Genomic DNA, 278,257 nt, shown 5'->3' with positions numbered 1-278,257 from the left:
GCTTGTCAGAAGGTCACCAAAGAGTAATTTGGGACACAGCAACTGTCATAAATGGGAATCAGTTGCTAAGCACCTGAATTTTGATCACACATGTACTTACAATATATTTGCGACCTATAAGAACATTTCCATATAAAAGTTAGGTATAATCTCTGCATATCGTATTCTGTTTTGTGTGACGCTTCCTTTTTTTAACTCCTTTTCTTAGTATTTTCACAAATATATTAGCTATTTTAAGGGAACTCCCTCCTTGATCATACTCAGTAGATGAAATCAAGCTGTTCCTCAAAAGATTGCCATCTTTTTTTGTGCACTGTAAACAATAACACTAGTAAGGCTGGGTAAGTCCAGGAAGTAGCTTAATATGGTAATATCATAGGTGTATTTTCTTCACCCACAGGCAGAAAATCTCCTACAACAGCTGCACGAAAACTTTGAAGATCTGACTGATAAATTATCTCTACAAAATATCCTTTTCGAATCCTTTTCTAAAATTAATGTGTGAAATCGTTTGTAATCAGCTTGGCTAATCCCTAAATGTTTCCAAAATATGTTTATGATCATCTGTCAGGTACAAAGGTAAACTGGAAGATGATAGGGAATGATTTTGGAAGCTAGAAGTGAATGTATCCATCAGGTTATTTTCTGATAAGAATTTTGTACAAGAGGACATTTTTCTAAAACAAAACACTAGATTTTAGCCACATCATTTTTATTTCCAAAGAATACTTATGGAGCCTTTATGGGGATCCAAAGTCTTTATACATAGAATTTCAGAAGCTGGTACTTTATAGCATAGCTATAACATGTCAACTTCCCATTTGTAATATAGCATGTCAACTCATCATTTGAATTTTTCACTTAAGAATCTAAAAAATGAAATATTGCATATGACAGTAAGCCTAGCAAATTTATATCAATTTTAGAAAAAAAATAATTTTCAGTTTACAGAAATAGTTATGCATCATTCCTAAAATACCATTAATGGTTATCAATTTAAATATATTAAATCCTCCTACATAGGAGATTATGATATGTTCCTCTTCAACTTTATGAATTGAGACAGTATTGACAGAATACAGGAAACTATTAAATAATAGCAATATTCTTTTAAAGTAAGACAATATTGCCTCAGATAATGTTCAGTCTTGAAACACTTAACTACAATATTATACATATTATAAGCTTTTAATATCCTGTAGCATACATTCAGACCAGATAAGAAGTATGAAAATAATTGTTTTCAATTGTTTGTCAATAAGATAAAATGAAACAAACAGCATTTTGGATTTTTTTAAAAATAGAAACCAAATGTGAATCCTGTTACACATACATGCCATGTATTCTTTTATCAGATTACTATAAACTAATACAAATGAATTAAAAATCCAGTGCTCTTTAACCTTTTACTGGATGAGATGGGTGAACGAATAAATGATTTGGAAAAACATGTTGCTGAACTAATGGCTGAAGCTGGAATAGAAAATACTAGTGAAGATTCTGAACGGTGAGTTTCTGGTTTTATATAAACATGTCGCAATAGCTAAAAAATCTGCTATAAATATTTTATAATATATAATAATAATAAATATTTTATATTTTACAATAAATTTAAGCTTCTTGTTTGCATTAATAGAAGCAGAAGAGCACAGCTAGCTTATGGCAGGGTAAGAATTTCCACAAAGAAACTCAATACTTGATGAATCTATAGAACAACACAAAGTTTGCACTATCTTCTTTCAACTTTCCAGTCTAACCTATTAATCCTGAGATCTCCCATCAAAAAATCCAGTAGATCCATCTTTGCTTAGCTTTTAAAAACTCAGGCACAGCCTGAGTTCACATTCATTTATTCAATATTCATTTGTTTACTGGAGTTCCAAGAATAAAAGTTATAACTAAGTGCAAAACTTTGAAGTGATTGCAAGAATGCTAGAACTCACCTGTTTGTAAAGAAAGTGTGAATATGCGTATTTGTACAAAAATAATTCAGATGATTAAAAGGTTTAGCACTTGAGCAGGTATCAGTAAGTTTCTGTTTTAAAAATTTTGGAAAATAAATGATTTGTCTTATTTTCATACACACAGTTGGAAGAAAGTACAAAGATTGAGAGTTATCAATAGGATGAATTCACATCTTATTTTCCTAATATTAATTCAGTTTCTATGCTAATTATTTTTATGCAGAACTGAAGGCATCAAAGAAACCCTGCACACAACATGAAGATTTTTAAGTATGGTCTACATTTGTACAATTTTAGGATATTTGTTATGACTATATATAACTAATGGATATACAAGCCATGTTTTTGTACACTACATTATTGGCTACAAAGAAAAATAAAAGATGTAAATATTTCTGGTTTATTTTACTGCTTTAATATAGAATCACACAAGTGTGAAGGGCAGTATAGAAATTTGATAAATACATAAATAAGGAAAACATGAAATTTTTCTTTAAGAGTGACATTAAAGATTGAAAACAGACTTTGTATTAACATTGAATTCAAGACAATTCATACACTTTCTTGTATGAATATATTTATAACCTTTTATACCAAGTGTAGTTTCCATTTTTTCCTTGAAGTTCATTTTCTTGGTACATCATGTATGGATGTTAAAACTATCAAGTATGAAGAAAGCAGAGTAAAAGTCCATGCTAATAGTTGAAATTTGTGTAATCTCTACTTGGATTAGTTTTCCTCTATTGGGATCAGGTGTTAGGAACTGATGTTGCTATATCTCACTAATGCAATTCTGAACAATTTCTACTTTTTTGAATAATATTTTTTGAATTTTTTGAATAATATTCCTAGAATAGGAGGCCCTTTCCTTCATGGCTTAACTATTGTAACACATCCTACATGGAACTGCCCTTGAAGATTATGCAGAAACTTCAACTGATCCAGAATGCAGAGTAAGGGCAATAATAGATATGCTTTGATATGCCCACATAATAGCCCTGCTTTGTGAACTGCTCTGATGATAATTACCTATGAAGTCTTACATAGCACAGGGACTGATTACTTGAGGTACCGCCTACCTCTCACAGTAACTAGCAGATTTGATTCAGGTTTTGCATACTCCAGTTCTTTTGATTAAGCAATACCATCTTTTAGCACCCAGAAGGGCATCTTCTCTGCTGGAGTGCCTGCCCTCTGGAATGAGGTTCTCCATAGGAACTAGGTGGTTTTTATGTTGTTGTTTTAGAGGGTCTTGAACACATGGCTCTTTGCCCTGACCTTTGACTATGATGACTACTTTGACTACTTTGACTAGTACCTTCCAAGGAGTGGATAGTTTTGCTTCTGCCCTCTCCTTCCTTTTTTTACCTTTTGTAAGGACTTTTGTTCCTTGTTTTTATTACATTGTATTGTTTCTTTTGTGTTTTTGCTTGTAAACTGCCCAAATTATTGGGAGTTGGACAGAGTATGCATTTACTAACAACAAAATTATTATTTTCAATAAATGAACTGAGGAAATTAGATAACTGAATGATGTCAGAAATATAACCTGAACCTGGATGACGTTTTTCATATATCATGTAAGTCATAGTTTGGTTCATCATGGTTTAATGAGTAAGCAAAAACTGGATATATGTGCTCTAAGTTATAAAATATTATTTATAAATTGCAATTTGTCAATCACACTAAGCAAAAAATAAAAAGACCACACAGTGGTTTACAGTATGTAAACTGACCTGTTTTATGCTGATATATAAGCCCATATATTTTGTACCCACTTTTGGTATGTGAATAGCATTACCAAAGGAGCACATAGTTGAATTCATCACATGAACATGTTCAAATGGGGTCATGTTTTTGAAGTATAACTAAGAATTTAGGGATCACATTTTTTTGTCAAAATATTTTTGGTGTTTTTGTCTTTCCTATAAGAACTCAAGGTTTTTTACACAGTGATCTCCAGCAGTTAAAAATTTTTAAATACTAAAAGCCACCCATATTAAAAACACTTTATTCAACATTTAGAGAATAGCATGGGTGTAGAAATAAAATTTTAATTTTGGGGTTGGAAATCTATGGCCTGTAAACCAGATGTAGCCTTCCACTCACAGTCATTCAGCCTGTCATCCGAAAAAGAAATATATTCACCTAGGCCAGGGGTGTCAAACTCAAGGCCTGGGGCCAGATCCGACCCATGGGTTGTTTAAATCTGGCCCATGGGGCTGTCCTGGAAATAGCAAAGGACCAGCCCATGGTGCCTCTGGCAGCCAAAACAGGCTACGGAGGGGCCAAGTCCAGCCCTCCCCCACAGCCCATTTTTGGCCTGGGCGGTCTCCTGCAGCACCCTGGCAGCCAAAATGGGCATGCAGGCCCCTCCACACCCAGTTTTGGCCAGCAAAGTACTGCAGAATGCATCCGTCCCATCTCCCCCCTCCCAAAGGAGAACTACAGTGCTGATCCAGCCCTTGAAAAAATTCAGTTTGACACCTCTGACCTAGTCCATAAGATAGAGGAAGACCACTGGCTGCCTCTGCATTTTGGTATGACTCATCAGCTGTGTCAGGAATTTAGTAGCAGGTCCTCTGAAATCCTGGCAAAAGGCTTGTCTCTGGTTTCTACATTGAAAGCTTCCAACACCTGCTTCAACAGGCACCCAAAACATTTTAATCAGCAGATCCTAAATACAAGAGGACATCAAGGCAGAAAAACCAGATATAGGTCATAGTATCATCAGCAAGGCTTCTTCTCTGACTTTTATGACAATAGCAGAGAATGTGAAGTGCCAGATAACTTAATATTTCAGGACTACCTAAGCCAAAGGTAAACTAGGCTCATTTGATTAGGCTTTTACAGCAGCTTTTAAACACTGGCATGAGACATGACTGGCCTATTCCAGAAGTTTGTGTGCATTCCTAAATACATTTTTAAAAAGAGACAATACATTATTGAAGAAATAGAATTGTTTTTAGAAAGCACTTGACATTTTTAAGTTCTTTATTCAAAAGCAAATTTAACTTTATTTCCAAAATCAATGGCATTTTCCAATGAAAATCTGGTAACATATTTACTCAGTTCAATATATTCACATGAAATGTTACCATGGAAGAATTGTCCTATATTAAGTCTGGGTTTAAGAAGTTTCCAAAAAACGTGACTTGAAATAAATAGCCAAAAAAGTCAATATCTGTATTTGGTTGAGTAGTCTTTGGGTGACACAACGAGACCTCTACCTTTACGAGCTCCTCGATAAACTGTTTCTATGATGTCAATCATCTCTTGTTTGTCTTCCATTGCCCAGTTAATTTTGTTGTTGTTACCTGTGCCTAAATCAATCATTATGTGCTTGTTTCTTTAAGAAAAGGAGAAAAAAATAATTACACAATGCATGCTTCCTAAAGTATTTCTGCATATATTTATATAGCCAAGTGAGATAGTTATTCATATACATACAAACTCTTCTTTTCCCCCAAATGAAGTCAGGCTGGAATGTTATCCCAACCCAGTGGGCTGTAGTTGACTTTAATAAGATCAGAAAGTAGTCGTGTCCCATTATTAATATTGTAAATTTTCTTTTTCTTAAATTTTTACCGATGTATACTTATTGGAAATAATGCTACATTACCTGGCATGGGATGTACCCCCATGTGGCATACAGTGTCATATAGCAAAATATAGCAAATTCAAATAACCAATTTAAAGAACTTCCCATATTCATATCCAAACAGAAAAGAATTCCACAAACGTATGCATTCCCAGAACTACAAAACACTCAGTTAAGAAAACTAATGAAGTCAGGAAAAACTAAATATTTTAATGCCAAATTAAATTAATTATAGTTAACAGTCATGGCTTATTGTGACGGAATGTAGTGGATCAGATTCCCAGGAGAGAGAAGGTGCATTCCAGAAAAGTAAGAGGCAAGTCAGTTCATATAATTTGTATGAGACAAAGCGGGTGAAGACAGACCCTTTCTAAGAGTTGTCAGAATATATGCATGAATATATGCAGAATAAAAGCTACTTCAGTTTGGCAAGATCAATGTCAGGCCCCCAAAATCAAGAAAGATTCTTGGGGATTCTTCCAAGTAGGTTTCCTTAAAATCTTGCCAAATTGAAGCAGCCTACAACTTACATAAAACATACACTCTGGGAATTATTAGAGAGAGGCTACATTCACCCTCTTTCTCTCACACAAACTATCTGAACTGAGTCATCCTCTGGCATGTACTCCCTTCCCTCTCCTAGGAATCTGGCCCACTACACCCCATCACACTTAACAGAATGTAGTGGGCCAGAGTATTTCTCTTTTCAGAAAAGAATAAGCTCTTCTGTCTGACTGCTACAGAAGGCCAGTAGTTATGCTGGCATTTTCCTCTTACTAACTATGTATGGAACAGCTCTGTAAACTATACGCAAAAACCAATGTATAATTCTAACTGGGAGTGCCATCTTCATTGCAAACTCTATCAAGCTATTTTGCATGACCTATTTTGATCCCAAAGCACTGTCTAATAGGAATGAAATATGGGGCAACTGGAGATACACTAATTATAGGCAGTACTACTTTAATGACCACAATTACAACCAGAAATTCTGTAACTGAGTGCCACGATTGCTAAACAGAAAAATGGTGTGACTGTAATAAGCTTATAATCTCAGTTCCCCTTTGGGCATTATGTGAAACATCATGTGACCATGATTTATGATTTCACTTCTGCCTTCTCCATTAACTCAGCTTATCCCAAGCCAGTTGCAAAGCACACCAACATGACTGTGGGACACTGCGACAGTGATAAATGCAAGGATTGACTGCAAAGCTATAGAGTCCCCCCCCCCCGCCCATTGTAACTTTGAATGATTGCTAAACCAGATAGCAGGCAAGCAAGGACTTCCTATTGTAAGGAAATGCCACTTGCCTTACCTTTATGATACTTAATACTGGTTTGTTGCCAGTTAGCAAATTATAATATCAGTTGCATAACAACATCAATCCCAATAGTTACTTTTAGGTTTAAATTGTAGCTTAATGATATTACATAACATACACAATTAGGCAGGAATTGTAAACTACCCCCACTGAAAAAAAACCTACTGAGAACATGCAAGTTAAAAAGCAATGTAAGAATGAAAATATACCTGAAGAAGAACATGACTGTACAGGGATCGTACAGTTCGTACATTTTATTGAAGTCTGGTACTTCTGTGATATCTACGAGGTAAATTACAGCAAAATTTTTCACCTAAGGGAAAGAAAATGTGTTTATAGTGTAAATATATTAATAAATTATTTTCATAATATATTGTAAGCTTATACAGAAACCCATGCATAGGTTTTGATTTCTTAGAGAGCACAAGAACATAAAGATATCCAAAACGGTGATGCTTGAAACGGGTAGCCACTACAGCTATATTTAAGTACATTCATCACCAGTCTCTTTTTAAACATCCATTTCCTAACAATAAAAAGTTCAGATCATTGTTTTCCCATAAGTTTTGATATTAAGCTAATAATTTTTACAGAATTATCAGATTATTTTATACTCCCTTTTCATATCACACATATACTTTTCAGAATAAAATCCCTTTAGTGAAAAAATTCACTGAAATTTCAGTAGTAAGCATATTTGCTGATACAACATGCTAGCTTTTACAGGAAAGCAAGTGCATTTTATTGGGTGTTACCACACACCTCATCCTATCTATTTCTGCAAAATCCTATCTAGCACTGACAGCTATTTTTGCTTTGTTTCAGCAATTTTTATAATTTTAGCAGAACATCTAAAAAGGCAATAAATAAAAAGGCAATGAATGAAATTGGAGTATATATATATTTGAAAGAGATGAAACGTTATTTATTATTTAACTTACCCCTTAACCTCATAGTTTGCTTATGCAATTACCATATTATTTTGTAGTCTTGTCATTTTGCTAATACTGAATACACATTATATAAAATACATCTAAAGATAGTAATCCATAAGTTTATTTTAAACAGAGTGCAACATATACTTGACAAGATAGAGAATCAAATTTAAATATATTCTTCCTTTCATGGAGGATGCCATTTTGTCCCTAAGTTCTGTGTCATCTCTCAAATCTGCATTAATAGATTTTTAAAGAATTCAGGAGAAAGTAGCAAATACTGCTGTAAGCCTCACAAATTCCTGTAGAGTTCTACTGAACTGAAATCCGAATAAAACACATAATTTAAAGGTTCAAAGACCACATTTTTCTTTTATTCAAACTTTACAACTTCAGTAAAAGTTCTTGTGGAAGCAATTTTAAACATTTTTAGAACAATTTATTGTACAATTCACAAATATTTGTCACAATACATTTACATGCACAAGACTGCCAATGAAAACCAAGCTTATCTTCCATTACAATTCACAGACATAACCCACTTAGGCATCTTTAAAAATGTGAAAATAATTCATTAGAGTATACAACCTTTGTGTTGATATAGAAACAATTAAGTATAGTCTCAAACTTCAATGAGTAAAAACAAAATCCACAGGGAGATAAATGAACTCTTAAGAAAAAACAGAGTAGACAAGAGTAGCTGAGCTTGATAAAATGTACATTTTTTTTGTTTCAACTGAGAGGAAACCATTTTTAGTCAACAATCTATCTCGTACACTTCAAGATAGAAGTATCAAGTTTGCAAGTATTCATACTTCAAAAAAAGAAGGAAAACAAATCAACAGAAGAAAATGCTTTATTGACTAGAATGTCTATGAAAAGAAGTTACCAGAATTGAAACAGGCCATGTTGATGGGGATAACTGCTTTTTCCTAAATGTAAAATGCAACTGCAGTATGTCAAAAGTCTGGTATGATATAGAAATATGTAGTACAACTGGAACCGTTTACTCACTTTGTACAGCAGCGATATCCAAACAGGGCTCATAAGCCAGACCATGAGGAAGGGTCACCCTCTCTAAGCTGCTATTTCTGCAGAGGGAGATTTTTAAATACAAAAGTTATATTGTTCTCTTTCTTCCCTCTGTTAAAGTGCCAAATCATCTGCCAAGTTACTAGAATTCCTATTATTTTATGACCCGTTTCAACCCAGTTTCTCAAATGAATTCTCTCTTAACTCAGCCCTGAAATAATTATATAGGCAATGTTTTTTTTTCTTTGACAAATATTAAAATAATATATTTAGATTTTTTTAAAGATCAACATAAACCAAAAGTCATATTTCAATTCTAGCACATTATTGTATGGTATTATATTGAAGACCGTTTATATCTAATTTAGAAATGTTAGCTTACATAGATTTTGATGAACAAACTAGTGCCTGCATAACTCAGCAAGACCATATTATCTCTACTGAAATGATTGCTGGTTGCTGCTTTATTTCTAGATGAAGTACAAAGAGATGGTGACTGTCTAAACATTCTCTCTTTTGAATTTTAAAAGTCTTAAATAGCTTAAGTTCAGTTTGCTTACTCTAACAACAGTGTTGAGATTTTCTTGATTGCCACTAGTTCATCTGGCAATGATGAAAAGTCAGACATTCTCAATGGCCATAATGAGCCCCAAAATTCCCATTAAAAAAACAAAGTTGTTGGACAAAGCTCTGAAAACATATTTTAAGTTGAAATTTTAATAGGGCTTTTTTATAATTTTCAAATGTATTATTTGATTTTCTATAAACTAGAAACTCAGCTGGCAATATACAAATGCTTAAGTAATTTGCACTCAGGTTTAAATAAACTAAATTGTTCTTTTCTGATGAAACCAACAAATTGCAAGATATTGTTGCTATTTGCGGGGTTTTCTTAATTTATGCAGTAGTTTAAATATTTTCCTCAATGCGTTATTTTTTTTATTTATAATGTAGAACCATACATAAAATAGAACTTTTCCTGTAAGTTTTTCAGCCCATGGGAATATCTGGATGCCTTTCACACAAAAAGGCAAGAAGAATATAGAGTTTATTTATTTATTCATTCTATTCTTTTACCTTACACAGCAAAATTGTTTCCTACATTTCAAGGCAGCTCCCTAACTCTCAGGAGTATATTTTCAAAGAGATCCTTACAAAATGGTATTTAATCATGTCTTGCTCCAGAAGCAGAATTCTGTTTACAGCACCCTATTTCTTAGCATATAAATATACCAAATTGTGGATCAGTAGAATCTTATAAAAATTTAACAATATGCAATTTTTTGGTTATAGCCTGTAGTGTAGGTCGTCCTCATTTAGCACCCATAATTGAGACTGGCAACTAAGATGCTAAAGTGAAAACTCACCGTGACTGTGTTTACAATTTTACTTCAACTTTCCTTTGGTTTACAATGTTAGAAGGATAAACCTCCAAACAGTCAGGTGAGTCCAAACAGCAAGGAAAGTTTCTGGAACTCGATTCATGAGGAAGCCAGGTAATAGGGCAAATCTTATACCATAGACCCTTTCCCCAACTTTCTCACTCAAGAGAATATTCATCCCTCTGCTGGGATAATAAACAAGAAGAGAATTAATGTTTCTCCTTACATTTATTGGAAAGGAAGGGATTACAAAAGAGTAAGTAGGCACACAATGGAGAGTACATATCAAAAGGAACATGCTAGCACTGTTTGCCTAGTGTATACACAGCAGCACAGGAGCAAGCAAAAACCAAAGGTGTGGAACTGATTAAAGTCTTATCAGGTACAGGAAGCAGCTGTGAATCTGCAACCAGGCAAAAGGTTCTAACAAATTAAGGTCACAGAGCCGGTCTTGTTGACTTGTGGCTAGCACTTTTTAGGGATGCATTGTGCTGTGAAGAAAAGCAGCTCAGGAATAGATAGCTTGTTTAGGCAATCTCTCCACTCTGGGAAAGGGGAAGGGGGAAGAGAAAAAAAACAGGTCAGATACAGAACAATCTGTAAGATTATAATGGAAAATACATGGCTAAGAGATGCTGCAAAGGATGTAAATTTATTTTATTTCATTTATTTATTAAATTTATATGCTATCCATCTTGCTGTCCAAAGCAAGTTTTACGGGCATTGCTCATAAAGTTACTTTTTCATCACTGTCATAACTTTGCACAGTGGCTGCCTGAGGCAGTTGCTAAGTGAGGTCTACCTGTAAGTATTAAATCACTGCAATCTTCCCTACATTGTTCACACAATCAAAAAATACATTTTACAAAATATTTGAGGCCCACAATAGGATGCTCCAATCTCACCAGAAATATTTCAAGCTTGAAACATGGCCAAGGTTAAAATATAGCTAATAAGGCTGGAAGAGGGACAAAATACCCATGGTACAAACTTAAAACAGTCCAAACTAAAAATATTTTGCACTTCTCTGGCTATAATTTCAAGTGAAATGAAGATTGGCTCTCCAAGTTAAGTTTCTTTACTTCTGCCGTCTTTTTTATATATTTGCTTTCTGTGGCCACAAAACAGAGCATTAATAAATCAAGAGAATCCTAGTTTATTGTTACATAAAGTACTTTAAAACTATTTCAGTGAAAATGATTAAAATAAATAGGAAAAAAAATGTACTACCTAAGCCAGGTTTGGGGTTTCTGTAAGGATATTCGCTTTCGATTCTGAACCTTTTTCAGAGCCAAAACCATGATTTCTAATTCAGAAAACATACCACTATTGTCAACAGTTCACATACCATTTTCACTGCTTATCCATATCATCCCTAATTTTTTTCCTTTCTAATAGGATACATGCTATATGCATGAACCCTCCATCAAATTAAAATACCACCCTCCAGGACACATAATGGGCAAATAGGCGGCAATATAAATTAAATAAATAAATAATAAATAATGCCCTCTGGGATATTTCTGTAGAAGCAATGCTGGGCAAGAATTGCAGCAAAGCTGGAGGAAGTGGCTGTGGCTGGGGGGGGAACCCTGTGCTTAGGTGGAAAGAAGGGTTAATGTGCTGCATCTTTTTAGTGTGAAGTTATGTATGGATATGAAAGTAACATCCCTAAGCAAAATGGATTACATGATATATATAGGCAACGACTAATAGCCAAAGACAAATCAACTCTCTTAATTTATCTAAATTCACTTGTTATTGCATTTTTTTTATTTCAGAATAAAGACATCATAGCTAAAAATAAAATAGTGAAATTCAGTGAGTTAGCAAGTCACTGGAGTGCAAAGATGTATTTAATGTTTTCCAATCTTTAAGGGAATATTTCCGGGGGAATCATGCCTCTTGATTGCAGTTTTTTAGCTATTTTTGAAAAATATGTCTAATAGCAGAAATACACAATTTTTCTTAAGCACATATTCTACGTTCAGCGTGTTATGGATTAAAACATGATAAAAATTTATTTCTCCAAATCAGTTAAAACATTATACCTTTTCAGCAATGCTATATAAAACTTCATCCATTTTCATACATGTTGGATCCCAATCATGTCCAAACCGATTAACTACCACACGATCTTCTTCTGAAAGAATGGCCTGATCTACTTGCCAGCCATTGTGTAAATGTGGAAGCATGTACGACATATTGAAAAACTTGAATCAGATCTGTAAGAGAAATACAGAAAGCAATTTATAATTTTGATGTTTATAGTAAGGGTTAGCTTAGTCACCCAAATGACATCATTTTATTTGATAAAGAACATAAGAGGTCAAGATACTATTGTTTTATAGTTATCCCATTTTTAATTTAAAATTAGCTTCCAAATCTTATAGTTATAATTTATCTTAAAGTTTTAAAATCTTAAAGTTATAATTAGAATCCGAGATATAATAAAATATTTATTGGTGAACTAAAATAGATCCTTCAAACTCAGAGAATATTTTTTTGCCCAGAGAAGGAATATTAGGAGATTTACAAACAGGAATTTACTGATCATGACCACAACTCAAAAAAGTTGCATTTCTAGTAAATGGAAAAAAAATGAAGCAAATTTTGACAAACAAACATTACAGCTTTATTTATATTTTTATAAGGCGTGTGAATATACAAAGAATGTATTTTTGGGGGGGGGGGGGGGAAATCAACGCGCAACAATGTGTGAAAATTTTCTAGAAATTTCTGAAGACCAGAAAATCGTAAATGTAACATCTCTGGAAACTTAGTTATGAAGAAACATATTGCTAAAATAAGTTTTGTTATTTGTTATATGGAACACAATAATTGTTCCATTAATAATTATTTATTTACTTATGCAAACACTAAAAATGTAAGATATTATTGGAGTCATAACTACTATACAGCAGTTTCTTTTGCATTTAAAGATTTATTTACTTATGCAAACACTAAAAATGTAAGATATTATTGGAGTCATAACTACTATACAGCAGTTTCTTTTGCATTTCAAGATGTAATGCTGATATTATCTTATGACAATTTCAGAAACTTCACTTTCTCTTCCCCTAAAGTTCTGTCTAGTACCTCTTTGTAGCACATGAACTGAGAACTAGTCACATTTCGTATTACCTAAAACAGAATAAAAGGCAGCCACTGTTGTCATATTTGCAGTTGTCAATAATGTATTCCCTTCGGTTCCAAGCAAACACTTATAGGGCAACTCATACAGATGTGTTTGGATTAATCCAAATAAATATGCTTAGCTTTAGTCCCCCAAAGAGAATAAGAAACCAAGGGTAAAACATTATTACCTTTTTTGTATATTTCCATACAAAGTCAGAGTGAAAAGACTTAGTTTATGCTGTCTAAGAAGTTAAGGACACTGGAGTTCAGGATTACTAGTACAATATTCCAAATTCAGAGTCTCTTTCCCCAATATTGGCATAGGGCAGCATGTGAATTCTGCAGTACCTCTGGCCCTCCATCAGCAACGTCCTCCCAAGCCCACAGTTATGCATAGTTCAAAGTGCTATCCTAACTGAGGAATTTGACAGTCCATTCTTTTAATAAGTCTGTCACAAGAAAAGGACAGAGAGCAAGGGACAGAATACAACATGGATTTGACTGCAGGCTTCTCAGTCAAGATGTCATGTCATTAATCTTGGGGGCCTGGAGCTGACCAGGTCTTTGAAATCGCCATATCAATAATTTAGATATCTTGGTGTTTCCAGCATACCGATGCATAGTTCAATTGTTGCTGCTGTTATTGAAAACAACAACTAATTATACTGCCGATTCTATCAAGTAATGATACAACTTAGGCTAGAGAATAAGACACAGCAAAATTAAAGATCTTTTAGTTAGAAACTCTCTAAAAGCTGGTGCCTTCCGAGTTTAAAAAAAAAAAGTGTGTGGTGAGCAAAACACGCTTTAGGTTTTTTTTTTTTTTTTGGTGAGTTCAAAGACCAGCCCCAGAAAACGTAGATCTTAATCTCCATGCTCTTTGGAGCGCAGCATGCCATCTTCTACAGCAGTTGTTTGGCCGTTTTTAAGATGCGTGGACTTCAACTCCCAGAATTCCCTAGCCAGCATGAAGGATGGGGGGGACTCCGGGAATTGAAGTCCACGCGTCTTAAAATGGCTCTAAGGTTGAACAAAACGCAACTCTAGAACATTTATACCTTTTGTTTTCCTCACCTACCTCCCCTTCCTTCTTCTTTTCCTCCGCCCGCTGGCTCTGGAGCTCAAACCGCCTTCTAACCGCCGCGTTTTTCTTATCAGCTCGTCCGCCACTCACCCCCCAAAAAACCGAACAAGCAAACAACCCGGCACGGCCACGGCCGAAGGCCCGCCAACGCTCACGCCAAAGGACAATCCTAGAGCGTCGCAAAGGCTATCAAGGAGAGAGGAAGCGACACCAGCATTCGTTACGTTGTCTCCGTCACTTCCGAAGAGAGAGAAGGAAAAAAAGGGGGGGAGGGGTGGAATCATCAGTCTGCGGGAGAAACCCGTCAAGTAGAAGATTTAGGCTAACTTTATTGTCACTTTGAAATGTATACTAATCGGTATACATTAAAATGAAATTTCATTGCATACAGCTCTCAAAGGGTCTCCATCTCTAATATACACTACATAAACATGACAAATAAATAAATACAAACTTATGCATATACCCATATATATTATACGACCCGGGGAAAGTTTAGCCCGGGGATACCCTTGCGGACAGATTCGTGTCAGCGCCAGAAGGAATCCATCTGTTTCTATTGAGGGCACAATGATAAAACAAAACCCTCCCAGATATCAGGCAGCCTCTCTCCCCGCCCTTCTTCCTCCCTCGCTGTCAGTTGTTGGAGAAGGCCGTTCGCCAAGACGCGGCGCGGTTCTAGGTTTCTTCCTTTCCCACGTTATGGCTGATTCTTCGGGTCTTTCCGTAAGCAAACAACATTAGGAGAGCGGGAACAGATTTCTCAGCCTTCTCGTATAGGCTTATAAGTAGCAATAATTACTAACAAGATTCAGTGTCTCTTTTGTATCTCTATTATTAGATTTTTTTTAAATAAAAACTCAATGTGAATATCCTTAATTTTCTTAATTTTCACAGCAACAATCCTGTGAGGTGAATTGGGCTGGCAGAAAAAGTAACTGGCCCAAAGTCCCTCAGTCAGTTAGATTTCTTGCTTAGTTAAGGGAGGCCAAGAACACACAGTCCTCAGATTTCTAGACCAGGACTTTTTAAATACTATACCAAACTATTTGTATTAATATCTAGGCATTAATATCCAGATCTATTAAGCAGAGATTTAAAACAAAGCTGTTGTTTGATTTCTCTATGTGGACAAATCAAAGAAAGGTTCCCCATCTTCCCTTGAAAAATAATTTATTTCTGATGATAGGCTGGGCTGAAATGTTGGCTAATTTATGATTCAGTGACCGTGTTAGGGACTGCAATTTATGACATGTTTGCTGGAAGCTAGGATTGAATGGCTTTGCTTAACGACCATAGCATCTGCTTAACAACTGTCACATTTGCTTAATGACCACTGCAAAATAGGTTGTAAAATCAGACATAGTTAAGGTGGTGACCTGTTTAACAACCAGCATGACTTATGACCGGGGTGGGATATGACAGGGTTAACTACCGGTTCGGGATTTACGAGCTTCCCTGCCCACTGTGAGCCGTGTGCTTGTAAATCGTCATTAGCACGCTGTCTGCCGAGAAGCAGCCTTTGAAACAGCCCTCTTTTCTTTTTTTTTGCAACTGCAGCTGTGCCTCGTTCGGCAGCTGAAGTTGAAAAATCAGGAAATAAAGATCAAGTAACAGGCCAGGTGGGTGGGTGGGCAAAAACATCAGCAGACATCTATGTCTGCTGCTCTTCAGAGCTACCGGTTCTACAGAGGTGGACAGAACCGGTAGAAACCCACCCCTGCTTATGACCATAATTCTGGGCTTAATTATCATAAATTGAGGACTACCTGTATGGAGAATTTCCAGTGTTTACAATGTATGTTAGAGTATATTTTTAAAAATATTGCTTTGTATATTGAATGTCTGCATTATACTAGATTCAGATAATTACGCCTTGAACTAATGTTAACACATTTGTTTTTAGCATTTAAAACTTGGGAATTATGTTCAGATGTAAAGCTTTTCACTTGGCAGAGATACATTGGTTTAAATGGTCAAAGAAAAACATTACTTGTCTTCAGTACTACAAGACTGGCCGAAAGAGCACTGGCAGAACACTATTAAGTGCATATCAGTTCACGGTTAGTACCAGGAAAAAAAATCTTGCAAAAGTCTATGGTTTTTGGTTTTTTTGTAAATTTTATTTGAGTTTTCACAAAGAGAAAAAAAAATACAAATAAAACATCTTTTTTGAAAGCAGCATAATCCCGGGTTACATTTCTTCATACAGACACAAATTCAGGTTCATGCTCATTTTTATATTCTATTCCATATCTTATTACTATTTTACATTTTCTGCATAGCTTCTCCCCTCTTTTAATTTTCTCAATTTTATTTTAATTATCTCATCTCAATTCAAATCATTGTATTTATATTTTTTGTCTGTCCTGTTCCAATTATCTATTATCTTTTCTCATTAAACAAAATTTCTCCTGTAGTTACTGATTGGAGTATGACGCCTTTATATCTTTTCCCTAAAGTTGTAACATTCAATATAATACATAACTTCCATTCGGATTCTGCTTGGTACATTCTTAAAATACACACTGTATTCTTAAAAAAAGAAAAAATTATAAATGTATATAATTAAAAAACATTCCATTCCAATTCAATTCTATCATTAATATTAATATTCATTAAAGTCTTAACATCTTTAACATTACTTTTCAATTAAATATCGTACTTCTATGGCAACAATTATAAGCTTTCCATAGTTAATTCCCCGCCCCTTCACTTATATTTTTTAAAACATTAACTAATTAAAATGTTCTCATTTCTTCCTAATTCAATTTTCTCATTTATTTTATTTCACTTATTTTATTCACAAACATTTCAATAAATTACACTAAGTATTTTATCCCTCATTTTAATCATACGTTGTTTCCAATTTTCTAAAGTTATTTCTATTACTAATATAACAATACAATCTTATGTACCTTTACAGAATCCCTTTTTCAGTTAGATTTTCACCCATTATCTCTACATAGGTCCTGTTTCTCTATATCTTGCTCCAGTCCTTTGTAACTTATTTTCCTTTCCTTCTTCCCTCTCTTCTTCTCTCTCCCCTTTTTACCCCCTTGTCTTTCTACCTCTATTTCTCTCTTCTGTATTCCCCTTTTCTGTTGCTTTCCAGTATTATACTTATTTTTCGAATTATTTTTCTTTTCTTTGGTTGTTTTTTTAAGTCTTAAATTCTCCATTCTCTTTCCCCCCTTTCCTTTTTCTTCCCCACATAAAATTGCTTGTTCATTAAAGATGGCTTCTTCTTTGTCCCAGTCTTCTTGTTTTGCAGTTTTTTTTTGTTGTTTCTCATAGTTCCAAATCTCCATTTCTAAGAATTGAAAAATGAAGCCAAAAGAACCCTTCCCTTCTTGTGCATCTTCTTTGTACTTTTTAAGTTCCATTTTCAATTCATCCAGAAGTGGTGCCATTGTATAAATTTTTAAACAACCACCCAATTGATTTTAGTCATTCAAATATAATAACCAAGAATCCAAAGATCACCAAATAATCCAAATACACGCAAGCTGTTTCTTTTTTGCTCTTTTTTTTTCACTTTCTCTTCCTGGGGTTACTATTTAGTTGCAAAGTTTCAGTTAAAATGTATCTTTCAGAAGTCTTGTTGAAGTTTTACTGTAGATTCTTTTTAATTCCAGGCAGTCTCCTCCCTCTTCCAGATCCTGCCCTTATTCTTTTTCTCTCCCTTCCTGCTTATGAAAAAGAAAGTTTTTAATGTCCAGAAATCTTTATTATCCCTTTGGCATTTTGTTTTATTTTCAGCTTAATTGCCTATTGATGTCAAAGCGGATTTTTCCGATTTCTTATTTAAGTCTCTTAGTTGTCAGTATAGGGAAGGAAAGAGAAGAAAAAAAAAAGCCAAACCTTTCCCTTTTCACTTTCCTTCACTGCTTCCGACTCTTCTTTGGGAGCGATGTTATTTTTTGTAAGTTTAAATTCCAGGGTACCTTAGTTGTTGCTTTTACAATTTAATCCGGTCAGCAAAAACTTTCACTTCTTATCTTCCTCCTGCACATTCTTTTCCGGTCGAGTTCTCCTTTGTGGTGGCATTTCTGACCACTGCTACAGCCGCCTTCGGGAAAGGGAGTAATGGCCAGCTGAGGAGGAGAGATGCGGCTCTCCTCAACCCTGCTGGTGGTGTGCCCCCTCTTCACCACCTCTACGGGGTGGCTTAGCCCTGAAACCAGCCGGCTCGGGGCACTCCAGCGGCGAGCCCAGACAGAAACCGCGCACGACCGCAGATTTCTGTCTGTCGCCGAAGCCCTTCAAACCGGAAGTCAAGTCTATGTTAAAGGTTTCATTAAAGATACCCAAATCTTTGAACAATCAGTGGGTGTATTTAGATTTTTGAGAACATGTCCTGGGACAGTTTCACAGAGTGACTGTCTATTCACAATTCACAAAATGAACCAGAAGGTTAACTTCTGATACTCCATGCCACCCTTTCTTACTCTCAAGATGCTATCTACTATCCCCAATTTACCTTGTCTTATCTATAAAAGAAAATTTCATCTTTATTGAAAAGGGGGATTTTGGTTAGGCTCCAAAAACATGTTATTTAATTATGTGCTTGGATTTATTTCACGGATTAAAAATAGCTAAAGTTGCTTTTTATCCATTGGGGAAAGAAGGACTTGACTGAGGGCATGATTATCTTAGGGGTCAGTAGCTAATAGACTTTAAGCCAAGTACATCTTGTTCCAAGATCTAGAAATCTTAAAAGAAAGTGGTGTGGGGGACAACATCTCAAGGAGTGAGATTAGATCATTTTAAGAAACTGCAGGATTTTTGGCCAGCTCTATAAGCAAAATATCTGGCAGAACCATTTTTCAGCTACTGCATAATAAAGGAGCAGATAAAAATGTATGAGTAACACCTAGTAATTACCTTTTCAAACTGCTTCTGATATGAATGGGAATGTGTAGGATATGCTGTTATTGGTCACTTGCAGTAGATATCCATATTATAAGGAAAGATCCAGCTTTTGTGCTACATTTGTGATTCAGAATAATCTAAAGCGTCTTCCAGGGATTGAATCTGAAGTGCTGTACAGTCCTGGTATATTGGGATGAGATAATACTTCTTCAGCAGCCTAACTCCAAGCTATTTAAGATGTACAGTACAGGCTAATGCCAACAATTTGATCTGGGCCCAGAAATGGAACTAAAATTACTACACATGGTAATGCAGTACAGTACATAATGGTTATCTCACTCATATTTTAGGATTTGGGGATCTAATCATCTATTCCTAGTGATTGCTGTCTGTCCTTTAAGATCAGTAACAGAAGATGTCACCATTCTTTAGAAAATGTTATCTATAGAGTTCACAGAATAGTACTTCAAAATAATAGTATTTTAAAAGCCAATGTGTTCTTCCCACTCAGAGTTTTCTCTTTATAAGTATACAAATGTGAAAAGCCAAGAAATTCTTCCCTGATCCTGAATTTCCAGGATCAGGGAAACTTTAGTCCTTGGTTATTTAAAAGATTTTTTAAAAATACCTCTTAACACTTGCTTTCTCAATCGAATGTTTCTGATCATTATCTTCTCTTTCAGATTATGGAAAAAGAACTGCCTAGTGTGCTGATCTCTGAAATAGGCGGTACCTTTGGTGTGTTAGAAAGCCATGTAGAGTTTTTCAAGAAGCATTTCAATCTCATCACCATGAAGGAATTTCAGAAAAGCAAAGAACTCCATGAAAAGATCAAATCTGTTTTTGTATTTGGGTGTCTTCCAGTCATTGACCAGGAGCTGCTTGAAAGCCTGCCCAACTTAAAGGTGATTGGAAATTCAGGAGTAGGAGTGAATCATTTGAATCTGAAATTAATTAGTAGCTTTGGCGTTAAAGTGACGAATACTCCGCATTCTGTTTCTGATTCTACTGCGGACATTGGAATGGCATTAATGCTAGCATCTGCCAGAAGATTAGTTGAAGGTAAATAATTTTATTCTGCAGTTGTTTGGCCAATGTTGGACTGTCCCTATAGTTATTTCAAGCCCACCATCTGCTTCTTCACATACTTACTTTCATCTAGCTATAATTGTAACACTGAATTATATTGGGGATTTGGACCTATATTTAGACCTATATGATGTGAACAAGATTAAGCAGAATATACTTTGGATGTTTTAAATGTGCATATGAAGCAATAATCTCTCTGCATTATCCTTGGGTCAGCTAAGGTCAGCAGATCTGATTTTGCTCCCAAAACCACCTTGAAAGAAGTTAAGTTGTCAACATGTCAAGTTGTTCCCTGTAGAAAAACTTTTGTTAGAAAACTTCAGGAAATTGCTTCAAATTTCTTTTTCAAGAACCAGTGTGAGTGTACATATCACAGTTTGATGTGACTTATAACAGCTTCACAGCTTGACATGACAACAATTGAGTCCAAAAGGTCTATTGGTGACACATTTGTTAAGTGAGTTTTGCCCCATTTTACAACCTTTCTTGCCACAGTTGTTAAGTGAATCACTGTAATTGTGAAGTTACTAACACGGTTGTTAAGTGAATCTGACTTCCCCATTGACTTTGCTTGTCAAAAGGACACAAAAGGTGATCACATGACTCCGGGACACTATAACTGTCATAAATATGAGTCAGTGGCCAAGTGTCTGAATTTTGATCAAGTGACCATGGGGATGCTGCAGTGGTTGTGAATGGGAAAAACTATTACGTCACTTTTTTTCAGTGCCATTGTAACTTTGATTGTTTACTAAGTGAACTGTTGTAAGTTCAGGACTACCTGCACTCTTTATTTATTGATATATATTGATCTGCTGTAAAATGTGTTCAAGTGAAGTCTTATTTATTTTAGATTGCTCTTCCCATAGTTAAGAGAAGTAAAATAACACTTCCTTATATGTGCAAGCATAATCACTAATTTTGTGCCTTCAGATTATATGGCTTTTTTCGTACAGTTTTATTAGTAGGATCCCAAAATCGAGAAACAGAACCACACACAATGTCCAGTGGAACATCTTTCTGAATAAGCATCTTTAGAAAGTCTTTAATGGTCTTTTCCAAGTCACCCAATTATTTGACAACTATTGGTTCACCTCAATTCCTTGCAAAGAAAAGTTTAAGAAATATTAAATCATAACATATTATTGAAAACTTTGTTATCTCTATTAGAAAGCTTTTGAATAAGAGTTAGAGCTTAAAAAAGCAACAAACATCATTGTAGAATTGATAACATAACCCCCATGATCCCTCCAAATGATTTTTAGAGTTATTATTCAACTCCTGCCACTTAGAATATTTTAATCTGATGTGATTCAACCCAAAGCCCTCCAGGCTATACCTATATGTCCCCTCTGTATGGGAACTCCTTCCCCAGAAAGTCAATGGAGAAGTTGGCAGGAAAGATTGCAATCTGCTGTCACTTGCTCAGAGGACTGAGGGGGCTGGCTGAAAGAGCTGCCTGCTGAGGGGAACTGAACTCCTTAGGCGGGGTGGAGAAATGGAACAGAACTCTTGAAAGACTGAGCTCCTTTCATGCATCCTGCTACAGGTGTTCCCTTTCAGGTGTGAAAGGGAGCTGACTCCTTTGGCAGGATGGAGAAACAGAACTCAGAAGATCGGAGCTCCATTCTTGCACCCTGCCAAAGGCATTCCTTTCCATGTGAGGAGGGGAGCTGAACTCCTTCAGTGGGGTGGAGAACAGAGGTGGTATTCAGCAGGTTCTGACCAGTTCTGGAGAACCGGTAGCGGAACTTTTGAGTAGTTTGGAGAATTGGCAAATACCACCTCTGACTGGCCCTGCTCCCATCTATTCTCTGCCTCCCGAATCCCAGGAGATCGTCTGGGTCTTCTTTTGTTGCCCTGCACACGAGAACGGAGCTGGAAAGCAGGGGTGAGGAGGGAATGGGATTTTGCAGTAACCTTCCTCTGGAGTGGGGTGGAAATGAGGATTTTACAGTATCCTTCCCCTGCCTTGCCCCATCAAGCTATGCCCACAGAACCGGTAGTAAAAGAATTTGAATACCACCACTGGTGGAGAAGATATGAATTCTGTTCCTGCATTCACCAACAGCGTTCCTTCCGTTGACAATGGGGAACTGACATATTCCTGTGGGGTGCAGACATGGGATTTAAATCCTGATGATTTAAACTCCTTTTTCTGTATCCCATGGAACTCTTTCAGCCACTGCCTAGAGAGAAGAGGGAGGTGAAATCCAAGCAGGATTCTCAGCTCCTGAGTGGAGAACCAGTGGTAAGGAAAGAACATGGGGTGCCTTGGGGCTGGGAGAGGCCTATTGCAGGCCATGCACAAGTATTTCTCACTCGGGCTGAAAATCCTATGTGGATTTCAGCAGGAAGGATTTTTACCACCTATACAGAGCCTCCTGAGCCCCAAGAAACATCCCGCATTCCTTACCTGAGACTTGATTCGCTTGACCCACACAATTGCTTAATTGCCACAACCATGAGTGCAGGGATTGCGGTTCTTGAGCGAAGCAATCATGTGAGAAGTCACCTGACATCCCACTGAACAAACACTCTGCTCAATGACCCAGATTCTGGTCCCAGTTGTGGTTGTTAAGTGAGGGCTACCTGTAGTGGAACACAAGGAGAGGAAAGAAATATCCACTCTGGAAAGCATTATGTGAATCTTATACTAAAGGATAACATGATTGTTTCAACTCTCTATGTATTTTGTTTTTCTTAATGCTATTAAGACTGGGAGATTATAAAGATTGTTAAATAAATTTAAAAACAAAGTGAGATTAAGCAATTGTGTTCAGTTGTATTTTTGTCTAACATGCATGATTTACTCTCTGATTTATTTTTTTCTGTAACAATTTTCTGCAATAGCTAATTAGATAAATATCAACACGTAATATATATCAAAAGATTTCTGAACATTCACCAAGGACGTGCCCTTTAACACCACAAGACAAATGAGATCTATTTGTCAGTTTTTTTCTGCAGAAATTGTACACTTGGAAATCAGAAAGCGGAGGGATTTCCTCTTTAGACAAAATCCAGTCAGGGAAATGGATAAATCCCAAATAAGCAGAAAATAAATCTAACCATTAGTAGGAAAGAATTAGGAAGCCAAAAGAGAGAAAGATGAGAATAATGTTATCCCACTAGAACAGATATCCCTCTTAATATTATTTTACTCAATTTCTATTTTTGTGTTGTAGGTTGTTATCTGGCAACATCTCCAGATACTACGCAATTCGCTGTTAATTGGCTAGGAGTAGAAGTCAGCAGGGCCACTCTTGGTATCATTGGAATGGGCAGCATTGGTTATAAAGTAGCCAAGAGGGCAAAGGCATTTGACATGAAGATTCTCTATCACAATAGGAATCGGAGGTAAATGTATTTTGAGGCATGTACTGTAGATGTGTGATATGCTATAATACGACTGATATGAGATAGGATAGGATAGGATATATTATATATTTTGAGATTTAAGTTTGAAACTCATTTAGTAGCCTTTAAAAATATTTTCTTTTAACTGCCCTTTAGCAATGATCTTTGGTCAAAGAACCAGACTAGAATTGAAAGTATGAATGCTATATATGTTTGCAGGAACTTGGCCCAAGGAAGCATATACTGGTATTTCCTTAGTGTTGTTACAATGGCAATAGAAATGCATAAACATTCAGGTAAATTAAATCTAAAGGTTATTAAGTTTTGTGATTAGTTGTGGACATTCCATTCCACTGAACACAGGCAATTAAAAAAGTAGTGAGCTCTGTTGCCAAGTTCACTTCAGATCTGGTCTGAAGATATTTGGAGTGTGGTTTCTGAGACATTCTCATCTCACATGGCTTTACCAGATGTCATTTCACCAGTGAATAGCAAACATGAAATTCTAAACTCAATAATCCCAAACTATTTTAATTTTAAATCTGTTTCTGGCAAGAATGCTCTCTAGGAGTAAATTTAAGATCTAATTTGTCATCAGATTGATAACAAAAAATAGGTTAGCTATATAAATAAGACAGTATGCAAAAACATGCTTTCTTCAAAGCTATATTTTATAAAAATCCTGGAGACTAAACTACATGTGTGAACTTTGAGTTGTTATTAACAACAAGCAGATTTAACAAATACTCTGAAGCAGTTATTTTTGGAACAACAAAAAGTTTGTTATGCAAAACAAGAAGAACCACAGATACTGTCATAGGTTGCACTGATCAGGAAGAAAAGTGGTATGGGATGCTGCCTTTAGACCTAATATAGCAAGCTCCCCATGACTAAAGTATTTCTTATTAATGCTATTCAGTGATTAGCCTCCAAAACAACCCCACTATAAAAAACTCTTTTAAAAGTTTGTTTTCACATTTATTTCTTCCAGAAAAGAGGAAGAAGAACAAGAGGTTGGTGCTGTGTATTGTAAAAACATTGATGACTTACTTCGACAGTCTGATTTTGTGATGCTGGTTGTAAATTTGACATCAGAGACCCACGGTCTCATAGGAAAAAGAGAGCTAGAACTGATGAAACCCACAGCCACACTCATCAATATCTGCAGAGGTAGGATGCAACACTATCCAAATATACATCTCTATTGTTTTTAAACCATTGATGGTTTCAAAAAACTTTCTTGGTAGGTCTGTATTCTGAGCTTTTTCTTGATTATTTCTTGATAAAATGTCAGTCATGCAAAATATGTTTCATTAAAACGTAGGTGTCTAATCTTATTGAACTGCATTTGTTAAAGCAATAAGACTATACTTCTTACCACAACTTAGTCTATCCAGACCAAAACCATCAAGAGGTACATATTGATTAAGTGAGGCCATAAGCAGTGCATCTAGTCATTTCATGATTCTTTGTTAAATAGAATCTTGTGGATAAACGTTGAAATGAGAACATTTGTCTGCAACATTTTTTCCTATAGAAGTTAGAGAAATCTGACAAATGAAGTGATAGGATCCATAGTATAGATTTTGTTGTTGTTCACAACTACTAGTCCATTATATAAAAATATGAGCAATGCTGTATAATTGTAACTTATTGTTAGTAGGGAATTAATTATATGTAAGCATTAGTATAATAAAATAATATGGAAATCATTATTTAGCTCCCCTCTACATGCTGTTGACTGCTGCTAATATGCTTTTAGTGGAAATTCTTGTAAGTCTTTGAAAAGAAGGAAAACAATAGTTAAAATAACACATTTCCATTGACAAAGCTGTGAGTTTCATAACGCCTCATGCAATTGTATTAGGAAGGACATCATATAAAAATAAATATATAGCTTAATTAAATAATTTATGACCTACTAATGATACAGTTTTCTGGACTTGAATGGGCATGATAATTAAGGATTAATTATCAAGATTAAGGATTACATTTGTAAGTCTTTTACAACCAATTCTTCAGCAATTTACAATAATGGATTTGGAGAGATTTTGTGGAAATATAGTTAAAATATTTATTTTAAGGTATGGCAGTCCTAAGTGTTCTTTATTGAAAATAAATTATACTGAACGAATTTATTTAAGTTCAAGTACCTGGTATAGAATTCACCTATATATCTCATAACAAGTGGTATCCATTCACATTAATATTTCTTTGTCATGACTGTATCATTCCAAAATCCCCTTTCTCTTAGGTGCAGTTGTTGACCAGGAGGCATTGGTAGAAGCTCTCCAAAATAAGGTTATTAAGGCTGCAGCTTTGGATGTGACCTATCCTGAGCCATTGCCAAGGTAAAATAATACAATACTCCTACATCAGAATAAAAGGACAATAAATCCAGCATGAAATAAATAACGATTATATTGTATAGATTCAGAAGAGCATCCTTAATATAGGAGCTCCTATGTTACTGCCTTTGCCATCCTCTCATTTTTTGTGTTATGGAGGAGGAAGAGGAGAATTAATTATAACCAAACATCTTTAGAGCTGTAGCAGGAATGGCAAAATTGTTCAGGAGTACCAAAACCCCTTAACTTTGTAGTACTGTACAAAGGACTGTAAATCTGAATGGCTGAATCTAAAGCAGATGGTAAGAGCCAATGGTAAGCTAATCTACATCATGTTTTGCCACCTTTTTTTCCTTCCCAGCAGGTTGTTCCCAAAATTTATGAAATTATGACAAGAGTGAGTGGCTTTTCCACCAAGCTCTGTACTTGTCTCACCATTGGTTTAGAGTTATCCGTAATTTGTAATTTTCCTTGGGCAGACTGAAATCCAAACTTTCAAACAAACTAGAAGCCTACAAGGAATTGGTAGGATGGAAAATAAATTAGAAGCAAATCTATACACTAGAGGGTTTACTATATAATAATCTATTTATAGTCAGACTAGTACAGCCAATTTATCCTTTATCCTTATCATACAGATTAAAAAAATACTTCTAACTCCTACTCTAAAATTAACAGTAGTCTGCATTGTTTCTATAATCCCATATAATTCTAATCATCAAATCCCAACTTCAGAATTATATTCCTCTTAGTTTCTCACAAAAAAATTCTTAAGTGGCTTCATTAACAATTAATCACTATCTCCTAAAATAAACCAAACACCTCTTCATTCGATACTCGATCCACTTTCTACAAAGTCACCTCTAAATCTGTAGCTCTTTGTGTTAATCAACAAAGATCCACTAAAAAAATAGCAAAAACACCTAATAATTTAAATTTATGCCACCCTTTTCCTTTTTATTTATGTGGTGTGGTGATTGAAATATTGGAGATGAACTGAAAAAGTCTGGGTGTATGTTCCCATTCAATGACTGAGCGCAGTAGATGACTTTGGGCTATTATTTTCCCAAGTCATCTAATTTCATAGGATTGTTGTCATGTGGATAAAATTAGATGATACACCCAGGTTTGCCTTGAGCTGTCAAAGAAAAGGTTGGATAAAAGTGCAATAAATAATCTAACTTTTGAGAAGGTGTCTATTTGGAGTACATAAAATGTATTTTAGAGGTTTGGTCTTTAAAAAAAGATCACAATTGCTTCCAACATTTCATTCTTCAATCATCCCAATGCGGATATTTGGGAGAATTATTCCCATTCTCTTTGGCAATAGCAGGATTGATGCCAGAGGAAGAACGATTGAAATAGCAAAGCAGCAATGGCTGTTTGCAGGTTGTGTCTCTTGGATAGTATGGATACTACCCCACAGAAAGCTTTCCATAGCAGAAACTGTGCAGCAGAAACTAATACCCTTTTTTGTTGATTTCAGTCTTGAAGCTATTTCTTTCCAACTCCAATTTGCCTTGGCCAGGTGAGTCTAAATTATCCTGTCTTGCTTTCTCTGCAGAGATCACTTGCTGTTGCAGATGAAGAATGTCATCATAACACCCCACATTGGCACAGCTACAGATCAAGCCCTGCGCATGATGACAGAAGAAGCAGTGGAAAATATCCTGGCAGTTCTCAATGATCTTCCCATTCCTAGTGAAGTGATCTCCAAATAACTTGATGGAGAACATACAAAAAAAATCATGAATTATAAAGAACAGGACATTAACCTCTAAGAAACATGACAAATATTCCTATTCCTAGACATATTCCTATCAGTTTCAAAATGTGTGTCTGATTATTTTTTTGTAATTAAATTAATTCCATAAGCCACCCAGAGTTATTTTGAAACAAAATGGGTTGCAAATAAATTTGATAAATAAATAAATAAAATCCCATTGGAAAAAAAGTTTGTTCTGAGACTTTTGATCATGGTGGTTGGATTTCTGATTCCTTCATCCTTTTATCTCTAGCAAACAGATACACCTCTTTGGAAAATGAGAACAACAAATTCAGAAGAGGCTTAGGGCTTTGTTAAACATCACACCAAAGTTCAAACGTAAAAAAATTGAATAATTCCAGCATAGAAATATTATTTGAGATTGTAGTCTTTATGTTTGAAAAGATCTTTCTCCTGCATTCTTAATCTGCAGATGATTGTTACAAATTACACAAAGAAGACAACACAACCATGCTGCCTTGCACATTTGGTTTGCTAGGCTAGATGAGAGATTGCTTAGAAACATCAATTTTTATTCACCCATATTTATTGACTAAAACCCAGTTGACTGAGTTTACACAACCCATTAACCCATATATACATATGATTAACTAGTTGCTATGGTTGAATTGACACAAAAACAAGCAAAACACAATATTGCCAAACAGTACATGAATCAAAACATTGTTTTCTGATCTTGACTAGAAAGTGGTGACTGCTGAAACTTTCAAATTTTTCATGGCATTCAAAAGCTGAATCCATTAATGATATAATTGATTATATTAAGGTATTTGAAATGGCCTGAAGAGCAAATTGTTCTGAACCAGCTTGCTTTTATGGTTTTTTTAATGGAGAAACAAATTTCAAGACATAATTTAGAAATAAGGAAGAGGAACAAATATGTGCTTGTATTACTGACAGGGAAAGAATGAAATACAAACACTTTAAACTTTACAAAAGCACCATTTATAAAGATAAAAGCAATCTGTTTAAAAAATAATATACGGTCGTTAAGATAGGTGATCAGACTTGAATAAACATTTCACAGTCATATAAACCTTTAAAGCCCTTTGAGGCTGTGTTAATTTTCAACCAGAGCAAAAGTCTATACCTTTAAATTCTACTTATCCAAAGAAAAATGTACTTTTAGGATGTACTAAAAGGTATGTTTAATTATTGATTATTTGTCTTCTATTTTAATTCATGTAATTTTCAAAAATCAGCAATATAAAACTGCTAGTAAAATGTATTTTCAAATAGAATCATTTGAACTAATTGTCAAGCATCCAAATGTGAATCACATGAGCATAATGGTCATAAGGGTGAAGAATGGCCATAAGTGACTTTTTTCAGTGCTGTTGTAACTTCGAACAATCACTAAATGGACTGTTGTAAGTTGAGGACTACCTGTATCCATTTTACATTCAGGTTATTTTTCTTGCTATTTACTGCTCTTAGGCTTCTGATCTCCAGAGGTAAACCATACATTGGACGTGGTGAATAAGGGACTATTTTCAGTTAACAAATCAGCAGAGATGCTGAAATGTTCGCTTTAATTTGTAAACGTTAGTCATTATCTAAAACACCTCCTTGAAATAATAGTCAACCTGAGAACTACAAATATTAATTAAAGACTCAAATGTACACATACAGCAGACAGGTTACAGTAAAGTATTTCCTTTATCATTTTTCTAAAATAAACACTCTTGCATTCCTTTCCCTTAGGTGGAATTATGCTTGCTTTCATTTCCTTTCCATTCCAAATTTCCTGAAATGTCAAATATTTTTACATTCACAACTCCTTAACCATTCCTCTCCTGCCAAGAAAATTAATGTTTTAACAGTAAGAAGCTGAGGGGAGTAGCACATTATTCAAGTTCTTCACTATAACAAGGAGTTGCTAATAGTTTTGGTTGCCCTTTTTCACATATTTTCCAAATTTACAAATTTGTGTGGTATGGTGTATTAAGCAAAATAGAATTCAATATTTTGATCATGGTTGCTTCGTAGAGTTGTAGGAAGTCATAAAAGGATTTTTCCACTAGCCCGCAAATTAAGAACTTTTATTTTTCTTAATTTATTTTTCAAACTAAGTTATTGTATGTATTAACTGATTGATTCTTGTAACCTCAAATCCAGGGATTCTACAGGTTCGCGCCTATTCGCTAGAACCGGTTGTTAACATTCTAAGCAGTTCGGAGAACTGGTTGTTAGAAGAAATTACTGGCCTAATCCTGTAAGGAAGGCAGGAAGGAAACATTCTGGTGTTGCTTACAGAAACTGCCTCTCCGTTAACCCTTATTACATTCTTGGCAGGACTAGACTTCCTGTCTCAGGAACATCTCTGGAGTTTTTTTCCCCTCCTTTGCTGGTACTTTGCTTGTGTGGAGTGACCATTTAAAGCTACAATGGCACTGAAAAAAGTGACTTATGACCATTTTTCACACTTACGACTGTTGCAGCATCCCCAAAGTCATGAGAGGCCAGGCGAGGAGATGTCTGCCTCGATGTGAGTGATATTGAGCTCTACTTATTCCTTCATTTTTGGCATTCTACCCCAAAATGACTCATCTCTGATTCATCTAGTCCGCAGGATTATTTAAGATAAAAGAGTTAACCATTGATGCCAAAGAAAACAAATGTTCTCTATTAATCGATAGAGTAATATATTTGACGAAATAGTATACTACTTTACTGATTGATGTATGTTGTTTACTCTTAAGTGACAACATGGATAGATTTTCTCCGTGAATATTATTGTGATACAGTGACTTGATTTAAGTTCTCCAAATGTGAAATTAATCTGCAGCAGCAACGTAGCATTATTTTTTTAGCCACGATAAATAGACAACAATTATGGAATTAACTCGGCAGAAGCTGTTCACTAAGCTTGGAATTCATACTCAAAGAATCATAGCGTTAAAAGGAAACATATATATATATATATAGGTAATCACGTTCAACCCCCTGCTTAATGGAAACACTCCAAACCAATTAACATTGTAGGGAAAATGACAAGTATACACACAGAGAATTGCATTTAGATTTATAAATATTTAAACATTAGATTTATAGCTATTTATAGGTTTTAATTTCATTATGTGGATGCATCATTTTTCTAGTTACACTGAGAAGTTAGTTTTAAATGTTCCAAGACAAATGAAATATACCCCCAGAAGAAGGTCTTACAAATGCTTAGAACATTGGCTTCCTCTTCTGTGGAGCAACTCAAAACAACCTAAGGACCTAGAAGGACTGATTGTTCTTGCTGGCCACAGGAAAGCACAGGGAACTGAAATGGAAGTAGTAGAGAGTAAAAATTAAATGCTAAAGATCAATTATTTATTTTTATATTATTATGTCTGCCTTCAGAAGTTCAAGGATGTAACCTTGAACCCTTGAAACCTTCCTTTCTATTTTTCTCACAGCCACAGGGGTGGGATTCAAATTTTTTAACAACCGGTTCTGTGGGCGTGGCTTAGGTGGTAGGCGTGGCTTGGTGGTCATGTGACTGGGTGGACGTGGCTTGGTGGTCATGTTATTGGCTGGGTGTGGACAACTCAATATCACTCACATCGAGGCACCCATCTCCTCTCCTGGCCTCTCATGACTGTGGGGATGCTGCAACAGTCGTACGTTTTGAAAAATGATCATAAGTCACTTTTTTCAGTGCCATTGTAGCTTTAAATGGTCACTCCACACAAGCAAAGTACCAGCAAAGGAGGAAAAAAACTCCAGAGATGTTCCAGAGATAGGAAGTCTAGTCCTGCCAAGAATGTAATAAGGGTTAACGGAGAGGCAGTTTCTGTAAGCAACACCAGAATGTTTCCTTCCTGCCTTCCTTACAGGATTAGGCCAGTAATTTCTTCTAACAACCAGTTCTCCAAACTGCTTAGAATGTTAACAACCGGTTCTAGCAAATAGGTGTGAACCTGTAGAATCCCACCCCTGCACAGCCACCACTGTATGAGAAGACTGGGCTAAGAATGACTGGCTCTCCATGGTTCAGGATAGACTGCTTTTTTCAAGACACATCCAGTTAGTTAGCTAAGCTTGTTTTTCTCAGTAGTTAAGCTTGCTGTACATATAGTATGCACAGTACTGTACCCACCTAACTGGGGGAATGTGAGGACATTAAAAAGGGGTCAACTGATCCAGTCAACTAGCCATGAAAAAATTAGATTTATCCCTGTCCAAATCTATGTCCCAGTTCTTCACAATCAGTTGTATTGTGGGAACATCTAAACAGAGTCCACTGATACACGTTAGAATCCTCAACTCTCCGCTTCAGAACTCCCAATGCTTCCAGTGCAGAACTCACTTTTGCAAGATGGATTGGCTGCATGTTATGTTGCCTGCCAGTACTCTCCTGCGAAGTGGCTTATGGGATAATAAACACTCCCCAGGAAAAATGGACAGGGTCCATGTATTCCCCATTATTGTACTTATGTGCTACCAGAAGCAGAAGTGAGGAGATGCTTGAATTAAGAACTGCCGAATATTAACGATCTGATTCTATTTTCTGAGAACTTTGAAAGACTAAACTATATAAATGCCCATATTCAGTTCAGTTCCATAAGTGTGGCGCATCAAGTTTAAAATAAATGGACAACTTTTCTCTCTCTCTTTTCCTTCAGAGATCATGCTTTATTGCATTTAAAGAATGTCATCACAACACCCCACATTGGATCTGCAACTTCACCAGCCTGCTGCCATATGATGGAAAGGATGGCTTAAAATATTCTGGCAGCTGTAAATGGCCTCCCAGTCCCTCATGAAGTCCACGAGTAACATGTGCTTTGTTGGGATAAAGTATTTCTATATTTGTCTTTAATGTTTATACCGGGGGTCTCCAAACTTGGCAACTCCAAAACTTATGGTTTTCAACTCCCAGAATTCCTCAGCCAGCCATGCTGACTGGGGAATTTTTGGAGTTGAAGTCCACAAGGCATAAAGGCATGTTAATTTGGAAACCCCTAGTTTATACCAAAGTAATGAATGTGATTTTGATTACAGATCAGGATTCAGCTTCCTTGGGGAAAAAAAATAAACATGCTTTTGGGTATGTTTTGTTCATGTTCGTTTATGTTGTTCCGTTTGTTCTACGAGCTTTGTTAAATGGAATGGAAAACAAACCTGAAAGGTAAAAGTATCTGTCATTCCTTTTCACTGGATGCATCGGATGAGTGTCCTAGTTGTATGAATCAGTGTTTGAAGGGTTTGTTTTCAAATAAGGTTTACTGCTAAAGGTATCTGAGATATTTTGCCAAATATCATCTGTGGGATAGGCTGTTATGCTGAAAATAGCAGCTGACTTAATGAAGATTAAATTTAAGCATTAAAATTAATAGGACTTATTCCCAAATATGTCAATTTTGAAATAAGGCTAATATATATACGTAAATATGTATTCTAAAGGAGGACCCTGAGATAATTGATGTGGTTAGGAGTCATATAACATACCTGTGAGATTTGAGGGCATATAGTTTAAACTATCCTACATATTCAATTTTTGTAGTCTCTACTATTGCAAATACTCTATGATGTTACTGAAGAAATCCTGGACTTTTGATCCTGTAAAATATTATTGAGGTGAAATTTGCAACTTTATGGCAGAGCAATAACTCTCAGATGTGACTGGAGTTATAGATTACTGGAACTGCCCTTTTTCAGTTTGGATGACAGGAAAACTCATCCTATAATATAATCAGAAAAAGAACAAATACATATATCAGCGTAACGTTAATATCAGGCTAGGTCTGGAGAGACCCACATTTGAGCCATGGTATCTCCCTGAATCATTTTGGCCCAGTCACTCTCAGCCCATCCTACTTCGCAAGGTTGTTGTTGTGGAGAAATACGATAATACTGCCTATCCCGGGTCCTTGGGAAGGACTCAATAGGTGGACTAAAGCGCCAAATCCAGTTTGAACATTTGGCTGACTATGCAATGGACCACAGTAATAGGTGCCTTGAATGTGATCCCAAAACAACTGGAGCACCACTTGAACATCATCAGCACTGACAAAATTACCATCAGTCAATCGCTTTCCTCAGAACAGCTGACATCTTGCAACGATCCCGCTATCAAGCATCCACATCTGCCTATCTCACGTCCCTGGGAAGGCCTTGATCATTGGATACAAATGCCAAATCCAGTCTGAACATCTGGCTGACTGTGTGCAATCCAAAAAAAAAAGAAAGCCAAGTTGCTTTCTCCTTGAGAAAACTAACTCCTTGAGAAAAAGCGAATAGGAAATCTACCAAATGGCTCACTATAAACGTGGTGACCCAAAGGTGCTTTTTCAGGAGGCAACTGAAACTGAACTGTTTTTTCCCCCTTCTTTGAAGATGTTTTGCTTCTCATCCAAGAAGCTTCTTCAGCTCTTCAGTGGGCAATGGAAGGGTTTATATTCCTTGCATCCTTTTAGTGAGTTGTTGAAGCACTTGAAGGTTGATCTGTGTCCTCAGGGTCAGCTGAATGGTGCTCCTGGTTCCTTTCCTCCTTTCAATTTTAACCCGCTGCCTGCACGGAGTATAAATCCTTCCATTCCCCACCATTTGGTCAGAGCTGAAGAAGCTTCTTGGATGAGAAGAGAAACATCTTCAAAAGAAAAAAGAAAAAAACCAGAAAGTCCAGTTGCCTCCTGAAAAAGCACCTTTGGGACAACCATGACCTGGATCAGGGGTCTCTAACCTTGGGGGCTTTCAGAGCTGTGGACTTCAACTCCCAGAATTCCTCAGCCAGCAAAGCTTAAAGTCACCAAGGTTAGAGACCACCCCCGACCCCCCCCCCCGACCTGGATGACTTTGAGAATCTCCAAAGACCATATAAACGTGGTGACTTTGTCGAAGCTCATGTCCCCAAGAAGTCCTTCCTAGTCGCTGGGGGGCGCTGTAGAAAGAGCGCTGTTCGAGGCGGTGGGTGTCGTGAGTTGCGCATCCGGAGGAAGCGAGGCTCGGCGTTCCCCCCGTTCTAGGACTCCGGCTTACAATGTGGAACGTTCGGAATGGCTTGACGGCGGCTGCCGCTTTCGCTCTCACCTCGGCCAGGAAAGCGGCGAGTCCGCCTTGGTCGCTCCCCGCTTTGGGAGGCCACTCCGGGGTAACGTGCCCCGGCTGTTCTCGGCCTCTGCACTGTTCCAGACGACTCTGCCGATCCCCTAGTGAGTTACTCAGAAAGTTCCTGATTAAAAAAAAGTGAGTGGATCCCCCTTCCTTTTGCCCCCGAACCTGAACGGGGTGCTGAACCGCGGAGCGATAACGGTTTCGTGGCTAGGAGACGTTTGCCTCTCTAATCCAGAGGTCTCCAACCGTGGCAACTTTAAGACTTGTGGACTTCAACTCCCAGAATTCTCCAGCCAGCTCTGCTGGCTGGAGAATTCTGGGAGCTGAAGTCCACAAGTCTTAAAGTTGCCAAGGTTGGAGACCTCTGCGTCTAATCCTCCTATGCGGCTTGATAGGCAGCGTCGCCCTCCTGACTGAGATCCCTTTACAAACCCGGTCACCATTTTTCCTTCCGAATTATACTCCTCCTGTTTGCTTGGTTTTTTCTTCTTGTTGACAGAAGCTTGATCCCATTTCTCTGGAACGGGGGTCTTCAAACTTGACAGCTTTTAAGACTTGTGGACTTCGACTCCCAGAATTCCTCCTCCCAGTCATGTTAGCTGAGGAATTCTGGGAGTTGAAGTCCACAAGTCTTAAACTTGGCCAAGTTTTGAAGACCCTTGCTCTGAAACGTTTGATCCCTCGCCATTCTCTGAAATTATTTAATAGAGTGCAATAGGCATTGCACTTGCAGCTTTATCCCTCCTGTAACTCAGAAACAAGCTGTACAGGCAGTCCTCCAACTTACGACCACAAAAGAGCTCCAGAATTCAAGTTGCCAAGTGAGGGGGAGGTTTGTTCAGGGAGGTTTGCCCCAGTTTACGACTTTGCTTGCCACATTTGTTAAGCGGATCACTGCAGCTGTTAACATCGTCGTTAAATGAATCTGGCTTCCCTACTGACTGCAAAAGGGGAATCCCAGGACTCCAGGATGCTGTACCTGTCATAAATGCGAGTCAGTTGTCAAGCATCCGAATGTAAATCACGTGACTGTGGGAATACTGCAACGGTCGTAAGTGTGAAAAATGGTCATTGCTCATTTTTTTTCAGTGAGGTAACTTTGAATGGTCACTAAGTGAACTATTGCAAGTTGAGGACTGCCTGTACCGGGACTTAGTTACACAAAACTGGTTCTAAGTTAAATCAGGGGCCTTCAAACTTGACAGCTTTAAGACTTGTGGACTTCAACTCCCAGAATTCCTCCTCCTGTCATGTTAGCTCAGGAATTCTGGGAGTTGAAGTCCAGAAGTCTTAAACTTGCCAAGTTTGAAGACCCTTGCTTTAAATACTAGAGCATCTGACAATAATAAATAAATGCTTTATTGGCTGTTTAGCTGTTATTAATAAGTCTGTATGTGACATAGGTTGTTGTAAAATACTGAGTCTAAACTCATAAATTTTGGAGCTGTGAGTTTTGGATTGGAACCCTGAACTCCCATCTTCATTTGCTGAATTGATTTTTATTTGTGTGTGTTATGAACCTTTCATGATTGAATTATCACTGTGTTCTTAGTAAGGCAGTGTTTCTCAACCTTGGCAACTTTAAGATGGGTGCACTTGAACTCCCAGAATTTCCCAGATAACATGCATGCAAGCTGGCAATTTTGGGAGTTCAAGTCCACACATCTGAAAGTTGTCCAAGTTGAAAATTGCTATAAGGGGTAATAGTAAATTATGATTTAATGGTAATGCATGTCATGTTTGTTCATGAAACAATGTATGAGTGAGTTTTGATAGCTTTATAAACTATTTAATGCCCTTGTTAAAGTTATTTTTCAGCTAGATTTTGCAAAATAAAATAATGCATAAAATATTTTATAGTTATTAAAGCATACAATTATTTTCTGTCTCTAATCTTTAAAGGAAGAAGTTTTGGTATTCTAGTCCTACCCTTGGATCTGAAGTGGTAAGAACAAAAAATCCCTTAATCTAAAGGCAATGGCTTAATCAGCACATTTCATAAATTTTGTATAATTTCTATACTGTATTATGATAATTGTACTAGATCATGTAGCTTTCTTGGGATTCAAGTAAACATTAAAATGTGACTTTTCCCCCCAGAATTGCATAAAGCAATGGCAGCTATTTGTTTTCACTGAAGTTGTATTGTATTTCATACTGAATTAGAAATAAATAAATAATTGTTACGCTATTGTATTTTGTCATTTACCGTTTTCATCAGGGAGTGGTATAGGAATAGAATAAAGCCACATCAACACCTAAATAGCAGCATTGTTATTTACAGATATTACAGGTTTAGTAAAAAGGACTCAAAATATTTACAGTATAATTATAAATGTCTATGGAGATTTTCAGTCATCCAGGTCATGGTTGTCCCAAAGGTGCTTTTTCAAGAGGCAACTAAACTTTCTGGGGTTTTTTTTGAAGACGTTTTGCTTCTCATCCAAGAAGCTTCTTCAGCTCTGTGTGGATGGTGGTCTATTTGACCATTTTTTACTATTTGACTTTTTTTTTTAGATTTGACTATTTGTTTTACTATTTTTTTAGATTTATCAGATGTTTAGTAGGTACCCAATTATTTGTGATTATTTATGATCGATATACTTTACGTTTTTGCTGTTGTACTATATTTCCAGCTATGCAGCTCTTCTTCGAAAGGATATCTATATAAAAACATCAAAATTTAAGAATATAGGTATTTGAAATAACTATGCTGAAGTGTTGCTCATAATCAGGTTACATAGAAGAATTATGTCACTTCCATAAACTAATACACATCTTTTTAAAAATATGATACTGTATATGAAGAGACGTAAGATAAACAAATATAATTGGGACTGTTGCTTAATATTGAGTTATGACTGACCTCCGCATAGAGGAGATGGTTCTTTTTAAAAACTAAAATATAATGAAATGTGATTGATTATTATAAATAATATTATAAATCCTTGAAATCTAAATTCAGCTGTATACTTATGAGATGTAATTGAAATTCAGCTCTTTGTTTCCTGTTTTCATTTCAATGTTTATAGAATGGTAGGAATTGTTTCCACTTAATTATTATAGGGCAGCTTTGTATCAAAAGTACAGGAAAATAAGGGTAATGAAAAACAGAGAAATAACAGCAGTTCTACTGGATCCTTAAAGAAATGCACTCCTGTCTAAAAAGTTATACCCAATGCCAAAAATGTTTGTTTTATGCAATCTCTTGTTTTTTAAAGCTGTGCAAACCCTCCAGCTTGACAGATGTTTTAAAGCTACGACCTCCAAAGGTCAGAAAACAAGATAGCATTCGTAAGAAAACTTTGGATGTTCTGTTTTTCCAAGCTGTGAGGGACCTACTGGGCACCCCTCTAGCTGGCCAAGAACTTTATGATCTCAACGTGGAAGTGTTTAAGGCAAGTACAAATCATATCAGTCCAGCAAAATCCTTTAATTATGTGTCCAAGCAGAAACATCTGATATTGTGATTGCATCCAGGAAACTGTGCAGATGTTGCTGTGATTTATTTTATTGCATTGGATTGCATTGAGAGCTGTTTTACATATATTGCTTATGGTTTATTGCCATTATTTATTGCATTGTACAGCGAAGGTATCAAGGACAGTTGCACTACATTGTCAATCAGAGGTGAGGATTTCAACTCCCAGAATTCTTGAGCCAGCATGGCTGGTTCAGGAATTCTGAGAGTTGAAGTCCACAAGTCACAACAGCTCCATTGTGACCCACCTGTGTTATAAATTGATAATGCCATTTTATACCATTCCTGCTTATGCTTTTACATTTAATTTGCAATCCTATTCAGCTGGAAGTTATGGAAGAGAAGCTCAGTAGACACAGATGTACCATTACTCATGATCTACTAGCAGGAGGGCTTAAAACAGAATATTCCTTTAATATATTAGTAATAGATAGATAGATAGATAGATAGATAGATAGATAGATAGATAGATAGATAGATAGAATTCTGTATTGGACACATAAGGTGATTGGACACACAAGGAATTTGTTTTGATGCTAATGCTCTCAGTATACATAAAAGAAAAAATATATCATCAAGAGTCAAGAATCATCAGGTACAACACTTAATGACAGTCATAGGGTACAATAAGCAATCCAATCATACTAGGAAACAGTCAATATAAATCGTAATGATACAAGTGACAAAGTTATAGTCATACAGTCACAAGTGGGGGAGCTGGTGATAAGGAGTGATGAGAAGATTAATAGTAATAGTAATGTAGACTTTGTAAATAGTTGGACAGTGTTGAGGGAATTATTTGTTTAGAGGAGTGATAGCGTTCGGAAAAAAAACTGTTCTTGTGTCTAGTTGTTCTGGTGTGCAGTGCTCTATAGCGTTGTTTCGAGGGAAGGAGTTGAAACAATTTATGTCCGGGATGTGAGGGGTCTGTACATATTTTCACAGCCCTCTTTTTGACTCATGCAGTATACATGTCCTCGGTTGAAGGCAGGTTGGCAGTAATTGTTTTTTTCTGCAGTCCTAATTACTCTCTGGAGTCTGTGTCTGTCTTTTTGGGTTGCAGAACCATGCCAGACAGTTATAGAGGTGCAGATGACAGACTAATGGTCGTGGATAAAGGCTTCAAAAAATCCTTATTACAAGAATGGTATCTCGTTGAGAGAGGCTATTACAGGTAGTCCTCAACTTACAACAGTTCATTTACTGACCATTTCAAAGTTACAACAGCACTGGAAAAAAGTACCTTTTTCATGCACTTAGGACCATTGCAGCATCCTGAGCAAAATTCATATTGGTTCATATTTATGACAGTGGCAGTATCCCGAGTTCATGTGATCCCCTTTTGCCACCTTTTGACAAGCAAAGTCAATGGTGAAGCCAGATTCAGTTACCATATTACAACAATATTACTAACTTAATATTAATTGAGATTCACTTAACCGCTGTGGCAAAAAAAAAAGACCGTAAAATGTGACTTAACAAATGTCTTGCTTAGCAACAGAAATTTTGGGCTCAATTGTGGTTGTAAGTTGAGGACCTCCTGTACTTTTCCTTACATTGGTGCTTAACCCTAAATTCTTTTTTTTTTGCTCTTCTGTTAGTGCAGGGGTCTCCAACCTTGGAAACTTTAAGCCTGGCGGATTTCAGCTTCCAGAATTCCTCAGCATGGCTTAAAGTTGCCAAGGTTGGAGACCCCTGTGTTAGTGTGTTATATTCAGTATACATTGACTTTCTCTGATTTAAAATCCAAGTGTATGGGTAACTTGCTTTTGTCATTGGAGAGTTGGGGTATGATACTTTCAGGTGTTTTTAACTGTGTTTATTACTATTTCATTTCTATATATCCCATGAAATATGTAGAAATGTATTGACATCTAGATTTCTTCAACACGTAATTAATAGTGTAATTTCCATTGATGTTCATCAGCATCAACATTAAACTCAATTGTATCTGCAATACTGGAACCTCCCTACTTTAAAATGGAACTTATACCTCTTGGGGAAACTGTATCCATATATAACGGACAGCTTCTTCCATTTTCTTGCAGAACAATTATCCTTCGATTTATATCTTTTTTCTTTCTTGGTAATAATTCCCTCTTGAATGTCTTTGAAGTAGAAATATATCTTCTTTCCACTGCCAACAGTTGAGATGGTAGCACTGTTTTTAATAGCAAACTCTTTCACTTGTGCAGATTTGAGATAGAATTGTCTGTAGCGCTCTTTTCAAATGTGAAATCAGCATTTCAAGTGTAGCATTGTAAATTTTTTAGGCTTCCCTCACGTCAGATTTTGCAATATGTCGCGTATATTGGAAGAGTTCCGGCAATGCAGAAAAGGATGACTATATTCAGCAAGCTCTACAGAGAAAAGCATCATATATTAGGTACTAGTATGGCCTATCTATGGTCAAGAAAACTTCCCTTAAAGAATTGGCTGGTTTTGGCCTGTAGAATGCCGGGGGGGATACTTATATAGAAAAATACAGTGGCCCTCCTTCACATTTTGACACCCAGAATTAACAGAATAATGGCCTACAGGTCGTTCTCACTTTACAACTATTCATTTAGTGACGGTTGGAAGTTACAATGGCACTGAAAAAAGTGACCTGTGACTGTTTTTCACACTTATTTGACCATTTCAACATCCCCATTATTGGTCATGTGATCAAAATTTGGTTGCTTGGCAACTCTCCTGTATATATTGCACTGTCCAGGGGGGGGGGGGCAGGGAGGTCATGCAATCACCATTTGTAACCTCCCCAGCTGGTTTCTGACAAGCAAAGTCAGTGGAGAAAGCCAGATTCACTTAATGACCACATGATTCACTTAACAATTGAAGCAATTCGCTTAACAACTCTGGCAAAAAAAAAAGGTAATAAAAAGGGGGAAAACTCATTTACCCACTGCCTAGCTTAGTGACAGAAACTTTAGGCTTAATTGTGGGTATAAGTCGAGGATTATGTGTATTTATAACTTAAACCTATTCCCTCCATCTTTAAAAGAGAAGCTTGCAGAAAATACTTTTAGGTTGTCTTCATACATAATAATGTAGATGTTAAATTTTTTTTTTTCTTTCTAGACATCTTCTGGTATCCTATCGTATCCGGGTAAATGTTCCTTCAATAACATTTGTTAGGGACAGAGAAGAGGAGGCTATGAGAGAGGTAAGAAATTTCCTATATGTCTGTGTTTTTTAGGGTAATTTAACTGAAGTTCTTTCCTTTAAAATTGTAGAAAGGTTGTAATAGTCACAACCTTAAGATAGCTAAAACTTACTATTTAAATATATACAGTTTACATTTATATTAAATGTTTACGGTATGTGTATAATATGTATGTAAAGTACACTTTGTAAAGGTAGAGTAACATAATTAGGAGGAAAAAAGTTGTCTGCACAAGAGACCACCAAGATTGTTAAAGAACCACAGGGCTCATTCTGATTACTATCTGGTGCTGAGTTACAAACAGTTGCAGCAAGACCAGCTACCGCAACAGAGTCATACATTGCTTCACAGACACCCAGTGAGACTTGCTGTGACCTACGTTAAGGTACCTGTTGGAGAATAGCAATAGCATTTAGACTTATATAATAGTGCTTTATAGCACAATGTAGAAGCATTATTTGCATATTGCCCCCAACAATCTGGGTCCTCATTTTACCCATCTTGGAAAGATGGAAGGCTAAATCAAGCATGAGCCTCATCAGAATCGAACTCCAGGCTGTGGGCAGAGTTTGTCTGCAACACTGCACTTTAAGCAGTTTTATGTGTGGAGCAAAGTGGAGGAAGCACTTGCACGAGGAATACGACCATAATCTCCAAAACCTAACTCCCACCTCCCAAGGCTCAAGATCTCATTATCTGGAGTTTTGTAATCCTTTGGGTTTATGCTGGAACAGAACTCATGTGAATGAGAGCTACTTATACATTTGGCTACAGAAAAATCTTAAGCAACTCCCTCAAAGATTCCCTTTTTAATAGTAATTTTATTAAAGATTATAATACATTTTTAAATGTAGGAGAATAAAGAGACCAGATGCAGAAAAGAAACAAAAAAGGAAAAGGAGAAAAGTAAGAACATAGTTTTTTAAAAAAGAAAACTTAATATATAAAGAAATGACATATCCTTTATCACAAGTATAATTTTTTTAGTACTTTATCACCTTCTCTTAAAATACAACAAATGATCTCTTCTTTCCATAAAGCCACCGATAACACTTTGTCATTTAGTCCTGGTGTCAATAAAAGTCCATTAAGGATTATTAGAGATGACAACACATCTATTTTAACCTAGATCAAATACACCAACTTTATGTTCCTTTAACTTCAAACAATCGTAATCTTTAATCCTTTTAAATAATATTCTAGACTAGAACTTGATTTCTTTTCATTATTTTTTCTTGGTCCCTTCTCATGAGATTCTTCAAAACTCTAACAAACCTTCCTCTTTTGTAAATCCAATAAAGGAAAAATTATCCTCTTGGTTTGTTATTTGTATATCCCTTGTAATTGTTAATACATCAGCCTATTTCTTTTGTATGTCCAGAGTAGCATCTTTTTCCATATCTTTCTTGTAGCCTGGCATTTATAAATCCATTTTCAACTTAGTCTCAGCCTTGTCAGATGTAGTCAAAGGTAGATGTTTCTGCTGATGCTATTAAAATTAACTTCTGAGTCTGTTCTTCAAAAATATCCTTCAATATGTTCAAAATTTAAAATATTTTGCTAAGTCATTTAGGTGTTCTCCTTTCATTATAATATTTAGCACCCTCTAATGTTCAGTTTTTTAAAACCTTGTTTTTTTAAAAAAATAAAAGAAAGAATTTTCCCACTATGAGGATTCTTTATGATAAATTCCAAAAGCTACCCTTAGTCCATTTGAATTTTCTAAAATTACAGTTTTAATCATCTTTTTGCTGTTTATCCTCCTTGTTTAAGTTCTTCAACTTGCAGTTCAATTCTTTCATTAAGGATTGATGGAAACTCATCTGTTGTTATCAATATAATAGAATTCTTTATTGGCCAAGTGTGGTTGGACACACAAGGAATTTGTCTTGGTGCAAATACTCTCAGTATACATAAAAGAAAAGATACATTCGTCAAGAATCATAAGTACAACACTTAATGATAGTCATAGGGTATAAACCTGTCAGTCCAAAGGTTTCTACTTTTTTTAAAAAAATTAAAACAAAAGAATTTTCCCATGGGAAGGATTTGTTATAATTAATTCCAAAGAGGACTTAGTCCATTTGTGACTTCCTAAAATCAAAGTTTTAATCATCTTTTTGCTGTTTATTCTCCTCCCCCCCCCCCTTTTAAAAAGTTATTCAACCTATAGTTTAAAAAAATCTTTTGTTAAAGATTGAAGGAAACATCTGGTGTTATCAAACTTGTTATCAAACTTATCGTCCCCAAAGGTTTCTAATAGCTGAAAAGCAGAAATTTCTGAAAGTGTGTCAGACGCAAGAAATTGAAATTAGGTCCAAAATGAATACAAATTTATTTCATGTTATTTCTAAACAAGTATCAAGGCAAATTGATAATAGATAAGAATCAATGGAATTCAAGGAGGGTTGGGCTTAGATCTCTTGTGAGCGTGAAGGGATTCTAAACTGATGATGTGCTTAAGCTTTCTCTTGGGCCCTGCCTGGTCATCTCCTACAAAATGATTACAAAGGAAAGTATGCAAATATAGCATCTTTAAAGTACCAACTGTAGTTGAGGTCTCATTTCCCAAAGCTCTAAGCATGCTGAAGATTGCTGTTTTACGTTCTCTTTGAGAAGAGCAGAAGTCTGGAGTATTTGTAGGTGATCTCAAGCCTTCCCCTTGTCCGGAAAGGAATTATCGAAGAGCCATTCTACTCACTGGCTCTTCATTCTGCCACAATCATCTTCAATTCACCATTTCTTCCTCTGGAGGTCCTACAACTTTCCCAAAGGCTTTTAATACTTTTAATTATTTCCATAAAATGATACAGATTTCATCTCTTTGTGCCTTGAAAAAAATTATATTGACCACAAGAAAAGTTTTTCAAAATAAGTGGAAGTCTTCCTTTTAACATTGTGTCATGCTTGAAGCCAACACACAAAATGTATGGGATTTAGAATTTATTCTTTATATTCTGATGGTGAACAGAACAGTCTTATTTCTGGACAATTTCAGTGTTTTCTTTCCTTTTACATTGGTACAGGTTGAGAAATTATTGGCAATTGCTGACATGGGGCCTGAAGAAGAAGAAAATGAATTAATTGAGAATGATTTCAGGTAAATTAGTCGAGCAAATGCAATCCTGAGGTAGTGAAAAATACTTAACGACCGCAATTGAGCCGAAAATTTATCTTGTTAAGTGAGAAATTTGTTTTGTCCCACTTTATGACTTTTCTTGCCACATTTGTTAAGTGAATCACTGTAGTGGTTAAATTATTTAACATGGCTGTTAAGTGAATCTGGTTTCCCCATTCACTTTGCTTGTCAGAAGGTTGCAAATGACTCCAGAACACTGCAACCGTCATAAATATGAGTCAGTTGTCAAGCATCCAAATATCAATCACATAGCTATGGGGATGCTGCAACAGTCATAAGTGTGAAAAATGGTCAAAAGTCACTTTTTTCAGTGCCGTTGTAAGTTTGAATGGTCACTAAATGAACCGTTGTAAATTGAGGAGTACCTGTATCTATTAAAATGCCTTTTACTAGAAGACTGTAGAAATGTCCAGTTGTGCAGTTGAACGGCTGATTATATAGCACAGTTTTTCTATTGTTATCCCCTTTTAACTACAGGGATGACTTAAAAACTCTGGGAGGGTAAGGGACACTTCCCCAAGTGGTACAAATTGCAGGGGATCTGGAAAAATCTTGATTATATGCAAACATCAGATATCTTAGGCCTGTATATATGTCATTGTTTACTCCATTTCCTGCAGTGAGGAAAGATCCATCATGGCTGATACCCATGCAGAGCGGTCCACCCACACTAATCTATTTGGAATTGATCATACAGCATTAAATAAGCAAATAATGGATTACAAAAAAATGAAAAAGAAGGAGGTGCTGGAAGGGACTTCAGTCCTAGAGACACAGTTGGCAGAGATACGGCAAAAGAAAATGAGGAGGAAGAAAGCTAGGAAAGTTTACAATGACGACCTTAATCCTGAGGAATATTTGATGGAGAGATACAGCAAAGATTATTGGGACAATGAAGTTTCATCTTCAGAGAATGAGGAGCTGGAGTACGAGCCAAAGGAAGATGGTAATGAATTGGGAAAAGAAAAGTAGAACGCTCAACTTTAAATGAATTTTATAAAACTATGGGTCACTTTGAACTACCCCATTACAAAAGATTCAATCATTGCCTTGCTGAATGGTGAAAGTTTCCCTCATTTCCCTTCTCCTTTATGATTCACTTCCCCTTTTTCTTATTTATAGAACCATAGTTTGTTGTTATATCCCACAGCCTATGATTAGTTTTATTAAAATTGACTTGTTAACCTGCTTTACCCTTGTGGAATCTTTTGAGTTAGATGAACTCTGAAAAAGTAGATAGGCCTTGCCTTACAGCCACAATGTAGCCTAAAATTTCCATTGCCAAGCAAGACACTTGAGTGAGTTGTGCCCCACTTTTATCATATTTTTCCCCCCCCACGGTTAAGCGAATCATGCAGTTGATAAGCAAATTTGGTTTCTACATTGACATTGTTATCGGAAGCCAGCTTGGAAGGTTACAAATGGTGATCACATGACTCCAGGAAACTACAACTATCATAAATATATGCCAGTTTCCAAGCAACTGAATTTTGATCGTGTGACCACGGTGACGTAGGTGTGAAAAACAGGCATAAATCCCTTTTTTGGCACTTTGAACGGTCACTAAATGAATTGTAACTAACTGTAAATCAACAACTAATCTTGTTTTAATGTGTAGTCTGACTTGCTAATTGTAAAGACAAGGTAGACAAGGCGGATCATAATATGTAATTTCATTGTCAAAGTTGCTGCCTCCTGAAAGCCTTGTTACGAGTTTTCATACGTTAGAATTAGTCTTGTGCTCAAGAGCTAATGATTAGCCTAGCGCAGTGATGGCGAACCTCTTTGTTGTAGTGTGCCGAAAGCGCACGTGCTGGCACCCACAATGCAATGTGCCCCACCCCCTGCGCATATGCGTGCAACACCCCCGCCCCCTTACCTGAACTGTGCATGCGCACGCCTCCCAGCTGATTTTTGGCCTGTTTGAGGCCGTATTTGCCCTGCTGGAGGCTTGAGGGAAGCCTTTGTAGCCTTGGGAGGTTGAAAAACGGGCCCGTTTTGGCACTTCCAGGATTTCCAGAAGGCCCGTTTTTCAACCTCTCAAGGCTACAAAGGCTTCCCTTGAGCCTCTGGGAGGGCGAAAACGACCTCCCCCGAGCTCCAGAGGCCCTCTGAAGGCTGAAAACGGCCACTTCCGGTATTTCCAGAAGGCCCATTTTTTTTGGCCTCCCGAGGCTGCAGAGGCTTCCCTCGAGCCTCGGAGTGTGTGTGAAAACGGCCTCAAACGGGCCGAAAATCAACTGGGAGGCGCACACATGCGCAGTGCAGGTAAGTTTGGCTGGGGTTTGCATGCCCGCACAAATGGCTCTGCGTGCCACCTGTGCCATAGGTTCGCCATCACAGGCCTAGCGCCTTCTGAGTATTCCACAGCAGCGGGAATTGCTCAAGGATCCTCATCTACCAGTATATGCAATAATGTTGGATATTATTTTAGCATCAAATGGATATTTCATTTCAGTGGCAGCACCTGACATCTTGTGTGCGCTGCATGTGTCCGTGTGTTGCAGATTTTAGGCTAAGCAGTGTCAGGGTAGATGTTGGGTAGATGATCACTAAGGAATGCTTGGACTTCAGGTTAGACAATTTTGTATAGTGGTTAAAAGACACCAAGCTAGAAACAGGGAGACTATGAGTACCAGTCCCACCTTATCTGGCTAATCTTGGATTAGTCAATCTCTCTCAGCCCTAGGAAGAAGACAAGGGCAAGCTGCTTTTAGAAAATGGTACCAAAACCCCCACAATGGATGATCCATAGTTATCATATCACAAATCGTACAGGGGCCCTGGTGGCACAGTGGTTAGAAGGCAGTATTGCAGGCTAATTCCACTCGCTGCCAGGAGTTCGATTCTCAGCGGCTCAAGATCGACTCAAATTTCCATCCTTCCAAGGTCGGTAAAATGAGGACCCAGATCGTTGGGGCAATATGGTGACTCTGTAAACCGCTTAGAGAGAGCTGTAAAGCACTATGAAACAGTCTATAAGTCTAAGGGCTAGTGCTATTAAGGAGTCCAGATTGATTTGAAGGTACCCACAAACAACTTTTTTAAAAAAACGACAAGGACAAACAATCTCCATCATAATGTCCAGAATGCTGTAGGGCTTCATTCATACAGATACTAAGAGTTGAACTCAAAACTTGAAGATGTCTTTGGCTTTTGACCAATACATGTTTGAGTGGTTTTCCAATGGGCAAAATTGTACAAGACAGCAAACTATCCATCTTCCACAGTGGTCCTGCAAGATTCCTTTGCCCAGTGAGATTCCAGAAGGAAAGTTCTAGCAAACGACATCCACCATTCTCCCAGATGTAGACCAGATGCTACGTAAGAAATAGCAAACCTTATTTATTCTTGCATTATTTCTAAAAGAGTGATGACAAAACATTTTTGATCTCAGGGATGCTGCAATGGTCATAAATGTGAGCAATGGTCATAAGTCCCTTTTTTCAGTGCTGTTGTAGCTTCGATAGGTCACTAAACAAATGGCTGCACACCACCTGTGCAGTACTCAAGTTACTACCTAGAGAAAACGAGGTGCAATATACAGTATAATCGTAAATGAGGATACACTCACTAGGTAGCATTTCTGCAGCTTGCAGGGATTATATTAGCAGCAGTGATCAAGCATTAGCATCATTCTAAACCTCGGTTTTCTGACCTTTAGTATAACTTTAGTGTAACTGCATCCAAAAATGCCGCCTTCTCCAATTTAATTTACTCCAAAAGTGGCACTAATACTTTAACCTTTTTTTTTAAATCTGCAAACTAAGAGATTCAATTTCACATGCTCGCCTGAATTCAGCGGGTCTTAGAGATTATACAACCGATACTTCATTTACTACTGCAGCAGCCGTTCCGGCCGAACCCGAAATCAGCCCAGAAATCCAACGGAAGCGTCCCGCCTCCGAAGCCTCTTTCATTTAAGAGCTGGCGGTCAAGGCCGCCATTGGATGAAGCAGGCGTGACGTGTCGGATTTCTGCCGCTCGCCCGGGACGCCACCTGCTGGCGGCCGAGCGTTAACGCTACCGCCCGAGACTTTTCATGGGCGAAGAGGGGCTGTGGGAAGAAAGTTTTGTCTGCGCGACTTTGCGGCGCTCGATTTTTCAGAGTTCAACTTCCCTTGTGAGTTGCATCTCCTAACGTGACTTCGTTGCGTATCTTACTCATCCCAGCCACAAACAGCGGCGGCGGGACCGTTCCGATCTCGTGTGCTTTTTTTGCCAGAAATGGTGCAGGGTCTCCTGCTTGGGCGGGGGGGGGGGGGTTGGACTAGATGACCCAGAAGGTCCCTTCCAACTCGAATCTAATCTTAATCCTGCCTTGCTTTTGCGTGCTCCAATTTCGGAAAGGTCCCTTTGCGCTTCCCAGCCGAGCCGGTACAGTCGGTGGCTGAATCTTTCCCCCCAAATCCAAGGGAAGCTGTTCCCTTTCTTCCACAGGGTGCTGGGGATAAAGGAGGATAAAAGCCGATCGCAGCCCCGGAGGCTTCGGGGTCAACCACGGGTCCTTGTCCGAGCGAGTTTGGCGGTGCCTGGAGTGGATTGGCGTGCAAACGGCGGCGGCGTGGGTGCAAAATTAGAGGAGACCTGCAACAGCTTGTTAAGAGTATGTGTGGCTTTCCACAAAACAGCAACCCCAAACAAGGACAATTAACGGCCGTGATATGAAAAGGTTTAAAGCAGGCTTTTTTAAACCTGGGTCACTAAAGATGGGTAAACTTCAACTTGCACAATTCACACATGTTAATAGCGGCCAGGTTTGAGAAACGCTGCTTCCAACTATCTTGTGTGGAGATTCTCAAATCATGCGGGTCGTGGTTATCCAAAAAGATGCTTTTTTTTCCCAAAAAAACTTTTTAAAAAAGACATCTGGACTTTCCCGGTTTGACTTTTCCCTTTGAAAACGTTCTAACGAAACGTTTTCATGAGGGAAAAGAATCGCCTGATGGCCTTTTGGGAAAAGGCGCCTTCGGGAGACGCTGCTTTGGACCGACGTTCCCCAGACCTTGCAATAAGGTTTCTAACTAGGCGCCCAAGGCGTTTGGTTGCCTCCAGCAGTTGCAAACCATCCTCCCCATCCCGCTTCCGCCTGCTCCGGGGGAAGCGACCCCCGCCGAAAGAGCGGGTGGGCGATCCGGGGCGCAGTCCGTTGCTTCCACAACAGGCATGGCCTCCCCCGTCCCCGGCATTCAGAGAAGACAGAACGCGGCTCTAGGAAATACAATCGCTAACACGCAAGTTCAGGGTTCGTGTGTATTTTCAGGATTAACGGGAAAGCGCCTGTTCTTTGGAGGTAGCGTGGGGCACTTGAGACTCAAGCTAACAGACCCCCTCAGGAAACGTGTAGATTATGCGGTTTGCTTTCTTTTTCATTATTTACTCCGATCTGACCAATTATGTTCACTGGGAATTATTTGCCAGGTTTGTAGCGGGATTCGCACGGTGCACACCTAAGGCAAGTTTGCTAAACCAACCCGTTCTTGCCGTTCATGCAACACGTTAAGCCTTCTTGTGGGTCGTGTGAATCCAGTGGATCTGCACAGCTTCTTCACAGTTTATCCTAAAAACGGTGCCCGTTTTTAGTATGAAATCTTACTGGGTTAAACGAGATTTAACTCGTACCTAGGAATTCTGCCAGCGCTGCAGTAGTAAACATGCATAGTATTGGAATTTACTTTCGACTAAATTACAACAATTACAATTCCTTATGATTAAATTGGTCTAGTTGCAGACAGGATTTTGAACAAACCTTTCCTTTCACATTTAGATGTTATAATGGAAGAGTTTATATATTAACTGTTGTAATTCTAGGCTGTGATCTGGTTATAAGTATTTTAATACAGGAGACTTTATTTATTGTTTATAAAAAACGGATTATATATATGCAGCAAATATTGACGACCTGCAGTACAGTTAAATTTTATCAATACAATCAAAGATCAGCAATAACAAAGAGAATAAAACAAGAAATGAAAAATTAATAAAACATCCAACCTTATCACTTATTTACTAATTGTAGCTGCATTTTCACTGCAGTACATGCTAACATTCAAGTAGATAAAAAGCGGGGAACTTTTGTGCAGAAATAAATCCAGTAGACTACAGAAAATTCACTTTGGATTGAAATTTGGAGAAATGTCTTGATCATTAAGGATACTTTGACAGTAGATCCAGTTAGTTGGAGATGGCAGGCTTGACCTAACCGTAAGTCTTCTGGAAAAGTCTCAACAACTATCTTGGAAGATGTTTGATATCCAAACTCTCTACGTGAAGATTTAGCCTATCTACAAAGATCAGCAATAGAACAGAACCAGAGAATCCAATATGTCATAAAATACCACCTGTTGTACTCTCCCCAAATTAAAACTAAACATGATTGAGATCTGAGAACATTGACGCATTTTACAAGATTACAGGAATCTAGCCCATAATTTCAGGAGAAAATTTCAGCTACATTGAAAAAAAATGAGAGTAAAGGACATCTGGGAATTGAAAATATTGTTCACGTCTCCCAGTGGCCATAAATTATTGTTTACACATTGCAATGTTCTGCTCATGTATTAAGCAAAAGCAAACTGGACATACTGATTTACCTAGACAATTTATACTCTGCCACTTTAACATTTCTGGGTGATTAAATCATAATGTAATAAATGCCATTTAAAAAAGTAAGGAAAGTAAGCATGAAAAATTAAAACAAATATTGAATATTCAAATACTCAAAGCCCTGGATGAAAATGTATACATGCGTTTAGGCTCTTAGAGAAGAGAATTCACGAACCAAGACCCTTATTTTATGACTATGGGCTTCTTACTAATACAGAATTAAAACAATACATTTTTTAAGTTCCTGGTTTGAAACATAATATAAAATCAACACAAAAGAGTAAGTTAGAAGAGTTGGTGTATAATTTAAGTGCATATACTGTATGACATGAGTAATTCAAATTTTGTAGAGTTCTATATGTTCTTTCATTTAATTTCAGTATGATAGAAAGATATTTTAGTACATTTATACCAGCAGACCTGGTTCTACCTAAGGTGAGGTTGCAATTACCTTGCTTGCTTTTCAGCTGGTATTTCCATTTTAGTAATAAAGAATGTCCTTTTTTCTCTCTCTTTGCAGGTCTGCAAAATGGCAGAAAGACCTATGTGGGATCAAATTGGAACAAGTTTTGTACAGCTGTATTATCAACAGTTTGATACCAATAGGGAACAATTAGGTGCCCTTTATGTATGTATCTCTTTACTCAAACAGTGATTATCCTGTTGATGCAATTAATGGATTATTGGCTTGAGGGGGCTGTTGTTTCTACTAAAGCAGCAAAAGTTGTAGTTTAGGGGTGTCAAATTTGCATTGTCATGTGACGTATTGCAAATTTCCCTCCCCTTTGCTAAACCAGGCATGGGTGTGGCCAGCGTGTAACGCATCCGAATTTGACAGTCCTGTTGTATTTTGAAGGTCTAATTATGAGCCATGGTGGTGCAGTGGTTAGAGTGCACTACTTCTGGTGACTTCTGCCTGCCAGATGTCTGCAATTTAGCAGTTCAAATCTCACCAGGCTCAAGGTTGACTCAGCCTTCCATTTTTCCAAGGTAGGTAAAATGAGGATCCAGATTGTTGAGGGCAATAGGCTGACTCTGCAAACCACTGTAAAGCACTGTAAAGCGGTATATAAGTCCAAGTGCTATTGCTATTGCTAATTCTCAGGAAGAGTTTGAAATTACAGTAAATAACCTCTCCCAAAGATTTTGCAACCAGTTTAGAAATTCTGAAGGCCAGTCTCTCCCCTTGCAGTCATGACCATATTTTGGGCATTGGGCAGGGCGCCCACATTTACAGCTAGTTGCAGTATCCTGTAGTCAAGTGACCATGATTTACAATGTTTTTGCCGAAAACCTGTGTTTATTTCCATTGCTTGGCAAAAAATGCCCCATAGCTTAACAATTAACCATAAAAAAGGTTGTATAATTGCCTAGTCACGTGAATAACTTACTTTATGATCATCACGAGTTATGACCATAATGGGCAGGCTCTATTAGGATCATAAGTTGAGGGCTTTCTGTAGCTGCTTCACTTTTAAGTTCTTTTGCTTCATGTTGTCCAGAGTAGAAGTTTGGAAGCTTGTTCTCAGTAGGCAGTTTGGCCTTTGTGTTTATATAACTCATGTTTTTTCGGATTGGCATGGCTGGTGAGCTCTTAGTAGGTGCTCTGGGAGATTTTGGGTTGAAATCCAACTCCTTTTTATGGCTTTCGGTCCATGTCCATTATATTAGCATCTCTTTTGCTGCTACACTATCTTTGCTCCCATTAACCTTATGAGTGTGCAAAATGGAGATTAAATCTAGCAACCAGAATGGACAGTCTTTTTATTTTCTGGAGTGGGATGTATAGGCTAAACTTTTAAGAAATTTCTGTCAAGTGCTCAATGAAGGAATTGAAGATATCAATGGCACAATATTGGATATTGGTACATAATGTTTCTGTTTTCTTTTTTGGTGTCTCCAGCTTCTCCTTTTCTTCCTTCTCTTGACTGGTAACTGATACGAATAATTTGTATTTATCATTCCGAGGTCTAATATGTATAAAATATTGCAATGTCTTGGGAGTGTGTGTGGATAGTTCATTGAGGAATTCTTGCCTGAGGCTAGATCATTTATTTGTATATTTTCTTTCCTTTGATAATTTCAATATGCATGTTTACTAAAACATGTCCCTGTTTCATAGACAGATGCTTCTTGTTTGTCTTGGGAAGGTCAGCAGTTCCAAGGAAAAGCTTCAATTATGGAAAAATTGATGGTATGTTATTTATCTGCTAAAATACATAATTGATTAATGTTATCTGTAACATTTCATGCAGCGATTTTAAATAATTATTTGGAAAATGCTTTCTTTTTGGGAAGGCCAGATAAGAGTTCTTATGGACTCCCTTGTTTTCTATGGTTATGTGGTATTTTCTTAGGAATTTAATTTTTTTTATAACAGACACTTCCTTTCCAAAAAATTCAGCATAATATAACATCCCAGGATCATCAGCCAGCTCCTGACAATTGTATCCTTAGTATGGTTGTTGGCCAATTGAAGGTGAGATTTGTTATTGTTTTATCTTTGGTTGAGATCTGTTCAAAGCTTCTAAGACATAACATAAAAGCTGGAATATTAAGGCATCCCAAGTGCATTTAAACTGTTTGTATAGTATTTTTCTCGAAGTATGTTAGTTGCAATATAACGCACACGCTAGCTTTATCAAAATATGACACCAGCTGCAGAACAATCTTATCAAAAACATTAAATCCTTTTTGATGTATTTCTGTTGAATTCGGTGAGCTTCAAAAATGCATGCATTTGGCTTGCTATTTTATCTATCATATTTAAATTACTGTGTAGAATTTATTTATGTGTTAAACCGCTAACATTAAGCTTGTATTCTCTCATGGTAGGTGGACAATGATCCAGTAATGGGGTTCCACCAGATGTTTGTTCTCAAAAACATGAATGACAAATGGATTTGTTCTAATGACATATTTAGGTTGGCTCTGTATAATTTTGCCTGAAATTTCTGCTCTTGTTTTACACTTACAAATATCATATTAATGTTGGCTCTAAGTGTGTTTTAAGTTATTTTCTTTCTGTAACTGCAACTGAAAAGCATTTATCTTCTATTAATTGAAATCATTTAAAATAGTTGCAGTATTACACATCCTTTACTGTAAAACATTTAATATTTTATATGAAAATAGTTTGTCCATTTTAATTATATGAAGCTTGTGGAGACAACACAGTGTATCAGTGCATACACTTTTCTTATACAAACAACAGTTTGGCAATAAAATAATTTTCATCAGGCTTTAGTGAACGAAAAAGAATTGTTATGTATAAATACCTTTTTTTCACATGATTCAAATTTAATAATATTTTCATATTATTTCTTAATAATGTGATATTTACTCAGAAAAAGTAATCCTCATTTGTTGCAAATGTTCTGTAGCCGTGTATATATAGATGTTAATTCATGTAAGGGTGTCAGTGAAGTAACAGAGCACACAAATGAAAACTGAAGCTGACTAAACTGATAATTGAAAATCACCATAAGAAAAACAAATATGATCAGTGGGTCTGATACAATAGAATAAATAGAAATATTACAAGATTCAACCCTAGTGCCAAGATGAAAACTTCCCATCCACAATATAAATTTAGTTTAAAGACCATGCGGTAGTTATTCTTTCAAAATGGTAGCAAAGAACTCATGTGATTCAACTGTATCTTTGCAATACTTCGTTTCTGAACAACAATCCTACTATAACATAGCAAAAAAAAACAACACCCACCCTTAAATTTACCCCATTCTGTTTTCACCTTATAAAAAACAATGTTGACTGCAGTTTCTAAAGTAAAATGCCTTCTCTTAGGAAATAAAATAACTTTGATCATAATAATATAAATCTGCTGTTTTCAATTTGTAGTGATTCTGTTGCACATTGTACCTTGTTTTCTGGTCAGTGAGATGTTTGAAGTAGGTTCTTACTCAGGTTTAGTTTCCTTTGAAAAGAGTTGCTGAAGATTAACTGGAATTTTATTATTTAGATTTATTGCAGTGTTTTCCACCTAAATATTGTAACTGAACGCCAATCCATATCTCTGAAATTGGATTTAAAAGGAGCCATCTAGCATTCCAAAATGCTTGCAGTGGTTAAAACAGCCTTCTCCGTTGCAATCTCTAGCTTGGACATTGGCATTATTTATTCTTTGCTTGAAAAAAGCACAAAGGCGGCTTTTTAAATGTTTTTTTGTTTTCAGGACTGTTGACTTGAAGGCATCAAAATAAATAATTTTTCTTCATTTACCAGGACATATTTTTTTTCTCAGAAATGATGTGAATCCATGATTTCAAGGAAAGATACAGATTCCAAGAAAAAGACATGCAGTTTACCTTGATTTCTATTATATAATCAGCCAATGAAATAGGGCAATTCCAGAATTATTCTGCAAGATGAAAGCTAGAGATCTTTTTGATAGGGAAAATAGCATCTTATAAGTATAGGGACATACCTAAAACACTCCATGGATTGAGAATAGAGCATTGTTAATTTCAGTAGGTGTTCCTCTTGACCCTTATGTATATCCTGGCCACCTCCACATTTAGAAACTATGAAGTGCCAGCGTCAATGTATTTCTATATCTGCTGTAGAAAAAGTATCTATGTGGGATGCTGATTGGCCCATATCCTTCATCTTACAATATTGCTCCACATTTAGAGCAATTTTTAGACTGGCCACATGCATGGACTGGAAGAAAGGGTGAGGACCCTCTCCACAATGGTGAATGATGCATCGTGTTAGAACAGAGGTCTCCAAACTTGGCAACTTTAAGACTTGTGGACTTCAACTCCCAGAATTCTCCAGCTAGGTATGCTGGCTGGTGAATTCTGGGAGTTGAAGTCCACAAGTCTTAAAGTTGCCAAGTTTGGGGACCCCTATGTTAGAAGATTACAGCTTGAATATTTGACTGTCCTATGGACTGTTCTCCCAAGAGAACTTTCTCACCTGTGCTATTTGTAGATAAATAGATAGCTATGCAGGTCTTGGCGTGTTCAGGTCTTTTCCCGTGTAACATTGAGAGTATCTTGGCGACGTTTTGACGAGGTCCCACTCACCATCTTCAGGCTGGTGCTTTCGACTTCGTGCTTGTGCGAGCAAAGTGTGATCAGAGCTGCCGTCTCTATAAATACTGGTGGGGAGGTTGGCTGTGTTGTCATTTCTTGATTTGTTGATGGAGTTGATGTTTGCAGATTGGCTGGCTTTTTCGTAAGAACATGTGTGGCTGAGGTATTGGCTGTGTGTCTATCAGCCTCCTGTGTTGTAACGACCTGGGTAATGGGCTGTGTGATGACCTTCTGAGTTCTATTGTTGTGACATCCTGGGTCTTGTGCTGTAATCTCCTGGGTTGTTGGCTGTTGGCACAAGACCCAGGATGTCACAACAGTAGAACTCAGAAGGTCATCACACAGCCCATTACCCAACACAGGAGGCTGATAGACACACAGCCAATACCTCAGCCACACATGTTCTTACGAAAAAGCCAGCCAATCTGCAAACATCAACTCCATCAACAAATCAAGAAATGACAACACAGCCAACCTCCCCACCAGTATTTATAGAGAGACGGCAGCTCCGATCACACTTTGCTCGCACAAGCACGTAGCCGAGAGCACCAGCCTGAAGATGGCGAGTGGGACCAATTTGAAACGTCGCCAAGATACTCAATGTTACACGGTGAAAGACCCGAACACACCAAGACCTGCATTCCTGTACCCATGAAAATCTACGAAAACAAATAGATGGCTATATATCTTTGTCTCAAAAACAAGTTAAACTGAAGCTATAGGTTGTCTTTCTTTGAATGACTTCAGCACATTATTCTTGATTGGTGGGGCTTCAGTACAGAGATGTCCCCAAAGGAAAAAGATAATTGAATCTTTTGGTTTAATAATGAAAAGTGTAAAGGTTCCCCTCGCACATACGTGCTAGTTGTTTCCGGCTCTAGGGGGCAGTGCTCATCTCTGTTACAAAGTTGAAGAGCCAGCGCTGTCCAAAGATGTCTCCGTGGTCATGTGGCCAGCATGACTAAACGCCGAAGGCGCATGGAATGCTGTTACCTTCCCACCAAAGTGGTCCCTATTTTTCTACTTGCATTTTTACATGCTTTTGAACAGCTAGGTTGGCAGAAGCTGGGACAAGTAACGGGAGCTCACTCCATGATGTGGTGCTAGGGATTTGAACTGCCAAACTGCCGACCTTTCTGATTGACAAGCTCAGCATCTTAGCCCCTGAGCCACCGTGTCCCAACTACCAAAGTGTTGATAGGGGTTAGCAAACCAAAGAAACTTCAATATACTGGGGGGGGGGAGGGGAATACTTGGGGAAAAAATATCCATATACTTTGATTTGAAACTTGTCAAGCATTTTTCAAAAGCCAAACAATTCTAAGTACTGTAACTTAATCCATCTCATCACTCAACTCTTCCTATTTTTGTCAACTGTAACTGAAGGAGATATTAATTATGTGCTTTGACTCTTTTCTTTCATTGAACTTAATGCTTCATTGAACTTAATGCCCTTAATGCTGGCCTCTGTGGTCATATAACAATTAGGTAACTTTGGAAAAGTTGGAAAGTAGTTATTAGAAAGGAGGTCTGGCTATATCATACTCAAACCAGCTGTGATCAACCACAGCCCTACAGAAGTACAACTGTTGACTTTGAAGCACGCTTGGACAGATGAGCAGACAACTGTCTCTTTAGTGGTACCAGCAGTTCATTCAGTGATGATCCCTTCTTTATAAACTTTATTGCTTTCTGCAGGGGCCAATTTTGGCTCTGTCCAATACTGTCTTTGATTTATTTCTTAGTGGTTCTCACTATCTATTATTGTCCTGTTGTGAGTAGCCTAAAGGGAGATAGGCGGGGGTGGGGGAGAATGTGTGTGGTGGCAAACAACCTTTACTATGTCATGGCTCACATACGTTTCTCAAGATGAGTTGATGGGATGACATCGGAATAGGGCCCATAAGTTCAAATACGTGCCAACTGTTTATTGAAAAGCTGGTCAATTTTCACATTTGCTCACTGGCTGATCCTTGGGATAAGAGTTTGAAAAGACACTGGTAAACAGCTCAGCATCTTTGCAAAAGCCACCACCAATGCTGTCTTGAAGTTACAAGATGAAATAACTGACGTTTCATATATCACCCTTCAGAACCATATGCCTCTGGAAGATGAGGTATCTACTTCGATAAGTGATACCTGTTGGATATGATTCTTTCCTGGGGATACTCCTGCAATTTTCAAGTAGGTATGCTAGAATGGAATGTAAGGACAAATATTATGATCCTGGCCACAGAGATAAGGCATGTCAATTATAAAGTAACAAATTAGGCTTATTAGGCAAGTAAAACCTGAAAATTCTAGAACTACATGTGCACTGATAGCTCAGTGATTTTGCCTTGTATGCTAAATAAAAATTTGAGCTCTGAATTGTGGAGTGTGGCATTTTGACCTGAGCAAGGAACAAACTACAGGGAAGGAATTCTTTCAACAGTATCTTTCCTGCAAGTCAATAGAGAGATAAAGATATATGGACATATTTATATGCACACATAATACTGAAATAAGTGTACAAAAGTGTAATTCTGTTACATTTTGAGATCTACGCTGTACTGGTAGCAACTGTTATTTACTTCAGGACCCTTACTAATCTGAAAAATTCTACCCCATTAAGAAAATAGGCAAAAGTGACAGTTCTATTAAGTGCTATTAAACTGACTAATTTTCACACACACCCCCACTCCTATTCTTAGACTTTATTTTCGACAATCATGTTTCCCTGGTGCTATCCTGATAAAATAAAACAGATCTTTGACTAAACCAAACCAAATAATTTCACGATAGCCCCAACGTCATTCCATTTAATCTTTCTTCTCCAATCAAGTCTGGTATCATGTTCTAGAAACAAAAAGTCAATTAATCTGCAACATTCATTTTAACTGTTAGTAAATTTTTAGTCATCTGTGTGGAATGCCCTGAAAATCATACTACAAATAATCTAGTGAACTTCCTGGTTCTGATTCTGGCAACATTATGATTGATGGAGATTTCCCCCTTTCCTCTCTATTTTACGCTGTTGAGGAATGTATTCTTAAAAACAAAATAAAATGCAACAGGTTGAAAAAATTGCTTATGGGGTAAGCAGGGAAAGCTATTCTTGCCAGTCTTATTTAAAGCAGTAAAGGAAATTGACTGTCTATGGAGATTCTCAGTCATCCAGGTCATGGTTGTCCTAAAAGTGCTTTTTCAAAAGATTTTCTTTAGAAAATCCAGTTGCCTTTTGGAAAAAGCACTTTTGGAAGGAAATTAACATAGCTATATATTAGGTACCAATTCATGTATTCTGGAATACAAGATTATAAAATAGATATAAGGACTATTGTAAACAATAATCTTAGATTGCAGATTTCTTCCTGTGGATAAAGTATCTTTTTACTAATGTACTCATGGAAATGAAAGGTCAATCGATACTTAACTTTGTAGAATATTTTAAGGTATTCCTCGCTGAGTAAAGGCATCACAGAAAATATATTTCTTCTACCAAGCTTAGGCATCAAAGGAAGATGTATCCAGTATCTTAACATCAAGGATGAATTTGTGAAATGGTTTAGTTTTGGGAAAGCAAGTATCCATCACAAAACACAAGAAAGGATAAATGCTTTTTTTTTCTAAATTATTTGCATCCAATAGTAGACTGTCCTCATTTTGGTTAGTTGAAATCAGGGCTGTCAAACGCATGGGCCGGATGCATCACATGCTGACCATAGCCACGCCTGGTTTAGCGAAGGGGAAAAAGTGATACGTCACGTGATGACACAAATTTAACACCCTTGGTTTAAATGTTTTTAAGAGACCAGATATGAAGCACTTTCAGACATACATGTTTTCTATCCACTTACAGTCCAGAAAACTAGAGTGGGGTCCTTCCTGAGACATTTACTTTGTCTCCATTGCTTAGGCAGGCTAAGCTGCCATTTTTCTGATTATTGCAAAGTCTAGTTTTTCCTTCTGTCTCCCAGATCATTCCCACATGCCATTAGAGTTACAGGTATTCTTTTCTATTGAAACCATTTGTCAATTCTTGCAATGCTCTTTGTCCCATTACTTTGCTTATCTATGGTATATTGAGAGCCCTCTATGTTCAGGACATAGCATAACACTGAAGGAAATAAAAATTAAGTAATCTTAGGGCTAAATTGTGGGAAGAGCACCCTGAATAAGGATTATCTATGTAATTAAGAGGTGACACTGACTTGTTAAGACATAAATCAATCAAAATGTTAGTATAGATCTCAGGACAATTCAATTTTATGCACAGAACTAAAGGAGTACTGTGATACAAGCATTCCAGTACAATGAGATTCTGGTCAATAATTTGTGTTTAACAATAATATGTGTACAGTTAATAAATTCTTCCTCATTCACTCTGGATATTAAAACCATATTTTTCATTAAAAGCACAGCTAAATTGGTCATTAATAGTAAAACAGCAGCAAAAATTAAAATGTTCTGTTGCAGTATGAGAAATAATCTTAAAATAATAATATATTGACATATTAAAAGACAGAGAAAATAAAAATGTCTTTCATGCTAGAAAAATAGTAAATATAGCACGTAGATCACCTATATTCTATTAGAGGTTCTAAGCTGACGGCCATCCCTGAGAAGGCCTATTTTGGGCCAGGAAAATCTTATATGGGAAGGCACCGGGAGCAAGACCAGTAAAGATGGAAGTACAGGTTTGGCTACATGGGAAGAGGTGCTCCTTTAGCTATTAGTGCCAAGCTATGGAGATTTGTATAACTGTAAGTAGAAACTTAAATTAAGATTGGAAACAAGTAGAAGTTAGAGAAGGTGGTGTAATATTAAAATAATATGATAACATCTGGGTAGTGTTGAAATATTCAAAAGTAACTGAAGTTTCTGGATTACTTTCAAAAATAGGAATATAATTTATTGCTGTAAGTAAGAAATTTCCAGGACATGGAATCTTGACGGAAGGCTATCCAAGTATAGCTGTAGTTGGCTCTCTGGCCTAAACTAGTCCAAGTACTTCATGCCACAGAAAAGAATTAAGTTTCTAAAGACACAGATCTAGGAGTACTTTCAAATGGTAATACCCTCTTAGGAAAAGCAATCCAGACAGGAAAGCCATCCTTAAGTATGGTAATGCCATCAGCATTCTGAGGATGATCCATTCTAAATCTAAAGCACCAGTATTTTATGTAGTTGGCAAAAACCAGACTGCAGAATAGATAAGTATGGAGAGTCTGAAGGATTATTTCAGAAAGGTTATCTCCTCAATAAAATTTTAACAAATCTATCAAGAGAAGAAAAACTGAAAAGTTGTACACTTGTTCTTGACCCATCTTTTGAACATCTTGAACAATGATAATGAAGACAGCCAAGAGGTCTAAAAAGTTTTTTGAAAAAAAAAACCACAAGATAACAAAGTCTATACCACCAGTGATCATGTAGCTTGATCCTAGGCTCCTTCAAAATTATTTTTCATGTTCACATATCTACACTTTATTTAAAATTGCATCTCAGAATCTGAACTACAATATGCTTGAAATATTTTCTTTAAAGTATGGAACTGCACCTACTTGGACTAACTCCGCACCAGTGAAAACACTCTTGATTGGAGGTAGGATGGAAAATAATATTCTATGTAATACTGCACCTGGACGTACAGTATTTAATGCTTTACCTAAAAGAAATTATACTTTTAGAGTGGGCAGCTACAAGTCTAAATAAAATTAATAATAATCATAGCTGGATTTGTAAATTTGTTTTATGTTACATTCAACAAGTAAAAGCAATGGTTTGAGATTAAATGGAAAATGGAATTTCACATTATGCAATTTGGATTTATTTTAATTAATTATTGATTCTTTGGATAGACCTCCAAGAGCAAAGTCATACAATTGCAATTTCTTGAGCAAGAGATTGATTTACAATTGAGATTCTCCATGAAAGTTATCTGTGATGGTATTGGCTTGCTTTCATCATCCATCACAGGGCGGAAAGTAAAACCTGTCATCCATTTTTCAACATGATTTGAAATAATCTTAAGTACATTGAACACGACATTACGATGGCTTTAGCCTTCTTGCTCTTTGAGGGAAACTTGAAGGATTGCATACTGGGTCATCTTTTCAAAGCAATATATGAGTTTCTGTAGAATGGGCACCTAGTGAAAAAGGGGCTGCTTTGTCCTAAGGAAAACAACAGCATCTTGACAAGGATGGATTTCATTGGTTGTTGGGTATGAAGGGGCTTTTTCAAGAATACACTGATGCAAATAAACCTTCCACAACATTCTCTGAGCATGAACAAGAGCATTGCTGCATGACCACGTGACAGAACCACATGGGATGACGTCATCGCGCCACACCCTCGGTGATGACGTCACAACACACAATCACGTTGTTTTTTTCACTTTTGGGGGATGAAAAAGTGCCCAAGTAAAGTGAGGGAAAGTTGAGGTTACAGGTAAGCAAGTGGGAGGTCCCTCTGAAGGAGTTCACCACGATCCCCCAAGGCTCCCCTATGAACCCTACCTTCCCTCCAGGGTTGATGCTGATGGAATTGACCAATGGGAGGCGTGGAACAAGCGTCTCCTTATTGGTCCACTGACTGATATGCAAATGAGAGGGAAACGTCACTTCCTGAGACCAATCGAGCGCCATTTTCCCTTTCTGGCTCTGGGAAGGAAGGAGGAGTAGCCGGAGGTGGGTGAATGGGAGCTGGTGGGCTCAGTGGTGGTGACGGGGGAAAGCCGGGTCCCATATTGCACGGCTGGCTGGACGCCGCCAAGGCAAGGATGCTGCACCGCCACCGGTGCCCGGATTGTTGAGGGGCTTGAGCGCGCGCTGCAGGGTCGACGCGAGGAGGCGGAGCCGGGCGGGGAAGGGCGGGGCGGCCGCTGACTGAGGGTCCGGAGGAGGAGGAGGAGGAAGGAGAAGGAGGAGAAGAAGAGGAAGGAGAAGGAGGAGGAGGAGCGGCGGCACCGGGCGAGGTTGCAACGCGTCCGCCCGCCTCGGGGAGTCGCCGTCGAGGAACGGAGCGGTCAGGCAGCGGACGCCCCTTGCAGCCGGGACGGGTAAGTGCAGCCCGAGAAAGCTGGACCCGAGCGCGCGCCCAGCGACGGAACCTCTTGGCCGCCTCGTTTTGCGCCCCGCCACCTTCTCGAGGCTCGGCCGGCAGCCCCAGAAGCCGGGGCTCCCCCTCGGGGCTTGCTCGCTGGAGGGAAAGGAGGCCCGCCCTGCAAGGCATCTGCGCCCCGGGGCTGCAAGTCGGGACTCGACCCGAACTCGTTTTTTGTTCACCTGAATCGGCCTGAAGCTTTTGGGTTGGTTTGGGAGGTGGTGGTGTTTTTTGTTTTTGTTTTTTCCTTTTTCTTCTTCTTCCCTCCACGCGTGGGAAGCCCGCTGCCGCCGGTATCGTTTCTGTGTCCCTTAAAGCAGAGCTCTCCGACCTTGGCAACTTTAAGCCTGGAGGACTCTTCCACTCACAGCTGGCTGGGGAATTCTGTGAGTGGAAGTCCTCCAGGCTTAAAATTGTCAAGGTTGGAGAGCCCTGGCTTAAAGCACGCCGGTAAACAGTCCTGACCTTTGGATTGGAGCTCCCGGTTTGGGGAAAGAAAACTCATCTTTCTACCTGCGAGGAGAAGAAACTAGTAAGGGGCTTCAGTGGGTTTTGGCTTCTAGGGATAGAACAAAATAACCTGCCTGTGCTGGTCATTCAAGTGGTTTCTTCTTCTTGATATTTTATATTTCAAATCCCAGAATTAGTGTAGGTATGTTCATGTGTCTGTGTGCTTGTATGTGTGTGTATAAACTATGCAAAGGTGACAAATGGACCTGCCTTGCCTATATACGACAGCTCTCATCTTTACATTTCCATGCATGAATGGACAACCACGTAGCTGCATTTCAGCCTACATTTCTGCCAAAATTATTCAAGTTTTAGAGTTGGGAACGTGTTCTTCACAACGGAATTTGTGGCAGTCAAAACATAATATATTCTGCAATTTTGTAAACTTGCAAAATCTAAGCCGACTTCCAAAACAAATAAGTCTCCTAAGCTGCAAGGCCTCCGGTATGGGAGAAAAAAAACATGGTCATGATGATTGGGGAGATAAATGTTGTTGTCCCACATACTTAGAGGGCAGCTGGCTGGGGAAAATTCTAGGTGACATTTAAGCCGTTCAGACAATTTAAACACATCAGATGAATAAAGTATAAGTGTGATGTCAGAGTAGATCAAGAATGTTGATCAGAAAGATTTCAAGATGTTCAAGAAAAGCCAGACAAACAGAAGCGCAGAGGAGGAAAAAGTGAGGTGAGAGCTGTTCCCAGGTTACCACATATGAGAGGTGGTTTTTGCAAGACAGGCGTACTCTTTTAAAACATGGTAATGTTGCCCTTATATATAAAATTGAGAGTTTAAAATTTCTTGGATTTAATTCAAGTACCATAAGCTCTTCAGTTCAGAGATGGGAAAATTGGATCCTCATTCCTATCTTTTATTACTGGTAGTTTTTGAGATTTTGAGCAAGGAAATATGACAATGATTGGGGCAGGAAGGCCTTAGGAGTTGAAGGCACTTAAGAACGTCTTCTGGAATGGCAAAGAGTTATAAGAATGATAAAACAAATATAATGGCTTAGGGCAGGGGTCCCCAACCACCGGTCCGCGGACCGGTCCCGGTCCGTGGAACAAGTCCTACCGGGCCGCCTACAAGTCCTGCTGGGCGCCGCCATCTTTTTGATGAAAAAGCTTCGGTGAGCTTTTCCGGTAGAAAGTCATTTCTACCCGGAAAAGCTCACTGGAATCTGGCTAACACCGCCATCTTTTTGATGAAAAAGTGCTTCCGTGAGGTCACCGGAAGCACTTTTTCATCAAAAAGATGGCGGCGCCAGCTAATGCCGGCACCGGCCACGCCATAAAAAGGTTGGGGATACCGGGCCGAGGCGTAAAAAGGTTGGGGATCACTGGCTTAGGGTATGTTATAGATTTATAACATATGGCCTAAGCCATTATTGTTGGTTTACAGAGATGCATTTGTGTTTCTGTCCAGAATTGTTCTTTTCATTAATCTTCAATTTTGAGGCAAAAACATTCGAAGAAGGGTTTGAAATTGAGCCTTTTCTGCTGAAGGACTAAGCAACTCTATATGGCTTATAGGTTTTGGAACTGTACCTAAAACAAGATGCTAGTTTCTCTCTGAACCTGCTCTTCCTTATGTTGTTATAATAGTTGAAATTATTTTATTCTTTTAGTGTTTCACTTAGAATTTATCTATGCTGTAATCTAGGCACTGTGTCTAGAGGCAGTCTGTAGCCTTAGTGGAGGAAATCTTGGCAGGTTGACATAGAGTACATGGAGCCAATTCATGCCCAAAGGATTCTCTAGGCATGAGCCCTGCCTGCCCTTTTCTTAAATGCATTACATGCATTCTAGCTTTGCACAACATTTTAGTGTCTTATCTATGTAAAAATGATAAATGATACATTTGTATTTTGACAAATCACTATTTTTTATCTCAGTAAGTCATTCTTATCACTGTTTACCAGTCTCTGACGTCAGATGGGAAGATTTTTGTAACCATTTGTTCATGCAGTTTTTCAGCTGTGTAATGTTTGAGGAGTTTCTTGCACATCCAGCCCATTTCAATTCACCTAACAGCATTTCAATGGGATTTAGATCAGGGCTTTAATTTGGTCATTACTCTATGGATTTATTGGAATATTTAGAGCCATTGCTATGTTGCAAAGTCCATTTTGGTTGCGCTTCAGTCTTCTGACAATTGGTTTCCCATTATCATCAAGCATCTTGTAGTTCAATGCAGAATTCATAGTTAATTCTATGATAATAAGCTGCCTAGGCTCTGATGCATCAAAGCATCCCCAAACCATAATATTTCCACCATCATGCTTTACAATTTATATCAGGATCTTCCAGTGAAATGCTATCTTTGGTTTTGGCCAAGCATATCTTCTGGTACTGTGGCAAGAGTACTTTTATCTTTGTTTCATCTATCCAGAATCCTTTGTTCAGAAGTCCTGGTCTTTGCGTAGGTGTTCATGAACAAACTTTAGTCTTGTTCTGATGTTCTTTCTGACACTCCTTCCACATGAAGGATAATTTGGGTAATTTCTGCTCATGATAGGATCCTGCACTTTGTTGTCAATAATGGAAAAGCAACCTGTAAGTAATGTGATGAAATTCTGGGGTTCTTAGAGCCTTCTTTCAGCGTCTTGTTTTCTATTCTTGCTGAGATGCTTGGCCTGGATCAGTTGGCAGTTGTTCAAAATCTCCACTTGTAGATAATATTCCAGACAGTGGAATGATTGATGTCCAATAGTTTGGCAATCTTTTAGAATTCCTTCCAAGAGACATATGCATCTGTTCTTTCTGAAGGACTTAGAGAAACTCTTTTAATCTAGGCATGGTGATACTTGGTGCTTTAGCAACAAAGAGCAAATCAAACTAAATGTCTGATGTTTTAAGAAGACACGTTCCTCCTAAATCCTGTCTAATAATCTTCAAATCATTTGCACTTGATTCTAGATTCATCTGATTCTAATTTTAGATATCCGAGGTGGTGATAAATATGAGGAAGTACTTTTTCCACATGCAGACTTTACATTTATCTTTATTTAAATCACTGAGTGGGCTACAAAATATAAATGGCACTTGATATTCATTACATTGTATCCCTTTTATCTTCATTGTTAAAATGAAGATCAAATATGTTAAAAAGGTCAAAAAATTCAATGTGGTTATGCCTACTTTTTCCACAAGTCTGTAATTTTAAATTACTGACATGATTAAAGTGTACTGCAAAGATGACAAAATATCACCAAGTGTCCCCAAGTTGATCAGGTACAATAAATATGTCTTTGCCTGGGGCAACAGAACAATGCATGTTTACATTATAATAGCCTAATATATGAAAGAGAATGAAATGAAGGAGATGCCAATTCTAGATACTGTCGGCAAGCTGTCCTCAATTCTTCCTGCTTGTTTTTGCTTTGTACCTCTAGGGAAACAGATGGTTCACTGCAAATTGATAACATGGTTTACTGTTGTTCTGTATATGCTTAAGTTCTTAATAAGCTTTGTGAGTAGTTAAAACCATTGATAGAATCATCTTTGATACCCTTAAGGATATACCAATTTTGACTAACCATAAGGTAAAGATTCTCTTGCACATGCATGCTAGTCGTTTCCGGCTCTAGGGGGCGGTGCTCATCTCTGCTTCTAAGCCGAAGAGCCAGCGCTGTCCTAAGATGTCTCCATGGTCATGGCCAGCATGATGAAACGCCAAAGGTGCACGGAGCACTGTTATCTTCCCACCAAAATGGTCCCTATTTTTGTCCTTGCATTTTTTTTACTGCTTGTTGGCAGAAGCTGGGACAAGTAACAGAAGCTCACTCCATTACGCAGTGCTAGGGATTCGAACTGCTGACCTTCTGATCGACAAGCTCAGTGTCTTAGCCACTAAGCCACCGTGTCCCTGACTAACCATAGTTGCTAGCAAATTTTGGTGATTTTCATAACACTGAATTTGATAGATTTACTGCTATATCTGAGTTAGACGTGGGGTGAAATATTCTCTGATATTTTTGATATACAGAACAACCATGGACATGAATGTCCTCTACTATTGAAATTCCAGGTATGCTAATTCACTGCTGTCTGGATTGGTTCCATGATAGGCTCCATTTCAAAAACATTTTCACTTCTTGAGTTCCCTTGTTTATGTTTACATTATAGCAAGGCCTTCTTTCCAAGAAAGAAATTAGACTGTAGCAGTCATTTAAGACAAAATTGTGTATTCTTCAATTCTCATATCTTATAATTGTTCTGGACATTACATAGCTTCCTGCCAAAGTTTATCTTTACAGATATAACACATGTGAAGTTATATTGAGAAATGTACCTCTGCTTTGTGTCTTTGTCTTTCAGGCTTTTTGACATGTTTCAAATTCCTGTGCAAAATCTTGATAATATAAGACGATCTCGGAAGAAAGTGAAGGGTATTCTTGTGGATATTGGACTTGACAGCTGTCAAGAGTTACTCCAGGTAAAGAAGAAAACTTTTGAAAATTAGAAGGCCCTTTATGATTGCATACATAAAATTTTGTGGCTATTCTGAAATGATCTCATGAGACCCAAAATGTGGGGAAATGTTTTGAAATGAGTCTTTGTCTTGGAAAAACTAAAAAAGTAGAATCCTGTAGTTCAGATGATAGGATTTTCAAACATTGCAATACTGTGACACTGTAAAATAATAAATGAGTTTGTACAAGAATGCCCATGAATAAAATTAGTAATTTGATTGAAATTAGGATAGGTCAAGAAATATATCATTAACTTTTAATGATTAATTTTAATTTACAGTATATGTCAAAATTCTCTCATAAATTAAAGCCATGCTTTAATGGGAAGGGTAACATTTATATAGTTATTTTTACTTTTATATAAAAGAGTTACTTTTATATAGTTCCTGAAATATGGATTTCATTTTATATAGGCATTTTTATTTATCAAAATCAAGGCATTTCCTTTCCTCTAATAGTTTCTTAAACTATAAACTTTATTCTTTAAATGCTACAATTTGCACTGGGATGTTCTAAATCAGGGGAATCTTTGCAGCTTGGCTACCTGGCTGGAGGCGTGAGGGAAAATGTGAGTGGTGGGCCAGTGCGCATATGCACAATTGCCCACTGGCCCGCTGCTTGTGCAAGTTGAGCTGCGTGTGCACACGCACATTCTGGCCAGCCACTCATGTGGCCCAATTCCAAATAGGTCACAGTCCAGTAGTGAACTGTGGCCCAGGGGCAATAGTTTTTTGTGCCTATCTAATGAACGAATTAATCCACATTGAGATAGTCTTTTTCCCTTTCTGTTATTCCTTCTGGTCACGTGGTCAGAGTTTGGTATAGAAGCACTATTTCCTCTGGTCATAGTCTTCCTTTTGAAACACAAAGATTGCTTAGACTTTATATAGAGTTCTGGAACTGTTACCTTTGCATTTGTTTTTTTCTCAAACTGATAACTCTGCTTGGAAAGGAGAAGAAAAAAGGAGTCTTTAGTGACTCTCCGTCCAGTGACTCCACTTAAAGAAAGGCTGCCATATAGAATCTTGCATAGGATAATGCAGAAACGAGAGGCTAACATAATATGTATGCATATTACAAATTAAAATATTAATGCATATTAAAATGATACCAAAAAGTCATTTGTGTGCCAGTTCTAAGCTTTAAGTCTGTTAAGCCTGGATTCCCCAACGGGTGTTAAGGAAAACAAACTAAACAGAACGTGCAGCGAAGTCAGATAGGAAGACAGGTAAATGTGTGAGATAAGTTTTCTAGTTAACACGCAGTAAAAATACAGATACGCTTGTGCTATCAAAAATATAGTTTATTCCATTTAAGAATTATAGCATAGTCAAATATAAACAGTCCATTAGTCATATATCATTTCAGTCAAGTCTTGTCGGGGATATTCTATTTGCAAAGTCCGTGTTGAATAGCCAATGTCAGTACACTTACAATAAATCAGTCCAATCTTTATTTTCTCTCCGTTGAGAAATATCAACACTCCTACAAGAACGTAGTCATCAATCCATCCAGTAATTAGGGATCAGTAAGCCAGAGAGAGAGAGAGCTGCATTTGCCTCGCTTCATATATAGTGCTTTTACAACCACACCCTTAATTACATTCCTGCAGTTAAAGTTACACACACTTTAACTAACAAACCATGATACCATATTTATTATTTTTACCCAAACCAGTTAGGGTAAACAATGTTATCCCTAACATTCTCCCCTTTTGGGTAATAATAATAAATATTACAATAATATAACCATTTACACCTTTAAATCATAATTGTTACAACTCTCTTTAAATTTTACAACACCTTGAGCTTTTGTAAACTGGTCTGCAATGTTTTCTTCCGTCATGCAGTACTCAAGTTTAATTAGACCATTTTTAACAGATTCTCTAACATTTAAGTATCTTAAATCAGTATGCTTTGATCTAGTCTTTACAGCAATATTAGTAGCTAATTGTATAGCTGCCTGGTTGTCCTCGTACACAATAATAGAATCTTTAACAGTTATACCCATGTCTAATAATAACTGTTTGTACAGAATTAAGTCAGTGCATAGTAATGACAGACATGAAAATTCTGCTTCCATCGTTGACAAGCTAATATGCTGTTGTCTGATTGACCTCCACCCTATTAGAGTCTTACCAAATAATATAGCCATCCCAGATGTTGATTTTCTAGTGTTTTATGTCAGTTGCAAAACTTGCATCTGCATAGGCACTAAGATTCAAATCACCTTTTGGCTCTAGATACAATGCATGATGCATTGTTCCTTTGAGATATCTTAAAATTCTCTTTAATGCTTGCCAATGACATTGATATGGATCATTATTATATCGTGCCAGCTGATTAATACTATAAGCTATATCTGGCCTTGACCAATTGCTTATATATGATAAGCTACCAATCAAAGATTGATATATGGTCTTATCAAATTTGGGACTTTGAGCATCATTTTTGCAAATTTCCTGACTCATTGGAGTCTTTGCAGGCTTACAAAGTTCCATTTTATACAATTTAATTAATTGGCAAATTTTATCTTCTTGAGATATCTTAAATCCTTTTGTGGTTTTGTTAATTGTCAATCCTAGGTACTTTTTAATTTCACCTAAATGCTTTAATTTTATCCTTTTGGCTAATAATGAAATAATCTCAGTAGCTTCATTATTGGTCTTAGTAATCAAAGCAATATCATCTGTAAATAATAACAATAATGACACCGTTCCATTATTTTCTCTTTTAAACATACATGGATCTGCTAAACCAGATTTAAACCCTATATTGTTTAATTCTTTCACAATATATTGGTTCCATTCATAGCCAGATTGTTTCAATCCATATAAACTCTTCTTGAGTTTCCAACAATCATTGCTATTTACTTTATTATCATTTATTCCAACTGGTTTTTTCAAATATATTGTATGCTGCAATGGTGCATGCAGATATGCAGTTTCTCCGTCTAAATGGTTAACTATATAATTATTCTTAGCTGCCCACACTAAAGCTGCTCTTAAAGTTGTAGCCTTAAGATTTGGTGCAAATACCTCATCATAATCAAATACATTTTGATTAAATCCTTGTGCTACTAATCTAGCTTTATAAGTTACTTTCCCATTATTTCCAGTCTTTACTTTAAATATCCATTTGCACCCAATGGATCTTTCTCCTGGAGGTAATTTGGTTTCTTCATAAACCTTCATTTCCTTTAATGAATTTAACTCTTTTTCCATTGCCTTTTGCCAATTCTCCTGATCCTTAGCAGGATACATCTTAAGTTCATCTATGCTATTAGGAACTTTATTTACTTGGCAAACTATACTTGCCTGATATCTATCAGGTGGTCTAGTTATACGCGTTGTGCGTCTAGGTATAACAGGACTTACAGGTGGACTTTCCTTTATTTCCTGTTCTTGACTATCTATCTCTTCTTGATCAATTATTTCCTCTTGTTCTGATTCTATTTGCTCTTCGTGGACTTCTTCTTTAATTGGACTTTTCTTATAACTAGTCTTTTCTTTCTGCCTCTTATAAGGTTCTATAATAACATCATTATCTGAATCTTGCTCTAATCTATTCCATCCTATATGTTCTAGGAATTGTGCACTAGCACTGCAGTATACTCTAGATCAGGCTTGTCCAACCCGCGGCCCACGGGCCGCATGCGGCCCAGGTCGCCTTGTAATGCGACCCAGTGCCCATCCCAACCTTCTGGCAAGAGCCAGCGAGGAGGAGGAGGAGAGGCAGGCGCGAGGCAGGGCTAGGCGAGCGCCACGCCAAGGAGCAACAGAAAAGGCCTTTGCTGCTTCTGCCCCCGCTCCCCCCCACCCCGCCGCCACCGCTTCTGCCCCTGCCGCCAACCCCACCACTGCTGCCGCCGCTGCTTCTGCCGCCGCTTCTGCTGCCGCCGCCGCCCCCCCACCCCGCCGCTGCCGCTTCTGCCCCTGCCGTTGCTTCTGCTGCCGCCGCCCCGCCACTGCTGCTGCTTCTGCCACCGCCCGCCCCGCCGCTGCCGCTTCTGCCACCGCTTCTGCCACTGCCGCCCCCACCCTGCCGCTGCTGCTTCTGCCCCCGCAAAAAAAAAACCAGGTTGAGTGAAAAGGACAATCCTCCCGGATGAATTCAGTCAGATTTCTAGGCAAAACACAGTCCAGCGGCGTCTCATGCCCGCCGCGGCGATTGAGCCGCAGTCCTAGCCACACTTTGAGCTCAATTCCGACTGACATCCGCGGCGCTTCCTCCCCGAGCAAACCCCAATGCCTGCCCGCACGCGAGATGGCCAACACTGCGCGCTGCCTTCCTTGCAGGAAGCGGGCAAGGCAGGCGCGCAAGGGACGAGGTGGGGGGAAAGAGAGAGAGAGAAACCAGGCACGCCGAAGTCAAGAGCGAGCAGCTCCGAGGCGAGCAATCCAGGGAACCTGAGGCAAGCGCGAGCCTCGGATCCCGCACCAGACCAGCCTGACAACCCCCCTCCCTCCACGCCCCGCCAAGTCAGACCCAACGTCTCCTAGTCCCGAAGATTGCCTGCTTTTCCATCGCCGCCACCCAGCCCGGGAGATGACGGAGAGGGGCGGGGGGGGGAGAGGAGAAACAAAGCGCTCGGCTCCCTCTTCTCACTCACCCCGAGCTTCCTGCTGCAGATTTTCACATAGCCTTGCTTGACTATGTCGTTAAAGTTGGGGGCCATGGCCAGAACCAGCTTACCCCGCCGTCGCCTCTTCTGCTGCCACCGCCGCCCCCCCACCCCGCCGCTGCCGCTTCTGCCCCCGCCGCCGCTTCTGCCCTCGCTGCCCCCGCTTCTGCCCGCCGCCGCTTCTGCCCTCGCCGCCACCGCCGCCCCCCCACCTCTGCCCCCCCCACCCTGCCACCGCCCCCCCCAACCTGGCAAAATAAATAATAATTTTTATAAATAATAATTTTTATAAACAATAAATAATTTTAATAAATAATTAATAATAAATAATAAAAATAATTTATAATTTATTATATAATTTTATAATATAATTATTTTATAACAATTTATTATATGTGCAGCCCAAACCAAATTTTCATCTTCTAATGTGGCCCAGGGAAGGTGAAAGGTTGGACACCCCTGCTCTAGATGTACCTGGTTCCCAGAATCTATAAGATCTATGGTTTGCTTGATATCCAACAAAAATTAATCTTTTAGCTCTATGTTGTCCTTTGTGCCTGAGTTGTGTAGGGATATGCACCCATGCTGGTGCACCAAATGTGTGAATATAACTCAAATCAGGTTTCCTACCATGCCACAGAGTGAATGGTAATTCACCTGTTGTTGAATTAACAACATTGTTTAATATGTGATTACCACACATTATAGCTTCTCCCCACAAATTGTCAGGTAATCCAGAATCAGATAACATTGTTCTTCCCATTGATTGCAGTGTTTGACCTTGTCAAATGCATTATGTTGAGGCCTATATGGTGCAGACTTTTTATGTTGAATACCTGCCATTCTAAGTCTATTCTGGAATTTATTATTTGTAAATTCCGCACCATTATCTGTTATAAGAGTTACTAATTTCTTTTTAGTTTTTCTCTCTGCAAATTTTAACCAATTAAAGAAATTTGTATACGTTTCAGTTTTTCTCTTCATTAAAAAACAGAAACCATACCTAGAATAGTGGTCCATTATGCTTAATATGTATCTAGCACCACCTACACTTGGCTTTTTAGGACCTATTATATCGGCAAATACTACCTCTAAAGGCTCTTTGGTAGTAAATCCATCAACTCTATTTGCCGGTATAACTTTGCTTTTGTTTTGATTACAAGCAGAACATTGCAAATACTTATTACAAGGTTTTAAACTTATTCCTTTAGATAGTTGAACAGTTCTCTTAATCATTTTAAAATTTAAATGACCTAACCGTCTGTGTAACAAGTGAATACATTCATCATGAGGTTTCTTATTATCATAAACCGTGTTAGCCACCTCTAAACCATTATCATTTAACACATATAATTCACCTCTTAAAGTTGCAGTAATTTTCTTACCTTCTTTTTCAATTAAACAAGTATCTCCCTTAAAGGTAACTATGTATCCTAATCTAACCAACATTCTAACTGAAAGCAAATTAAATTTAAGTTGAGGTACATATAACATTTTTATGTTCTCATTTATACTAGAACAATGAGCAATACCTTCACCTTTTGCCTTAATTTTCCATCCGTTTGCCAGTGAGATATGCTGTGAACTCATGGACATTTTTACAATTTTTTTTTGTTATCATTTGTAATACAGTGGGACGCACCACTGTCAACCACCCATAGATTATTTTTTACAACTCCATTACTTATACATTGCTAACTCATAATTCTTATTTCTTCTTTGATGGCTTACAGCATTCTGGCTTGCATTCTGGCGCTTTGATTTCTTACAAAATCTTGCCAAATGTCCTCTCCCTCCACAATTAAAACACTTTTTAATTGCGTATGCAGTAGGAGATTCATTATTTTCGTTTTGAGGTTGCTCCCTCCTTAACTGATCTCTTTCAAGCCTTCTTCTGGCCTCTTCAATCAATCTGCCAATGATATCAGTTAAAGTTAGACTTTCTTTAGGCAATATTTCAAGGGAAGTTACGTAGTCATCATAACTTTCGTCTAATGAAGATAGAATTATGTAGACCTGGTGTAGTTCAGAGAAAATTAACTCTTTCTCATGAAGTTCTTGAAAAATGCTTTTCATAGTATTCAAATGACTCAGCATATCACCATTCTTTTGGAGATACGTGCGGAAAAGCTTCCGTGTTAGATTTATGTGAGCACCAACGTTATCTCTGACATAAATCCTCTTCAGTTTTTGCCAACACCCAACTGCTGTTTCCTCTCCGCGTATATGAACAAGTTGCTGATCAGTTAATGATAGTCCTATGATGCAAAGTGCTTGTTCATTTTTCTGTTTAAATTCTTCTATCTTTTGACTATCTTCCTCATCTTCAGGATCCCATTCTTCTACGTTTGGTGGGTTTTCAATTATGTTCCACAGACCTTCTCTTCGTAGAAGTAGACTACATTTCATAGACCATGAAACATAGTTTGTTCCATCCAACTTGGATATAAGGGACAAACTTTGTAGACTGACTTGTGCCATGTTTCAGTATATGGATATAAAACTATAATTGATAAAACACAGCTGTCTGTTTACTGTAACGTGTAACAACACAAAATCTCACTTTTTACATAAACCTGTTTTTATCCTAGTTAAACTGACTTTGCAGTCTCTCTGGGCCCATAACCAGTGTTAAGCCTGGATTCCCCAACGGGTGTTAAGGAAAACAAACTAAACAGAACGTGCAGCGAAGTCAGATAGGAAGACAGGTAAATGTGTGAGATAAGTTTTCTAGTTAACACGCAGTAAAAATACAGATACGCTTGTGCTATCAAAAATATAGTTTATTCCGTTTAAGAATTATAGCATAGTCAAATATAAACAGTCCATATCATTTCAGTCAAGTCTTGTCGGGGATATTCTATTTGCAAAGTCCGTGTTGAATAGCCAATGTCAGTACACTTACAATAAATCAGTCCAATCTTTATTTTCTCTCCGTTGAGAAATATCAACACTCCTACAAGAACGTAGTCATCAATCCATCCAGTAATTAGGGATCAGTAAGCCAGAGAGAGAGAGAGCTGCATTTGCCTCGCTTCATATATAGTGCTTTTACAACCACACCCTTAATTACATTCCTGCAGTTAAAGTTACACACACTTTAACTAACAAACCATGATACCATATTTATTATTTTTACCCAAACCAGTTAGGGTAAACAATGTCATCCCTAACAATCATGTGCTGTTTTCCCTTTGGAGCTGGCACAAATAATGATATTGGATAACATAATTGTATGATAGAGCCAATTTTGTGTAGTGGCTAAGGCACCAGTCTAGAAACAAGGAGACTGTGAGTTCTAGTCTTTCCTTTACCATGAAAGCCAACTGAATGACATTTGGCCAGTCAGTCACTCTCTCAGCCCAGCCCACCTTGCAGGGTTGTTGGCAAAATAGGAGGAGGGAGGAGGATTAGGTATGGCTGTCACCTTGAGTTACTTATAAATTAATAAAGGCAGGATAAAAATCAAATAAATAAATATTGAAAAAGTCCCAAATCAGTAGTGGAGTCCTAGTAGATTCTTTCAAGACAGAATCCTCTCTTACAAACTGGGTTTGAATGGTATTGTCTCCCTTCCTGGAAGAAAACTGCCCATTTCATTTGCACAGCAAAGATTTGTCTATGCTACTATTTTGAGTTGTGAGCAATAGATACATCATGAGATGCAGTAGACTATAATTAAAGCTTTGGCTAGAGTCATAGCATCCTAGACAAGTTTGGCAAGTGTGGGAAAATCAGAAGTCCAGGAGATTCAAACAAACATAAAGATTTACTGCAAGTTTATGCTATTTTTGAATGGCTGTTTCCTGTAATATCGTAGGCATATCCTTTGTTAATTAATTACATTTTGTAATCCATGAGCAGTAGAGATCATGAAGGTGGTTAGATTTCTCTTTTGTAATATAATTTGAGATTATTTGTACTGTTATCAAATTTAATCATTTTCCCTACTTCAGGTGCCTTTTTTCTCCTTGGGCCAATATTCTATGATTTTTGTTGCCTGTATTCTACCTCATTGGTAGCAGAATAGCACTTGGGTAGTGCACCCTGAAGATCAGAAAGGGCGAGGAACAGGCAGGATATCTTCAGCCAGATCATTCAAACTGAGAATGATCTCTGCAATGTTTTTTGCTTACTTGAATGTATAGATGACCATTCTAAAAATCAAACTTACATATAGGTAAACATATCACTATTGTTCTGCCTTTATTGCTAACTATTTCTGATGGTGTAAAGGTATTCAGTATTTTACTTCCATAATTTAATTTTTTTTCGCATGTGGCAATAGTTTTTCAAAAAGTTCAACGAAATACCCTTTTCTTGGAGTTAATACAAGTAGTCCTCAGTTAACAATGGCGATTGCAATGCATTTGTAAACATGATGTTATGTGATCACATTTCTTAGCAAAGGCAATGCCATTACCATCAAGAGCTGTAGTGGTGCAGTGATTAGAAAGTAATACTGCAGGCTACTTCTCCTGACTGCTGGCTGACTGCAATTTGGCAGTTCAAATCTCACCAGGCTCAAAGTTGACTCAGCCTTCCATCTTTCCGAGGTGGGTAAAATGAGGAGCCAGATTGTTGGGGGCAATATGCTGACTCTGTAGACTGCTTAGAGAGGGCTGTAAAAGCACTGTGAAGTGGTATATAAGTCTTAAGTGCTATTGCTATCAATAAGCAAGCACCTTGACTTCTGACTTCCTGTTGGTTTTCCCACTGACTTTGTTCATGGGAAGCCAGTAGGGAACTTTGGAAATTACAATCATGGGAACACTTTGATGGCTGGAATTCTGAGGAATGGATCGTAAGTACTATTCTTTCAGAGGTCTCACAAGTTTGAATAGTCACTGAGCAATTGGTTGTTAAATGAGGACTACCTGTATGGGTCTTCTAAGGAAAAAAATACATACTTTAAAAAACAAACAAACTACTTTTAAAAATAAATTTAACTATTTGGCCTATACTCCTTGACTACAGTATTTGTCTAGTAGAAGTCCAAATTAAAAAACTGAACAAATATTATTTTAGGTTTTGATAGTTTTTATGGCTTAAACATATTTTAATATTGCAGTTATAATGAGTATATGAATACGGATTACTTGAATACATCTATGTAAAAATAGTCTTAAAATATAGTTTATATCTTAAAATCAAGGCAAATAAAATAAAATTTATAAGCTTCCTCAATTTCATAAAGAAATCCTTCCCAGATGAATAAAACACCAAACCAATTGTAATATCTCAGCTAAGTATAGATATTTAAATCTCTGAAGAGATCTGTTTTGGTTGTTTTTATATTGCATTTATATATTGATTTTCCTGTATAAGCTCACAGTATTACATATGATTCTCTCCTTTCCTGATTTGATTCTTGATTCTCAATAACCCTGTGAGATAGCATTTGAAATAAATATGCATTTTAGCTGAAGAAAATATATTCTGTGTTTAATATAACTTATCATAGGTTTCTAATATTGATGAGAAATCTTAAATATTGAATGCATGGTTGAATTAATCCTTCATCGAGTTTAGTTTTACTGTACATTTAGAATTGATAACAGGAAAAAACACATTGAATATATGGAAGAATGTGCCTCCTGAAGCAACATTCCCGCAGAGATATGAATGATTCCCACTCTTCAAGTGTTTTTTAATTCCTCAAGACCTAGTTTTCTTCCCAGGACTGGGGCTTGGGTATTTTGAATCCCTGGTCAAATCTCTTGCGAATGTTGTTGATGTGGTTTTTGTCTGGACATTCGTATTTTATAAGTCATCTATTTGATTTATTCATATTTATTTATATTTTGTATTTCTAGACAGCCCATCTCCCTTAAATTTTAAATACTGCAAGTTGCTCTGAGTCCTTTTGAAGTTAGATGGCCTCAAACCCAATACATTTGATTGAATTTAAGCAGTGGGTTTTACTGTGGTTGGGTTTGATTATCACTCTAAATGTTTGAGAACATGGCTATAAAATTTACTTGTACTGGTACTTGTACTGTGTCCCTGCTTCATTCCCAAAACCATCAGAGGCGATTCTGTATCGGCACAGTTTTCATTCTTGCCATCTTCAAAAGATTCAATATTTTATTACTGTGACTGACCAGAATATATTTACCACAAACATTTAGTGCTATTAATGAGCCAGCAGCTGTCCATCCAACTGGGAAATGCAAAAAAACAACAGCATCCAACCAACTTCTCACTTAATCCCTTCCCTTCCTTTCTTGTTCTTTATTAATTTCAAAGGGAGGACAAAAGTACTAAGGAAAAATGCAACACCATTTCTTTGCTTAATGTAAAAAGCACGATAAGAGTCCCCTTCCATCTTGATTTCAAAAGGAGAGAGAAAACAGGGCAAGGTGAGAATTTTCCTTAGTAGGGGACTAAGTTATTGGGTGAGTAAACCCAGTGACTTCCAGATTTTCTTCCTGCTCTATAGCTGAGCCAGAAATTTTGGTATTGAAGATCTTTAGCATTGTGAAAATGTAAAGTGCTGAGCTTGGATTGGCACAAACCAGATAAAATTTCAAATGAGTGGGCCTACTTTAGCTGGCCAAAAGTCATTTAGGAAGATGAAAGCAGTTATGGTCAGGGTGGTAATACCAAGTAAGTGAGGCCATAATTCACCTTTTATTTGGAGTGGAATTGTCTTTTTTTATTAAAATAATAAAAGTCATATGTCATGCTTTTTGGTAAGTGTGATTTACTTGGGCTGTAGGATTTGAAAAAAAACATTTGGGTTATTACACTGAGCTTTAGAATCTCAGTTTAATTTTAAAGTAACTGCATTAAGTAACATTTTATTTTAGTTATGGGATATTTTCTTACCCATCTTGCTTTTTCTTAGACTCTGAAAAGTTTTGATCCAGGAGAAAAATATTTCTCTAGTACTTCATGGAATGATGTATCTCATTGGGACAATGTTGCTAAAAGAAAGGTATGTAATATAGTTATAATTTGCAGGTTTAAATCCATTCAGTTGTTTGAGCATGTCTTGTTGGATTTTTTTTAAAAAAACAATTTTGATTTGAACAGTTGGTTAAAAGTTGTATTATAAGACTTCCTTTAATTTCAAAACTAATGTTCTATAACAGGGGAAGATGTTCTGAAAATAGAATAAGAAATGTTGATTGTTTTGCATTTTGTCAGTTATCCTATTTCTCTCTTTCTCTCTTTGTACTTTTTTCATTAAATTGTTGGAAGTGATGCAGAATAAGTGGTTGCTTTTTCAGCATTTTGAAAGCAAGTTACTACAGCTGTCAATCAGAACTTCTTTGATAACTCAGTAATTAACTATATTGAATATATAATTGGCACTGGCAAATTTATTCCTCTACAGTTCCAGTAACAACTTTTTGATATTCTGCTTTAAATTTTTTGTCTTAATTTGATGGACCAAGATTTCCATTGATATATTCCTTTAATTTTCTTTTAACCATAGATGGTGATAGATATTTGACATTCATTTTGATAATTCTTGTGTAAACTGTATGACATAGAAGGGCATTGCTTCTTCCCTTTTTTTCCTTGTTTATTATTGTTCTTGGACTAAGAACAGAAGTAGAGTGCACGCTGTCCATTGTAGTAATTTTACTGATTAACGAACAGTAGCAAAAAGTTTAGATTTCACTTGGCTTGGTCCTCAGACTATTTGTATTATTATATTAATATTGTTTAAAACAGAGAAGAAAGCTACATTAGTATAATCTCCTGAAGAAGAGTTCATATCCAGTTAACAAGACTGGTGTTTTTTTGGTCCTGTGCATTGACCAGTTGATACATACATTTGGGAGTTCTACAAATGATGCCCTTTTTTCTTGTTTTTCAGAGATACAGAACAAATCCATATTGCTGCAGCTTGTGCAAATTTTCATCAAAATTTCTTAATTCTTTCAAAAATCACTTGACTCGCTACCATGAAGATGAAATGGATCAAGAGATAGTTGTTCCTTGTCCAGAATGTTCATTTGCTTCGCAGTCTAAGATAGTAGGAAAACACCTCCGAATGTTTCACTCCAAGAAGAAAATACAAAACTATAGTGTGAGTGGTGGTATGAGACAATTCCGGAATGATGCAGTAAACTTTGTATGCCAGAAATGTCAATTTAGTGACATGCTGTACTACAATACAAAGAAACATGTGTTGGTAAGCCATTTTCAAAATCTAATAAGCGCATATTTTGAAGAGAGGCCCGATGAAAGCGAAGAGAACTTTACTGACCACTATTGTAAAAAGTGTAATGCTTTTGCAAATAGCCGGGATTCTTTAATATATCACGTCTTAACATCTGAAGTACATAAAGATCTGGAGAACATATTGGGACGTGTAATTTCAGTTCAGCCTAAAAAAACAGGACAAACAAAGTCACTGCAGATTATCAATATTGCTCCCAAGCCGCCTACAACCGGTAATGTTTCACAACTGATTCCTACCTCTGTAGGATCAAATTCTACATCACGTTTTCAGCTTTCACTTCCATCAGTTAATCAGAATCAAAATATGGTGTCGACAAAAGCAGTTCATAATGTGGTTGCACCTTTGAATGTTTCAGGTAGCGCCAATAGTATGACAGCTTCGACTTCTGCTGACCAGTTACATATTGCCCTTCTTTCCGGTCCTCGCCCAGCAAATCAGAATAGTGTTGGTCTTCAGCCTGCAGTTTCCCAACCAGTCTTTGTTTCTCATCGTTTCCCCTTAAAACAGCCGGTAAGACCTAGAGTTTTTTGCCTAAATCAACCCACAGGAAACATAAGCAGAGCTGTTCCTCCAGGAGTCATTTCTTTCACTCGACCTATCAGGCCTTCTCTGCTTCCTGTAGGTAATCAATCAGTCAGAACTATCAGCAGTCCAATTATGCCAGGGCCTGGAGCTATTCCAGTTAACAGGCCTTCGTCACCTGGGATCCTTGCCGTAAATCAGCCTATTGGTAGTGGGCCTGGAGTTCTTCCAGTTCCCCAGACAATTACATCGGGAGTTCTTCGGTTTAACCATCCAGTCACACCAGGGGTTCTTCCTGTAAACCCATCTGCTGGACCTGGGATTGTGCAGTTTAATCAGCCTGTTACACCAGAGGTTCTTCCAGTTAATCAGTCTGTTAGACCTGGAGTGTCTCAGAATGCTACTTTACTTACCACTGGACCTGTGCTCCGACAATTAATTCCAACTGGCAAACAAGTTAATGGAATACCTACATACACTCTTGCACCAGTTTCTGTGACTTTGCCTGGGCCACCAGGTGGTGGGGCGGCAACTGTTCCACCGCCTCAGGTGCCTGTTCAGTTGATGCCATCTGTCCCAGTTGCCCAGCTTTCTCAGGGTCCTGCTACTGTACCATCCCCTGTCGCAGTAAGTTCTTCTACAAATACTCTTACCAAGACTTCTCCAACCAGTACTGCAATGAATCTAGTTCTCAAGCAGGCTAAGCAATGGAAGACTTGCCCTGTTTGTAGTGAGCTTTTCCCATCAAATGTCTATCAAGTGCACATGCAAGTGGCCCACAAATGTAGCACCTCTAAGACGGAGGTGACTCGTGAAATAGACAAAGTTGCTGTCTGTGCACCTTTTCTGAGGTGGCTAAAAGATAAGACAGTGAGATGTTTTTCTTGTAAATGCTTTCTAACTCAGGCAGAGCTTTTAAAACATATTTTTATCCATGGGTTAACTTGCCTTTTCTGCACCAGTATTTTCTATGATTTAAAAAGCCTTGTGACTCACACCCAATCTGTGCATAACGGAAAGAAGGAGCTGCACTCAGATTACAATGATAAAGGGTTTCAGCTTGCAAGTGATTCTGAAGGTCATCTAATATTCCCTCATTTTGACTTCAGTATAACTTCAAAAGAACTTTGTGAAAGAGAAGTACATCTTGTTGTACTTGCTGGTGTAAATTCAAGGACACTTATTCCTTTGTATATCAAACTGCAACAAGAGGATGCCGAAACGAGCAGAGAGAACAAGAAAGTTTCTACTTGCCCTTTTTGTTATGGTATTTTCACTAACACCGATGCTTATGAAATGCACTTGAAAGAGCGGCACCACATCATGCCAACTGTGCATACCATTTTGAAGACTCCTGCTTTTAAATGTATCCACTGCTGTGGAGTATACACTGGCAACATGACTCTAACAGCTATAGCTGTGCATCTGCTTCGATGCCGGAGTGCTCCTAAGGAGACCTCGCCAGCTATGAAGATGCAGGTTGACCTTGATGAGAAGCAGGATCTACCACTTATGAATGGGGAGAACCATGAGGATGCTTCTCTTTCAGCCAAGAGGAAACAGTCTGATCATCTTTATGCTGCTGCTGTTTCAGAAGACCAAAGCGACGAGGATCCGCCATTCTTCATTATAAATAACGGTACAGCCCAAATTCCAGTAAAGGAGGTGAATTGTGTGCCTTCAAAACGACAAAAGTCTGATCATAAAACTGAAACCAAGGGAGAGACTTCAGTTGAAGATCTTGATTTGTTGGTGTTGAATCCGAAGCCATTCCAACAAAGCTCAAATGAAGTCCAAAAAAGGTTTCTTGCAGATTATTTTCACAAGAAGCCATATCCCAGTAAAAAAGAACTAGAATTGCTGTCATCCATTCTATGTGCATGGAAAGTGGATGTTGCATCATTTTTTGGGAGAAAGAGATACTTCTGCCTAAAGGCAATAAAAAACTTTAAGCCATCCGTGCTTTTGGGCTTTAGTATGTCAGAACTTAAAAATGTAAAGCACAGTTTGAATTTAAAATGTGAATTGGAGGATGTATAATTTTTTTTCTAAAAAAAGTAATCCTGATATCAGGCAACCAAGGCTGCACATTACATCAGAAACTATTCCACTTAGTTTTTTTGTAATATTAAAATATTACTGTTCTTTGGTTACATTTGCATACAGTAGTAAATTAGAATTACAAAAAAGATATTATCATTCACAAGCGTTGTTACTTTGCCTGATCAGTCCTTAGTTCTGTCCATCACTAACATTGACTATAAGAAGAAATCAGCAAGAAAAAAAAGCTTAATGTCAAATTTAGACTCAAATTTAGACCTTGCTTTTGGCTCCCAAATCAGCTGACTTAGATGCCTACTTTGAATTATGGCTCATTAGATCTGTAACAGTCATGAATCTTAGTTTTGCCATATGAGAGGTTTTTTTGTAAGCACAGGTTACTGTAGTTATTGATTGGTGGATGGTACCAAGGTTGAGTCACGGCAATGTGCTGCTCCTGAATGATAAAACTAGATTATTTTTTTTTTTAGAATCATAGCTCACTATTTTGTGTGAACACAACACAATCAGTTCCGTGGGGGTGTATTTAGGAGTACCTGAAATTCTAGTTCCTTTTGTTCTGTTTTATTCCCTTGCTTATGATGTAGTTTTGTCCATGGGATTTTATACAATTGTGTAATAAATTTATAGTTTTTTTAAAAAAACAATTGTTTCTAAAAAAATAAAGTGTATACTTTTGGTAACATATCAAAATTGGTTAGATGATTATAACAGTGTAATATAATCATCTTTTCTGTTTAAAATTTAAGGTGCTTGGCTTTTAATATGACCTTATCACACTTAAAAATGTTCAAACTTGGCAGTTCATAGCCAGTACCAAATGCAAAAATACTGATATTAAAACACTTTATTTGCTCCTGTAGGTACAATGGTACACATGAGATAATTTCAAATGGTGTTTCTGAATTTCTCCTTAGTAAGAAATTCTAGGTTTTTGTAGATGTGCCATTGTTTTTCTGTATCCTTGGTTTCCAAGTATTGATAATGCATCTTGGATTAAATAAAGTTAGGAGCTACCTGTTCAATTAAGATGTATTTGTCTTCATCATATATCCCCCAAATATGCTATTATAATTCTTAATTATGCCATTCTTGCTGGATAACTCTGTGAGGTGAAGATGTCCAGGTTCAAAAAATTGATGTAGACTAAAATGGCTGTCGAGCTAATTTTATTTAATGCTATAGCTTGCTGCGAGCATTCTAGTTTGCCTTTTGTTCCAGAAAGGTATAGGTATTGCATTCATGACTGTTAATCCTTTGTACTGACAAATAGTCAAGAGCAATATTGGAAATAAGTTCTTGAACTTTGCTATATTGCTGAGAATATTATCTTGGAATATGGGATAAACGACAACTTCAGCAATCTAATGTGGGAATATGTTGCATTGTGACTGATAATACAATCTCTTGGATTATGATAATGGCAGTATGTGAAAGAATGCTTGCCATTTATAAGTTTAGGATTATTTTTCTTCAAAATGCAGTGGAAACTTTTCTGTCATAATGGTCAGTGGTTTGATACTACAAATAGATAATAGTTTTGTCTAGAATTATTCAAGAGATAAACCTGGTAGACATTTTAAAACAAAAGGCTAAGGCTGTAGCAGTTTTATTACTACTTTTTAAAATATGTTGGGGTTTGGATGATCGAACAGTTTCCAGGTCCAGAAGGCTAGTCTTTAGCTGCTAGAAAATAATTAGCTATTAATTTGAACAGCATAGCTTATTACTGCCCTATCAGAAAACATTTGGTGTGCAGAGTTTACAGTGCATTTTAGTTATTTAAAATGTTTCTTATGGCAAGACTTGTTTGATGAAACTGCATGTAAATAATTGCAATTTAAGCACTTGCATTGCAGGCTATTAGATTTCTATAAATGGCAGAGAATTGTAAGAGGATTTACTGTTTTGGTTTCTGTTCTTTCTCGAAGCCTCATTTTCTAGGAGTTATATCAAGGTAGAGATATTTAAATATAGTTTATTATCGCTGGAGAAACTGAAAGGTCACACCTGTACTAGCACTGATAATTATACAGCAGGAACTAAGGACTTGGAAGACCTGACCCCCAAAGGCAAGAATAGCTTTCCTGGCTCTCACTTCATTTTCCAGGGTTATTGAGAGAAATACTAGATTCTGAACTGAATAACATTGTCTAAACCTATACACTGTACAAAATAAAAGCACTGCAGCCAATTAAAGATAAGACAATTACCTGCTCTGGAAGATGGTAGACTCCAAGGTTAAACTGAGGGGAGTTTAAACTGCTATTTGGTCAAAATTTATACAATATATAGTTTTATTTTTTATAAAAGGATAAATACACTTACTGGGTGTCATTGCTATTGTTATTTTTAAAACTACTTCATAATTGTTTGATTTCTTTAACCAACATTGGAAACAGGAGTTCTGCTTTTGCTTAAGAGATTCCTGCATTTCATTTTAATTATTTGTATCCCACGTTATTATTTTTACAAATAACTCAAGGTGGCAAATATATCTAACATTCCTTCCTCCTCCTATTTTCCTCACATCAACTCCTCTGTGAATTGGGTTGAGAGAGACTGGCTGAAGGTCACCCAGCTGGCTTTCATGGTAAAGGCGGGATCAGAACTCATGGTCTCCTGCTTTCTAGCATGACAACTTAATCACCACCAAACTGGTGTTCATTTCTTTGCAAGTACTGGCTCACGGTTATGGAGGAGCAAAATTAATACAATGTGGTATCTGTGAAGCCAAACATAGCTTTTGCACCTGTGCTATATTGTAATTTAGTATATACTGCTTCAATGTTTAGCTAATTGGTGGGAGCCCAACCTAGCCAGCAGTAAGTTGCTTCTTTTTAACTGTACCAAATTTTCAGTGACGGACTGGTCCTCCAATTGGCTGCTTCATTTTTGAATAATCACGAATTATCAAAACAAACAACTTACCTGGTTGCAGGATATTTTTATCTACTGTTTGTGTCAAGTGATAGTCCTCTCATTCACTGACATTTTCATTCCATTAGAATAGACATTTCATGTCTTTGGCATCATATTCTTAAACCAGGTACTCAATATCCTTGTTCACTTCACACTCCAGACTTTGGCCAGGATTACTAGCACCTTTCTAATTACTGATATTGTTTTTGGTTCTGTCTTAATGATGACATCCACCTCCAGTTATGTACCTTGCTAGTAATTCACAGAGGAATCCAGAGACCACACTGAAAAATCATCTATAATAGTTTTTTGAGCAGTCATCAGTAAAATCGCATGATCCACTTTTCTTCCCTACATTTAGTTTACTGATTTAGGAGAGGTTGAATAGTTTCTGATGTACATGCCGACATTACTACTTTATCATGTACCCTATCATTAGATACAATGAACAGTTGCTTCTGTGTAAAAGGCTATATGGTCAGATCTGAAATGACATGCTTCAATTTGTACTTACACCAAACATCATGGATGTATTCCCCTTGAAGTAAAACTTTAAAAGCCTGAAATGATTTATATTGTTACCCTTAGTAAGTGTAAATTCCTAAAAACTAGAATTGGGATTTAATTGTTCACAATCATGTTGATTTGGTAATGAAAAGGACAAATGAAAAAATACACACCTCCCTAATCAATTTACTTTCCCTTTGTTGAACTAGTACTTTCATACTTGTCAATAATTCCAAGAAATATATATTGGTAACGAAACATCTGCAAGCAAATAACCAAGTTCAGAGAATGCCAAGAACTCTCTTCAATGAGGTATGTAGCCCAGAATTAATGGGAACTGAAATCCAAAATGAAGAACGCAAATTTGTCTCCCACAATTTAAGACTAGAAATGACTGGCTGATAATATGGAGGTACAAGCAGAAAGAGCTGATTCCTCAAATTACATTATATAAAGCTTTCACATGCTCCTATGATAAAGCTGTCCCTGTCATAAATCAGGTTACTGGCTTACATAGATGGCATATACTACTAAGCCCCATTTCATTTTTATATCAACATTTTGTGAATTATGGTTAAGCAAACTTCAGAATAAGAGAATACTTCTTGGAAGAAGTTATATTCTCAGTTAAAAAAAATTGGAAATCAAGGTCCTGTAGCCTTCTGTGACAAAAAGAAGAAAACTTAGTTAAAATCTCCCTTGTCCCACAAATTCATAGTGTATAGCTGTGGCAGGGACTGTAGGACTTGGCTATTAATACTTTTTTCCCCTGCCATCTTAACGTAAAAAAAGCCAACCATCTTGTCAGTTTCTCATATGCATTTAGGATCTTAAGATGGCTTTGTAAAGATATGGACAACATGCTTTCAAACGGCATTTTAATCTAAAAAATTAAATGCATAATTACAAGTTAACATATAAGGGCTTTGGTGATCAAACATTTCACATTTTATATAAAAGGATATTCATGAAAAAATTTATGAAACAGTTGCTTCTGCAACTTAGCAATCTACATATTGCTATTTTTCTTTAATATACAGCATTTCAAAGAACAAAGTTACTTTTACTATGCTCAACCAGTGGATGACTTCTTGCTGTATTGAACAGAATCAAATTACCATCAATGCATATTTTGATCCTTATTGCATTTCTGAGTACTATTTCAAAAATATGCCTGTGGTACAGAGATTAACAGCAGGAAACGCAGTATATTTATTTTCCCCACTTATTTCTCTTCACGTAATAGACTTTGTTAATCTTCAAAAGAATTTAGCCAAAAAACCATGGACCACAGTTTGATACCTGATTGTAAAATCTTTCTTACTCTAGTCTTATCCTAGGAGAGAAGGAAGTACAGAATTATATAGGTCAGTTTTTCTGAACTATTCTGGCTGAAAATAATGGCTGGAAGACTTTCCTGTGTATCCAGTCCCTCCCATTTATTCCCTGTCTAATCTAAGAGGATAGTGTTAGACTTGCTTACAGTTTATATCAGGGGGCGGTCGTGGTCCGCCGCCTTGAAAAACCCCGAAACATTGGGGCCGGCCAAAGAGACCCGCGGCACAGGGCTGGGCGCTCCGAGGGGGCCCCGGGACCCGTCGCAGGCTGGGGGTGGCCCGCGGCCCCGCCTGGGTGTCCCCCTCAGCAAACAGGGGGAGGGACCGTTGGGGCGAGGAACCCGGCTTTCCCTCAATGCCCACCCTGGGCAAAAAGGGGGGAGATCCGCGCTGCTCCCACCCGCCCCCTTCGGTCGGCCCCCGGCAGGCACGAACAGGGACCGGTGTAGCGGGGCGGCCCCTCGACCCCCGCGGGCCCCCCCCCCCCGCCCCGTGCCCCTGGTGGGCGGCTTTTGGGCGCCGACACCGCGCGCCGGCGCAACAGGCGCCCCCCAGGTGTCCGCTGGGGCGTCAGGGTGCTCCGCCTCCTCCGGGCCGGGGACTGGCCGTGGGCCGGCGGCGTGCCCCTGCTCAGGGGCCCCGAGGGGAGGAAGGAGGAGAAAGAAGGGGAAGGCGATTCCCAAAAAATCTTGTAGCTGACCCGCCCGTCTGTCAAATTTTAAAAGTGAATCGGCCCCCTGAGCCAAAAGTTTGCCACCACCCTGGTTTATATCATACTACCTTTTCTTGATAAAATTAGCTGCCACTTAAGGCTTTATATTAGATTGTGCTTTAAAATACTAGTATATTATTTTTACAAAAAATCCAGCCAAAGTAAATACGCTTGAAGACAAACTGGGACACACAAGAAAGGCACCATAGTTTTCCGGAAAAAAGTGCAGCAACAACTTAAAGGCCAGCATGAATCTGAGTGATAATACTCCTTTACATGTTACCGCTTCCAGTTAAATCACATACACTGTCCTTGATCAAGACAAGGAAAGTAGTCTTCAGTCTTGAAGAGATCAAGCGGCTCATAAAGCGGTTGATTCTGCCTCGATGATGATTTCTGTAATGAAAATGTATATCAAAATACTTGTATACCTGACTTTTAGAATCTACAATTTAATAATTTTGAACAAAATGCCCTGCTTAAGTTTGGGTGTCATCCATTAAAGCAGATTTTGAAAAGATTAGAACTCTTACATTTAAATTTCAGTGTGCATAAGGGATTTCTGGACCAAATGATAGGATCTGAAAAGGAAGTCAGAAATTCAGCCACCCTTTTTCATGGAAAGTCTGCTAGGATTGTCGAGTTTTACAATATGAAGAGCACAAATGAAAAACCTCTCTGAACCAAGAAATGAGCCATGCCGTTTGCAAAGCTTGCATAGATGCCTTAGGCATATTTTACAGCTTTTTTCATCCACTTATATGCTAACTTACTTCACTTGGAAAATCGAGTCCAGCCATTTCCTTCAGATTATCCCACTCCCTCATCCCAAACACAGAGCCAGGAGGTGCATAACAAATGGGGTCAAAATGGGTACAGAAGGCAAGTCTGTCTTCTCACGTCCTTGTTAGCTGTTGCCTTCATAGTAAATGATAGTAGTAACTTATGAAACAGTAGAGGAATTCCTCCCCTGCCAATTCCATAAATAAAGTTAATATAAGTTCCATTTATTCCTGATTTAATTGGAGCTATCCTTATCTTTTTGGTAGATAATCAGTTCAGTCTGCCATGCAAACATGCTCAATATGTACAGATGATTTCAATGCTGCAGTTGTCCAATAAAAATATTTTAAGTGCAAAGGTAAACATACTGAACAAACAGGCATAGGTAAGCCACTAGCTACAAGAGGTTCTAATACTTCAGGATGGGGAACCTCTCTATGTTTATTCCCTTTATTTGATTTACTCCCAAATCAGTGAATTGATTTTTGTCCTCCAAAGTATTTATTTCAGGCAAGTATCTTTACACAGCTTTTCTAAACACATGTAAGCTGCAGAAAGGAAACAGCAGTTGAGCGAGATAGCTCATCTAATTGCATCTTCTTCCACATGGTGAGGTTACTGACTAAGCCAAAGATCTCTCTTTATAGAGGACTTGAGATGTATAATTTTTGATGTTTGAGGTCTAACTTATAGAAAGTTAGACCATGTAGACAAAAGCAGCCTGTCAACAGAACTACCTGTTATAATTGTGGCTGCTGAGGGCAGTAGCACATAGTTTTATATAACTAGGAGCCTTCACAAAGACTTCTCCTTCACAAAGATGATCTTCAGAAAAGGTAAGTGAAGTGAGGTGTGATGTGGGGGGAGGCTCAAAGATGTGGGACCCGTGGGGCAGGAAGCAGGCCCAAGCCCTATGGGAACTCAGCTAGGAAGAAGGTAGGTCCAAGGGACTCACTTGGGTGAGACGGAAAGGAAGAAAAGCAGCTGCGGGCTGCAGCATCCTTGCAACCAATTGTAAGGGTGAGCAATTTGCCAAGTGCCCAAATTTTGCTCATCTGACCACAGAGGCACTGAAGCGGCTGTAACTTTGAGTAAAGGTTATTAGTCCCTTTGTTCAGTGCCATAGTAATTTAGAGCAGTCACTGAAGGAATATTCTAAGTTGGGGACTATCTGAATCACCCTATATACAGAATAAGGAGCATGGTGGATGAAACAAGCAGGCTCATCCAAGCCCCTCCTCTAAAGGACAACAGAAGCAGGTGATCTGTTGTCCTCCGAATTCCTTTGTATTTATCTAAAGGAAGACCCTGAAAAAATTTCCTTTAAATAAATATTAAAATAATCATTTTCTTACATTCTTTGAAAATCTAAAATAATTATCTCATTGAAAGTTATTTTGGAAATTATTTGGGGTAAATGTATCATAAATTTATGAATTCCTAATAATTGATCATCCACCTTCAGCTTAGGGAAGTTACACGTCTATATTTGGATCAGTTTTGTTCCTGCAATAGAGATTCAAGAAATCTAAGGTTTCTATGATCTACTTCATAAACTAATTTCAATTTGTATCTCATATCTTTTCAACCTTAATAAAGAACACTTACATTTAAAAAAGATGGCACGTTGATTGTGTACAACAATTTTTTTAATGTATTTGGAAAATTTCCAAGGTCTGATTCTGCCTTTATGATCTGTTCCTCCATTCCAGCCACATTATTACCAATCATTTTTACAAAAGCCTGGTTTAAAAGAAAAGGAGAAAAAAATAGCAATAGCAGCAACATAACATAACAGAGTGGTTCAATTTCCTAGTTTTGAATTAGAATATTGGACTAAAATACTGGAAAGAATCAGTTTCTTAGCAAAAAAAATCACCAATTGAATAGGTCAACTTTTCTCATCCTAGTCTACTTCACAGAATTGTAAGAGAAAAGGAAGGGAAAAACAGATAATCTTGGGTAATAAATTTCAAAACCTACAATTTACTTTACTAAATTAAATGGGTTGTAAGTAATTGAATGAGACAGCAGCAAGCATAGTTTAGTCAAGAACTGGATCTTTGGAAGTTCAATTTAGTTTAGAAACATGAAAACATGATGCAACATAATGTCTGATTAAAACAAAAGGGAACCCGAGAACCACAAGATTCATTGTATTTTGAACTTCTAATATAAAATCAGATGATTTAATAAAGGGTGGAGACATGTATATATGACAAGTTCTTCAGAATCAAGTACAGGTAGTCCTCAACATACAACACTTCATTTAATGACTGTTCAAAGTTACAATGGCATTGAAAAGAAACTTATGTTTTTTCACACAACTGTTACAACATCTTTATGGTCACGTGATCAAAATTCAGATGCTTGACAACTGACTCATATTTATGATGGTTGCAGTGTCCTGGGGTCATGTGAGCCCCTTTCGTGACCTTTTCACAAGCAAAGTCAATGGGGAAGCCAGATTTACTTAACCATATTAAGTTAACAACTGTAATGATTTCCTTAACAACTGTGGCAAGAAAGGTCATAAAATGGGACAAAATTCAATTAAAAATGTCTCAATTAGTAACAGAAATTTTGGACATAACTGTGGTTGTAAGTCAAGGACTACATGTAGAGATTCACTAGATTTGAAATACAAAAATCTATTTCTAGGAGAGGAACTTACACATTACTGTGCAGTAATAATATGATTAGACTTATATGTGACCTGAGTCTCAATGACTAAGTGAAACATCATCTTTAAAAAAAAAATCTGCTTATCTTTAACATTTATCAAAGATACATGTGTTCATTAAAACATTGGGAAACCAGTGTGAATAGAAACATTCACAAATATTTTTTTGCAAGAAGTTTTTTTTATATACCGGTAGATTATGATTAAGGGTCTGCAAAGAATCAATACATTGAATTATCTCTTGCTACGCTAACATTATAAGACCTAACCTCCAAAAGAAAAATGAAAGTAATTTCTATTAGCCTTGTAAAGAGAACTAAAATAGTGACATTTGAAATACCTCTAGTTTGTCAATCTTTCTATAGAGTTTCTTCATTTCCATTGCCTTTGCATGAATATGTGGCACACTTTCATTAATTACTTGAGAAGAATCATTTCTAATCTAAGAAGAAAAAATACATACTTTACTGTTAACCAGCTTGGGAGAATAAGCTTTGACAAAATCTAACCAATGCATTTAAAATGGTACACAAACTGAGTTATCTTCCAAATGAATGTATACAACCCATACAAGTTGATTTAACAGCTGTTGGTGCTCCATCACTGGAGGTTTTTAATAAGAGATTGGACAGCCATTTGTCCAAAATGGTATAGGGTCTCCTGCTTGAGGAGGGGGTTGGGCTAGAGAACAACTTCCAAGTTCCTTTCCAACTCTGTTATTGTTATTAAACATCAGGCTTAATTCTGATCTGTAAATGCTTCTAGATTTGCTAAATGTACATTTCAATAGCTTACTATACGCTGCAGATATGAAAAACGGGTTACAAAACTGCATACAAATCAGAATTGAACACCACTATTTTTTATTGTTATGACAAATGTTTAATGGTGGTGCAGTGGTTAGAAGGCAGTACAGCAGGGCTAAGTTACTGCTCACTGCCAGGAGTTCGATTCTCACCAGGCTCAAGGTTGACTCGGCCTTCCATCCTTGGAGACCAGTAAAATGAGGACCCAGATTGTTGGGGGCAATATGCTGACTCTAAACCAAGGTCTCCAACCTTGGCAACTTTAAGACTTGTGGACTTCAACTCCCAGAATTCTCCAGCCAGCTCTGCTGGCTGGAGAATTCTGGGAGTTGAAGTCCACAAGTCTTAAAGTTGCCAAGGTTGGAGACCTCTGCGTAAACCACTTAGTGAGAGCTATAAAGAACTATGAAGCAGCATACAAGTCTCAGTGGTATCGCTATCCTCTCTTTAGTGTCAATCAGGATGTTTAAAATTATCTGTGTAAAAACATTTCTGCAGTCCTTTCATTTCAACCACAGGTCGCTTTCAAACACCAAGGGACAGCCTACCTCACACAGACTTTTTAAACACAACTCACACATTTTTTAGGTAGCATACCTACCATGTCCAGCATTCCCACAAACTCGTCTACCCTGATCAATAAATCTTCAAGGCTCTTGTCCAAAGTCCCGATCTGCAAAAAAAACACAAAAAAAAGTAACGCAAAATAATAAAGCATTCGAAATCGAAGCAAAACTGGGAGGGGACGACACCCCAGACCTCCGAATAAATTTAATTTGTTTAATTTAGTTTAAGCTTTATTATCATTGCGCCTCTTACAACGAAATTAAATGCCATCTTCAGTGTACATCGTAACTATAAAAATAAAACACGAACACACGCCCTTCACATTCTATACAATTGCATTGAAAACCTGATATTGATTGCAGTCAATCAACCGGGGAAACGTGTGTGTGTGTGAGAGAGAGAGAGGAAAAAGGCAGCAGCAACCTTCGAAGGCCACCTGAAGCCACTTCCCGCCGGCCTCTGCTTTGGCTCGCCTGGGATTCAAAACAATTTGCTACGAAGCTGACCCACTGTTGGTGAAAACCGTTACTGCGCCTACAAGACCGCAGTACCGGAATGCCTCCGAGAATGACCGGGGGGTTGTGGGGCGGGGGGAAGTTTCCCTCAGGACCGCCGTTTGAAGGACGAGGCTAGGCGGGGGGAGAGGGACGAAAAAAGCGCGGGGCGCCTCCCGTCCGTTCACTCGCCTGCCCGGCTGAGGCGACGTTCTCGAGCGGCGAAGGGAGCAGGTAAGAGGCGTAGTCAGCCGCCGCCGCGGCCAGTAGAAACTCTCCGCGCGAGGCATAGCCCGGCGCCGCGTGCTCGTCGCCGATGCCGGAGGCGCTGCTGTGACTCTGCGAGACGTGGCCGCTGTCACCGCTCGAGGAAGTCGAGGTGGAGTGAGGGAGCGGCGGTAGCTCCTCAGGGACTGGGGCACAAGGGGCTCCAGCCGCCTGCGCCATCTCCCGCCCGTTTTCCGGGCCCCTCGCCCAGCCCGGAATCGGCCGTCTGTCACCTGATTCAGGGCGGTTTAAATCGGAGGCCTTTCGAAATGACAGTTTAATTGTTGCCCCCCCCCTCCTCCCCTCCCCTACGGAAGCTCAACGAGGACAATGTGAGCGACTGGGGCTGCTCGCTCGCGTTTTTCATTCACGTTCTACTTCAAAGGGTGGAGCCAAAGCGAGTGTTTTGAGGTGAAGCACGTGCTTAGGTCACGTGGGAGAGATCCCGCCTCAAGGTTTCGCTCCTGGGAGTGGTGGTGTTTTTTTGTTTTTGCTTGCCCATGTTCGCCCCCCCCCCAATTCAGTTTATAGGAGTTTAACTGAGTTCTTCAACCCCCTCCTCAGCCAACTTGTGGAAGTCTTAAAGTTGCCAAGATTGGAGAACCCTGGTTTATGCTGGCTGAGGAACTCTGGGAGTTGAAGTCCACAAGTCTTAAAGTGGACAAGGTTGGAGACCCTTGGTTTATACTATAGGGCCGTTTTTTGCAATTTCAGCGACTTGAACATATGTGGTGGACTTCAACTCCCAGAATTCTCTGCTGGCTGCAACGGTAACAGTTGCCATCTGAGTAAACACTGTTGGTAGAGGGAAATAAAGGAGGTTTTTCTATCTTTCCTTCCTGTCTTGACTTCTCAGAAGTGTTGTACGTGTACGAATCTGTTGAGAGATGACAACGGTTATTTAAACTTGATTTACCCCAGTATTTTATAGCCTGTTTTGTTTCTGCGAGAGACAGCAGGACTAGGCTGATGTTGAGATGGCTTGCTCAGAATTTGGATCCCCAAACTATAGCCCATGTGGGGGAATTTTTAAAAGTCTCCTGAGAAGTCAGTAGACTTTGCAATTACTAGTTTTTAAAACCTCTCATTTTTCATTAATTACTTGAGATGGTGCGGTGCTTGTTAGGTACAAAACTAGGTGGGATAGCCAACATGTTGGAAGAATTACCCTTCTGGGTTCAGTTCCAAGTGGGGAAGAAAGACACTGGAAACATGGTGACTGCTTGGAAAGATGGTTTAATGGGATCACATGCCTTGGGTGAAGAAAGAAGGAAGGGCCGAGATGCTGAAAGTGCCTGGGTTTTATACCCTCTGTTGGGATTTGATGCAGGGGCTACTCTGTAGGCTGTCCTGAGTCCCAGGCTTGGTTGAGACTTGCTGGATGATGATGTAATGAAAGGGCTTTGGGTAATTCCTATAGCTCTACCTGGAAATCTTTGTTATGTAAAATTGGCTGGCCTAGGCCAAAGTAATGGCCCATTAGCAAAGGTGGGGGGATTGAGTTTCTGCTTCTGAGTTTCAACTCTTTTTAGGGGAAATATTCTGCCTTTTTTAGTATATCCTAAAATATTTCATTTTCCTAGGAGAGGAGTGGGTTTTAACTTCAAAGAAACACTTTCAACAAAATCGGAACTACCAGTAATTATGAGAAATGGCTTGATAGTACAATGAAATCAATCAAAACTTACGGAAAATTGATGAATTTAAAGCACTAAAATGAATTGTTCAAATATAGTGTACTGAAATACTGTACCATAGAGATGCCAATAAGCAAAGTGCTTTAGAAAATATTCCCTAGTTGACCAAGACCTCTACTATTAAAATATGGAGTTAGATCAACACTCTGGTCATTACCAAGTCAGAAGGCTAAAAAAATGAGGGAAGATTCACTGAAATATGGCAAAACAACAGAATAAGAATCAGTGATGGTTCTAAGTAACATATGCGAGCAAGCATAGTGGCCAACTGATTGGAAGAAGTCAATCTATGTTCCACTACCAAAAAAGAGAGTTAATATATTAAGAGTGTGTAAATTATCATACAATATCCTTAATTTCATATGCTAGCAAAAAAAAAAAAAGGCTTAGGATCATCCAACATAGAGTCCTATATGGAAAAAGACTTGCCAGATGTTCAAGCTGGCTTTAGAAAATGCTGAGGAACAAGATACATTATTGTTGGATAATTGAGAAAGCTAAAGAATACCAAAAATAAATTGATATGTGTTCCATTAATTATAGAAAGGCTTTTATTTATGTTGATCATGTCAGTTGTAGAATGTGATAAAAAATACAATTCTAGAAAGATACTGATTTCATGAGAAACACAAGGACATTGTCTTTGTGAAAACACACACACACATAGACAAAGGCTCTAATGCTGGGAAAGATAGAAGAAAAAGAATGACCAACAAAAGAGATGGATTCAGGAACAGTGGCAATAAATCTACCAATGGAAGACCTGAAAGGCCAGGTAGGGGACATATTGTCATGAAGAAAATCTATATAGTTACTAAGAATTGACACCAATTTGATAAGCAAAATAAACAAATGGTCTGTTATAAAACTGTTGAAAGTTCTGTATTAATCCTTTGGCTTTTAAAATGTGATTTAAACTTCATTGTCTAATAAATTTATTGCTTTGAATTCCCTGGACTACATTTTGAAGACACGTGACTGCAAAAAGTTGCTTTCAGAGTAATGTTGTTTGTGCATGTATAAATGGCTCATCGGACTGAAAATCCTTTGAAAGTGGTGTCTTGACATGCACAAGAATGCTATGAAGCATCTGTTTTCAATCATTTAAGGAGCTGTTTTTCCCAGGCATGGATGACTGCTTTACTTTTGCTAGTAAAACGACTGTGCATGCACTGATTGATGTGAAAATAATTGGCAGCAAATTCCAAAGCAGCCATGTGAGCTTGGAAGAAGTACAGCTTCTTTAATCCCTCTGGATGAAAATGTAATGAAGTATATTTCTGTCATTTTTGTAGCACATTGATAAACATCTACAGTAGCTGTGAAAATATGCTTGGATGCTCTGTTAACAGTTCATGGTGTTTACAATTTAAATAAAAACAAATGTAAATAGAGACTTTGTAAAACTTTCATTTGTATTCAGAAATATCAAGTACCCAAATTTTTGAATGGGTAGGAAGCATATAAATCTTGCATCTGAGGTTGGATGACTGCTTATACATCATATATCATTCAAAAATAAGATTAAAAATAAAAGGGAAAATGAAATAAAATAGGAGCCACGGTGGTGCAATGGTTAGAATGCAATACTGCAGGCTACGGCAGTTCAAATCTCACCAGGCTCAAGGTTGAATCAGCCTTCCATCCTTCTAAGGTCGGTAAAATGAATACCCAAATTGTTGGGAACAATATGCTGACTCTGTAAACCGTTTAGAGAGGGCTGTAAAGCCCTGTGAAGTGGTATATAACTCTAAGTGTTATTTTTATTGCTGTATATGGACATAGATGGTTAGATTCCCCCTTTACTACTTTTTAGAGAGAAATACAAAAGAAATAGGAACTAAATTCTACAATATCACAGAAGACAAGAGTTATGTTAACATGATTGGCAGAAATATTGGGAAAATAGTGAAATACGTAAGAGTTTGTTTAATCTTTTAAAGCAAAAGATAGGGCAATGATTCCAATTATTAGAGATGAAAGATTAAATATGTAAAACTTCAAAGGATATATATATATATATACATTGTCAATTTTTAAAATTCTATTCAGGGTGTACAGTATTGCAAACCAGGTAATATATTGGTTGAGAATATAGAGGCTTTTCTAAATAATATAAATCTATCACACTTAGATGATACACAAAAACAACTTTGCTCCACTATCTAAGATTAAACAAAGAATTTTAAAAATGGCAGGTGGTAAAACACCAGGAGGAATTGGGGTGGTATAAAACATGTATAGATCTTTTGGTGTCAAAACTTTTGTCAATTGTATGATGAGATAGCTGATAAGAGAACATATCAGTGGCATTTAATTAAGTTTATATTGCAATTATACCAAAATCAATAAAAGCTCATACTCAGTATGCTGATTATCACCCAATCTCATTGATTGTTGGTACAAATATCTTAACAGTATTGTTAGCAAATACATTATAGCAATTGATACCATTATTTAGAATGATCAAGTAGGGTTTATAAAAACTAGGCAAACAGAAATATTAAGCTAGCTGTAGATATAACAGACTTGAATAAAAATCAAGACAAGTTTGCAATCTCATTAAAATCTAAAAAGCTTTTGACAAAATATATACACAGTGCTGTATTAAAAAGGGTTGGATTTTGAATTTCATAAAATAGATCAAGATATTATATGAAGTACCCAAATATAATGTATGTAAGGGCTAATGTATGTTTTCTATTTCTTTCCCATTGTTTAGAGGAACTAGACTAGAATGTCCATTTTCATCTTTGCTTTTTGATATTTATATGGAGCACTTGATTTGGTGTATAATATTAGACAACATAGGCAGATTTATGGAGTAGTGTGTAATTAAGTCAAATTTAAATTGGTTTCATTTCCAGATGACATTTTTATTCCGAAACCTTACACTTTATTCCAGAGCTGATGCAAATGAAAGGTTCCTTTAGTAAAACAGCATGAAATTCCAAGTGGTCCAAATAGGAATTGATGCTTCCAGGTGAAAATTTGCTTACCCATTCATTTAAAGAATCTCAAGTCTGTATTTGCATCAAGCCCTTTAAATATTTAGGCATGTATTTATAAAGAGGTATCTTCAGATATAGATAGGTAGAAGTTGTTAAATCTTGCCCTTTGGGGAAAGGTGGATGCTCTCAAACATTATTCCCAGATTAATTTATATTGTGTGGGGAATTCCTCCTTAAATATATGGAAAAAATATTCAGAAAATAAACTTTTTGCTTAGAAAATTTTAGAGGGTTCTTCGATTCAGAGTATATTACAAATGCAATTTCCAATTAAGGTAGGAGGATTTGATTATCTAGATCTGGAGCTGTATCAAGCTTACCTACCGTCAAATATTAGATACTGGAAGCCAACAATTGGTATTAATTTTCCAATCTGGACAATTTTGGAATATGTACAGTATTTGTAGCATGTTTGATTATTGCACATAACTGCAATATTTTCAGCTACAACCTCTGTTAATTGTTTGGACCAGAAGCATTTTCAGCTTCTGAGACATGAGAAATATAACTGGTTACTGTTGTAATGACATTATTTTCTTTCTTTTTTTCAGTTGTATTTTGTTTCACTTATTTTTAAGCACTTGTTATGTATTTTTGATAATGTATGAATGTTTGTATTTTGTTCCCTTTTGTCATTCTAAAAGCAGCAAAAATTAATAATAATTTGAATAAAAACAAGATCAGAGCTGACCCATAGTATCACTGAAAATTGGTCACAATTGGAGAGCATCATCAGACTGAAAACAATCTCACTGATGGGATTTTCAAAATCTGACCGTTCTACTCCTCTCTTATAGACCAGCCCATCTGGTTTGAATTAACAGGGTATATGAAACAGGAGATGAATTCCCTATTCATTTTCCTGTTCCTCTGTGAATGCCCTGATTTTCTCAGGTTGTCAACTTCTTAACAGATTTACAGTGTGCATGAGGATCAAGGAAAAAAAGAAAGGATACATAGTGGCTATTGGATACAAACGAATATTTTTTTTATTTTTCTTTTGTTTAATAATATATATTGAAATCTTGTTTGCAAAAAACAACAACCCACCTATATTGTAACCCCCCCCAAATAACAGTTTTAAAAAGTGAAGATCGCCCACAACAAATAAATACTCAAGTTATATTTAATTCCTGACAACTATGTGTCAAAACAATATAGCCTTTCATCTCAAACGACCAGGAATGCTCCATGGACATCAACATAATAATTTATAGTGAGTAATTTTAGTTGAACAACTGGTCAGGCATTGCTGCTAGAACTTATATCACTGAAGCCTCCACTCCAGTTCAGGTTGAGTCATTAAGAATTTCAAAATTTAGCTCCCCGTTTCTGGAATTTCTTAACTGCAGCTATGAAATTGGAATTCTGAAATGCAACAGATGGTAATTGTATTCAGCAATGTGAATTTTATTCCAAGTATGATAATAAATTACTTTATATTAAAACTTCAGGTCTGAAAGTTACCTGTAAGGTAAACAAAAGCTAGACTCTAAATTAAATAAACCAAGCCCATTCCTTTGGAAACACTTTAATACACAATCATATACAGTAAATAACAAAAACAGCTAAAAGTAGAAAAATACACTGTAAAACAATTTATATTTTGTTTCTAGGCATCTCAGGAATATATTCATATTTTCTCTATAAACCATTTGAACAATTTGTGGCATTTCAGAATAGAAAAGCAGAGCTGAGAGCAAGACTCTTTTAGGCTTGTCTGTTATGTCTTACAATGCTGCTGGTATTTTAGATTTCTGAGGATAGGTAGCTCAACAAGGTTTAGAAAACAAGTAATATAGGTTTCCCCCCAAAATAATATTTCAATTATTAAAGACTCAGTGAATTCATTTTAATTCTAAATCATTAGAGAAATTTAGTGGAATTGTTTATGTTACTTTAGAACATAGATGTAATATGATTCTAAGTTCTAGTTATTCAGTACTGTTAGCAAATCAGAAGGTGAAATCAATGGTCACAAAAATGGGAGTATTTGTCTAATAAATATTTTAACAATAAAAATATAATGCACATCCCATATTATTGTGGTGCATTAATAAACTAGCATTCATGCTGCAACTTTTTCAAATAAACAGAAAACTCAAGTTTATGCAGTTCATCAATGACCAGCAGGGGGTGATGATTTAAAAATTATTCCAGCAATTCCTCACCCATGTAAGATTTTATACATACAGTACAGACATATACAAACACAAAGTCATTTGGTCAACATTTCATTCCCAAAGGAGAGGGAGGGAAGGAATAAATGCAGCATGCCCTCAACTATGGTCAAGATAGAAAGTCATTCTTTAAAGGCAGCTTTTCCAGATTTAGGTGCAATAGTCAATTTTTTGTGTAAAAAAAGCTAGGAAACAATTACCTAGTGGCAGAAAATAAGTTTTTGGAAGATAACCTAACTGTTATCCTCTGAGATTAATTGTTGAAGCAGAAATCATATTTACAATTTTCATGGGTTAAACAAGACAATATTTTTATGTCTAATCACAAAAATTGTCCTTCCTGGAAAGTAACACATCTCGCACATCAGAACATTTATGAGAGTGATGGTTCTCGCTCTTCTGCATGTAGATTGAATTGTTCCAGTAGGCACTTCCAGAAAGAAAGAAAACTCAAAAAGCATCCATTAAAGTGTTATCACAGTTCCATCCTCTTCAATGCCTCCTTTGGGAATAACTAAACTATGACGAGGATCAGTTTTTAAGGAACTAAGAATTTTGTGAATATTGCCATTGCTTTCTCGTCCAAAGCTGTTGTTGAATACTAGGTCTCTCTGTAGTCTGTGGCTAAGATTGTTGCCATTGATTCGGGAAAGGCTACTGGAAGGAAGACTGTGAGATTTTGGAATGGGCTGTGGTTCCAGGCAGCCTTCAATTACGATGTCAGCATCTTCGTCACTCTCCATTTCGTCGGGGTGGAAGTTCTGCAGGACATGAGAAGAAGGCAAACTGTGATGGCTGGCAGTGCTATCTGTAGACTGACCAGAGCTCCCAGACATCCGACTGCTTCTGATAATATTGTTCCTTTGGTTTGCTGGCTTGACTGTGATGATAAGATTATGGCTATTGGCAATCATCATATCTGTCACCTGATCAAGGGTTTTTCCTGCCACTTCTATCCCATTTACTTCCAAGACTTCATCATTGACAGCAAGCAAGCCTGTACTTTCGGCTAACCCCCCAGGAACCATCCGTGAGATGAAAATGCCAGGAACTTTTTCCAACCCGTGGGGAGTCACTCTTACACTGGTGCCATCGCGAATATAAAATCCAAGCGGTTTCTCACACCCGTGGCGATACAGTCGCACTCTTCTATGAGTTTCAGGCAGGATATCCACATCAATGATGGAAGACACTGGTCTGAAGTCCTGAGGCATGCTGATATTAACATGAGGACGCCGGCGAAGGTTGTCATTCCGGAGGGTCACCAGAACCTTCTTTTTCCTTGTTAAGGTGTTTGAACCAAAATTTCCATAATCCGCTTCATCTGCAAAGTGAGAGAGAGAAATGAATCATCATCATCATCATCATCATGTTTTAATGACCCCCATAATCCCTTTTGGGGTGGAGTCTGGATAACTGAATGGAGTTAGCAGAGTGTTTAATGGCCGGATGCCCTTCCTGTCACCAATGCAGAGTTTTGTTCAGTAGATATATTCTCATTGTACCAAGAGAGAAAAATTAACACCTCAGACTCAATCCTCTGCAGGCCATCTTCTGCAAGAAAAAGAGCCTTATCTCTAGCTTTCATAATACGCCAACATTTAAATATGGTTGAAACATTGCTGTGAGAGAGACTGTCAATTAAAGACAGTGTTACTAATAAACATGCATTTTGAAATATTGGAAGAAATGTCTAGACTCTAGACTGAACAAAGAAAAAAGCTGCCGGCTGGTGTTAGGATGAACATGAAGCAAGAGACCAAAACAATTAGTTTGATAACAAACATAATGTTCACTTGCTAGAAGAAACCCCCCAAATGAAATGTAATTTGTGACCACTATGAAGAGAAAGTTAGAAAGAACACCAACACATGTGTGTCTGGCAGTTTACCACTCCTTCCAAGTCATATATGAAGCAACTGGCTAAGACAACAAGATTATCTTTTAAAACACTGTAGGCAAGTAACCGATTAGCAGGACTAGACTGATTGCCTGCCAGTCATCATTGATTAATCAATAATATATGAATTTGCAAATTGCACCACAGCACTATTGCTTTTAAGGTATTAGTATTTCATCTCTAAGAGCACAAAACCGTATTTCAAACCCATATGAAATCCCCAATGGCTTTGTTAGTTATAGATTATTCCAATAAACACTGTTTAACTTAAAATACATAAGCATTTTTGTAAGCATTTTGTAAGGGCCTATGTTAAAACTGTTGTAAGTTTAAGATATAAAATATGCATTGTAGGCAGACAAATGCATATTTTAAAAGAGTCCCAGCAACCTGATGTTTGTAAATATGGGAAAGATGTGTAACTGCTCCTGTCAAATATAGGAAGCATCCCTTATTCTATTGTCTTTAAGTAAACCTTCATTCAAGACAAAAATAACCCATTTATTTTCCATACCAGATCATCCTGCAGTTGCAGATGAGTAAGTCACCAAGAACTTTCAAAAAAGGCCTCAAACAGATCAACACTGAAGATGAATAAAGCAATGGTCGGGCCTGACATTTCAATTTAATAATACCACAATCTCAACAAAACAATGTTCATTCCATCCCCCACAAACTCCATGATGCAAAACTGAACCTCAAATAGGGGGTTGGGGGGGAGGCTTCCTTTTGCCAACATTTTCTCAGAAGATAACCAGAGACAATTTAGGCCACCTGGAAGAAAATATTTCAATTTCCTCATGTTTAGAAGCAAGACTATTGGAGACTATAGAACAAAGAACCAGTGTCAAGAGACACAGGTGGGTTATTTTTGTAGGCACTTTATAAACACCAGGCAGAAAATCAATATGCACGATTACTTTAAAGACCTAAACATATAACTCATGATCTAGCACACCACAAGCAAGCTGTCAGGGCCAGAAACACTAACTACAGTTAATGCAGCTTTACATAAATTGTTTAAAAAGACCAACAAGAGACAGAAAGCATTTGTGCAAATGAAATGTCAGGTAAGCCATCTTTAACCAAACTAAAGGTGCAAAACTTATAGGCAACCCTATAAGGATGTTATAGGCAGACATCCTATTCCTGAGGATGTTTTCCTCAGCATGTCCAAAAAGTCCTATACAGTTGTAATTTTTTTAGCATGACAGGCTGGGAAAATGTATTAAATGCATGATGTATGATCATATTAAATGTACAGTATGTAATATTTAACAATGTTTTAATTAAAATTTGGGTGGTCAACATTTTTTTAATGCAGCCCTAAATATTTCACTCAAAGGTTAAATTTGACTCTCAAGTTCATCCTTTGCACATTAAATAAGGAAAGAGGTGCTCATCATCAGTTACAAACTGTCTCTTTTAAACACACTGGACTTCAATACCCAGAATTCCTCAGCCAGCCATTCTGGTTTTCTGGCCTAGGCTATGAGACGGCAACCGGCATATTCAATTGTAAAGTGCAAGAGGCTGAATGCAGAAAATAGTCCAACACAACCTTCTCTCCTGACAAGAACAAAGCTGAGAAAGATGGTCCCCTCCCAGCCTCCCAGGAATCTGACATCAGAAATGTGTGCAGATCCCTGGCAAGTATGGCAGAGGTTTCCTGTTGCTGCACCTTCGCTTCCTTGAGGCCAAAGCCAAGATGAATACCAGGACAAGTTAAAGCAACTTGCTCTGAAGGTGGGGCTGATGAATTGCTACTTGCTAAACTGCTGAGAGTTCGAGATCCAATTAAGCAACTGTGAGGTTAGGACACATCCATTTGTCTCCTGCATTGCTGATAATGTCCAGTGAGGGATGCTTCTCTTTTTGGAACAGAAACACTACTTATCATCTGAGCCTCCTGAATTAGATTTTGATGATATCTGAGATATTCTTTTAAACATGAAGAGGACAAAAAACGGTCAAATTAAAACAATCCGAAAGTATTTGTGTAAGTTAAAGATATAGACGAGGTGATATAGACTGTTTACATCTCAATATCTGTCAAAGGTGGAGGGATAGGTGTAACATAAATGCCACCTTTATTTCCCTGGAACTTTTTGCACTGAACAGGGTTTCTAAGCTCATTCAGGGACCAGAGGGGTTTACTGCTGATCAGAGACAGCATGAGCTGGGGATTTACTGTATGTTTCTGAATCTATGCCCCCAGAAATTATGAGTAATAAATAAAAGTAATACAGAACCTTTTCACCCTGAGGATTTCTTTTTATTCCCATTTTGTATTCTATATTCTGATTATCCCACCAAATTGTTTTTCTTCTTTACTCCAATAAGGTCTGGAAAATAGTTGTGCAGGTATATCTTTAAAAACTTAAAAGTTTGTTGTAGTTCCTGAATGTTCTTTATCTGTTTCACTTTTCCCAGCCTGATGCTGTTGAGATCTACTGATCTACCATGTCTCCAACCCAATGCAAGAAAAGTGGCTTTAAGCACCATTTTCATTTTACGTATGGCCTATTACATGTAAATGCCAAAATCTGTGACACGAATGTAAACTTTTACAGTCTGAAAGAGAAGGGGAGGAGAAAAATGGAAAAAAAATTTTTTCCAGAAGAGCTGACTTTTTAAAAACATGACATCCATGCGCACCCACACAGAGACAGACAGAGTTTTAATACCAGAAGCGCTGCTCTTCTTGCTTGGACAGCTGCTTTTCACAGGAATTGCCTGCCAGACAAAATACCAAAGCTTGGCCAGATAAGAATAGGTAAACAAGCGAGATTCCATGGAGAAATCAGACTGCTAGGCTCATATAGGAAGAATTTGTTTTGGACCTGGAGTTTTCAGTCCACGCACACTCCTGGTAGATTATTTCCTCTGATAACGTTGCAGTGTTATCAATTGATAGATTGGAAACTATATCAGAAACAGAAGTACTTCCACCAGGAGATTAACTTTTATTTCATACAGCTTTAAAAATGAAACAAGTCTTTAAGGACTATGGGATGCCCTCCACGCCATATTGTCATTTCTTGAATGCAACAATCAAAATAAATAACAATACCTCTTATTCTGATCATGGTTCCATAGAGATCAGCACAATGTTTTTATACAACGATAACATTTGGCTGGGGAGCTGTTCCATCATTTCTCATAACATGATGGGAAAGTCAGAGATACAACAAATGTTTAAAGGAAACAGATATATAGTGAACTTTGACTTAGGCTGCTTCCTTTGGCCAGCAGAGATGTAAGCAAGAAAAGAACACAAAGTAGCATCTATCCAAGCCAATATATGCTGACCAAGTTTACCAAGAAGCTCTAAAAGAAACAGTTTTACAAAAACTTGACCCATACTGGAAACAAAACAAACAAACAAACGTAGAAAAAGCCTTTGGATTCTTGAGAAATTCCCCCCCAAAAAGAAAAATGACAAAAAAAGTTGGGGGAGGGGGGAAAAGGGAGAAAACACATGGTCAACTCTCTCACAGATCAATCTCATAGCTAAGCTCCACTGAAATCATCAACAAATCCTAAACAAATGAATAAACTGACTTTAACCACAATAAACACCCAAATTTACAATTGCTGGTTCACTCACTATTAATCATAAGCATTTTCTGCTCTGGGCACATCTTCATTTTTTATGGTTTCCCATTTATCTTCACCCCACACCCCCAAGCTCCTAGAGTGCTTCCTCCCTTTTTGTACAGTCTTGATTTTTCTTCTCCTTAGTGTCTCACTGAAATCACCTTCGCTTAAATCTCATCGGAAATCTTTCTCTGCTAAAGTCCAAAGGCTCCAGCTGTGAGTTCAATTTCCTTGACTGTCTGCTGCCTTTGATCTTTGATTTTTGTGATCAATTCTGATACTTTCCACAGGAGGAAGCTTTCTCCACTCCTCACTACTTGTTCTTGGAGTCTCCATGGGATCTGTTCGTGGGCCCTTCCTTCCTTCCCACATATTAAATGTTAAGTGATGTACTGTATATAACATCCAACTTTTCTTCCTAGACCTCCCATTCTCATATAACTCTGGATCTTCAATAGCCAACCTGCTCTCAAGTTCTATTACCTCTTCTATAACAATATTATAGACATAAACTCCTTCTGCTTCACCCTGTTGGCCAATCACAACTCCCTTCTGAACCAAATTCCAAGACCAGTGGTCGCCAACCAATGGGCCGGGGACCACTGGTGATCCATGAGAAAATGTTGGTGGTCTGCAGAGAAATGTCACCCCCAAAGCACCTCCCAAAGCAATTAATCCAGGCTGCGCGGGAACATAAGGCTGCACCGCCCACATAGCCTACGGAAACACAAGGCTTGCATCACTTGCATTGCGAACAACATGAAGTAGTGAGGGGAGGGGGTAAAGGGCAGAGGGAAGGAACTTGCCCCACGCGCCTCACCTGGCCACCGGACTGCTTCTTTCCGCTTCTTTCTTCTTCTGCTTTTGGCTGCATGCAAGGAAAGCAATAAAAGTCTTTCTTTCTCTTCCCCAAACTCTGCCAGAAACGAGTGTTTTGGACCCTGCAAGGCATCCTGCTCCAAGAGGCTGTGCCGACAAAGACTCACTTCTGGCAGAGTTTGGGGGAGAGAAAGAAAGACTTCTGCTGCTTCTGCTGCTTTCCTTGCACGAAGCCAAAAGTCTCTCTCTCCCTCCCCCCCATGAGAACGAAGTTGGAGATGGTATTCTGAGATCCCAAATAAAGAATGATCGATCGGTAGGAAAACAGGATGGGGAATTTTCCTGCAGACTTTTTTGGGGATTTTCCCAGGGTCTCTGGTTGGCGGGATTTAAAATTATGAGTTTGGCGGTCCCTGAGGTCCAAAAGGTTGGCAACCCCTGTCTCTCTTTTGTTCTCTTATTGTTTCTCTGCCCCCTCACTATTTCCTAGCATGTCACTCTCAAATCATTAATGTATGCTCAAGTTTATTGTCCATGATGACTATGGGATTCTGGCAATTATCATTCCACACTTGGCTATTACAATACTAATGTCGATCAGTAACATCTCATTATTTGGGGCTGAAAGCCCTAAGATTAGTCCTTTGAGTGCAATGCCATTAACCGTTTTCCCCCAAAGACAGGGCAAAACCTGTATTTTGGTTTATTTTAATTATATTTAAAACTAAATTAAAAATGTTAAGATGATTATTTCCCATGTTTTTAATTTTCTCCAACTCTTGCATTAAGCATTTTACTATATTATTAGCTAATTATCAAGGGGCTTTGTGGGTAGCAATTAAGATTTTGGGAGCAAACATGGCTCAAGAATCTCAGGTCGTTCACCTTGGAATAATTATTAAGACTTTATGTTGACTTTGGGGTTACTCCTTGCACTAGTTCAAATTTGCCCTTCCTTGGCCTTCTCTGTATTTTATTTTATCCCTACCCTTGAATCTACTCTTACAGACGCCAAGACTTCCTGTACTTTAACCTTTGCTCATCACTTGCTGCCTCTTAAAGGATTACTTAAAGGTAATTTGTCAATGAGAATGTTTTGAAGCTGAAATGGCAAAGATTCATCCTTCAAAGAGATTTTCCAAAAGAACTAATATGTGAATTTCTGTCCCAAGGAGCAATGGTTTTAACTGGTGAGTCTACCTTTCAAGGCAACATCTGCTTTTTATAACTCATATAAATGCAGAATTATTACATCACCAAATCAGCACAAACCTGAACAAGATTGTAAATGCAAAAAATGGTCATAAGTCACCTTTTTCAGTGCTGTTATAACTTTGAATGCTCACTAAGTGTACTGCTGTAAGTTGAGGACTATCTGTACTTGTACAAGCTGTGTATATTTATTACTGTGTGTCCCATAGTCCTGCCTCTACTTTGATATTTCCTACTTCCACACTCTGTCAAAAGAAAAACAGCTAAAATGCTACAAAGGTAATATACAAGGTAGGTTGTCTTTCCTTTGTTCAAGGAAAGGTGCTCAACATCACTTTTTCTCTTCATTATCTTGACCATTACAAAACAGCTACAGTCATTATTAATCAGGTCAGCCAATGGCAAAACCAGCGAGTCTTTCAGAGAAAAATTGCATCCATGACTATTTCCTTTTCCTATCAGCTGAACATAAAGTTTGAAAGTAACCATCCTATTTCCTTTTCTGACAGAATTCTCGTTATCTTTATAGTGGAAGTAGAGCCAAAATAAGCATGATAAAGCAAGGGAAATCCACAGCTCTGTCCAAAGGGCGAGGAAAGCAAAACTAACGTTTATGGAACTGAACTGACATCGGAAGTGTTCTGTACAAAGAATTAACATACTTGCAAACCTCCGGCATACACGATTGGCTAAAGCGCCGGAAACCGGATTGGTTAGAATTAACATACTTGCAAACCCGCGCTGCAATTGGCTAAAGCGCGCGCAACCGGATTGGTTGGGCAAGCCGCCGGATTGGTTCGTAGAATCTCCCGCTATTGGTCGAGCCAAGAGCGGGAGATTCAAACAATGTCATTGGTCGCGGGCCGCGCTTGGAAATAAAAGCCGGGTTTTTTCCTTCTTTTCCCCAAGCATGTACTGGAGCACAATAAAGAGCTGAACTTTGTCACTGACTCCGAGCTTCCTTCCTGCGCCGGACACGACACTGGCGACGAAGGTGGGATTCAAGAAGGAACCACCAAGCACGTGTCCGGAGGAAGACAAAGACCAACACGATGGCCGGCCTCACTCCGCCCGCACAATTCAACCCGACTACCGAGGACTGGGAATCGTACGCTGACCGTTTCCAGATGTACCTCGAGAGTAACAACTTGAAGGATGCCAACGGAAACAAGAAAAGGGCTGTTTTCCTGACACATTGCGGGCCCGCAGTGTTCAAAATGGCGAAAGCCCTCGCCAAACCCGCCGACGTAAAGACGATGGACTGGGTCGACCTTGCGCCATTACTAAAAACCACTACGCTCCTACCGTGCCCATCCTCATCCGACGAGACGAATTCTACCGGCGAAATCAGCGGCAGGACGAGAGCATAAACGACTTCATAGCCGCCTAAGGGACCTCGGGGTTTGTGCGAATTCCATGAACTAGACGACGTCCTCCGAGACCGCGTGGTCCTAGGTCTCCGGGACCAGGCACTGAAAAGCCGTTTAATGGCAAAGGGGGACATCAGTCTCGATGTCGCCCTGGCAGAAGCGTCCGCCGCCGAAGCCACCAAGAAATCGGCAGCTCGACCACGGAAAGCGGAGAACGGGACCGCACCGACAACCCCGAGGCTAACCGCCGAGAAACCGCCACACACCATGGCGACCTGGACTCCGCCTCGGACACCCCAGACGAAGAAGAAGAAGAAGACGTCCATCGGCTCCAGACACGACGAGACCAACGAGGTCGTAAGTCGGGACCCAGTGTGCGGGGTGCGGGGCAACCACTACCGAGCAGACTGCCGCTTTTTCGCGCGACCTGTCGGAATTGCAACAAGAGGGGCCACATCGCCCGAGTCTGCCGGCTTCGAAAAATTACAGCCCCGACGCCGAGAGCCGAGCAACCGGCAGCGAGACAACACCTCCCCAGAAACCGAGAGCACCAACCCGACACTCGTTGGAATAGGGACAGCCGGGCCGACGAAACGGGGAGACCAACAGAGGAGGAAACCCACCAGACACTCACAATTGGCACGCCGAGACCAACGATGCCCGTAAGGTCTACGTGGAAGTAAGCATCGAGGGCGAGCTTTGCCGCATGGAGGTGGACTCCGGGTCCTACCTTTCCATGATCGCCTGGGAAGAAATCAAGCGACTAGTACCAAATCTCCACAAGGCTGAACTAGAGAACCAAAGATTGATAGTCAAAGACTACCAAGGGAACCGCATCCCCGTCATCGGGACCGGACAGTTCAATGTAGCCTTCAAGGACCGCACCGCAAAACTTCCCATCACAATAGTGGACCGGAACCGACCAAGCCTCCTGGGACTCCAATGGTTCGCACCATTGGGCATCGGGTCACCGGGATAAACCGCACTGAGGAAACCGACTGGGAACAGCAGCTGGCTAAGGACTTCCAGGAAGTATTCGACGGCACCTTAGGCAAGTACCGGGACCCCTATCTCTTTCAGTTTAGACCCAAACGTCAACCCCATCCGCCTAAAGCCGAGGCGGGTGCCTTTCGCGCTGGGGAAGATAGACGAGCAGCTAGACAAGCTCACAAACAGGGGGTTCTGCAGCCAATTGATCACGCCCGGTGGGAGACCCCAATAGTCACCCCAGTTAAGCCAGACGGGTCAATAAGGATTTGTGGGGACTATAAGGCCACCTCAACTGCGCCCTGCAACAAAGCGCATACCCCCGTCCCAGTCGTGCAACATCTACTTCACTCACTGGGGGCGGTAAAGTCTTCGGCAAGCTCGACCTGGCACAAGCCTATCAGCAGCTGCCGGTCGATGACGAAACCGCCGAAGCACAGACTATTGTTACCCACCGGGGCGTTGTTGTAACCGACTCCAGTTTGGAGTCAGCGTGGCCCGGGATTTTTCAAAGCCTCATGGAGAGACTCCTACAAGGAATAAAAGGGTGGTCCCTTACTTCGATGACGTACTAGTATCAGCAACCAACCGGGAAGAACTAGAGGGTCGCCTAAGGGAAGTACTAGAGAAATTCAAAGGGGCCGGTTTAAAAGTGAAAAGAGAAAAATGCCAACTTTACACAGAGAAAGTCGAGTTTCTGGGATACCTCCTAGACCGACATGGCATCCACCCGACCAGGACAAAGTAAAAGCCATCAAGGAAGCCCCCACCCCCAAAAACAAGACAGAGTTACAGGCATTTCTGGGACTACTCAATTTTTATAACGTGTTCTTACCCCAAAAGGCAACCGCGGCGGAGCCTTTGCATAGGCTACTGGATAAAACATCAAAATGGTCCTGGGGACGCGTGAGGAAACCGCATTCAGGAGAACAAAAGACCTGCTAACCTCGGACGCCCGTCCTCATACAATACAACGAGACTCTACCCTTACCGTCACATGCGACGCCTCACCTTAGGCGCGGTGCCGTCCTCAGCCATACCCTAACTGACGGAAAAGAAGCACCCATTGCATTTTTCTCAAGAACACTTAGCAAGCCAGAAAGAAACTACAGCCAACTAGACAAGGAAGCCCTTGCCATCGCCGCAGCCGTAAAGAAATTCCACGAGTATCTTTACGGCCGCGATTCACAATTATCACAGATCACAAACCGTTGCTAGGAATCCTGGCGGAAACAGGGCCACACCGAACATCATATCCCCCAGGATGACAAGGTGGTCCGAACCTCGCCGCTCACGACTACCGGCTCACACCGCCCGGTAAGACAATCACCCATGCAGACGCACTAAGCCGTTCACCATTACCCGACCTCGACGACGACCCAGCACCCACGACGACCACCCTCAGCATAGAGGCGCTACCCGATCTGCCCATAACCGCGTCAGACATTGCCCGAGAAACAAATAAAGACAAACGTCTGGCGCAGGTATTGCACTGGGTAGAGAAAGGGTGGCCGGAAAAAGACAACGACGAATCATTCAAACCTTCAGAAACAGACAAACCGAACTATCTCTACAGAAAGGTTGTTTGTTATGGGGGACAGGGTGGTCGTACCAGAGAAGTTGCAAGGAAAGTGTTAAAACTTCTGCATGACGGGCACCCAGGCATCGTATTAACAAAAGCCTTGGCCAGAAGTTACGCGTGGTGGCCAGGCATAGACAAAGAAATTGAAGGGTGGGTGGCCAGGTGTTCACGCTGCCAAGAAACCAGACCAAATCCCCTGCCGCGCCAATATTAGAATGGGAGACCCCCAGGGGACCATGGTCTAGAGTACATATAGACTTTGCCGGTCCCACAAGGGGGCACACATTCCTCATCACGGTGGACGCTTACTCCAATTGGCTGGAGGTAAGCGACATGAAAACCACCACAACTGAAGCCATCACCAGGGTACTAAATAAACTGTTCGCGACTCCACGGCCTTCCGGATGTCGCCGTGTCGGACAACGGGCCCCATTCACCTCGCTGGAATTCGAAAAATTCCTAGCAGAAAAGGGCATACGACACGCCTTGACAGCGACGGCTCATCCGCGGCCAACGGTAGGGCGGAACGGATGGTCCAATTCACAAAGAAAACCATCCAGAAAATCGAGCACGGGAATATACAGGAAAAAATAAATAAACTGCTTCTAATACAACATATAACCCCTAACACGACAACAAACAAAAGCCCGGCAGAATTACTGATGGGGAGGAAACTAAGGTCCCCACTTGACAGACTGCACCCCACATACAACCCGGAGAAGCCCCGGACTCATCAAGCAAACACCGGGCATTTAAACCAGGCGATGCAGTCACGCAAAAACCTTACCGGAGACCCACTATGGGTACCGGCAACTATAACCCAAATAACAGGTCCTCATTCATACAGACTACAAACAACGGACGGACAAGCATGGAAACGCCACATAGATCAGTTAAGATCTCGAATAAAAACACAACCGACACGCAAGCAAACACAGACGACCCCATTAACACTAACCAAGGGGGAGGGAAAATACAGGGGACCAAGAAAAATAGAACACAACCAACTATACTCACCAGATATCAGCCAACTCAAGCCGCACCAAGGAAAAGCAGCCAAGCCAGCTCGACCAGCCCGGAAAGACCAAGCTGGAGCGGCAAAAGCCGCAGCTCGACCAACCCGGTAGACCGGGAGGGAGCTGCAGCAGCAGGCCCACACTCCAGACGATTCCATCAAATAGACTGAGAGCGACAAAACCCCGACCGAACAGGCCGGGAACCAGGAAACAACTGACCTGCGCAGGTCCAGTAGACAAGTACGGAGCCCCGCCTACTTACGGGACTACGTTGCGTAGGGAACGAACCAAGAGGGGAGGGGTGTTCTGTACAAAGAATTAACATACTTGCAAACCCGCGCTGCGATTGGCTAAAGCACGCGGAAACCGGATTGGTTAGAATTAACATACTTGCAAACCCGCGCTGCGATTGGCGCGCGGCAACCGGATTGGTTGGGCAAGCCGCCCGGATTGTCCGTTAAGAATCTCCCGCTATTGGTCAAGCCAAGAGCGGGAAATTCAAACAATGTCATTGGCGCGGGCCGCGCTTGGAAATAAAAGCCGGGTTTTTTCCTTCTTTTCCCCAAGCATGTACTGGAGCACAATAAAGAGCTGAACTTTGTCACTGACTCGAGCTTCCTTCCTGCGCCGGACACGACAGGAAGACTTCCAAATATCCACTTCATCTTGTTATCTAAAGATGTTTGAAATCTTTCCCAATCCATCCTTGTACTCCAAGATGGTGCTGATGACAGCTGCCTCACTGAAATGCTCTCTAATGGTTTCTTTATTCCTTATTATTATCTGCAATTCACTACAGATTTCATACTCACGAGACCATCTGCTAAGAATTAGGCAATGTTTCCTTAAGCAGCAGCTTTCTGATTCCCCACCCCCACCTGTCTTTGCAAATGCGGAGGAGATTCTAACCAATTCCCCGGTGCTATGGATTACAACAAAGAAAGCAAAGAAGCGACCACGCCGGAAGAGGAGACAAGGTAAATTTTAAACAGACTAAGGAACAGGGGGGAAAAAACTCCTCTCCCTTCAATCTTTCTGACTAATTTACGCTCACTGGCTAAAAAGATGGATGAAATTCATCTCTTAAATAGATGGAATTCTGATTTTCATAATTCAGCTGTTCTTTGTTTTACTGAAACCTGGCTTAATCCACAAATTCATGGGGACAACACCATATACATCCCAGGATTTCGGATATTTAGATCAGACAGAATTGAAGAGACATCAGGTAAAACAAAGGATGGAGGATTATGTGTATATATCAACAACAGCTGGTCTCAGGATATAACTATAATATAGAAATTTTCTGATGAAAACTTAGAGTCTTTACACATCAACTGCAAGCCATTTTACTCTCCATGTGAGTTCTCCTCATTTCTGCTAATAGCTGTGTCCACAAGCCTGTGTAAACAAGGCATTACTAACTCTTGCTGATCAAATTATGGAGGCTGAAGCCAAACACCCAGGTTCCCTTCCCATCATTTTAGGAGATTTCAATCAAGCAAATTTAAGGAAAGAGCTCCCAAAATATTTCCAGCATGTAAATTGTCCCACCAGAGGCAAAAATACTTTAGACCACTGCTACACAACAGTAAAAGATGCTTTACCACGAGCAGCTGTGGGACACTCTGACCACTGCATGATTTACCTTGTACCTGCCTACAGACAAAGACTTAAAACCATTAAACCAACAATTAAATCAGTGAAGACTTGGTTGGATGAGGCAAAGCTGAAACTCCAGGCCTGCCTTGATTGCACGGATTGGAATGTTTTTGAAGATGCCTCTGCAGACCTAGATGAGCTCACAGATACTGTAACATCATATGTTAGCTTCTGCGAAGACTTATGTGTACCAACAAGGAACCTGCAAATATATAGTCACAATAAACCTTGGTTCACAGCTAAACTTAAGCAACTACATCGTTCCAAAGAGGAAGCCTACAGAAAAGGTGACAGAATGCTATACAGGACAGAAACATATTAACAAGAGAGATCAGAGCAACAACAAAAAGCTACTCTGAAAAGTTAAAGAATCAATTCTCAACAAATGAACCAGCAAACATGTGGAAAACTCTTAAAAACATCATTGGCTTCAGCAAACCTCCTTCCCAGGCAGAAAGAAATCAACTACTAGCAGATGACCTGAATGTGTTGTACTGCAGGTTTGAAAAGAAACTACAGCCACCTATCTCCACAACCCACATCTCAAACACACTAACAACAGCCAAGCCTCCTACAACTGGCCCCAATCCATTGGGCTCACAACCTCTGGTGATCACAGAAAAAGAAGTGCAAGATCTATTACACAGACAGAAGCCAGGAAAAGCACCAGGGCCAGACAAGATAACTCCTTCTTGCTTAAAAGTCTGTGCTGACCAATTGGCCATCTTCACCCAAATCTTCAATAGATCACTAGAGATGTGCTATATTTCTTCCTGCTTCAAACGTTCTACCATCATCCCAGTGCCAAAGAAGCCCTCCATCAAGGAACTGAATGACTACAGACCAGTTGCTCTAACATCTGTAGTTATGAAAATCTTTGAAAGGCTTGTGCTGTCCCACCTGAAAACCATCATGGATCCGCAGTTAGATCCCATGCAGTTTGCATACCGAGCAAATAGATCGACAGATTATGCTGTTAACATGGTTCTGCATTATATCCTACAATACCTTGAATCTCCAAATACCTACGCAAGGGTCCTCTTTGTAGACTTCAGTTCAGCATTCAATACCATCATTCCAGACACTCTTCTAAGTAAATTAAACCAACTAGTGGTACCTGAACACACTTGTAAGTGGATCATAAGCTTCCTAACAGACAGGAAGCAGCAGGTGAAGCTAGGCGGAATCACATCCAATACCTGTACAATCAGCACAGGAGCCCCCAAGGCTGTGTGCTATCTCCACTTCTCTTCTCCCTATATACCAATGACTGCATCTCAAACGATCCATCTGTTAAAATACTGAAGTTTGCTGATGACACAACAGTGAATGGTCTCATTCGAGACAACAATGAATCTGCATACAGACAGGAGGTTATACAACTTGCCTTGTGGTGTAACCGGAACAATCTGGAACTGAACACACTCAAAACCGTAGAAATGGTGGTAGACTTTAGAAGAAACCCTCCCATACTACCACCTCTTACAATACTAGACAACACAGTATCAACAGTAGAGACCTTCAAATTTCTAGGTTCTACTATATCACATAACCTAAAATGGACACCTAACATCAAAAACATCATCAAAAAAGCACAACAAAGAATGTTCTTTCTGCACCAACTCAGAAAGCTCAAACTGCCCAAGGAGCTGCTAATACAGTTTTACAGAGGAATTATTGAGTCTATCATCTGCACCTCTATAACTGTCTGGTTTGGTTCTGCAACCCAACAGGACAGACACAGATTTCAGAGGATAATTAGGACTGCAGAAAAAACAATTACTACGCACCTGCCTTCAATTGAGGACCTGTATACTGCACGAGTCAAAAAGAGGGCTGTGAAAATATTTACAGACCCCTCATATCCTGGACATAAACTGTTTCAACTCCTTCCCTCAAAACGACGCTATAGAGCACTGCACACCAGAACAACTAGACACAAGAACAGTTTTTCCCGAAAGCCATCACTCTGCTAAACAAATAATTCCCTCAACACTGTTCAACTATTTACAAAGAGTACACTACTATTACTGTTAATCTTCTCATCACTCCTTATCACCCATCCCCTCCCACTTGTGACTGTATGACTGTAACTTTGTCACTTGTATCCTTACAATTTCTATTGACTGTTTCCTAGTATGATTTGATTGTTGATTGTACCCTATGACTATCATTAAGTGTTGTACCTTATGATTCTTGACTCTTGACGAATGTACCTTTTCTTTATGTATACTGAGAGTATTTACACCAAGACAAATTCCTTGTGTGTCCAATCACACCTGGCCAATAAAGTATTCTATTCTATTCTATTCTATTCTATTCTATTCTATTCTATTCTATCCTATCCTATCCTATCCTATTCTATTCTATTCTATTAACCTCTGTTACGGGGACGATAGCAAATGTTTCTGAAAACAAACTGAATTAACTAAGGAACAAAACAATCCTACTCATTGCTTCTTAAATGAAGCTAAAAATTCATATAATGTATGTTTGCACTGTAGTAAAAATTTGAAAATTAATACTATCATCTCCGACCTAAGACAATGAATACAGCACATCCTGTGGGTATAGCAGGTAAGAATTTTGATCAGGAGACTGCGAGTTCTAATCCTGCCCTAGATATGGACATCAGCTGGATGACCTTAGGCCAGTCACTCTCTGAACACAACCTACCTCCCAGGGCTACTGTTGTGAGAAAAACATGAAATGGAAGGAGTATTATGTATGTTGGCCACCTTGAGTTATTTAGAAAAATAATAATAAAAATCAAATCAACCCAAATGAACCTGGGTTCAGTGAAATTCACTGGGTATTCTGAACCAACTACACTCAATCCAATCTATCTCACAGGATAGTTGCAGGAATAAAATAAAAAAGAATTCATGGTACAAACGGATTTTAGCTTCTGGAGAAAAAGCAGGATATAAAATACTACAACTTTATTCTCAAAGTATTTTTATTTTATTGTGCAAAAGTTACATTTTACCTAGCCTAAATAAATAACAATAAAATCTCTGTTGCCTTGATACAAGCAGTTACCTACAACTGGTTGTGTGGAAGCAGTCATTCACACAAGTAACATGTGGCTTTTCAAACTTCTCTGTTTGACCTTGGATTGAAATGTGTGTGTGGGAAAAATGATCTAGTGTTATCCTTCAGAAAGTATGCTGTTATATCTAGCCAGCCTTCTTCTAGCTAATATCCTCTGAGTGTGTGGATCCATTTCCATATCAGACATCCAAGAAGCCACTGTGCATGCTGGCTGTGGAAGGTGGTTATTGTTGTAACAGATGGAGATGATATCACGATATAGCTATAATATCATGGAGTTCAGCTGTTATGGAATTATGGACTTGCTTCTGAGAGTTGTACAGGAACCATTGGGAACGTTAGCCAGCAAAATCGTGGCTTGCTGGGAAAACTATTGTTTTATCCAATGAAAGAATACAGTACTGTAAAAAAAAAAAAAAAAACCAGCCTAAAAAGTCTAGCATTTTTATGAGTTTAGGGAGGTGCCTGAGCAATGCTCAGTATCAAATTTAGCAAGTCAGGAGATCACATGCATCAGGACGCAGCTGCGCCTTCGTTTTAATCAGTTTTACACAGTTGCTCTCCAGGATGCCAAGCTTTTTTTTTCCCGGACTGGCAAGCCAATGCATCCACCTGTATGTTGGGAGGAAAAACAGTCCCTTCGCTCCCAAGTGGGCTGGGTCCCTTGTTTATCAGCTGCGTCCTGATGGAACCAGGCATTCAGTCCACCGGCATCACTGCAGCATCTGACTCAGTTCCCAGGGGCTCCGCCCCAAAAGAAGAGCTACTTCGAAGAAAGCATATGACAGGGGATGACTCCAGGGCAGTCCTGAAGCCAGACTCCAAAGATGGCAACAAGGAGCTTCACTTGGAGGCAGGCAGTTCATCATCCCATGTGAGGATAAAAATGGGCACCCTTGAGCACTTTTCAGACAGGCCAAGAAATGCAAGAAACCAAGAAACTGCAAGAAACCAAGAAACAGAGAATGCTAGAAACCGAGAACAAGGAAAAGGTGTTGAGTGGGGAATGAAGGGTGGCAGGTGCCCTGGGTGAGCCCCTTGAGAATCCAAAGAGAAGGAGGGATTGGCAGTGGAATGAAAGAAAGAGAAAGTTATGAAGTGTCACACCTGCCAAATAATGTATTCCAGATCTTTTTGGGCACCCGTTGATTCCCATGGTACCTTCTCCTGAGAGAAGGTAGCTTGACTGCTTAGGTTTATAGCAGTCTTTTTGGGATTTTTTTAAAAAATGCATATATATGCATTTATTCATATCTAACGGAAGTACCCTTTCAGTCTTAGCAAGCTAAGCATCAGCTTGACTGCACCAGCATCACTGGCCTGATGTCTACATAATGCTAAGCCATAACAGTTGAGTTGGAGGATGTTTCTGGAGGTACACTGAGAATTTTGAGAATGTGTTGGCTGTTGCTTGGATTTCTTCATTCATAAATGATTGTCACGGAGGATATCATGACTTGTACAGCATCTTTCTACCCAAATTCTACCTGTTAGCCTTTTAAGCCACCCTCTTGCTTGTTTACCTTTGGCCTTTTTGGAAAAGCAAAAAGTACACTTCCAAGCAAAGCGTTGGCTACAGGCCTACATTTTCATTTTTTAAGAAATCCCATGGGGCTCCAAGGAATTTTTGAAAATACTGTAAATACAATCCTGAAGGTTGTTTTTTTTTTTTTTTTATAACATGCCAACTTCCCAATTTGAAATAAGTATTTATTTGTCTCAAAATTTCCATTCCATTTTCAGGTGTAAAACCACTGTAAAACATGCAGTGGTATCTCGGTACTCATCATTAACTGGTTCCAGGAGGTGTAATAATACCACATATGAGGAATACTGAACAAATTTTTCGTATTGGGAATAATGTACTGAGTGACAAGGCAGCCAACATCAGCAAGTTCTAGCTTGCGTCAAATATCAAACAAACAACGAGTACCGGGACAAAACTTTCACGCCACAATGCATTGAGTACCAAATTTGATGAGTTTCAAAGCAGTTGAGTACCAAGATACCACTGGTATCTTTTAAATCTTGATGAAATAGTAAGCCTGGTGGCTGTCAGGGGAGATGATTACAGACTCTGCTGGTTCTTCATAATAGTAACACAAATATTACCCAAAAAAATCCTCAATAACATCATAGCTTATCATTCTAGATGAACTGAACATCCAACATTTATTCTTCTACATTCCACAGCTTTGGACCAAGTTATTGTTAATACTGATCCTCAACTTGCTCCTGAATAAAAGTTTTGGTATCAGAAAAAGATTGAACTGAACGCTATAAGAAAGACCTTTCTTTGGGAAATATGACAAGAAAGGGAAAAAACATATTTTAAGAGGACTATTTAGAAAGAAAGAGAAGATGCCCCATCTTTTTCTGCAGACCAAGGGCTTTCTAAATGTTGATAAACATCTCCAAAAAACTAACATTCATGTTAGTTGCTTCTGTTCTTCAGTCAGCCATTTACCATGGGGCCAGTTAGTTGCTATAACCATCGATTAAAAGCTCAAAAAGACTACAGTTCTGCTGCAGGAGGATACATATAAAGTATCAACATGTATAGCTTTTCCAAAAAGACTTTTTGGACTCCCAAAAGAGTGAATAAAAAAAAAACAACAACTATGCATAACTTGTTCCCTGCACGGCTCTGATCCTGAAGTTTAATAGGAAAAATAATTAAAACTGTCATTACATTATATGACTATTCCTAAGTGGAATATAACTGTAGAGAAATGTTTAGTTTTCAAAGCTTGTAATTATTTCTTCACAACATAAACTTGATCTACATGCCATAACATCTAAATGAATGCAGGGAAAATAGCTTTTATAACTCTTTAGTTAACTTCTCCCTTTTCTCTATGGATATAAGTTACTTGAGATAAACTTAACAATAATATAATTGCTTGGGTATAATGCAAAACACTAACCTGAAAAACTGACACATATCAGTGCAGTATTTTGTTGTTGTTGCAAGGATCCAGAAATTTATTTCTCCAAAGGAATAGTGGGTGTAAAGGAATGCATAAATCTTGTTCACTTTTATGCTTCTACAGTCAAATGGCCAATGAAGTACAAATGTGCCAGATTTCCTATTTACTATCTTCCTCAAATGATGGGATACAACTACTTCTACTAAGCATTGTTCCTCTGATTATGCTATTACTGTAAAAACATGCTAAGGGGGAGGTAGGGAGACCCCTTGACGACTCTTTTAATCAGTAGGTTCTAACATTTTATTCAGTGCTGTCCAAATAACAAAAAACAAACAAAACCCCACCATATTTTCAAACCAAGAAAACAAGAAAGAGTGCAGATCCATTGCATTTGTGCACAGGCAGCCATTACTTCTCCAGAAGCAACGGTCCTTAAGCACAGAAGATGCTGCAGGCTTTTCTGCAACCCTGGGTCAAGTAAAGCTCTTAATTTTCATGACAAAACCATGGGCAACTATTTTGGGGGGGGGGAGTGGGTAAAGGTTATGTCAGACCTAAATGTAGGTGGGGAGACTGCATTCCTCAAATTGTGTGGCAGGGCCTTCATAGTAATTAATTCGCAATTAGTTTTCCAATAATCAAATGTAAATCTGTAATGAATGTGATTGCCCCTTCTGATACATATAAAATGATATGGAAGTGACAACTTTGGATGAGTTTCATGCCATCACTCAATATTAGCAGGCTCCAATAGTGGTCTTGGGGCATAAGATACACACCTAGATCCCAAAGAGGTCCCATAGGTCTGAAGAAAATGGAGAGAGTGGGAAAGTTCCTATTAAAAGGCAAAACATAGCAGATCAGCTGAAGGCAAGGCTGGCAAATTCTTTTGGAGCCTAACTAAACACAACACAACCTGCTCATGGTATAGTTCAGACTGATTTCTCTACTTCCTTTACTTGTGATATCGGAGGATCCCACACTCCTGTTGCTGCAGTACAGATAGCCCTCGACTTACAACAGCTCCTTTAGTGACCGAAGTTACAACAGCACTGAACAAAGCGATGGAGGACCCGTTTTTCAAAACTTACAACCTTTGCAGCATCTCCATGGTTACCTGATCAACATTCGGATGCTTGGCAACTGCCTCAAAATTATTACGGTTGCAAGGTTGTGACCTGTTGACAAGCAAAGTCAATGGGGAAGCCAGGTTCACCTAACAACCGTGTTCCTAAACTTAAGCAACTGCAGGCATTCACTTAACTGTGGCAAGAAAGGTCATAAAGTGGGGCCAAACTCACTTAACTGTCTCGCTTAGCAAAAGAAATCTTGGGCTCTATTGTGGTCATAAGTTGGGGTATGTGCATGACCATGTGTACGTTGTCTAAATAAGATTAAAAACCCAGAGATCCAAGGACTAAAACAGGAGTCCCCAAACTTGGCAACTGTAAGACTTGTGGACTTCAATTCCCAGAATTTCTCAGCCAACTGAGGAATTCTGGGAGTTGAAGTCCACAAGTCTTCAAGTTGCCAAGTTTGGAGACCTGTGGACTAAAACAAAGTCCCAGATGGTCAGCCCCACTTGTCTAGCCAGGAGAGTCCCAGTATGACTGCATCTATCATTTTGGGGGCCACTACAAATCAAATTGTTTCCCAGTGATCTGCTAGTTCTAGCTTCACTGGTTAAGTGAGTGGCGTGGGCCCATCCCCATTGAAGCGGATCAGGTGGGCCAGCCTTTTCATTCTGATCCCCAGTTTCAGGGACTGTGGTTAGGTTGATCAGGCACAATTACACACAATCCATCCTGGTACTTACAAGAAGTTGCACCGAAGTTCATATCAAGTGGTAGCTTCATGGTAGCTTCATTTATGGGGGTTCCTTGCAATACAGATCAAGACTTCCCCCCATGTAATTAAAATGTGAATGAGACCCAAGAACCAACAGTACTATTTCCTGGGTCAGTCTCTGGAAAGTCAGATTCCTTTTTAGCATGCTGTATGGAGGAGAGGAATATATTCTATTTCTAAACAGGAAGCTGCACTGACACACTGCTAGCAATAACAACATTGGACAACTATGAGACAAAAATAAACATAGCCATATGATTATAGGATTTGGTTGTGTTGTCTATTATTAAATGAGTAGAAAGGGGCATCTGTAAGATATTTATCTCTTTTTCACACCTCCTATATACACCAGGTGTCCTACTGATTTTCATGAACTGCCAACACCTACTTTACCACCTTCTTAGACAAAGAAATTAAAGTGTTGAATAATAATGTGGCTAGAAATGATAAAATCAAAAAAACATGGCTGAGCAAAGCTTCAGGTTGAATCTCCCAGAGATTCTTTAGAGCAGGGAGCTGGCATCTGTTTGCAACATCTGAAAGCAACTGGTTTTTTTTTAATTCTCAGATCCCAAAAAAAGTGTCAGTGTTTGACAGGACTGCTAAGAAATTATCTTCACTTTTCTGGGTGTTCTGAAGCACTTTAGAGATATCAAATCTGAAATGCTGCAGTCTTATTACATAGTCACATCTGGTCTAGTCACAGCCTCATTGGAGAAACTCCCTGATTAAATTATTGTGCTGATAATGGAGAAAAAGAAAACATTTCTGTTTGTTATTACTGTTAACAATGCACCTGGTTAGAGATTTCCTAATAGAACTAGCAGGTCATCAGAGAACTGAACAAGTTAAATAACTGGATAAACAACATGGAAGATAACATTGAGCATAATTATGGAATGCTGCTAACAACTAATGAAAATGCAATGGCCAACTATTAGAGATTATTACCCAAGGTAGACAGACATTTAGCACAGGAGGAAATATGAGTCAGCTGGAACTGGTTTTAGAACAGGAATGTGATTTTGTCAGTAGGAATTTCTACAGTGGAAACTGCCTTTCTGCTCTCGCAAATGATGGCATTCCATACCTGGAAAATCATAAGTTTTAAACGCTTTTCAAAACTGAGAGTCTTTCCATGCAGGAAATTCTCAACCAGGTTAAATGAGGGCAAAATGTACTGTGGAGGGAGCTCAACTCAGGCTAAATCAGATTGCTTGGGCAGTGGTGTATTTATCCAAGTCATTTCAATGAGAAGAAATGGAGAAGAGAATATCCATGGAAACAACTCAAGACTCCCTTGGCCAACGATGCCAAGAATATCCATGAAAGCACGGAAAAGTTGAAAAAAATCCAGTGAGGAACAGCATAGCTCAAGTTTCATCCTGGATAACTGGTTGCAATGCCTACCACTTGTCAGTTTATCATAAATGCATTTCTGCCAACTTTGTACAAATTTACAGTACCACCTATAATCATGTTCCAGGCACAAAACTGCTGGTAAGGCTCCTATAGTACAGCCTTAACGGCAACGCCTGGCAAACTGCCCTATTTTGCTAAGCCTAAATGATTCTGCTGCTGCTTATATATTTGTGATCATCTGATCACAGATGATCCTCGATGTATGACTATAATTGAGCCCTAAATTTCTGTTGCCAAGGGAGACAGTGGTGAAGTGAGTCCTGCCCCCATTTTATGCTCACCCTAGTTAAATTAATCACTGCTGTTAAGTTAGTAACGTAGTTGTGAAGTAAACCTGGCTTGCCCATTGATTTTTCCTGTCAGAAGGTCGCAAAATGTGATCACATGACCCTGGGACACTGCAACTGTCATCAATATGAACCAACCGCCAAGAATCTGAATTTCAATCATGTAACCATGGGGATGCTGCAATTGTCATGTGAAAAAGTTTTAAGCCATTTTTTTTTACAGGGCCCTTTGAATGGTCAGTATACAAATGGTTGTAAGTGGAAGACTACCTGTATATTCCTTCATATTCTTGTACTGATCTAAATAGGGTTGGACCTTGAAAGAATGCAACGGCAAGCAATTTCCTTTTTGTTGCCAACAAAACCATATGGATTTGTCTATGTAGCACTCAAGCTTTTCACAAAGGAGAGTTGACCTTCTACAGCAGGAGTGTCAAGTGGAAGGCCTGGGAGCCGAATCCGGTCCATGGGGTACTTAGATCTGGCCCATGGGACCGCCCTGGAAACAGTGGAGGAACAGCCAGCGGTGCTTCTGCCAGAAAAAAACCAGGCCCCGGAGCTCCGTTTTCAGCTGCCACGGCCACCTGCAACCCTCTGCCAATAAAAACGGAGCTCTGTTTTCACTGGCAGAAAACAGGCGCCCCTGATAAGAGTGACGTTGAGCTGGCCACGCCTCACACACACACACACACACACACACACACAAGGTCAAACACAACCGTAATGTGGCCCTCAATGAAATTGAGTTCGACACCACTGTTCTACAGTATTCACTGAAGATTATTTTTAAAGTTTTCCAATCATGAAAAGTCTGAGGAAGGAAGCAATAGTCTTCAAATCTGCCTTCCTTTTGAAAACCTCTTTGTCTTTAAAAAAATAAAAAAAGCCTCCAAAGATTGCGGTAGAATGGTTGATTGCTTAAGAGAAAGTCTATTTGCTGGAAGGCCCCCTTCCATCCATGAAAAGCTGCTAGATAAAGTGCTTTCTATGAACAGAAAGACAGTATCAGATTCCATCCGGGCAAAAAGTCTTACAAAGAACATCTGTAAATGGTTTTCAAAACTTCCAAACAAATGATATATGTTGTACTGACTTTGTACATGTCTCCTTGAGCCTGTATTTCACAAGGCTGTTGATGTTTTGCCTAAATCCTGTTTGGTAACCGTTTAGCATAACAAGATATTAGCCTGAAAAATGATTTCTCGAGCTGAATGCCTTATCCTTCTTTAAAATAATTCACGGAAGCATATATATATTTCTGACATGACTCTCTCCCAACAATCCTGAGAAGCTGATTACATGGGAAAAATTATGACCAAGCTCAAAACATTCAAGTGAATTTCATAGCCAAATAGAAATTTGAATCCCTATCTTTTCACCTGAGTGTTTGGCTGATTCTCTAGAGGAATAGATGGGAGAAAAATATGAAATAAATAACAGTCCCAGCTTGGTCAAGTAACAGGGAGAAAGGATGCCAGTTGCAGTAGGAAACATAGGAAATGAAGACAAACCGTCAAAGAACAACAAAAAAAGAATCAAGCTATTTCTTCTTCAAAAATGAAGAAGAAATTAGAATGAATTTCCCATCTTTGATTGTTGCGATGATGCCTGGGCTACCTTCCCTTCCTCCCTCAAAAGAGGGTCTACAAATGAAAGAAAATGCCCATAAAACATCTTCGTTACATACTTCGGGAGGCACTATTGCTCCATGACAGAAACGGAGGATGTAAGCAAATCTATAGCTCATTTTGCTAACATTGAATTTTTCTTCTAGCTCTTTATGTGAGCAACAGCCACTCAAAGCGGAGACATTGTTGTCAGCCATGCCCTAGCATGCCCTGGCCACCCTTGTTTTAGCCGAGCCCGGTAGGCTAAGTAAGGCAGTACATAAAAATTATTCCGGCTTCTAGTTTTCAAGATGATAGTACTTTTATAACCATTTAATCATCTACTACACTCCCTTGACTATTCAAAGAGTGGAGGAAAATCACATACTGTACATACAGAGGGAGGGGGAGAGGGAGAGGGAGAGGGAGAGGGAGGGAGGGAGGGAGGGAGGGAGAGAGAGAGAGAGAGAGAGAGAGAGAGAGAGAGAGAGAGAGAGAGAGAGATCTATTTTTCCCTCTTCATCAAGCAAGTAGAAGATTTTCCCTGGAGAGAAAAAATGTATGGCGTGTTCAATTGCCACTGGCAATTGAAATACTGAGCGCTAAGCATGCCCATACATTTGCCCTCCAGGTGCGCACAAGAATAGGATTTTCTGCCAAAGATGCCATCTGAATGCCTGGGCAGGCTTCAGGACCCAGAAGACCTAAAAGATTTGTCTGAGCAAAGTTGTTGGAGAGGCTAAATGCAAGCCGAAAAATCAATACAAAAAGAGCCTCTGAGTGAGAGCTGAGAATATTAAGCATGCTGAATTAATTTTTTTTTTAAAAAAAGCAAGGTCTGTTGAAAAAAGTGGCATCCACATTACCTGTAACCTTACTTTAAATCGCAGTTTTTCAAACTTGACAACTTTAAAATAGGAGCAACGGATTGGGGGATTCTGGGAATCCACACATCGTAAAGTTGCCATGTTTGAAGAACCAGTGTTTTAAATAATAATGACTGAGATAATTTATTGGCTTTATATTTAAAAAAAAGGCATTTTAAAAAACTTTGCAGCAAACAAAAATATGGCTTAAAACAAATAACATATGTGATGATTGAGAGCTGCATAGATCTTTAATATTTTAAAAGTTCTCCAATCTACGCCCCATATTCTTCTTCAAACTAGAGTAAAGTAAAACTTTCAAAGTTCTCCATACCATTACAATCAATCTTCAACCAAAATTGGGTCAAAGTATTTGCACGTACACAAATTTCAGCTTAAGAATAAGCTGTTTTGCAGCTGCAACATTTAAGAAGTTTTGTTCTGAAAAGGTAGAAGGAAGATTGGCACAGTAGTTTCAAAGGAGATACTGGAGCCTTACATGGCTCATGTGTAAACAGAACTATTCAATAAAACTATTTGCCTAAAAACAGCTTTTAAATAATTTAGGCCTTTTTCACATACAACATTTTAAAAATGCTTTTCTAGTTTCCAGAAAAGCTTTGGAAACAATGATCCCGCTTGAGTGTGATTTGTTTTCATTTGCCTAATGCAGGGATTTTTATTTTATTTTTTTTGCTTCCTTCTATGAGGAAAAACTCCTAATTCACAAATGGGCCTTTTGTTTTAAACTTTTTTTTGGTAATCATCGCATTGTGCCAAAAACATTTTTTTTTAATGTTTCCCACTAACAATCCTGCCTATGGCAGTGGATCTCAGAGAAAAGATGGCATGTGGAATGAAGAAAAGGTCATTGTTGCTGCAAATGGGGGGGAAAACTCCAGTGGAGCACAAAAAACATTGGCTATTTATTTACCAGGTGTAAAGACACCAAAAATAGCTATCGTTTTTTTTTTTTACAAGGAAGCAACCTTCTGAAGGAAAGCAGGTATGAACCCACCCATAATGATTTTTTTTCCAGTGGGATCATCTGAATAAATCAAACTAGGGCTAAACCAGGATATCACTAATTCTTGTAGCACCCAAGATACTACAGACAAGTACATAATGCTATGAGGCGCCATGGGGGCCAATTTTGTCCCATGCAGGAATGTTCTGCATTTGACTTAATGGCCAACCCAAGTGGATCTTCAGGAGAAGCAAACCCCACATGCTTTCTTTGGTGGGTAGAAGAACGGTTAGAATCAACAACTAGCTGCTATGAGAGGCAAATGCTTCCGAGGGAAGTATTTCATAGTCTTGGGAGGCTTCCCTGACTAGAGAGTACATACACAGGAAGAGGTTGTAGGAAGTTTCATAATCTCAGGTGAGTTGTTGAGGTTCAAAAGGTAACTTTTCATAAAATAGTTTTAACAAGGCCTATTTTATTAAAGAGAAAGAAAGAATTAGTAGTTGTCTAAGACAGAGGTCTCCAACCTTGGCAACTTTAAGACTTGTGGACTTCAACTCCCAGAATTCTCCAGCCAGCTATGCTGGCTGGAGAATTCTGGGAATTGAAGTCCACAAGTCTTAAAGTTGCCAAGGTTGGAGACCTCTGGTCTAGGAGAACATGCAGCAAAATTAACTTAGCAAAGCCCACTAGCAACATAAACGTATAAATCGTGGAATATCAAAGTATTTATCTCTACCTGATAAGACATCAGAGATATTGGGACTACAACAACCAACATTTCTGGTCTTCTCAAAAGAACTAAACTCCGGCTCTGGTGTGAAGGATGGTTCCAGCACCAAGACTTTTGATTACAGGTAGTCTTCAACTTACAACCTTTGTTCAGTGACTGTTCAAAGTCAGAACACCACTATAAAAAGTAACTTAGTATAACTGTTTTTCACACTTAAGACAACCACTGCATCATCATGGTTACAGTTATGGGACCACAGCCATATCCATGTAGACATTTTGTATATAATTATGTGGATTGTGTATATATGATTACTTCTCTTCTATCATGTTCTCATCATCTGCTAAATAATAATGGTCATATGATCAAAATTCGGGTACTTGGCAACTGGCATGTATTTATGATAGTTGCACTGTCCCCGGGGAAATGGGATTGTCATGCCCTTGGTAGAGTCGGACTCTGAGGGAGAGGAGGAACAGCCGACAGGGAGTGGAGGTGTGGCTCTGGGGGTTGTGGAGGAGGCTGGGGAAGGGCAGAGGCCGGCTAGGCAGTCAGAGGAAGAACCAGGCCCATCCCCTCTTCATCCTATGACACGCAAGGAGGAATGGAGAAGGGAAACAACTTGGCTTACGAGAGAGGAAACAGCCATGATCCCCCTCATTAGTTGCAGCTGGGGAGAATAGTATATAAGAAAGACGGTTGCAACACAGCATTGCCAGAAGCAAAGCATGTTTTATTTTGGGCTGAAGTTATCTTGGTTGGCATCCTTCCAACAGACTGTGACTTGTTATCTCCTTGAATTTGGTAATTACTTATCCTGGTCCGTTGTGGAAGTTTCTTCATTGTAGTTTGTTTGGTTTTTTATTTCACCTCTATCTGCTCATTAAGTTCGGACTGTATTGCTTTCTTTTGAAGACTATTTTTGAATAAGTTTTATCTCCAACTGAGAATTAGTGAACAGTGGGGCCAAGTTGGAGGCAATAAAGGACATTTATTTATGTTTTGGATTTTGCTACGTTTGTGTTACACTCCGGGTCATCACAGGGATCGCCATTTATAACCTTTCCCTCTGGCTTCCAATAAGCAAAGTCAGTGGGGGAAACCAGATTTCCTTAATGACTGCCTGCTTCAATTAACAACAAAGCAATTCGCTTAACAACTGCAGGGGTGGGGGGAAAGGTCGCAAAATGGGTCGAAATCCACTTAACAACTGCCTTTCTTAAACAACAGAAATTTTGGCCTCAATTGCTAGGTTCCCCAAAGCAGACCCTGCTACTCTGGAACAAGATCACTGCCCAGAATGCAACAACAGCATGAAAGTGCACCTCAAAACTGGAGGTTAAAAAGAAGAAATTTGGAGTATCTCTTACTAAGCCGAAATTCCCATGCAACCGTTCTTTCTCTGGGGAAAAAAGCGGAACAATAGAGCAAGTACAAAAGCTGCATTCTGCACTGGATGGCTGTTCCCTCTCCAGTCATTATTAATTAATTTCAAGAATTCAATGCTGCCTTTCAAAACAAAAGCTTCTCCAAGACAATGTATAGTTGCTATAATAACACAGTCATACTGCATCAGCATGGAGAATTATGACTGCCAAAAGAGCAGCATAGGAAATACTTCAAATTTGTTAAGACTGCTGGTTTGACAACCACTCAAGTTTAAAACCCCATCTACCTTCTCCAATTCAATAGCTTGTTTTTGATGGAAAACCTATCTAGAGATTACTTCCCCTCTCCCCCCTAAAAAAGGAAAGATACAAAACACACAAAAGGAAAGAAAGTTCCCCAAATATGGGACTATGAGTGCCTTACTCTACAGGTAGTCCTAGTCTTACAACCGTTTGTTTAGGGATTGTTCAAAGTTACAACGGCCCTGAAAAAAGGAACTTATGACTGTTTTTCACACTTATGATAACTGCAGCATTGTTCTGACCCAAACCCTTTTCCAATAAAACAAACACGAACCAAAGGGAACAGAAACCTTTTAATGATTCTTACGAATCCCCAGTTAAAAGGCTGCTGCAAACTAATTAACTTTGATAAGCACAAGCTTCGCCAAAACTGTGCTAGTCTGCCCAGAATAACAGATAAGAAATATTTCACAACACAAGAGTCTTCAAATACCAACTTAAGATACTGTAATGTTCACAAGGCCGAGTTTCAAAACGTCTTTGCTTCCTGCAAAGAACGTTCATTTCACAGCTGGCTTTTATCTTCCTGAAGGAGAGGCCATTACCTTGCAGCTTTATTCCCGAGTCGCCCATGCTACTGCAGCTGCCCTTTTCTGCGAGCAACCCTGCACATGTGCACTTGGCACAGGCTCCTCGGGAACCTCCTCATCGCTGCTGCTAGACCCCACAGTCTCTGAAGGCAGCAGTTCACTCCCTAATGATCCTGGCCCCTCATCTGAGTCCTCGCTCTCCTCAGCTGTCCGTACCTGTTGCCAGCTAACCACAACAAGCATCCCCACGGTCATGTGATCAAAATTCAGCCACTTGGCTACCGCCTCATATTTATGATGGTTGCAGTGCCCTAAGGTTGCCTGTTCCCTTTTCTGTCCTTCTGACAAGCGAATCAATGGGGAACCCAGATTCACTTAACAACCATGTTACTAACAACCACAATACAGCGATTCACTTAACAACTGTATCAACAAGGTCTTAAAATGGGACAAAACTAGCTTAACAACTGTTCTTGCTTAGCAACAGATTTTTGGACTCAACTGTTGGTTGTAAGTTGCAGACTACCTACATCTAAATAAATTAAGGTTTCTGTAATTAATTTTAATGCCTCTCTCAGGTTTTATGAGGATAGAGTTGCAGGTGTCTTATTTTCATCTCTTTTTCAGCTGAATTCAGCATTACACGAGTACTGTAGCCATTGCATCTCACTGGAGCAAACTCATTCTGCAGGGCCCCCCAAACAGCTGCAGGCAAGGCCCAGATTCAATCACTGAATGAAGCTGCATCCTGCTAGGCCACATAAACCAGAGAAGAGAAAAATAGCAACATATGTTAGTACAATTAAACTCCATTCGCCTCTCTGGTGGATCAGTTTTCAGCTCTTCAACCTTATGTAAAATGAATACCAAAGCATGCAAGACTGTCATTGTGGTTTGCAAGCTAAAGTTACAGGCTTAGGAAAGATGAAAGGTTCAAGTTAAGGAAATTGAACTTTTCGGTGCCAAAAGCTGAGGTGGAAAGGCAGTCTTGGTATTTTGGTAAGAAACTCAAGTTGCAAAGGTCCAGGGATTTTCTAGTTCCAGCGAGTCCAGCTAAGGATAATCCTCAGTGCCACATCTTTACCAAACACACAGGAATTGCTGACTGACAACTTCAGCAATTTCATCTTTCCCAGTCCAAAAATCTCCCGGAACTGCCATTCAGTTCCAGCTGTAATATAAATTTCAGTAATAAAATTATGGCTTCTTCTCACTTCAAAAGGCATCACAGACACTAGGAGAATGTCCCAAACAATCCTAAGTAGAAGTAAGAAAAAGTGGTTGTTTTCCAACTTCCTATTAAATGATAGGTCCAATTTTTAAAATTTAGCTTCCAGAACTGAAACATTAATTAAAATGACAAATAAAGGAATTAATTGTAAGCACTTCCCTTGCATTAACAGTCCTTGAAATCTCAGTGAAGACCCTGAAAGTAAATGCCAAAGAATTCAGCTCCATATCTTGCTTTGGAAATCAAGTCTATAGTGCTGTATTCATCTTTGAGAAGTTAAAATAAGACTTTCGAAAAAAGTTGCTGTACATGCTGTAATTTGGCCAAAATCCGATTTCTTTAGATATAATTATCAAGAAGACTGGATTCTTATTCAGATGTAAATTAAAAACTAGTGAAAATACTACAGCGGAGAGCAGTTCTATCTTCTTACAGATCATACATCTGACATAGCTGAGGGCAGAGGTTCACATAGGGATCACATATGTCTAGACTATGGAAACCATCAGTCATACTGTATTGCATTTAAATCGGTTTCAGGATGAGCACACTGATAACACAGAATATGGGACTGCGTAAAAGCCAACACTGTGCATATGAAAACCGCCAAAGTGAAGACATCCATGTTACAACCGGTTTTTCACTGACATCCAAGTTGACAGGTACGCTGCTCACTGTTGGCCACATGTTTGCTTTTACTAATCTTCATAATACTTGGTTTAGATCTCTTCCGTAGATAGAGAAGAATTAAAATGGAAGAATCTTAAGGTCACAGAATGGACCTTTCAAAAAACATATGAAATACATGCATTAATTAAAGAAGTCGGTTCAGTCCTTGACAAGGGTAAAGGGTAAGTTGAGTTAATAAGCAAAGCGGTAATAGGCATATAAATGCCAGTGGACCAGAGGTGCTATTCAGCAGGTTCTGACCAGTTCTGGAGAACCAGTAGTGGAAATTTTGAGTAGTTCAGAGAACCAGCAAATACCGCTTCTGACTGGAGATTTTACAGTATCCTCCCCCTGTCACGCCCACCAAGCCACGCCCACAGAACCGGTAGTAAAAAAAATTGAATCCCACCATTGCAGTGAACATTCCTCAACAATTTTTCCTTCCCCAGGCCTCACAAGACAACAAGAGACTTCCCGCTCAGAATGGCTTCTGACAAGGGATTAGCAACCTGCAGAAGTCCCCAAACACTTAAAATACTCGGGACTTCTACTAGCCTAGGAGGCTCTCCAAATGTGGCAACTTTAAGACTTGTGGACTTCAACTCCCAGAATTACCAAACTAGTCTTAAAGTCTTAAAGTTGCCACATTTGGAGACTCCTGCACTAGTCCACTAAACTTCTACTCCCTTCTAGAGACAGGTGGAAGGAACAGCCAGAAAAAAGAAAAAAAAGGCTTTCAAATCTTTCCCAGATCCCTAGGCCGAGATGGGTAGCTGTTTGGCTTCCATCATTTATTTTCATCAATGTAAAAGGCACTGTCTCCGTTTAAATATTTATTCCTAGTTTGTTTGTTTACAACACAATTGTTGCTAACCATAGACATGCTCAAATTTACTGAAGTAATTTAGAAAATTACCCCTGAAGACTGCATTTTATTTTTAAATGTTGCTGCTGACAGCACAGATTGTGTTTACCATTGATTTCACTTCAGAGAAAAAACAGAATCACATTCAGATTAACAAGCAGGAATGCCAAAAAAATAGTCTGATGGGAATCAGCAGTCTGTAGATTTTTCTGCTAGTACTGGTCTTATTTTTCTATTGTTCTTTTAGATTAGGACAATTCTATCATGTAAGAAAGGAGCACACTATTTCTCTATTGGGGATTATATCTCATCACATCACTATTTTGGCAGACAGGTGTAATCACAACCCCTATGGGTCTCTTGAATACTGTACCAAAGGAATTCTAGGATGGAATGGGACAAGAGAAACCAAATGGAGGCATTATTGGCACATGTGGAAATGCACCTTCCTAATGTCTGATGTGATTAATTAATGTGATATGATATGATATGATATGATGTAATGACGGAAAGCTGACAGTCCAGTTTTGCGACTCAAACACTGTGTGATACTGTGAGCTCCCCTTCCCCCTCCTCTCCTGCCCACCTAGCATTTTGAAAGCATGCAAATGCAAGTAGATAAATAGGTACCACTTTGGTGGGAAAGTAAGTGTGTTCTGTGCGATTCAGCATATAGTCAATTATCTTTGGAGAACACTGGCCCCTTTAGCTAAGAAATGGAGATGAGCACCACCCATCGAGTTGGACATGACTGGGCAAAGGAAACCTTTACCTTTAATGTCTGATGTAGTTCTTGGTGATCACAACATACTACTATAACATAATTCTCTCTGATATCCTTAGTATTTCACCTGTTCCAGCCAACACTAATTCCTGATGTTACATTTTAGAATGCTAAAAGCCTATTTTTCCAGTCTCAGTATGCTCAATTCTTCCATAATTGTCTGCATTGCAAAATATTTATCTTTGATCTATTAACCTGGCTGTTCCATATATTGTATAAGTAAAAGCACATGGAGGTACCTACTGAGAAATAGAGATTTTCTATAATTGAAGGAATAAAAACAATGATTGGAAGCCACACCCAAGAGACTCCAACAACTTGGCCTCTTTTTCATTTCAGTCCTTCAATGCTCTTTCTGTACTAAAGCCATATAGCTTTTAGGGAGCTGAAAAAATAATTTTTCTGAGACCAAGAAACATCTGCCAAGGGCTAGAGGACAAATTCATTCTGCACATTAAGATCAACCAGAGCTGCAATCGGCAACAATGCCCTCACCCTATAAATCATATCGCTTGCCAGGTATTGACAGCATAACAATTTCATTTTCAGATTGGGCTGCTGCTTTAAACATCTTCCAACCTGTTTAAAAGATAGCTAAAGCAACAGAACTCTTATGGCACAGTTTAGAACAGCAAAAATCTCTCTACACTCCCTCAATAAAAACATGTCTCTTCAAGTCAAGGCACTTAGACATAGCCTACTTTTAAAACCTTGAGTTTATTTCATTAATAGACAGATGGGTGCCAGCTGGCTGATTTATCCCAATCCACCAGTCTTGCAGCCAGAGGCTGAAGAGTCATTATTCTGTGCAAATGATTAAAGACTTCATGTTTAGTTACAAAAGGTTAATGATTACTCAAGAAAAAGTAAGCATGACTATGTATAGCAGCTAAACCACAACCCAACAGCCTCTGTCAAGCTATCCTATAGTAAAGGGGAGAGTAATCTGAGGCCTCTGAGTCTTAATTTGTGTGTGTGTGTGGGGAAGTCTTCAATCCTTTTCCAATCAAAACTGCCCCCCTGCACCATGATTTCTTACACTTCTGAAATGGGAAAATATATTAAAATTACAATCCAAGCACCCAAATCGGTTTATCTACTTTTTTAAAAACTCTAACCTCTTTGCAACTGAAGGATAAAAATCTTAACTCCACTCATTCATAAAAAAACACTATACCAAATTTATTGTATTATCCTACCATTCAGTGGTGGGCTGCAAATTTTTTAACAACCGGTTCTCTGGCTGGGTAGGCATGGGCAGTTGGTCATGTGACTGGGTTGATGTCACTCATCACGCCTAGCCCCGCCTCCTGGCCACTTGCCTCAAAGGAAGAGGTAGGATTCACCTGGTTGGGGCTAATCCCACCACTGGCTGGCCCTGCCCCCACCCATTTTCGGCCTGTTTTGGGCCCATTTTCAGGCCATTTTTGGGCCGGAAAATGATGCGAAAAACAGCCTAAAAAAACACCCCAAAAAACAGGCGGGGGCGGGGCCAGCCAGTGGTGGGATTTACCAGTTCGCTAAACTGTGCCTAATCTTAACTACCAGTTTGCAAACCAGCTGCAGCCCATCTCTGCTACCATTACAGCCTATGCCTGTATATCTTTCCCCAAAGTTAATGTAGACCAACTGAAGGATTGTATAGGGTTACTGTATCATATGTGCCTCTGTATTCCCTCTGATTCTGTAACTACATATCGTATATAGCAATACCATTGTCCTCCAGCTATTTGCATTTACAATTTCTAGCATTCCTATTCTTTATCCAAGCTTTTTGGGTGGATGGGAGATGTCTGCTTGATCTAGATCAGTTCTAAATATCTTAATTTGGCTTTATTGGTCATCCAGTATCGTTGACAGGTGTTTGCATAGGTGTATCAAGGCTACTTCAAAGATGCTAATGTTATCAAGACACATGTGAAGCAACACAATGCCTTTCATTTTTAAGGAAAATGAAAGGAAGTAATTGGTTCACAGCCTGTGCATTTGCATTTATTCTTGACATGCAAAGCAGTATTCAAAGCACATACATAAAAATTTCATTTTTTGACAAAAAAATGCCCTCTCTCTCTACCGGAAGACAAGTAAAATCTGAATAAATTTTCTCTTTGCCTCTGAGTTCTTTTAAGAAACTAAAAAGAATGTCCCTTTTTCAGTTTTTAATTGCAAGCTCCCTGTGAAAAGGGCTAGGTAGAAGGAAAATAATTTTGGACCAGGAGAGTTCATCGAAGTCCCAAGTATTCAATTGCTGATTGTTAACTAAGTGGAAATTGTAGAGTAGCTGATCTTTATAGAAATTGGAATGGCAAAATTTCATATTAGAGAATCTCACAGTTATTCTTTACAACAATAAAAAAAAATCCATGTCTTAAGAATGGAAAGAGTCCTTATGAATAGATTTACACATAACAAATAATCCATTTCCTCCTTGCTCCCCCAGACACTGAAGTTGAAATAAGTTGTTGGAAAGTAGCACTCCACTACAGATAGAACTTGGTTAATGAAAGCAACTGCAACCGGAATTTCCATTGTGATTGTAAAGCATGATGTCATCTAACCCCGCCACTTAGCAATGGAAATTTCAGCACTTCTGATAGACAGTGTTAAGTGAATCATCAAAGATCATCAAGCAAGGACCTCATATAATTGCCATTTGCAACCTACCTCTTGTCTTCCCCGTTGACTTTGTATGTAGGAAACTGGCAAAGAAGGTGGCAAATGGCGTTCACATGCAGGGACTCTGTGGCGACTGGAACTTTGAAGATCAGTCATAAAAACTCGTTCATCACCACTGCAAGTTTCAACAGTCACTGAATGGGTAGTCAGTGTAGAGCCACAGTAGCCTAAAACCAAGTCCCTATCTTGTTGCCTGATGACACATTGGTTGAAACTGGACCATTCTTTCTACCAACTGGTTCTAGCAACCATGGGAAAGAACCTATCAGAAAATATATCTTCTGTTGCTTATTAAAATTATAAGGCCTTTTGTGGTGCAGTGGTTAGAATGCAGTGTGGCAGACTAATTTACTGCTCGCTGCTAGGAGTTCAATGCTGATTGGCTCAAGGTTGACCCAGCCTTCCATCCTTTTGAGGTCGGTAAAATGAGGACCAAGATTGATGGGGGCAATATGCTGACTCTGTAAACTGCTTATAGAGGGCTGTAAAGCACTGTGAAGTGGTATATAAGTCGAAGTGCTATGATCATATTATTAAATTATATATTATCATAAAGAAATCTGCCATTTGGAGGATAAGATTAATGGAAATGAAAAAGGTTTTGCCTTTAATTAAATGGAAACCACACAAGGCAATGTTATCTCAAGCTAATATGCACAAGACTCTTCAGACTGAAAGGTCATTGGTCATTTGTCAACTGACCAATCCTGAAATGGCAGATTGTGCCATTTTGTCTCAGAGAGACCAAAAAAATATATGGGTGATGAATCAACTGGATTTTCTTTTTTCATGCAAATTAGTTCAATATCTTTCAAACTAGCAGACCCAACTTCACTATTCAGTGAAAGACCCCTCAAAACTAGTGGGATCTATATCCACATCTTTCAAAGAATGGATATAATCTAAGAAAATAGTGAGCAGAGAATACTGACCTTGTCGCTATTATTTTGCTTTGTACACAAGAATACAGATAAGGAATTAAAAAGATATTTTCTGTAAGATTCAGGCACCACATCATCATCTTTGGGTCTCTTCATCCTCTTCCCAGTCTAAGACATTAAGCAGTTGAGACCAATCAGTCAATTTGCCGTCTTCTTCTTCTTCTTCTTCTTCTTCTTCTTCTTCTTCTTCTTCTTCTTCTTCTTCTTCTTCTTCTTCTTCTTCTTCTTCTTCTTCTTCTTCTTCTTTCTTCTTTCTTCTTTCTTCCTCTTCTTCTTCTTCTTCTTCTTCTTCTTCTTCTTCTTCTTCTTCTTCTTCTTCTTCTTCTTCTTCTTTCTTCTTCCTAGGATCCTGTTCATTGTGGGAGCTTAAAAGTGGCAGATATGCCAGTTCAAACATCTGTGGCCATCATTTGCTAAACCCATTGAGTCCCATCAGTGAAGGAGTGGACCATTTGATGGCATGATTTTGTGATGACATACTCTTGATAAGCTGAGTGGGGATGGAATGTATCTAAAAAAATGCATACATACTTTAATACAATAGTGGGTCTTCTATGATCACTCATCCAGCTTTGGTAGACTCTAAAGTTAAATTAAGGGGCACATTCTTCCATTTTAAAATAACATTTTAAAACAGAGGAATCACTTCTGTGGAACAAAAGATAAACTAAAGATGGCTCCACAAAAAGCCACGTTGAGGACAGAGGAATGAAGAACGGATGAGTAGACAGACTATTTGATAATTTCCCTCTGGATAAGGAAAGGACTTGAGATCACTCACAAGTGCTCCAGGCAGCTGCTCCTTGCAAAGAGATCACAAGTAGCAGACTCTAGTGTGTTTAGAAGTCTGGGAGATGAGGAAATAATCGTCTTTCTCAAAACAAGTCGACACATTTGAAAAGACACTAAATTTGTATACTTCCCTTTCTAATCACTTGTAGAAATTACTTAAGTGATTTTCAGCTATTAGGAACTTTTGAATTGATATGCTTTACAGCACAGGATGAATTTCCATCAATCCTTAGCAAAAAGAAGTTTAAACTACAAGCTTAAGAACTTTATAAAATTAATGCTTACTGTGGGAAAATTCTTTTGTTTTGAGTTACAAACATAATAAGATATAGATGCTAAATAAAATAATAAAAATTGAATGCTAGAGGGAACTAAAAATTACAGTTAAAGAAGAATACTCTATATAGCTTTACAAATATAGAGAGCAAAGCAAAATATTTTAACATTGGACATACTGAAGTATCTTTTTGAACAAGGGACCCTGAAGCTAATTTTAATAGTGTCTGCCTCTACAGATAAATTATGTCTAAAAGATGTTATGGAAGAGAAACCAATTCTACATGACAAAACTGAGCCTCAGTTGAAAATGGATTTAAAAGAATGACATGGACATACAAAATAAATTGACAGTAACATAGATAATTTTTATATATTCGATTTATAAAACAGGTTTGTTAAAGTTTTGAAGAATTTTGTGAGAAAGATAAAGATGAAGGTTTCCTTTGTCCAGTCATGTCTGACTCTAGGGGGAGGTGTTCATCTTCATTTTTTTAGCCAAGGGAGCCAGTATTGTCCAAAGAGATTTTTATGGTCATATGGCCAGCATGATTAAATGCCAAGGGTCATGGAACACTGTTACTTTCCCACTGAAGTGGTACCTATTTATCTACTGGCATTTGCATGCTTTCAAATGACTAGATTTACAAGAGCTGGGGCAAATAACAAGAGCTTATCCCATTGCACGGCACTCAGGTCTAGCACCTGGTCTGTCAGTCTTTAAGTGCTGAGACATTGCACCCCAGTATGTAAAACAGGTTTGTTAAAGTTTTGAAGAATTTTGTGACAAAGTATAAAAAAAAGTGAAAAGGAATCAAGGAAAGAACTAAAAAAAAAAAGAAATAAAAGGAAGGAATATTAATTGGTTTATTTAATTAAAGTATGTTGTTATCTTTGGTAACACCCAATGGACTTAGGATGAGATCAGGACTGAAATGACAAAGCTTTAAGGACTTGTTTATAGTTAAGAAATGGGATATGGGAAGAAGAGATAATTTGTTGTATTTTAGGATAAAGTGATAAGTTACTTAAATTGTTTATACTTGTGATGAAGATCGGAAGTCATTTATTTATATATTTCTTTTCTTCTTTACTCTCTTTTCTTCCTTTTCTATTTCTAGTTTGTCCTTTTTCCTTCTCTTCTGCACATTTTACTCTTTTTGTTCTATTTTGTATTGGGTTTGCTATTGTAGTTAAAATATTTAATAAAATTGCTGTTTAAAAAAAAAACCAATGCAAAGAGTGAAATAAGTCCCTCAAAAGATTTCATATATTGATATTATTTAAAACCCACAAACCTCTAATGCAAAAAAAGAAAAAGATTTCACATTGGAATTCTTCTTTCTCAAACTTTCTGGTACCCCTGTCACATCAGTCTCAAGCTGGCTATAGTACTCCAATGCCAAGAATATAGTATTTAAAAAAACAGAACAAAGGCAGGTCCGGCTACAAAAAGCTTGCCTGTGTCTGCTTTATTATGAGATAACATTCATCTCCCACCACTGAAAGCTGTATTCATTAGGCTATTCTGAATGTTCTGGAGCAAGCTATTTAGCATTCTTCTCTTCCACCAGAAGACATGCAGATTATAGAAAGAATATTTATATTTATAATTGCAAATACCCCAAATATATACATACTCTAATGAATGGCATATCAAAGACTGTATTGAAAATGTGTATTCTACTAACTGGAAATTGTCCTCCCCCCACTTTTTTTAATATTAAGCCAATACCGTACATTAAGCCTGCATCTAGAATTCTCTGAAACATGGGAACTGCAAAATCTAAACATATCAACTAATATCAACAAACAGCTAATACTGTAAAAACTATATATCTTATAGCTGTATAGTTCCATAATCTCTTTGATTCCAAGTTAGCTTTTCATTTAAAAAAAAATTATCTCCCTTAATCCCAGTTCTCAACCAGTTCTAGTTCTACCAAATAATCTACATTATCACATGGTTGCTAAAGATATACATAGCCAATTCACTCTCCCTGTTCAGGGTAAGCAACATTTGCAGCAAACAGAAATAGAGTGAGGTATAGTAACAACCCCACTCCTCCAATTAAAGGAGCAGGATAAGAAAACAGAGAGAGGTAAATCTAGTCCATACCAATGCTACTCACTCTAGCTTCCCATAGGTTTCTATTCTTGCAAATACAAACTATCCTTATTTCTGATTGACTGATTGGCTGACTGATTGATTCATACATACATTGCCTTTTGTCTCCAAACTTCTTACATGGAGGATTTCATCAGCTTCATTTAACCATGACTTTCTCGGTCTTTACATTTGTCATAGCCTAGTCATTCCTCCTCCTAAATATATTTGTTTTGTGATTCAGTCTTCATTCATTGTCTCTACAGGACCAGCTACCTCTTTAAGACTTGTTGCGCATTTATGTATTCAATCCATGTTCATTCAGCAATCACTCCTTAATGACTGTTTCTTCTTGTTTATCACACACTTCATAAGCATTCCACTCCCAGTGAATTCAATTTACCTTTATATTTCTCCTGGCTACAAATTTGTTATATAACAAATTGGGCAGAAGTATATTTTTATTCAGGGCCATTTTGCTTCGTTTACTTCATTCCTTGACACCCAAAGTGGTAGAAGAGGAAGCAAAAAAGGTTTCATTTCTCTTAACCAATCACATACTAGTGACTATCCTTCGACCAACATTTGAACCTGTTACAATTCCTCCATTCTTTTCCCCAACTTTTGTAAACATTTTCCCAAATTATATACATTCATCTTCTCTCTCTAGTTTTGCTTTATCATCCATTTCCACTGTCAATCCAACTACTCTGTCTTCATTGTATTACTTTTCAGATCCTTACTCATTATCTCATGCAATAACTGCAAAGCATTCAAGTTCTCAGTTAATAAATAGACACCATTTGCATATAAATATGCATGTAAGTTCACATCTTCAACCAACAAGCTTCAAGTATCTCCTTAAGAACTCTTTATATATTTTGTGTATGTAAAAGACACTACACACATCCCTGTCTTCCTCCCTGCTCAATGCTGAACCATTGAGTAGGTATTCTATTCACTATCACACATACTTTTCTCCAATCCTTGATTGTAAATTCCATACTGCAAAATAATCCATAATTCAAGCATATTCACTTACACTTGCTCTAAATAAACAGATATACGTTTCTTTTATCACACACATGTATATTTCACAATGACCTGCTAAAGAGCATAGTAATTCACAGTACTACAGGACTACAGATACAAATCAAAGGATTTACAAACCTTGTTTTTCACCACTGTAGATGATCATGTATGTATATTAGACAAAATAAAATTGCTAGCACAATACCCAGCAGAGAGACAAAAGCAACACAAATGAGGTTGATTAATTGCTCATAAAGACTGTAGGCAAATAAAATGATCCTATTAAATACCATAGGTGAATACATTCTGGTACCCCAACACCCAAGATACTATGCTGTGTAATATCTTTATTGAACACATTGAGACAACATTCCCTGCCTTTGTTAGAAAAATATTGTACATTAAATCCTGGGATAATCAGCTCTTTTAAGCAGCTAGGTGGAATCAGATTTGAAATCAATGAGATGACAGTCAGAGGTGAATATGAGGGACAAATACATTGTCTGGCATCGTATTAAAAAGAACCCCATCAACATAAAATTGCCATCTCTTCATGGATAGAGATTTATCAAAATAAATCATGCCACTATCAACAGAGACCTCTGTGGACCTCAAAACAAAGAGTTGTCAATGGTCATAAAGCTGGAAAAGGCTTCAAAACCACCAACAAAGACTTTGGCCTTCATAATTGTTCAGGCAATGTACAAATGGAGAAATGCCACAGCCAATGCAACACCCAGATGTGGACCCTTCATTGTAGAAAATGTAAGGACTATACAGAAAGATAAACAACGCAGAAAGAAGTCTTCATGTTCCTCAGTGACATTTCTACCTATGCGGCCTTCCTCAACTAAGTTCCCACCATGTCAATGAGAATCAAAACATAGATCAAGAGCAACCAGAACTGTCAGATCTTTGTTACAGAGGGCAGATTTATGAGCCAAGTCTATCCTGGTGAAATATGAAGTCTATTATTCTGAACAGAACATATTAACACTACTCACACCAGTTGACAGATCCACTTACTATACATCAGTACCAGGTGTAGATCAATACAATCCTTCAGAGAAGGATGGATCAAGAAACAGACCAATGGTCCTTCTGGAGCAAAGCATACACTAAAAAAAGTTGTGTCCACACAGGCAGATTTTCTTAATCCTGAATCAGGCTTCTATTTCAGTGGAACATAAAGGAGGTACTTAAGATTTCTCTGGAGATACTAGGTATTCCTCTGTAAGGCCTCTTTTATTTATAACATTTATCCTGGTTTAAAAACATATGAAAGACCAGAATTATTTTTTTTAAATAAGCAAAATAAAATCCTAGCATAATCAGCAAAAGGACTGTGTGGTTGATCACACTGTATGTTAGAAGCAAGTACGCAAATAAAATGGCTTTAACCTAGTTCTTAAAACAGTACAGTACAGAAAAGGCATTAGGCAAACATATAAAGATTTTCACAAGTGGGTGTCATCAGAGAATGGGATCCTTTGTCTCACAGAGCTCCAGAAATGAGAAGATAAGAAAAACAGCCCTCCAAGACCCCAAATGATGATGTCTGAAAATCCCGGGCTGCCTAGATCATCTACTGAAATTAAAAATTGCCAGACTGCTTATTTCTACAAATTACCCAGACCAGTGTAATATCTGGGACACCATGGGAAACCACTGTGCGTATCTCTCTGAACTTTCATCTGTTTCACCTGTTTGATGCTACATCCAGCTCCGGCAAATCTATTTCCCCACATGGCTTGATGACAAACTTGAAAAGGAAATTTTAGCACCATCCCCAAAGAGCAAGTCCTGGTCAACAGCTAGATAAACTAATACCAGGAGATGAAGGTTCATAGCATATCTTGCTATAGATCAAGGGTCTCCAACCTTGTTAACTTTAAGACTTGTGGATTTCAACTCCCAGAGTTCCTCAGCCAGCTTTGCTGGGAGTTGAAGTTGCCAAGGTTGGAGACCTCTGCTATAGATGGTTCTGGCCAACTAGACCCAGTCACTGAAAGGCACAGTAAATCAGGCAGGAATGAACCCATCTACAGATAAATACTTCTTAAAACATTGGGAAGAAACTGAGGGAGAATACTTTTGCAGACCAAATTATCCTTTCAAATTAAAAGTAGGATTCTTTCACTGTTGATTCCCATTAAGCTAGAAAGCCTTTGGCCTTGTGGATTGGAAACTGTAATCCCATGAACTGGAGGAGGCAAAGTTAGAGCACATCTTCATCATTTAGGCAAAGAACAATTTAGTTCGGTTTAATAAAGTTTGCCACATGTTCCTCCCCTGCTTGCTGGAGTTTAAATATTCTGTTTTTAAATTACAGCCCTATACAGGGAGGTTTCAGCAAACATTTTCATTAATTTACAGGGGCCTCTTATAAACTTCATCAGGGCATCCTCCCAAAAGATTTTAAGCTAAGCGTGCTATAATATGAGGAGTTTTTCAACCATAGTTTTGCTTTGGAGTCAATTACTGACAGAAAACTGCCTTACGTTGCACAGACTTAATTCAACAAAACAGTCCCAAAACGATGGTGCTCCATATTGACTTGTGAGTGTCTAATTAGCTCCACAATCAGTTCCTGCAAAGGTAATAACTTTTTTTCCCACTCAAATCTAGGGTGAGGAGTTAACATTGCTAGAAATGGAATGTGATTTTGGTTCTACTTTTTACAGAGCTGGAAGGGAAAAGGCATTGCTATTGATATGCTGAAAAATAGCCAGCATCTACTTTTAAAAATACTCTTTCCTCCTTTATCCCAAATGACAGTGATTAGGGCAAAATTAATAGTCCTGGTTTTTACTGCTTATATTATACTGAAACATATGTACTATGAATGACTTCAAATTAAGTTGAAATAGATATCTCCCATTCCAGTTCAAAATTTTGGCAATGCTTTCTGCCCCACGATAGAAAATAAAGCATATTTGGTGAGATTTGGTCATAATTAAAGATTCATGAAGTCTGAACTGTACTTAATGATGTTCATAATTACAGGGGTCAGAGCTAAGCCACACCTATTGCTTTCATTTTGCTTGTATCATCTTAAAGAGCTGTATGGAAATAACCACACACATTCTTTCTGCTTCCCAAATCTAAATTTAGCCCTTCTTATAACAAGATATAACATCTATATAAAATGCTGCATAAAAACACACATGAAAATGTATGCTTTCACTATGATCTTTTTCCCCAGCCAAATTCAAAACTAAGTTCAAAACTGAGCATGTTGAAAGTTAATAGAGTTCTACATTTGTATTCAAATTTTTTACTGAAGTCTTGTAAAAAAATAATAATAAATTTTCCAAAGGGTGCCTGGTTCGATTATGCATTTTGGTACACCGAAACAATGAAAATAATTTAGAAGAAACAGGCACCATAAATATTAATACGTATAAAGAATGGCCTTTAACACAGTGCCTCTAGGTCAGGGGTGTCAAACTCACAGTATCATGGTGGCGTCAACTGACATATCGTGACTTTTTCCCCCTTCGCTAAACTGGCCATGGGTGTGGCCAGCGTGTGACATATCCGGCCCACAGGCCACGAGTTTGATAGGCCTGCTCTAAGTGATCCCTATTAAGTCTAACAAATCTCTTAGTGGTATCTGAGCTTGATTGTTTGCTTGCAGACATTTCATTACTCAACTAGGAAATATCATCAGGACCAGCGAGTGTAGACGGTTTGCTTCCTGTTTATATACAGTAACTTGCCTTGCCAATATTGGTGAAGGTACGATTTTCTCTTTGGTAGTTCCTTATTTCAGATATTGTTTTCTTCTTGCTTGTTTGTCTAGTGTTAAATGCCTGCTTATCTGGATTTTGGCTGCTAGAGCAAGGAGCAAAGAGGAAGTATGTCTTAAAGCAAACAACCCAGCTCAAAGACCACCAAGTGCTTCACAGTTGAACTGTGAGCTATATATATTCCCTTGTATTGCAACCAATTATTGTAAAAGATTAAAAATGGCTTAAATCTCACAAGTTTGCCAGACTCACAACTCTGCGTTCTTATGGAAACTTGCAACATTCTAGGTAAAAACATTCGAGACGAGTCCTACGTGTTATTGAATATATGTATTTGAGAATGCATTATGGATCTCCAAATTATAAAATGCACACATGCTTCTATTTCAATAGAAAATAGTTGGATAATGCCTGTCTCAAGACTAACCAAATGGCTGGTTGTGATATACAAGTGTTCAACTGGTTTTAATAAAAAATACTTTTTGGATTAACTTTGATTATAACTGCGTTGATCCATTTCCTACATATTTCCATTTGTTCATCTCAGCGCCAAAAGATCAGGATTCTTATCACACATTATAATTTTTGAACACAAAATGCAATCTTACCCTTGTGACTGGGTTGAAAAGTGCACTGTTTTCCAATAAACACTCTCCCTTTTATATCATAGTCCTGAGATGATTAAAACAGTGGGAGAGCCCGTGGCTAACAGCCAGTCTTACTAACTCTCTTTTACATAGCTGGCCAAAACATTTATCTGCTTTAAAATTAGTGGAGCAGGTGGCTTATCAATTGAAATGTTTGTTTCAAATTGGGAGGCTTGAGTTTTACAGACCATGCTGCACTTGAAAAGAAGCTACAAGTGTATCACAACTACAATGGATTTCTTTGAGAAGAGACAAAAGCAAATAAAGGAGAATGAGGGTAGAGACCTGAAAGAATTCAACTCCAACACAAAATTTGACTGGACCCAAGAGATCCAAAAGTTTGCTCCTAAACTTATTCTAAACAGCCTATAGCTTAAGCTATTTAATGGATAATCTATACATTCCTGGGGCCTCTTGGCTATTATAAGATACATACAGTAACGACTAAGATCTAGGACAGGAGAAACTGATCTGTGTATTAGCAGAAGAGCTTTGAGAAGCGAATAGCATAAGACAGCTACCTTTATAATCCTCAAAACAAGGAGGCAATTCAAACCCTAAGCTTCAAACCAGTGGATTCTGACGGCAATTGCACCACAGCAAAATTTAGCAACTACCTTAGAAATTTCAGTGGAAGCATCTGCAAAGAAATATATAATTCTGAGCCCAACCCAGGCCATATGCTCAGCCAGGTAAGAATATATCAACGCAGATTACAAACGTGATCAAAGGGGAAGTGCTAGAAAAATCTTAAGAATATCTATGGTATATCTATGATAGTATGGTAGCAAGCACTAAACTTTGCTTCTCAGTAAAAGCGGGAAAGCTTTAAAGGGTTGCAATGGGGTTAAGATAAAATATGATTTGGGATTTTAGATCTGGAAACGTGTAAACCAAGATTCAAAACATGTTGCCCTCCCTCCAAAATATTTTTACTCCAGGATCCACTTCTATTGTAACACTTGGACTGAGGGGACACAACGGGAGACATCAGTAAACTGTAGTGTTCTCCCCGGAAGAGTTAAGATTTGTTGACAAATTGGAATAAACAATTGGTTCCAAAGTTTAATTTCAACCAGTATCTCAGATAGAAAATTTGCATGTGAGTCACATTGAAGGAGATCCTTACTTAAATCTCAACAAACCACTGGGGATAATGTAGGTGGCCAGATAAAGAATTGTTATCGTAAACTGTAGGTAGTCCTCAAGGTATGACAACAATTGGAAGTGGCATTTCCATCATTAAGCAATGTATCAATCATAAAGTGACACATTTGCTTAGTGACTTTGCTTAGTGACTGCAGCGCTTTGCTTAGTGACTGCACTGCTTAGCGATGGCAATTACAGCAGACCCAGTTGCTGTAATTAAGAAAGGACTGAGGGAGCTGTTAACCAAGGACTCCATATGAAGCCACATGAGAAGAGACAGGAATCCAGAAGACCTGTTTGCATTGCTTATGCCACGGAAACCATGTGCCAGGCAAGCAGTCTGAGAACTATGAAGAGGTGCTGTGGATAGACCCTACGGACAATGGGCAGGTACTACAGAGTACGCCATCCCTCTGCCACCTAGGGGCTCCTCAGGAGAAAAGCAACAGGAGCAGGACCAACCTCCAGGAGTGACTTGCTACCTCCCGCCTGGTTCCTCTTTGACTTTGCTTCTGAACAGCTGGCAGGAAATGTTGCAAATGAGGATCGTGCAACTGTGTGATGCAAAAACTAACATGATTGCAGTCAGGTTGCCAAGGGTCCAAATCATAGTCATGTGATTGTGAGGATGCTGATTGTGAGGATGCCGGTGTCAAACTTCCACGGGCTGGATCTGGCCTGTGGGGTGCTTAGAACTGGTCCGTGGGCCCACCCTGGAAACAGCAAAGGACCAGACCACGGTGCCTCTGCCAGCTAAATAGAGCTCGGGAGGGCCCCCCCCGGGGCTCCATTTTCATTGGCAGAGGGTTGCAGGAGACCGTCGCGGCTGAAAACAGAGCTCGGGAGACCGTTTTTGCTGGCAGACCGCTCGGACCACCGCAGGTGACCCCCGACATGAGTGACATCAAGCTGGCCCTGCCCACTCTGGCCACGCCCACTCCGGCCCCTCGAGGTCAAACACAACCCTTATGCAGCCCTCAATGAAATTGAGTTTGACACCCCTGCTGTGACGGCTGCAATTTTGAGGACCAGTGGTACCTTCTCCTCATTCAGTGCCATCGTCACTTCAAATGGTGGCTGAATGAGTGGTGGTTAAGTCAGCACTATCTGCAAACTAAACTGCTTTCGGTGATGTTAGATCTTTATGAAGGGCAGATTTGTGCACCACGGAGTAGTAAAAGTGAGATCATCTTAGCTTTGCTGCCACAGAGACAGACTTGTTGCATTTATGACTCAGATTCTAATTATCACATTTGAGGCCCACTGTGCGGAAGTTGAAAATCCACCAATTTGTTGGTTACACGTGGAAGACAAATGGAAGGTGATACTTAAGTACTCCGTTTCATTTTTATTTGTAGGCAATTAAGTTCTCTTCGCATCTAGAATGTCCTCTACAGAACAAAACCAATGCTTGCAGGCTCCTCCAAAGCCTACCTGGTGCAGACAGGAAGGCAGGCAGCAGCAGAGTAATACTTGCATAGCTTTGGCGGGGTGTGTGTTTGTGTTTGTGTGTGTGTGTGTGTGTGAGCAGGTAGTCCTTGATTTACAAACATAATCGAGCCCAAAATTTCTGTCGTCAAATGAGACATTTGTTAAGCAAATTTTAGCCCATTTTATGACCTTTCTTGCCACAGTCGTTAAGTGAAACATTCAAGTTGATAAGTTAGTAATGTGGTTGTTAAGTGAAGCTGGATTCCCCATTGACTTTGCTTGCCGGAAGGTCGCAGAAGGTGATCGCATGACCTTGGGACACTGCAAAAGTCCTAAATATGAATCAGTGTCAAAGCATCTGAATTTTGATCACATCATCGTGAGGATGCTGCAAAGGCCATAAGTGGGGAAAAATGGGCACAAGCCATATTTTTCAGTGCTGTTGTAACTTTGAATGGTCACTACACGAACAGTTCTAAGTCGAGGACTCTCTGTATATGTGTGTGAAATGGATTGCGGTATTTTACAGTCTGAGCAATGCAGTTAAAATAGCAGTGGGGTAGACAGGATACAGTCTTGTTGAACTCCCTTTGTGATGGGGGGTGGGCTAGGATTAGTAACTGCCACATTTTATTTGGAGGTAAGAGTTGATGGGACCAGGGCTGCCATTTGCTGGGACAAATTAGAATTCAGAGAGCTTTATTCTCTTTATCTCTATAAGCATCATCCAAGATGGAAGGTAGTGCAGTGATTTAAGATGACGTTGCCAGATCAAAACTGGAACGTTGCTTCCACATTCAAATCAACACCTGGATGATATTGACTGCATTTCTCTTTTTGCTGGGGAGCAATGCAAACCTTTGTGTAGCTTCCCGGAACAATGAACAGCACATTTCTAAAATTCAACTTTCCTATCACAACTTTTCCTATTACAACCCCCCCCAAATGAGAACTGGATTTAAGAGCATTGGTTTCGACTAAGGCTGAAGAAAAAGCAGCAGATTCGATCTATACCAAATCGTGGGAGCAGATGCTCTAATAGAGAATATCAACATGCAGGAATTAAGTTGCTAGAAAGGAGAATGAGAAGCACAAAGCAGGATATAAGATCATTTTGACAGAGAATATGGGTATACCCTCTCCTGCAAGCAAAGTGAGAACTATTTAGTTGCTGATTCACTATCTGTTGCTGCTTGCAAAAACTACAAGCGAATGTAAGCCCCTTCTGATTATTGACTGCAGTCTACCTCTAATAACCTTCATAGTCATTCATAGCCATGACAATCCCATCAAGACTATAAGCCAATGTTTGTAACATGTAGGCTGAGCATAATAGAATTCATAATTAATTGCTGGACTATAATTGTCAAGTCATAAGACAACACAAAAAGTATGTGATCAATCTTGTTTACAAGCAAATGCAATACTATTGAGGCAATTCAATTTCTGAATATTGGCAATGGCCTTAGAACCAATAATAGCTTTATAAAAGATCTATGCATACATAGGAAGCTGTTTCATCATAGCTAACTAATGAATTAGCTTGGTGGAGCTTTGCACCTCAAGAGTTTTCCAAACCATATAGATTTGCTCTTATATGGGTGAGATAACTAGGAAAGTAGGCATACTGGTGGCATGATGCCTTCATACTGGTAAAACTGGATTAACTATACTTCTAATATATGCCTATGAGTGAGATGGATATATTCCAATCCATGGAAAGTAATTTATTCTGCAACTAAGAGTTGGTAGGGGAAAGGAAAGAAGGAGAGGAAGGGTCTGTATTCCTTTACTGTGACAAATGTCTAACTATTCTATCATTGCTTCCAATTTTAAATCCAGCAGAATTTTATTGTCTTTACTAAGAAGCCCCTGCTAAGGGACTTGGTCAAATCCTTTGTGTATGTCCAAATAATGTATTAATATATACATTATTCCCAGAAGCCTTGGGGTAGAGTGAGGATAGAGGTCAGTACAGTTGAATGTGGATGTGGAGGGTGTGACTGTCTGTTTCCTCTGGAGTGCCAGAAGGTTTTGTTATATTTTTTTATAGTTTGTATGTGTTTATTGTTGTTTTGTGAGCCACCCAGACTTATGGTACATAAGATGGGCAGATATACAGTTATAAGCCTTTTATACAAATAAATGAAATTAGGCATAGTATGCTACTTACAAAGCTTCTTGGGACAACTTAACAGCTAATGAGAAAAACTTCTGGTGAAACTATCTTCATCATCTATATGCAAAGATCTGATAATAAAATAATTATGCAAATCTGATAAACTGCTGTAAATTATTGTATAGGTTTTATTTGTTTCATTATTTGTTATTCATTATCTATGTTGGAGGTTTGTTGTGAATCATCCTGAGATTTAATATTAAAAAAAAACAGCCTGAGTAATTTGTTTTAAATAAAATTGATTTCCCACCCATTTTTTCAAAGGGACCCTTGCATTTGGCACGAGTCAATATGGAGAGATCAACAAAAGGCAGGTTAACTCTACCTTGCTCAGATTATTCCCCAAAAGTCATGTATTCTTCCAGAATCACAAATTAAGGAATATTTCAATGTTGGTTCTTTCAGAGAAAACATATTCTGATCTATAGTAGAACCATCATATACCCACAATACTGACTTCCTGTCAAAAATGATATTGACCCACATCCAAAATATTACCTAACTGGGCACGATCACTTTCACACTTCATCTAAATATCTCAGTGACTCTAGCAGGTTCATAGTAATTGGGGTTGGGGGAAGAAAATAGGGGTTCTACAGGAACTGACTCTATAAATGTTAAGGCAATAAACAGTTGTCTATCAGAACTACCTCCCGCAATTATCCACTAAGGTGCAAGTGGAACTGCTCTGTGAAAGTCCCATCTCAACCTGTCTTACTAGACCTGGGGTCTCCAACCTTGGTGATGTGAAGCCTGGAGGACTTCAACTCCCAGAATTCCCCAGCCGGCAGGGGAATTCTGGGAATTGAAGTCCTCCAGGCTTCACATCGCCAAGGTTGGAGACCCCTGTTCTAGACTGTATTTCCCAACCTAGTGAACTTTAAGTTATGTAGACTAGGGAATTCTGGGAATTGAATTATGAACCACCTTAAAATTCTTAAGGTTGACAAACACTGGTCTAGGCAGATACCTTACTCCAGTTTCTTCAACTTGGTGCCCTCCATGGGTGTCAAACTGCAAACCCCATGATTCTCAGGCAATGGGTATGTCTACGAGAAACAGAGATCAGCTTCTGACATGATCTATGTGTCTGTCTGTCTGTCTGTCTTCTTCTCTGGTAAAGTCTTGGGATGATGTGGGAATTGCCTTTAAAAAGAAACCACGGGTTTGCCATCAGATTGCATGCTAGCTGCACAGAAATGGTTGGGGAGAACTGCACAAGCACCCAGCCATGAATGGACAAATGACTCAATTGGCCCACCATTACTGGGGAGCTGGGTCACTTTCCCCTAGATATGGGAGGTCTTTGGGTGTCCAGAAGTGGGAAGTATCATTCTAGTTGACGAGGAACTTTTGTTTTGAGTGTCTGCTACAAAGATGTTTTTATTTATTTCAGAGGTCTCCAAACTTGGCCAGCATAGCTATGCTGGCTGAGGAATTCTGGGAGCTGAAGTCCACAAGTCTTAAAGTTGCCAAGTTTGGGGGACCCCTGATTTATATAGATAGCAATTTTATTTTTAAAAATCGGACTGCAGAAACCTAATAAGGGAAAGGAAAATTACATGCTTTTGTGTCTATACCTGATCCTACAGAGATCATTTTGGAAAGTAGTTGAAAGAAAAAGGTGGAAAGAGTAGAGAACCTGCTGAAATTTCCTATATGGGCTGTATCTCGTTTACAAAAGGATAGTGATGGTGGCAGAAAAGAAACGCAGTACTTGTACAACAAGAATGGATGGATAGATAGATGGATGGAAAGATGGAAGAAATTATTTGTTTTCATAGCTCTCGCCCCTTCTCTATTTGCTGAGAAGAGATAAACACAGAACACAGAAACAATGTGTTGCTTTTTTAAGAGAGGAAATCCTTTATAAATTGGATTAAGGGATGTTAGTCACTGCTGGCTACTTCTCAAACAGAAGTCAGACATTGAAAATCTTTGCCATTCACAAAAAAAATGTATACATAAACCTTTAGTCTGACGGGTTCAAAAGATGTCTGGTTCAGAAGAGGAGGGGAACAGAGGCTTGTTTGATGGTGTTTTTTTAAAAAGTTTAAATTTGTTGGATGGTGTTTTTTTTTTTCTTTAATTGTGAACTATTTTAAGGTTGCCACATCTTCCTTCCTTCCCACTTCCCTGGTGCAGGTAAATGCTGCAAAAGCTAGACGCTGCTAGAGAAGATTCCTCTGAAAAGTACAATGCAAATCCAGCGTTAAACAAAGTTATAGTTTTCCACTATAAATTGCCACACTGCAAAAGCCAGCCTCTCTCCCAACTCCTCTTCCAAGGGAAACTTCCTGTGGCTACTCTCAAGGCAAAATATCCCAGACCAAGGATATTTATATTATGAGGAAAGCAAGCAGGATTTTTTTTAAAAAAAAATGGGGGGGGGGAGGGAGAAGGGAGGAGAGGGGAGGAGGATGTGTTCTTTCTCTCCAAAGAGGGTTTATTCATTTAGTGGCTTTGCAACTGCAACGCAGCTTACATTTACGCGGCACCCGTGCGGTTGAAGGGGAGGGAGAAGAAAGAATGTAATTGAAGCCACCAAAAATAACCCATTGGCAAAATGACACTAGTTATTCAACTTAGGCTTCTTTCAACAGTTCTCATGGCTATAATTCCAGAGATGTTTTTGCCAACACGCCAAAGAAATGGTTGCTTTTCTTTTCTTTCTTTCTTTTTTCTATCACAAAAGAGGCCAGACACCCCAGAAATGCAGATTATAAGATTTGCAGCAAAGGGGTTATACAGCCGATTCAACCTATCCCAGCAGGTAACAGAATGTCTTTCTCAGGCCCTTTACAAACACCACTCCCTCTTCTCCCCACCACCAACTAAAATAAATAAATAATTCAGTGAGCCTGACTCAGCAGCCTGACAGGAATAACAGCCTGCCCAGTTATGAAATGCTGGCTTAAACCAGGCAGTAATTATTCTTCTCTGGGAGACGCAGAAGGCTGCAAACACAGGAGGCTCCAGCTAAAACATTTTCATAAAGTAAATTAGAGAGAAAATTGTCTGCCACTTTTGTGTATCCTCATATGTCAAGATGAATAGCACATGTGTATACACAGAGAGAGAGAGAGAGAGAGAGAGAGAGATAAAGAGGGATCAAAGCCTGAAAATGGAGGCATGGCTATGAAGTTTTATCTGCTTGCAATCTTGAGATAGGCAAACAGCAGAATCAGGAAAAACCATTTCTTCAATGCCAGCATCCCACAGACTCTGGCTGTGTTTGGCAACAGTCTATAGATAAGAATCTAGCTGCTTAGATTGACTATTAAGAAGAGCTGAACTTGTATCAACCATTCTAAATAATAAATGATAAAACATTTTATCTATTCAGTGACTCATTTCTTATCATGTGAAAGATAGGTAAGACATCCCACAGGAATTTTTAGTCCCCCCCTCCCAAAAAAAGGAGTGAGCTCCACACAACATCCCCCTGACAATGGTCGAAAAACTACTACCACCATAAAAGCTTCTGGTGAGTATTCTGTGCTGTATAAATAAACTTGTCTATCAAGGTTATCAGCCCACAAGCTATGATTATTTTCCAATGTTCATTTGTTGAACTTAGTATCCCTCATTTTTTAAAGAAGGTTCTCTTATTAAAGGCCATAGGAACCGCTTTACAACACTTTCATGAATCAGTAGCGATCATAATCTTGGACTATTTTATCCACCATTCTAAAAAGGCAAAGTTATCTTTTATTTAGGCAATTACTGAAAGCTCCCTTTTCAAGACTTGTCTAAATGTCTGATCAAGACGTGCTTATTGTCTATATTTAGGAACCATCAGTCAGACTTTTTTTTTTAAAAAAAGATGTTCTTGGCTTAATCAATACATCTGCAAGTAAACAAAGACGTTTCTGATCAATCTCCTAATATCCCATTAAGTTCAAGCACAATTGAGAAAAACAGATCACCTCCCACTCTTCTAGCCTACAATTACGCTACCGCCCAACTGTCACTTCTGTTGCCAACCTCATCCAAGTTGGGAAAACAACCCTACAGGCTAATTAAATCTCAGGCAGAGCCAATGATGAAAACAGAATGTGGCCAAGTCCTTACGAGGTTGATTTCAAATACAAGAGCCCTTTCTCTCTACTCACCTCTCTGGTTACTTTTCTCAGCAGAAGTTACCTCTAGTATAATGAGGTTGGAGACCAAAAAAAACAACAACAATTGGGAGGCGGGGTGAGGATGGGGGTTAGAAGAAAATGCAATTTGGGGAAGAATCTGGATAACCTTCAATTTTCCCACCGCATACCAATTCTGTGACAATTCATATCTTTATGTCCCAATGCCTGCAATCATTTCTTCTTCCCCCTTCTCTACACATACCTTTAGTGTTGCTAAATTGTTTTTGTTACTGGAGAGAAATGTCTTGATTCTTTAAGACAGTTTTGTAGGCTGATACAAAGGGAACCCCTCCCATCGCCCCCCACAAACAAAAAAAACTGTTATGGGATTGAGTGGCAAATGCATTTTTCTAATTTAACTTTCTAAAAGAAAACCAAAAATAAAATGGAGGCACACAGAAATCTCCAAGTAAATACTTTCTGTTTGATTCTGAGTGAAGGAGTGGGCTGTGTTTCTGAAGCATGGAAAAAACAGAATTCCTGAATAATCATCTTAGCTATTCACCAGGCAGAAAAAGAATTGATGGTCTAGAATTTGTGCAGTCGAAACTCAAAAGATCTCCTGCATTCCACCACTGTTTATACTTTTCAATCGGCTTTAACAGGGGCTGTGGAAAGAGGAACATTTTAACAGGCCTATTCATGCCTTTATTAGAACAATTAAGGGACTCCTACAGTTTTAGCTGTAAAAGAATGGGAACCCAATTAAATGAACTCCAAAGCAGAAAGGCTCCAACTGCTGGCAATGTAGAAGAGTCGCATTATTTAAATAATCAAGATAAAAGCTTACTTTAAAATTCCCTAAGATAAAACCCTCTTTTATAGCAGAGTTCTCAGACAGGTTAAGGAAGACTTCTCTCCCTTCAGTACTTTGATGACCAGCCTAAAGTAAATACTTGAATTGTACCTGTTGCATATTTGGGATATGTCTCCTCTTATTTAAAATATGGACATTAGTTTAAGTAGAAATAAATTGATGAACCAACTAATGTCTCCCTCTTTTGAGCAGCTTTATTCAGCTGGGCCTGGTATACTTGGAACAGCTTTTATCAAGCAAAATAAAGTTGTCTTCAAGTTGACCTCAGCTTCTGATGATTCCAATCTACCAAGAAAAATAAAACTAAAAGTCCAAAGCTACTTAATCAAGCAACAGATGTAGCTGCTTCCCAACTTTTCAGAATTTAGAGCAACCTGCCGTATATCAAATCCTAAAAATCTCCTGTATTGGTACTAAAAATTCTGGATAATTGAATAGTCAACTTCTTTTCTGTACTTTATTGAACCAGCCTTTCCAAAATTAAATTCTCAATATCTTGAGAATCTCCATAGACATTTTTCCAAAATACAGTTCCACAAATTCAACAACTACCAGCCACCTCCAAAGGGGTCGAAAATAATTTGTTTAGGTTTCTCCAAAACTATTTGGTACCTACATGAAGGAGCACTAAGCACTTTCATCTTTGACTTTTGCCCTGAATGAAAAATTACAGAATCGTCCTATAGTCAGAAATCCAACCATATTGTACTTTTTGCCCCATCTGTTATCTTTTTCATGACTTTTCATCAAGGCTCCTACATCCCTTTTCATTGGTCTTCTGCTTAATGGTTTAGGCTCTGCAGTTATGCCAGACAGATTTGTTGGTGTCCCATAGGGCAAACGTTCGTGCTTTTTTAGATCTGCTAAACAAGTTGTCTGCTGAAATATTAAGCAGATTCCTACATTATCTAGAACCGTGATGGCGAACCTCTGGCACGTGTGCCGGAGCGCTCTCTGTGAGCACATGCGCTGTTGCCAGCTGCTCTTCTGGTGTTCGGTGTGTGCATGCACACCGGCCAGCTGGTCTTTGGTTTCTGGCACTCCAGCTTGCAAGAAGACCAGATGGCTGGCACGTGGATGTGCACCAGCCAGCTGGTCTTTGGTTTCCAGCTTGCGTGCATGCACATACGCGCAGGTGCGTGCACATTCCAGTTTGGACATTTGGTGCAGAAAAGGTTCACCATCACTGGTCTAGAAGTTCTGAGCATGGATGGTGGTTCAGCAGATACCAGGGAATTAGAATCTAAGTAATCATCGTTGGCCATCCTGGCTGGAGAAGCTGGGAGTTAGAGTGGAACAGCTCTTAGAGGACCAATAACTCCTCGCCTCTAATTGGAGAGAAGTTGTGTAATTTAAAGTGCAATAATGAAAACTTTCCTCTTTATAATTATGTTGATTGGCTGCCAGTAAATTACTTCTTTTTCTAATTTACACACAGAGGCAAGCCACATTCAAATAAATGTAAGCTGTGGGTCTTTTTTAACAGGCACGGGATAAACTACTTTTTAATCAGAAATATACCATACTCCCTTAAGCTGAGGAAAGAAACCTTTTTCTTCTTGCCAATAAATCAACCAGGCCCTAAGAGGTAGTCCATTAAACTATCTCCAGGGTCTTAATTGCTATCTATCTTCAGTCAGTTGCCCAAAAGCAAGTGGGGAGCCTGTCCTAAAGCTGCCAGAGGAGTTCTGGCAAATCTCATTTTGTGATGCAAAATAATCTTGCTGACCATCAGGCCTGCCACCTTGGAGAACAAAGAGAAGTTAGGTTAGTTTCAGATGGATGGGAAGGTCCAAGGTTGGTAATTATCTCTTGGAAGGCCAGCTCTCTTGCTCCTTCTTATACTACTAACAGCTGCATGTCATGCAGGACTAAAGCATCCCCCCCAAAAGCAAGCAAAAAAAATATATCCTTGTTTAATTCTGTAGTTGACTTGCGTTCATGGGGGCTAATAACCAATCCATGTGGGGGATACCATATTTAAAAAGTGCAAAGAATTTCACTGCATGTGCCAATTTCCTATCAGCTCATGCATCCAAAAACAGGATCTTGATGCCTCATTTCACATAGCTTATCAAAAGTCTGCCAAATAGCCTACATTTCATAGCACTGGCACATTGAAGCAAGGATGCAACTGAAGGATTTAATAGATACTCTAAACTCAATGCCTCAAGTGATGTGCCAGATGTCACTGAAATGTCACTAAGTACAACTTGTATTCCTAAGTGACAGATATAAGCAAAATGCTTCAAACAATTAACACGAAGAACTGCTTTGAGTGTTTTAAGTACCTGCTTCTTATGATACATAATCATTTCCTCAATCTGCAAAGCACATGACTTTAAAAAAAAATATCAGTGGAATGAGCATCTAGATCAGAATTTAGGCTATCTGGATCTTTTCCACTCTGGACAATAAGAAGAAAAATCTGCCTACTAATTTAAGTAGAGAGGAAGACTTAGCATTCCAGTCTGTTGAATTGTTCCTGGTGGAAAAAAAGGTGTGTGAAAGACACCTAATCCTTTCTTTAGAGATCCAGCCAGTGCCACTTCACTTATTATATGTCCTGTTGTATTTAGATCCTCCTCCTCCTCCTCCTCCTCCAAACCCCAAGGCTCATGCAAGATAGCATTTCCTTCCTGATCATCATAAGGAGACAAGACATTGTCCCTTTTATGCAGAGGATAAATGCTAAATGTAAAGAATGGGCCCCGATGTTGTCCAATGAAACTCAGCCAGGATCTAAACTTGGGTTGCGTGTTGCCTCTATCAGCTTCACCACCTGTAGAAAGGTATCCATTTCAATTGCAATTAAGAGCATCAATGGCCTCATCTTGCACAGCAGGTGGGGCGGGAGGGAAGGAAAGAGAGGCCCTAAAGCAGGACATCTGTGAATTCCCTTGACTCTGAAATAAGAGAAGAATATTGGTCCAATATAGTAATCCGGCTACAATCTGCTTTGCTGGTGTATCAAGCAACAACAGACAGACTAAGGCAAAGTGCATTGGCATAGAAACACCCATTGAGAGCTTTGGAGGTCTTTAAAGCCTTTGATCTTACAATTCACAAAAAAGTAACTAATCATTTAAGTGCAGCCAGCTTTAAGTATAGTAACAACTATTTTTCCAACAAAGATCGGCAGGATAGGGCAACGGCTTCTTGTGTTATTTATCTTATAGTACGATTCCAAGATAAAAAAAAACATTCAAGCCAACAAATCACTTAAAAGAAAAATAAATGTTCGGATTCTTGGAGAAAAAAGGGATGTTTTTGATTTGGTATCAAGAGGAAAGCAAAGCCTTTTTATTTTCTTGGGAACACATTTTTGTCCAAAGTTAAGCCTTGGGAAGTCTTTGCAAATAACTACTACTCTAACATTCAGCATAGGTTTTACACTGGAAGTAAGTAAAGCTGAATGTGACAGCTGTACTGTTAGAATGGCTGGTAAGGGAATATGAAAGAGAGATACGGTTGTATTTTCCAGATCTTCACATTTTAGGCTTATAGCTTTATACAGGTAGTCCTCGACTCATGACCACAGTTGAGTCCAGAATTTATGCTGCTAAGTGAGACATTTGTTAAATAAGCTTTGCCCCGTTTTACAACTGTCCTTGCCATATTTGTTAAGTGAATCGTTGCGGTTGTTAAATTAGTAACCCGGTTGTTATGCAATTCTGGCTTCCCCATTGACTTTGCTGGTCAGAATGTTACCAAAGATGATCACATGACCTCCAAGACACTGCAACTGTCGTAAATGTGAACCAGTTATCAAGCATCCGAATGTCAATCACATGACCCATGCTACCATGGTCATAACGCAGGGGTGGGATTCTACTGGTTCAGCCCGGTTCAGGTGAACCGGTAGCTCCGAGGATCAGCTGTGAGCAAATCAGGTCTCTCCGACGATCAGCTGTTGGGCCCACCCGCCTGCCCCGGCTCTAGTCTGTGCTTTATATCCTGGTTTTCAAGCTCAGCTGATTCGCACGGCGCAGCAGATTGCCACGCATCAGCTGTTTAACGTACAGAGATTGCTGGAGAAGGTCAGTAGCAAATGCTCTGCGTGCACACGAAGCAAGCATTTGGCACGTTCACCAAACCTGTTGTTACACTGGTTGAATCCGCACTGCTGGTCATAAGTGTGAAAAATGGTCGTCAGTCACTTTTTTCAGTGCCATTGTAACTTTGAATGGTCATTACATGAAGTGTTATAAGTTAAGGACTACCTGTATATGTTCTACTTCCTTCAAACTATGGTGATCAAAGGTAAGGGTGCTCACATTGTGCTAGCCAACCTATCACCTACCCAAGCCTTCTTACTCTTGTCACATTTTTTTAAAAAAATATTTTAACAACATCATGCAAAACCATTAGGACCCACAGTTTCCAGCATCATAGACAAGCTGAAATAAACAATGTAGTGGTTTAGCAAAAATTAATTAATTAAAATTTTATCTCTATGAATCAAATAAATTAATTCTGGGGGGAAGCCCTAAAATGGACCTCTAGTAAATACATTTTTAGATTAATTGGGGAGGGTACAGTTTATTTCTAACTGTAGGTTTTGTGCCATTCTGTTGCAGAGTGTGATTGTCAGCACTATGTTCACCTAGGACACATGGCAAAACCATTGATCAGTGCATGATGCCATGGAGGACTTGCACTTCTGCAGGCTTGTTGCAGAGTTTGATCTTTTGGAGCTAAGAGTAACCAACCTTGAGTCACCCAGCCAGCTTCTTTTTCAATGGAGGGATTAGAACCTGGATCTCCCAGTCTAGAAATCTTCAAACTTGGCAACTTTAAAACTTGGTGACTTCAACTCCCAGAATTCCTCAGGCAGCCATGGGTGGCTGGGGAATTCCGGGAATTACACAAGTCTTAAAGTTCCCAGGCTTAGAGAATCCTGTTCTAGTCCAGCACATTAAACTTTATACTCCACTGATTGGTTCCCAACAATGCAACTTAAACTCAAAAATTTGCCTGTCTCATCTCAAAAATTTGCCTGTCTCATTCCAGTAGCATCACCACAATACTTGGTGTTCTTATTTAATCCCCCCCCTCTTTTTTTATAAGCCTTCTCCTCCCACTATCAATACCTGCTTTGTTTCATGTAAATTTGTGACCTTGAGGGTGAAACCAACCAGAAGAAAAGGGGAAGAAAATTAGTGTTCGATAAATGTCTGTGGAATATGGCAGTTTGAGAAGGGGTTTGTGATTCAGTTTTGTGTAATTGAGATGTTTCACCCAGGAATATAAAAACAAATCTATCAGACAAGCAAATCAGGAACACCATGGATCCCTAATGTAAAAAGTATGTGAACAAAAGTTCTCAGAATTGTAGCATGTATTATAAAACAAAACAAATAAATAAAACCTCTATTTTATTACCATGGAAGAACAAAGCAATCTCAGAAGACAGAATTCAATCCCTATTTCTTTTTTTGTATATGAAATGGTTACTGAAAAATTTAACAGTAGTAAGAATTATTACAAGCTAAAATAGAAGAAAAAAGAAAAAAAGTGAGAAAAGAAAAAGCTAAAAATGCAAAACCCCCAAAAAGATATAAAGAAGTTGCTTCTGATTTTCTTCACAGCTGTTATAATTACAATTATAATTTAACCACTCTCTAAAATGACTAATGACTCTCTCCTTTCTATAATCTAGCCTGTTTAATAATCAAAACCATAAATCATAAGTTCATTTTTTATGCAAAATGTAAGGGGTTTCCAGTCATCCATAAATATGCAAATTTGTCTTTTCTCTAATCAAACAAGTCAATTTAGCAATTTTGGCAAGTTCTGTCATCTTTACCCACCATTCCTCCATTGTGTGATTGCCAAAACTTTCTATCTTTCTGCGTACAGTAATCTCACTGTAGTTTTTATACATAAAAACAGTGACTCGTGGCTCCATCCCGGGTTCTGGTTTCATCTGAATGCCAATCTTTTAAATTATTTGAATCACATTTGAGACCAACAATAATTTTATTTTTTAGCTTTTTCCACCATACACAATAAAAATGACCCCTCCAATTTCCAACATTAACTTGAAGTATATTTTTACACAGTCTAGATAATTTTTCTGGCATCATATACCAGCAAAATCTATCCTTGTTTTTCATAAGATGTGAAGCATGGTAATTTCCAATGTTATTTAGCAAGCGGCATTCTGTAAACTTTAGTGGTTGTTTCAGTTTTAAGCACCTTTCTAAAAATACAAAGGAACAATTTCTGAAGGATATTCAGTTCTTGCCAGTTACCAGCAAAAGGATGGCACTTGCCATATTAATGAGGAAAATATGCTAATTATTCTGAGGGCATGCTATAAAGAAATGTTAATGTGCTACTGTCTTTTGTCTGAGGTATTTTTGTCACTTGCCTAACTACAATTTATTTGCCTCATTTAAAGCTTCTTAGTTGGAAAGTCATCAAGCATAGCATTCCATTCAGGGGTACCACATTGGGGGCGACAGAGAAGGTAAAAATGTATAGATGATGACCATGGTTACAGCTCCCATCTTGAAATCTTCCCAACCATCCACCTCAGCAGCCGCCTCTGATTCTATTTTCAACTGAAGGGGGGAAAAATCAAGTCAACTAAGTTGTCAACATTTTAACTCACCTTGTTTCTGTATAAAAATCCTGAGCAATGGGTTTGCACTCGAAACAGCCTTGTAGAAGTTGTCATCATTATTAATGGGAAGAAGATCCCCATGGATGTCAGCATAGCCTACCATTACCGCCATGTTAGAAATATGGTGGATGTGAAGGAGAAGTTTGTAGAAATCTTCGAATTTTCCTGGCTTGAAACGATCCAGGGAAAATCTTCGAAATTCTGCTCCAAACTAGGATCAAGGGGGAAAAAAAAGGAGAAATGACCACATGTCAGGATTTGTATGACTGCAAATGTAGCTCTCGGTTTACCCTTTTTAACCTTAAGCAACATATACATTTTTGCAGAGTTTTGTACTAGAAATAGTCCTCAATGACCACAATGGAAGTTGTTAAGTGATGCGGTTGTTAAATAAAACATGACCTTGCCAGACTTATGTCAGTTCTGCTGTGGCTGTTAAGCAACTTGCCCATGGTCATTAAGTGAGACCTCCTGTGATCGTAACCTGATTTTACTGCCAGCTTTTGTATTGACTTTGATTATTGGAAGCCAGCTGTAAAGCTCACAATTAGCAATCACGTGACAGTGGGAATCTCACAATGTTTGTAAATGTGACCCAACTGTGTTCAAATAGCGACCGTATGACTGCAGGGCCACTGCGATGGTCATAAGTTTGAGGAGTCATCATAAAGTTATTTTTTTTCAGCACCATCGTAATTTGAATGGTTGCTAAACAAGACAGTTGTTGATTTTAAAAGGACAGCTAAAAATGTGAAAATTAATCCAGGGTTAAACTGATTTGCACAATAATGTAATCCTCAAAGTTCCAACCAAGGATCTATAATGTAGAAGTTTCTCTTAATTTTTCCTGCCTTAATTTTCTGAGTTTACTCCTCTGACCCCAAAAGCAGGATCAATGTTGTTAGAATGATTTCATGCCTTTGATAAAATTATTTGCATGCCGTCTTTATTATTATTTTTAAGTAAAGCAGCTGAACATATCCAACACACTTTCTTCCTTCTATTGCAATACTTCTACTTTCCCTTAGATCAGTGATGGCGGACCTTTTTGTTGTGGTGTGCCGAAAGCGCGCATGCACTGGCACCCACAATGCAATGCGCCCCCCGCACATCCACGCACAATACCCCCCTTACCTGCACTGCACATGCGCGTGCCTCCCAGCTGATTTTCAGCCCATTTGAGGCCATTTTTGGGCCCTCCCCAAGGCTTGAGGGAAGCCTCTGCAGCCACGGGAGGCCGAAAAACAGGCATTCCAGAAATACCATAAGTGCCCGTTTTCAGCCTACGGAGGGCTTCTGGAGCCCTGGGAGGCCATTTTCACCCTCCCAGGGGCTCAAGGGAAGCCTCTGCAGGCCTGGGAGGCTGAAAGCGGGCCCATTTCAGCACTTCCAGTATTTCCAGAAGGCCTGTTTTTTCGGCCTCCCAAGGCTGCAGAGGCTTCCCTCGAGCCTCGGGGTGTGTGTGAAAATGGCCTCAAACAGGCCGAAAATCAACTGGGAGGCGCACACATGCGCAGTGCAAGTAAGTTTGGCTGGGGCTCGCATGCCCGCACAAATGGCTCTGCGTGCCACCTGTGGCACGCATGCCATAGGTTCACCATCACGCCCCTAGATATTCTGCTTTCTATATTAACAATCTTTTCTTGGGATGCTACCTGGTTTGATTTTATAAATTCTATTTCATTGCTGTCTTTCCCCAAATTGTAAAAAGCTCAACTTTAGTGACTCATCTGACTAAAGCAATCACATCCTTTTTTCATGTTCACACAGAAAAGTGCAAAAAAACCCACCCCGGTTCTTTCGTGAGCAGGCAGTGAAATGCTGTATTTACTCAAATTCAAAGCTTTTGTTCCATATCATTTCAAAGCATGCACAGTCCTATGCGATAAATGCCAGTAGCATTAATCACCTTTTATTATCCCCAGATGCTTCTGCCCAAAGATGAGGCTATTCCTTAGATTGCCTTAAAGAGAATCAATCTAATAACAAAGGACGCAATCCATGGGCAACATTTATAACATTCCCACGGAATACAGTTTCCTTCAACTAGAGCTACAGACCCTTAATGGAGACATTAGGGCAAATCAATGAAGAAAAAAAATGAGAAAGAAAGGCTGTATGGGTAAGGAAAAGCTCGTTCTAGCTTTCAACATCAGAGTAACTTAAGGACAACCAAGAAGAACCTCGATGAGAAAGTTAGTAGTACTGTGTAGTCTTTGCTTTGACCACAAAACTTGAAAGAGTTAATAGAAGCCAATAAGGATCCTCAACTTACTCTGAGTTTGTTCAGGGATGTTAAAAGGTATCAAGCACGAGGAAGCAAGTTACTATATAAGCTTTGAGGCCAAACTGAAGACGTACACAAGAGGCTTCCCTTGTTAAGCGGTAGTTTAAGGGTACTCAGCAACAACCAGGGGAGACATGAAAGCAGTCTTCCAATATTTGAGGGGCTGCCACAGAGAGGAAGGGGTCAAGCTATTTTCTAAAGCACCCAAAGACCAGACAAGGAATAATGGATGGAAACTGAACAAGGAGAGATTTAACCTAGAAATAAGGAGAAACTTTCTGACAGCGAGAACAATCAACCAATGGAACAGCAGTTGCCTTCGGAAGTTGTGGGAGCGCCATCACTTGAGACTTTCAAGAAGAGATTGGACTCCCATCTGTCAGAAATGGTGTAGGGTCTCCTGATTGGGCAGGGAGTTGGACTAGATGACCTACAAGGTCCCTTCCATCTCTGATTATCTGTTATCTGTTAACTGAAGGAAATAGTTGCATAAAACATACTGAATGCTTTTAAAGAATATAGGATAAAGATAAACCAAACGTAGAGATAAGACAATAATAAAGCAGTTACTATTGTTGGAAGAAATATCCTTCTGGGTTCAGTTCCAAGTGGGGAAAAAGACACTGGATTCATGGGAGTGGCTTGGAAAGAAGGTTTATTGATGAACAGGACCACATGGCTTGGAGATCCTGGGCGAAAAGGGAAGAGATGCTGAGAGTCCCTGGGTTTTATGCCTCTCTGGGCTTTGAACTTCCTGGGACACAGGGAGAATATCCTGATTTAGTTTCTGTCAAAAGTCAAAGCTACCTTTGCAGGTTGTCTGTGTGCTAAGTTGGGTTGAAACTTGGTGGGTGGTGCAACGAAGGGCAATTGAATGGTTCTGCCTGAAGGAGGTAGATCTTTGTTATGTAGAATAGACTGGTCCAGGCCTTAAATGGCCCATTGACAAAGGTGGGAGGGCTGAGTTTCTGCCTCTCTGACTTTCTACTTCTCTTTTAGGGAGGGGCCCGGGGGGGGGGGGGGGGGGGGGGGGGGGGGGGGGGGGGGTTGGGGGGGGGGGGGTGGTGGGGTGTTTTTGGGGGGGGGGGGTGTTGGGGGGGGGGGGGGGGGGGGGGGGGGGGGGGGGGGGGGGGGGGTTTTTGGTGTTTTTGTTGTGGGGGTGGGGGGGGGGGGGGGGTGTTTGGTGGGGGGGGGGGGGGGGGGGGGTTTTGTTTTTTTGGGGGGGGGGGGGGGGGGGGGGTGGGGGGGGGGGGGGGGGGGGGTTGGGGGGGGGGGGGGGGGGCCCGGGGGGGGGGGTGGGGGTTCTTTTTTTGGGAAATATTCTGCATTTTTAGTGTATCCCAAAATATCTCACTTCTCTAGGAGAGGGGTGGATTTTAACTTCCAACACTACTAAAGAAGTATGTTCTGTCCAATAAAATCATCCATACAGAGAGATAAACTTTCTCCCCTCCCCCTCTCACTCACTCACTCACTCACTCACACACACACACACACACACACACACACACATACACACACTGATATAATAGCAAAAACAGGAATGTGGTGTGCATATTGCAATCTTACACTTTGGGGATATGCTATTTCTTAAATAAAGAGGAAAAATACTTAAAATTCAAACAGATTTACTATTGAAAAAGTAACTGATACACTGTATTAGTATATGAGCCATAGTCTCTATATTAACAGAGGAATGATCTTTATAAACCAAAACATAACATCAAAACAACAGAAACAGAGCAGGCCTATTTGCAATAAGAGATTAAGTATACCCAAGTGCCTTCAAAAATCACAGAGTGAAAATAACTCTTATTACATACTTTAAACTCCAAGCATACAAAACATGGAAGTGTAATTGTTTGTAAGCTTTCATTCAGTATTTCCCAGACCGGAAAGCAATAAAAAAAGATTCTGTGAAGTCCAAAGCTTGTAAAAGCTAAGACATGTAATGATCAGTGAGTGTAACAATTAAAAGATAACACAAGTCTCAAATATATGGTAGAAAAACAACTCTTAAGCATCTATAAATAAAGAGACTTTGTAGAAAGCATATATCAACTTGAAACATATCCACAGGCCCTACATGCCAAAATACTTTGTGAATTATAAGTTAACCATTCTTAGACTTAGGCCAAATACTTTTGATTTAACTGCTCCCAACTGTTTATTTTATGAAAAAAGTTATTTCCATCCTTTTCTCCATAATTAAAGGCTAGTTAGCAGCAATGATACACCCCTACTCAGTATAGTGCCAAACAGAATATCTCATAGCTGGTGTTTGTCTCGACTTTCTGAACTATATTCTCTGTTGCTTTGAACTTTCCTATCACTCAAATGCTAAGTAGATTTAGAAGGTTCTAATGTTTGCCTATCACACAGACAACACTAAGTCACCAGCCAGGACAATCCTTCATTACAGGGACTTAATCTACTTATTAGTGCAATTTTTAAACAATGAAATACAGTAAACTACTTTGACCTGCTTACCTAGTGCAAACATTCAAGTACAACTACAAAGCTAAAGAGAGAAAGAGGAGAAAAGGCAAAAGTAAGATGAAAGTAATTTAGGTTAACAGTGCTACTAATAGTGACTAAGAAAGTAGATTTATATATGCTTACTTCCCAAAATGGATTGTCATTGCAGGAATCTCCTAAGTATTTGTCACTGTCTGGTTGATTTGCAGTTAGAAGCAAAAAGAAATAACCAACCCATCCTAGCACAAAAGAAATTCTTGTCTATTTTCATACTACTTGTGTGCCAGCAATAATAAAGAGAGTCAAGCAGCTTATACAAAAATAAATTCACTGCAAAAGTTAATGCAATACACAAACATTAATGGAATCAAGACTGGTTTTATAATCAAATGCAGGTAGTCCTCAACTCAATTGGAACCAGGGCAAAGCTGTTAAGGAAGACGCCCATGTGACTGCTACGACTACAATTCAACCTCTCCCAGTTTTAGTCATTAAACGATTTTGTGGGTGATTAAGTAGTTGGAGTCCCAGGTAAGGAGCATTGGGTGCCTTGGAGGGAGGGGGGCCCTGGGCGGCTTCACTCAGGAGCTGAAAATCCTCCCTGCCAAAACCCAAGCAGGACTTTTAGCCCTTGAGCTGCCAGACACTCGCTTGCAACCTGCAGTGGGCCTCCCAAGGCCTCACCCAATCCGCAAAGGCACCCCATGCTCCATTCCTTACTGAATTGCCTCTCCCCTCAGGAGCGGAAAATTCTTCCTGGCAAAATCCAAGCAGGATTTTAAGTTCTGAGCAAAAAGATAGTTTCATGAAGAGACATTTGAGAAAACTAGACATAAAGGAGATATCTCTCCTGTTGAATGTGGACAGTAAGTCCTACAGCATTTTAGATATACCAGAGCTGTATCCCCAAATAAGATCTTACAGTTGGAAGGTCCGTATTTCTTGCTAGGAACTTCTTATTTGCAACATCTTCCCATCAAAAGATAAGTTTGGTTGCATGACTATCTGGGAAAGCCAGTGGACATATGTGTTCTTCAGAACAAAGCAGAGCCAGTAGTGGAAAAGAAACTGTCCTCTCTCAAGTGAAGGAACATAGCATCTTTTTCCAGCCCTTTCCCTAGTGGGTTGGAAACTTATTCTAGAATACTCTGGCTCTGTTATAAGAAGCCATATCCCAAGCAAGTATGTGGAAGTCCCAACCATGGAGAGGAGAGATTTCAATCTTCTCCTATGTTCTTCTTTCTGAAAACTACCTCCTATAAATGTATGCCTCCTCCTCTACTGATGATACCAGATCTCCAACTGGCAGATGATCTTAGTACCTTTTGAACAAGAGGGGAAAGACCACTTTCCCTCGCCAAAGCCCCCTAGAACTGGCTGTAAAGAAAAGAAGAAAACTACCATAAAACTGTGCCCCCACCCCCCGCATTCATGATCCGTGGCACTGGTCCAAAAGGATAATGGAGTCAGTAGTATCTAAAGCTGTTAAGCCATCAAGGAGTACAAGGATGGATGCATCACCTCCATCCTGCAATTGCCAAAGATCACAACAAAAATAATCAAGGTTGTTTTTATACTGAAACCTGACTGAAACAGGTCCTCGAGAATCCACTTCTTTCAAGTTCTTTGCAACTACAGCCCAACCACCTTCTCAATAACCTTCCATGTTTCATCCATATTTGAATATTTAATAAGTGAGGGGAAATGTCTATGGAGATTCTCAGTCATCCAGGTCATGGTTGTCCCAAAGATGCTTTTTTCAAGAGGCAACTGGACTTTCTGGTTTTTCTTTGAAGATGTTTCACTTCTCGTCCAAGAAGCTTCTTCAGCTCTGAGCTGAAGAAACTTCTTGGATGAGAAGCAAAAGGTGCTCAAGTTGTCTCTTGAAAAAACACAAGTGAGGGGGAAATGGACATTTTAATCAAGTTGGTCCAAACTGCATAAACCAGTTACACAGTTGTTCCAGACTCCCTGATCAACATAAAGATAAAGTGAAGTAATAAATACTATTTATTTTATTATCACTACTTACTGATAATGACCACGATACAGTCCTCAACACAGCTTCTGCACACAAGGTACGCTAAGCAATATAAAAGATACCCGCAGCTATAGAAATTGAGCCAGATTGTGTAATTGTTCTGGAAGTGGCCTACCCATTAAGGAAAAAAAAAAGGAGTAGTTTCTCTTCTTTAGCTTCTTAAACTTTCTTGACAAATTACATAGGAAGAACAGTGAAACAACACACAAGAGACTGATCAACTTTCTCCTTGTCAAGAGGCAAATGTATTCTTGCACTGTTGTACTGTTGAATCTCCTTTCCGGAAGTCATAATAGCACATCAGATCTTGCAAGAATAAAGGCTCTCCTATGATTTTGCCCATAAAGTATTGCCAAAATAATTTGCATTTAGAAACAAGATATTCCAAACAAGCCTGATCTAAACACAACGAACATCTTTCTGCAGAATGTGGTCAACCTTCTTATTTCATGTCTTGTCAAGGTTCTTGAAAAAGTCAGCTGAAGCCAAGCATTGGCCAGATAGGCTACAAAATTCTAGATCCAAATGTATCCGGATATCCATAATCACAAGAAGTTGTGTGATGACCCAGGGTGGGATACAAAAGCAACAAAGTCACAAAAACAGGTGAAGACCCTTTAATTCTTTCAACTTGGCTTTAAAGGTCCAATTATCATTGACTGGAGAAAAATCTCCCCCACAAAGAGTTGCGAAAAGGAAGAACTTCTATTCAAATTCAAAATACATATAAATTATAGATAGAAAAAACAACAACACAAACCACACTGAAGAATTATTGAGATAAGGCAGGATAAGGGCTTGAAGACATCCACAGATATTGAAATACACACAGTGGGAAGGACGCCAGAATTCAGATAAGAACTGACATACTATAAATATTTTCATGCTTTGCTTCCAGCACTGGCCCATACGCAGTTTGTCCTTTTAAACAGTCCTCACAGCTGCAGCCAATGAAGAGGATCAAGGCCCTTTCCTCCCCTGTAGACCACGCCATTCACGTTTCTCCCTTATCCGCTCCTCCCTGCGTGCTCTAGGATGAAGACCTGGATCTTCCTCTGAATGCCCAGCTGGCATGTGCCCTTCCCCAGTTTCCTCCACAACCTTTGGAGCCACACTCTCACTCCTCTCCCTCTGAGTCAGATTCTAACAGGGGCATGACAAGTTGTCTTGAAAGTCAGGGTGAAAGGAGGCCAGGGAACTTTCAAAGAAGATTAAGACAAGATCTCAAGCAACAAAGCTACATGTGAGCCTCTAGAGAAATTAAGCTAGGTTCTAGCCTCAACAAAGACTTGCAAATGCAGCAGGAAACTTGCAACAAAGCTCTTAAACATTTAACTTAAACTGTGAGAGGGATCTTGGAGTCCTAGTGGATAACCTTTAAATATGAGCCAGCAGCTGCCAAAAAAGCCAACACACAGGCTGCATAAACAGAGGGATAGAATCAAGACCACTTTATAATGCCTTGGTAAGGTCGCACTTGGAATACTGCATTCAGTTTTGGTTGCCATGATGTAAAAAAGATATTGAGACTCCAGAAAGAGTGCAGTGAAGAGCAACAAAGATGATTAAGGGACTGGGGGCTAAAACATATGAAGAACAGTTGCAGGAAGTGGGTATGTCTAGTTTGATGAAAAGAAGGACTAGGGAAGACATGATAGCAGCGTTCCAATATCTCAGGGGATGCCACAAAGAAGAGGGAGTCAGGCTATTCTCCAAAGCACCTGAGGGCAGGACAAGAAGCAACGGATGGAAACTAATCAAGAAGAGAAGAAACTTAGAACTAAGGAGAAATTTCCTGACAGTTAGAACAATTAATCAGTGGAACAACTTGCCTCCAGAAGTTGTGAATGCTCTAACACTGGAAGTTTTTAAAAATGTTGGGTAACCATTTGTCTAAAGTGTTGTAGGGTTTCCTGCCTAGGCAGGGGGTTGGACTAGAAGACCTCCAAGGTCCCTTCCAACTCTGTTATTCTATTCTACTGTATTCATTTAGACTGAACAGCTTTGAAAAGTCCCAAGTTCTAATTACAGATCCGAATACCATAAGCCAAATAATTCATTATCTGGGCTGTATAGGTCTTTATCCCAGCTGCGTTATACAGTTTGAATGGCACAGAATGGCACTCCTGAGACAAATGGGCCCATATGGAAGCAGCCCTTAATTGTTCGTTCCATGTAGCTAAGGTTTGAAAAGAGACTTTCAGATATTTTAATGCCTGGGGCTGAATTTGCCGATGCGACCAGCAGGTCTTTAAAAAAAAAAATACAGCTATTGTTCTGTTGTGATTGATGACTAGACTTTACTCTTCACAGTAAAACCCACTTGGGCTTAAAGAGGATAGCTGCATTATCCACATACAATAGAATGAGACAGGTCTATTGGGCAGCATAGGGACGGGGTGAAAATCAGATTTTGACAGAGTACGCAACCAGGAATTCATATGGAACTAAAAAAGGGACAGGCATCAACATGCAACTTTCTTTTATTCCACTTTGGAGAGGTATTGAAGAAGACAGAAGCGCCCTGGTGTGTTCCAACAGATTCACACTCAAATCATTTTCATGTACAGATTACAGAATACCGGATGATGAGACTGGTTAATGGAGGATGCAGTCAATTTTACACTTAGAGAGCTTGTTTCTGTGGTTCAGGCCAAACGCTTTAATCAATAGAGGCAACATAAATTTGACAAGTTTGTATAAGAGATTGGAAGCCATTTGTGGAATTTCTGCATGTGAAAATACCATACATCAATGGACTTGTTAACAGAGGGTTTTGAAGATGAGTGTAACTTTTTGTGTTACCAATTAATAGTTTTTTTTTTTTTTTGCAATGGGTCAATTTGATTGATAGACAATAGAATTTTATATTTGGGGTATTTTGTTAAAGAGATTGTGATTTAAAATAGTGAGAAGGGAAAATTTACAACTATTTATATTATAGACCCATTGAGCAAGAGGGGGAATCTATTAGATTTGATTAAATTATATTTATCAACATTCAGCCAGAGTGGATGTTGTATACAGGTAATCCTCATCTTACGACCACAACTGAGCCCAAAATCTCTGTTGCTAAGTGAGATATTTGTTAAGTGAGTTTTGCCCCGTCTGCAACTGTCATAAATATGAGTCAGTTGCCAAGCACCTGAATTTTGAGCACATGACAATGGGGTCACTTTTTTCAGTGCCATTGAAACTTGAACAGTCACTACATGAACTGTTGTAAGTCGAGGACTGCTTGTAGTTACCATAACTCTTCAGCAGTATCAGGTAACCTTTTGTTATAGAATCTGTACCGGCAACTGTAGAATACCCTTAAAGTGACATCAAGGATTAACTTCAACTTCAGTAAACAAAGCAGCCAGGACAGAAAAAAAAAGCATCTATTTGTTTGAATAAGTACAAATTGTAACGGCAGAATGCATGTCTTGGTTTGTCCTAACTATGCAGTACAAAAGGAAACCTATTTAGAAGTAGAAGTTTCAGATTAATTGTTGCTGGCCTGGCTGTTGTTGAAACAATCCTGCAGCAATCCAAGCACACCAATCCCAGATCTGAAATGAGGAACTAAGAATTGCTACCTTGCTTTTATTTAAGAGCAACAGCAATATTAGAATTAGAATTCTTTATTGGCCAAGCGTGATTGTAGACACACAAGGAATTTGTCTCCGGTGCATCAGCTCTCAGCGTACATACAACAATAGTGATAGATCATAATCATCGTCATTATAAAAAATACATTCATCCTAAAACATTAGATACAACACTTAGTGATAGTCAAGGGATACTAAATAAGCAATCGACATAAATCATACTAAGATACTATGGTAAGTAAAAAAATATAAATAGTAAGATACAAGCAACAAAGTTATAGTCATAATAAGATAAAGAGATAGGTAATAGGGAAGATGAGAATAATTAAGTTAATACTGCCTTTCTGGATAGTTTGACAGGGTTGTGGGAATTAGTTGTTTAGCAGAGTGATGGCATGGGGCAGGGATCCCCAAACTTGGCAACTTTAAGACTTGTGGAATTTCTAGAAATTGAAGTCCACAAGTCTTATAGTTGCCAAGTTTGGAGACCTCTGGCATGGGGGGAAAACTGCCCTTGTGTTCAATTGTTTGACGTGCAGTGCCCTATAGGGTCATTTTGAGGGTAGAAGTTGAAACAGTTTATGTCCAGGATACAAGGGACCTGTAGATATTTTCCCAGCCCTCTTTCTGGCTTGCGCAGTATACAGGTCCTCGATGGAAGGCAGGTAATATACAGGTAATCCTTGACTTACAAGGGTAATTGAACCTGCGATTCTGGTTGTAAGTTATGGTTAGTCGTTAAGCAAGTCACCCTGTGACTGTGCTTGATTTTACGACTTTTTTGAAGCGTGAAACTATTGTTCGCTGTGGGGTGTTTATTACTGGAAACTGGAAGAAAATACTGGTTTTGGCAAAAAAAACACCCTTATAAACTGCAATCACATGACCATGGGATGCTGCAAATGGCTGTAAATGCTGGTTTATTGCCAAGCACTCAAAATGCAGTCATGTGACTTCAGGGTTGGGGGCCGGCCATCCAAGTTTTGAATCTAAATCATAAGTAGGCATTCCAACTTTGAACATTTTTTAAATGACCAGTCGTAACTCATAAGTCAACCTTACATAAGGTAACTTGGTTGCTCTTTTAACCTAAACACCATAATTTGTATTTTAAAGGTGACTGTTCAACAGACAGTTCTTAAAGGGTTAAATGATTTTCCTGCAACCCTGTGCCTTCCAACCAACCCCATTCCAGCAGATCCACCGGAACAGATGAGAGCTGTAACCAATCGCATCCAGAGGGCAACAGGTTCAAGGAAAATTTTGTCTTCTACTCTAGGACTTTCACCAATTCTCTAAATCATAGTTATCTTGATCTAGAACAGGGGTGTCAAACTGGAAATAGCAATGGACCGGTCCACAGTGCCTCTGCTAGCGAAAACAGGGCATGGCGGGTGTGTGAGGCCTCCATGTGCCATTTTTGGCCTGGACGGCCTCCTGCATCCCTTTGCCAGCCAAAATGGGGTGGGGGGGGGATATGTTTCGGGTGACAAGGTGCTGCAGAAGGCCGTCCAGGCTGAAAATGGGGCACGGAGACCATGCATGCCTGCCATGCCCTGTTTTGGCTGGCAGGGTGCTGCAAGGGGTGTCCATCCTTTCTCTCCCCCCTCCCACCGAGCAGCCCGCAGAGGAGAACTACAATGCTGATCCAGCCCTCAAAGAAATCCAGTTGGACACTCCTGATCTAGAAGAATTCTTCGGTATGTTTTAACTTGTACTAAAAGCCAGAGGTTTCATATTTCAGACACTACATAACATCATATATTATTGAGTATTCAGAAGAACAAGAGAAGTCTCTCAATTTTTAAAGAGAATGTTTTTAACATGGTATATTCTTAATAAAGTGGATGCCCAACAAAATAGTTATGCTCTTGATTTCTGAGCACGGATCAAAGACTTGTTAGATTGGTACTGTAATGGTTAAAAATGTTCTTTATTTTATTTAAAACCTAGCCAAAACTTTCTAACAATTTATATGGTTCAAGAAACCATGTACTTAAAAAAATTAGGACAGACGTGACATGGTTACATGGAGCTGAATTAAAGCTTAAGTTAGCAGACTGTATTAGTGGCTTTAGAAAAAAAATGTGTTATCAAGCAAGGCAAACCAGACATGGCTTTGATGCTGCTCTATCTTGTTAGGGAAGGGTTGCCAGTCAACTAAATGATTCCTGAATGCATCAAAAACACTAAGAGAGAAGCAGCAACATTTCACTTAATCCAAAGCAATGTAAACATCACGAAAATGGACATCTTTTGATCACACCGACAAAAATCCTTACAGGTCACCTTTACAACTCTGGCACTCCAACTCTTAGGATATACAATCATCGTCATCATCATCATCATCATCATCCAGGAACAAACAATTAAGGAGGCTTGAAAAAATTGATATTTTGAAATTCTGGTACCTTTCCCACACAAATTATGCAGATAACAGTTGACTTACTATCTCTAAATCATGTAGTATCTTGATGGTCTAGCACAGCTCTCAGCTCAGAAAAAATCCTCCTAAATATAACTTAATTAAATTCATTAGTTTAATCCTTTTCTTTTAAACAAACGTAGGAATTCACAGAGTGGATGAAATGGGCTTTTTTTAAAAAAAAATTTATTGGTTTTTAAAACAAACATAAACAAACAAAACATAAAAACATCAGGCCATCTTCCATATATGTACATACAGTGTGCCGGTTGGTTGACAAATTGTTCTGTGCTTCCATTTCGTAGTCTTCAATTACAATTACATTGTATATGATCTCGTATTTTCAATCCAATATTAAATACATTAGTATCATTATTAATCAATCATTTGACTATAGTTTTATTCATTCATGCTTTAAGAAATAATCATATTTTACTTAATTTGTTTTGTGACAATTCATATTATCATCCCAAATCTATCCTAAAATCATTTTGTAGATATAATAAGGAAAGAATACATCTTTATACGTTTAATATTTTCTAAGAGTCTACATATTTTGTTACTATCGTATATGCCGGCGTATAAGACGACCCGGCGTATAAGACGACCCCCCAACATTTCCACTCAAAATATAGTTTGTTATATACTCGCCCCTCTTCCGCACGCCTTCCACTTTGCACTTTTTTTTTTTTGAGGCACTTTTGCGCACCGTGGAAGCGAGATCCGTGAAGCCGAAAGGAGCAGCCAGCCTTCTCCCAGCTCCCAGGAAAGCGAGGCTCGCACCGCCTGAGCTCCGCTGAGGTATCCGGCTGGGGCTGTCAGGAGTTGTTACCGCTGGCGCGGCTCCGCGTGCTCCAGTCCCGCGTTGCCTCGGGAAGGGAAAGGCAAAAGGAAGAGCCGCAGCGGCGCTTTGCAATGGTAGCAGCGGCTCCTGGTTTTGCCTTTCCCTTCCCGAGGCAACGCAGGACTGGAGCCACGCGGAGCCGCGCCAGCGGTAACAACTCCTGACAGCCCCAGCCGGATACCTCAGCGGAGCTCGGGCGGTGCGAGCCTCGTTTCCTTGGGAGCTGGGAGAAGGCTGGCTGCTCCTTCGGCTCACGGGATTCGCTTCCACGGTGCGCAAAAGTGCCTCAGCCGCGGGCAGCCGCAGTGCTTCCCAATTACTATTTGCCGGCGTATAAGACCCGGCATATAAGACGACCCCCAATTGGAGGCATGTTTTTCAGGGCAAAAAAGTCGTCTTATACGCCGGCAAATACGGGTATATTTTATTGTCTAACCATTGATAGAATAGAACCCAAACTTTATAAAATTGTTTATCATCCTGTTCTCTAATTTCAAATGTCAATCTGCTCATTGGATGAAATGGGCTTTTGAGTGGACGCATAAAAAATGACACCACAGTTTTTTAAAAATTAATAACAACCCCAATAATTAAAATATGGTCATATTTAATACAGGTTCAGCTTCAAATATTTTGTTGCAAATATTTGTTCAAACATTAATAGCAAAACATGCAAGGATGTGTCAATAAACGGCTACACCTAAAGATGGTTAAAGTTGAAAGATAAGTTGCAATTAAAGGCGCAGTCACATGTGGTTTTTTGTTTTTTTTTTAATAACAGCTGGTGGTTTTGTCTATTTTTAAGATCTTTCCAAAATTGCAGAAGAGAGGCCTACAAAGATTGTTCAACCTTGCAAATTTCTCGGTTTTCTTATTAGGAAAGCCAGTGTCTCAACAAATTAAAGGATTCAAATTCACATTTTGTGGGAAATTATTGTACCCTATGACTTATTGTACCCTATGACTATCATTAAGTGTTGTACCTTATGATTCTTGACTCTTGACGAATGTATCTTTTCTTTTATGTATACTGAGAGCATTTGCACCAAGACAAATTCCTTGTGTGTCCAATCACACTTGGCCAATAAAATAATTCTTAATCTATTCTATTCTAAAATTGTGGCCATTAAAGGGAGGAAAAAGCAATTAGGATATGTAGATTCCAGGTCTCATATGGGGAAGGGTGTCTTCCAAAGTATTATTGCATTTTTGAAATGGAATATCATTTTTCATTGAAAACAGTAGGACTATAGTAATCAGTTACAATATAGTTGCAATTGTTTTGATCCCATCTCAGGATTGTTCCTCATGCTGAAGATATGCCTTATAAGATTTATATTTATATCAAAAACTAACAAACAGGTTTTTTAGACTGTTTCCATGCCCAACTTTTTAATGTGCCACTGATGCCCATTCACCTGGCGGTCAAGTGATGCCCCAACAGCCATTCTGTCTTTCTTTTTTCATTTTCTTGATATCTCAAAGACACCAAGCATCAACTCCTTAAGAAAGATAAAATATTTTGCATTCCACAATTTGTGGAATAAAACAACACTGGCTGATTTATTACATGCATAACCCAACTTTCTTCCAGGAGGTAGGGTAATTTATCACAACATAGCACTGTGAGCTACACTAGGCTGGGCTGAGTGACTAGTCAAAAGTGACTGAGTGCTACCATGACTGAGATGGACTTAGTCCAAGCTTGCTCCAGTTCTAGTCCAACATTTTCACCACTATACTCAGGTTCACATATCTGCTAAACCATAATCCGACTTTGTGAAACACAACAGCTCTTTCATATAACAAAGCCACAGTGAAATCAATATAGGTAATCCTCGAGTTACAATGATTCATTTATTTGTTTGCTTGTTTATTTGTTTGTCAAACATATACAAGATAACAAGTATAAGTATGAACTTATATACAGGAGCAAAGGAAGTAAATACAGATAAATGGGGACAGCATGACAGGGGCGGTAGGTATGCTGGTGCACTTATGCACGTCCCCTTTAAGGACCCCTTAAGAATGGGTGAGGTCATTTAGTGCCATTGAAAGTTACAACAGCGCAAAAAAAAAGTGACTGATGACCGTTTTTCACATTTACAACCACTGCAACATCCCCATGGCGATGGGATCAAAATCTTGGCAATTTATGATGGTTGTGATGTTCTGGGGGCATTTGTGATTTTGTGACTTTTTGACAAGCAAAGTCAATGGGGAAGCCAGGTTCCCTTAACAACCCTGTTACTAACTTCCCAGCTGCAGTGATTCACTTAATAACTGGCAAGGCAGGTTGCCAAATGGGGCAACATTCACTTTACAAATGACTCACTGAGCAATACAAATTTTGATTTCGGTTGTGGTCTTATGTCGAGGACCACCTGTACTGTTAGTGCCATGTGAATCAAGCTTACCAACCATCACCTGCATATTAATATTTCTGTCTATAAGAAAACAGATCTACATTGTCCCACAATTAACTGCTAGGATATGGTTCTTAGGGTGATCAAAGTAATTTCAATGTGGCACTCCATCCTCTTTCCCCACCTCACCCCAATCCAACAAGGTAATCAAGAAAAGTGTTAGCTTCTACAATCTAGACACATTTCTAATTTGAAGCCTAGCCATCTGGTGGCACAGAAAATTTAGTTCCCAATATGAATTCAGTCCCAGAAGCAGGCAGGACAAAATGCAGATATTCCGTGTCATCTAAAAGAAAAATATAGCTCTTTCAATGCCTTAATTCGGTTATCAGATTTCTGCGACCGCTCTTGCACTCATGGGATATTTGTTCTCTCACTATTTCACTAAAGCTACTTTGTATTTTGAGAATACAAAGAGAGTATTTTTTTTTCCAGTTCCTTACAGAAAGGTCCAGTTTCAGTTACAGTGTATATTATTGAACTGACTTAGGTTTGTAATTCTTTTGTTTTTCAATCATAAGAGGAAGGCAAGGATTCGTATTCCTATTACACGTGAAAGCCCAAGAAAGCTGTAAAATGCACCCACTTACACCTTTAAAATAAAATAAAAATCTAAAGCATTAGAGGGCAAGGAAGAAAGGGTGAGCTCTCATTCTGAACTTTCTAGTTTCCAGGACAGGTTTTAACAAGCTTTAGTGCTTACAATTTAGAGTTGATCTAACCTCCATTTAATTTTTAAAGAGTGACATCATGAACATCTGCCAGGAAGAAGAATCACATGCTAGGTGGCATTTTGACCTATCTCTAGTCTCGCCAATGACACCATTTTGAGGTTTTTAATGCTTTCACATCCTTTGCATTGCTCCTGCTAATGCTGTTTCAGATTGTTACCGATATATGTGTGTTTCATTCACTGTCTAGACCAGGGGCCTCCAACCTTGGCAATTTTAAGCCTGGAGGACTTCAACTCCCAGAATTCTCCAGTAGAGGAATTCTGGGAGTTGAAGTCCTGCAGGCTTAAAGTTGCCAAGGTTGGAGGCCCCTGGTCTAGACTCTAGACAACATCTTAGATAGCCAATTCTACCAATTTCAAACTCCAGATGGATCACTGCTGAATGCCCATGTTGATATACTTTAAGTGTTACACAACGTTTAAGCTTTGCATGTTATAATAATGTTGCCCTTAATAAGCATATTTTCCCAAGACAGGCCTATTCATTAATTCCAATCACCAAATTATCCGGTTATAGACTAGACAAGACACAGGTGTCAATCACTCATGTACATTTACTACTTCTGTATTTTGGCTGTACATTTTAGGAGACCTGATTGATTACAAATTCATTTATTGCTGGGCATTAGGCACAAATAAAAATATCTTCACATATCAATGACTCAAACCTTTCTGAAAGATACATATTCCGTAGGTCCATGATGGCAAACCTATAGCACTCGTGCCGGAAGTGTCACACAGAGCCATCTCTCCGGAAGTGTCACACAGAGCCAGCTGTCACAGCCATTGTTCCTTTGGGTTCCAGCATGCACATGTGCACCGGCCAGCTGGTCTTCGCATGCATGGGAGTGCTGGAAACTGGAAGAGTAGCTCCCCGGCGTGCATGTGTACTGGCCAGCTGGTCTTCACGCACGCAGGCACACCAGAAACTGGAAGACCAGATGGCTGGCATGAATGCATGCACCGGGGAGCTGCTCTTCCAGTTTCCGGCGCGCCCACGCGTGCGAGCTTGGGCGTACCGGTTTCCGGCACTCCCCATGCGCATGTGTGCACTCCCATTTTGTTACTCTGTGCCGAAAAGGTTCACCAACACTGCTGTAGGTCAACCCAAACGTGACAGTTGAACCAGAGGAACATTATGAAGGGGGAAGCATTATTACCCTTTAGGATAAGCAGGCTCAGATATGCTCAAACTATCCAGATTTATACAAGTCTGTTCTACTTAAAACAATGTTGATGCTCCACAAAAATAAATGAAGCCTGGTAGGATAAGATTAAGGTTACCTGACCCAACGCTATGATGTTCTACCAATGGCTAATCAGATGCCCGATAAGCAGAACAGGAAGGCTATCACATCTTCCTACGTATGTTACTCCAACAATAAGCTTACTGATTCTAATTCTGAAGATACTATACAGCAGTCATGACCAGAAGTCACTGGTGGACTTAAAATCCACATATTTATTGGATCACCGTTTAAAACTGGACTAGTTATGATCTTGTGGAGGTGATTTCCAAACTTTAAGCCTGTTTTGTGTAAATTTTCTCTCATGGATCTCTCAGGACTGAAGGCATCAGCAAATTTCCTCAGATTATAGCACCAAGAAAGGAAGAAACTACTTTTTCTCTACACAAGACCTGATGTAGCTACATTTCTTTTTAACCTGAAGAGATTTAATTCAAAGGAAGTCAAATAATATACTTGAACTATTAACAGAAATTGACAGAATGCTCACTGAGAGTAAAGGATAGGCCTTTCCAGAAGGATGCCAATAAATGGCTTAAGAAGCAGATTTTCCAATTAAAACAGAGATAAAAATCCATTCTCATACGTATGTTTTCCCATTGGCAAGCCTCTGAATGTTCTTTTTTTGTTCTTTTTCAAAACAACATCAAGAAATACCTTCCCTGCCTGGAGAGAAGGCTAAAAACAGGACAAGCTAATCTGTATCATCAGAACTGGTTTACTAGGAATGTAGTTGAGTGAACTTAATCAGACAGAACTATGTTAGCTTTTGGTCAAAACAATATTTTCTTTACCTTTCTAAACAATGTCTGTCCTGGCTTCTAGGCAAGTCAAACCAAGCCTAGTATCACAATCTCACACCACAGATTTGTTTTCAGAGCACTTTTTTCCTCCATTCATTTTTTAATAAGAAATTGAAGATTCCATCAAGACCCACAAGTTAATAAAGTAACCCCTTTGTTATATTCCTTTTGTGTTCCCTCAAACAGCCACAGACAATCCTTAGAAAACATTTGTCATTTTGCGTGATAGAATTTTGGCAGAAATAGAGTACTTGCTTTGTCTCTTGCTACCTGGTAATAGCTAGATGCAGGTAGTCCTTAATTTATGGCCACAGTTGTGCCCAACATTTCTGTTGCTAAGTGAAATGGTTGTTAAGTGAGTTTTGCCCCACTTTGTGACCTTTCTTGCCACAGATATTAAGTGAATCACTGTTCACTTAAAGTTAATAACACGCTTGTTAAGTAAATCTGGTTTCCCATTGACTTTGGTTGTCAGAAGGTCACAAAAGGTGATCATATGACCCTTCAACCATCATAATCCTTTCCAGTTGCCAAGTGTCCAAATTCTGATCACGTGACCGTGGGGAAGTAGCATTCGTAACTGTGAAAAACAGTCATAAGTCACTTTTTTCAGTGCCGCTGTAACCTCTCAACCAGTCAGTAAACCAACGGTTGTAAGGACTAGCTGTACTTCTCATATTATAGTAGCAAACTATCTAAAAGCACGCCATCAGCTAATGTCAGTTCTGTGTAATTTAATTCATCAGGAAGAGTAAAAAGAAGTAAGCCCAGGTTAATACAACTTAACTTGTACTTCAAAGAAAGTTTGCCACAAGCAAGCAAAAAAGAGCTGTTTTTTTTATAAAGATATTTTAATTAAAGCAACCAGTATGAAGGATACATTCAGCATTAGCATTTAAAAACATCCAGTATTTTCCTGAAGAACTCAGTTATTCAAATGATATCATGCACGGCACACATTTTTGAGCTCATGGACCATTTTGAAAAGCAACCGATCAGCATTCCAAAAGATTATGGAATTAAAATATTGTAACGGTAACTTTCCAAATCTGCAAGTGGGCATTGCACACCGCCCAGAGGCTACCACACGAGGACAAATTATGCATTGTAAAGATCGCTTAGAGGTGGGAGATACTTCCAATGTAATCTACTGGATCCCCTGCATGGGTTGCCCCTGTGACTATGTAGGACACATGGGGAGAAAGCTAACTACCAGATGGCAAGAACACAAGACAGCAGTCGGACGAGGAGATCCGAACTCATTTGTAGCTTCACACTGTAATGAACAAGGACATACATTCAATTTTGCGGCTACTAAGATTGTTGGACGAGCAGGCACAAAAACAGCCAGGGAAGTGATTGAAGACTGGGAAACGGCTCCCTTCTCAGTCAACAGGAGTGCTGACAGTTTACCAAGTACTTAGAAAGTGTGGGCTAGGCAGCCCAAGGAAGCAACAGCCTACAACTTAATAGCCAACCATCAACACCCCAATCACACAACAGGCACCATATAAATACCACATGCAGAGTAGCCCAAAGCACACACTCTGCTAGAGAGAAGTTTCCTGAGGATGGGCTCCAGCACAAGTCTGAAAGTTTGGAAGACTAAACATCTGGTCCCGGGGACCAACCCAGATTGGCTCCTGCAGATGGTTTTTAACTTGGGGACTGTTTAACAACAAAAGAAACACACAGCCTTGGAAAAAGTGACTTATGACCCCATCCTTAAAGCTGTGAGTGTCACACCATCCAGTCAAAAGGTTGTAATCTGGGCAGGTGGCAACCAGCTCACTTTTACGATCTTTGCAGCATCTTGCAATCACATGATTGCGATTTGCAACCTCCCCGGCAGCCTTCTGACAAGACAAGTCAATTTGGGGAACTCAGGTTTGCTGAATAGCCACGTGGTTCACTTAATGACTGCAGTGATTCACTGAAATGACTATGGTTAAAAACAGTTGTCAAATTGGGTCCAGTCACATGGCGACTTGTTTACCAACTGCATCCCTTGGCAATCAAAATTCCAGTCCCAACTGAGGTCAGAAGTCAAAGAATATTTATTATCCAACAATAGGGAGTTTTGTTTTCCAGGGAGAAGGAAAAGTCAGCTAGCAGTCCCATCTTTTTAACATAACAAAGGATTTTTAACCATGGAACAAAGATTTAGTACAGAATATGATATATATTCAGGGATCTATGGTCTTCTCAATAAGATTCTTTCAAAACATTTTGCATTATAACTTCTTTCATCCCCCCGATCAGTACTGTCAATATAGTCAGGGATAATGGAGGTTGCACTATAGAGTATCACAGGCTAGTATATTAACGGCCTATGTATATTTATTTATTCTAATCCACAAACTTGGAAGGGGGGGGGGGGGAAATGCAAGACTTTGCTCTTTTAATAGCAAAACAAATACTAAAACCCAGAACTTTGCAATCTCCATTTATCTCACCTGAAGGAGAATTTTAATCCCAATCTACTAAATTCTGCTGTCCAGAACGCAAAGTTGGTGTAGTCTAAGGACTTGATGCGGGGCCTTTACAAGGACAAGAAAAGTTGAAAAGAAAACAGGGATGATCAGATTGCTGCAGAGAGTAAGTAGAACATAAGTCAGTCAAGGGAAGGCAGACAGGCCAAGGCCTACAGAATTAAGAATGACCAAAACACCTGAGAGTGATAACATCTCCCAGAGTTTGGAAGACAAATTGAAATGACCTTCCTTGATGTTCTTGTTGACAATGCTATCTTTTAGAGCAGGGGTCTTCAACCGTGGCAACTTGTGGACTTCAACTCCCAGAGTTCCTCAGCCAGCTTTGCTGCTTGGAAACCCGTTTTAGAGGGCAGACAAAGCCATTAACAGCATCACCTATACCAGCATTGGCGAACCTTTTCGGAATTGAGTGCTGAAATGGTAGCACTCGCATGCTCACAGGGGAGCGCCGGAAACCGGAAGAGCAGCTCCCTGGCACATAGGTGTGCACTAGGAAGCTGAGCTTCCAGTTTCTGGTGCGCATGCACTCACGAAGACCAGCTGACTGGTGCACATACATGCACCGGAAACCGGAAGAGCAATGGGCGATGGCTGGCGTGCCTGGACAGTTGGCTTTTCGTGCCACTTCCAGCATGCGTGCCATAGGTTCCCCATCCTGGACCTATCCTTTGCCTGATCTTAATGGACAGGAAATACAACGTTGTGGAAATCAGGAATATTAGGGGAAAGTGTCCATCTAACCGTCCACGTAAAATTAAATGTAGAGAGTCAGTTTGGTATACAAGTACCAGGTAAGTCCTCGACTTAACAACCATTCATTTAGTTTAGTTTAGTTTAGTTTAGTTTATTGGCATTGCACCTCGTACAATGAAATCAAACACCATCTTCAGTGCACATTGTGACCATGACCATGAAAATAAACACAAACACACATCCTTCACACATTGAACCGGAAACCCCCAGAAACCGCACCAACACTGCACTATACAACAGAATTCAAAAGAGCTATTGCCCTGGGATAGAAGCTGTTTTTCAGCCCATTTAGTGACCATTTGGAGTTACAACAGCACTGTGCCATACAACCATTTTTCATGAGGTTGTTGCAGCATCACAATTCAGATGCTTGGCAAATGATTCATACTTATGACGGGTTGCAGTGTCCCAGGGTCCTGGGATTCCCCTTTTGCCACCTTCTGACAAGCCAAGTCAATGGGGGAAGCCAGATTCACTTAACAACTGTGGTGAGAAAGGTCGCAAAATGGGGCAAGCCGCGCTTAGCAGCTGGACATTTTTGAGCTTAACGGTGGTTGTAAGTCGAGGACCACCCGTAGCCCTTGGTAATGGCCCTTCATTAAGCAACCGTTTGAAGTCCTGACAGCACTGAACAAGGCAGCTTACAAGGGGATTTCAAAGTTGGGGCCATCGCAACTTCCATCCAATTGCAATTTGGGCGTTTGGCAACCAGCTTGCAATTATAATGGTCGTAGCACCCCACAGTCATGTGACTGCCATTTACCTTCATCACCGCCTGCTTCTGGCCATGAAAGCTAACGGGAAAGCTGGCAAGAGGTCAGAAATGGCGAGTGCATCCATTTGCGTGGCTGACCAGGGAATTCTGGGAGTTGAAGTCCACAAGTCTTCAAGTTGCCAAGTTTGGAGACCTCTGTCTTCAGGACTCAAGAGAAACTGGATCAGAATCAGAGAAGGGCACGGAGGAAGGCCGGGGGACTACAAAATAAGCCCGATCAAGAGAAATTAAAGTAAGCAGCTGTGTTTAACCTTGAGAAGGTATGATAACACTCTTTTAAGTCCCTGAGGGGCAGGGGGTGGGCCGCTGAGGGTTCGGGAAGCCCCTAGCTAAGATTCTGTGCAGTTTGGAGAACCTCCAAATCCCACTCCTGGCTGGCCCCGCCTAGCCCACTCCACCCCTCCTCTCCCAGGAGTCCCCATGTGGCCCGTTTTGGATGGAGCTAAATGCAGGGCGCAGCTCGAGGAGGGAAAAAACAGGAAGGCCAGAAATGGGTCTGTTTCCGACTTTCAGAGAGCCTCCGCAGCCCAGGGAAGGCAAACACTCCCCACTGTTGGTGCAGGAGGCCGACTAGGCCATGCCCATCCTGGCCACGCCCACCCAGAAACCGAGCACAGAACCCCTCGCTAAAATTTTTGAAGCCCACCACCCCAGCTGAGGGGGTGTCACACAGGCCTGTTCCCTCTCATTACAGAATGCAATATCTAGAATACAGGTGGTCCTCGACTTACGACCACGGTCGAGCCCAAAATTTATGTTGCTAAGTAAGACATTTGCTAGGTGAGTTTTGCTCCATTTTACGACCTGCCTTGCCGCAGTAGTTAAGTGAGTCGCCACAGCTCTTAAGTTACTAACCTGGTTGTTCAGCGAATCCGGCTTTCCCTTTGGTTGCGCCTGTCCAAAAGTCACTAAATGGGCATCACAGGACTCTGGGACTGTGACGACCCAGGGTGGGATACAAAATAAACACAGTCACGAAAACAGGTGAATCCTCTTTTATTCCTTCGCTTTGCTTCAAAGCTCCAAATATCCTTGACTGCAGACAAAAAAACTCCCCCACAAGCAGTTACAAAAAGGAGGAAATGCCATTTTAAACTAAAAAATGCCTATAAATTATAAAGAGTAAAAACAACACAAACCACACTGAAGCAATTAAGGGAACCAGGCAAGATAAGGGCTTGAAGACGTCCACAGATATCGGAACACACACTGGGAAGGACGCCAAAGTCAGAGAGAAACAACAGACTAGAGATATTTCCATGCTTTGTTTCCAGCACTGGCCCATACGCATGTCCGTCCTTTTAACCAGTTCTCACAGCTGCAGCCCATGAAGAGGATCAAGGCCCTTTCCTCCCCCATAGACCACGCCATTCATATCTCTTCCTTATCCTCTCCTCCCTGCGTGCCCTAGGATGGAGAGGGGATGGGCCTGGGTCTTCCTCTGACTGCCCAGCCGGCCTCTGCCCTTCCCCAACCTCCTCCACAACCTCCGGAGCCACACTTCCACTCCCTGTCAGCTGTTCCTCCTCTCCCTCGGAGTCAGTCTTCAACAGGGGCATGACAGGGACACTGAAACTGTTATAAATATGAGTCGGTTGCCAAACCTCTGAGTTTTGGTCCAGTGACCACGGGGGATGCTTGAACCATGGTAAATGTGCAAAACGGTCATGAGTCACTTTTTTTCCCCAGTGCTGTCGTAACTTTGAATGGTCACTAAATGAGCCATTGTAAGTCAAGGACTGCCTGGAATATGTTTAAGTTACAAGAAGACACAGCCTGACCAAATGTGGGCAGTGGAGGAAAGGAAACTTCCTATTACAGATAGTCTTCAACTTATAACCATACCTTTTAACGACTGTTCGAAGTTACAAAAGCACTGGGGTGGGGGGGGAATGACAGATGAATGTTTCTCATATTTACAACCATTGCAGCATTCCCCAGGGTCACGTGATCAAAATTTGGATGCTTGGCAATTGGCGTGTATTTATGGCGGTTGCGGTGTCACCTTCTGCAACCTTCTGGCAAGCCAAGTCAACGGGGAAGCCCATTGATCAACAATCATATCGACTGCAACGCAACTTAAAAGAGGTAACACGGGGCAAAACTCACTTAAGAACGATCTCACTTAGCCACAGAAAAACTTTGGGCCCCATTGGGGCTTACCATCTGTATTAAGAAAAGTTTGGCAGTAGAACCAGTTGCCCAAAGAACTGGTATGCTCTCCTTTAATAATTGTGTTCAGTTTAGAGCAGGGACCTCCACCCTTTATTTTATTTATTTATTTTATTTTGTCAAGCCATTATAAGATAATAGGTATAAGTATGAACATAGTTATGAATACATGAAATGGATGCATATAAGAAAAATAAAACAAAAAATAAAAGAAACAATAGGACAGGGACAGTAGGCACGCTGGTGCGCTTATAGCATGCCCCTTGGCGACTTTAAGGCTGGAGGACTTCAACTCCCACAATTCGAAAGGTTTGAGTCGTTGATATGTGAAGATATTTCTATTTGCGCCTAATGTCCAGCAGTAAATGAGTTTGTAATCACTCAGATCTCCCAAAATATATAGCCGCAATACAGAAGGAGTAAGTCAAACAGGAAGTGTACATGAGTGATCGACAGCTATGTCTTCTCTAGTCTATAACCGGATAATTTGGTGATTGGAATGAATGGATAGGCCTATCTTGGGAAAATATGCTTATTAAGAGCAACATTATTATAACATGCAAAGCTTAAATGTTGTGTAACACTTAAAAGTATATCAACAAGAGCATTCAGTAGTGGAATTTTAAATGGGTAGAATTGGCTATCTAAGATGTTGTCTAGACCAGGGGCCTCCAACCGTGGCAACTTTAAGCCTGCAGGACTTCAACTCCCAGAATTCGGGAAGTTGAAGTCCTCCAGGCTTAAAGTTGCCACGGTTGGAGACCCGTGACTTAGAGTCCTGCAAGGAACAAGGGAATTAGCTTCCTCAGCCTGAATAGACTCCTCCCAAGGCTCTAATGCTATGAGTACAAACTTGCTTAGATCATACACGGGCTTCGGAGGCAAGTGATTTGGTGTGACACAAGGGAAGACATTCTCACCGTGGCAACTGCAGAGCCCCAAGCAGGTCTCCTCATGCTCTGGTAATGGGTAGTGCCTTGGCAATGAGTGTGTCCTTCAAGTTCTCTGTAGTTGTCAAATCAAAACTCTTACCAGGTTGACAGAAAAGGGTTTCCATCTCTTTAAAGCAGGGGTGTCCAACCTTGGCAACTTTAAGACTTGTGGACTTCAACTCCCAGAATTCCTCAGCCAGCTTTGCTGGCTGAGGAATTCTGGGAGTTGAAGTCCACAAGTCTTAAAGTTGCCAAGGTTGGACACCCCTGCTTTAAACAGTCCTAGATTAAAGGCACCTTCTTCTTTAAGTCCTGCCCTCCGTCTCTCTTCAACACCCATAATTTCAAACCAGTTTGCCCGGATATAGGGAGAGTTTAGGTTTCTACATCTAAGAAGGCACGCAGCTTGGGGAAAAAGACCTTAAAGGGATTGGAAGTTCTTCCCAGGAACAGAATACTTTCCAAGTTAAGCGTGTGTTTCACCTAGGAAAATGCGGAACGGCCAGAGGAGACCAAAAAAGACACTTGTAATAGATACAAGGTAGTTCCCGACTTACAACCCTTCATTAAGTGACCCTTCCAAGTTACAACATTGTTGGAAAAAAGTGACAGGAGCATTTTTCACAGTTCAGAGTTGTGTAGCATTCCCATGATCAAAATTCAGAATGCTTGGCAACCAGCTGCAGTGTCCCTGGGATCACTTTTGATTCCCTTCTGTGAACTTCTGTCAAGCAAAACCAACGGGGAAGCCAGATGCCAGGTTATTAACTTAACAACTTCAGTGATTCACTTAACAACTGGTTGTAAAATGGAGCAAACCTCTCTTAATAAGCATCTTCTTGCTGGGCAACAGAAGTTTTGGGTTCGATTGTAGGGGTACGTCAAGGAGTAAATGAGAAAGATACAGGACCAATTTTCCCTCTTTATGGAAATAATGGCATGGAATATTATTTGGCAAGCCCCTTCAGAGAAGCCAACAGGATACAGTCTTTTACACTACATAGGTAACACAGGATTTGGGGATCATCGCCTCAACAGAGACACAGTAGCCTGATAGGACTTGAGAATTGCATTGTTCCCAAATATGGACGACCCCAAGAGTGGTGCACTTCCAATCCTGCCAGAATCAAGAACATGCTTATGTTGGGATGGGGGTGTCTGCCCCCCCCCCACTAAACTAAATTAAACTTTGAAACGCAGCTGTTGGCATATGGACCTCCTTTTTGCTCTGGGGAGAAAAAAACCCATTAGCTCCAAAGAAAGAAGACCTGCCTTCCACCAAACATAGGTTTCAGATGTACAAGATTGATGGTTGGTTTATACACCCCACTGCCATTGGGCAGGCCTGGATCAAGAGGCAGCGAAATCAGGATGGGCTTCAATGCAGGATTTCCCTAAAGAGCTCAAGTGGTAGAGTTATTTGGGGGAAGTACACAGAGACCTACAAAATACGCACCACTGTAAAAAGATGCGGGATGAGGTCTAAGCCAGCCTCCTCTCCATCTTTCCAGACCATCGCAAGTTTGGAGAAACGAATCCCTTCTCTCTGTCGTCCCCCCCAATCTTCCCGCCGTCCTTTCCAATAAAAGGGAAGGGAGAAAGTTTATAAAGATAATCCAGGCAGCTCCGGGGAGTGGAGAGTGGGGGAGAGAGAGAAAGCCAAGGGTGCAACAAAGACGAGGATGCAACTTTCCCAAACAAGTTTAAACACGATGGGTGAGCGAGTCCGCGGCGCTGAAAAAAAAACAAGGCAAGGCGACAGTCGAAAACGGCAGGCGAAGGTTTCCTTGAAGCATCGGGGCGGCCCCCAAATGGGATTGAATCCCAGGCTGACTGGAGTCGGTCAAAAAGCAGCGACTGGAACCGCCGCCACTGGCGAAAAGATGATGTTAAAGAAGGGAGAGAAAGGAGGCGGTCGGGACGGGAGGGGGACCCGAAGCAAGGGCTATACTCTTTTTGCCTTTCGCTCTTCCAGCCATCCTTCCCGCGTCTATAGACACTGTCTCAAAACAAAGCACTTTTTGGGGGAAGTTAGGAGGAACAATGCGAGGGGGTGAGCAAAAGGAGCAACATTTCGCTCCCTTCTACGCAAGGGATGGTTTTTGAGGAGGGGGAGGGGGAGGCTCTTCAGCATCCCGTCTAGTCCAGCCTTCTGACGGGCCCTTTCGGGTTCAGTAATTCCCCCCACACACACACCCACCCCCAAAAAAACAAAAAAACGAGCGAGCGAGCCTAACTAACGTGCCTCGGCCGATCGCCTCGCCTTCTTCCCTCGGAATCCAAGCCCTCGCGCTGCCTTTTGTTAGGAACAGCCAGAGAGAAACGTGCCACGGTCATCGCCGGGCTCGGCTCAAAACAGGCAACCCCCCAAGCCAGCAGCCACCGGCTACTAGACACCGGCCTCCAGAATCGAGACAGTCAATATACCATACGGGGGAGTGGGGGGCAAAAGGGAAAGGGGTGGAGGAGAAATACCCGACCAATGTTGCCCCGCAGATCACGGAAGAAGTTTGTCCAGAGGCGGTTTTTTTTTTGTTTTTTTTGTTTTTGTTTTAAATTTAAGAATCCTTACGGATGGAAAGGGAGAAAGCCCCTATCCATCCTTAAGTAGGCGGGGGCGATAGAAGGGGCGAAATTTGATATTCCTTTCTTAAATGGAAAGCAAGCGACTTTTTTTAATTTAAAAAAAAGAGAGAGAGAGAGCTGCTGCCCGAATAAGTTTTTCTTCTTTCGGGCGGAGAGTTCAGAGGAGGGGGAGGAGGTCGAAACAAGAGAAGGCAGGAGGAGACTCTTCATTCATTAATAATCATCATCATCATAATCATAAATAATAAAAGGAGGGGGGGCGTGTTGAGGGAGTTGGGGGGGGGGAGGGAGGAAAGGTACAGGAGAAGCAGGAGAGTTGATTCAGGCGAGAAGCAAGTGTGCCGTCCTCTTACCTTGCTTTTAACTTCCACCGCGCCGTAACCGAAATACCGCAGACTCTGCGATTTATTAAAACTCCGATTCATTTTCTTTGCCCCCGCTTAAAAAAAAAAAAAAGAAAAAGAAAAGAAACCCCCACGCCCCCGGACTTTCTCCTCTTCGTCTTCGGCCGCCCCCCTCCAAGAAGGGCGGCAAAGATCCACCGCCGCCTCCGTGAGAAAAGGCGAGCTTCTCTCGGCCAGCCGTTTGTATAATCAAAGGGCTCGCCTTGCCTGCCTCCCACCCTGGAATGTAACTTCTTTGGAACGTTCAGCCTCCCAAGATTCTTTTACTTTCTCTCCCGGGCGCGTTGTAATCTCAACGCCCGCCTTGAAGCCTCGCTCCGCTTCTCCGGGCTTCTGGTTGTTACAATCGCTTTCTTAGGCAGCTTCGCAAACGCGCCTCTGACTCAATAGGAAGGCGGGCCCGCAGCACGTAGCGAGCCCCGCCTCCAACCCCCCGCTCCTCACCCCCCATCCCTTCCCACCCACCCACCACCGCCACCACCAACCCTCCTCCCCCTTTTTCAGCTTTCGCCCGTTTCCAAATGCGGGAGCGAGTCCCGCTCCCGGCCACGGGGGGAAGGAGCGGGGGAGGCGAACGTTGCCTCGCTTTGCGGTTAAATGACATAATTGGTCAGCTAACGACCGAATTGGGCTGCTTAGCGCGTTATAATGGGGCTTGCATCGTAAAGAGAGAGGTCTTTGAAAAAGAGCGGGGTATATCAATTGCTGGGAAGAGACTTTTTAATGCAGGGGTCCTCGAACTTGTCAACTTTAAGACTTGTGGACTTCAACTCCCAGAATTCTCCAGCCAGCTTATGCTGGCTGGGGAATTCTGGGAGTTGAAGTCCACAAGTCTTAAAGTTGACAAGTTTGGAGACCTCTGTTTTAAAAGTAAGGATCGCCAAACTTGGTAACTTCTTGTAAGATTGGTGGAGTTTAATTCCCAGAATTGCCCAGCCCAGCACAGGCTGGCTGGGGAATTCTGGGAGTTGAAGTCCACCAGTCTTAAAAGTTGCCAAATTTACAAAAAAAAAAAACTCTGTTTGAAAGCATCTCCACGATCTGTTGTTGTTTGGCTAGGGTTTTGTTTGTGTTAAGACTCTGAAAAGTAGCCATATATTGCAACTTTGATTCCAAACCTCAAGAGTGTGTGTATTTTCCTAGAGAAATCTGATTTTCTAGCTCCTAGCTGTCTGAGAAAATCGTGATTTTCTCCATTTTACTACAAACCTTAAAGGAACAAAACAAAACTGCGATGGGTGAGAGGGGAAGAATTTCCATATGGATGCTTAGATCATTATATGCGGATGAAGCATAATATTACATGCTATTTATAGCATTATTTATTTAAAAGTGTGGATGGCAAATTCAGTCATCAAAGACTGAAGCAAAGTTTAGAATACAATGCACATATATTTACATCCATGCGGGAAAACAGCTCCAGATGATACGCATCAAGGAGTAAGTCACACATTGCAAAGTATCCTTCCTTCCTATTTTCAAATTAACACATGCTTGATTCTAATATTACTCTGAGGGACAGATGTGTGTGGATTCATTGCATTCATGAAATTCAAATTCTTCTTGTTATATAGGTAGTCCTTGACTTATGACCACAACTGAGCCCAAAATGAGTCAAAAAGAGGGCTGTGAAAGTATTTATATTCCGGACAGAAACTGTTTCAACTCCTACCCTCAAAACGACGCTATAGAGCACTGCACACCAGAACAACTAGACACAAGAACAGTTTTTCCCCGAAAGCCACCACTCTGCTAAACAAATAATTCCCTCAACACTGTTCAACTATTTACAAAGTCTGCACTACTATTACTATTAATCCTCCCATTCTTCCTTTCACCCATCTCCTCCCACCTATGACTGTATGACTGTAACCTTGTTGCTTGTATCCTAACAATTTTCATTGACTGTTTCCGAGTATGATTTGATTGCTTACTGTACCCTACAGTAGTGCGTTTCAAAAAAAATTACCACCAGTTCGATGGGCGTGGGTTGGTGGGCGTGCTTTGTGCACACGCACACTGCATGCGCGTGCATGCCAAATGCACACTTTGAGTAGGCACAGAGGCATTTTGACTCACCTCCTGCAATCCTGCACTCTCCCTGTCGCTTCAGCAGCTGGCACGCAGCAATTTTTTGAAGCAGATGCGCTTCAAAGGATATAAAGGTTAGCATGGATATAAAGGACATAAAGGTTAGCATGGGAGCCTGGGCAGGAGGGTGGGCCCAACAGCACAGCGGCAGAGAGAACCGGTTTGGACTCTGCTGGTCATCAGCGCTACCAGCTCGGTGGAACCAGGCCGAACCAGTAGAATACCACCACTGGCACCCTATGACTATTATTAAGTGTTGTATCTTATGATTCTTGACTCTTGACGAATGTATCTTTTCTTTTACGTACACTGAGAGCATTTGCACCAAGACAAATTCCTTGTGTGTCCAATCACACTTGGCCAATAAAAGAATTCTATTCTATTCTAACTTCTCTTGCTAAGTGAGACATTTGTTAAGTGAGGCTGGGGGAAGAAGCATTTGATTTTTCTTTTTCTGCCACCGTTTGAACACGCTAACGGTACAAATATGCCTCCAAAACTGCCGTGACCTTTCAAAGAAAGTCTGGTGCCGGTGGGGATTTTTCCTTTAAATGAAGATACTGTAGACGTAACTGTCTCAGAGAGTCAACTGTTATTCTGACACTGCACTGGGGCAGGAAGAGGACAAGAAAAGATTTGGGAGAAAACCTTTTGCCTGTTCAGCATAATTGACACTGTCAGATTTTGCAATGTTGTTGTTCTTCTGGCAGAGGATGTCGTGAAAAGTTACAACACTGTTTTTCACCTACATTTATACTTGAATGCAATAGTGCCCTTGATCTTGGGGTGACCTTGGTCTTTCCACATCTGGGTTCCCAGGATTATGACAGACAAGGCTGCTGCCAATTTTGAATCGTCAAATGTCTTAATCGTCTTCCAAGTTCACATACAGTCAAGTCATCCTGAGATTTTTTTTCTGTGTTAGACAGATCACAGTATAAACAGACACACAAACATATATACTGTATATGGCTGACAAAAAAGTTTGGAATATAAATTTTCAATGGGAAGAAAGAACATACAATGTGACAATCTGACTCTTGGTAGATTCATTCATGCAACAGATTGAAATCAAAAGTGGGGAGAATAGAATAGAGTAGAGTAGAGTAGAGTAGAACAGAACAGAACAGAATAGAATAGAAGTGTGATTGGACACACAAGGAATTTGTCTTGGTGTAAATACTCTCAGTATACATAAAAGAAAAGATACATTCGCTAGGAGTCGAGAATCATAACACTTTAGCTTGGATCATAACACTTTAGCTGCCATCTTAGGTATCTGGCTCACCCCGTGCTTACTGCATTCTTATTATTACATTAAGAACCTTGCATTCTTACTTTTGGCACTTCGATTTGCCCTCTGGTTACAAAAAGGAGGTGATGATGATGGTAACAATCATGGAGCATGCATGGCTACGTATATTGCCCTGAGAGCCTTAAATATGAATTACATGCAAGTAGGACCCCGATTTTCCCCAATCAGATATGCTTCAGATTAATTCTACTTTCAATTCAGATACTTTGGACTTCTCAATCCACAGTCTCAAAAGGAATTACAGCAAAATTGGTCATACCTGCTATTAATGCTTTCAAGACGGTTGGTGTGATGTCCATGAAATGTGCATCATATGTTTTGATGTTGCTATCGTGTAGAGCAGGGGTATCAAATTCATGATGTCACATTGTCATCACGTGACGTATCGTGACTTTTTTGCCCTTTGCTAAATTGTGGGTGAGCGTGGTCAGTGCATGACACATCTGGCTCACAGGCCGCGAGTTTGACACCCCTAGTGTAGGGGGATCCATTTTTCTGCACTAAAAGCAGGAGTGGGATTCGGGCGAACCGGATGTTAAAGTTACAGCTGGTTCGCCAAACCAGTATTTCAACCGACCAGCTAGCCCCACCCCGCCCTGCCCCTCCCAGGAGTCTCCACGTGGCCCATTTTTGATGGAGGTAAGTGCAGGGTCCGTGTGGAGGCTCTGGGAGGGGGGAAAATGAGCCTTCTGGAAGTTTGGAAATGGGCATGTTTCTGGCTTCCAGAGGGCCTCCAGAGCCCAGGGAAGGCCATTTTCACCCTCCCGGAGGCCCGGAGGAGGCCTCTGGACCCATGTGAGGGCGAAAAACAGTTTTCTCGGAAAAACCGGAAGTGGCAAAACAGGCCTATTTCTGGCTTCCGGTGGGCCTCCAAGGCCCAGGGGAGGCTATTTTCACCCTCCCAGAGGCCCAAGGCAGGCCTTTGGACCCTTGTGAGGCCGAAAAATGGCCTTCCTGGAAAAACCGGAAGTGGCGAAACAGGCCTGTTTCTGGCTTCCAGAGGGCCTCCAGAGCCTGGAGGAAGCTGTTTTTGCTCTCCCAGAGGCCCACGGGAGGCCTTTGGACCCTTGTGAGGGTGAAAAATGGTCTTCCAGGAAAAACTGGAAGTGGCATAATGGGCCTATTTCCAGCTTCCAGTGGGCCTCCAGACACTGGGAGAGGCTGTTTTCGCCCTCCCAGAGGCCCCGGGGGAGGCCTCTGGACACTTTTGAGGGTGAAAACTGCCTCCCTTGGCTCTGGAGGCCTACCAGAAGCCGGAAACAGGACATTCCAATAGGCCCTGCCCACCATAGCCACGCCCAGCCAGCAACCGGGCAGCGAACTGGTTGCTTGGAGTTTTGAATCCCATCCCTGAATAAAAGTCACATTAGAGCTACCCCAATCAATTTATTTTATTCAAAGTTTTCAGGTATATAAACCGCATCTCCAGATCTTGTATCTGTATGGGTTTTGGTCACATACAGACTGTATTAGCCCTTCCTTCTGCTGGAGATAGAAAGGTTTGGTCTTTTTAAAATAAAGAAGAGAACTCTGGAGCAGTCTGTGGAGCTAACCTTGGAAAAGGACACAGCTGCCATTGTTCTCCATAATTTCTGATTTAACCTTTGATTCTCTCCAAGGAATTGAAGAAGATCACAAAAGGAAGGAACCTTTGCTTCCCAGGTCTTTCATTTCACATAAAAATAAATACAGGTAACACATCTGGCCAGGAATTTTCAATCTTTTTAAACTTTTCTCTGTGGTCATCTCTCTCTCCAAGTTATAGACTGGAGAATTCAAATTTAGTTTCATCCATATTTCAGGCATGTTAATGAAGATATATGCTGTGGCATAGAAACGTAGTAGCATTTTACGGTCTATCTGGGGCATTATATGTCTTTTGGGTTTATTTTCTTCTTACCAATCTCCCTGTTGTTGCTTGCTCGTGATCTCAGGCACTTCTGTATTTTACTCGTCAGTAAATACTTGCAATTTAATATTCAAAGTTTTAAAAGGATAGATAATATTTTATTTTTTTCAAATAGACTAGACTAGACTAGAATAGAATAGAATAGAATAGACTAGACTAGACTAGACTAGAATAGAATAGAATAGAATAGAATAGAATAGAATTCTTTATTGGCCAAGTGTGATTGGACACACAAGGAATTTGTCTTGGTGCAAATGTTCTCAGTATATATAAAAGAAAAGATACATTCGTCAAGAGTCAAGAATCATAAGGTACAACACTTAATGATAGTCATAGGGTACAATAAGCCATCAAATCATACTAGGAAACAGTCAATATAAATCGTAAGGATACAAGCAACAAAGTTACAGTCCTACAATCAAAAGTGGGAGGGGATGGGTGATAAGGAGTGATGAGAAGATTAACATTAATAGTAGTGCAGACTATGTAATAGCTGAATAGTGTTGAGGGAATTATTTGTTTAGCAGAGTGATGGCTTTCGGGGGAAAACTGTTCTTGTGTCTAGTTGTTCTGGTATGCAGTGCTCTACAGCAGTGCTCTAAATATTTATTTTTGTTAATCTTCTGTAAGATTTTTTTACCTTCCAAATGGAGGAAGAAAGGGCTGAATCTTCTAGTCAGTGCCCTCTACCTAGGCAGAAGGTGGAACTGTGAACATATTTACATTTTATTTTTGCATTTTTATCTTTGTACTGCCAAAGAGGCAATACAGGAGGTGACACCCCTACCTCTCTTATACACAAGAATTAGAGAGTAGACATTGGATGAGGCTCTCATAGGAAATAGTTGACAGCCATAGAAGTTAACAAACCAATACTTCAAAGCAGGAGGCAGTACTAGGCAATGAAGATCCAGAAAGTCTCTGGAATTGAAGTTTGGGATCCCCAGTGGAGGCCCTTTGAGGCCCAGATGGACTTCCGGCAGAATTTTACAAAACATCACAAGAATCATTGAATTTTCCACTGCTAGAAGTTATGAATGAAGTTATGTTAAAGAAGAGGATACCTAAATCATGGTCAGAAGCTTATATCACACTTGTTCCAAAAGAGGAGACCGATCCATTACAAATCAAGAATTATAGACCTATCTCCCTACTAAACGCAGATTATAAAATCTTTTCTTCAATATTGGCAGAAAGACTTAAAAAATATTTAAATAATTTTATCCATCCTGACCAAAATGGATTTCTTCCAAAGAGACAAATCAAAGACAGTAGGAGAGTAATGTTGGACACTTTGGAATACTACGAGGAACATCCTGAAAAACAAACGGCTTTGATATTTCTAGATGCACAGAAGGCATTTGATAATGTGAATTGGTGATTCATGTTATTACTGCTGGAACAGATGGGCTTTGCTAGAAAATTTATTCAAGCAATAGAAGCTATATATCATAAGCAGACGGCAAAGGTAATGATAGAGGAGAACTGACAGAATCTATCGATATAAGAAAAGGAACAAGACAAGGGTGCCCACTATCACCTTTGTTGTTTGTGTTAACTTTGGAAGTGCTAACAGAAATATTAGAGATGAAAAAAATATAAAAGGGATAAAAATTAAAAAGGAAGAATTTAAGTTGCAAGCATTTGCAGATGATCTGGTTTTTATCTTAGAAGACCCACTAAAAACAGCATCAAAATTGATAGAAAAGATAGAGACATATGGAAAGGTGGCTGGTTGGAAAATAAATAAAGATAAGACAAAGATGTTTGACAAAGAATATGCTATCAAGACAAAAGGAAGAATTGGCAGACCTATTGAAAATTTAGGTCACGAATAAGATCAAGTACTTGGGGATATACTTGACAGCAAGATGCAGTACACTAAAAGAGAATAATTATATCAAACTTAAACAGCAGATAGAGCCAAATTTGGCGAAATGGGAAAATTTACAACCGTCATTAATAGGGAGAATATCAACAATCAAGATGAACATTTTACCCAGAATTTTATATTTGTTTCAAACAATTCCAACTAGGCTTGGAAAAGACTACTTTGAAGATTTAAATAAAATTGTGTTGAAATATATATGGCAAGGTAAGAAAGCGAGAATAAAGTTAAAACTTTTGCAAGATGCTAGAATAAGAGGAGGATTTGGTTTGCCTAATTGGGAGTTGTATTACCAAGCTACAAATTTGATGTGGGTTAAGGAATGGATAACATTAAGAAATACTAGATTGTTGACATTAGAAGGACATGACCTGTTGTTGGGGTGGCATGCTTTTTTATGGTATAAAGGAACTAAAACACAGGGGTACTTTAGAAGACATTATATACGGGAGTCTCTGTGGTTACATTGGGAGAAGATTAAAAGATAATGTTATTTGAAAATTCCAGTCTGGCTATCGACTATTGAAGCATTTTCTTATCCTATAATATACAAAAAGGAACAAACAGTTAGATATGGTGAAATATTGAATGAAAAGGTTGAACTTAAATCTATACAAAAACTAGAGGAACAAAGTATAAAGATGAATTGGTTTTCATATGCGTAAATACATTCAAGGTATGATAAAGATTCTAAAACAGAAGGTTTCTATGATAAATTGACTGACTTAGATAAGATTTTGACAGGTACTGATGAAAAGGTGATTAAAAATTGTATGGATATTTATTAGAAATTAAACTAGAAGAAGAACAAGTTAAAGAAACTATGATTGCTTGGGGGAAGAATTTTGGATATGGGATTGATCTAGAGAAATGGCAAAAATTGTGATCTCAAAATTATAAAATGACAATGTCAACAGCATATAAAGAAAATTTGTATAAGATGTTTTACAGGTGGCACTTTCCCCCGACAAGAATAGCAAGAATGTTCAAGAATAAATCCGAAAAATGTTGGAAATGTCATCAGATACCTGGCTCACAATTTAATATGTGGTGGTTTTAAAAGGATGCTAAATAATATTTTAAAATCCACACGTGGTTGGAAAAAATGACAAAAAAGCATATAGATTTGAAACAGAGACTAGACTAGAATTAGACTGAAGATATAGTAAAGACTTGAAATACCTGATTAGAATGTAGAGCGGCTAGGATTGTATTGGCTAAAAATTGGAAAAATGAAAATACCATCACAGGAGGAAATCATTAAGAAAATATTGAATGTGCTGAAAATGTTCTAGAGAACAAGATGATAAACAATTTTATCAAATTTGGGATCTATTCTATCAGTGGTTAGACAATATAGACTTTTAGAAAATAATAAATATATAAAAATGTATTCATTTCTTATTATAAAGATCTGGAATGATACATCTGAATTGTCAAGAATCAAATTACAACACTTAATGATAGTCATAGGGTACAATTTGCAATCAAACATGAATGAATAAAAGTCAATATAAATGATTGATTAATAATGATATTAATGTAGTTACAGTTAATATATTGATGGGTGATAATATGAGATTATATACAATGTAATTATAATTGAAGACTATGAAATGGAATAGTGTTGAAATTATTTGTTTAAACCATGGCGGAAAAACTGTTCTTGTACTAGTTGTTATGGATGCAGATTCTTTGATGTGCTCTATGTTTTGTTTGTTAATCTTTGATTTTTAAAACCTTCAAATGGAGGAAGAAATGAATCTTATAGTCATGCCCTATACCTAGGCAGAAGGTGGAACTATATATATATATATATATATATATATATATATATACTGCCAAAGAGGCAATACAGGAGCTGAAAGCCCCCTACCTCTCTTATACACAAGAATTAGAGAGTAGACATTGGATGAGGCTCTCATAGGAAATAGTTGACAGCCATAGAAGTTAACAAAACAATACTTCAAAGCAGGAGGCAGTACTAGGCAATGAAGATCCAGAAAGTCTCTGGAATTGAAGTTTGGGATCCCCAGTGGAGGCCCTTTGAGAGCTGTATGCAACAAAATTTCATTTTAAAGTGACAGTAAAGTTATTCTAAGTCTAGCTGTCTTCAGATAAAGTGATAAAAGCCTTTGAAACACAAACTGCAGGTAACCCTCGACTTACAACCCCAACTGAGCCCAAAATTTATGTTGCTAAGTGCGACAGTTTTAACGAAGCTTTGTCCCATTTTAGGACCTTTCTTGGCACAGTTGTTAAGTGAATCAGTGCAGTTGTTAAGTTAGTAACACGGTTGTTAAATGAATCTGGTTTCCCCATTGACTTGGCTTGTCAGAAAAATAACATGAGCCCGGGACACTGCAACCGTCATAATTAAGAGTCAGTTGCCAAGCATCTGAGTTTTGATAACATTACCATAGGGCTGATGCAACGATCGTAAGTATGAAAAATGGTGATAAGTCACTTTTTTCTAGTGCCATTGTATCTTCAAACAGTCAATAAACAAATGGTTCTAAGTAGACGGCTGCCTCAGAGGTGATATTCAGCAGGTTCTGACCAGTTCTGGAGAATTGGTAGCAGAAATTTTGAGTAGTTTGGAGAACCGGCAAATATCACCTCTGACTGGCCCCGCCCCCATCTATTCTCTGCCTCCCGAGTCCCAGCTGATCGGCCGGGTCTTCTTTGGCTGCCCTGCACAGGAAAACATAGCTGGAAAGCAGGTTAGTGGGGTGGGGAGGGAATGGGAATCTGCAGTAACCTTCTCAGAGGTGGTCTTCAGCAGGTTCTGACCAGTTCTGGAGAACCGGTAGCGGAAATTTTGAATAGTTTGGAGAACAGGCAAATACCACCTCTGACTGGAGATTTTACAGTATCCTTCCCCTGCCACGCCCACCAAGCCACGCCCACAGAAAAAAATAATGAATCCCACCACTGATCTTTCTTCTGGAGTCGAGTGAGAATGGAGATTTTACGGTATTCTTCCCCTGCTACGCCCACCAAGCCACACCACGCCCACAAAACCGGTAGTGAAAAATTTTGAATCCCACCACTGGGCCACCTGTGCTTCCGTTTCCACTCTTGAAAACCTTCCCCTCCTTCCCCCAGACACAATTACACTGCTAAAATTAGATCATTTTCCAATTGAACTTTTGTGGGTAGTGTGATCTTGGGCCATGGGGTGCATGTGGAGTTATTATAAAGGAAAATGAGAATATATACAGGTAGTTCTCAACTTACAACAGTTCACTTACTGACAGTTCGAAGTTACAATGGCACTGGAAAACAGTTACTTATGACCGTTTTTCACACTTATGACCATAGCAGCATCCCCGTGGTCACACGATTTACATTTGGATGTTTGACAAACTGACTCATATTTATAATGGTTGCAGCGTCCTGGGGGTCATGGGATCTCCTTCTGCAACCTTCTGACAAGCGAAGTCAATGGGGAAATCAGATTCACATAACAACTGTGTTACTAAATTAACCACTGCACTGATTCACTTAACAAATGTGGCAAGAGAAGTTGTAGAATGGGGCAAGACTCACCAAAAAATGTCTCACTTAACAACATAATTGTTGGGATCAATCGTGGTCATAAGTAGAGGACTACCTGTAGTCTTATGCTGGTCCTACTCCTACCCTTCATCTTGCTAAAAATCCACCCAGGTGTAAGCAAAATCCTTAAATGAAAGCCCGCAGCCCCTTTTTGTAATGTCACTAACCTTCCAATGATCCAGGTGATCACATGAATAAATTGTGCCCCTACACTCTGGACAGGTTAACATCTTGCTTAGAACCATTTAGCGCTCCTCAACTCCCGTAAACCAAACAGCAACAACAGGGACCGAAAGTGATCTCCATGCCATGGAAATGCGGAAGGCTCCATTGGATATTGGGCATCTCCCATCCTGACCACATTACAAAGGACACCATTCGACAACATTTTGGTGTGGCATCAAATATAGAGAAGATGAGAGAAGGCCGGCTCCGCTGGTATGGACACGTCCAGAAAGCAGCACCTTCCACCGTGGCCAAGATGGCCTACCAACTATAAGTTAATGGCCAGCGACCTCGCAGGCGCCCAAAGCAAAAATGGCGAGACACCATCAACAAAGATATGCAAGCTGCGGGCCTGCACCCCAGAGATGCAGCCTGACTGTGCAAAGTGGCATTCAATGATCCGAAAAACGGACCCTGGACCTATGGGAATATGCTAGGAAGGAGAAGAACTCCCAAAAACCAAACAGTAGCGTCATATCTTACACCTCAGTTGCACAACAATCCCCAGCTCTCTGCTTCCATCATTTATTTCTTTGCGATGGTATCTTTAACCCTGCTACTTTTATTTTCTTAACAGTTTCTGACTTATTTCTCATGTTTTTGATTAGCAGACAGGGATTTCACATTCCCTTAAAATCTTTAAGGCAGTTTCATACACTTCTCTTTTTGATTTTAGGGGAAGGAGAACAAAGAGAAGGAAATCTGAACATGTGGTCAGTAGATCTGTCGGAAAGAAGCAGACAGTAAAAAAGTAGAAAAAAATAAAAAACTTATTGGAAAAAGAAAGAAAGAAAGAAAGAAAGAAAGAAAGAAAGAAAGAAAGAAAAAAAAGAAAGAAAGAAAGAAAGAAAGAAAGAAAGAAAGAAAGAAAGAAAGAAAGAAAGAAAGAAAGAAAGAAAGAAAGAAAGAAAGAAAGAAGCAAATCGAGAAGCCATATTAGATTTCTGAAAGAGAAATCACAGTATATTATACTTAACAAAGAGCTCCAATTCTAAGCACGTTTCCCCTCTGAATTCGGTCATGCTCATTGTGATGTGTTAATTTTCAAGTGAGCATGCTTTTTGGACTGTGACCTTGTTTTAATTGTTACAATTTGAACATGAAACGTGTCCTTCCTTAAGTAAGTCTAGAGTAGAAAAGTGGAAGAATCAACTTCTTATTGTGAGAGATTAGGTAATTTCCCGAGTTCATCTAAAGAAGACATTGTGCCTACCTTCTTACGTCAAACACTTGCCTTTTAATCTGATATCTCAAAGAATCCTGCATGCAGTTCTATCCAGGGGTGGGCTGCTGAGTGTTCGCAGGGGGTTCGGGAGAGCCCCTAGCTAAGATTCTGTGCAGTTCGGAAAACCCCCAAATCCCACTCCTGGCTGGCCCCGCCCCACCCACCCATCCCCTCCCAGGAGTTTCCACGTGGCCCATTTTGGATGTAGGTAAATGCAGGGCGCATGTGGAGGCTCAGGGAGAGCCAAAAAAGGCCTCCTGGAAGTTCAGGAAGGCAGGAAATGGGCTGGTTCCGGCTTCCAGAGAGCCCCCGGAGCCTGGGGAGGCTGTTTTTGCCCTCCCAGAGGCTCAAGGAAAGCGTCCAGAGCCAGGGGAGGGCAAATGCTCCCCCCCCCGCCATGGTGCAGAATGCCAACTAGGCCACGCCCACCCAACAACCTAGCAGAGAACCCGTTGCTAAAATTTTTGAACCCCACCCCTGGTTATATCTGTGGTGTGTGTGTGTGTGTGTGTGTGTGTGTGTTTAAAAAAATTCAAGATAGCAGCTATCGCTGTGTGATCAAAGCCCGCAAATTTTGATCGTGTAATCGTGGCTGCCATTTTGAGTGTTTGCCCCACATTGCTGATATTAAAATTTTAATGCCAAACCTCAGCCATTTACATTACATTTTCTTAAAATTTAAACAGCTACAGGGAAAATAAGAATGAAGGGGCAAAGTACAGAATATATACTTCTGCAGTCAGAAACACGGCGTCTTCATCCTTCTGGCACAATACTGAACCTGATAGTACCATTGCCTCTGCCAGCAGTACAGAGCGTTCAAATATTTGTTCATTGGGAAAGAGCGGATATGCAGCCCGGGCCATAGCAGACCACTGCTGCTCATCCCTGATGGTTTGTTTATTAGTATAGGTCCAACCTGAAATTATCTTACAAAGAGCCAAGCACTATTAATTTATCTATGTGCTGCTTGCATGCTATGGAAAGTATATTTGAAAAGTCCTCATTTGTCATATTTATATCATGCTTTTCTTCTGGGGGGTTCAAGATAATGTGTGTGGGAGCTTCCCCTCATTTGTTCCTGAGGACAAAAGATAGGTTGGGCTGAGAGATAATGACTAGTCCAAAGTCATTCTGTGAGCTCCATGGTCTCAGGGATCCAATCCAAAACCCCTAATCACTGCCAAAGTTGCTTAATGATTTCCAGACTTCTTTTGTTTTGCTCCTATCCTTTATGACTGCTTTCACATATGTGCTGAAGAAAGGAGTGGCAAGAGAAAGCAAAGGGAAAGAAAAATAGAACAATAAATTTCCCTTTGTCCTAGAAAACTGAACAAATAGGGCTTTTAGTCTAAGTCAGGGGTGTCCAACCTTGGCAACTTTAAGACTTGTGGACTTCAACTCCCAGAATTCCTCAGCCAGCTTTGCTGGCTGAGGAATTCTGGGAGTTGAAGTCCACAAGTCTTAAAGTTGCCAAGGTTGGACACCCCTGGTCTAAGTTATCTTTGTACGCCTGGAAGGCTCTGAGAAGGAAGAAAGATGATCAATATTGTGCTGAATAGCTATACCTATTTATCTTCATCATCGTTATCACTATCATCACCATTATCATCACCACTGTCATCACTATCATTTTATTATGGTCTTTAACCAGCAAAATTAACGTAGTTAGTAGTTAGAGGAGATCACCACAAAATATTCTACAGAATAGACTGGGATATTTTTTTTTAACATCTTGGAAGAAGGCAATAGCAAACCATGTCCATATTCTGGACCAGAAAACTACATGGATGATTCCATCAAATCATCAGCAGTCAAGCTCACATTGAAATAGACTTTATTCTTCAAGAGCATTTTCTTCAAACAAATCCATAAAGCAAATTGACTTTAGATTAGGCTGTACATTGAGAGATGCTACTAATTATTTCAGGCTTTATAGTTAAAAAATATTTTTTCCCAACAACATATAGACATCTCTCTGTGGGGGCCCCTTCTTTTATAGCCAGTAAACAATCATAGCAAGTAACACTTATAATTGGAACATTTTTGTTTCTTTCTTCTTATGAACTCTCCTGAGCTTTTATGGTTCATAAAATTGATGAGCAGTAAAAATGGAAAAGTGTTTTAATTTTAGTGCATTGACAACAGAATTCCTGGATGCATTTGTTATAATGAAGTCTTTGCCAGCCTCAGTGAATTCAACAGAAGGATTGCAGTATACATTTAGAGTTGTGATATCATTCCTTAATGTTTTCCATTTAATGTATCCAACCCTTATAAATTATTTGGTAAACCAATGAATTGTTTCCATTATTTCCTGTGGTCTAAATCCTGTGGATTTGTTGACACAAGTTGACTTGACACATTAAATGTATTCCATATATTTTTAGTATTCTTTGTCCCTTTTTCTAGTCCCTCTTCCACTTCCTATTATTATCTCAGTATTGTTCTATTGTTGTTATTGGGGTTCATTGTTGGCCCAATACTGAGATTCAGTGTTGGGTTAATGCTCATTCAAGAAGACGTGGTAGAACCTGACACATTGTTTTCAAAATGTAATTGTTTTCCCATTTTCTCTCCTTCCTAGTTCTCTTCCATTCAATGAGTCTCTTCCATCTGAAATATCAATTTCAGGCAAGGATGGGAAAATGGGTAGACATCTTGGAGATGCTTTTCTTATGCTTTGGAGAAGCAGTTAGAGAGCACATGACAAGGAAGTACAGAAAAGATTGAGAACAATATTACAATAATGAAAACACAATTAAAATATGAGGTTTGTATTTTGTGATATTGTAGGGATGGCAGTTGTCTGGATTTACTTTTGGGTGAGTTCTCTGGGGAACATTGGCTTTCTCATTCTTCTGATACACCAGGCAGCCTCTTGCACTGCCAGACAAACTGTCCTAGATCAATAGAAATTCAGAATTTATTTCCAAGATAGTAAAAAAACGAGGAGGTGTTTGTTAACATCTTTTCAGACTAACAGATTTTATTAAAAGGCATTAGCTTTTCATGAACTGGAGCTCACTTCACCAAATCCAATGATGAATTATTTAAATTGGGCTGGAAAGGATGTAGGAAAAAGACAGTTTTGTTGTCAGATGCAGGTTACACACAAGAGAGCTTACATACAAGAGAGCTTCCATATGCTATATCAATTAACAATTGTGATGCACTAAGTGACTTTCTGAAATAAACTGAAATTTCCGTGTTTCTAAGTTAATTCATCTAGCAGTCTCTAACTTGTAATGATGAAGTTTCTTTAGTCTAAAATTGCTAATTGGAGGTCTGTAATGGAGATCTGTAATGAAATGCTCCATTATCTTTGTCCTTGTTTTGAGTCTCTACATCAAATTTGTATTTTTTTTTCTTGTTCGTGGAATCCAGAGGGTCATTGTTGGCAGATGATGGCATACATCACATTAGAGGAAAAGCAGGAGCTTCTAATCTTGTGAAGTTGTTGAAGAAGCAACCTAGAGCTAAGGAGAAATTTCTGACAGTTGCAATAATTAACCAGTGGAACAACTTGCCTCCAGAAGTTGTGAATGCGTCAAGACTGGAAGTTTTTAACAAGAGATTGGACAGCCATTTATCTGAAATGGTATAGGGTTTCCTGCTTGGGCAGGGGGTTGGACTAGGAGGCCTCTAAGGTCCCTTCCAATTCTGTTCTTTTGTGGCTGCTGCTAATGTCAATGTGGGAGAAAAATAGAACTTTGCATTTATAAAGAAAGCTCAATGCACAGATACAGTAGTCCTCAACTTATAGCCATTCATTTAGTGACCGTTCAAAGTTACAATAGCACTAAAAAAGTAACTTATGACCAGTTTTCACACTTATGCAGCATCCCTATGGTCACGTTATCAAAATTCAGGCCCTTGGCAACTGGCATCCCAACGGTGCTTTTTCAGGAGGCAACTGGACTTTCTTATTTTTCTTTGAAGATGTTTCGCTTCCCATCCAAGAAGCTTCTTCAGCTCTGACTGAGGAAACTTCTTGGATAAGAAGGGAAATGCCTTCAAAGAAAAACAAGAAAATCCTATTGCCTCCTGAAAAAGCATCTTTCGGACAAGCATGACCTGAATGACTGAGAGTCTCCGTAGACATTTGGCAACTGGCATGCAGTTGCAGGTTCATGTGATCATCTTTTGTAACCTTTTCCCCACCTGGCTTCCAACAAGCAAAGTCAAGATTCATTTAACAATCGTATGATTCACTTAAGAACTTCAGTGATTCGCTTAACAACTGTGACAAAAATGATCATACCATGGAGCACAACTCACTTAATTGTCTTGTTTAGGAATGGAAATTTTGGGCTCCTTTGTGATTGTAAGTTGAGGACTATTTGGACTTGGCAAAATTAGGGTTGTGTTTTAGAAGACAGAATCAAAGTGTGCATTGCCCCTTGTACAAGTATGGCCTGCAGGCATCCCCCTGAAACTTCAAGGATGTAAACCTGGTCTAACTAAACCACTGGTTTTATGTGGCTTGCTAATCATAGAAGTGGATACTCAAAAACAGTCTTTTTTTTTTCTTGGAGATATTCTTCTCCGTGTCCCTGAACATCATTCTGAATCCTTTTAAAATGTATTGCTCAGCTGGTAATCCTGAGTCTTTGTAATATGACATTTTCTAATCTGAAACCAATGAAGCTTCTTCAAAATAATTAAGTACTGGCAGAATTTTAGCTCTTGAGACTAAAGAGACTCTAAACTTATTAGCAAAGTAAAATTGCAGGTGAATGAAGGTCTCTTTGGTGTTTTTCCTTTTATGAATCAAAAAAATCTATTTTGCCTTCTGTTATTGTTTTCAGTTAAGATTCTATTAAGGGAGGCACAGATTCAATTCCCAAAGAATTAAGTAGCTCTTGAACACTGAACATAAAATGGACCATTGATTTCCCATAATATACCAATGAATATTTAACAAAGTAAACCTCTCAGGCTGATCAAAAAGCTAATGGCCTGGAGAAAAAACTAATTTATGTGGCTTTTGAGAGCTACAATTATTCATGTTCTGGGATTACATAAAATTAAATGCAGATTTATCCTTACATTTTCAGTTGCAGCTAAAAGAAAATGAGAAGTTTTGCTTGCATGTAAGTAAAACCTTTGCTTGAATGTATAATTAATGGCATTTTGCATTCTATAAAATAATCCATCTTTTCCAGTCTTTTCCAGATTCCCCAATCTGATGTTGTCTGGCTGTTTTGCAATTATATTGATTTGTCAATATGGTACATAGGAAGTGAACCAAATGGGGGGGAATCTTGGTTTTCATTATGAGTTACCCCAATATCTTTTACAACTGTGCAAATAAGCCAGATTGTTTCAGTAGTTCAGAGGTTAATATTTGGTTGAAGCACAAAATTGAGATTAATTGCACTCACAGTCTTCCTTGCAGTCTCATTGAAAGAGGTGATGGGAGATCTGATCTTGAGTATGTGAATTTAAATCAGAGTTTAATATACGCTTGAACCTAAATACTTTCTGCAGTTCCAAGAAACAGTGAAGAGATAAAAGAATTACATTATACATAAAGTATTTTTTTTCCAAAAAATTTATTAATTTTTAAAAAACAAACATACAGACCAAACACAAAACATAAAAACATAAAACATCTTTTTTGAAAGCAGCTTGATCCTGGGTTACATCTCTTCGTACAGACATAAATTCAAATTCATGCTCACTTTTATATACCATTCCATATCTTATTACCATTCTAAATTTTCTATATAGCTTCTCCCCTCTTTTCACTCTCTTAATTCTATTTTATTTATTTCATCTCAATTTAAATCATTATACTTAAATCCTTTGTCTGTCCTGTTTCAACTGTCTATTATCTTTTCTCATTAACACAAAATTTATCCTGTAATCACTGATTGGAGTATGACGCCTTTATATCTTTCCCCTAAATTTATAACACTTAATATAATACATAACTTCCATTCGGATTCTGCTTAGTACATTCTAAAGCTACACACTATATTTTAAAAAAAGAAAAAATTATAAATATATAATATAATTAAAACAACAATCCATACCAGTTAAACTCTATCGTTAAAATTAATATTCATTTAAATCTTAAACATTTTACACATTCCTTTTCAAATAGGTATCATGCTTCTATGGGAACAGTTATAAATTTTACGTAGTTACTTCCCCCCCCCCCATTTCACTTATATTTTAAAACATTATGTAATTAAAATGTTCCCATTCCTTTTTAATTCAATTCTCTCATATTTCATTTCATTTATTTTGTTAAAAAAAAAAGTTTCACTAAGTTACATTGAATATTTTATCCCATTTTATAATCATACACATAAAGTATTTTTAAATAAAAAGTTAAAGGTTCCCCTTGCACATACGTGCTAGTTTTCAGCCCTAGGGGGCGATACTCATCTCCTTTACAAAGCTGTCTGAAAATGTCTCCCTGGTCATGTGACCGGCATAACTAAATGCCAAAGGCGCACGGAATGCTGTTTTCTTCCCACCAAATTGGTCCCTATTTTTCTACTTGCATTTGTTACAGGCTTTCAAACTGCTAGGTTGGCAGAAGCTGGGACAAGTAACGGGAGCTCACTCTGTTATGCAGGGCTAGGGATCTGAACCACCAAACTGCCGAACCTTTCTGATCGACAAGCTCAGCGTCTTAGCCACTGAGCCACCGCGTCCCTTTATTTTTATTTAATTTAATTTTTATTTTTAAATAGAGAGCTTCAAATGCTGCCTTAAAACCTCATGTGGTTTTTTAACTGCATAGTTAATTCAAATAGTACTTAATTAAATACTGCTCTATTTGATCAATTAATCTCTGCACTGCTTAACCAACATGGTTAATATAGAAAAAATTATTGGTGACTATCATTCTTTTGGGTTTGCTTTTATTTCATTAAAATTTCCCAGTCAGCTGTTCACTGTGCTTCCCTCATATATAATTATTATTTCAGTCGGTAATAATGAAGAGATATCCGGCCCAGTCAGCATTGCAAATGAAGACAAAATATTTTCCCAGAACAGTCTGATTTTATTGCATTCCATAGTCAAGTGTGCCAGCCATCTGTTCCACAGCCGTTTGGGTGAATATGGTCCCATTCACATTCTATCACTCTATCTGGCTGATAATAGAAGGTGCTTTTTCAATTGTGACATACATATTTGTCATATAGAATGAATCTATAGGTCCTCTGAAGTCATTTAAAATCTGTAGCCTAAAAATAAAAATTACTGAAAAAATAAAATAAAATCACTAGCCTAGATATCCATGAATGTTTTTCTTTCTCCTTCTCAACAAGAAAATTCACGTGCCTTCCAGCCAGTGTAGTTTTTACTGTATGGATTCATTTACGCAGAAACTGATATTTGAAATAAAGGTTCTTGGCAGACATTGTTTTTAGATTTAGGTTTTGGTTTTGTGTAGACAACAGGTGTTGAGTTTAAATAGAGAAAAAAGCTTTCACCCGAACACCTGTGTTGTAAATAGCAATAGCACTTAGACCAGTGGTGGGATTCAATTTTTTTTACTACTGGTTCTGTGGGCTTGGCTTTCTGGGTGTGGCAGGGGAAGGATACTGCAAAATCTCCATTCCCTCCCCACTCCTGGGGGAAGGTTACTGCAAATCCCATTCCCTCCCACCCCACTAACCTGCTTTCCAGATCCGTTCTCCTGTGCAGGGCAACCAAAGAAGACCCAGCCCACTAGCTGAGATTCAGGAGGAAGAGAATAGATGAGGACAGAGCCAGTCAGAGGTGGTATTTGCCAGTTCTCTGAACTACTCAGAACTTAAAACTGTTATTTCAAATAGCAAAAATATTTAAAGACATTAAAGGCATTGTTAACTATCTTGGGACTGACTGAGCACACTTATTCAGGACAATATAAATGGCTGATAACTGTGGTTTTCCCCTTCTCCTCCCTTTGCAAATTTCTCCAGTGAATCATGTAAAGAAAACAATAAAATGCTCAGAAGTAACAAAATGCAGATTCTGGTAGTAGCACTGCAACCCAGATGCACAGGGTGCTAGTCTACAATAGTCTGGCTACACAAACAATCCTTCATTATTGTGTTTTCAAGTCAACAGGGATCCTCTCTTTGAAGTTCATATGATTGTTAATTCCAAGAAAGTCCTTCTTAACCAATGTCAAAGCTGTTGAAATTATCGTGCCTATTGTGAGTACTGTTCTCTATTCTGTTCTGTGGAAGTTTATTATACTGCTGGCTGAAGTACATGACTCTAATTTCTCTTTTCAGGATCATAAGGAAAAGGTGCCCTTTATTCTTAAAATATGTCTCTTGGTTCCGGTATCATTTGTCAAATACTTCCTGTTGAATTTCTTCTGTTTGCAGGACTAAGAGTGATTGAAGGCAACATTTGTCTTGTCCAGGAACTCCTTAACCTCGGACTGCAGCCCAATAAAGAAATTCTAGAAATCAATGTCTTCCTGCCATACAAACACTCTTGTTTATTAACGCCTGCGATGTTTTACATGAAACCGCTTTTTCTGAGCTAAAGACGCCATAAGCTGTCCTTTATGATTTATTGGAAGCTCAGCCTATTAGTTTCATGGTGGAATGCCCTCATTTGAATGGTTGGAAGCAAATGTAGGCTGGACTTGTGCGTTCTGTTGAAATTAGAGTGGTGATTTTTTTTCTCATGGCGGTGGTCTGGGGGTGTTGAAGCATAGCAGCAGAACTCTGCTTTGCAAGAAGAAGTGCCCACCTTCAGCCCTAGGAAACCTCCATGCAGGGTTCCCCCTACCGGTGGTCTAATTTGCACAAAGACAGCCAACTGCAATTCCAAGTATCTTTACAAGCATCCCATCATATGTTGTATCCAGGGTGTTAGGAATCTCTCCACCAATTAGTTGGGTTGGCAATATATAAACCAACAATGCATGTTTGTAGCTTTAAGACAAAATCACTGTATTGATTTATACTATATTCCGATTGGTTGATTATATTGCAAACTACCATAAGAGGGAGCTAGAGATCATAGCTTGCTCTCTCTTACATTCTGTATCTCTGACATGCTGTTGCTATCTAAGGCTCTCTTTTGTATTTATGCTGTGCTTATACTTTGATATCTTTGTTTACTGTAAATGACAAAGGCAACCGGTAAGAAGACTTTGTCATTGGATATTCTTTAGACTGTTAAATGTATATGACTTGGACCGTTTATTGGACTGTGCTATTTCTTAAAGTAAACTTTAACTCAATTTAGTGTATCTGTGTGTGGCTGAATAATTATTCATAACTACTCTCATAAACGTTTCCATGTGCATATCCATGTTACTCAAGGGTTATTCTGTACATATCATAACACAGGGGTGGGCTGCTGGGGGTCCACCCGGGTTCGGGAGATCCTCTAGTTAAGATTCTGCACAGTTCGGAGAACCCTCAAATCCATCTCCTGGCTGGCCTTGCCCACCCCACCCCACCCCTCCCAGGAGTCCCCACGTGGCCCATTTTGGATGCAGGTAAGTGCAGGGTGTGCACGGAAGCTCGGGAAGGGCAAAAAACACCCCTCCTGGAAGTTTGGGAAGTTCAGGAAGGAAATGGGCCCATTTCTGGCTTCCAGAGAGCCTCCGGAGCCCGGGAAGGGCAAAAACACCCTCCCCTGCCATGGTACAGGATGCTGAATAGGCCACACCCACCATGGCCACACCCACCCAGCAACTGGGGAGAGAACTCATTGCTAGAATTTTTGATGCCCACCCCTGGTTGTCTTCTCTTGTTCCTGTAGCTAGAGCACCTTGTAAAATCCGGTAGAGGCTCTTTTTTGCTTCTCTCTGCTAGAACCGTGCAGGGCTTTGGATGCCAAGACCAAAATAAATACTTCAAGGCATGCACACGTCACGGGTCTGCAGCTCCTTAACCTAAACACCTCTTTTCGTAGGAAGAGACCAGCTGAATTAAGGCTTTGCATTCCGATGCCACTCGAGTCTTCCTGCATGCACCAAAGCATGCTTGCCTTGGACTCCAGAATCGCCCCATTGCTGCCCCACAGAAGGGGTGGAATGTAATCCATGGACATTTACATTGAGCTGGTGTTTGATATTGGGAATTAAGCTTTGAAATTCTTCTTTGGCCAGGGAGCAACATCAAACACAATACAGGTAGCCCTTGACTTATGACCACAGTTGAGTCCCAAATTTCCGTTGTTCAGTGAGTTTTGCCCCATCGTGCGACCTTTCTTACCATAGCTGTTAAGCGAATCACTGCAATTGATAAGTTAGCAACCCGTTGTTAAGTGAATCTGGCTTCCCCATGGACTTTGCTTGTCAAAAGGTAGCAAAAGGGGACACAGCAACCGTCCTAACTATGAACCAGTTGCCCAAGCATCTGAATTTTAATCACATGATCCTAAAGATGCTACAAAGGTTGTAACTATGATAAACGGTCATAAGTCACTTTTTTTAGTGCCATTGTAACTTTGAACGGTCACTAAATGAACTGTTGTAAGTCAAGGACTAGGTGTATTCCATATTCCTGGATTACTTTCATGACCAGTAATTCCAGTTCACCCGTATGCAGTGAACCTGTGATCACACAAGATCTAGTAGGGAGACTATTTGATGTGAATAGTTAAATCAATTCAAGACTGGATTGAGAGGAAGTTGAGCTGTAGCCAAGGTTTTTAAATCTAAATTCACCTGACCCGATCAGCTGTGTTAAACAACTATGTTTATGCAAACACAAAGGGGAAGATGTCATGGAAAAATAATCGTCTCTTACTAGAACAAACCAAAATCCTAAAATGGCAAAAAAAAGGGGGGTCTGTTCTAGGATTCTTCCCCCCCTTTTCATTCTGTTTTTCATCTTTCACAGGCATGGGGTGGGAAATGGAATTTGAAGAAAATGAGCAAGGGAAGATCATTCTTTTTTTATTCCATCTGCAGGGTTGTTAACTTCAATTGAGCCACTGTAACTTTTTAATTAAAAAAAAAAAGACAGGAAATAATAGCCTTGCACTGCAGCTGTCATTCAGCCACTGTTAGAATCCTGAAAATAGATACTCTGCGTTTCACTGGATATTGGAGATAGTGCCAGAGCACGAGTATAAAACTTTTTCCCCATTAAAGCAGCTTTCTGGATCAGCTATGTGATTAGTACACAGCCGCACATTGATTCTTTACTGGAAAAAAAATCTGAGTTTAAGTTGGCTGCCTCAGATAGACAGCTTGCAAATGTGTGTTAACAGAGCATTTCGCACCACTGTGACACACTTATGCAAAACATTCCAATTTTGTATTGCTTAGCCTGGAAAGTCCATTCGCTGCTATGAAGTAACCAATAAATAAAACTGGCACCAGCCCCTTCCCTGTGCCAAAGCTTTTTTTAGTGCATTTGCTTATATCTCCCATCATCTCCAGAAGGCACAATTGTGTTAGCTTGACATGGTGAGGGTGGTAGCCCATCATACGTCGGAGGCATCAGGATAGGGGAAACTGATCGACCTTGTGCACTAATTCTGAAAATGTGAGCAATATGATTGAACATTGATAAAACATATCATGATTTATGCAAGGATATGAACCTTATTTTATAAGATTGTGGACATAGGGGTTTTGTATGATCACAACAGCTCTGTCCTGGAGCTGGAATGAGGAGGTGAGCGGTATGTTCTGTTCTGGTACTTGACCCAATTGATGGACATATGAAGGATTATTCTCAGCGCACCTGCACGAAAGCTCATCATAAGCATTTTCTATTCCCTTTTAGTATCTCAGCCGAGGAAGCCTTGGTGATAATAAGATATTCTTATTAGGCAGCTGGAAATAAGATTATGTGTGGCTGATAATTAATTAATCAATCAAAGAAAGCTAGCTGTTTGGTTTACGTGGCAACTAGGGTAGCATCACAAATCTATTTTCAGCCTCTTGACAAACTTGATCTTATCTTTATCTAAAGTTCCATCATTTGCAAGTCTACAACCATTGTATACAATCTTAATCCCAAACTCTTCAACAGCTTCACATCTGGAGAAGTTTTATCAGGAAATCAACCCAATGAAGCCAGATAGTCTGAAGCTACCAAAGGTCTCTAAATATCAGTATTGGAAAGCAAAACTGATGTTTACTAAGAATTCCAGGTCACTGCTGCGGGTCAAACCTCAAATCAAGAGCCGGGAACGGCTCAGAAATACCCACAATACAGCTGAAACACACCAAAGTTAAAAGCACTGTGTCTGTTCTCTTCCTGCAGAGAGAAGTTCCTATCTAGAAGCGTTACCAAGTTCCAATTTTTTCTTTCACTGTTGCAAAACATTGAGTATTATGGATTCAGGGGAATCAAACATGATGCCATATAAATAAATTGGGTTGCCAGTGATGGGGGAAGCAATTGCTTCAACCAGGAATTATGGCATTCCTTTCAATCCCCATTCTTTTTTTTTTTTCAAATATTATATAACAAATCCCAGGATCCAGGTTAGCGGGGAGAATTTTTTAAAAAATCAAGATGTTGATGCAGTTGAAGCCTTGCACCTTTTTAACATGTGACACATGCATAACACATGTTAAAAGTGGGCAGGGTATAATCACACACACCTGCCATCTTGACTTTTTTTGACAATCTTCACTCCATCCCAGGACACTTTGCTAGCAGCTGAAGTCTGGCTCTTAATCTCATGTGTTCAAATAATAAGAACGCTATAATAGCTGAGCTACGCAAACAATTTAGTCCTCCCTTAGTCATTGGTTAAGGAGAGAATGTTTATTATTTTAAAAAAAATCTTCAAATGTGTTTAGTATTTTTTTTTTGAATACATGCCTTGCCATGATTATTAACTAATTAATTAATTAAGCTGAACCCCTGGTAGTTCTATGAGCAATTGTAGAATTATAGAAAAATGTCTTATTTTTCCCTAATTTCCTGTGCTTAACTTTAGCCCTAGAATTTCCTTTCAAGTACTGAAGAGGCCGAATCCTTTAAACTCGAACATTCATTCCGAATGAATATTTCACTTTGTACTTACTCTTGATTGGATTACTGGGTTTGTTGAAGTACAGGTGATTAAATACACTGTCACTGACCAGGTTCAGACAACATACTGGGTTAACCTCAAAATCAAACAAAGACCATGATGGCAGCTGTGATGGGTGAACCAGGCCTGTGTGTGTGAGAGAGAGAGAGAGAGAAAGAGAATTAGGCTACCCCCAATCGAATTGTCTGAACACAATGTAGGCCAGAGTGCAACTTGCTTTTGAAAGACAGGTAGGAGATTCAGTGTTTACTCTGATCATTGGAACAAAATAACCGTGTCAGATAAAGAAAGAACTGCCCCGACAGCTAGTATGAACCTGCTTTCAGCTTTCATAGCATCATCCTCCCGCCTCCCTTGGTTCACTCCAGACTAACCTGTCAAACCACTTTTCACAGGTAACCTCCAGCCCTGGGTATAATTGAAGAGAAAAGTCATAGCGTTGCTGCCATCTATAGACAGGAGAGAGTTTTAAACAAAGCCAGATTTAAGGTTGCGAGAATATATTTATCTGTACTTCTATACTATACCTATACTTCTATATTTATCTTTACAGAATTTCCTATGCTGTTTTACTAGAATTCTGTGATAAACCAAGCAGAACTGATTAAAAAAAAAATCTCCTTAGGGCAGGAATGGGTAAGTATGGCAACTTTATGACTTTGGCTCCCAGAATTCCTGAGCCAGCTGGAGTTCAAAGGTCGTAAAGGTGCCCTACTTGCCCACCCCTGCCTCAGAGTGAAAGAATCATAGTTATTGAGCATCAGAAGTAAACAAAGCAAAAGTTCTTCACATAAAACTTTGTTATTGGATGCCAGAAACTTTGTCCAAGTAGCATAATTGAGGCAGGGAAGATCATTTTACTACTCTTTACTAAACAAGTACAAGTCAAAAATCCTTAATAACTTCTCACCTATGACCCAGCAGTCCTTCAGGAGAATTAGAGCTATTTCCTCCACTGGCAAGAAAGTTATCGTGGCGTTAGGATTTGATATAAGACAAAAACCATTTTGCTTTGATGACAGACTCTCTAACAAGGTTTGCAAAGCATGATTTCTTTGGCTCTTCAGTAACTCTTAGGCAATTTCCTTACTAGTGATTGATGGATTAACAACTTCTAACAATCATTAGCACTAATGAAAACAGAGTCGGAGCAGCTTTGACAATCATTTTGTGACACCAGAAGACAGTATGAGCTGTCCTCACTATGAGCCATCTTTAACTGCAGCACAAGCACGCCTTAACAAGCACATTTTCCTGCTGCACACTCATGATATTGCCTTCATCTGAATCCCAGCCCCATACCCTGATGCACTTTTAAGTTCTTCTTAGCTATATCAGTGTTAGAACAGTGTTCTTGTTCTTATACTGCAACAGATTTTGCTATGGGTATAACCAGTGGTGGTATTCAATTTTTTTTTATTACCGGTTCTGTGGGCATGGCATGGCATGGTGGGCGTGACAGGGGAAGGATACTGTAAAATCCCCATTCCCTCCCCACCCCACTAACCTGCTGTCCAGCTCTGTTCTCCTGTGCAGGGCAACAAAAGAAGACCCAACCAATCATCTGGGACTCTGATCAGCTGGGTCTCAGGAGACAAATAGATTGGGGGGCGGGCGGAGGCAACCAGAGGTGGTATTTACCAGTTCTCCAAACCACTCAAAACTTCCTCTATCGGTTCTCCAGAACCTGTCAGAAGTGGCTGAATACCACCTCTGGTATAAAGTGATGTGCTTTATCAACTATTTTGTTGGTAGAATGATTAGGTGACCTCTGGGTGTGGGATCTTATTTTAGAATGGAATGGAATGGAATGGAATGGAATGGAATAGAATAGAATAGAATAGAATAGAATAAATCTGGAAGGGACCTTGGAGGTCTTCTAGTCCAGCCCCCTGGTCAAGCAGGAGAACCTATACCATTTCAGACAAGTGCCTGTCCAGTCTCTTCTTAAAAACCTCCAGTGACGGAGCATCCACAATTTCTGGAGGGAAGCTGTTCCACTGGTTAATTGTCCTCACTGTTCGGAAGTTTCTCCCTAACTCCAAGTTGCTTCTCTCTTTCATTAGGTTCCACCCATTGTTTCTTGTCCTGCCCTCTGGTGCTTTGGAGAATAACTTGACTCCATGTGGCAGCCATTCAAATGCTGGAATACTGCTATCATGTCACTCCTAATTCTTCTTTTCTTTAGATGAGTCAAACTCAAAACCTGAAGCCGTTCTTCCTATGGGACACTTTAGATTGATGCTAACCCAATCCTTCTCCTCTTGCAACCATCTTTAAGTCCATTCTGCTCTGGGTATTAGCACAGCCTGGTATGCTTATCCTTGCCTTATAGCAGGGGTGTCCAACCTTTCACCTTCCCTGGGCCACATTAGAAGATGAAAATTTGGTTTGGGCCGCACATATAATAAATTGTTATAAAATAATTATATTATAAAATTATATAATAAATTATAAATTATTTTTATTATTTATTATTAATTATTTATTAAAAGTTATTTATTGTTTATAAAAATTATTATTTATAAAAATTATTATTTATTTTGCCGGGTTGGGGGGGCGGCGGCAGGGTGGGGGGCAGAGGTGGGGGGGCGGCGGCGGCAGCGAGGGCAGAAGCGGCAGTGGGGCAGAAGCGGCAGTGGGGCAGAAGCGGCGGCGGGGCAGAAGCGGCGGCGAGGGCAGAAGCGGCGGGGGCAGAAGCGGCGGCGGGGCAGAAGCGGCGACGGTGGGGGCAGAAGCGGCGGCGGCGGGGCAGAAGCGGCAGCGGCGGGGGGGGGCGGCGGTGGCAGCAGAAGAGGCGGCGGCGGGGTAAGCTGGTTCTGGCCATGGCCCCCAACTTTTTTTTTTAAAACAAGTTTTATTAATTTTTAAAACACACAAATTATCATCATTCATTACATGTTTAAACCTTTTTTCATTGTAAATTTAACAAGTCAGATAAATTATGATTCTATTTTAAACCATTTCCATATAACATACAAAAACCTCTTATTCAATTTCTCTTTACTTCTCTTTACTCTTATTCAATATTATTATTATTATTTCATCTATTTCTTTCTGACTTAGTTACCATTATTCTCATTCTATATTTCTGCAAGCTTTTACTAATTCTCCCCCCCAAAAAAACATATACACACAACACACAAAACATAAAAAAAATCTTTTTGGAAAGTAACTTGGACCTAGGTATCTCTCTTCATGGACTTCAATTATCTTCATGCTCATCTTACATATCATTACTTATTTTATTTACCATTCTGAGTCTTCTATATTAACTTCTCCACATATTTCACTCTTCTTAATTCTATCTTAATTAATCATCTTAGTTTGAATCATTATATTTGTATCTTTTGTCCATTTTTTATCGTCCCTTTGTCTCATTCCTTATAAAAAGAAAAAAATAAGTTTCTCCTGAAATCATTAATCAGAGTATGATGCCTTTCTATCTCCCCTAAATTAATCAAATTAACCTTTAAGATAACATCCAATACCCAATCCGATTTTGCTTGGTACATTCTATCTAACTAGTACATCCAAAATATTTAAATACATAATTAGACAATAAATCCAAATATTAAAAACAAATACTATAATAAAAATTTTATAATAACATCAATACCATAATCTTATTAAACTCTTTAATTAAAACAGTATTCTAAACCTCCCTATTATTAAATTTTAAAGCCTATCATTATTAAACATTTTAACATTTTAATCTCTTATCAACTCTTAAACCATTACAATACTACCATCTCATCTTATGTACCTTGCAAAATCTTTTGAAAAAATTATACTTTATCCATTATCCATAAAAATTCCTTTTTTATTTAATTTCAAAACATTGTAGCTTTTTCTCCACCTTTTCCCTTTCTTTCTTCTCCCAACAAACCTTTCTACCCCCCTTCTTCTAGCCTCTGCCTTACTGGCTTCCCTTCTCTGTCGTGTTCCTTTTCCCTTTTGTTTACTGTCATCATATTGATTTTGCACCTTATTTTTCCCTTTCTTAAATGTTTTTTTAGATCTTAAGTCTTTTAGTTCTCTTCTTTTCTCTCTTCCTTCTTTCTTGATCAAATTCTGAGATTCATTAAAAATGGCTCCTTCCTTTCTTTCTTGTTCCTCTGCTGTCTTCATCTGTTGTAATGTTTGTTGATAGTTAGTAAGCGCCATTTCTAAAAAAAAAGGAAAGCTTCTTCCACACCATCTTTACCATTTTTTTTTGCTTGTTCATATTCTTTTCTTAGTTCCTCAACAGAAAAAAGCCATTATAAATCTTTTCTTTTCTTTTCCCCTTCTTTCTTCTTACAACAACCAGAATATTCCAAAGAAAATAAAAAAATAAAGCAGTCCCAAAGTTATCAGTCAGTCCAAACCAAGGCAGAGTTCTCACTTTCTCCTTCTGGGGTAATATCAATCAAAGAGAAAGAAAGTCCAAATCTGTTTAAAATCTTATTGCAATATATTCTAGTCTTCAAATCCTTAAGGCATCTCCTCCAACAAAGTCTTAGCATACAAATATTTTCTTTTTAATCCTCTCTCTTCCCACTCATCGCTTAAAACCAATTTTCACCTAAAAAAATAGGTTTCTTAATATCCAGTTATTTATTCCGTAGGAAAAGAGGGTAAGCTATCCTTTCAGCACCATCAAACAGCCGCTTTTTTCCTCTTCTGGCAGGTATTATTCAGAAAGTCATACTTTTCAGGAATTTTATTAAATATGTCTTAGAGTCCTAGGAGCCAAGAAAAACTTTCTCCTTTCAAGCACTTTCTCCACTTCCTCCTGCGCATTCTTACCCGGCTGCCAGCTTCTTTGTGGCGGCCATTACGGACCGCTGCTGCACGTCCTGGGAAAAGGGGTTCTACCGGCCGGGAGGGGGTCTGCAACACCCCCAAACCCCTCTCCGGATCCCCTACCTTCAGCTGCCCCTGCAGGGCAGCTAGCTCCGCACCCGTCTGGGTCGGAGCCCCAAAGCGGCTAGCGCGGCAGGGATCGCGCAGCTTCGCAAATCCTGCCGCTCGCGAAGCCGACAAACCGGAAGTTCCCACCATGGCCCCCAACTTTAACGACATAGTCAAGCAAGGCTATGTGAAAATCTGCAGCAGGAAGCTTGGGGTGAGTGAGAAGAGGGAGCCGAGCGCTTTGTTTCTCCTCCCCCCCCGCCCGCCCCTCTCCGTCATCTCCCGGGCTGGGTGGCGGCGATGGAAAAGCGGGCAATCTTCGGGACTAGGAGACGTTGGGTCTGACTTGGCGGGGCGTGGAGGGAGGGGGGTTGTCAGGCTGGTCTGGTGCGGGATCCGAGGCTCACGCTTGCCTCAGGTTCCCCGGATTGCTCGCCTCGGAACTGCTCGCTCTTGACTTCAGCGTGCCTGGTTTCTCTCTCTCTTTCTCCCCCCCACCTCGTCCCTTGCGCGCCTGCCTTGCCCGCTTCCTGCAAGGAAGGCAGCGCGCAGTGTTGGCCATCTCGCGTGCGGGCAGGCATCGGGGTTTGCTCGGGAGGAAGCGCCGCGGATGTCAGTCAGAATTGAGCTCAAAGTGTGGCTAGGACTGCGGCTCAATTGCCGCGGCGGGCATGAGACGCCGCTGGACTGTGTTTTGCCTAGAAATCTGACTGAATTCATCCGGGAGGATTGTCCTTTTCACTCAACCTGTTGTTTTTTTGCGGGGGCAGAAGCAGCAGCGGCGGTGGCAGGGTGGGGGCGGCAGTGGCAGAAGCGGCGGCAGAAGCAGCAGCGGCGGCGGTGGCAGAAGCGGCGGCGGGGGCAGAAGTGGTGGGGCAGAAGCAGCAGCGGTGGTGGGGCGGCGGCAGCAGAAGCAACGGCGGGGGCAGAAGCGGCAGCGGCAGCGGGGTGGGGGGCGGCAGCGGCAGAAGTGGGCAGCGGGGGCAGAAGCAGCAGCGGCGGCGGTGGTGGGGTGGGGGGGTTGGCGGCAGGGGCAGAAGCGGTGGCGGCGGGGTGGTGGGGCGGGGGCAGAAGCAGCAAAGGCCTTTTCTGTTGCTCCTTGGCGTGGCGCTCGCCTAGCCCTGCCTCGCGCCTGCCTCTCCTCCTCCTCCTCGCTGGCTCTTGCCAGAAGGTTGGGATGGGCACTGGGCCGCATTACAAGGCGACCTGGGCCGCATGCGGCCCGTGGGCCGCGGGTTGGACAAGCCTGCCTTATAGCCATCAGGTTTTAGAAAATTATTAAAGTAGGAAGACAAGGGGAGAGTACTGCCTGGAGCATTAAACTGATCTCCAAATGATTCCTGGAAGTTGAGTGTTGGGCTCCTTTTGAGTGCATCCAGCAAAACACTTCTGCAAAGTCAAGACAAGTTTGTGTTTGGCTTTTCTTTTTTTTTTCTTTTTTTGGATTTTTAAGAACTTGACACATCTCAGTTTCTTTGTACATTTCCCAACAACTATCCAGTCACAACCTAAAGAGGTGCTACAAAAATGGCACATGGTTTTGCTGAATGAGAAAATTCCACATTCAACCTCAGAAATACAATAAACATAAATTCTCCTTAAAATAGGATTTTTTCCCCATGTTCTCTGGAATGTATTTAGATAATATTCACCGTTTCGTTCTTCTTTTTTATGGGAGCTCTATACTCCCACTTTCTCTTTTTATCCATAAATAGGCATGTATATGGGTACCTCGGTATTTGTTATTAATTGGTTCCGGGAGGTGCAATGAGTACTAAAAGTGAGTGGCAAACAAAGCATATGACTTGCCATGTGATCCTTTGTTTTGTCCAGAAAGGACTTCCTGTCTGTTCCTTTTCCTATGTCAAGAGACTTTCCTAGCATGGCCAACTTCCTCTCCACTCTTTGCAACCATCCCTATCTTCCTTTTGCAGCAAACTTTCCAGTATGGCCAACTTCCTGTTTGTTCTCCATGGCCATCCCCCTTTTCCTATTGCAGGGCATCCAATACCAAACAAACAATGAGTACCAGGCCATTTTCCCATCAAAAATGCACTGAATACGAAATTCGAGTTTTGAAGTAGTCGAGTACAAGGGTGCCATCATATATCTTATCTTTCTGCCCAATCTTTTGCTTTGCTGGTTTTGGCATTAATGAAGGAGAAAAGTGTGCTTAGCTAAGAGCATTCAAAAAAAGGTTATTTTAGTTATCACCTGCTAGAATCAGCAAGCTGCTCTTAGTAAAATAAATGTGTTCATCTAGGAGACTGGAAGCAATCCAGTAAAGACCACATCAATGCATCTGCTTCTCCCTTGTTTAAGGACTTGACTAGCCAGGAAGATGCCTTTTTGTTTTGTTTAGTGACTGTTCCAAGTTACAACAGCACTGGAAAAAAAGTGACTTATGCCTGGTTTTCACACTTACAACATGTGATGACCCAGAGTGGGATACAAAATAACACAGTCACAAAAAAACAGGTAAAGCCCCTTTTATTCCTTCACTTTGCTTCCAAACTCCAAATATCCTTGACTGGAGACAAAAAACTCCCACACGAGCAGCTACAAGAAGGAGGAAATACCGCTTAAATTATAAAGAGTAAAAAACAACACAAACCAGACAAGATATAGGCTTGAAGATGTCCACAGATATCAGACCACACACTGGGAGGGACGCCAAACTCAGAGACAAACAATAATCTAGAGATATTTCCACGCTTTGTTTCCGGCACTGGCCCATACGCATGTCCGTCCTCTTAGCCAGTTGTCACAGCTGCAGCCCATGAAGAGGATCAAGGCTCTCTCCTCTCCCATAGACCATGTCTCTCCCTTATCCTCTCCTCTCTGCATGCCCTAAGATGGATAGGGGATGGGCCTGTGTCCTCCTCTTACTGCCCAGCCTGCCTCTGCCCTTCCCCAGCCTCCTCCACAACCTCTGGAGCTCTAATGCTTAATAATATGGTTGACCTCAAACGTCTTCTAAAGCCATACTCATACAGTGACAATATAATGTTATCTTTTCTCCCATTTCTTCAATACATCATGTCTGGTTGGGGACTATAAACTGAATGCTAAATGTATTGATTCATCATTCAGTGTAGTGTGCCGTGTGTTTATCAATATATGGTCTATGTTCAATTTCATATATTTTCTCACTGACCTTTGTACTTAGTCTTGGAGATTAACATACACACAATTAATGTACTCCTGGGAGTGTACACTAACAGATTAGCAGTAAAATCAAGCAAGTTTATACAAATATGTCTTTGTGATGTGAGGAAGTCAAACAAAAACATCCATAACTTGCCAGTCAAAATTTGTCTAAATTTTCCTAGAATGTCAAAGTGTTTTACCTATTAATGTACAAAATATACATGATGATGAAAATATATATGAATGATGAACAGAAGTCCATAGGTTATGAGTAACGTTTATTTAAAGCAGGTTGATATATTCAGTTGTACCGCAAACTTTAGTTCTCTGTCTTGCCTGCAGGTGGCAGTGTCCAACTGTCTGTTTGGCGTAAAAGCAGGATTGAAAAAATGCCCAAAAGGCAGAAGCAAATGGAGTAAACAAGACGAAACTGAAAATCTTTTCATTCAAGAATATGTATGTCTTCTTCCCAGTTCAAAAAGGCAGAGAATTGGTAGGAATGATAACAGCTTTCAGATGGGATCAGTTGAATGCCAGATTTGGCATTTCATCAGCAGTTACAGCCTGTCCTAAAGATAGCAAGAAAACAAAAAACAAGACCATAAATTTTAGTTGTTTTGTTTTTCAAAAGAAAGACAGTCAAAGAATCTGGAAAATGAAATGTAATGCAGGTGAAAATTGTAAAAACATGTTTTTAAAAAAGAGAAAGAGAAAAAGTCATGGATTAAATTTGGTTCTTAGAGCATTACAAGAGCTTTAGTAATTTATGATGATTCTCTCTAAACATTTATTGTATGCCTGGCCTGGAGATAGATTAGATTCTGTGTTCTTATTAGGTCTATTAGATTCTGTGTTCTTATTAGGTCTGATTGTCTTGAGTTTGTGGTAAATGCAGTTCTAGGCTAAGCCACATGGATCTGCTCTATTGCCAGTAGCTGAGCAGGCTATGAATGACATCAGCTCTAAAGTTAGGACAGATTACAGTTTGGCATCAAAGTGTCCTTGTCTTTTTCAAGTATCGTATCTGATTTGTAAGCAGTTTGATATCATGGCCAACAATAAATATTCTGGTGACAGGAAACTTAAAATAGGTTTATTACTTCATAAAATGGCCTCAGACCAAGAAGATGACTTTATTCTCTGGAACAACCTGAGAGATTTATAAGAACTCTCAATGAGGGAGCAATCAACATCATCCACCTGTAAATCAGATTTTATTGTTGTAAATTGATTTCCAAACCATTATCGTTAGGAAGCAGAAGAAAAATATTGCAAACTGACTCAACTAGTCAATCAGTCTCCTTTATTATGGTCATTGAACATAACAACAGATGTAAAGCACAAAAAAAGTTTTTAAAAAAGTTCACTAAATAAATTGTAGTAAATAAGATATATATCAAATCTGGAAAATGATGTTGAAGGAAACATAATGGAATGCTTATCAGAAGCTCAGGAAAGAAGACTCCTAGGCCACTCAGGTTTGAAGTCTGAGGATGGACAGCCTGCATGGAATAGTACAGGGCAGTGGTGGTATGCCACTGGTTTGGCCCGGTTCAACTGAACCGGAAGTAAAAAAAAGCCCACGATCAGCTGAGAGGAGGAAAACAAATCCTCTGAGAAGAAATAGAAGAGAAAAGCACTGGATCGGTCCTCCCATCCACCCCTGCGCTTTTCTCTTCTTTATTCTCTCAACTGATTGGCACTGCAGGTCTCAGTGTGGGGAAAGCTGCGTGCCGGCATTAGGCAAAGAACACCCACCAAGCCATGCCCACCAAACAGTTGGTAAAACAATTTGAATCCCACCACTGGTTACAGGGGCTCAAAACTTGGCAGTTTTAAATATTGTGGATTTCAACTCTCAGAATTCCTCAGCCAGCATGAGGAATTCTGAAGAATTTTGGGAGTTGAAGTTCACAAGTCTTAAAGTTGTCAAGTTTAGAGAGTCCTGAAATAGAGATAAGGCCAAGAGTGAAATTTACACTAAAACAAGGAGTTAATTGAGGGCCCAATCACTATATCTCCATACAGTTTGTGTTGCCAGGCTATTTTAGTGAGGCTGGAACAAGAAGAAACCTCACGGTACCATTTAGAAACATAAGAGAAAAGGCCAATATGGCTGTATCAAATAATGCTGTTTATTCACATAATAAACTAAGTATATCGCTTCAATCACTCTCATGATTAACATATTCTCTCTCTCTCCCTTTGTACATAGTTTACAAAATGCTTATTTACATTGAATCTGAACTGATTTTCTATCTGCCATCTTTATGTATCAAAGCCCTGCACAGGCCAATTGCCTTCTCCTTTAAAACAAAGGTGGAACAGAATCCGGATTTGACAGAAGACTGTTAATGTTTTTGAGTGGTTGAGGAAGGCCAGTCAAGCATCTTTGGATGGGGCCTAATTGTTAAATGGAGTCTTGATATAAGTCTGTCTCCGGAATGTTTGGAATGCAAAAGCTTAACAGAGTTTGAAGAAGGTGAAATGGTCTGACCCCCTTTTTATAAGGTCATAAGTGGGGGCTGATGTAAAATACATAGCGTGAGAAAGAACAAAGAAGCAGTCTAGAAAACCAAAAGAAAGACAAGCAGAAACTAGAAGCTTCTTGTACAGAATGCCTCTCCTGGAGATTTCTCCACGTGTCTGCTGTACAGTAGAAAACACATGTTACTTGTTTCATGTATGCCTCACTAAATAAATATATGTGGATAGATCACATCTGAGAGCTATGAGACCAGTACAACTCTCCAAGACACATATATCTCAGTAGTTTGGAGATCATTCTCTCATATCTTTTTCTAAAAGGAAGACATGTTCAAGAGTCCTGCCAAAGATGGTTACATAAGATATGACCATCCTACTGATAAGCAAAAGCTTGAAGATTAGTATAAAGCTTCAATTTACTTACTAAATATGCTTATGTATTTCAGATCAAACATCAACTTAATTACAACAGTAGAAAAGATCATGTTGGCAATTTAAGTGAACAAACACAAAAATACAGGGTAATTGTTAAAAAAAACTATCCTAATTTTAACAGGCAAATCGGCGAAATAGCATTATTCCAATTAATACAACATTCCATTTGCTTAAGAGGTGTTGATTTGTATATTTTAGCTGTCTACACAACTTTGGTCAGAAACTTCCAAGAACTCTATGCGGGTGACTGGATATCAACAAATAATAGTTCTACTCTATTTTGATTTCACCGTTCAAGTGTGTTTGAAATTGCGGGTTGACTCTGAATTGTAAACATTCTTCCAGCTTGTCAGGTATTTTCTTGTATACTTTGGCATCCGGGATATTTTGAGCTCAAGAAAGACACCGTAGAAATCCAAAATTTGCAGTTGGCAGGCTTCAAATTAAGCTGTAACCTTAACTCCAGCCCATCTGGATATCTGCAGCAATGCTTCCAAAAGCTAATGAAATAGGAGCATTTATTTAGGAAATGATATCAAGGGGCAGCCAGGGTAGACATACCTTGTGTAGGGGTTGCCAAGAGTTCATCAGAATCTAGGGTGATCTTTGAATGCTGACGAAAACTCTCTGCCTCTTTATTTTACTAGCACATGAAATAAAAGGGTCTTCAGTGACAAAGTTGATCTTTGCCACCAAAAAAAAAGAAAAGAAAAGGCTTAGGGTGTTACAGGCAGGAAAAAAATTGAGGGATGGGGAATGGCTTAAAAATATTGCATGGCTATGATGGAGCGAGCAGATGTACCTTTCACTGCACAGAAAGATATAGTCTGAGACCCTTGAGACTAAGAAAGTAGAAAAGAAAGCTGAAGAAAAGCAAATGCCATTAGCCAACACTTTTTTTTTTAAACAAGTTTTATTAATTTTTTCAAAAACAAACAAATCATCATTAGCCATTACATACTTAAACCTTTTTCCATTATAAATTTAACGTCAGATAAAACCTTAATTCTATTTTAAACCATTTCCATAAAGCATACAAAAACCTCTTATCCAGTTTCTCTTTACCTCTCTTTACTCTTATTCAGTTTCATTATTATTGTTTCATCTATTTCTTTCTGACTTGACCACCATCATTCCCATTCTATACTTCTGCAAGGTTCCACTAATTCTCCCAAAAACATAAACACACAACACATATAACATAAAAGAAAAAAAAAATCTTTTAGGAAAGTAACTTGGCCCCAGATATCTCTCTCTTCATGAACTTCAATTATATTCATGCTCATCTTACATATCATTACTTATTTTATCTACCATTCTAAGTCTTCTATATTAACTTCTCCACACATTTCACTCTTCTTAATTCTATCTTAATTAATCCATCTTAATTTGAATCATTACATTTGTATCTTTTGTCCATTCTTTATTGTCCCTTATAATAATAATAAAAAAAGAGAATTTCTCCTGAAATCACTAATCAGAGTATGATGCCTTTCTGTCTCCCCTCTAAATTAATCAAATTAACATTTAAAATAACACCCAGTACCCAATCCGATTCTGCTTGGTACATTCTATCTAAATAGTAAATCCAAAATAATTAAATACATAGTTAAACAGTAAATCTAAATGTTGAATCTTATAACATTCCCATTGTCTTTTCCAAAAACAAATGCTATAATAAAATTTTTATAATAACATCAATATCATAATCTTATTAAACTCTTTAATTAAAACTCAATATTCTAAACCTTCCCTTTAATATTATTAAGTTTAAAATCAATCATTACTAAACATTTCAACATTTTAATCTCTTATCAACTCTTAAACCATTTTAATTTTCTATTTCTAATACAATGCTACAATATCATCTTATGTACCTTGCAAAACCTTTTTTAAAGAATTTATACTTTACCCTTTATCCCTAAAAAGATTCCTTTTTCCCATCTAATTTCAAAACTTTGTAGCTTTTCTCCACCATTTTCCTTCCTTTCTTCCCCCACCAAACCTTTCTACCCCCCTTCTTCTAGCCTCTGCCTTACTGGCTTCCCTTCTCTGTTGTGTTCCTTTTCCCTTTTGTTTACTATCATTATGTTGATTTTGCACCTTATTTTTCCCCTTCTTAAATGTTTTTTTAGATCTTAAGTCCTTCATTTCTCTTCCTTTCCCTCTTCCTTCTTTCTTGGTTAAATTCTGAAATTCATTAAAGATGGCTTCTTCCTCTCCTTCTTCTTCTTCTGCTGTCTTCATCTGCTGTAATGTTTGTTGATAGTTAGCAAGCGCCATTTCTAAGAAAAGGAAGGCTTCCCTCACAGCATCTCCACCATTTTTTTTTGTTTGCTCATATTCTTTTCTCAGTTCCTCAACAGAAAAAGCCATTATAAATCTTTTTCTTCTCTTTTCTTTTCCCTTCTTTCTTCCTACAACAACCAAGATATTTAAAAAAAAAAACAGTCCCAAAGTTATCAATCAGTCCAAGCCAAGGCAAAGTTCTCACTTTCTCTTAATAGGGTAGTATCAATCAGAAGAAAAGAAAGTACAAATCTGTTTCTTAAAGTCTTATTGCAATATATTTCAGTCTTCAAATCCTTAAGGCATCTCCTCCAACAGTCTTAGCACACAAATATTTTTTTAGTCCTCTCCTTCTCACTTATCATTTAAAGCCAGTTTTTACCTAAAAAAATAGGTTTCTTAATATCCACTTGTTAAATCCGTAGAGAAGGAGAGTAAACTTTCCTTCCAAGCTGCCGCTTATTTTCTCTTCTAGAAGGTATCATTCAGAAAGCCATAATTTCCAGGAGTTTTGTTAAATATATCTTAGAGTCCCGGGGACCAAGAAAAACTTTCTCTTTTCAAAAGCTTTCTCCACTTCCTCCTGCGCATTCTTACCCGGCTGCCAGCTTCTTTGTGGCGGCCATTGCAGACCGCCGCTGCACCGTCTTGGGAAAAGGGGGTTCTGCCAGCCGGGGAGGGGGTCTGCAACACCCCCAAACCCCTTCCCGGATCCCCACTATCTTCAGCTACCCCTGCAGGGTAGCCTAGCTCCAAACCCGTCCGGATCGGAGCACCAAAAACGGCTAGCGCGGCAGGGATCGCGCAGAGTCGCAAATCCCTGCTGCTCGCGAAGCCGACAAACCGGAAGTTCGCCATTAGCCAACACTTTTAAATAGTTTAAAAACAGGGATGTTGCCTCTAATGCTTTCAAACTGAAAAGCAATTCAAAGTTAGGAGAACTTTACTCAACTTTTAAAATGTAACATTTGTGCATTGATTCTTACCAAAGATGGTATTCAGCAGGTTCTGACCAGTTCTGGAGAATCAGTAGCAGAAATTTTGAATAGTTTGGAGAACCAGCAAATCCCACCTCTGACTGGCCCGCCCCCATCTATTCTTTTCCTCCCGAGTCCCAGCTGATCGGATGGTTCTTCTTTTGTTGCCCTGCACAGGAGAACGGAGCTGGAAAGCAGGTTAGTGCGGTGGAGAGGGAATGGGATTTTGCAGTAACCTCCCCCAGGAGTGGGGAGGGAATGGAGATTTGACAGTATCCTTCCCCTGGAGTGGGGTGCGAGTAGAGATTTGACAGTCCCCTTCCCCTGCCACGCCCACCAAGCCACACCCACCAAGCCACGCCCATAGAACCGGTAGTAAATAATTTTGAATCCTACCATTGATTCTTATAGTTTTGCCACCCCACCCCCCACCAATGTCTGAAATTTAATCTGAAACATCTTACACTTAAAATAAAAAATATGATTTTGCCTTTTGATGTGATTGATTTATTCCACTTATAGCTCATTCTTCTGTTGAAATTGAATGTTCAAGGTGGTGCATAAAAGAAATGACAGATGAAAACCAAGCTGTTAAAAAACAGGTTGATGTAAAAAACACAAAAAAGTTATCAGGTGAACTGAGGGGGAACTCAAAAGATCATAATAATCTTCAGTCTCTTCATATGGCAAGATGCTACAATAATCAGGTTGAGGAAGAAGACTAAATTTATGTGAAGTATTTTTGGATTAATTATACTGTACGCAGTTTCTCCTTCAATAATTCCAAGGTGGTTTACAGCAGGAAGGCTTCCAGGCATGGCAAAATGTTCTGTGAAGAACATAACCTAAAGCAGAGGTCTCCAACCTTGACTACTTTATGACTTGTGGACTTCAACTCCCAGAATTCCTCAGCCGGCAAAAAAAATTCTGGGAGTTGAAGTCCACAAGTCATAAAGTTGCCACGGTTGGAAACCCCTGACCTCAACCACTACAGATGCAGCAGAATCAATGTTTTCAAAACTCCTGAAGATCAATACCTGATTTATCTTTCTTTTAACTGATGCCATAGGAAAAATTTCCCTTCCAGATACAATGGGACTATAATTCAGAGCATTTCCAGCCGGCTTGGAATCACAGCATATATTAACAGAATTTTTGTCTGAATTTCTTATTGAATTGTAAGTGCAATAAGAAGTAAAGAAACTATTATTTTAAAATTTGAATCAAAACAGCCCAAGAGAGCAAGCTTGCAGCTTCTATGGCTTCATTTTACCATCTCTGGTATTAACTTGCTCCAAACCAAAAGTTTAAAATGCTGCTTTGTGCTAGCATCCTTTGAAACTTTTGTTGCTGTAACACAATCTAATAATCTTCAATAATTGCTTGCTCCAATGGTGACTGTATTTCTTTTCTTTCTAGGTTAAAATGGTACCTGGATCCTGGTAGTTTGATTCAGATCTGTCTAAGACATCCAGATATGGGTCAAAATGGACAATACATATATGAAATGTCTGGAGAATCACATTTTAACCCTCAACAAATAATGCTGGAAGAAACTTAAGTTTAACTATTAATCAAAAGTTGAGCTCTACTTGTAGGAGAGTGTGCCTTTTTTTTTCCTTCCTATTCTCCTGCTTTATCTATTTTGGCTCATATTTCTGTTGTTACTTTTACAATAAGCCACTGTCCCAGCTACACCTGTGATTAAGGCCATATCTGCATTCACTTGCAGTTTTAAAATAAATTGCAAGCTTAGTTTATTTCTAAGTTTCTGATGCAGATGCATTTAACATATATAGCTACTGCCCCTCCACTGTTATATCAGTGTAGAAATGCTTATTCTTAAACAATGGTCCTATTTAAGCCCTACTTTTTTGTTGCAAATGCTAACCACAAAAATACATTTTTCAATATAAGCTTAAAAGCCTAGCTACTCAAGAATCAAGCAGATAGATTGACCTGAATGTTACTCTTTTGAAAGGCATCCTAGGCAGTTAAGCTTAGATTGTTTTCTGTGGCAAGTTTCTACTTGCTTTTCTCAAACTTGTGACTTCCTATTATATCATTTCCAGCACCCAACCAACATGGGAAAAACTGGTGCAAGTCAGCATTGAGTCAGCATTCTGGAACAGCATCTTTTAATATTACCCCCATTCTACTCCCATTAGAGATCATCCCAAAATGTGACCAATGCTGTTTCCTTCCCATATCTGGACCTGGATTCTGACTGGAAAGGGCTCAGATAATCAACTGCATCCGGGTTCCTCCAAAGGTGTTGCACAATCACCTTCTCTACAACCTTTGCTAAAAAAAGAAGAAGGTTGGAGACTGGACAAACGTTATCTGATACAGCTGAATCCAAAGATGGACTCTTGAGAAGGGGACAGAGTCGACAGACCGATGCCTCTTTAGGAGGCAAAGGGACAAATGCTGAGAACAAATCCAAGTTATTTTATCTGACAGATTCTGTGCAAATTTCTTAGCACAACCCTGAAGATGAACCTCAGGGCTCCCTTACCCAGGAAGATCCAGATCACTCTAAATAGGGTTACTAGTTGGCTATCTGTGGATGCAATAAAGGTAGAGAAATATTGAGGCTTTGACACCCTTCCAGAGGTGGGCCAGATGTGAGCGCGAGCACACCTTCCGCACTTGCATGCAACTTCAAACACATGGCGATTGCATGTGCGCAGCTTCCAGCACAACTTCTCCGGCAGCCGTGGTGAGTAGAGAGGGCAAGGTGCAGAAATCAGCTGGGCTGCATGGGCAGGGTGTGATGACCCAGGGTAGGTTACAAAATAAACAGTCACAAAAAAACAGGTGAAACCCCTTTTATTCCTTCACTTTGCTTCCAAGCTCCAAATATCCTTGACTGGAGACAAAAAAACTCCCACACGAACAGTTACAAGAAGGAGGAAATACCGTATAAATTATAAAGAGTAAAAAACAACTCAAACCAGGCAAGATAAGGGCTTGGAGACGTCCACAGATATCAGAACACATATTGGGAAGGATGCCAAACTCAGAGAGGAATGACAGACTAGAGATATTTCTATGTTTTGTTTCCAGCACTGGCCCATACGCGTGTCTGTCCTTTTAACCAGTTCTCACAGCTGCAGCCCATGAAGAGGATCAAGGCCCTTTCCTCCTCTGCGTGTCCTAGGATGGAGAGGGGATGGATCTGGATCCTCCTCTGACTGCCCAGCCAGCCTCTGCCCTTCCCCAGCGTCCTCCACAACCTCTGGAGCCACACTTCCACTCCCTGTTGGCTGTTCCTCCTCTCCCTCAGAGTCAGTCTCCACCAGGGGAATGACACAGGGTGAATGAGCCAGAGAGTGAGATATATAGGACGGGATAGCATTGGGTGGGTGGGGTCCAGCCATTGGTCGGAACTACAGGTATGGGCAACCAGTCTGAACTGGAAACAGCCCACCTCTGCATCCTTCCCACCACAAGGCAGATCTTACTAGTGCTCTCACTTGTGTTCAATTGAGTTCACTTGATTCCCACCCACCTGTTGCCTAGGAGTGGCTGCATTGTCCCATCAAATTCACTTTTTCATAGTGTTACAGTTGCAGCGATGCTCTTGGCTAATTGGTTGCCACCATATACCTGGCATCTCTCTCTCTCTGTCCTTCATTTTATTTATGTTAATCTAATGCTTATTTTGCTGTCTGGGGAGACTTTTTAATTGATAGCGCTGATGCTGAGACTTTCACTGCATTGCAGTCCTCCCTTTGATCAGTGAATTATCCCCTTAATTAGTCTATGAATTTTAATAACTGATCAACGCACTGATGACAGGTGTCCTTGCATTGCATTTTCTGGTTTTGGTAAAAGCTTATTACAAGGAAACCGTCTTCCTTTTATTTTTATAAGAAAGTGTATTAAAATATGGAATGGTGTTTGCTTCTATAGCAAAATGCGAACAGGTGCTAGAATATTATAGTTTCTGCTTTGTTTAGTAATGTACAACAGAATGGGCATGCTCCTGGTCCTATCATTAAAGCAGGATCATCTGGTGGGAATCAGGTGCTTGCCTTGTCTGTCATGGTGTCTGTTCCCTTCAGCTGTTGAAAGCGCCAATCCTGAGGTCCTTTAAATAGGTCTTGAAAACTTGGCTTTTTCCCCAGAGTAATGGAATAATGTAAATGTATTGGGGTACCCAAATGTACTTTTTCAAGAGGCAACTGGACTGTCTTCGTTTTCTTTGTAGAACATTTCACTTCTCATCCAAGAAGCTTCTTCAACTCTGACTGGATGGTGGGGAATTATTGAGCCTCAGTGGTGCAGTGGTTAGAAAGCAGTATTGCAGGCTACTTCTGCTGACTGTCGGCTGCCTGCAATTTGGCAGTTCAAATCTCACCAAGCTCAAGGCTGACTCAGCCTTACAGCCTTCCGAGGTGGGTAAAATGAGGAGCCAGATTGTTGGGGGCAACATGCTGACTCTGTAAACCGCTGTAAAGTACTGTGAAGTGATATATAAGTCTAAGTGCTATTGCTAGTGCTAAGTGCTATTGCTATTTATACTCCTTGCAGACAGCTGGTCATTTGCATTCTTTCAGCAAGTCGTTAAGGCCACCTGGAGGTTCACCTGTGTCCTCAGTGTCACTTGAGTAGTGCAAATGGGTGTGGAGCTTTCTTGGACTGTGTTGTAGACTGGAAATAGATGATGTCATATCCCTTCCCCTCTGTGGAGAAATGGCTGTTCAATTTTGACATTGATGGCCAAAACTGAACAGCTCTCTCTCAACAGAGGGGCATCATCAGTCTACGACACAGTCCTTCCAGCAGTTCGAAGAAGACTCCACATCCAGTTGTACTACTCAGGTGACCCTGAGGACACAGGTCAGAGGTGGTATTCAGCAGGTTCTGACCAGTTCTAGAGAACTGGTAGCGGAAATTTTGAGTAGTTCGGAGAACCGGCAAATATCACCTCTGACTGGAGATTTTACAATATCCTTCCTTTGCCACGCCCACCAAGCCACGCCCACAGAACCAGTAGTTTAAAAAAATTGAATCCCACCACTGACACCTGGATCTCCAGGTGGCCTTAACGACTCTCTAAAAGAATGCAAATGTCCAGCTGTCTGCAAGGAGTATAAATCCTCCCATTCCCCAACATCCAGTCACAGCTGAAGAAGCTTCTTGGAAGTGCAACATCTTCAAAGAAAAACAAGAAAGTCCAGCTGCCTCTTTAAAAAGCACATTTGGTTCAACCATGACCAGGATGACTGACATTCTCCATAGGCTATGAAGAATGACATTCTCCATAGGCTGTGGTTCCATAGCTATGCATGTCGGGGTATATTGGATGGTAGTTCATGCTGTCTTTTATCTGTCTTGGGTCCCATTTTTAATTTGTACATTACCCAGAGACATTGTGAATTAGGCCGCCTTTTGCCAGGCCTTGGGCTAGAAAATAGCCAATGTAAAATGTTCACTGATTCTAAACATTAGAGTGAATTATGATCATGTAGGTCACTTTGACAAGTTGCAGTCCTTCTGCTTTATTTCCTCATACTGTTTGATTTTATTTGAATTTCGTTTGCATCCAAGACAAACCTGGATAGGCCATTCATCTCCCCGAACTTACTGGAGAAAAATAGTGTAGGGATGACATAATTAAATAATGATATGTTGATCATTATCACTCTAATTTGCAGTCAGGAATTGGGACTGTTTTATGAGCAAAATGCTCATTTGAAAGGTAGGTGGAGCCCCAAGATGAAGTGGACATCTAAATCTGTTATATTTTCTTTTTTCCCCAATATTGGGCTGCAATGAATTTTAGTCCTTCGCTTAGCAGTCTTTCCTCCTTGGCATCTAGTATCAATTATGGAAAGAAAGAGGCTCTTTTGCCACTGTGAAGCATGGCATAGCCAGCCATGCATGCATCCTTAATATTTCCTGACAATTAAGGTCCAGATTAATCACTTAAGTGTGGAGTACCTACAGAGTGAACAGAAAAAGTGACAGTGATGATTAAGGCAGGAAGTTCATAGGAGTTATTCATTCTGGCACATCAAATAGTTCTCTTTTATACTATTTGCAATTACAAAAAGCCACAAAAGGTTGGCACAAAATGATTGCTCCCAGGTAAGATGACAGATGCTGAAGAAATACAAGAGCCAACCAATTTTCCTTCAGCATCATTTGCAGCTAGGAAACCAAACAATTAAATTGACTTGGGTGACAAAAACAGAGCATGCAGAACATAAAGCTACTGTCCTGTATTGCAGCTGTTGCCAGTTTTTTTTATTGTTGTGGTAATAAGTTTTGAATCTCATTAGTCACTTCTGATTAATTTAAAATAAGAAGCCTCTCAAATCTGAAATATGCATAATTTATTTCGCTTCAAATAGAGTCAGTAAAACACGTCTAGTTTGTAAAGTTTGTGGTGTGCATTTGTGTGTATGATTGGAGAGCCTGCGTTAGTTTAAAAGCCTGTTGTGTTGCAGAAGGTATTTCCAGTGGTGATTGAAAACAGGAGACTTCAACCAGGTCTATTTTAATTACAAAATAAGTCAGCTGTTAAATGTGAAAATTGCAGTGTGCACAGAACTACAGTGTGCAAGAAAAGCAATGTAAAAATAACTGCTGGGAGGAACAACTGTGACAAGCAACTTGATAGTGTTGTATACCTACTGCTGGGAAGGTTTCGTTGAATAAGCTACGGGAATAGAAATTGGGAGATGAGAAGTTCTAGTCCTGTCTTAGGCACAAAGCCAACTGGGTAACCTTGGACCAATCATTCTCTCTTGGCCCTAAGAAGAGGGAGGCAATTATCAGAAAACACTCCTGACAATCCTGCCAAGAAAACTGAAGGGTTTACTTCAGATAGTCATCAGAAGTCAACAGTAACTCAAAGTGCAAACACACACACATATCTACACTTTAGCAATCAACCACATCAGCACAGAAAAATACAGTTCACTTTTTGGTTCCTTTACTAGCCAATTAGATTCTTATTATTATTTTGGTTCCTTCACTAGACAATGAGATTCTTAAGTCCAAACAGCATTTAAGGAAGGTAAAAAAAAAATGAAGATGATAGCTACTGTCATATAACTGAAGTCCCACAAATGCAGTACCCTTAGAAGAGAGGCAGGACTTTCAAATAACATTGCTGTCTTAATTCTTTTCATTCTCCCTGAAGACCACAGATGATCTTAAGTTTAGTTTTACCATGTGATGCTCTCTGTAATAAAGAGGAACTTGGACTGAGCTAAAGCCTTCAAACTAGAGCAATGTCTTTACATTCATGCATTATTTTTATATATATAAAAATTACCTTTTAAAAACTAACCTGTGGTAAAAAAAACTTTCTTACTACAAAGCAGAGCATTATTTCCCAACATTATATTTGTTGTAGTGCTTCAACCCCAAATAAGGCCCTAAAACATTCTAAGAAAATAATAATAGGGCCCAAATGCTGGGCCCTAAGCATCATTCTGGAAATGTGGCCACTTATATTGAACAACAAAACAAACATGGCAAAATCCAGTCAAGTTCAGGAGAACATCCTGGAGACTAGAGGAGATGGCAGGGAACAATTTCAGCTGATTGATTTCTAATAAAGGTATATTCTGTGGCAGGCATTTTGTAATTAGGCTATATGACCATGATGGTCCTTTTTTCCCATGTCAAGTAAAGCAGGCTGGAAACATAACCGGATGAGCTAATTCTATTTTATTGTAAAGGATACACTTACAGAATCTCATTAATTCTGAAAGTTTTTTTTCCCTCTTCCCTTTCTTTGTGCTTCCTTTCTTGTCTGACCATTTCCTAGGCAGCTTCTCTTCTCCTCAACCCTCAAGGTCATTTCCACATGCCATTACATCCCATGACTACTTCTCAAATTTCCAGATAGGCCCACTTGTCCAAAAGGATTGTCCAACCTGGTGTCACAGAAAGGGAAAAGCCACTTAGAGTAGAGCTGTATCAATCTTTCAAAGGAGACACTTTGAAGTATTGTAACAGAATTCTAAAATTCTGTCTCCCAAGGTGAGCATTTTCTTTCCTTGCAGACAACATTTTGATTTTTGTAATGTAAAACTGAATTTGATAATTTCTCCCCAGCCTGGTCAGACACATATTTAATAAAGGTATGCATGAGAGAATCTCATTTTGCACTATAAGCACATTCTGAAGGGGAAAAAAAAACAGTGTTCAGCAAAGTTTATTCTAATTTAACTATGCTAAATGTGATTGTGCATATAAGACCTTGAGATACACAGCTTTTTTTTTGTACTGACCCTTGAGAAGAATTGAATGGGAAACAATGGTATGAGAAGACAGTTCTGGACTGTCCTTCATTTGCCTTACCTATTTTGTATTTTGATTTATGGTAAAAATAAAACTACAGTCTCTCTCTCTCTCTTTTTTTAAGTTTAGTGTTTAAAATTTTGGTTTACAACATTGCGTCACCAGTTTTCAGCTCATACATTGGAATAAACAACTCAAATGTGTATGTGCATTTATTTTTCATCCCCAATATAAGGAATGTGATCAAAACAGATTGAATGAGTAAAAATAATGCTATGTTTAAGAGTCAGTTTGGGTGAGATGGGTGTCCATATAAATTTGATGAATAAATAGATTTTATTTTGCTTTGCTTTTAAAATGTATATGAAAAACTGATGGAAAATGTTAGAATATGAAAAAAAATGCTGGTTGTTAAAAATGAAACATTGAAAGCTTTTGTTAGAGAAACCTCTTATTTCTAAAAAGCAAAAACAAAAAAAGTTACAAGATTTGGTCTGAAAATAGCTTATTTATTCCAAATAGAAAAGATTGAAAAAAAATATTCTAGAAATTATACTAAATTTGGGGGGGGGGGGGTTTGAAAAACAGACATTGAAAAGTCTCCTGCTTTACAAGTATTATTTTCTTCTTAAAATCAGCCCAGCTGCAGTGTACAATAAGTTAAAAACAAAACCCAATGTACCACATACTTTTTTAAAAACAGAAAAACAGAATGTAGACTACCTCCAGTCCTAATACTTGCTGTGTTTATTAGAATAACCCTTGTGAGTCTGTAGAATTAACAGAGGATTTGCAAAGCAGTCACTGGAACAACTGTATTTCTAAGTATAAAACTCTGAATAAGTTTAAAACCATATAATGGCAATGCTGAAGGCCACCTGTGTCTTGCAGTATCTAATTTGGCTGACCTTAAAACAGAAGGGAATGGATTATTGCTATTCATTACTTTTAACTTCTCCATTCAAGAAATTACGAAATTGTTCGCAAACTGCCCCACTCCAATTTATGCGTTTGGATGATTTCTTACCCAATGAGTTAGCCTTCTGCTGCATGCAGCTAGATAATTACACATGGATGGCTTTCTTGGACCTGATTACAAAGCTACAAGTGAGTGGTGCTGGCATTTGTGGACAACACAAATGGCAATTTTCAGCTCCCAAATCTTGGCACAGGTGCAGTGGTTGTCTTTTGATTCAAAGTTTTAAATACTCCTTGACCCCTACTTTTAAGGGCCAGTTTCTTTTCTTGTTGGCCACTTGTTGGCCATCTTATTATTATTATACAACATATCTAACATTCTGCATTTTATTCCTTACCTGGTTTCTTTCTCAGCAAATGTACCACCTATGGCAATAGAAAAAAAATATTTCAAGAACATTCCCAATAATTAAAAAAACAAATAAACAGCTTTACTTGTAGAAAGTTATGAAAACATTACAAAAGAATTTTGGTGACATATATCAAATGCAAGCCCTATTTATAGTGAAATCAAGGTTGAAAATATTTCTTTCTCCTATCTGAGCCACACATTGAACGAAACAGCCCTCTGTTTTGGATGGGAGGGCTAGTTTTCATCTGCCTTGTGTTTTGGTAACAGGTAGATCTGGTATTGGCTGTTTATTTTTGACTGTGTGAGAACTGAGAGCTAGTCTGGTGCAATGATGGAGACCTGGAGACAGTGTATTCTAATCCTGCCTTAGGCATAAAGCCAGCTGGGTGATCTTGGGCCAGTCATAGATCCAATCTGGGTTGGCCATCAGGATCAGAGATTTAATCTGTTCTCTTTCTTCTTTTCTCACCTTATGATAATGTAATTATATTATTTTTCAGCCCTTTAAGTCAATGAACATATAGCCAGAAATATGTGCCAACCTAAAATATGGATATAATACTTGGGATTGTTTTTTTATTATATGGATTGGACTGGTCCCGTTGATAATTTCAAATACAGAGCCATATTTTTGAAAGACACACTTTCTGCAGAAATTGCAACCCAGCCCATAAAACTGGGTTTGCTCACATTTAACACTTTACAAACTGTAGAACATGGAACCAAAACATGTATTATTGCTTCTTCCGACACACATATACAAAACCAACAATACTAGGCTTAACAACTGCCTTGATCTCATCTTCTGCAATAGTTTGAATTCAATTTATGGAATACAAATTAAAGAACCCTTTTCCAACAGTGACCACAACATTATTGACTTTTGTCTCAACGTACATTCACACAAAAATCATCACAATGACAAAATCCCCAATTATAACTTCAAAAAAGGCAACTATGACCTTATAATCAACAATCTTTCTTCCCTTGATTGGCAATTTCTATTCATTGGATGCAATACTGTTGAAGACCATTACAACATATTCTTACTAGAAATCAAAAGAGTCATGAAACTATATGTACCAATAACAACTCCCAAAACCAGGAAAAACAGATTACCCATAACAATAAGGAAGCTTCCATCCATAAAGAGACCACTTTGGCGAAAAAACAAATCTGGTCATGTTGCCAACTTCAAAAGCCGATACAAAAATCTATGCCACAGATAAAAACTGAATGCACTAATTATCACCTTAAACAAGAGGAAAACCTTCTACGCACAAATTCCATCTGTGCTTTCTACAATTTTGTAAACAATAAACTAAAAGACTCAAGGTCCATCCCACCCCTGAAAGGACCTAATGGCAAAGACTGCAATGATGACACTATCAAAGCAAACCTCTTTAATGCATTCTTTGGCTCAGTATGTGTAAACAGCAATGGATCAAGCCCAGTACTTCCTAGTCGAACCACAGACAATTACAATGATCTAATACATATCGATTTTACAGAAGACATTGTTGAAAAAGCACTGAGCAATCTAAAACCATCCCTATCTATTGGACCGGACGGAATATGTGCCTACTTCTTAAAAAAGCTATCCACTGCCATAGCAGAACCTCTAAGCATAATCTTTGAAAAATCTTTCAAGACCAGCTCCTTGCCAAAACTATGGTCACAAGCCACAGTCATCCCCATCTTCAAAAAGGGAGACCCCAGCCTACTTGAAAATTACATACCAATCTCCTTATGCTGCATCACCTGTAAAGTCATGGAATCAATTATTAACCAATCCATTATCCTCCACTTAGAGAAAAACAACCTACTCTCTAATAAACAATTTGGTTTCAGAAAAAAACTATCCTGTAATCTGCAACTCTTACACTGCAAAAACATATGGACTACACAACCCAATCAGGGCAAAACAATAGACACAATCTACATGGACTCCTGTAAAGCCTTTGATTCAGTGGTACACGACAAACTACTACTAAAACTAAAATCTTATGGTATCTCTGGACACCTACGTAACTGGATAGTAGCATTCCTGTCAAACAGACAACAAATGGTCAAAATTGGGAGTGTCCTATCAAATTCTGTACCTATCAACAGTGGTGTTCCCCAAGGCAGTGTTTTAGGACCAACTCTCTTCATACTCTACATAAATGACCACTGTGATCATATTAAGAGCAACTGCGTTCTCTTCACTGATGATGTAAAGCTATTCAACACCACAGACAATACTACTACCCTCCAAAAGGACCTTGACTATGTATCAGAATGGTCAATCAAATGGCAACTTCAACAAATAAATGCTCTCTCTTACATATTGGCAAAAAATAATAATCAGAAAATAAAATACAAGCTAAATAGTTAAGACTTTGTTGAGGATCCAAACTCTGTCAAGGACCTGGGAGTACTCCTCTCTAATGATCTAAGTGCTAGAGCCTACTATAACTACATGGCAAAAAAGGCATTGTTAATCTAATCCTACGTAGCTTCTTCTCTGGTAATGTCACACTACTAACTAGAGCATACAAAACATTTGCTAGACCTATACTTGAATACAGCTCATCAGTCTGGAACCCATATCATGTATCTGATATTAACACAATTGAGAAAGTCCAGAAATATTTCACAAGAAGAGTTCTCTGCTCCTCTACTCATTGCAGATTATGCCACCAGACTTGGAACTCTAGACTTAGAAAACCGAGAACTACGCTGCCTTTGGTCCGATCTAAATATAGTATATAAAATCATACATTGCAATGTCCTACCTGCAAATGAATACTTCAGCTTCAATCATAACAATACAAGAGCACACAATAAACTCAAGGTTAACCGCACCAAACTTGATTGCAGAAAATACAACTTCAGCAACAGAGTGGTCAATGTTTGGAATGCTCTACCTGACTCTGTGGTTTCTTCCTCAAACCCCAAAAACTTTAACCTTAGACTGTCTACTATTGACCTCACCCCCTTCCTAAGAGGCCTGTAGGGGGCATGCATAAGCGCACCAACGTGCCCACCATCCCTGTCCTATTGTTTCTTTTTCTTTTAAGTATCCATCTCATGTATTCAAAACTATGTTTATTCTTATACCTGTATCTTGTAAGCGATTGACAAATCAAATCAAATAAATAAATAAATAAAAATAAACATTCCTGGAAGAGGAAAGGCACAAGGATATATCAGCCTGAGAGAGACTCTCATGCATGGAATTGAATTGTCAGTCCCAGCTTAGATGATGTTTAACCAGAGACCAGACATCCTGCTATGAAGCGTCTTTCTAGAAACAGGCAGGCAAGAGGCAAAATCAATTTGGAGGAAAGGGAACAAATTTAGTCTCACATGTTGAATTTCTGAAAGCAAAAGAGCTGCATATTTCACAGTGACATTCTCATTCTAAACATATTGTCTCTTGAGTACATTGCAGAATTCATTTTTGAGAGAGGACAACATTTATTATGGATTGCAGCATCACAGGATAATAAAAATCTGGCACCTTGGAGAGATGACAGCAATTCAGTTCCACAGTGAAACTGATAAGGAATCCAAACACACTGTAGTACACTTTTGATGTTTTTAGCGTAATGAAGCCATCAGTCCCTGCGGAGAAGCTAAAAGTAGGGAACATTTGTTTTGTTCCTTTCAGATTGCTTACAGTTCTACATGTTTTACATAAGCAGAGGAAAGAAACTGATTTCACTCCATCATTTCAATTACTCCTCATCTGAATTCAAAAGCAGGTTTTTCAATTGGGAGCTAAATAAGACTCAGGTTACCAATAATATAGCACTAGCAGTTCTGTTCAGGGGTGGGTTGCTGGGGGTTCACAGGAATTTGGGGGAACCTCTAGCTAAGACTCTGCACAGTTTGGAGGACCCTCAAATCCCACTCCTGCCTGGCTCCACCCACCCTGCCCATCCCCTCCCAGGAGCCCCATGTGGCCCGTTTTGGATGCAGGTAAGTGCAGGGAGGCTCAGGAAGGCCAAAAAAACGGGCCTCCCAGAAGTTTGGGAAGGCTGGAAATGGGCCTGTTTCTGGCTTCCAGAGAGATTTCAGAGCCTGAGGAAGCCATTTTTGCCCTCCCAGAGGCTCGAGGAAAGCCTCAGGAGTCCAGGGAGGGCAAAAACACCACCCCGCCATGGTGCAGGAGGCTGACTAGGCCACACCTACCATGGCCACACCCACCCAGCAAGCGGGCAGAGAACCCGTTTGCTAAAATTTTTGAAGTCGACCTCTGGTCCTGTTTGCTTACAACCATTCAAAGTTACAACAGACCAAAAAATGGCTCACATTTATGACCGGTTGCAGCATCTTGTAGTCACATGTTCTCTTTTTGTGGAGTGGTTTTTTCCCCCTCACGGTTTGGCAAAAACCAGCAAAACACACCCAATGGATAAGCTGGATTTGGATTTATGGCCACGTGGTTCGCTTAACAACCATGGGGACTCATTTAACGATCATGGTAGAAACAACTGCAAAATCGAGTCCAGTCATATGGTGACTTGACTTATGACTGCACTGATATGTGACCAAAATTCTGAGCTTGAGGACTACCTATAAATATCAAGGTTGCTGCTTCCAGCACTTGTAGCTGGATGACACTAGAATGATATGGAAGATTCTCTCCTCCCTATTCTAGTTATTTGTTCTGCTTTTATTTAATTATATATTTTGGTAGTCCTGCTCTCTTGATAGTTTTACTTGAAAGATTTGGAATAAGCCCAAATCATGAGAAAGGGAAGCAAATATACTGTTAATATATTTATACTGAGTGACCAGATTCACAGAATATTGTCAAATGTAATTCACACTATTGCCTTGCCTTCTGCCATGCGCATAGTGGGAATATTACAGTACCTTTTAGATTAGAATCTCCTGATTCTGGCTTTTCTAACACAGATATCCTTGGTTAATGTCTTTAACTGGAATCAAAATTTATGTTGCTACAGCTGGGAGTCATAAAGCATGACATTATGTAACTGCATTCTTAATGACAGAACTCCTGTTGCCATCATTAACCAAATGCCACCAGCTGTTAGGTAAGCACTCCCCAACCCCCAAGTCTTGATAAAGTAAAGACTGCATCCTCTTGAATTTATTTATTTATTTTATTTATTTATTCATTTTGTCAAATGCTTACAATATAATAGAAATAAGAATAAACATAAGTTTAAAACATGAAACAGGAACTAATAATTGGGGTCAATAGGACAGGGGCGGTAGTCATGATTGTGTGCTTATGCACGCCCCTTACAGACCTCTTAGGAATGGGGTGAGGTTGATAGAGGCTAGTTTGAGGGTAGAAGAGTGGAGGTTTGAGTATGTGGTAACAGAATCAGATGGTGAGTTCCAGACATTGACCACTCTGTTGCTGAAATCGTACTTCCTGCAATCGAGTTTGGAGTGGTTTACATTTAGTTTATATCTGTTGTGTGTTCTTGTGTTGTTGTGGTTAAAGCTGAAATATTCATTAACTGGTAAGGTATTGTAACATATGATTTTATGTACTATGCTTAAGTTCAATCTTAGCTGGCGCAATTCAAGGTTGTCTAAGCCTAGAATCTCAAGTCTGGTGATGTAGAGTATTCTGTTGCGAATAGAGGAGTGTAGTGTTCTCACCACCTGCCTATCTCCTGCCCACCTCTGCCCTTTGGGCTATTCTGCACACTAGTACTCCTTGGCATGGGTTTTCCTGTATTAGCATGTCCATTCAATTAGGCTGGTATTTTTCTTTTATCAGACTAATAAACTAGCAAGTTAAGGCTATCCTGAACCATCAGTTAAACTAAACTTGCTTGATGGACAACCTATGAAGCTTAGAGTTACCATGTTTCTCCCCGTAACTCCTACATTTTTATTTTTAAGACACTGACAGCTAACACCTGTAGTGGACTGAGTCAGTTCTGCTGTCCATCATCATCGACTGCTCTCTCTTTGCTACCAATATTCATCAATGTAACTAGCTTCTTCTCTCCTATTTCCAAGCAGACTGCACTGCAAGCCATCTTTTCTCTCATAATTAGGAAAAAAGAAGTATAGATTCAGCTAATGGCTGAAAAAATGATGGCACCGGATTATCTATTAATGTCTCTTAAGAGGAAAAAAAAAAGGCAGGTGGGAACATCAAAGCTATATTCCACCATACAATTACAAAATAACACCCCATTCAAGGTTTCGCTATACAACAGGCCCTTTCTGTTCCCAATCAGATTATTGTTACCACTAGCTGTCCCTTTTAACAGATAATACCAGTAATTAGAGTGTTCCACATGACGAGTTATTATTATTAGGTGGCAGATGTTTAGCAGTATCCTTGTTGGCACCTCTCTAGACAAGTATTTTAATTAATACCAATAATATTTTCTTGCAATGCAAGTATATACACAACCAAGTACTGCATGTCACTTAATCAAAATATTGTAGCATGTTGTTATTTTTAATGTATTTCTGGCTGCCACTCAAAGCACTGTTTTAAAAACAAAGAAGGTGCAAACTGCAACACAGCCTTCTTCATTTCCAAGGTAAAAGCTACTCTGTTACTTTACATACCGTTTTGTTGAGAACACGCATGAATGAAAACAGCCAAGTATATCAAACGCTGCATCCAGAAACAGAACTCTGATTTTGAAGAGATTTGCGCTTATAGCAAGAATGCCCATCAAACCCAGACATCTAGTATGGCAAGTGTAGAGCAAGAGATTGCACAGTTCATTCAAAGACCCTCTTTTAAAAGTTTTCATACAATGTGTGATTGTCTGCACAGCTATGGAACAGGACAGATTTTAAAACGAAAAGACCCCACCGTAATTACAGGTGGTCCTCAATTTAAAACCGGTTGCTAAGCAACCACTCAAAGTTCTAATAAACCCCCCCCCCCCAAAACATACTTACGATTAGGTTTCAAAGTTACTGCTCCTGCTGTTGTTCATCCTTAAGACTTCAGGGACACTGTAGCGCCCCACTCCTACCTATCTCTGCCACCTCTCTTGCTATGTCCTTGCAGACCTTGGCCTGCTCTCAAACCCGCCACTCAACCATGCAAGGAAACATAAAGCCAGTCAGAAGAAGCTACTGGCACACAGAGGGCAATTACAGTCTGTACTGCAACTGCTTTCTATGTGTCAGTAGCTTTTGCTGACTGCCTTTAGGCTCCCTTGCGTGGTGGTGGGGGTTGAGAGCAGGCCAGGTCCTGGGGGAATCCTGAGGGGCAGAAAGTGGCCCACTGGGTGCATGGAGTGGGGGAGGCCTTGGATGGCCCAAGGAAGGTCTCCCCCCCTCTCTCCCTCCCTCCCTCCTCCCTCTCCTCCCTCTCTCCCTCTTTCTCCCTCCCCTCCCTCTCCCTCTCTCTCTCTCTCTCTCCCCAAAACACCTTGTGCTCTGCTTAAAAACCTCAACCATCATTTAATGGCCCTATCAGGGACAGCAGGGAGTGTGGGTCATTAAATGAGGCCATCTCACTTAAAGGGCCATTGCCACCTGCATCCGTAATGGGCAGACTTCATGGTGGTTGTAAGTCAAGGACTACTGTAGCTTTTCTGCTGCTGGAAGAAAAATCCAGGTCCAGTTCCAAGCCGGCAATAAAATGGAGGCTGCTTAAGAAAGGAAGTTTATTGATGAACAGAACCAACAAGTACACAGTGTGCAGTTCTGGTGCAGCTGACAAAATGGAGTTGAGAGTCGGGGGAGGGTGTTATACCTTTTTCGGGTTTTGTATTTGAGCTTCCTGTTCCTGTGGAAGAATATGTCCTTTAATATTCTAATGGCTGTTGTCAGTTTCCTATGGGGTCATGTAGGGTGGTTATATAGGGGGCTGGCTCTATAGGCAAAAGGGGAAATGAAAATCCTAGGTGTTTGAGATAATCTTTGGCTTGCCTAATTGTGTTGCTTATCTGGAGTTTCTGTTTACCCAGTCTTTCTGAATGGATTACCAAATCTGACTTTCTAAAAGCTGGCCTCCTAAGTCTCTGCTTGGGGCAGGGAGACTGGGGCTGCTTTTAGCCTCCCTTAAGATTTTCCTCCCATTTTTCCTTTAGGGGAAATATTCTATCCTGCCTTTTTAATATTCCCCAAAATATTTCATTCTCTAGGAGAGTGGGTGGGTGCTGACTTCCTACACTACAAAATAAGCAATGTAGAGTTTGAACAATCATCCAGATTGGCCAGCATTAGCAAATTGGAGACAGTGTAGGTAAATGTTTGTGTACAGTATGCGTGGGTGTTCTGTCTCACCTTTCTTCTTTCCCAAAAAGATGAAAGAGTACAAACTCACACAAACACAGGCAGGCAAGCTGTCTCGGACTCCACAGAGTTAATTCTTTGGAACTGATAATGTCCTTGGCATTCCAACACGCTCTGCCTGCCAAGTCCGAATTGATAACAAGTAAAAAGCTACTCACTGAAAATTACAAGGCAGACCACAAAAATCATTCACAACGAAAACCTGAAGTAAGAGTAAACTTTGTCCCGTACAAAGTTCTAGCCGACAAAACACCCACTTTTATCCTCTATCGGGTGTGGCTCAATGACTCAGCTCACTCTCTGACCCTCCCACGCCTCCTACGTTGCTGCTCACTTTCTCCCTACGACGCTGGATCAAGCCAACATTCTTCCTCTTGACTCCCTGTCAGGGGCTGCTCCGATATGCCTTCCTCCTGATTAATCTCAGGCTGTTCCTCTCGGTTGTCTGATGAAACCTGAGGCATTATCAGGGAGGAAGGCATTGCCAGAGAGGAAGGTCCTGGGGAGGAAGGCGTTCCCAGTTCCTCCTCCTCATCTTCCAAGTCCTCTTCCTCTAACAGCACAGGCTCGGGAATCGGAGCCACAACACATGGGTATGTGCAAGTGTGTGTGTGTGTGTGTGTGTGTGTGTGTGTGTGTCTCCTCATCCACCTACCATTAGCCCCATCCCTTTTGTATTTTCACAAGACCCCCTTCAAGATCTGGTTATATTATCAGGCTTGGGGTTCCCAGGGAATTGGAAATTTGCTTAGATGGTTGCATTGTTGAGGTGATCTTTTTTATTCTCTCTTACCTGAGGGTCTTTAAGTTTGTTTTTATCCTATTTGTTCCTTAATGTAGATTTCTATATGTTTTATGTATTGTTTTTATATCCGTGCTGTTCATCTGATTGTTGTCTGGAGTGCTTATAGAGTCCCTTTGGGTGAGATCGGCTACCGTGTAATTTGATTAATAAATTAATAAATAAGCAAATATCTTTCCCTCAACACTTCTCCATGAAATAAGCCATTTTATAAAAATTGGTTTTATAGCTTGAAATCATTCCCAAGGTTGGAACAAATGTAACTCAATGGATGAATAAGAACAAAATAATTTGGCATAAAACAGTGCATTGAGAGAACTCTGATACTGTATCAAGAAAAATGGAACACAAATAGAAATGATACCCAGGAATTGCCAGCTCCTTCAAATGATCTGACCTTCTCTATTTACAAGGAATCCTTTTTATTTTCAAGTAATTGATGCTGCTAAAACCCAGATATATTAAAGGGTGAGAAATCCAAGCTATCTGCAGACTGAGATGTACGTAAAAAGGTGGCCCCAGAGACGTGCCTGGGAAACAGTGTTTCTTAGTATAAAAATGTACCAACAATACACATGTGATAGGTTTTGCATGTAGGTCTAAAGAACAAAGAATTGTAACAGACATTGATAACTAGTTTAATGTAGTCCTGGAGACATTTTTTTTTGTCTGTCTTACAGAATTGTAATCAAATGTGGAGGCTGATTTTTGTCTTTCAGAAATGTAAACATTAACTCCAAACTACGAAGGCAATATTTGCCCAAAGGCAATGGAGCATATATAACCATCACGGTGATAAATTTTACAAACGTATATTGGAAAATGCAGCACACAAGTGGTGTGGAGGTTGGGATAAAACATTGTCCAAACTGTCATCAAGAGAAAATGAAATGATCAGAAAAGCTGATAAAAAGTAATGCATGTTGAACACACTATATTGTTCATGAGCAAGTGACGGGCTGGGGCAAAAAAATACTAATAATGTTTGCAGTGAGCAAAGGTCCGTGAAATGGATCAGGGCAGTAAACAATTAGTAATAAAATGGAGGCATGTTAAAATGCCTAGATGGAAGATTGCATCTTTATCATTCCATTTCCAGTGAAATAAGTAGAATCACAACCGATCAGGACTGGAGATAAAACCTTTATGACATACACATGGGGCACTATGATTGTTTTCATCCAGTTCAACTTTTTTTTTTAAAAAAAAAACTAAGCTAAAATGTGCTGGTTTTTTGCCTACCAGCCCCACCTCCTGCTAAAACCTCACAGCATTGCAAACAGAAAACAAGAAAAAATTTACACAAAACCTGCAAGCATCAACTAAAGCCCAGCACCCCAAATATTAAAAACATATGTATTCTCTTGTGAGAGAGGACCTTGATGCTTAAAAACATCAAGCATCTGAATTTCTGGAGATGTTATGTGTTTGAACAAATCCGCAGCGTTTAGAACAGCTGTCTGATATGCGTATTAGACGGAAACTGCCCCGTTGTCTTTCAGCTTTTTTTGCCAGTTCTCAGAGGGATAAGATTGTCAGTGTACTTCTAGCTGCTTCACAGGCTAACTGATGCACTTGGGGGCTCTTCGAGGAATTTTTGAGGTATAAAAGAGATTCTCCGGGGATTGCAAAACCTTCAGTTTGCAATAAATAGGAGGGAAATACCGGTACCTATGTTGGCATGAAATCCATTTTTCTGTGGCTCAGTTTGTAGGTCAAGATTAATACTACAACAACAACATTGTGAAGGCTAATGCCTAATCTATAAAATCCTTTTCAGCAGACATGAATAAGGGAAAGAGCTACCCTCTGATATATGGCTTGATTTTGATGGGTCAATGTTCTTGCAGAAATTGTCTTCAGCTAGTTGTACCAACCCATAAACATACTTCTGTGCTTGCCCCCCAAGTGACAGCAATGGCTCAGATTTAGGTTCCTTACTGAAGAATCACTGTAAACTTACTATATTTTTGTAATGCTTATTTACAATTTACAAATTGGGCATTGAAGGAGGCACACTTCCTCATCGCTGTGTCCAATATTGTGTTTGGTAACTGCCAACATTGAAAATAACAGAGCAGAAAAGAAGAGAAAGGGCAAATTATACCACAATGGTCAACTTTGGAACTTATTTCTTATTTAATTTCTGCATGGTTTACAGGAGATTAATAAGAATTTCTAACTGATGGATATTTAGCAATAGCAGTAATGTAACTTCTCTTTTGCTCCAAATTATACTAATATTGTCAACATTGATAAGCCTTGGAAAACATGGAGAATTTTGTAGGGAAAAATACATTCTGTCCAGTGTCAAAATAACCCTTTACACTTTGGTTAACAGATCCCAATCCTAATGCTTTACAAAACGGAACCTCTTACAGAGTCTAAAGACTTCTGCAGTCTTTTTCTTTTAGGGCTAGTTTAAACACCAGGTGAAACTAGGAAGTGCACAACTGTAGTTTATTGAATGAATCCCAGCTGTTTGGTTTATGCATCACATTAAGCCATAAGCCACAACTGGAAAGTTCTTACCCTTGGCTAAGTCAATGTTCCCTCTCTCTCTCTCTCTCTTTCTCCCTCCCCCTCTCCCTCTCTCCCCCCCTCTCTCTTTCTCATTCCTGCCCTTCTCCATCTCAACAGCAGTTCCTACCTTGAATGCATTGCCTTGTGGATTTGGAGGATGAGCTGCTCTATATGGCTTACAGAAATGAGATGTATGAGTTAATCAACACCTGGAGATCCTCTATGCCAGCATGACTAGCCCAATCCCAGTGTTGTTTCTGGAAGAGTTGCATCTACACCTGCAGCTGAGGGCAAAGAATATAAAAAATGTGCCATGATGGGTTCAGGGAGAGAGCCAGAATAGGATTCCAGTTTTCTTTGGCTGAGTTTTGTAGCTGGTGGCAACATTGCCATGAAAGCTTACTTGATTAGAAAATCTGAAAGCAAGACAAAAATGAATGGAAAGTTGGAATGTGGTCCAACTTGAAAAATAAAAAAAAAACCTCCTTCATTTCTCTATAATAGGGTAAGGGAGAGAAACCAATAAACAAAATCACAGGGAGGAAGAGAGTTCTGTTATGTTTTCCAAAAAAATTGATCAACCTAAAAAGCTGTTTGCATTCTTTTCTCTTGCTAAGTTTCTTTCGTGCATTGCAAATTCATGCTGCCAAGGAAACCAAGATAATGCATTTTTTAAATGTGCTTTCTCATTCACCCAACTCCTTCCCTTTCAGAAATTCAATGTTTGTGATTGTCTAAAACTAGTGGCAATTTCTCCAACGGCCTTAAGAAACGATTCAGAATCATTTCCACTAAAATATTGTTAAGTTTTCTTTTCTAAAAGTGATGTTCTAATAGCAATTTCAATTAGAGGCTGCCACAAAGTCAATCCAGAAAAGACAGCTTGCAATTGCCACTGGAAATTAGACTGACTCCTATGTTCTTTCTATAAGTGTTAAGTCTGATTCAGGAATAAGATTTGCATACCTACATTGACAGTATCCTCTGAAGATATATTGTTCTAAGCCAGGGGTGTCAAACTCAATTTTATTGAGAGCCGCATCAGGGCTGTGGTTGACCTCCGCGGGGTAGGGGGGTGGCCAACTGGGTGGGTGTGGCCGACTGGGTGGGCATGCCCAGCTTGACGCCACTCCCCATGCTGGCATGTTTTCCCTTTGCATTGGGTAGACCAGGCTGAAGCCACAATGGCCCGATGTTTCCTCTTCGCATTGGGTAGACTGCACTGAAGTGACGCAGGCCAGCCCCTTACATTTTCCAGGATGGATCCAACCACATTTCACGCCAGATTTGGCCTTGTGTTTGACACCCCTCTTGTAAACAATGCAAGGAAGCAGGCATTTTATCACCACGTTAAAGTCATGTATTATAATTCTTAGCCAGCACATATATATCAATGGTCAAGGTCTTGAGTTCTGCACATGGAACTAGTCTATTTATAAAAAGTATATGTCATAGAACTACATGTTTAAGGTGCCCACGTTAATTGTGTCTGACCTGGCAATTCTGTGGGTCAGGACCAGAGGTGGTATTCAGCAGGTTCTGACCAGTTCTGGAGAACTGGTACCAGAAATTTTGAGTAGTTTGGAGAACCGGTAATGGAAATTTTGAGTAATTTGGAGAACCAGCAAATGCCACCTCTGACTGGCTCTGCCACCAACTATTCTCTGCCTCTCAAGTCCCAGCTGATCAGCTGGGTCTTCTTTTGTTGCCCTGCACAGGAAAATGGAGCTGGAAAGCAGGTTAGCAGGATAAGGAGGGAATGGGGATTTTGCAGTAAGTTTTCCCCAGGAGTGGGGAGGGAATGGAGATTTTACAGTATCCTTCCCCTGTCACACCCACCAAGCCATGCCATGCCCACCAAGACACGCCGACAGAACCAGTAGTAAAAAGTTTTGAATCCCACCACTGGTCAGAAGGTCTCTTCACGCCCTCTGATCTTGCACTACTTCTTTGACTTTTTCTAAATGCTGTGTCTGGTGTCAGCTTTGAGGGTGAAAGATGTTCACAGTTAAGTGCATTAATAGCATTAGTTATGTACAGAAAGGGAGAACGTAACTGAATGACTATCCTAAGATACAATAACATTTTTAATGCAAGAAAGAAATCTATCCCAGTGAACAACTGAGTCTGCATTGATGGGATGTGCACCACGGTTTGGAAATCTAGCCCAGCATTTCAATTCCTCTCACTGTGGTTCTTGGCATTACTGCTGTTTGAGAAGCATTAACAAAGCTCATTATACCACAAAAGTGGAGCTTATTTTGTTCCATTAAGTACTTAAGCAAACAATACTGATTTTTAAAAAAATTGTAGGTATGTTTGGCTGACAATGAAAAGCTCCTGGAAGAAAGAAACAGAGGTACAGCTGGCTAGTTATAGGAAAGAAGCAACCAAGCAGAGTGTGAAATATAGGCACAAAATACTAAGTTCCTTGTGTTATGAACATTTGGTACATCAGTTAAGCAAAGCACATGTCTCTCCCGTTTGCAGCTCCTTAAGTTTAAAGAGGACATTAATTTGTTCTTTTTTTTCAGGACCTTTATAAATTTGGGAAAACTTTTCTTTTCAGTGGCATTAACTTGGCGTGAATTTAAATGATGATAGCCTGAGAGATTTTTTTTTTAACCTGATTTTTTAAATAGCTACATTGCTGATATTGGTTAAAACCGTGTTGTGATGTTTGTTCTTCCTTGTATAATTTTGCTTAGGTATAAGTGCACATTCTCTCTATTAGCAGTTCATTTGGATCTTCTAAATTTGCTGGAATGTAAATAATATTCTACAACACCAACTTATCAGGAAAGCAGGATAAAAAAAAATGGAAGTGAGACCTTTGCTAAGGAGCCCCTTAGCTATTTTTATTTACTTTTATATAGGTTATAAACCAAACAAAGCTTTTGAATTTCTTTGAATGATAGGAAAATGAAATAGCTTTTCAAAATTAATAAGTATAAAGAAATACTTTTCATTGTTGCTTCCCAACAGACCTTCATAATTCCCAGCTATGTCATTCCTCCTGCCTTTGGAGATAGATAGGGCATGAAAAAGACGAAGATCTTCACACATAGTATATCCAGGAACTTATGGATATGTAATAAATAATTTAGATTCCAGTCTGTGTTATCAGCTGTTGTGTTTTATTTTTCTGTAAATGTTCTAACAAAAACAAACAAAACGGTGTGAGTTTCAAAGGCCGTATAGGTAATCCTCAACTTATAACCGGTTACTTAGCGATCATTTGAAGTTACGACATAGTTCCAAAGTTTTGACAGCTATCTCCCCCCACAACCGAGTGACTACGTTTTGCGCACTTGACAAGTAGACTGCATATACAGTTGCTTGCAGCTTCTCACAGTCACATGATCATGATTTATGATGTTTTTGCTGAAAACTGGGATTTATTTGTGTGTTTTAGGGTAAAAAACATCCCACAATAGGTTCACTGAACATTTGCTTAGCGAGTGCTGCAAAAATGTTGTAAAATTGGGTTGGTCACATGATAGCTCCACTTTATGAATGTTGCAACTTATGGCCATAACGGGTAGGCTCTATCACAGTTGTAAGTTGAGGACTCCGTCTACCATACTTGAAAGTAAAAGTAAAGGTCCCCCTGCACATTCGTGCTAGTCGTTTCTGGCTTGGGGAGGGTGGTGCTCATCTCTGTTTCTAAACTGAAGAGCCAACGCTGTCCAAAGACATCTCCGTGGTCATGTGGCCGGCATGACTAAACACTGAAGGTGCATAGAACGCTGTTACCTTCCCACCAAAGTGGTCGCTATTTTTCTACTTTCATTTTTACATGCTTTTGAACTGCTAGGTTGGCAGAAGCTGGGACAAGTAATGGGAGCTCACTTCGTTACACGGCGCTAGGGATTCAAACTGCCGAACTGACGACCTTTCTAATCGACAAGCTCAGCGTCTTAGCCACTGAGCCACCGCGTCCCTGTACTTGAAAGCAGAAAGGAACAAACCAAAGGGAACACTAGTTAAAGGACACATCCCAGGGAATGAAAATATTAAAAGCAAAATAAACAGCAGAAACTTTTCTTGTTGTAGCAATCACAGAACTTTCTCATTGATCAACAATGTATAAGACTATGAGAGATAATATCTCATTTGAACAACACAGAACCAGTTGCTATTCATCACATTTTCTATCCAAATACATACTTGTGACTACATACTTGCTAACTGAACATCCTTAACCTTTATCACCCTCTCTTCTAAGTTTAGTATAGCAGATTATTATTATATAGTACTGAAAAAGATTTCACAATTGTTTCCACAGGTTTACACAAAAGGGAAAAAAAACAGGTAGATCATAGAAAAAAGCATATAAATGCCTACGGGGTATTTTTAATCCCCAGACATAAGGCAAGTTCAGATTTTTGAATTTTTCCATCCTTGTTCACATCACAGTGATGAAGCAGGATATCTCGGAATTTATCCAGATCCGTACCACTAATGCTGGGCTATAACAATAATGAGAGAGAGAAAAATAAAGAAAAAGAAAGAGATAAAAGTGCACTTTGGAAAACAAAATAGTCATTTTTAGCATTAAGCCCATCCAATCTCTTTATTTGATTTGATTAATTTAAGTTAAACTCAATACAACACCTTCAAAATCTAGACAAATTGAAATAACATAAAATTGAACATAACAAGGGAACAACACATCATTGCCAAGATGAATTACACACCAGTAGGCATGATGTTAGTCTACCCCAGACCTTGCCTCTGCCTCTTCTATGTTGTTTTTTCATTAACCAGCTTAGACTACAACTATTCCTTTGAAGTCCCTTATTCAAGTATAAACAAGGTCTGAGTCTCCTAGCCCAGCAAGGTTATATCATTTGCTGCAATCATGAGAAATAATGGAGTTGTACTGCAGGGTAATAGATTTAATTTAAAAAAAAAACATATAATATGAAACAGACTTCTTGAACTGTGGCTCTTCCAGATGTTTTGAACATGAACTCCTATTATCCCTAGTGAAAACAGGTAATTGCTTGATGTTTGAAGGGTAATGGCCGATGTAATCCAGCATAAAGGAAGTTATCAGATTGGAAGAAATACGTTCTGTGGAACTGAAATACACAGTCAGTACATTACCAGCAAATATTTACGTCTGGGAGGAAGGATGGGGAAAGGCAGTAATTGAGGAAGTATGGATAATTTGAACAAGACAAGCTGTAATGCATGCAAAAGTTCGTGTTGCATAACATTTTCCCATTCTTCTCTTCTTCACTTTCCATAAAAAAGAAAATGGAAGCAGCTTATTTTGCTCAATCATTAAAACAGCTGAACTGAAACATTCACAGGTGGTCTAACTCTAATTGATCTAGGGCTGCCAGCAACTTTTGGTTAAAAATAACAGGCAAAAAACATAATAACAATAAATTACCTTGACAAGCTCCATCATATCTTTTACAAACCCATCAACTTCTGGACCTTCAAGAGCTCCTGTTTTACTCTGGAATATATAAAGATCATGTACATTTGTGGAGTAAAAACATTGACATGTCTATCTACATACTTTGCTCTTTCTTCTGGCAATAATGTACTCAATCTTGGAAGCTATATCTGTAAGAGTAAGAAGGATTTCATGGAAAAGAGGAAAAAAAAAACAAGAAAATTACCAGAATCCATAAGGAAAAAGATTATTGCCTTACTCCTATCCTGTCAGCTTTGAAAACAAGTAGACCACATAAATCTTACAAGAACTGTGCCATATTAAAGACTAATGGGATATGAGCATCAAGTTCTTGGTGGACCAGATCAATAAGAGTCATACACTTTCTACAAAAACTTTAAATGTGTGTCGTCTGTGCAAACAAAAGGAGGAAACAAAAATGCTGACCTCCTCTGCATCATTCTATTGTTCTGCTTCTTGTTGTAGAGGCAGTTGGCTTTGAAAGCTAGAGATCTTCATCTATTCATGGAGATCCTTTATGCAATTCCAACCCATGAAAGAATGGGTTGAATGAAAGAATGAAATGAAATATGACATGGAAAACCTTCACAGATAGAGAAATTTCCCACTGCCTATCGTTTTCATCTGTACTTGGCTAAAGCGTATTACAATGCCAGACCAGAATTATCTGCATTTGTATCTAGAGGACCAAAAAAGAATGATTATGAATGGAAGACAGCCAAGAACTGTTTCTGAAGCAACTCATGATCCTTGCCAACTCCACACCCCCCCAAAAAAACCCTCTTCCTTTAATGATTACAAAATAGATACAGATTCTTGCTCGTTGCCAAATACCTCTTTGCAGAGTTTGCACAGCCCTAACAAATTTAAAAAAAACAAAACATTATGTTTGACATTTTAAATAATGGAAGGCAGAAAATGCCCTCCATTAAGAGCAGCATTTGTTTGGATAATGCCCTGTTGATCCATTTGCCCAGCAAAGCAGCTATAATAATCTCTGCAACTATACATGTACACACAGATTTGTATACACACTTACATTTAAAAATAATTACCATCATTTAAATAAAGCAAAATCCATTTCTATCCTTTGTGAAGAATTATAACCAAGTGACTTTTAGTTTAACTCAGTGGTCCCCAACCTTTTTTGTACCAGGGACCAGTTTCATGCAGAAACACTTTTTCAAGGACTGGGTAGGGGCATGAAGGTTCCAATAACAAAAATCTGTCACCGCATATTACACAGAGTGGATGTGGGGCTTGTGAATCACCTGTTGCAATGAACCCGTAACTCATTTTGCGAGGGCTAGCTTGCATTGCTGATGCAGGATAAATACGTGCCAAAGAGTCAAGCGTGGAAGTTAGGCGAGGGCGGAAGTGGTTGTCTTTCAAAATAAGACACCCGGAAGCAAAAACATATTTTTATATATATTTTAATCACGATTATTCATTCTTTGCGGCCCGGTACAAAATGCTCCACGGACCACTACCGGTCCGGGGCCCGGTGGTTGGGGACCCCTGGTTTAACTGACTGGTACAGGTCACAGTAATATCACAGCAGCAATGATTGTGCAAATAATGTGAATTCTGTAATTTTGATGCAAATTACATTTGCATGGGGACAACCACAGACACCCACAATTTGCATGCCAGCTCAATAAGACTCATTAATGATGGAGAAATTCCTCTGCAATGATTATCTTTAATTCATCTTTAAACTAGGCATAGAGTATTTGAGAATTATCTTTCAATAAAGGACAGCCATTCATAAAACAGGCTACTCTCATTTGGTGTAGGGTCAGTAACCCCAAATACTAATAATACAACTCTTACCACATCATAGTGTGCAAAGATTTTCTCAAAGTCTCTCTTTCTTTCTTCTGCACTGGAAGCCTAAATCAAAGAACATGTAGGAGAGGAATTAGTTTTGAGGGGGAAAAAAAAACTACAGAAAAAAAAAAGAATAATCAAGTTCCCTGTACTTACATCCAGTTTAAATTGAAGGAGAAAATTTTCCTGAAGAGCTAAAATCCTGAGTGGAAAGAGCCAAACCGTTATTTTCTGAGACTTCATTTCCACAGAAATAGACAGTGGTGCTTGACAGAGCTCAGAAAGAGGAGATTTCACAGGAATTTAACAGACATTTCTGGAAGCAGTAGTTTGTGATATGGTGCATTGTCACCCTGCTTCCAGGAAAAGCAAGTCCTGAGCCTGCAGTAACTGCACAACATGAGGTAAATTGCTGAAGCCACTCGAAGTGAATATTTACCTTGCGAGATCATTCAGATCCAGTCTGCCATCTTTATTTTTGTCAAAGAGCTTCATCTACAACGCAAATAGTGGAAGTGAAATGATTAATACTAGGAGAGCTAAGAAAAAAATCCCAATACCCCAAACCAATAGCATTTTGCTAATCAGAATGATACTCTCAAATTACTTTGAGTGACAGTGGGCAGACAAATGGTTGGTTATGTGACGATCCAAAGATGTTCAAAAGTCTACCATAGATTTCTCCCAGGGATATTTAGACTGTTCAAGTCATAACTTTAAAATAATGTTTTGTGATGCTTCCTTCAGCTAGCGGGCATTGAATACGTTGAATAAAATATATACCTGTTTGAATAAATATATACCTGTTTTCTTCCATTTTCCAATTTTTCCCTAACAATTGATGGATTTTTATTTTTTTTAGTCTAGTTGATTCAAAAGAATGTGCTACTACCTTCAGGAGCGCTTGGTCTCTGGAAAGCATGTATAAACCTGCAGCCCTAAAGCCTTTGAGGATGAGATAGGCTAAAAATCTAAGAATGTAATTTTGGGATAAGATAATTGGATAAGCCTTAACAAACTGCAGAGACAAATCAAGAATTAAATGTAAATTGCAAAGGAACAATTGATGGGGGAGTGCTGAAAATTGAGGTTTTTGCATCTGATATCCTTATGGGAAGACTTTATTATGTATTGTTTGGGAGTCCTGGGTAAGTACCTATGTAAACACCATAGGCCTAAGATGTCAACAACAGCCTGCCCCAGAATTTCATCCTTAGTACTGGAACTACAATTCCCAGACATTTCTACCAGCATGGCCCAGAGTTCTGCAGCCAGAGATTTCTGATAGAAGTAGTTCTAGTACTTTGGGGGGCACTCTTGCAGGAGCAGGTCTTCTGAATTTGTTCTTAGAAGCCATAGGCCAGGACTCTCCAAACTTGGCAACCTTAAGACTTGTGGAGTTCAACTCCCAGAATCCCCCAGCCAGTCATGGCTTGGGAATTCTGGAAGTTGAAATCCACAAGTTTTAAAATTGCCAAGTTTGGAGAGCCCTGCCATAGGCCTTCAGAAGAATGATCCTTATCCATTATCTTGCTGAGCCTTCCAAAAACATATGACGCTGCCAAAGAGCTCTGTCTGCATAAAAATGGGATTTAATTAAGAAATTTCAGTCTCGTAGTATCAATATTTATTAATATAAAAAGCTTTCTCTGCGCTCCGAAGTATATTCTAGTTGTATTCTTAGCATTTCCTTTCTTGCTGCTTGGTTTACTTTTTGCTGCCCTTTTCCTGCCGTTATGTCCAAAAACAACAAAAGGGTAAAGGGAAGTGGGGAAAGGCTGTGCTTTTTTTCAGAACGAAAGGAAAAGAAGGAAGAGTGAAGGAAATAGTGAATGGAATAAACTATAATAAAAGGAGGTTGAGAAGCTGGATTTAATTTTTTATATGTGGAAAAGCGATTTGGCAAACTGCGCAGCGTAGCTCCAGGTTTAAAATATTCAAAACTGGGATAGTGTTTAGTCTTTATTTTATTAATGCCACCATTAGGAAAGCTGTAACACATCCCAGGGGAAGGGGGAATATGATCCTATCCATATGTTGCATAGTATCTCATCTTTCTATCCTTTAATCTTCAGGCTCAGTGGCTTAGAAGATAGTGCCGTCTCAAAATCATTAGCCTGCACTCCTACAGCATATGATTTAGTTTTTCTCAGATGAGCGCACGATGTAGATTAAGGGGTGTCCAGGCTTGGCAACTTTAAGTCTTGTGGACTTCAACTCCCAGAATTCCATCTGGGGAATTCTAGGGGTTGAAATCCACAGGTTCACAGGTCTTAAAGTTGCCAAGATTGAACACCCCTAATCAGTGGTGGGATTCAAAAATGGTTAATACTGGTTCTGTGAGTGTGGCTTGGTGGGGGTGGCTTGGTGGGGGGTGGCGTGGCTTGGCGGGCATGGCGTGGCATGGCTTGGTGGGTGTGGTGGGCATGGCAGGGGAAGAATACTGCAAAATCCCCATTCCCTCCCTACCCACTAACCTGCTTCCCAGCTCTGTTTTCCTGTGCAGGGCAACAAAAGAAGACCCAGCCGATCAGCTGGGACTCAGAAGGCAGAGAATAGATGGGGGCTGGGCCAGTCAGAGCTGGTTTTTGCTGGTTCTCTGAACTACTCAAAATTTCCACTGCTGGTTCTCCAGAACTGGTCAGAACCTGCTGAATATCACCTCTGCCCCTAATGTAACTAATGGAGGCTTTTTACAAACACTATACCAGGGGTGTCCAACCTTGGCAACTTTAAGACTTGTGGACTTCAACTCCCAGGGGCGTGCATAAGCGCACCAACGTGCCTACCGTCCCTGTCCTATTGTTTCTCCTATTCTTTTATTTTTCTTGTATGTAACCATTTCATGTATTCACAACTATGTATACATTTATACTTATTATCTTGTAAACAATTGGCAAATCAAATAAATAAAAATAAATAAATAGAATTCCTTCAGCCAGCTGGCTGAGGAATTCTGGGAGTTGAAGTCCACAAGTCTTAAAGTTGCCAAGGTTGGACACCCTGCACTATACAGTCTGAGTGGTAACTATAATGGTCCTTCTGCAAAGGTATTCCCAAGATCAGGTGAGCAGCTTCTCTCTTTCTCTTTGCATCTTACAAATTGCCAGTTTCTGCATCTCATTATCTTTCCCTCATATCCCCTCATAACGTGCCACACAAACCGTCAACAGGAGGAGGAATCAAACTCTGACACCATGAGATCTCTAACTTTCTAGCAGTTCCCATTATTGAACATTAATGGATTATTAATCAGAAACATGTCAACTATCAACTGCAATGTAAGGATACACCTGGCCTCATTTCACAAAAGATGACTAATGGACCGACCTGGGATAGCAACTCCGTTTTCTATTGAAGTCTTCACTGATCTATTGGAATGGACACGTAATGAACTTTTTACAGTAATCAGAATGGCAAAATGAGCCATGGTGGTGTAGTGGTTAGAATGCAGTACTGCAGGCAAACTCTGCCTACTGCCGGTAGATCAATCTTGACCGGTTCAAGGTTGACTCAGCTTCCATGATGGGTAAAATGAGGACTCAGATTGTGGGGGGCAATAAGTATGCTGACTCTATAGACCGCTTAGAGAGGGCTGTAAAGCACCGTGAAGCAGAATATAAGTCCAAGTGCTATTACTATTGCCAAGACAGAAAACTAGGGGTTGGTGAGGCAGTGCCCTCTCACCAGAATCCCAAGGGCATTGCCAAATTTTCAAAATAGTGATGAGAAAACTCGCTTGCTGTCCTATGAAAATGCCTAAATCATATGAAATAACGAGATATTACAAGCCTTGGGCCGTTTCTACCATGTTTCTCATATAATAAGGCTGGGTCTTATTTTTTTTTTTGAGCCCCGAAAAAATGGCTAGGCCGTCTTTTCGGGGGTGACTTAATTTTCCCCTCCCTTGCATCTTCGGGCGGGCGGCAACAGCTTGGATGTTGACCTCGGCATTGGTGGGGCACTTCGTATCGGGGTCAACGCAGGCAGCACCATATCCGGGTGTGCAACAAAAGTACTTCCTAACGGCAAGCCGCCCCACCATTCCCCCCATTTCGCATGTTTTAATATAGGCCTTAATTTGGGGGGAGGGGCTTAATTTCATTTCATGCCTATAAAACATGCTGGGACTTCCTATTGGGGGAGGCTGTATTGTTGGAGAAATAGGGTAGTAAGACGTTTCAGCAACCTCATGTGAAATCATACCAACACTGCATGAGATGAGGGTTTTATTGTCTCTTTTCTTGCACCTGGTTCATTGTCTGAGATCATCACGCGGTTCCATTGTAATGAATCGTGATTCACTACTGTGAATATGAGCCTAGCTTCTTCTACAATTCACGTCTTTTCTTTTCCCTTTTCTTCTTCTTCTGGAAAGCTCAAAAGCCTTCACTTCTCTGTGCAGTGGAATAGGTAATTGTCAATAAACAGTCACTCTTACTCATCACATGTCCTTTCCTCTCCTTCAGGTTTACTTAGGTTTGTCAGTTCTGTCATTAGGGGCTGAACTGAACTGAAAGCAAAAGTCCTCTCTCATAACTGTTACAATAAAGAAACAACAACATGTAGCCTGCAGAGAGAGCAGCTTTCTTTTTCTTTTTATCATTTATAAAAAAGGTAATGGTTTCCCCTATCCAGGGGCGGGCTTCAAAATTTTTAGCAAGGGGTTCTCTGCCCGATTGCTGGATGGGCGTGGCCTAATTGGCCTCCTGCACCATGGTGGGGGGGGAATTTTTGCCCTCCCCAGGCTCCAGAGGCTTTCCTCAAGCCTCCAGGAGGGCAAAAATGGCCTCCCCAGGCTCCGGAGGCTCTCTGGAAGCTGGAAACGTCCTGAACTTCTGGGAGGCCCATTTTTCACCCTCTCCGAGCCTCCGTGTGCACCTTGCACTTACCTGCATCCAAAACAGGCTGCGTGGGGACTCCTAGGAGGGGTGGGGCGGGGTGGGCCAGGAGTGGGATTTGGGGGGTTCTCCAAACTGTGCAGAATCTTAGCTAGGGGTTCTCCTGAACCCCTGCGAACCCCCAGCAGCCCACCCCTGCCCCTATCCAGTCATGTCTGATTCCAGGGGATGATGCTCACCTCTGTTTCTTAACTGAGGAAGCCAACATTTGTCTGAAGAATTTTTGTAGTCATGTGGCTGGAGTGACTGTATGCTGAAGTGCCTGGAGCAGTTCCCTTCCCACTGAAGTGGTGCCTATTTATCTACTTGCATTTGCATGCTTTCAAACTGACAGGAGCTGGGGCAAGAATGGGAGCTCACCCTGTCATGTGGCACTTGGGTCTCAAACAGTCAATTTTCCAGTTGACAAGTCTAGCATCTTAACCACTAGGCCACCACGCCCTTCCTTATCATTTCGATCACCATCTTTATTATTTTTATAAATAATTCAAGGTGGCAAGTGTACCTAATACTTCTTCCTCCTCCTGTATTCCCTACAACAGCAACCTTGTGAAATGGCTTGGGCTGAGAAATTGGCCCAAAGTTACCCAACTACCTTTCATGCCTAAGGCAGGACTATGCATGGTTTCTTGGTTTCTACTCTGATGCCTTAACAGCTACAGTGGCTAAACTATGTTTTAGCAACCTGTCCCAAACAACATGATTGTTTTCTCGTGTATCTTTTCCTTTTATTTTAAAACTCTTCCCAGAATTTTTTGATGGGTTAAATGTATCAAGGTGCATAGGAAGTGGTCTCCTACTGCAGTAGAATAAATTTTAAAAGCTAAATAGATGATGGCATGGGGTTATGAAGGAACCAAACAATTTATCATTCAAACGCTATTTTATATCTCAGGGATGCAATAAACTAAATTACTCATCAACTATTTGGACAAAAATGGAGAACATTCTCATCATCCAGGTAGCTGAGAATTAATCCTTAATTCTCGACTTTCCTCCATTTTCTTTAAATTGCACATTTTAAAAAAGTTTTAAAAACTACCTTTTACATAGGTAAAAGGGGCTGCTATATCTGATGGAAGCATATTGTCCACTGGAAATGAAAGCCCACTGCTGACAGTTGGACAGATATTACCGTGTTTCTCATATAATAAGGCCGGGTCTTATTTTTTTTTGAGCCCCGAAAAAATGGCTAGGCCGTCTTTTCGGGGGTGACTTAATTTCCCCCCCTTGCATCTTCGGGTGGGCGGCGACGGCTTGGATGTTGACCTCGACGTTGGTGGGGCACTTCGTATCGGGGTCAACGCAGGCAGCACCATATCCAGGTGTGCAACAAAAGTACTTCCTAATGGCAAGCCCCCCCACCATTCCCCCCCATTTCGCATGTTTTAATATAGGCCTTAATTTGGGGGGAAGGGCTTAATTTCATTTCATGCCTATAAAACATGCTGGGACTTCCTATTGGGGGAGGCCGTATTGTTGGAGAAACAGGGTATCATGACTTGCTATTTTAGCCAGTGAATAATAATAGCCTTAATCTGAAAATGATTATTTTGGCAGGGTAGGTAGTATGATTTGCAGATGAATATGCCAGTAATGAGCTTTCCTTGCATGTGGCATAGACAAAACCTAGCTTTGTGAATTGCAGAATGCTAAATACCAGGGTCCTTTAAAAGTCATACCATAGAGTTAGCAACTACTTGGCCATCAAATATATCTGAATGGCTTGTAAGGCATTCAAGATAGATCTGGATGTTCAGATTAATGGAGATAGCATTTGTAGAGAGCTGCACTGCTACCAGGGGTGTCAAACTCGTGTCGTCACGGCGGTGTCACATGATGTATTGGGACTTTTTTTGCCTTCGCTAAACGGGGTGGGAGCGGGATCAGCATATGATGCATCCGGGCCACAGGCTGCGAGTTTGACACCCTTGACTGCTACAAAGACCATAGAGAGCCATATTAGAAAGATGAGCAATGATACAATTCTACCTGGATGACTGAAAATTTTCATCAACATCAGCAAGGACAAACTTCTACAAATTCAGTTTCCTTTTCTTTTAGAGAAATATATTAATGTGATCAGACTCTCCTTGATTGCCAGTGCACCAGTCACATATTTTGGCAATTCATCAGTTAATTAGCACCCTTAAAATACTCTCGGCTCCCACACACTTAATATGGACAATGTACATGTTTAGCTAGCCACGAATAAAAAGAGGATTTGCATAGCTTTGCATTATGCTTAGAGGACATGATGCCCCTATAGTGAGTACTTGGGTGATAGACTTGGTCCTTTTAGTTCAGTGGCTAAAGCTTTTTCTTTGCAGATAACACTTCTAGGATGATGGCACTATGGCTTAGTTCAGCATCCTTGGATCCAGAGGTGGTATTCAGTAGGTTCTGACCAGTTCTGGAGAACCGGTAGAAGAAATTTTGAGTAGTTCAGAGAACCGGCAAATACCACCTCTGACTGGCCCCTCCTTCATCTATTCTCTGCCTCCCGAGTCCCAGCTGATCGGCTGGGTCTTCTTTCGTTGCCCTGCGCAGGAGAATGGAGTTGGAAAGCAGGCTAGTGGGGTGGGGAGGGAATGGCGATGTTGCAGCAACCTTCCCCTGCCACGCCCACCAAGCCATGCCCACCAAGCTACGCCCACAGACCCAGTATTTCTTAATTAATTGAATCCCACCACTGCTTTCATCCTACTGACACATAAAGGTTTGCAAAGGAATGCCCCTCCCCTCCCCAGTAGCTGAAGGAACACACTATGGCTGTGTCTCCAAGGGATCCACTACTAGAAAAACTATCCTTTGAGTGATCACCATATGTATCTCACTTAAACGTGAGAGGAAAAGTTTCTTCCAACGATCTTAGCAAAGGACTGAATTATTTTGTGTCTGTGTGCTGCTCCCTTAGGTCTAAAAAGTTTGCCTGCCCAATTTAAAATCTGTCATGTAATCAATGGTTTATTTAAAGGTTTGTTCTGTTTCTGGAAGTGAAATGTAATAAAAGATACTCAAGACTTCTTCTCTCTGTTTGCTAATAATCCTAGTCCTTAATCCAGGAAAAAAAATTTTTGCATATATTTTAATGAGTTGAACATAATTGAAATAAAATATCTCAAAAATTGCTAGATACATGGAAAGAAAACATAATGAAAAAAATAATAACTAGGACTAAATGAACTAAACATGTCTTTGGGTTAAGTGTTCCTGATCATTGGTTCCCACTGAGCTTTTTAAAAAATACGTTATAAAGAAATATTGAAATGAAAAAGGCTTACATGCTTAGGCCATTTAGATGGTAATCTGTATTCAAGTGAGTGCCACTTGAATATAAAATCATAGAAATTAGTGGCTTTTAATGCTAAGTAGATATATTGTGCTGCTGGCACTATAAAGGCCAAACCAGCAGTTTAAACTGAGCATGGGAATAAACTAGCAGCCAATAAAGATGAAATAATAACAATAACATTGGATGAATGTGGTTGCTGAGCCAGCCTCAGTTAATATCCTGCATCTGAACATTTACTTTTGGTTGCTGGCATTCTGCATTCACCCTTTACACTTTCAAGCTGTTGCCAAAGCCCCAAAGGCTGAAAGAATGTTTTTGATTTAAAACAAGAATATGAGCATCCTTCCTCAACATCCTTCCCCAACAAGCAGGACTTCCCAAGCCCTTTCTTCCTTACCCAAAACCACTTATCAGGAAATCCTCTTTACTGAGATCCTTTTTTATCAGAAAGGTCTTATTTAATTGGGATTGGATGATGAGTTTGTGTGTCCCTGCTGAAAGAAAAGCCACTTTTACCCAATTTTGGGTAAATTATGTGGGAAGCCCCTGCTCAAAAAGCATCGGCTGCAAATGACACTTTCCCTCCAGCACAGTGTCTAAAAATGACATATTACTGGGCACATGCCGTGTCTCTGTCCTAAAGGAAAAATACAGAGTTCCAGAATTGAAAGATTCTTGTGAGAGAACTCAGAGTTCTCCTTACTTCATTTTCTCTTTGCTCTTGCTCTACCGTTTCCACCTTTTTTCCTTTGCATTATATTTCTGAAGGTAGAAGATTACTGTTTGAAATGATCCTTAAATCCTGTGTGCTCCATGTACTGTATAATATTCTTTTTCATCCTTTGCTACACACATCCAAATGCTGTAAAAAAATCCTTCAGGCTGCCTCAAAGATTTAGGAATTACTATAATGCTAGGAATAATAGTGAAGAAATTTCGGTTTACCATGGTATCAGTATATTCCTGCAGTTTTGCCTCGGGAACGTTTTTTCCATGCTGCCGAAACAGATCTTGCAAAAAATCCTAAATTCAGGAAAGAGGGTAGAAGTTACATTTCAGCTTCATCCTAGAACAATACACATGACTCAGCTGGATTCATACAAGTTTCATGCATAATTCATGGATGAGCAACTTTGTTTTGGCTTCCAGAGGCATTTCTGCCTCTGGAGTTGAAAATAGGCACAGCAGGTTTCCACTATTTTAAAGAGAAAACAACTGCTCTAGAAAGGTAAGGGAAATAATAAATTAACCCGCGAATATTGCCACAAAGAGAAACAGAACATCCACGTCTTATCTATATGCATGCTGTGGGCCTATTCATTTTGGGGATTTATTCCCACCCCCAAGAAAACTTAATTGCAGCTTGCAGCCACCTTGGGAAAGGTGGCTTACCTGGAACTCTGCTTAGTACAGGTAATGGGCTAAGGTAATCAAAGTGTAGCTAATAACAAAAGCAGCCTCTGGATACAGTTCCAGCAAGCCCAGAACTTACTCGGAGTTCACCGGCTGAAATAAAGCCACTGCTGTCAGCATCATAATGACGCCAAATCTGTGGGAAAGAAAAAGTGTGGTACTTTACAAATTATGTCCTTGAATCAACATCACAACCTCACCAATAAATCCTTTGACAGATTTCTCTTAGGACTATTACAGTGCTACAGGTTTAGCTAGCATAAGCCTAAAGAAGAGGTTGTAGTGCCAAAAAGCAAAGTAAATAACAGAACATTTTCTGTTAATCTGGTTCATTAGATCGGTTTCACCAAACTGTCTATTGTTTAGTTGCCAAATCACAAGAAAGAGTGTTAGTATTAAAAAGAAGGTTACATATAAAGGTAGTTTCAACTGACCACAATTGAACCCAAACTTTGAAAGGCAGGGAAGAAAAGGGTGCAGCCTCCATTTTATTTGCTTTCCATTTATTTTGTCCATGACATATTCTAGTCTACACTAGCCTATTTTATTACAGGTCTCACTTGTTTGTGTTACTGATTTTTTTCCATGAAAAGAAATCAAACTACAGACATGCTAGTTCAGTATGGACACGTGGTTTCCATGATTGCACATCCAGGCCAGGGTTATTGCTATGCAAATAAGATAGCTTATCTCAAACTGCATTTTGAAGCTGAAACTGATAACCCATAAAAATCTGTTCTAACCAGGTGTAGAATTATTTTCACAGGATGATAAATGATAATAATTTCTGGAAGTCTACAAAATACATCTCAGTATCCAGTATACATCTCAATACAAAAGCTGGGTAAATTGGGCATCTTCTTGGTGATGTGTTAAAGCTGTTGAGTCCTTCTCAGCTTATTGACCAAAAACTTATTTTTTACTAGTTTTTTTTTTAAATGTAAGAATCTATGGAGCACAGGGCCAGCATGTTGCTAACATGTTTTTCAATAAGAGAAATTTGATCACTAAACTACATGGAAAAATAGACACGGCTTTTACTCCTTCCCATATGAAGTAAACATGCCTTATCCATTAAACCTTCTGCTATCGGCAGCTTGTTAAGCCAAAGGCTGACATTTTCACAGTTCAAGACACACAGTCCTTTTGTGGTTATATTTGCTTTAAAGAAAGATAAGGTTGTAATTTGTGAATTGAATAAGCAGCTACAGAAAGGAGTATGGTGTGGTATGGTATGGAAAAGGGTAGAGTAGGGTAGGGTAGGGTACCTATGTCAAGAAGCATGTGTTGTCATTTCACAGCAAACCATACACAAACAAGAGATTATGTATTACAGAACACAAAAAGAGATGGGCCGGTGGTTCAAGATGCATCTCAAGGAAGTTTTATAGAAGAAAAGTTGCTGATATTTGCCTACCTATGATTTGCCTCCCTCCTTTCCAACAACACTATCGTTTTGTCCCAGATAAATTTACTTTTTGGTATCAGAAGGAAAGAGTAGAAGTAGTCTCAGGTTTAGCTCCTCTTATCACAAAAATACATTCTGTTTTTACAAACTGAATCCTCCAGTACTTACTTTATTTGAGGCAGTGCATTGTGAAATAAAAACCAACAACAGTTGTTACTTCAAAAACCAGAACATGCAGCAAGAATTCTCTTACTCACCCGCATGAACTCCACGCTGTTATTCAAAGGAGTTTCTCTTTGGAAAAGTAGCAGAAAGTTGTCTTCCTCAGTCAATATCATATTCGCAAGCTAAAATAACATAAATTATTATCATTGTAGAATAATCCGTATCCTGAATCTATATTAGATCAATCAGAAAAGTTCAGAGGGCTGACCCTGTGATTGTTTAAATGTGTCTCACACATGTGGCACATATAAAAAAGGAATGGACCTTCAACCATACAAGCATCTTCCTGACCTTGTTTTTTAATCTTCCCAATGCCCCTGTTCTATGTGTTTACAGGATTCAGGGCTGCTTAGCAAGCATGGTCAAAAATCAAGATGACAGCCACAATGATGAGTTCAAAGCTCTTCCTGCTTTTTCATAGGTATCACATGAGTGCACACATAAAAATGTGGGCAGAGCTCATACCATTGTGGTTGTGATCTTAACCTTTTTGACCATGTCTTGTGAATACTCCTGCTGGGATTATTTCCAAAAACAGGAATCAGGCATGGCTGAAGTGAGACAACAGCAGCAATGTCTAAGATACAAGAGATTCCTATGATTAAAACTGGCTCTCGGGGGTGTTCAATTATCTATGCTATTTTCTAAAGTCCCCAAAGAAGAAAAGAGGCAAGTACCTCTTGTATTTGTAAGCGTCCATCATTAGTTACATTGTAGGTTGACATCAATTGTTCTTTCATCCTCTGAACCTTTTCTTCTGTAAAGGTGCTCTGTTACAAAAAAAATAATAATGATCTGGTTACAACTGACATTCTATGAGTATGTCTTTTTTATGTTTCTTCAAAATCACCCATTGAAGACTTCCAATTAGTACTCTGTACTGAAAGGAAAAGATTTAGAGCAACTTTAACATTAAAAGAGTAAAAATCAATTTGATCTGCTTTGCTAATGAAGATTCCCAATTAAATATACTTGCTATATTATCTTGTGGACATTTGTAAATGGAGGAGCAGCACACAACCATATATCCACATATGTAGCACAGAATAAGAAGCTGTAACCCATCTGCAATTACAGAAAATCCTCAACTTACAATGACAATTGAGCCCAAAATTTCTATTGCTAAGCAAAACAATTAAGTTGTCAACTCATAAAACATTTTCTATGCCTGTTTTATAGTTGCCAACAGAAAGCGGGGGAAAGGATATGAAAGAGCAGTGCAGCAGTTTGGAATCCTAAAGTGCATTCCATTCATATCTTGCAAAGATTATAACTAACCAACTAGAGTTTCTGCCATGCAAATCTCTAATTGGAGAACATGATTGATGATGCTTGGCTATGGACATGTTTCAGTTGGAGAATATGAATTATGATACACCCAGAGAGGTGGGGGAAAACAAGGGTCAAGGGTGACAGTGAATTACATGTCTCAGAATCGGCTACACACAGGTCATACCATCATGTTAGCTCCTAATAAATCCTCTGGACTGGAGGTTTTGAAACTTGGCTCGAAGCCCATGATTTAATTAGGGCCACTGCCAGAATCCTGACATAAGTGAGTGGCAGCTTCCTATCCCATCTTGAAGATATTTGACTTCAAAATCAAGTGAGCTTCATCCTAGGCAGAATTTTTTGGAACAACTTTAAAAATTTATGAATTGGAGTGATGCAAATACTAGGGTGTTATATGGAACCACATTCTAAGGCATACATTTTAATACTCCTCCTTAATTTCGTACAATTATTGAACGTAAGGACTGGAAGTGGCCTTGAAGATCAGTGGTGGTGTTGACAGCAAACCATGATGATATCAAAAAGAATATCATGACTTAAATGCCATTACTACAAACTTGCTTTCCAACAACTGGCACAAGTCACAGCATTTGTGTGATGCCATTGTACACATGTCATCATTTGCCCCTGAGCTCTCCAATGGAGACCCATGGACCCTTTGAATTTGATGCCATGTCCCAGTACACTGGGTAACAATTGGTGAGAATTGTTGATTATAGAATATCCTGGATGACAAACAGGTAATAGAAATGAAATAAGCAAATCCAAACATGTGATGCATGGCCTTTAAATTAGTCAAGAGAACACCAAAACTGGAGTATTATCTATTGGTAAAACTCATCTATGCTCCAAGAGTTATGGAAACAAGATTTTGAAAACCCCAATACCTCCAGATATTTTTATCCCAAATGAAGCATCTTTCAGAAAGTATAACAAAGAAGTGGGTTGATTCCCATGGTTGATTTTTAAAAAATAGCACCTATGATTATAATTTAAACTTCCAGCTTGACTTTCCAAGAGGAAACTGCAAAAGGAGTTCAAGATCATTTAAGGCTTTGAAAATTATACTATAAAAGGGATAGCAGAAAAGAACATATTCAACTGAAGTCATCAGCTTCCTTTTTTATATAAAATTGCTAACTATTAGGCTCGTATGTTTTAACTCAAAGCCAACTAAGAATTTACCCTTGCATGTGTATGTATGTATGTGTATGTTGGTTTATGTAACTTGTAACTTGAAGCAAATATTCTTTACTTAAACATATTTTTATCAACAAGTTAGCAGTGTACAGTTTGCAAGCAATATTTTAAATGATGTCATTATATGTAGCTAATTCTAATTGCAAAATTAGATTTCTAGTAACATTAGTCAAGTACCAGTTTGTTGTAGTTCTTAAGGCCACCACACTAGAAACCAGGAGACTGTGAGTTCCAGTACTGCCATAGGCACAAAGTCAGGTGGGTGAACTTAGGTGAGCAACTAATCTCTCTCAACTCTGCAAAAAAGACAGGGGCAAGCCACTTCCAAAAGTCTTGCTGGGAAAACTGCCTAGTCCAGGCAGACACCAGGAATCAAAATTAACTCAAATAGACAATGAATAAATACATATTCAGGATTGTTTTCACCATCAAAGAATCCACACCTTACAAATCTGGAAATGCCAAGAAATGTAACCCATTAGCAGACTGGATTCTTTAGGGAATTTTCTTTCCTTACACTTTCTGTTATGCACGTTATATGATATTCTTGAGGAATCCTATTTCTCTCTCTTTTAACTCCTTCCATAAGTGGGCATCAGTTTTCTTGTCTTGGTTATGACACCTTCATATTTTTCTAGAAATGTTTGTATACAATGCCCTACACTGGTGTTAAAAATATATTAATAGAAAATGTATTTTTGATTAATCTATATGTTCAGAGTTCAAAAGCTCAAATGTTCCATGTTGGTAGATATTGCACAAGGTGCACTTAATTAGTTGCCAGTTGATGAAAAATGTTGGATGGAGCCTGTCTATTTGTTCTGTTTGAACTCAGAATGTCGGGTGAGCCTGTTAGTGAGGCCATGCAAAATCTTTTCTGGTTAACCCGCTATTCTTATTTCAAAACAAATAGCTAGTTTTCCTTTTAAAGTACATGGAAACAGTAACCAGGAACAGCTGAGCCCAGCTGTCAAGGTTTCAAAGTGGAAGATTGGCTATTTTAAGGGAGGAGGAATCTGTCAACAACCCTGAGGGAAAGATAAATGAAATTTTGCTAAGCGTAGATAGAAAACCACAAGAAGACTCCTCAGTCCATCTTGCCAATTAAAAACCACCCTCCCAATTGCTCATATTGTCTTCAACCATCCAATTGTCTCCTTTTTTCATTTTGCACGCTTGACAAACTCTGTCATTCTATTGTTTTCCCAGCTGGGGTTGCTTTTCTTACACAAAATGAGAACAGATTAGAGTAATGAAATGGGAAAAATAGCAACAAGTAGAGACTCCATTGGTCACTAAGGGTAAAATAACAACAGGGAGAGGTTAAAAATAATAATTATGGAACTGTTAGCTATTCAAACAGAGACAACTTTCAGTGTACACATTAGTATTTATTTGCTTGCATGATGTCCTTTAAATTTCCAAAGCACAGAAATAGAAGCCGATTATTCTTTCTCGCAATAACCCTGCTAGGTTGTTTGGTAAGTCTGTCTGCATCACCTTTATGTTTCCAAAATAGTCTACAAAATAATCATAGATTGAATAGATCATTGTAAAGAAGAGAGGAGATCTCCCATTCTCCACTTATAGGATTATAGTCATTAGTAATATCTAATATTACAGTAGCAATATTGAAAATATACATAAATGTGTCTCACCCACCAAACAGATATGGCAGAGGAAGCATACCAGTATATCCTTTGCTAACTTGACAGACTAATCAGGTGTGGTGAAATTTACTTAATCCTTCCTGTAAAAGTTATTTTGTCCTACAGAAGTTCTTCAAGCCTGTCCATTTATTTAATCATTAAGGTTGGTTAGAAAGTTAATCAGAAATTTAGTCTGGATGTGGCTTTTCTGTCCACCTATACCCATCAACATGAAATCATAATTGTCTGTTATTTCGCTGCTGTTGGCCTTCATTCATGCCAAGTTCTTTAATTGTTAGAAGGTAGGTATCACATAACTTTTCTCAGCATAACTAGTTAGTACCTATCCTCTTCATCATGTTATTGGTAGACAAGAAATGTTGTGTTCTCCTTTCACTTGTCAATAACTTTTTGTCTCTTCTCAAATTTCTAGTTTGTCTAGCTTGATGAGGGTATGTCTAGTTTAATGAAAAGAAGGAATAGGTGGTGACATGATAGTAGTGTTCCAATATCTTGGGGACTGCCACAAAGAAGAGGGAGTCAAGCTATTCTCCAAAGCACCTGAGGGCAGGACAAGAAGCAATGGATGGAAACTAATCAAGGAGAGAAGCAACTTAGAACTAAGGAGAAATTTCCTGACAGAACAATTAATCAGTGGAGCAACTTGCCTCCAGAAGTTGTGAATGCTCCAATACTGGAAGTTTTTAAGAAGAGATTAGATAACCATTTGTCTGAAATGGTATATAGGGTTTCCTGCCTAAGCAGGGGGTTGGATTAGAAGACCTCCAAGGTCCCTTCCAACTGTTATTCTATTCTAACAAACTAGGATCCTGCAATTGCAATGAGATTACCAGAAATGTTTAGGCACTGAAACTTAGAAGCATGGTATTCTGGCTCCTTCATGACCAGGGAAATGTCTGCAATGATACTATAATTCCATTCAGTGGAAAGGAAAATTGTTCTTTCTACAAAATTTCATTTCATGTAAAGCATAGTAAACATGCTCAGCTAAAATGGCCAATTTTCATGGAGATCTCGCCTCTGAAAACAGAGAGGTCAAAAATAAAATTGGATACACACTTCCAGAGAGGGCAACTGACCTCATGTACTTAGAAACATGACCCCTCTTTTAAAGAAAAAATAAAATCCATCTACTGATTTCACTACATCAGCTAATATTTATCTTCCTTAGCCTTCCTTTGTTTATTTTTAGCTTTCCTTCATTTCTGCTTTTCAACAAGTTGCCTGGTTAGCAATGATTTGAAATGGAAAAGTCTTGTTCACTATGGTGTAAATAAATACACAGCTAATGTAATGAAAGTATTGCCTATACCTTTTGTAATTTCTTAAATTAAAACTCTACATGTTCAAGGACAGGCAAAGTAGACCAGAGTGGGACTGTGTATCTCTTTTTGTACTCTGAACAGGAAGCAATCAAAACTAAAATAAAAGGAAAATACATTTGCTGAAATAAAACAACCGTGCAGGACCTTATTTACAGAACTTTGCATCCAAGTACAGTATAAATCCGATATTAATTTATTTTGGAACCCAGAGTGCAATATCTGTAAAACTAATGTTACCACATATTCCATGGGCCACAGAACATCTGCTTTACAACTCCCTTTATCCACTCTATGGATACACAAGCCTCTTGGTTCACCCTCATTAATCAAACTAAACAGGTGGTACAGATTCCTGAAAAGGACAGGTGAGCCTTATGCCTGAAATATGACCACTGGGTTGGTGGCAAATGTGGAGAGTCAACACAGAGCAGTAATGAGATTGTTTTGAAAGGAAGCAAAGTAGACTCTGGAGGTAGCAAATGATGTTTTAGCGGTAGGAATTACCAGACAAATCAGTAAGAGATACATGTAAGGACATGGTTAAATACCCTCATCATGATCAAGTATAGCATAGAACAATAACCAAGGCTCTGC

General features: G+C 39.4%; 9 protein-coding genes and 1 long non-coding RNA gene across 29 annotated transcripts in view; 5 read left to right on the top strand and 5 right to left on the bottom strand.

The window, feature by feature from the left end:
- Positions 1-2,358, top strand: part of HSBP1L1 (heat shock factor binding protein 1 like 1) — a 3,878-nt gene extending 1,520 nt beyond the window's left edge. For 2 of the 3 annotated variants that reach the window (XM_087961443.1, XM_087961441.1), the window contains 3 exons: positions 401-460; positions 1,404-1,507; positions 2,188-2,358. In XM_087961443.1, the coding sequence (XP_087817569.1) occupies positions 401-460; positions 1,404-1,507; positions 2,188-2,224 (201 nt within the window). In that variant the 3' untranslated portion in view covers positions 2,225-2,358. Of the gene's footprint in view, positions 1-400; positions 461-1,403; positions 1,508-1,636; positions 1,668-2,187 lie in introns of all 3 variants that reach the window. The other variant, XM_087961442.1, reaches the window with a different exon arrangement.
- On the bottom strand, positions 315-1,507 carry LOC148131436 (uncharacterized). Its single transcript, XR_015748843.1, has 2 exons — positions 1,404-1,507; positions 315-460 (listed from the first exon to the last, which is right to left on the bottom strand). It is a non-coding gene; the product is annotated as an uncharacterized LOC148131436 (long non-coding RNA).
- A 2,582-nt stretch (positions 2,359-4,940) lies between the features above and the next one.
- Positions 4,941-14,691, bottom strand: TXNL4A (thioredoxin like 4A). 10 transcript variants are annotated; one of them, XM_087961436.1, is made up of 4 exons: positions 14,552-14,691; positions 12,291-12,464; positions 7,100-7,203; positions 4,941-5,313 (listed from the first exon to the last, which is right to left on the bottom strand). In XM_087961436.1, exons 2-4 carry the CDS (start codon positions 12,441-12,443, stop codon positions 5,142-5,144), a joined length of 429 nt encoding a protein of 142 aa, XP_087817562.1. In that variant the 5' UTR covers positions 12,444-12,464; positions 14,552-14,691; the 3' UTR covers positions 4,941-5,141. The 10 variants fall into 10 exon arrangements, with proteins under 10 accessions (XP_087817562.1, XP_087817561.1, XP_026525728.1 ...); XM_087961435.1 differs by having other exon boundaries at positions 13,566-14,666; XM_026669943.2 differs by having other exon boundaries at positions 14,436-14,666.
- A 33-nt stretch (positions 14,692-14,724) lies between these two features.
- On the top strand, positions 14,725-28,087 carry LOC113413577 (uncharacterized). Of its 5 annotated transcripts, none has more exons than XM_087961424.1 (7): positions 14,725-15,326; positions 16,368-16,524; positions 20,020-20,398; positions 23,614-23,785; positions 24,777-24,955; positions 26,040-26,136; positions 27,698-28,087. In XM_087961424.1, the coding sequence occupies exons 2-7, from the start codon at positions 16,387-16,389 to the stop codon at positions 27,852-27,854; spliced, it is 1,122 nt and encodes a 373-aa protein (XP_087817550.1). In that variant the 5' UTR covers positions 14,725-15,326; positions 16,368-16,386; the 3' UTR covers positions 27,855-28,087. The 5 variants fall into 5 exon arrangements, with proteins under 5 accessions (XP_087817550.1, XP_026525721.2, XP_026525722.1 ...); XM_026669937.2 differs by having other exon boundaries at positions 15,083-15,187; XM_026669938.2 differs by having other exon boundaries at positions 15,101-15,187; positions 16,418-16,524.
- Positions 28,088-34,727: 6,640 nt separating this feature from the next.
- On the top strand, positions 34,728-45,941 carry RBFA (ribosome binding factor A). Of its 3 annotated transcripts, none has more exons than XM_087961422.1 (8): positions 34,875-35,064; positions 35,854-35,956; positions 36,869-36,911; positions 38,188-38,364; positions 40,721-40,833; positions 41,529-41,613; positions 44,640-44,713; positions 45,373-45,941. In XM_087961422.1, coding segments are annotated over exons 2-8 (846 nt in total). In that variant the 5' UTR covers positions 34,875-35,064; positions 35,854-35,954; the 3' UTR covers positions 45,725-45,941. The 3 variants fall into 3 exon arrangements, with proteins under 3 accessions (XP_026525724.1, XP_087817548.1, XP_087817547.1); XM_087961421.1 differs by having other exon boundaries at positions 34,875-35,098; XM_026669939.2 differs by lacking the exon at positions 35,854-35,956 and having other exon boundaries at positions 34,728-35,098.
- Positions 45,942-51,884: 5,943 nt separating this feature from the next.
- Positions 51,885-55,595, top strand: LOC113413554 (nuclear transport factor 2). Its single transcript, XM_026669891.2, has 4 exons — positions 51,885-51,986; positions 53,481-53,552; positions 53,739-53,837; positions 54,194-55,595. Exons 1-4 carry the CDS (start codon positions 51,888-51,890, stop codon positions 54,305-54,307), a joined length of 384 nt encoding a protein of 127 aa, XP_026525676.1. The 5' UTR covers positions 51,885-51,887; the 3' UTR covers positions 54,308-55,595.
- A 7,446-nt stretch (positions 55,596-63,041) lies between these two features.
- ADNP2 (ADNP homeobox 2) lies at positions 63,042-86,220 on the top strand. The gene is made up of 4 exons (XM_026669953.2): positions 63,042-63,463; positions 68,337-68,454; positions 79,965-80,054; positions 80,946-86,220. The coding sequence occupies exons 2-4, from the start codon at positions 68,347-68,349 to the stop codon at positions 83,874-83,876; spliced, it is 3,129 nt and encodes a 1,042-aa protein (XP_026525738.1). The 5' UTR covers positions 63,042-63,463; positions 68,337-68,346; the 3' UTR covers positions 83,877-86,220.
- Positions 86,221-89,420: 3,200 nt separating this feature from the next.
- Positions 89,421-95,281, bottom strand: BLOC1S4 (biogenesis of lysosomal organelles complex 1 subunit 4). 2 transcript variants are annotated; one of them, XM_087961420.1, is made up of 6 exons: positions 94,901-95,281; positions 94,249-94,320; positions 93,182-93,283; positions 91,767-91,901; positions 89,909-89,956; positions 89,421-89,771 (listed from the first exon to the last, which is right to left on the bottom strand). In XM_087961420.1, exons 1-5 carry the CDS (start codon positions 95,153-95,155, stop codon positions 89,918-89,920), a joined length of 603 nt encoding a protein of 200 aa, XP_087817546.1. In that variant the 5' UTR covers positions 95,156-95,281; the 3' UTR covers positions 89,421-89,771; positions 89,909-89,917. The 2 variants fall into 2 exon arrangements, with proteins under 2 accessions (XP_087817546.1, XP_026525740.2); XM_026669955.2 differs by lacking the exon at positions 89,909-89,956.
- A 5,368-nt stretch (positions 95,282-100,649) lies between these two features.
- Positions 100,650-193,153, bottom strand: PARD6G (par-6 family cell polarity regulator gamma). Its single transcript, XM_026669956.2, has 3 exons — positions 193,017-193,153; positions 164,062-164,284; positions 100,650-103,187 (listed from the first exon to the last, which is right to left on the bottom strand). Exons 1-3 carry the CDS (start codon positions 193,086-193,088, stop codon positions 102,328-102,330), a joined length of 1,155 nt encoding a protein of 384 aa, XP_026525741.2. The 5' UTR covers positions 193,089-193,153; the 3' UTR covers positions 100,650-102,327.
- Positions 193,154-256,792: 63,639 nt separating this feature from the next.
- SCGN (secretagogin, EF-hand calcium binding protein) overlaps positions 256,793-278,257 on the bottom strand; it is a 22,718-nt gene continuing 1,253 nt past the window's right edge. Inside the window, exons 3-11 of one of the 2 annotated variants that reach the window (XM_026669894.2) lie at positions 272,853-272,945; positions 272,208-272,297; positions 270,622-270,678; positions 270,075-270,152; positions 261,373-261,428; positions 261,090-261,135; positions 260,937-260,996; positions 259,074-259,142; positions 256,793-258,141 (exon numbers count right to left, since the gene is read on the bottom strand). In XM_026669894.2, coding sequence (XP_026525679.1) covers positions 258,013-258,141; positions 259,074-259,142; positions 260,937-260,996; positions 261,090-261,135; positions 261,373-261,428; positions 270,075-270,152; positions 270,622-270,678; positions 272,208-272,297; positions 272,853-272,945 — 678 coding nt within the window. In that variant the 3' untranslated portion in view covers positions 256,793-258,012. The remainder of the gene's footprint in view (positions 258,142-259,073; positions 259,143-260,936; positions 260,997-261,089; positions 261,136-261,372; positions 261,429-270,074; positions 270,153-270,621; positions 270,679-272,207; positions 272,298-272,852; positions 272,946-278,257) is intronic. The other variant, XM_087961419.1, reaches the window with a different exon arrangement.

The sequence above is a fragment of the Notechis scutatus genome, chromosome 3 (assembly GCF_049901735.1).
Source record: "Notechis scutatus isolate UNSWTSFEM ecotype Mainland chromosome 3, rNotScu1.2, whole genome shotgun sequence".
Taxonomy (NCBI): domain Eukaryota; kingdom Metazoa; phylum Chordata; class Lepidosauria; order Squamata; family Elapidae; genus Notechis; species Notechis scutatus.
Note: the sequence above shows the minus strand (reverse complement) of the source record. Positions and strands in the feature narration are given on the sequence as shown.

What these genes read in the sequence shown, in the direction of transcription:
- TXNL4A (XM_087961436.1), bottom strand. Translation starts at nt 12,443, where the DNA reads ATGTCGTACATGCTTCCACATTTACACAATGGCTGGCAAGTAGATCAG. An exon ending in TATATAGCATTGCTGAAAAG is followed by an intron (nt 7,204 to 12,290) that starts GTATAATGTTTT and finishes TCTTTCCCTTAG; the next exon opens with GTGAAAAATTTTGCTGTAAT. An exon ending in ACAGTCATGTTCTTCTTCAG is followed by an intron (nt 5,314 to 7,099) that starts GTATATTTTCAT and finishes CTTTTCTTAAAG; the next exon opens with AAACAAGCACATAATGATTG.
- RBFA (XM_026669939.2), top strand. Translation starts at nt 34,893, where the DNA reads ATGTGGAACGTTCGGAATGGCTTGACGGCGGCTGCCGCTTTCGCTCTC. An exon ending in AGAAAAGCATCATATATTAG is followed by an intron (nt 40,834 to 41,528) that starts GTACTAGTATGG and finishes TTTTCTTTCTAG; the next exon opens with ACATCTTCTGGTATCCTATC. An exon ending in AAGAGGAGGCTATGAGAGAG is followed by an intron (nt 41,614 to 44,639) that starts GTAAGAAATTTC and finishes ACATTGGTACAG; the next exon opens with GTTGAGAAATTATTGGCAAT.
- LOC113413577 (XM_026669936.2), top strand. Translation starts at nt 15,032, where the DNA reads ATGATAAAACAAAACCCTCCCAGATATCAGGCAGCCTCTCTCCCCGCC. An exon ending in CTGATTCTTCGGGTCTTTCC is followed by an intron (nt 15,188 to 20,019) that starts GTAAGCAAACAA and finishes CTTCTCTTTCAG; the next exon opens with ATTATGGAAAAAGAACTGCC. An exon ending in TGCCAGAAGATTAGTTGAAG is followed by an intron (nt 20,399 to 23,613) that starts GTAAATAATTTT and finishes TTTGTGTTGTAG; the next exon opens with GTTGTTATCTGGCAACATCT.
- ADNP2 (XM_026669953.2), top strand. Translation starts at nt 68,347, where the DNA reads ATGTTTCAAATTCCTGTGCAAAATCTTGATAATATAAGACGATCTCGG. An exon ending in GCTGTCAAGAGTTACTCCAG is followed by an intron (nt 68,455 to 79,964) that starts GTAAAGAAGAAA and finishes GCTTTTTCTTAG; the next exon opens with ACTCTGAAAAGTTTTGATCC. An exon ending in ACAATGTTGCTAAAAGAAAG is followed by an intron (nt 80,055 to 80,945) that starts GTATGTAATATA and finishes CTTGTTTTTCAG; the next exon opens with AGATACAGAACAAATCCATA.
- LOC113413554 (XM_026669891.2), top strand. Translation starts at nt 51,888, where the DNA reads ATGGCAGAAAGACCTATGTGGGATCAAATTGGAACAAGTTTTGTACAG. An exon ending in AACAATTAGGTGCCCTTTAT is followed by an intron (nt 51,987 to 53,480) that starts GTATGTATCTCT and finishes CCTGTTTCATAG; the next exon opens with ACAGATGCTTCTTGTTTGTC. An exon ending in CAATTATGGAAAAATTGATG is followed by an intron (nt 53,553 to 53,738) that starts GTATGTTATTTA and finishes TTTTTATAACAG; the next exon opens with ACACTTCCTTTCCAAAAAAT.
- BLOC1S4 (XM_026669955.2), bottom strand. Translation starts at nt 95,155, where the DNA reads ATGGCGCAGGCGGCTGGAGCCCCTTGTGCCCCAGTCCCTGAGGAGCTA. An exon ending in TTGTGGGAATGCTGGACATG is followed by an intron (nt 93,284 to 94,248) that starts GTAGGTATGCTA and finishes TTTTCTTCTTAG; the next exon opens with ATTAGAAATGATTCTTCTCA. An exon ending in GAAAGATTGACAAACTAGAG is followed by an intron (nt 91,902 to 93,181) that starts GTATTTCAAATG and finishes CTTTTAAACCAG; the next exon opens with GCTTTTGTAAAAATGATTGG.
- PARD6G (XM_026669956.2), bottom strand. Translation starts at nt 193,088, where the DNA reads ATGAATCGGAGTTTTAATAAATCGCAGAGTCTGCGGTATTTCGGTTAC. An exon ending in CGGTGGAAGTTAAAAGCAAG is followed by an intron (nt 164,285 to 193,016) that starts GTAAGAGGACGG and finishes CCTTGATCCTAG; the next exon opens with TTTGGAGCAGAATTTCGAAG. An exon ending in GATTTTTATACAGAAACAAG is followed by an intron (nt 103,188 to 164,061) that starts GTGAGTTAAAAT and finishes CTCACTTTGCAG; the next exon opens with ATGAAGCGGATTATGGAAAT.